The 288,358-nt window shown below is 40.6% G+C and overlaps 2 protein-coding genes across 2 annotated transcripts; one reads left to right on the forward strand and one right to left on the reverse strand.

Annotated features, from left to right (window-relative positions):
• Nucleotides 1-29,835: 29,835 nt before the first annotated feature.
• Nucleotides 29,836-116,366, reverse strand: LOC124790120 (protein ecdysoneless). Its single transcript, XM_047257693.1, has 13 exons — nt 115,949-116,366; nt 99,124-99,241; nt 83,151-83,238; nt 82,134-82,279; nt 76,867-77,008; nt 74,562-74,741; nt 71,101-71,229; nt 46,416-46,596; nt 38,499-38,670; nt 37,693-37,859; nt 37,493-37,594; nt 37,264-37,367; nt 29,836-31,129 (listed from the first exon to the last, which is right to left on the reverse strand). The coding sequence occupies exons 1-13, from the start codon at nt 116,181-116,183 to the stop codon at nt 30,926-30,928; spliced, it is 1,968 nt and encodes a 655-aa protein (XP_047113649.1). The 5' UTR covers nt 116,184-116,366; the 3' UTR covers nt 29,836-30,925.
• LOC124790119 (xylosyltransferase oxt) lies at nt 116,230-214,071 on the forward strand. The gene is made up of 16 exons (XM_047257692.1): nt 116,230-116,574; nt 116,717-117,137; nt 117,344-117,500; nt 127,229-127,371; nt 140,420-140,580; nt 149,327-149,526; nt 153,396-153,702; nt 155,970-156,146; nt 163,922-164,027; nt 168,656-168,858; nt 170,068-170,199; nt 171,957-172,172; nt 192,435-192,589; nt 199,149-199,319; nt 203,042-203,212; nt 209,738-214,071. Exons 1-16 carry the CDS (start codon nt 116,389-116,391, stop codon nt 209,739-209,741), a joined length of 2,910 nt encoding a protein of 969 aa, XP_047113648.1. The 5' UTR covers nt 116,230-116,388; the 3' UTR covers nt 209,742-214,071.
• The last annotated feature ends 74,287 nt before the right edge of the window (nt 214,072-288,358 follow it).

The following is a 288,358-nucleotide window of genomic DNA, read 5'->3' on the forward strand; positions in this document are numbered from 1 at the left end:
TGTTTGTTTGTGTGTCTATCGACCTGCCAGCGCTTTTGTTTGGTAAGTTTCATCATCTTTCTTTTTAGATATATTTTTCCCACGTGGAATGTTTCCCTCTATTATATATATATATATATATATATATATATATATAAAAAAAAACAAAGATGATGTGACTTACCATACGAAAGTGCTGGCAGGTCGATAGAAACACAGACACATACATACACACAAAATTCAAGCTTTCGCAACAAACTGTTGCCTCATCAGGAAAGAGGGAAGGAGAGGGAAAGACGAAAGGAAATGGGTTTTAAGGGAGAGGGTAAGGAGTCATTCCAATCCCGGGAGCGGAAAGACTTACCCTAGGGGGGAAAAAGGATGGGTATACACTCGCACACACACACATATCCATCCACACATATACAGACACAAGCAGACATATTTGAAGTGTGTGCGAGTGTATACCCGTCCTTTTTTCCCCCTAGGGTAAGTCTTTCCGCTCCCGGGATTGGAATGACTCCTTACCCTCTCCCTTAAAACCCATTTCCTTTCGTCTTTCCCTCTCCTTCCCTCTTTCCTGATGAGGCAACAGTTTGTTGCGAAAGCTTGAATTTTGTGTGTATGTTTGTGTTTGTCTGTCGACCTGCCAGCACTTTCATTTGGTAAGTCACATCATCTTTGTTTTATATCCATCCACACATATACAGACACAAGCAGACATATTTAAAGACAAAGAGTTTGGGCAGGGATGTCAGTCGAGGCAGAAGTGCTGAGGCAAAGATGTTGTTGAATGACAGGTGAGGTATGAGTGGCGGCAACTTGAAATTAGCGGAGATTGAGGCCTGGTGGATAACGGGAAGAGAGGATATATTGAAGAGCAAGTTCCCATCTCCGGAGTTCGGATAGGTAGGTGTTAGTGGGAAGCATCCAGATAACCCGGACGGTGTAACACTGTGCCAAGATGTGCTGGCCGTGCACCAAGGCATGTTTAGCCACAGGGTGATCCTCATTACCAACAAACACTGTCTGCCTGTGTCCATTCATGCGAATGGACAGTTTGTTGCTGGTCATTACCACATAGAATGCGTCACAGTGTAGGCAGGTCAGTTGGTAGATCATGTGGGTGCTTTCACACGTGGCTCTGCCTTTGATCGTGTACACCTTCCGGGTTATAGGACTGGAGTAGGTGGTGGTGGGAGGGTGCATGGGACAGGTTTTACACCGGGGGCAGTAACAAGGGTAGGAGCCAGAGGGTATGGAAGGTGGTTTGGGGATTTCATAGGGATGAACTAAGAGGTTACGAAGGTTAGGTGGACGGCGGAAAGACACTCTTGGTGGAGTGGGGAGGATTTCATGAAGGATGGATCTCATTCCAGGGCAGGATTTGAGGAAGTCGTGTCCCTGCTGGAGAGCCACATTCAGAATCTGATCCAGTCCCGGAAAGTATCCTGTCACAAGTGGGGCACTTTTGTGGTTCTTCTGTGGGAGGTTCTGGGTTTGAGAGGATGAGGAAGTGGCTCTGGTTATTTGCTTCTGTACCAGGTCGGGAGGGTAGTTGCGGGATGCGAAAGCTGTTGTCAGGTTGTTGGTGTAATGCTTCAGGGATTCCGGACTGGAGCAGATTCGTTTGCCACGAAGACCTAGGCTGTAGGGAAGGGACCGTTTGATGTGGAATGGGTGGCAGCTGTCGTAATGGAGGTACTGTTGCTTGTTGGTGGGTTTGATGTGGATGGACGTGTGAAGCTGGCCATTGGACAGGTGGAGGTCAGCATCAAGGAAAGGGGCATGGGATCTGGAGTAGGACCAGGTGAATCTGATGGAACCAAAGGAGTTGAGGTTGGAGAGGAAGTTCTGGAGTTCTTCTTCACTGTGAGTCCAGATCATGAAGATGTCATCAATAAATCTGTACCAAACTTTGGGTTGGCAGGCCTGGGTAACCAAGAAGGCTTCCTCTAAGCGACCCATGAATAGGTTGGCGTACGAAGGGGCCTTCCTGGTACCCATGGCTGTTCCCTTTAATTGTTGGTATGTCTGGCCTTCAAAAGTGAAGAAGTTATGGGTCAGGATGAAGCTGGCTAAGATAATGAGGAAAGAGGTTTTAGGTAGGGTGGCAGGTGATCAGCGTGAAAGGAAGTGCTCCATCGCAGCGAGGCCCTGGACGTGCGGAATATTTGTGTATAAGGAAGTGGCATCAATGGTTACAAGGATGGTTTCTTGGGGTAACGGATTGGGTAAGGAATCCAGGCGTTCGAGAAAGTGGTTGGTGTCTTTCATGAAGGATGGGAGACTGCACGTAATGGGTTGAAGGTATTGATCTACGTAGGCAGAGATACGTTTTGTGGGGGCTTGGTAACCAGCTACAATGGGGCGGCCGGGATGATTGGGTTTGTGAATTTTAGGTAGAAGGTAGAAGGTAGGGGTGCGGGGTGTCGGTGGGGTCAGGAGGTTGATGGAGTCAGGTGAAAGGTTTTGTAGGGGGCCTAAGGTTCTGAGGATTCCTTGAAGCTCCGCCTGGACATCAGGAATGGGATTACCTTGGCAAACTTTGTATGTGATGTTGTCTGAAAGCTGACACAGTCCCTCAGCCACATACTCCTGACGGTCAAGTACCACGGTCGTGGAACCCTTGTCCGCCGGAAGAATGTCCTTTTTTCCCCCTAAGGTAAGTCTTTCCGCTCCCGCGATTGGAATGACTCCTTACACTTTCACTTAAAACCCACATCCTTTCATCTTTCCCTCTCCTTCCCTCTTTCCTGACGAAGCAACCGTTGGTTGCGAAAGCTTGAAATTTTGTGTTCGTGGTTTTTTTTTTTTTTTTTTTTTTTTTTTTTTTTTTTTTTTTTTTTTTTTTTTTTTTTTTTTTAAATTGTGCCTATCTACCAGCGCTTTCCCGTTTGGTAAGTCATGGAATCTTTGTTTCTAATATATTTCTCCCACGTGGAATGTTTCTTTCTATGGGAAAAATATATCTAAAAACAAAGATGATGTAACTTACCAAACAAAAGTGCTGGCAGGTTGATAGACACACAAACATACACAAAAAATTCAAGCTTTCGCAACCAATGGTTGCTACATCAGGAAAGAGGGAAGGAGAGGAAAAGACAAAAAGATGTGGGTTTTAAGGGAGGGGGTAAGGAGTCATTCCAATCCCGGGAGCGGAAAGACTTACCTTAGGGGGAGACAGTACAGGTTTACATTCGCGCGCGCGCCCACACACACACACACACACACACACATACACACACACACACACACACACACACACACACACACATCCGCACATGCACAGACACAAGCAGAAATTTTATGTATATAAAAGGGTAAAACAGTGACTTGTTAGACCACACTACACGCCTCCAGTCCGATACTGTCCAATTTCAGTGTTGCTTGGCCCACAGAAGATGAGCAGATTTATTTGCTGCTGTGACTAGTTGTTTGTAGCAAGGTATCTGCTTCCAAACGTCCACTGCATGGAGATCACTTCGCAGCGTTCACTCAAAAACTGTTTGAGATGAACCTGCATTCACTGACAGTAGCAACCAACTGTCATTTGCAGGACATAGGATACTCTTATTGATTTCTTTCGGTTAGAGTCTTTGTATGATCACTAGTCCTTGTAGATACAATGGACAATCTGCATTGATACACCAACAAATTGGGCAACTTCATTTATGGTGTGGTCATGGGTATGTCCAAACATGAAAACTTCTTTCTGACAGTCTGTCACTTCTTCATGTCAGCCCATCTTACTGCACTGATTTCATATAGCCAACTATCATATACACACACCTCGTCACTGCTGTCTTTCATCAGTGGTGGAGCGTCACATGACTGTCTGGTACCAGTTCTACACCATCTACAGAGCACAGTGTGCACTTTTGAAGTGGTTCACTAATATTTTTTATAGAGGACTTATGTACGTGTGATGAGGGAGCCAACAGGATAACAGGGACAAAGAGGTCAGTGGAGCATGGTTTTTATGAGTGTTCTAGTACCCAGAAGTTACTGATCATAGGATTAATGTGTGATGCCACAATGTGACACAAACAAAATGTCATTGATTTGTTACACATTGGAAGTTAATATTCCAAAATATTAAGTGACAGTACATGATGAGACATTGCAGTTGCTAGTGTCTTATGAAAGGTTTCAACTGGAAGTTCTCCATTGTGTTGTGTTTTGAATATCTTCCTTCATCAGTTTGTATGTCATCCATTTCTAGTGTCATTCATCATTCCAATTCTCTTCCTACCTCTTCTCGCTCCATAATTCTTTGTTGCAGAACAATTTCAATGCAGTTTATGTCCTAGCAAAGAATTTTTCCTCTTTCTGGTCACTTCCAGCAATCTTCTTTCTTCCCTTATTTTCATTTATTACTTCTCCATTCAAGTCTGTCAGTCCACATCACCTTAAGCATTCTTCCCTATGCTCTTATTAAAAACTTAATAAATATCTTTCTTGTTTCTTTTTAGCTGTCCATGTTTCGCTGTTGCATAACACTACACTCCAGACATAACATTTAGCAAATCTTCACCACAGCTCCATTGGAATTCTTCTGTTAGTAACTGCTTCATCTGTTCAAATGCACTCTTCCCCATAGATATCCTCCCCCTTATTTCTTTCATCGGGCTTCTACACCATGTCATTAAACTTGCAGGTACAGAAAAGATTTTACTGGTTCTTTCTGTCTAAGAATATGTTAACTGGCTCTTCCTTCTTTTATATTCTCATCACTTTTGTCTTTTTTTTATATTTATCTTAATTCAAGCTCATCACCCATTCTTGCTATACTCCTCACTATCCACTGTAAGCTTGCTCCTCTTCTGTATCTGCTTGCACATGTTTGATTGTCCATGTATTTTCCTCCAATTACAATGCTTCTTGCATCTCTATGGACTTGCCTGCCAATTCTCCTCCACATATCCAGTAAAATTATTCTGTATATGTGACCCCATTGTCAATGTGCGAAATTCTCCAATGTTTCAGGCACTGTCGCAAATGGCCTCCTTCAGGGTTTTTTAGCTAACTGCTGAATGAGAGAATTTTTGGTTCTTGTGCACTAGTGGAAGAGGCTGTCATAGTTATCTGACAGGGTATTGTGGATGAGGAGGAAGGGTGTTAAATGTCTTTTATTGGTCTTTGCACGATTTCTTTTCATTGGTGGAAATAGAAGGTCTCAACTGGTATCCGCTTGATTGGTTGCCACAAGTGAAAATAGGTGAATGAGAAACATAGGAGTTGGCACATAGCACTGTTTACCTGCTGTTTTGTGCTGGCTGAAGCATGCCAGTACTCTGTTTATCTGTGGTCGCTGTAGTCTCCTGCACACCTCTGCCATTCCATAGTGGTATTGCTGGTGGCAGCCTAGATGCCAGTAGTCTGTACCTGTCGTCTCTATTCATGTTGGTGTGGTGCTTGGCTATTTATATCACCTCTCTATTCTTCCTCCTGAAGATAAGAGGTTGTTTCACCAGTATGCAGTCTTCTCGAAATCTCCCATTTGCCACACTCATCATGGTGTTTTGTCACCATTGTCTTGGTGTATTGTCTTAGTCAGAGGTATCTTCCACATTCAGATATCCATGTGCTGATTGGTCGCCCCATATTCCCTGCATACGCTAGTCCACACTCACACTCTATTTCAAAAACTGTAGCTTGTCAACTGCGTCTTTCATTGTGCCAAGAAAATCTTATATTCTGTTACTGCTTTGAAAAATCAGGGTGATACCTGCTCACCGGAGAATTTTTCCCACATGTTCAATGACTCCTTGAACATATGGTAAGAGGGCGATGATTTGTGCTTCCTTGTGCATTTCCCTGTTGCCTACATCCTTTATCGCCATAGTTTTATCTGCCACCTTCAGTGCATAACCACTGGCTCAAAAAATGCTGACAATTTTAGTTCAGCCTTCAGATGTTCTCCATCACTAATCCTGTGGGTCCTCTTGGTTAAATTGTGCAGATTTCTTCTGTGTAGGGTGATGGTGGGAGAAGGAGAAGGCGTGTAGGTACGTGTTCATGCTGGTGGGCTTTTGTATATACTCTGTGGTCAAGTTTACCATCAGGCTTTCAGTAAACTTACATGTTGAGGAAACGCAGCACTCCATTCTCTTCTACTTCCATAGTGAACTGGGTTTTGGTATGCTGCTGGTTGAGATGTTTATGAAAGTTTCATCAACATATTGGAGCATTCTGGGCGTAAAGGTGTGGACTAGAGTGCTGTTTTCGTCAAATGCTTCCGCGAAGATGTCTGCTGCATTAGGCAAGAGAGGGTAATCCATAGCTCTGCCGTCTGTCTGTTCATAGAATCTGCCTTTCCACCAGAAAGAGGTGGTCATTAAACAGTGGCACACTTGCTTGCAGACATAAAGTACCACACATACCCCTAAGATATTCACGGTGTCTGAATCTGGTACATTCGAGAATAATGACTTCACATTGAAACTGATCATCAGGTCCATAGCCAAGATACACTTTTCTTGTAAAGGCACTACAAAATGGGTGGAATCCTTAATGTATGAATCTATGTGGCCCACCAAATGTTGAAGCTCTGGAGCCAGTTCTTCCACTAGACTGCAGCATTGTGAATTAATGCTATTCACATTGCTCCTATGCGGACCTTTGGTACACTATATATCTTCTGTGCACATGGGACTTGTAGACGAGTCAATACAGCAGCAGAATAAAAGATGTTCTTGGCTCAATGAAAGGTGCAATTAACAATCTACATGCTGCTGGAGTTTATGAAACCAAGTAGGGGTGTGGACCATTGTATGTAGGTGAGATGGGGCGACCAATCAGCACATGGATGTCTGAACATAAAAGGTATGTCCAACTAAGACAACACACCAGGATAACTGCAATGCCTCAGCTGGCAGTAGGCAGCAAGTAAATACGGGGTGTATATATGTGTGTGTGTGTGTGTGTGTGTGTGTGTGTGTGTGGGGGGGGGGGGGGGGAGGAAGCGTGTTTTTCCTGGTTCAAAATACACTTTCTCCCAGGTGAAAATACACTTTTTCCATGTTAAGTGACAGCATACCTTTCCTCAGAACTGTAAAACTTACCCTTTCAGTGATTAAGGTTTTATACACTGGCGTAGAATTTCCTGGCACTTTAGAAAACGAAACTTGGGGAAACATGTTTTGGAAAGATATTTAATGTGCAGCAACATGTACACTGCATATTTTCGTGTTACAAAAGCATAAATTCGAATTCTCCCTAACACTGTATGTTACTTTCTGAAGCATTGAAATCGAGATTGCGATGTGCTTTTGTAAGCCAGGCATAGCTCATGTCACATGATCCCACCAGCCGATATTCAGAGCATAGGACATATGACGTAGTCAGCCAATAGCAGCATCACTGTTAAGTAGCATGAACACACAAATAGGGAAAGTTAATGGTTTAAATTAATATGCATAGTGCTGCTACAAGAAAAAGAAAGCTAAGCTTTCACATGTAACAGTCTCGAAGATTAATAAGCTGCAAGAGAGGCTAAGCTTTCAAGTATAACATTGATCTTTTTTGTGTGCGTTACACTTTAAGAAATATCACACAAATGTGCCAGTAAAAGTTTTGACAATGACATAAATGTCTGATCTTCTGGGCTCGAAATTCTTCTAAATGGTCGTCCTTAAAGAGTTGATTTTTAAATGAGAGTCAAACACTCTGTGATTTAAGAAATTCATCATACATTACAGCACATAGTTCATCTTGCATAAAAGGAAATTTACTTTGAAAGTAACGCTTTTGCTTTTCAAACAACCGTTCGCAATATTTTCCCGCGACCTGTTAGAAATAGGTTCGTTTCAACAGTTGCCAGAGCGCGCCAGATAATAGGCATCACTGCACTCATGAAGCTACGATGATGCAGGAAGCCCGTATGTTCATAAGTGTAAAATATTAAAAGATCTTACATTGTGTCATAAAAGAAACAACACATTAAAGGATACTCCAAGAACGGAATTTCGTGAACCCCACTAAAATGCATAATTCAGCTTAAAATGCACTTTGAAATGTCCAGATTCGGATGTAAATTTTCTTGGAGTACCTGTACTGTATTATCTTACGTTTGGTTCTTTATTATGGCATAATGCCATACGTGCTAGAAAATTAAAACGTGCACTTGAAATGCAGCGAACAGCAGAAACTAGCCAATAGCGTGGAATTAAACACTTTGTTTCAAATAGACTGCCTCAATGGAAAAGATTAATAGAAGCTAAATTTCTTTAGCAAACCGACAAAAATAACTTCATTGTTCTGGAAGGCAATTAATGCTTGACTGTCAGAAAGGTGGAAATAAAATAAAATCTGAAACTAGTAACATATTTTAGCCTTCCGGAATTACCTGAATGTGTTTTAATTCGCTTGGTAGCTCCCGGCCACAGAAATCTGTATGTGACATGAGAGCAATAAAAGAAGATGAAATGGCAAAATCACTAAATGTAAACACGAGTCACCTGGAGACTACCTGCTTCCCCACTACAATTCAGGCTGCTGTGTGCATCAGCCACAGATCCACAATACTTCTGAACCAAGGTAATACTAGATAGTGGTACCCACCGCTCCACCACCACCACAACCACCACCATGACCCCCCCCCCCCCCCAAAATCTTGAGCATTTGAGGCAGGACACCAAAAATTTTAAAAAATAGACTTTTGAAATAATGTTCATTTTGTGTCACCCATCTTTCTGAAGAGTCTGATACATAAAACGTCTGTTCGAGGAAATGTATGACGTTATTGGTCTTAAGTGTGCGCCTCTTCATACAGCATACTTCTATCGCACCTCACTGTATTCCGCTCTGTGGAATTGAAACGTGTATATTTTGTAATGGATGACATCAAGACAGTGGAAAGAAAATGTCCTGTGGTGCCTGTCCTGCTCCCATTCGGCCGGTTTGACATGTTGCCCCTCTTTTAAAAAAAAACACCCTCAGTTAATACTTGGTGGGATTATTTGTAACCGGGAGAACAAGAACTCTTCAGAAAATTTGCACTTTTTATTGCTTATTAGCTAATAACTTGCTGTTTTGTGTGACATAAAATTAAATATAGGATACATAAAAACAAGAAAGACAAGAGACACGCAAGACAGCACACATTTCTTCAGTCATTAAGTCCTAGCATTTTTTTCTCTCTAATCTTGCTACAGCTTTACATGGCGTGCTTTCCTTTCCAGGAAAGGATCTATTACCTCATCAAAGTTTGTCAAACATTTTGTTACATGAAAAAACAAAATGTTGTCTAATACTGAAAAAGTGTTAATACAAATAGTACCAAAGATTGGTGTGGTTTCTCGATCTGATTACATTTATTTTGTCACCATCTGCAAGATAAAACGAAACAGGCTTGCCTAATATTGTAGCAATTGTAACACACCAACTAAACAAAACTGTTTTGGCACAAATGGTCATTTTTATAACACGACAGAATATAAATCACAAAGTACCAATATCAAATGCCTATTAGGCCTACTACAAGCAACAGACTTAATGTTACAAAATAGTTTCACATTTTGTTTATACTCTCCAGTTGCTGAAGCATGAAAAGTAGTAGTACGAAATTTTTATATAAATTTGGAATCCTCATAGTCTTCGATAATTGCATGATGTCCTCACTTCTTCTCCTTCCTCGTTCTAATAAACAATTATGTCATCACTAATTTTGAAACTATTCCTGCCAGTGTCAAAACTTATTCTCCGGTTAACTTCACTAGCCCTGCCACAATCACCAGTTCAGCTATTCTTATTCTTTGGTTAGGCGTTATTACGCATTTGTACAATGCGTTTCCACACTACTCCCAGAATATAACTTAAGCAACTGGGACTCTACAACTGGCCCCTACTAGTGTAGTGGTCTGGCCAAAAATTTTGTGTCAAAATTTCATTTTCTTGGTTACACCAAGAACATAATAAGTAATCCACTGTTAGTCATTTATTTCCATTCTAGTGGTCTGAATCTATGGTTTCACTAGCACTTATAACAATGCTGATCATTCGAAAACCCAGCCAATCACATAAACAGTGATTGGCATTCACCCGTTTGACTTTATTACACTCAGCTTGTATAGCCCCGTCACCTTTTGTCTGCAGGATTTTTTATTTCTAGATGCAATGGGGATTCCCCTGGCAGAGACATCACGTGTGCTATGTACGCATTCAAAAATCAGCTTATTCATTCAGTAATCAACTTAGAATGTGATAAATGTTCAAAAACCAACAGGGATGCGTTTCAAAATCACATGAATAGTTGATAGACAAATGTGCAGTGGAAGCTAGGCACTTTGAGAAAGAAGGGTTTTTCCTCAAGTTGCCACCCAGTACAGATACCCCAGTTTGGCCCCCGTCCCCTAGACCCGGGCCTGTTGCGCATGCATGAATCTGGCAGCTTGTGCACGCCAGTAAAATTTTTCCGAGTAACATCTGACTGCTTACTGCTACTGCTTATTCAGGTAACAGCCACACTTCTGTAGCCAGAAGCAGGAGTAGGTACTACCACAGTCCAACAAAGGACTGTGGTATTACTCATAAGCGACTTGACTGTGCATGCACGTGAGGTTGCTCGCAACTGCTCAAACGAATCTAATGTAAACAGTTGTGACGTCACGCTCATCGAAGGCAATTTGTTGTTATGAGGCATTGCATATTCTTCATAAAGCCTTTGACACATTTTGCTGTTGGCAGACGCTTGTATGGACACTGTGTTTTGTTGTTGTTGTATATGGTGCATTTCTCTTGTAAGTTAAGTTTTATTTTCGTTTTTCTTCTCTTGTTCATGTTTTATTGCTGCAGTATTATTCTGCAGTAGCAAATACAGTAATATCCTTTGTTAGAGTATTGTTTCTTACCAGTCGAAATTAAGTAAATTTAATTGTAAACTAAAAAAATGAAAAATTACCAGAATTCTAATAAATTCCTGGGTTTTTCCCCGGAATTCCCGGCTGTCCCAAGTCATATACACCTTGAAATACCAACCGTTTCTCTTTTGTCTATTCCCAGCAAGCAATCAAGCACACGCATACACCAATCAAGAACATCTCTTTCCACCAATGAAAAGAAACAATAGATGCTCCAATAAAGGAGGTCTAACATCTGTCCTCCTCATCCATATCTTATTAGATTATGATAACAGCCTCTTCCACCAGTAAGAAAGAACAGAAAATTCTCTCATTCAGCAGTTAGCAAAAATATCCTGAGGGAGGCCATTAGCAACAGTGCCCAAAATGTCTGAGAACTTTACACATTGACGATGCAGTCACATACACAGAAGAATTTTACTCACTGTTACAGTGGACACAGAAGCCTACACTTCTACTTCTCTGTATATGTTGTACAGCTTCGGTGACAGTGAGCATGCATGCCTTACACCCCTTTAAAATTTCGTCTCTTCCCTCTCTTCATAGCCTAGTTTATCACTTTCTGCATTGTGTACATAGCCTTTATTAAATCTCAACAATGTAGGAAAAGATAGATTGCTATTTACTGTAAAGGTAACATGCCGAGTTGCAGACAAATATAGTTAAGACACTTTCACATAATCTTTCGGCCACAGCCTTTGTCGGAAAAAGAGAAACACAGACCATTTATTCACACAAGCAAGCGTACCTCACGCACACATGACTGCCATCTCCGGGTTATTTGCAAGTGTATTTTAATTATACCTGTCTGCAACTTAGTGTGTTATCTTTGCAGTAAGTAGCAATCTGTCTTTTCTACATTGTTGATGTTCCTACTTGGAGTGTTATTAAACTTCTATCTCTCCAGTCGATACCAACAAGTTCTAGCAGAATGTGAATAGTTTAGGAGTAAGGCAGACCACTTGCCAAACATTTTCAGCAGTGTACTCCATTTGACACTGTGAAATGCATTCTCCCAGTCAATATATACTTGTTCATTTCTGTCTTTCATTCACCAGTATTTTTGGTGGACATTTCCAACGACAATAAGAAAAGGCAAATTGTTGAATCTGTCCTGTGCTATGGATTAGAACTATGGATTTTAAATGCTGACTCCCAAAGATGATGGATATTTGTGGAAATGGATTATTTCTCCTCAGACAATGTATAGCATCTCTTGTTCCTTTATGCTTTCTGAACCAAAACTGGTCCGACCCAGTAATTTTCCTCAATTTTCTTTTCAATGCTCCATAGTATGACTCTCATTACAGCCTTTGTAACATGACTAATAAAAGTAATTGTTTCATGGTCTTTGTGTTGCACTTTTTAGGTTACAATGCTTTCATTTCACAGAGCTCTTGAATTGCTTTCTCCAACTTCCATTTCATTATGTTATGACCTCGCTCTTCTTCATTCTGATCCCCTTTCATCTTCCAAACCAATTCTGGTGTTATCCACCTCTGCACTGAATAACTCTTCCATATACGAGGGCTATTCAGAAAGTAGGGAACATTTTGGCATAAAAAAAAATTAAGTACAAGAAATAAATTTTATTATATACATCTGAAAGAGCGACTGACGCACTACTTTCCACCATCACCAAACACATAGCAGCACCTATCATAGCGATGGACAAGCTTTGAAAGACCTTCATCGTAAAATTCTGCCGCCTGAGACTTCAGCCAGTGACTCACGCCTGCCTGGAGTTCCGCGTCGTCATCAAAGCACTGTGTTGCATGCCAGTTCTTTATCTTGGAAAACAAGTGGAAGTCGCTTGGTGCAAGATCGAGGCTGTAGGAAAATTTCCCATTTGAGTGAATTAAGGAGTTCTTTAGTGCAGTTTGCTGTGTGAGGTCGGGCAAAAACAAAATTTTGGACATCAGCTTTCCTCGGCATTTGTTTTGAATTGCTCTTTTAAGGCTGTGCAAAGTTTGACAGTACCGGGTAGAATTATTGGTTGCTCCATGCTCGAGAAAAATCAATAAGGAGCACACCTTGCCTATCCCAAAACACTGCCACTATCAACTTCCTTGCTGACAAGGTTTGCAAACATTTTCTTGGTTTTTGGGGGGACCTTGAGTGTCCCCATGCTATGGACTATAATTTTGTCTGGCAATTGACGTGTTTCACCCAAGTCTCGTCACCAGTTATGATTAGATCCAATAATGAATCACCATGTTTGTGGTAGGCCTCCAGAAATGTCAACGTTGCCCACATTTGCTGTTCTTTACAGTGCTCTGTAAGCATTTTGGGCACCCATCGTGCACAAAATGTAGTAGCCTAGCTTTTGAGTGGCAAAGTCCATGAAACTTGTGGAAAAGAAAGTGAAAGCTCCATTATTGTGAAGTGAAGGTTTCCACAAATCGTTTCATCAACTTTAGCGACAAAATCGTCCGTTACAACGCTCAGGCGTCCGTGTCCACTCTTCTCTTCATCATGAGCATTAGTTCGGCAATTTTTAAACCGAATGCACCATTTCTGGATGGAACATTCACTCATTATGTTGTTTCCGTGTACTTCGCACAGTTCACAATAAATTTCTATAGGTTTTAGGTTTTTTTACTAACAAGAACCGTATCACAGTCTGCACCTCACAACTGGTGGGATTTACGATTGCAGCGCACATTTTAAATTTGAATATCGAAAAAACCAAATGCGCAGAGATGCTCCCACTGTTATGGATGGATGCCAACTGAACTGCCAAGCTTGCACATACCAAAATATACACGATCGGCACGCGCCTAACGGTGTCAGACTGAAACATTCCCTACTTTCTGAACAGCCCTCTTAATTCATCCAAATTTTCTCCTCCTCTTCTATTACATACTGTCTTCTGCCCATGTTTATTGAAAATCCTTGCACACTTTATCTTCCTCACTTCTCTTTTTGTTAAAGCTTTCACAGTTCTGTACATTTCTTCCAATTTTACTTTCTTTTCCAATTCTTCAAATTCCTTATATTGCTTTCTCATCCAGTACTCTCATGCCTGATCATTTAACCTTCTTAGCTCATTGTTCAGGTTTCTATACTGTATTCAGCCTTTTTCCAAATTATCATTTTTCCATTTCCTGCGCTCTCCATTTTATTCAACATACTTCATGTTATCCACTTTTTCTTATTCCTTGTTCTTTTCACTTCTCCAATTTTTATCTCTAATCCTTCCAACACTATATTCTGCTCTTCAGTGACTTCTGTGCTTTGCCTTACACATTCCAATTTTTTCGACATAATTACTGTACTCGTTCTTAAAGTTTTATTCTTGAATTTACCAATGTCCCATATCGTAATCTGTTGTCTTTATATTAATATTCTGTAATCTTATCATAATATCTGCTACAGGTAAATTATGGTCTGTATTGATTTTGGTCCTGGAAAAGTTTTTGCCATCTTAATACTGTTTCTTAATATTATATAGTTGATTGTGATAACTCAGTCTGGTATCTTATCAATATCACCTGGTACTCTACACATATATAATCTTCACTGACAGTGCTTAAACCAAATATTAGCAATGCAGAGATCAAATTGTGCACAGAATGCTATCAGTTTTGCTCCCCCTTCATTGCACAACTAGTGTGTGTGTGTGTGTGTGTGTGTGTGTGTGTTTTTAGTGATAACTAAAATTCAATAACCTGCTCTCTACACAGTGGTATCAGTTTGGAAGTGGGGATTTTCTATATAAGCATGATAATTCTCCTGTCCACAAAGCCAAGACCATAGCATCTTGATTAGAAGAATATCACATGGAGTCCCTTAATGACTTGAACCTGGTAAAACATCTCCAGGATGAACAGCAGACAGCAACTGTTCATCATAACAGGAAAAGAATCAAAATATGGAAAATGCAGGATAGAATGTAACAATATTGTGAAAAGGCCTCACTGGCCGAAAGCTATATTTGTGACAGTTTTTTTGTTGTTGTGCTTATCTGTGACTCAGAAAGAATTAAAACAAATTCTGCCTTCAGGGAACTGGAACGAATAGGAAAGCGTTCATTGAAGGCCACCTGCCATGACGATGGCTATAGTCATATTATTAATTGCATGACTGGAATCTTTAGAGCATGCAGTTATGGTTGTTTGGAGACAATCATAAGTGTAATGTTGCAATGAGCTTAAGCAGCTTCAGTTTTCATAAGAGTGTGAGTTTTAATAAGTAATTCTTGAGTAAACTGCTTTCCCTGCTTTGCATTGCACTTCCTTACCCTCTGATCAAATGTTTCTGCCACCCAGTTTCATGGGTGTAATCTTCTTCATAAGTGAAAATTTTTTCTCTTACCTATACAGTACACTGCCCAATTATGTGAGGTAATGGGGGGAAGAAGATACCAAGTAATCAAAAAACCCTAATAATTGAGATATTTTCAATCATTTATTCTTCGTTCAAAACTTTACCCTACTTCTGTGCATAACTACTGTAGGCCTGTTTATTTCTTAAAATAGTCTGTGATGTTCTGCTTCTAAGATAAGTTGACATTTTTTGACACGGCATTTTGAATTTTTCTTGCAGCACTAATGTCATTGTACTGACACTCCCTCTGGCCCACATGATTTAGAAGAGTATCAACACATTGCAAAGCTGTACAATGACTGATAAGGTCACTGTTTTTATCCCCACTTTCACATTCACTGTCCTTTTCTTTGTTTTGTTGTGAAGTAGTGGTCACAATTTTGGCATCATCTGTGTACTGGAAGCTTGGCTTGCAATCATTGATCTTCAGCCACTCTTTCAAGTTTTCATCAACACTGAAAATCACTTTCTTACACATCTGGCAGAATTTTCGTCCATGACTGAACTAGTGTATATCATCTAAAATTGTCACCTTCTTCCAGAATACCATCAAATCATCCTCATCAACTAGTATTATCAGTATACTAGCCAGTAGCGTCATTTTACCAATGCAATTACACCTTGGCCTATTGGCTGTATAACGGCAGTCACTTTAGGAGGTAAAAACTTAAGTCACAAAGAGACCATTATCAGATACGAGAACCCTCACAATGGAATGAGAAGGGGCGTTATCAAGCAATAGAACAGCTGTTGTAATAGCGACAGGAACGGCCGCTGAGTTGCCACTGACGAAAATGCGGCGGGACCGAATGGGAGCGGCCTGCGACCAAACAAGACAGATAAACAGGAATGGAAGGACAAGCACGACAACAGACAACCGAGCAGAACACCATGATCAACAACAAAGTATTAAGCAATGGGTCACAAGAGAGAACCTCATGAAATCGAAACAACGCCCACTCATAAACAGGAAGCAAGCACATGCAACGTAATCACGATGTCTGTAAGCGAAATATCAACCAACTGAACGCGAATACCAGACTGCCTCGCAGTGTGAGAGGCAGCCGCCTAAATGCATGACAGGGTATGACGCTATTGGCCACTGGGATCACATGCTCCACAGTGGAGCCCTCACGTTAGACTCGGGGCCAGGAGTGTGTGCAGCCATGGCTTACGGCACGACTGCTGCAGAGACCTCTCGTGGTCATTGAGTTCCATGCCGTCTGATGCGGATTCAAAACCTGTGGCGCTCGGTACCAGATCCTTACCCCCCTGAAACTTGCACGTAGAGGCAAAAATGCCCCAGATGGGGTGCAGTGGTTGGCAGATGGGAGAAGACCCAGGCTCGTCAACTGCCATTGTCGGGGAGGAAGGGATATCTGGGGTGTCAATGATGGTCAACCCAGAGGCCAGGGCGTCAGAGGGAGCCTCCAATCCACCTGGGGGCGTGGAGGGCTGGCGGCAGGCATGCGGGGAGGCGGTAACCGGGGGCAGTGGCAGTGACTAGAGGACCACGTCTGTACCTGAAGGAGAGAGTGTAGGAGGAGGCAGCAACAGGAGGCCTGCGGGGGTATGCGGGTGAAGCTGGTTATGACGACGGCGCTCCAAGCCTTTTGACACCTGCACTGACGTCACACGCTGCCCATGGGCTGCGTTACTGTGGCAGGTGTCCAACCTGCCTTGTTCCCGTACACACGGGCCCACACGGCTGCACTGAGAGGGCCGGGAGCAGTGGTGGGAGGGTGACGGCATCAGCAAATGGAACAGGGTCCATGGCTGCCGCCCTTGGAAAAGCTGCACCAGACTATTTTCGTCAATTGGCGTGGTGCGATATGTGCTCAAAAACAGGGTGAGGGCCGACGGGGTTGGAGATGTTTTGACCGCCTTTGTCAACTGATATTTAAATATGCGGACAAGCCTCTCCACTGCACCGTTGGAGGAAGGGTGGAAAGGTGAGCTACAGATATGTTTGAAACTGTTGACCTGACAGAAGTCGTGGAAGGAGGATGCCGTGAATTGGGGGCCATTATTGGAGACCAATGTGTGAGGCAGGCCCTCAATGGCAAGAACCTGGGCCAGGGCTGTGAGTGTGGCCTCTGTGGTGGTGGATGCCATGCGGATGACATGGATATTTGGAGTAGGCATCAACGATAACCTGCCCCCATGAACCATGGACCTTGCCGTTGGTGGGGAGGCTTGTGTGCCTCAGCGATACAGATGGCCGTACCGTAGGTGCAACCACAACGAAGGGGTATCTGTTGAGAGACCAGACAAACGTGTGGTTCCTGAAGAGGGGCAGCAGCCTTTTCAGTAGTTGCAGGGGCAACAGTCTACATGATTGACTGATCTGGCCTTGCAACACTAACCAAAATAGCCTTGCTGTGCTGGTACTGCGAACGGCTGAAAGCAAGGGGAAACTACAGCCGTAATTTTTCCCGAGGGCATGCAGCTTTACTGTATGGTTAAATGATGATGGCGTCCTCTTGGGTAAAATATTCTGGAGGTAAAATAGTCCCCCATTCGGATCTCCGGGCGGGGACTACTCAAGAGGACGTCGTTATCAGGAGAAAGAAAACTGGTGTTCTACGGATCGGAGCGTGGAATGTCAGATCCCTTAATTGGGTAGGTAGGTTAGAAAATTAAAAAGGGAAATGGATAGGTTGAAGTTAGATATAGTGGGAATTAGTGAAGTTCGGTGGCAGGAGGAACAAGACTTTTGGTCAGGTGAATACAGGGTTATAAACACAAAATCAAATAGGGGTAATGCAGGAGTAGGTTTAATAATGAATAAAAAAATAGGAGTGCGGGTAAGCTACTACAAACAGCATAGTGAACGCATTATTGTGGCCAAGATAGACACGAAGCCCACGCCTACTACAGTAGTACAAGTTTATATGCCAACTAGCTCTGCAGATGATGAAGAAATTGAAGAAATGTATGATGAGACAAAAGAAATTATTCAGGTAGTGAAGGGAGACGAAAATTTAATAGTCATGGGTGACTGGTATTCGAGAGTAGGAAAAGGGAGAGAAGGAAACATAGTGGGTGAATATGGATTGGGGGAGAGAAATGAAAGAGGAAGCCGTCTGGTAGAATTTTGCACAGAGCATAACTTAATCATAGCTAATACTTGGTTCAAGAAACATAAAAGAAGGTTGTATACATGGAAGAATCCTGGAGATACTGACAGGTTTCAGATAGATTATACAATGGTAAGACAGAGATTTAGGAACCAGGTTTTAAATTGTAAGACATTTCCAGGGGCAGATGTGGACTCTGACCCCAGTCCATTGGTTATGAACTGTAGGTTAAAACTGAAGAAACTGCAAAAAGCTGGGAATTTAAGGAGATGGGACCTGGACAAATTGACTAAACCAGAGGTTGTACAGAGTTTCAGGGAGAGCATAAGGCAACAATTGACAGGAATGGGGGAAAGAAATACAGTAGAAGAGGAATGGGTAGCTCTAAGGGATGAAGTAGTGAAGGCACCAGAGGATCAAGTAGGTAAAAAGACGAGGGCTAGTAGAAATCCTTGGGTAACAGAAGAAATATTGATTTTAATTGATGAAAGGAGAAAATATAAAAACGCAGTAAATGAAGCAGGCAAAAAGGAATACAAACGTCTCAAAAATGAGATCGACAGGAAGTGCAAAATGGCTAAGCAGGGATGGCTAGAGGACAAATGTAAGGATGTAGAGGGTTATCTCACTAGGGGTAAGATAGATACTGCCTACAGGAAAATTAAAGAGACCTTTGGAGAAAAGAGAACCACTTGTACGAATATCAAGAGCGCTGATGGAAACCCAGTTCTAAGCAAAGAAGGGAAAGCAGAAAGGTGGAAGGAGTATATAGAGGGTCTATACAAGGGCGATGTACTTGAGGACACAAGGCCCCGGGAGTAGACAACATTCCATTGGAACTACTGACAGCCTTGGGAGAGCCAGTCCTGACAAAACTCTACCATCTGGTGAGCAAGATGTATGAGACAGGCGAAATACCCTCAGACTTCAAGAAGAATATAATAATTCCAATCCCAAAGAAAGCAGGTGTTCACAGACGTGAAAATTACCCAACTATCAGTTTAATAAGTCACAGCTGCAAAATACTAATGCGAATTCTTTACAGATGAATGGAAAAACTGATAGAAGCCGACCTCGGGGAAGATTAGTTTGGATTCCGCAGAAATATTGGAACACGTGAGGCAATACTGACCCTACAACTTATCTTAGAAAATAGATTAAGGAAAGGCAAACCTACATTTCTAGCATTTGTAGACTTGGAGAAAGCTTTTGACAATGTTGACTGGAATACTCTCTTTCAAATTCTAAAGGTGGCAGGGGTAAAATAAAGGGAGTGAAAGGCTATTTACAATTTGTACATTAACCAGATGGCAGTTATAAGAGTCGAGGGGCATGAAAGGGAAGCAGCGGTTGGGAAGGGAGTGAGACGGGGTTGTAGCCTCTCCCCTGTGTTATTCAATCTGTATATTGAGCAAGCAGTAAAGGAAACAAAAGAAAAATTTGGAGTAGGTATTAAAGTCCATGGAGAAGAAATAAAAACTTTGAGGTTCGCCAATGACATTGTAATTCTGTTAGAGACAGGTATTCATAACCAGTTCCACGTGCTGTGAATTTTCCTGAGAAATACCTTGTAGAATAACATTACTGTAGTCAATAATTGAAAATACAAGTGTTTGTGCAAGTTTCTTTTTCAAATCAAAACAGAAGAGATTTTTTCAAAATTTTTGTAGGGTATGGAGGGATGTATAAAATGTAGACTGTCAATGTCAAGGAAAGCGTTTCTGAAGAAGAGAAATTTGTTAACTTCGAGTATAGATTTAAGTGTCAGGAAGTCGTTTCTGAAAGTAGTTGTATAGAGTGTAGCCATGTATGGAAGTGAAACATGGACGGTAAATAGTTTGGACAAGAAGAGAATAGAAGCTTTCAAAATGTGGTGCTACAGAAGAATGCTGAAGATTAGATGGGTAGATCACATTACTAATGTGCAGGTACTGAACAGAACACGGGAGAAGAAGAGATCAGTTGGTAGGACATGTTCTGAGGCATCAAGGGATCACCAATTTAGCATTGGAGGGCAGCGTGGAGGGTAAAAATCGTAGAGGGAGACCCAGAGATGAATACACTAAGCAGATTCAGAAGGATGTAGGTTGCAGTAAGTACTCGGAGATGAAGAAGCTTGCACAGGATAGAGTAGCATGGAGAGCTGCATCAAACCAGTCTCAGGACTGAAGACAACACCAACAACAACAACATCAACAATAAGTAACCACATGGATCCCAAAAACAGGCCCGCAAAATCGAGATGGATGCGATCACAGGGCCAGCAAGTCACAGGCCAGTGGCCAAGGACTGGGGGGCTTGCCTGGTGACGCATGCGCACACAGTGCACCCGCGGACCAGGCAGTCAACATCACCATCGATGCCAAGCAAATACAAATGCCGGCGAGCCAAAACTTTCATGTGGGACATACCTTACTGCCCGCGGTGTAACAAACGGAGCATGTGATATAAAAAATCCAGAGGGATGACTGGCCGATGGGCATCCAACTCTGTGGCCAACAGAAGGACATCATCGACCACGGAGAGCCCGTGGGGACAGATGATGCCAGGGGCTGAAGTCAGTCCGCATCTGACAGGTGTAATGTAGGAGGATCAGCCGTGGACCACATAGCAGAGAACCTGCCACAAGATAGGGTCTCTGTGTGTAGCCGTGGAAATGTGAGCAGCTATAAGAGGCAGACTGTCCAGTGCATCCCGGCAGGCGGATTCAATGTGAAAGCAGAGGACCTCCTGTTGGTCAAACGCAGGATCGGTGCCTGCTGGGAGACATGATAAAGCGTCCAAGTTAGCATGGTGGGCAGTGGGGCTGTACCAGATGGTATAAGTGTAATTCTGTAAAAATAATGCCCAGTGCTGGAGACGTTGAGCCGCCCTCTCTGGAAGGTGAGAGTGGGGTCTGAGAAGTGTAACTAAGGGTCTATAGTCCATCAGGAGGGTGAAGTCTGCCCCAAAGAGATAGACGTGAAATTTTTGAACAGCAAACACTCTCGCCAGGGCCTCTTTTCAATCTGGGAGTAGTTCTGTTGTGCTGGGGTTAACTTCTTGGATGCATAAGCGATGGACTGCTCTGAGCCATCAGTATTCCGATGTGCAAGGACTGTCCCAATGCCGTATGCTGACGCATCAGCCATCACAACCAAGCGGAAGTCCGGAGAGAAGGGAGTAAGGCAAGGGGTAGAACTCAGCATCGTCTTTAAACAGAGAAAACCCTGGTCACAGGTGGAGTCCAATCAAAAGTCACCCCTTTGCATCGCAAGTGATTGAGGCATTGAGCAACAGACACAGCTTGGGGTAAGAACTTTAAGTAATAAGTAACCATGCCCAAAAACACCTGGAGTGCAGATAAGTCCTTGGGACAAGGAAGGGCAGCGACAGGAACATTCATGGGGTTGCCGCTAACAAAAATGCTGTGGAACTAAACGGGAGCGGCCAGTGAACAAACAAGATGGACGAACGGGAATGGAAGTGCAAGCACGACAGGCAGATAACCGAGCAAGACATCAAGATCAACACCAAAGTATTAAGCAACGGGTCACAAGAGATAACATCACGAAATCAAAACAACGTCCACTCTTCAACAGGTAGTAAGCACACACAATGTAAACACTATGTCTGTAAGCAAGATATCAACCGACTCAATGCGAATATCAGATTGCCTCACTGCGTGAGAGGCAGCCGCCTAAATACACGACAGGGTATATCGGTATGTCGCTATTGGCCACTGGTACCATGTGCTCCACAATGGCGCCCTCACGTTAGACTCTTATAGCACGACTGCTGCAATGGTCATCGAGTTTCATGCCGTCTGGCGTGGATTCGAAACCCGCAGCGCTCGGTACCAGAACAGCCCTCTGTGACAGTCCTTCCTCTTCTAGAAATTGCCAAACTTGTGGTACAAAATGTGTGTGGAATCAATTTTTCAAAATTTCAGTACCTTAATAGATGTTTACATTTCATTAATAATTTGTAAAATAAAGTCACCATATCTACACTATACAGAGCTTCCTAGTCCTGTTCTAGGAACCATGTTGTAAAATTTTGCTAAATATAGAAGGGCAATTTTAACTCCTACCCCACAGCTATAAATTTCCTCATTAGCTGTTGTAAAATAAAGAGATTATCTGCACAGAGTCTATTCTGTGTACTCCCACTCTGATTTTCAACAATATGGTGGCCAACATTCTGCCTTACTTTCTCATTCATAATTTTTCCACATAAGTGTGGCTCTTTGTGCAGTTCAGACCAATGCCTCCGTAACAGCTTTTGGCTTATCCATTCCCTTTCTTGAAAATAAAAATCAGTTATGGTCTTTTCCACTTTGATGGTATTTCAGTCTATTGACAACAATTGTTCGTAAGGAGTGTTATTTTCTTCAAATGGTGTCATGCAACTTTCAATAATTCCACAATAATATATTCAGGACAAGGCGATAGGCCGGTTTCCATTTTAGCTAATGTGATACCATAATGGTTATATTTTGCACGGTTTCATCATCAGTCTTGTCTTCATTGTCTTTTATGATCTGGGGTCTGTCTTCAGTCACAAGCTCTGTATAAAGCTTTTTTCCATTTCATTAAAGGAATTAAGTTGTCTATTGCTTTATTGGTTGATGTTTTCTTTAAGAAAACTGCTTTGAAAATATTGATCAAACTAGTCTTTGTCCCCGCAACTTTGCCTGCATGTGTGGTTGACGCATATATTGAATACACCTCCTCCTCCCCCTCTCTATGCTCACTTCTTCCTCCCTCTGTCTCCTCCACCCCCCTCCCCAAACATATCTTCATCTCTCCTCACCCTGACTATATACTCCTCTTTCTATCTCTGCCTCCACCGTTCCCTTTTCCACTTGCCCACTACACCTTCCGCCTGCATCAAGCATCTCCCCCTCCCCTCCTCTCCTCTCTCTCTCTCTATCTATCTATCTATCTATCTATCTATCTATCCATGCTTGTGGTAGCCCTTGCAATACAGTTCAGTAAAGCAGGCAAATACTATTCTCCCACAACAAACCTATCATGTAGTGCAGGCTACACACCAGGGGATTGAAAAATCATTTGTGTGTCCATGATGTACAGGCCACCATACAAAGCAGATAGATAAAGCAGGCCAATACTACTACTACTACTACTACTACTACTACTGCCACCACCACCACTACAATAACACGCCTGTCAAGCAGGGCAGCCTATAAGGCAGGAGCTAGAAAAACAAGTTTTTGCCTATATCTCCAGTCCTATTGCAGCTAGTGCTGATACTCGAGCCCTGCTGTTTCTGTGCCAGTATTGGTTGAAATTGATCCTGGGGATTTAGGAGGAGAAACACACACACACACGAGCTGAGAAACCAAGCACCACTCTGTCCATCCCCCCTCCCCCCCCCCCTCTCTGTGTGTGTGTGTGTGTGTGTGTGTGTGTGTGTGTGTGTATATATATCCACCTCAACTCCCTCCTCTCACTATCCATCCGTCCTGTCCCCTTCCATCATCTCCACTCCTCTCTCTCCTCCTCCACAACCCCCCCCCCCCCCAAAAAAAGTCTCTTTGCCTCTCTTCTTCCCCATCTCTCTGTCCATCTCCTCATCCTATCTTCTCTGTTCTCATAATCAACTCACCCCGATAGGAGACTGGTGGTTCTTAATCATACCTGTACAGTATTTCTTTCCATATTGTAATAATATTTGTACCAAATTTGATTGAATTTGTTCCATGGGGTCAGGATGAGCTTTTTATATGTGGCTTAGCTAAATATGCACATGTCAAATATATTTCACACACTTATTTCACCTGTGGTGATGTGTGAGAAAAGTAATGAGACTAACAACACTGTAAGTGATCTGGCAACACTGTGTTATTCTAAGTGTGTAGACCTGAGTGTTCAGCCCTTCCAGACACTCACTCCGAGTTTCAGCACCATACAGCCTTCAGGTGATTTTTGAGAGCGCCATCCATGAAGCTGTATTTTTGTTGCGTGTTACGAAAATGGAACAACGGAATTCAGAGCAATGTTATGCAATCAAGCTTTGTGTTAAACTTGGGGAATCTGCGAGTGTAACCTTTCAAAAGTCGAAACAAGTCTATGGGGAACACTCCTTAAGAAGAGCACAAGTTTTTCACTGTACAAATCATTTTTGGAAGGCTGAGAACATGTTGAAGATGAACTTCACTCAGGTAGATCTTCAACTTCAAAAAGTGATGAAAATGTCTAAGAGGTGCATGCTGTTCTGACATCAGACTGGTGTTTAACAATAAGGACGAGGGTGACTGTTGACTTTCACCATAAATCTAATTTTGACTGAAGATTTGCGCATGCGAAAGGTTTCTGCCAAAGTGGTGCCAAAAAACCTTTCAAGTTAGCAGAAGGCAATTGAAGAAAGATGTGCACTGATCTTGACAAATGAATGGTTCAGTCATGTGATCAACGGTGATGAATTCTGGATTTTTAAGTATGATCCTAAGACAAAGCGGCAAAGTGAGGAGTGGCACACTTGAGACATCTCTTCAACTGAAAAAATCTTAAATGAGCAAATCAAAGATCAAAAGAATGTTGGTTTGCTTTGTTGACAATAGGGGGTGTTGTACATAAAGAACTTATTCCTTCAGGAAGAACTGTCAACCAAGCATTTTACAAAGACATCCTTGAAAGGCTCAGGAAAAGGGTGAATCAAGTGAGACCAGACATTGCAGACAAGTGGATGCTGCATCATGACAATGCCCCATGTCACACAGCCACTTCCACAATGGAATTCTTGACCTCGAAAGACATTCCTGTTGTTCACTTGGTCTGAGTCCTTGTGACTTTTTTCTTTTCCCAAAATCAAAAAAGTCTTTAAACGGTTTCATTTTCTAACTCGAGATAGACATGTTAGCATTGCTACCAAGACTGCCAGTGTATAGCTGCCGAAGGGATCTACTTTGAATGGGACAATACTGTTGTTTGAAAAAAATAAAAACTTTGGTAAGTAAAAAAATTTGTCTCATTAATTTTTCTCGCATACCTCGTATGTCTAGCGACTTTGGTGCTGCAGTTTCACTCCAAGAAGCTTTATGGTCGTTATGCCTTATCTTCTTAACTATGTTCCATGCAATGATATAATTTTATGGGTCCACCCAGTGCTGTGTGTGCCTACTGACTGCAAAACGTGCAGTGAATACATTTAGTAGTAAACAAGTAATAAATTAAAATGTCACACATGATGCGGCAGTTTCTCACATACCTCAGCATCTGACATCATCTCTCCTGATTTGCATACTGTCTGTGATAAAGTGTTGCAAATAGAGTTAGTAGCAATGAAGTAATAAATTTAAACATCTTGCATGATATGATAGTTTTTCATATAAGTCAGCATTTATGACATTGTATCTCCTAAACTAAGTGTCACACAATAATGTAATTTTTCTGGTACAGTCAGTGGTACACGTGAATACTGTCTGCAAAATGTGTCATGAATACAGTAAGTAGTAAAGAAGTAATAAATTAAAACATCATGTTTCATGGGGCAGTTTCACTGCATGAACAGTGAAAATGAAGGAAGCAATAAACATTTTTCCTTAACATCATTTTGTGGAGGTCATAAGCAACAAAAATTTTGTTAGGGTTTGAAATTATGTGTAAAGTTTGTTTCAAGTCTCTAAGTGCTCTCATTCTCAAATACTGGATAACTGAAGTAAGGGTATTCTCACGTCATGGGCTACACTGATTTTTCACCCCCACCTCCACCCCTTTGATAGGGGGAGGAGATTCATATCCCACAATGATATGCTCTGGAAAGTAAATGATATCTGTACCAAGTTTGGTTGAAGTCAGTCCAGTGGTTTAGGAGAAGATGTGGAACATACGAGCATTTTTGTAATTTGTATGGATATAATCAGATGCCTTTCACTTATATTAGTAGATGCTAAATTTTGCAGTATTCTGTCTCTCTTAATGACGTGACTGATGTGGAGCTGATGAACAAAACAGTTGGTCATTTGGCACTGGTTTGCCCAAATGCATCCTTGAGGGGTGCATTGTACATTACAAATTGTAGCGGTTCGCCTACTTTGTTTCTTCGTTTGTTGTCCTCGGTCTCGACTTACTGGCTGAAAAAATAGGGGGTGGATGTGCAGTACTGTCTACTATAAATGATGTAGTTGACAGATGCACAGTCTTGTACTTTCACTTTTCACAACCCCCCCCTCCCCCCAATAATACACAGTTATATATGGCCAGTGCACTATTGTTCGAACTTCCCATAAGCCTCATTAATAGTTAGCAGGCGAAAATCCACACACTGCTAAAATTGCTTACTGCTACATATGTGAGCAGTAAAAGCCTAATCACAAAGTTCACAGTTCTTGAAGAATAGAAAGATATGTATGGAGCAGACACTGTCACTGTTTTAACACACAGCCTAATTGTGCAACACTTATTACACTCTTGATGCATTGTTATCGTTCTAACCAACACATGTTCCTTGTCTGAAACTTAGCCGTGGACTTACTGTCTTGGGACCAAAAATCAGGCCCTTATTTATCCTCACAATAATAGGTACTGAAACTACACATTGTTCAAAGTTAAATTTACAGAAATTACAATTAAAACTTAACTCATTAAATTAACTGAATACATTGAAAAAGTGTGCCTTTTTTAGCAGTTTCTTCTACTGCAAGAGTTAGGCCAAATTATTTGTTTAAATCATGAATTTAACATATATAGTTAAGCAAGCAATACTTTTGGAATTAATTAAGGGCTAGCTTTGCCAACACGTTTTCGAATATAGCCAAATATATACTTTAAGGTTACTACTCCAATTAGTCTAGTCTAATTAAGTCGGGTGATGCTGAGGGAATTAGATTAGGAAATGAGGCACTTAAAGTAGTAAAGGAGTTTTGCTATTTGGGGAGCAAAATAACTGATGATGGTCGAAGTAGAGAGGATATAAAATGTAGGCTGGCAATGGCAAGGAAAGCGTTTCTGAAGAAGAGAAATTTGTTAACATCCAGTATTGATTTAAGTGTCAGGAAGTCATTTCTGAAAGTATTCGTATGGAGTGTAGCCATGTATGGAAGTGAAACATGGACGATAAATAGTTTGGACAAGAAGAGAATAGAAGCTTTCGAAATGTGGTGCTACAGAAGAATGCTGAAGATTAGATGGGTAGATCACATAACTAATGAGGAAGTATTGAATAGGATTGGGGAGAAGAGAAGTTTGTGGCGCAACTTGACCAGAAGAAGGGATCGGTTGGTAGGACATGTTCTGAGGCATCAAGGGATCACCAATTTAGTATTGGAGGGCAGCGTGGAGGGTAAAAATCGTAGAGGGAGACCAAGAGATGAATACACTAAGCAGATTCAGAAGGATGTAGGTTGCAGTAGGTACTGGGAGATGAAAAAACTTGCACAGGATAGAGTAGCATGGAGAGCTGCATCAAACCAGTCTCAGGACTGAAGACCCCAACAACAACAACTCCACCACCAAAGCATTGGAATGGCTATTCTCCCAGCCACAATATATCCCACTCAGCATTTATTGTGAGGGGTTTCTTTTTCTTTTTTTAAAAAAAAGGAGGGGTAGGATGTCAAATCAGCTGTCAGGGAGCAGAAGAGGCACCACAGGACATTTTAATTTCCACTGTGCATTATACTGGTTTGATGGCTTCCATTACAAAATATAGATGTTTGAATTCCAAAGAGTGAAATACAGTGATGTGCGATAGGAGAATGCTGTGTGAAGAGGCGTGGCACTGCACTTTGGCACAGTTAAGAAGTGTACGTTGTTTATATCAAACTTTTCAGTAAGATGTGTGCTATAAAATGAAGATATTTTTGAAAAAATCGATTTTTTAAAGATTTTTGATATCCTATGTCAAACACTCTATGGGGACGGGGGCGGTGGCGCTATAAGGGTTTTGCCTTGCTTTGGAAATATCATAGATTCGGATCTGCCTGCAGCCTGTGAGGAATGTGACAAAGTTTCTTCAACTAAAATGCTGCAAATTGTGCATACAAAATTCTAAACAATATGATTATTTTAATTTAAAGCTGCTAATAATTAGTTGATTAAATTTTTCCCGGAAAACTGCAGTGCCGGTGTAAGACCTGTAGCATGTGCTATATAGCTAACACAATTTGAGACAACCATGGGCACTAAAACTTCGATACGAGTTGTGGTTCCATAGTAGAACACACCCTCAATCTGACATCTCCAACTCCCCCCATCCCTGACACAGATAGTGCAACTAGTTGCAGACTTTTGTTTCAGTGTTGGGAGTCCTCACCGGGTATGTATGACAACAGATATCAGAAAAATTCAGAGAAATGATGGTAGGATTGTAACTGGTTCCTCTAGGCCTATACAAAAGTTTGATGAAAATAGGGATCATGAGAAAAATATGAGAGAGATTAAGGTGCATACAGACAGTAACCATTCGCTCACTCAGTACACGACTGGAATAGTAAAGATAATCTATAATATTTGTACACATACCTTTTGCTATGTACTGTACAACTGCTTGAGGAGAGTATATATAGACACTGATTTAGATCTGGAATAGCTGGGGCGTAAAAGAAGAAGAAAAAGCAGACTCTGAAGCTTTATTAGCAGCTTCCCAACACCAGGTCCTGCAGCTGAAAAATTTTACAAGGAAAACAACTCAAGATGATAAGACGTTGACTTAGCAGAGTATGCTCTGAGACCAAAGAACATCAGAATGCCATATTTTGGCAAAGAATAAATACATCAAGAGGCACAATTAAGCTGTGCTCATACCTTCATTTGCAAATATGTAGAGCTCTAGTGTTACCAGATACATCTCCAACAATGGTAAGAATACACAACTAAAGCAGTCATAGCAGATGGATGTTACACTATCCTGTACGGTCAGATACATAAGGACCAAGCAGTTGCAATCAATAAATCCGATGTGGTATGTCAGCCAGATAAATATTTGCCTCTTAATCGATTTATCAATCCTGTGTGAGGTGAACGTTATGATTAAAAGTTGCTCAGAAGAAACTGAAATACAAGGATACGAGTGCCGGGGTCAGCTGAATGTGGAATGTTAAAACTGATGTCATCCTGATAATCATTGCTATCTGGAATCAATAACGCATAACTTAAAGCAAGCAGTGTCTAGAGTCCCAGGATGTAATAAAAACAGTGAGATAAAAGATATAATGCTACTTGGAACTGCCCATATCTTGTGTATTGTAAAATCACTTGAGTGATACTCATGAGGAAGATGGAAGTAACTTGGAGTTGTCTTGACTATATCTAACAATGCAATTTTTATTATGAGAAAGATGACAATAATAATAATAATAATACTCCTAGTAATAGCCACCCAGCGAAAGACATATTTCTATAGTGCTTTTTATTTCATATTGTTTTGCAAATTAAATTATTTGAAATTGCTCTTAAACATTGTGATGTCCTAATCACACCAGTAATTTTATAGGTAAGGTGTGACATCAATGTAAAATAGTCTGTCAGTTTCCCTACATGATACTGGCACACACTGAGCAAGAGATGAATTTGTAAAGCATGATCAATAGCAACCAAAACTTCTCAAACTGATACTGTACACATTCTGGAGGAAACAAATAATTAATATCCTGAAAAAAGCATTTTATTTAGAAAATTAAAATACAAAATTGTTGCATTTTACTTCAACAGAACTTTCTGTCAAATACAGTCCACATCCTTAATGTTTTGGTTGGTGCCATGGATTTTGTATGTGCACACGCACACGCACACGCACACACACAAATTAGTAAGTACATCAGTGATCACATGTCATTACAAGCTGACTGTTTAATCACACCTTTTTTAATATGACTCCTGTAGCAAGTGCAAAACAAAAATAATTATGGCCATAATTTTGATAAAAATACTTTGTAAAATAATGAAGAAAATATTTCACATTAAAAAACTTCCCTGTTTAAACCATTTAACACTGCAAATTTGTTCATTCTGTGAGTATAAAACCAACAGACATAAACTTTAAAATGTAAGAACAGTGTGTAATTTTCTGGCTGATTTCAATGGCTTGTCCCTTCTTCTTCCTGATTTTTCTTAAAAAAATGTTTAATTTCAGTTATGTAGGACAACTTTTTTTTAAGCTGGTTTATCAAGCGATTTGAGAGTGAAGCATTACCAAACTACTTCCATAAATATAAATCAGGAAATCATCCTCCTATTACAAATTATAGCTTCAAAACAATGCCACTACAGTGACATTTCATTGTGACCATTGTATATAACTGAGCATCTGGTTGATATACCATAAATTCATTCACTGCAAAAATAACCTTTAATCATGGGTCTTCTGGAACTGATTTGCATTTCTATTCACAATACAGATTGTTATACATTTTTTCCCTGCCATACGTCCTTCAACAATATTCAGATTTGTTTTAATAAAACATGTAACAACTGTATACTTTCTGCATTTGAATTCCTTCAATGTCTGTAACAATATACTTTCTTCCACATCTGACTGGCCTTGCAATTTTTTTTCAGTTCTTTGTACAATAAGCACCAATGTTTAGAACAGGAAATATATGAAGATTCTCATATATAAAAGTGTATCATCTGGCTTGAAAACTGGCATGTGCATTGGAATTATTCAATTCCAATAATAAAAAAAAGGAGCTGACTAGAGTGCCTTATTGTTCTCTGAATGACATGTTACTGTTCAAGGTCCTGGTAATGAATCTGTATCAGGAGGATCTGTCTTTAAGTGTACACCCATTGGACCCAACAGATTGCTAGCAGGCCCAGAACCTCCCATTTGAGCTTGATATGACTCCAATATATTCTTCAGAGCAGTTAAATCAATGTCCACAGGTTTAAAATCCTCAACATCTTCAAAGTCATCCTTCCACTTTTTCTCTGGTATCTGGAAAAAAAAGGCAAATTAAAGCAAGTATCCAATACACAAGTTTAGGAATGTTTATTTTGGAATGGATTGAGAGTAAGATTATTAACATTACAGACGTGACAGCTAGTACTTGAAAACATCAAATTCATCAACTGAACACAAAATGTTTTCTTTTTCACACTTATAGTAAGACACTGGGAAAAAAACTAGAGAAGGGGAAGTGGAATCTGAGGAGAGACTGTAGGCATTTTAAATGCTGGATATGGCAATGGTAAATGTGACATTATCAGCAAACTGTTTTTTTTTTATATCCATCATAGTGCATAAACTACTAGTTACCTATAAATAAAAAAAAAAACAAGAAGTGTGACTAATTACATTACTGTGCAAAGTCTGCGTAAAGTTTAGTTTGTATCAACAGCCATTTGTAACATCTCAGATAATAAGGTGGTGTATTGCATTAATGTTAAGAGATGCGTGTAGTTTTCTCACAAATGACTTATTAGCATTAACTGAAGAAAATGTTATTTGCATAGTAGGAAGCAAATGTGGCCACTTGCTTATTTCAGATTGGAATGTGGAAGTAAAGAGAAAAATACAACTTCATAGTTAAGTAACCAATGTTTAAACTGGGCTATTCAACAAGCTGAAGACTGTATTTTGCTATGGAGAAAAGTACTAAAATCTAATGATAATTTCACCAGTGATACATGTGATATTTTAGCTGAATCTTATAAACTCCCAATGAGAACAATTTACACTAGCTGTCCTGTAACAGCAGTTGCTTCCTTGGGCTATTATATCAAGTGCTATGACAACAAATGGAGTTTATGGAGGAAAAAAAAAAAAAAAAAAGTCTCTAGTATGTTTGAAGTCTGCATGCACCCCCTCCTCTCTCCTCCCCCTCTCCCTTCATTTACATAATTTCTTGGCCCCGCCCCCTCTTGCACCATACAGTATGTCACACACCACTTTTCTCTAACTGCATATTAACCTCTCCCATTCCACTGCCTGACATACATTTCTCCTCCACTCCTCCTCCCAGGATGATGTAGCTGTTGCAACAACCAAAATCTTTCATCTATGAATATGTCAGTAAAAAAGACATCATTTACAGGATCCAAAGTCAACAAGTAACTATAAGTGCACAAAACAAATGCACCCGAACCACATTGTCATCTGGTCGAAATAAACCTGGGATGTCATCAATAACACAAAGTGACACTGTTAATTATTAAACTACACGTATGAACTCTAATATCTTTAACTGGAAGCTTTAAAAAAAAAAAAAAAAACCACACACAATGCAGTAGCAAAGGATAATTTCATCACCTTGATTGACACATTTGAATAAATAAATGCAGTATTTTTTGTTTCATTATACTAAATGAAAAAAAATTCAGCACCATACATGCATTACCAGAAATAATTTCAGTTTAGCCTGCATAGGACCTATAGCAACACAAAGAAATGATATTTTATTTTTCTATATTATGTTCAAAATCACTATCTGGTGAATCTGCAATGACAACTTCTATACCCAGAGGCATCACATCGAACAGACTTTGAATGTACTTGGATGAATGATATCTCAGATGCTTCCAATCCAGGTCAAATGTCATGAACAAGTGCTGACCAATTAAATTCCTGATATGTTCAATGGGTGACATTGTAGTAGAATGAGAAAATAAGGGTCACACAACTTGACAGGTGAGGGAATATGCTGTATTGAGGATATGACATACTGAACATCCCTTACAATATGTGGATGAATACTATTCTGTTCGTAAATGGCTTCTGGAGTGCAATGAATGAAGAACACCGTTTTGGGATAAACAAGTAGCCTAATTTACGAAGTACAAAATTTAGAGTGACTGAGACTACTGATGATACACCACTGCATCCCAGACCATGCCACAAGGTGATACCAGCTAACTTCAAAGGCAAACAATGCTGACATATAGTTAAACATAACCATCCATCGAATTTCGTAGTATCAATTCTGCAATATATATGACTTAAGTATTTCAGTGGTTACACTAACCGAATTGGTGAGAAAAACTTCAAGTTATCTGTCGCTTATTAAATAACCTATTTCAGCAATCACCTGGTGTCATTTAGAGAAAGTATATAAAATCTAAATCTGGTTGGATAAGTGAAGATTTAAAGACTGGTCCTCCTCCCAAAATGTAAGTCCAATGCCTCAACCATTACACCATTGTGCACATAAAGGCTTGAAAAGGCCAATTGGAGAGTACTACTCAACCCATCACTGAAAAACTATATGCTGCTTTGAATGTTATAAAGTTTTTCTTTCATTACGCTCAAATTTTTCACAAACAACTCACATTAATACTGTGCATATTACAACAAAATAATTATTTATACACATCTATTACAATACAGAAAAAACTGCTGTAATATATTATAGCTGTGCTGGACCCATTATGGACAAACCATATCCCATCCAGCTCATCCATAACAGATCTCCTGTGCCATCCACTCCTCTGACAGCAATAAACCTGTTAAACAGCCACCAACCAGTAGTCCTCTTATCACTCACTTATCACTCACAGGCATTTCCTACACAATAAAATGCAGGGCCACGTATGAGAGCTCCCATGTTATATGTCTGATACGCTGCAGTTAATGTGCAGCATTCTTCTTGGGCACAACACGTAATGGGTAACCAATTGTCTACAAGCAGAGTGTCCACCACCAAACTGTGGCAGACTGCAAACTTTACTATCTGGCTGCCAAAGAGGACTTCAAAAGCTGCTTCTTCACTACACATGCCATTTGAATGATCTCATCCAGCATAAACTTCCACTAATCTGTTTTTCCACTGCCTCAGATTACTTTTTTCTTTTGTCATTGATACGAGGGCAGTTCAATAAGTAATGCAACACATTTTTTTTCTCAGCCAATTTTGGTTGAAGAAACCGGAAATTTCTTGTGGAGTATTTTCAAACAGTCCTGCTTCATCTCGTATAGTTTCATTGACTTCCGACAGGTGGCAGCGCTGTACGGAGTTGTTAAAATGGTGTCTGCAACGGATGTGCGTTGCAAACAACGGGCAGTGATCGAGTTTCTTTTGGCGGAAAACCAGGGCATCTCAGATATTCATAGGCGCTTGCAGGATGTCTACGGTGATCTGGCAGTGGACAAAAGCACGGTGAGTCATTGGGCAAAGCGTGTGTGATCATCGCCGCAAGGTCAAGCAAGACTGACTGATCTCCCGCGTGCGGGCCGGCCGGGCACAGCTGTGACTCCTGCAATGGCGGAGCGTGCGAACACACTCGTTCGAGATGATCGACGGATCACCATCAAACAACTCAGTGCTCTACTTGACATCTCTGTTGGTAGTGCTGTCACAATTGTTCACCAGTTGGGATATTCAAAGGTTTCTTCCCACTGGGTCCCTCGTTGTCCAACCGAACACCATAAAGAGCAAAGGAGAACCATATGTGCGGAATTGCTTGCTCGTCATGTGGCTGAGGGTGACAATTTCTTGTCAAAGATTGTTACAGGCGATGAAACATGGGTTCATCACTTCGAACCTGAAACAAAACGGCAATCAATGGAGTGGCGCCACACCCACTCCCCTACCAAGAAAAAGTTTAAAGCCATACCCTCAGCCGGTAAAGTCATGGTTACAGTCTTCTGGGACACTGAAGGGGTTATTCTGTTCGATGTCCTTCCCCATGGTCAAACGATCAACTCTGTAGTGTATTGTGCTACTCTTCAGAAATTGAAGAAGCGACTTCAGCGTGTTCGTAGGCACAAAAATCTGAACGGACTTCTCCTTCTTCATGACAACGCAAGACCTCACACAAGTCTCCGCACCCGAGAGGAGCTCACAAAACTTCAGTGGACTGTTCTTCCTCATGCACCCTACAGCCCCGATCTCGCACCGTCGGATTTCCATATGTTTGACCCAATGAAGGACGCAATCCATGGGAGGCACTACGCAGATGATGAAGAAGTTATTGATGCAGTACGACGTTGGCTCCAACATCGACCAGTGGAATGGTACCGTGCAGGCATACAGGCCCTCATTTCAAGGTGGCGTAAGGCCGTAGCATTGAATGGAGATTACGTTGAAAAATAGTGTTGTGTAGCTAAAAGATTGGGGAATAACCTGGTGTATTTCAATGCTGAATTAAACAACCCCTGTTTCAGAAAAAAAATGTGTTGCATTACTTATTGAACTGCCCTCGTATGTCTCAGTGATGTCTTTCCCACTTCCGCCTCGCCCTATTCCACTACCCCCTTCTTGCCTCGTGTGTCCTTCCCTACACCTTCCCCATATCCATCAGCCCAGGCAGCTGCTCTCTAATAATCAGTGTTACTGCAGCTGCAATAGTGAGCATTTGGGCGTCTGTATTGTTGTGACTGTTAATGTGGGTACTTACTGTCACAAGAAAAGCCAGAGCTCGAAAGCTAGTTAATATTGTGTGCCGTTACATGTGTCTATGTGACATACAAAAGTCTGCTCAAGGTGAGTGGTTGCCTTTACATTATGTAAAAATACACTGATGGAAAAAGATCTCAACACCAAGAAGGAATTGTGAGACATAAACGAAAACTGGTACGTGTGTTTCTACACCTGAAAGATAATGTCTATTCAAATTTCATGCCACTCATGTAAGAGTCAGGGTGCAAATGATTGCTTTAAATACTCGCTGTAACAGTTGAGAGTGTTAGTTACCTTTGAGATTAGATGTGGTGACTTGATAATAGTGAAGAATGCCTTAAGGCTACGAACATGCCATTATCAACACCTCCCAGAGTTTGAACATGGTCGTGTAATAGGGCTACAAGAAGTTGTATGCTCTTTCTGCAATATTGCAGAAAGACTTAGCAGGAATGCACTGTATGTGACTGCTGGCAACGGTGGTAATGAGAACAGAGGGTCACTAGAAGACAGGGTTCCGGATTGTCATGTGGCACTACTGAGAGGGAAGACCACTGTGTTCGGCGTATGGCTCTGGTGCATCGTAATGCATCTGTAGCAGCAATCTGAGCTGCAGTTGGCACCACAGTGACACAACAAACTGTTACAAATCGGTTACTTTAAGAACCGCTCTGAGCCAGATGCCCTGTAACGTGCATCCCATTGACCCCAAAAACACCAGCCTTTGTGACTTCAGTGGGGGCTCACGGGAGGGAAGGCTGGAGGTCAGCTGTGTTTTCTGATGAAAACTAGTTCTGCCTCATAACCAGAGGCGGCTGTGTGCTGGATAGCAGGTGGCCAGCTGAGGTCCTGTAACCAACCTGTCTGCACGTTAGACACACTGTACCTCCACCTGCAGTTATGGCCTGGGGTGGGATTTAGTATGACAGCAGCAGTGCTCTGTGCTTATCCCACACACCCTGACTGCAAATTTGTACATCAGTCTGATGATTTGACCCATTGTGCTGCCGCTTATGAATAACATTCCAGGGGGTGTTTCCAGAATAACTTATGCTAGGTAAAGTTTACCACATATCGCTGTCGTAACCCATGTTCTACAGAATGTCGACATGTTACTTTAGCCTGCTCGACCACCAGATCTGTCTCCAATGAACACATATGAGATATCACTGGACGACAACTCCAGTGACACCCACAAGCACCATTAACAGTTCCTGTATTGCCCAACCCAGTACAACAGGCATGGGACTCCATCCCACAAACTTATGTCCGGCACCTGTACAACACAATGCATGCACTTTTGCAAGCTTTCATTCAACATTCTGGCAGTTGCACTGGTTATTAATGCACCAACTTTTCACATTTGTAATGACTTATCTCGTGCTTACATTAATCTGCGATTTTGTAATGCTAATCACTTATATATGCTACACAGACAAATGTATTCCTGAAATTTCATTACTCTATATTAATTATTTCCTGGTGTTACAATTTTTTTCTTAGTGTTTCTGGAATGTGTTAAAACATCTTAAGAAATCAAAACACCCTCACTAGATCTGATGATGGACATCTTAGAAAGCTTATTGCTTACTGTGAAGGATGGCATAGATCCAGTGTGTGTGTGTGTGTGTGTGTGTGTGTGTGTGTGCGCGCGTGTGTGTGTTCTAGGCACATGTACTTACACAACTAACTCAGGAAAGTAGAAAAGATATCGTTTCTAATAGAAACAATTTACCTCAGACTTCTCGAAGCTCTGACCCATAGTGGTAGAAGCTAGTTCCTGATCCATTTGGTCCATGTACTGCTTCAACTCTGATTTGGGCTGTTCTCCACCTTTACCTTAAAGTGTTAATAAAATAATTAATAATTCTTACAGTGTTTTTATAAATACTATAATACCTAATTGTACACCACAGTATAATGAAGAACATACAGACCAATGGATATGATTAAATTACTCATACCTTTCTTTAGTTGATCAATGTCCATATCAAGTTCATCTTCATAAGAACTCATTCCTGATCCATCTGATTCAAGATCCCAGCTATCTTCTGGTATGGCAAAGTCTTGAACAAAATGGAACATAGTGCATGGAAATTTACTACCATGGTCTTTAATTTAGTGGCAATAGATATTATTGTTTATTAAGTACATATCAACATACCAAGAATATTTTGAACTGCACATGAAAATGATTCTGGATCAAATGCAATCTTATTCTCTGTAACTGAGGCCGACATTTCATCTTCGTTACCCTGGAGATCAGCCTCAGAATTCTTATTCTTGAATGGTTTAATGCCTCTCTTTGGACGTTTTGGTGGCAGGTCATCACTATAATTTAGACATGTAGCAAAACTATTTAAATAAGTCAAATACTTGAAAAGTTTAGTACTTTCCAATTTTAACTTTCATTAGAATGAATAAAAACTACAACAATAATCATAATCTGTGATGTGTGTATTGGCTTGTGATGTGCCCTTGATGCCACATTTTATAACCCACAGTCATATTACATAGCTTATTGGAACTGGGGAGATCATAAATAGTTGTGTACATCCAAATTCCTCTTAGTAATAATAACATATAGGAATCATGTATCTTGGTGAGCTGCAAATGACTTTTGAAAGCTTTTCTGCCTTGTTCACAAAAGGTTTATAAGCAGCATAGCACTCCTGCTCCAATTCCAAATTTTCAGAAATGATATATAATTAGTACAAAGACTATGCGAATGATACATCTGAGTTAATGCTTTTATCGAAAACTTACTGAAAGACAGGTAGCAAATATTGTGTCAGGTGATTTAATTACATACTGATTTACAAGTTTTTGAGGTTGCAGCCAAGTTGTCATATTCTCTTTATACAATGACATTCTGAAAAGCAATACTTGGCATTTATTGCTAGCCTTTTAAGATAAGCCAATTAGTATTTTGTCATTAAAAAAAATAAATTTATAGTATCATCAAAATACCTAGGAAATTCAGCCCCTTCGACAACTGACATGTGATCAAGAAACCGGCTAAGGTGAGCCGATATACTTGATGGATCTGAGGTCTTATCTGCTGTCATGAAATCCTTTCTGCCGTATCTCTGTTCCAACATGCGATCAATGTCTGCTGGACTCACTTCTAACCAAGAATCATCTGCAAGCAAAGTTAAATTTTACAATTCGAAAATGTTTGTTCTATGAACTACTTGAATTTTTACCAGAAGGAGAAAAAAACTTTCTTTCTGAAAGCGAAGTAAAAATCAAAAGTACACAAAATGGGAAATATAATTTAAGAACTGGGATTAAATCAGTACCAGTCCAATAAAGGTATTAAATTTGAAATGAAGCATCCCCTACAACCGACATAGGTGACAGCATAGTGGGAAGCACAAATACTTTTAAATCTGATAAGAGGAAAGTTCCTATCAGTATCTACAAAGGGAATTAGTGTGCTTTCCATTCTTTCTGCTATTTTCTGAATTGTTCCTCCTCCTGGATATAAAAAGTTAACAATCTTACAAAGAAGGAATAAAACTCTATATATCAGTTGGCTGCAGACACAGTGGCATGAAAAAAACTAGCAGATTCACTAGCTTCAAGCTCCACAAAACTCTGCTGAGCAAAAGGTAGGGAAGAATCAGACAAAAGTAGTATTTCAATAACACGGGTGGAAAGTTACTGAAGTACACTCATCAGGATATTTTCAAGAGGACAGGAAAGAGGAAAATCAGTGGCATTGATCTTCTCTGAATGTGAGACCTTGGGTGAATTTCCATCCATATCCTTGAAATGGCTCATTTGCGTGACCCTTCCCTATCTTTTACTGAATCCCAATTCAGTTTTACAGAGATTACTTATTGGCGTTGGCCCAATACTTAGCTTGTATATATCCTGAATCTGTTACCCAGCAGAGTGTCCAAAATAACTGGAACAAACTGCAGGTGATTCTTGTATTTGAGAGAGTAAAACAATGGAACCACGATTGTATCCTTAATATCACTTTGCTGCAGAATTCTTAAGCATATTCTAAGCTAGAATATAATAAATGTCCTTGAAGGAGGATATCTTATATCCACAAATCAACACTGATTTAGAAAGCATCTCTTATGCGAGACGCAATTTCTCCTTCTCTCACACGACAACCTGTCATATATGGATGGAGGGCAACAGTCAGATTCCCCACTCCCAGATTTCTGAAAAGCACTCAATACAGTGCCACATTATAGCCTGTTAATGAAGGTCCAAACATATGGGATAGGGTCTCAGACATGGGAGTGATTCCAAGACTTTTTAAGTACTAAAACTTAGTATGTTGTCCTGGACGCCAAGTGCTCGTTGGAGCCACCTTCAAGAGTACTTCAGAAAAGTGTGATAAGATGGCTTTTCTTCTCTTTATTCATGAACAACATGATGCATACATTGAGAAGCAATATGGGCTTGTTTGTCGAAGATGCTGTAGTGAATGGAAAAGTGTCATCTTTGAGTGACTGTATGGCTTGGATATAATTTCCATTTGTGTGATGAATGGCATCTCACTGTAAATGTGGAGGAAATGTAAGTCAATGTAAATGAATAGGAGAAACAATGCTTTAGTATTTGAATACAATACCAGCAGTGCACTACGTTACACAGTCATGCCTATTAAATATCTAGGCATAAAATTGCAAAGCGGCATAAAATGGAACAAGAACATGTGATCAGTTGTAAGGCAGGCAAATGGCCAATTTTGGTTTACTGGGAGAATTCTAGGAAAGTGTAGCTCATCTGTAAAGCAGACCGTGTATGAACACTTGTGTGACCCATTTTTGAGTACTGCTTCCAAGTATTTGGGATTCCCTTCAGGTCAGATTAAAGGAAGACATTAAAGCAAGTTAGAGTTTTGCTGCTAGATTTGTTCCTGTGACATTTGATGAAGATGTGAGCATTGGGGAAATTCTCTGTAAACTCAAACGGGAATCTCTGGAGGGGAGAAGACATTCTTTTCGCAAAACACTCTTGAGAAAGTTTAGAGAAACGCCATTTGTAGCAGACTGCAGAACAATCGTTCTGCCACCACATACATCTCAGGTAAGGACTGCGAAGACAAGATAAGAGAAATGAGGACTCTCACAAAAGTGTATGGACAGTTGCTTTTACCTTGTATCATTTATAAGAACACGGAAGGGAATGCCTAACAGTGATACAGGGTGCCCTCTGCTATGCACTGAGTGGTGGCTTGCAGAGTATGTATGCAGATGCAGATAATATTTGAAAATTAGATTGAGATACAACACGTGAGGACTGGGATGAAAACATATATGCAACAAGCTCCCCACGAAGGTGAGGAGACGTTCATATTTATTACAATTCTTTCTCATGCACTATAATATGTATGTCAAGCATACTGAGATATTCATAGCAGAACTTCGTTACATAACCATTACAATAACTGGCATGTTTGTAAGAACGATCAGTTTTATAAGTAATGACTACACTGAATTCTATTACTATTCACCCTTCAAAAATATGGTAACCTTACTGAATTTAGTTGAAAAATAAAATCTTTTATTGCTAATGGCATACTGCAGACATGGGTAATTTGGCAGCAGAAGCAGCAACAGGGTGTCCAGAATGGAGGATTCACTCTGCAGCTGAGTAGGTACTGTGTTGGGACTTCCTGGCAGATTAAAACTGAATGCAATATCTGGACCTTTGTCTTTGGGCAAATGCTCTACAGATTGAGCTATCCAGGTAGTTGGTTGATTAGGAAAGGGAAGGGGGGTGGAGATATACAGTAAGGTTGCCACTCCTTCAGTCATGAGATAGGTCATATGGAGTTACTGATGTAAGACAGAAATTTAATCAAATTATGAAAGTATGTAGGAGTGGCAAAATTGTGTACTGAACACAATATTGGTGCCAAAGCTGAGAAACAGAATAGAAAATACCAGGAGCACTCTAAGGGGGTCATGGAGACATCCCAACAGCCAGCCTCGAGGCACATTCCAACTGGTAATCTTACCCAACGGTGGGTGTGCAATGGGTTAATGCTCCCTGTATGAAAAAGAATTTGATAAGTTGAATGATTAGGAAATTGTTGGACGGAGATTGTGTAAGTGAGTAAGAGTTGGTACTGTTGGAACCTAAAACGTAAGACCTCCCTCCCCCCCCCCCCCCCCCCCCTCCTTCCCTTGGATAGGAGATTGTCTACGGGGTTAGCCTAGAAGGTGCCAGTGGTGTCTTACTGCACAATGATGGACAGCAGAACTACCACACTGCGAAGATGTTGACTGCTATTTCTGTTCCAAACAGTCGCAGATACTTTTCTTGGGATTAAGATAAGGTGATTTAGCTGACCAGTCAAGTTGTGATAGGGTTGCCCGAGTGTTCATAATGCACGCAATCTATGAACAAGACTGTTGTCACCTTGGAAGAAGAGAATAAACACATAGTACTCGTGATGAAGAAAGGGCTGCACTTACATAAACAAGAATGTTGAAATGAATATCCTTGTTATATTCATGATAATCTGAATGAATGGACTGGCATGGTATGAGAAACACCCTCAAAACATCACAGAACCACATCCACACTGAAGAAAACACCTCACACATTGCAAATTAATCACCTCATTGGGTCATCAAAGCTTTCAACACTTTGCATCACTTGCAAAGAGGCAAGATGTTGACCTGCCAGACAACTACATACATTCAGTCAGCTACTGTCCAGTTCCTATATTGTTAGACCCATTGAAGATTTACAGTTCTACGTGGCAATGTAAGCAATATCCTTTTTTGCGGTTCCCTACTCCATTTTCTATTGCATGCAAGCATGCAATGGTCAATCAGATGGTGGTTGAGATGGATCTGGATTCACTAACAGCAGCAATTCCTGCTGGGTTTGAAACTGATAACCACTGACAAGGCATGACTCTCACCTTCAGTCTCTGGTGGTTAGCTTTTTTGTGCAACCACAGTTCTTTAGCCTTTTTACAAAGCTGCAATTAGTACACCATTCTTATAGACACAATGGACAGTCTGTGTTGATGCACGAACAAATTGGCCGGGGTGTGATCATGTGCACATACACTGACTGGCATGAAAAATGCAACACCCAGTAAATGATGTGTAATTATTCATTTAATCACAGTGAAGCACTTCAATCAATTTTTTGAGATGGGGTATGTTATTGGCGTTGCTTTGCAAGCAAACAATGAACTGTCAATCTTTTATTGCACTAACCTCAATGGTTGTTCCCCATACAACATGGAAAACCTACCATTGAATGTGAGCGAATAATGTTCTCCCGTTCTTGTAGCGCTTATTGTAGTATCCTGCATTGTTCCCCTTTCACTCATACATGTTTGTAGGATCTTTCTGTGATTGTCATAATCAGTTTTCTGGAGTAAATACACCATTAACCCCTTAACAAGCTGCCAAAGCAGGCATTATGTTGCAGGATTGTTAAGAACTACACCTTCCACGATTTCTGGAAATGTAAGAAGGTGCAGGAAAACTGGAGGTTTTGCAAGAAGACCAGGAGCAGGTCCAAGAGAGATGAATGCTTCTTACAATTTCAAGTTCTATGCAACCATCATACCACTGCTACTGAAGCACGAAATCAACTCCAACAGGTTCGAGGGGTCAATGTTACGGAGAGAACTGTTCGAAGAAGACTGTAAGAAGCCAATCTTCAGACCATAAGACCTGCTACAGGCTCAGAACTCACCAGAGAGCATTGCATAGCTTGACTACGTTTTTCAAGGGAACATCTTTGCTGGACAGTACAACAATGGGATCAAGTATTGTTCACCGATGAGTCGCAATTTGGCCTCTGATCACCTGACGGAAGAGAGTCGGTCTGAAGGAGGCCAGGGGAAAGGTATTCCCTTTGCACAGTCTCATCCAGGATGCCTTTTCAGGGTGGTTCTGTGATGGTGAGGGCATGAATCAATACAGCTACAAGGATGGATTTGGTCTTTGTGGAGCATGGGAGCCTCACTGCACATTGGTACGTGGAGGAAATCCTTCTGGAGCATGTTGTGTCTTTTGGTCCATTTATTGGTGATGATTTTACACTGATGCATGCCCGCATGTTGCGAGAATTGTGCAAGAGTTCTTGGATGAAACAGGGATTCATGCTATGGGTTGGCCTGCTCGAAACCCTGATCTGAATTCTATTGGCCACGTTTGGGACCAGCTGGGGAGAAGAGCCCATCAGCTCTATCCAGAGAGCCTACAGCACTTAAGGAGCTCCCTCTTGGAAGAATGAGAGAAGATTCGTCAACAGGACATAACCGCATTAATCAGGAGCATGCCTGAAAGGTTGAATGCCGTTACTGGTGCAAGAGGTGACAATACATTCTTTTGCAGATGTGAACGGGGTCTCCAAGATCGTCTCCAAGGTCTGTAAAGTAAAGTGTGAAGTATACAACATCAAAACAAACTTGCATTAACTTTATGAGCTTATTAAAAATTTCCTCAGTGTCCTCTGGTTTAATTTGTTAAATCTGTTTATAATTGTCTTTCTTATTAAGTTGTTGGACACATAGATGGGACCACACCACAATATTCCATCATCAGAAAGTGGATTAGCGTCATAAAAATGTCATAAATTTAAAATAAATTTCAGTTTTTGTAAGAAATTGAAGTATTGTGTTTTTTTTTGTGCCTGTCATTGTACAATCATGATACCTCTCTTCTGCCTTTCTGTCATGTCTCAGAGTTGACAGATCATCTTGTGCTGTTTCAATAAACTAACTGGTGCATATACATCACTTCGCTGGCATGACTAACATCAGTTGTGGAGGGTCACATCAACATTTGGTACCAGTTCTACACCATCTACAGAATTCTAATGTTATCAGTGTGTTCTTATAGGGGTGACTAACATTTTTTCCAATGAGCTTATCTATATGCACCAAACAAAATTAAATAAGAAATCACCTCCCTTTGGACAACTTGACTACTGCAGTACTTGACCAAGAAGAGCATGTGGCAGATGGACATCATCAGCTCTCGAACACCTCGACATACAAAATTGTTTCTAATGATCCTTTCATCCAGACTGAGCTGCAGAAAATCGTGAAAACCCTAAGCCCCTCACAAGAACTCAAAAATTGTTTCCATAAAACTCCATACATCTCCTGATCTACATATTCCCACTTTCACCTACTTCCCAAAATACACGAATACAACCAACCTAATTGTCCCACAACATCTCGTTTTAAAGCTCTCACCCAATGCATCTCAGACCTGGCTGATCCGGAACTCCATCCTACCACAGAGAGCCTTCAATCATACATAAAAGATTCTTCTTGGAATGTCTCATCCCTCTCTCATTTGGACCCCTCATCACCTTTGTTGCGACCTTGCTTTACACAAGCATCCAACATACGCACAGTCTCTCAGCCACAGAGCACTATCACTCCCAACAACAACCTGAAAATTTTCCTAAAACCTCATTTATAGTCACCCTAGCTGACTTTATCCATACCCATTCATTTCTTATGGCCAAATCTACAAATAAATCAAGGGAACTGTGGGAATCATGATGACCCTTGTTAAGTTAACTGTTTCATGGGCTACATGGAAAAATAATTTATCTTGACCCAGAAGCTGGACCACATTCCTTAACACTTGACACCACCTCACTGAAGCCCAAATCAAAACCTCAGCCCACATTAAACCAGCCAATAAGCAATGATACCTACAATTGCCACTCCTTTCACACTGAACACTCCCTGTCCTCCACCCTAGGCATCGAAGACAAACATATCTGCTCCACCACCAAATGCATCAACACCTACTCCAACAACCTCTCACAGACTTCCCTCTTCTGTAACTACCCAGCTGATCTTATTCACAAACAAATCTTCCAGGAAGTACCCTCTGTATAATAAAGTTCCCACTTTCAGGAAACTCTAAAGCACACTCTTATTACCTAGTGCAACCCTCGCCTTGAATGCCTCAATACTTTACTCCATCAAGGCTATGACTTTCTTGAGTCATGCCCTAAACTGAGCTCCTCGTGTCCTGATATCCTCCCCACACCATCCACAACTGCCTTCAGTTGCCCTCATAACCTTGGTAACAACCTAGTCAAACCTAATGACATTTCATACCTTTATCTCTGTCCCAAGGGCCCTACCCATGCAACAGTCTCTGCTGTAAAACTTGCCCCCTGTACCCACCCCCCAGGATGTACTCCAGCCCCAACACTAATAAATACTACATAATCAAAGACAGAAACAACTTGCAAAACAATGCATGTTCATCAGTTAACTTGTGTCCACTGCACAGTGTTTTATACAGCTGTAATCATCACTAAACTGAGAACAGGAGTGAGCACAGAAGAACCATCTGCCTTGAGGACACCAAGCACCCAGCTGTTGAACATGTTCTACAGTATGAATCAAGGGGCACTGAGTGCATGCTGCACCACACAGATATATCTGGATTCTCCCACCCAGTACAAGTTTCTCTGAACTCAGGAGATGAGAACTTGCTCTCGGGCTTAATTTGCACTATTTATGTAGCTTAACCTTAATTATCTATATTTATCATCTCTGGAGCGGAGCTGACACAGTGCTTAACAATGTACCATCTGTGACCCCTCTCTCTGACTTCACCTTGCATACCCTTGCCCTCACTACAGATGGGTCTCTCTCATCCTGAGGTCTGAGTGGCCTGCCTTCCTTTCTAACTTCCCTAAGATATACTTCTTTTCTCCCAAACAAAGGAACTATTAGTTTCAAAAGCTATGTAGTGCGTTCCTATTATGTGCTTCTATCAGCAGTACTATTTCACATCCTGTAAGTACGACATGGTAAGCAATTCTGTCTCAAAACTGACTAGTTTTTTCAACTGAGTTTTTCTTCGATGCACAAAATAAAACTTGTTTACTGATTGAGTTTCTTACCATCAGGTGGTGGAACATCTGCATGTCGCAAGGCATCTTCATCAAAATCTAAGTTGGAAAGAATCTGTAACAATTCTTGGGCCACTGAAGGACGGCAGTGTAAACTGTCCCGATGTTCCACATAATACTGCTTAGCTTGTTCTAGCTTTTTCTTGTATCCTTTAGACCCTTCAAGCTCATCCTGAAACAAGAAAAGATGTCCGAGCTGTACACACACTACAAAGCGAAACAGCAAATCTAATACTTTTATCAATTTCTGTTAAAATTCATTTATTAAAATGGATAGTGGTGGAATATTTATTTTACACACCATTTAAGTTTAATTTGCATACATTGGCATCATTAGTAATACTTCTTACAAAATCTGAATAAAGAGATTAGCTGGACAGCTCTTGCACCTGGATTTTCCACAGTGTATGTATGACCTGTATGGCAAGGGGTAAGGAGTAGATGTGGCACAACAATTGACTATGATATTGAGTAGATTATATGGCTGGTGGAATACCATTTTAGGAGTGGGAAGGATAGCATTTCAGATGTTCCTCATTTCTGGGCATGTTGATAAGTCGTTGAAGCCCTGGCAAATGATATAGTTCAGCTGCTCCAGTACAGGATGACATTTTTGTGATTTTTTTTGGGGGGGGGGGGGGGGTGTTTCTTTGCAGCTGGTTCCTGGGGGTAGCCAGAGGATTAAGTGCACACTTGTCAAAATGTTGCATGAAGTCTGTCTTTGGACTATGTTTGAGAGGAAAAGGGAGGGAGAGGGGGGGGGGGGGGGGGAGATTCTGTCTGTGAAGGCCTCAGTAAGACCCATCAGCACACTGGGCAAGGGATTACTCGTCATTAAAAATGTGCCATTCGTGACTGAACAGATTATATGGGAGAGACACTTTGGTGTGGAAGGGATTAGTCTACCCACGGCAGCTGTTATCCCTTGCTACTCGCTGGGTATGTCTATCAGCTTCTCTCCACAACATACAAGATATTCACTAAAATTATTACAATCCATGCAGAAAAAGCAGTGGTTTTTATTCAGGGAAAGGAAGAAAGGAGGAAACATTAGGGTTCAGCTTCATATTATATCTCAGTTAAGGGAAAGCTAGGAAAGGAAAATGGCCATGCTCTACCAAGGAACCATTCTGGCATTTTCCTTAAGCAATTTAAGGAAACCACTGAAAATCTGGATAGCAGAATGGGAATCCAAATCACCTTCCTCACAAATAAAAGTCCACAGTAACCACTGTGACCCCTCACTTGATTCAGCCAAAAGAACACGCTCACTTTAGAATTTGATAAAGCAGTGTGTTCTCCATGCTTCCAACGAACAATCTATTTCATTTCGGGCAGTTAGGAAGAGTTGATTCTTTTGATGACGACAGTGAAGAGCTTTGTGCATTTTGAATTCAGTTCAACTTTTCAGCAGGTACAACACACTGTGAGGTTCACAGGGCAGATAACTGCCAGAGCACTTTGGAATCCATTCAGCATGTTATCATCATATGGACTGAAAATTATCATCACTGAATGATCTGTACTCATCTGAAAGTGGAGTATCATTTAACATGCCAGTGAGGTTTAACAATTACACTTCAATATGATATTAATATTCAGATAACTTCATACCAACAGCACTTTATGACCAAAAAAGCAAAATTAGAAGCTAAAAGTACTCTCCGCAAAGCACTGCAGAGGTTCTCTATTCTTAGTTCAGGTTGATAAACCTCAGGCTCTCAGTACTATTTTAGCCTCGGTCCTGCAATCTTTGTGGTTATCATCTTCTCGGCACACATCATGGGTGTGATTTGTTTTAACTTTTGTAACTCTAAAGGGACCCAGATTCTTGACCTTCACCTTTCCTTCATTTTATTGCATCTCTCTTCAAATGAATTAATAATTTATTCTTATAATAATTTTGTGATGTGAAGATCTGTGTGGGGACCTTAACTCCTATCTGAATGGTGTTTTCCCACTACTTCTGTGGTATGTTGAATTCATGGCATACTGAACTAATGGTACCATCTTATACCATTCATTAGAGCATCAATACTACCGTAAGCTTAGCAATTATTTTAGCTGTCCATTGGCTCTAGGGAATCCCATCATTATTAAAGTGTGTTCAGCTCCTTCTGTAATGTAATATTCCTTGAATTCTTGACAAGTAAAGCAAGTCACCCATCATCAATTATTTGGACTGGATTCCCAAAATCAGTTTTCTCTAATTCCATCTTACTAATTGTTTCTGTTGATTTCGTAGCCTTTACATGATATGGCCAGGTAAACTTGTCGAATACACCAATAACAATTAGAATGTGTTTGTATTCTCTGTGCAATTAATTGAAGTAATCCAGCATAATGGCTCACTTTCTTTGAATAAGTTATGAATGAAACCTTCCTTCTTTCCTGATTCCTTATTCATAATCAAACGTTTTATACACTTGGAGGTCACTCTTTTCACCTTGTCAGTCAAATCTTACTTCCTCTTCAATTCGGTTAACTGCATGATGAACTTTCTCATGCACAAGCTTGATGATTTCACATTGCATACTGCTTGAACAAACAAAGTCTCTTATCAATCACAGAACTTCAGAAGAATTCCGTCTCTCATTAAAAAGTTTTTATAAGGCCATTCTTTGAGATAGCTCTTACATTGTTGCACAACCTTCATCCTCATTACATTCACACGGCGACTTAAGGTGTCTACATGTTTCATCGTAGAACCACATCAGTGTTGGATGCTGTATGAACACACTTCTAACAGTAATGCCCATCTAGCTATTCTTGGAAGTCCTTCATATCCATAGTTTCTTGGAATGATGCATATTCCATTACAATTTTAAAACGTATTCCTATTAAATACACCTAGAATTTACTAAAGGTATTAACAATAGCTAAGACTTCAAGCTCATGCTACAGTATTTCCACTCTTGTGGTGTTTCTTTTTAATTCATATACGATACTGAATGGAACTTGACATAATCTGATGTTTTTTTGTAATAACACAGCTCGAAAACCTTCTTTGTTTGTGTCTGTGTGTAATTCAGTTTTGGGTTTTGGGCTGTAGATTTTTAAAACTGGATCTGATGAAAGAATATCTTTAAGCATCTTGAATGCTTGCTTCTGCTGTTGTTCAAACTTATGTTCTCGATTATTCCTTAGTAAAGCACTCAGAGGTTTGGCAATTGCAAAGTAATGTGAGGTAAACTTCCTAAAGTATCCTGTTAAGACATAGGAAACTTTTTATTGCTGCCACAGATTCCAGTTCTGAAAAATTTTGAATAGCTATTATCTTCTCAGAAGGAGGTCGGATTTGTTCACACTGTATAACATCACCCGAAAATGTCAACAGTTCTCTTCGAGAACTGGTATTTCGCAAAATTAATTTCCAAGTCATATTCTGCTGCAGTTGTAACACTAAACCAAACCGTGCCTCATCATCATTGTTGGTATTATTATATATTCTATGTAAATAAATAACAAGTTTTCTAAAAGCCAGTGCCCAAAAACATGATGTTTAAAAAACACTGGAACACTGCAAGTGAATTTGATAATCCAAATGGAACTTTCCTGAATTAAAACTGTCCTGAATGTCACAAATGAGGTATATTTTTGGCTTTCCTCTTTAACATCAATGTAGAAAAAAACGTTTTTGAGATCTGGTGTGGAAAACACACAGATGTTTTGAAGTTTAAAAGGTCTCCTTTGATGGGCAATGGATAATGATCTTTCGCTGTGATCTTGTTTAATATTCTGTAGTCTATACAGATGCGATAATCTCCATTTTTCTCTTTTACAACTACAATGTGGCTAGCATATTCAGATGAACTAGGTTCTATTACTCCTCGAAGATGCGACATCTGGACTTGGTTGTCAACAATTTCTTTCTCATCTGGTGACAACCTTCTTGGTCTACTATATATCAGTTGTTGTTGTAGTTCTCTCTCAATAATCTTCATTCCAACATCAGCAGACTTTGTCTTTATTGGGATGTTATTAGTCACTAAATCTTTGACGCATTCCTTTGTTTCATCACTAACAGAGCTTTGGTTTGTCTGGTGTATGGATACACATAAGATGAGCTCCCCCTTCTGGCATCCTAATAGTAACCACACTTATTTATTAAAACTTTAGTTTGATCCATGGCTAAACTTGTTCCAATTGGAGCATCTTTCTCTTGCTCTGGGAATTGTAATCACTTGATCTGAGACCACTGGCACCACAACTGAAACACCCTTTATTTGACTCTCAAGCTGCACTTAGTATTTCTACTACTTCGGTCATTAGCATCTTTCTTACTGGAGTTTCAATTTTCACTGATGTTATTTCTTTTTGGCAATGACCTCACAGCTCTTCTGTAATGTCTCACTTTTTCCTTAAACTCTTTTACATTTCCAGCCCAGTACAGTGGAAGTTTTTGCACCTAAACAAATACTGAAATAGTGAGTTGTTATCAATATCAGCATGGATGGCGAGTCCCTCCATTACAAGAAAATATTCCCGCAGAGACTCTTCCCGTTGCTTCTTTCGCCAAGACAGCAGTTGGTGGATCCCCACAGGACTTGTTTTGTATCATGTAAAAATTTCAAGTAAATCAGGCAACAACTTATCAGGATTTTTATATTAACATTTCCCCTTTATACATTACATATCAAAAACATGTAGCCTATGTCTGTCAGAATGTTTATTAGAACATGATCTAGAAATCTGATGTAAATTCATCATGAACTCTGAGAGTTTTGGTAACAACATTAAGCAATAACTTGTCTTTATAAAGTACTACAGATATAAATAAATAATAATAATAATAATTTATGTGATGCTCATTTGGCGTATGAGCTTTTCAATTTGTAGTACATTTACGGAAAAAAAACCAAAAACCAAAGAAATTGCTGCATAAATTATGGTGGAAGTTGGTCCTGCTTGCTAAGTTTCAGCATCTGACCTTAGGTAGAGAAATATGAAAACAAGTGAGCGGGAAATTCAATTGCCCCTCCCCCCCCCCTGCAACTGCCCATGCACTATATCTGAAAGCTGTCCCACTCTTGCAGTGTGAGTCTTTTCAGAGGGAGATTGATTACAAAAAGTTGAACAAAGCTATGCGAAATAATGTTGTTGAGTTAAGCCTTTACAAAAATTGAAAAATCATTGTATAAGGGTAAACTTCCTATAAAATTTCCACTTTTTAACAAGGTTGTGTCTTTAACACTTGCTATAAGCAATCTACTTGACCTGTTTCTGAGTTGTCATGGTTTTAACAACAACCAATGACACAGGTCAAACGCACCACCTAGTACTCAGATGTAAAAACTTAATGAACCTATAACATTTTGGCAACAAGATAGTGTTATGTCCAGCAGTTTCTTCTTAACTTAGGGGTATTATGCAGGGACAGAATAAATTGTTTTATTTTATGGCCAAATTCAGTCCCCTCCCCCCTGCTTGAGGCTATTTCTTAACAGATTTTGTGTCAATTTTCTCTAGCCAGATTCAATTGTACTTTTTTTGCCACATTTTGTGTTACCTTTTTTGCCACATGGAGGATTACTTTTTTCTCAAATTTAGTGTTACTTCTTTTGCTAAATTCGGTATTTATTGCCTACTTCGATGCCTCCCCCCCCCCCCCCCCCCTTCAAATCTGGTTGTCGTTTTTCTATCAGATTTGATTCGTCATTACTTTTTGCCAGATATGGAACTACTTTCTTTTTTGCCAAATTTTTTGTGAGATTTTCTGCTACTCCTTTTTGTCACTGTGAGATTTGCTGCTACTTATTTTTTGCCACTTTTGGTGTTACTCTTTTCTTGCCAGATTCAGTGTAAACCCCCCCCCCCTCCCCATTTTTTCCAGATTCGATGTAACCTTTTTTTTTTTGCCACATTCGGTGTTACCTTTTGTTGCCAGATTCAATATTTTTTTTATCAATTTTGCTGTTTTACTGCCAATTTCAGAGCTATTTTTTGCCAATTTTGTAGCTACTTTCGGCATCACACCATACATGGAAAATGAAGTATCATTTTAAGATTATACATGAATCACAGCCTTGAGGAAATCAAAACGCAATTTCAGCATTCAATAACTATCAGTTATGAATACTGGCAAACTACTGTTCTCAGATTTATAACATTTGTTATGTGGGAACATAACTTTCACAATATTTCATAAAAATTGCCAATTTTGCATTATGTCACTGTGAAACTGACTGTTTCTCATTATTTTTTGTGTTATTGTTTTCGTGAAATTTTCCTGTCCCTAGCAATAGGTGGAGAGCTGCATCGAACCAGTCTCAGGACTGAAGACCACAACAACAACAACAACAACAACAACAACAACAGCAGCAGCAGCAATAGGTGCATTTTTTGAAGTAAATGTTACTTTAATACCAGTTCAAATTATGCTAGAGGATCAACACATGAAATTCGGTTGGGAAAAATCAAGAAAGCTCCATGCCCCAAGCTTTCTCATGACTTGGGTTCAGTACCTAGCAGGAGTTGTCACATGTATCTACTTTGGGAAGCAATTTATTTTAAGAGAAATGGGTGCTGAAAAGATTAAAAGGGACTGTTAATGACATACTTTCTGATTTTTTTCTGCCATTAAACACTAATCAACATGGAAAAAATGGATGAAGAAATGAAGAGTCTTAATTTGTGTATACACCTGTACTGCTTTCTGTGCACATTAAATGCATGTGACCATTGCATGTAGAGGCAAAAGGGAGATGCAATGGTGCGAAGTCACGCCTGCCTCCGTTTTGCATGCATTGGATACCACGCGCAAGCACTGGAGTATCTCCATGTCAGTTGGGGAGGCACATGTAACTGTTCTGTGGCTGCCTGCAGTTCTAAAAGATTAGGTTTTTTGCACACATTGAAATTTATCCTTGCGTTAGCTCTTTGGCTGAGTGCTTTAAGAAGAAACACATGGAACCTGAAGAGTATTATCACCGATTTCCTTGTTTGCGGTTTGTTAATTCAACAGACTATGAAGACAAAGTGAAACGAAAAGACTGTTAACACTTACTCACAAATAAGTATAACTTGGAAACAACAAAGGCAAACCTTAAAAGAGGAGGAGTGATTCAGGCACAATTAATTTAATGATGTCATCCTTGGTTTATAAACCACTTTGATTCGTAAATAGTTTGCATCAATGAGAGAAAATAAAAGAACACTGAAATCATACTTATAATCGAAATAGCTGTTTTCCTGCTGTGTGGATGCAGAACCACACATCGGCCATATAAAGTCCACAGACAGTGCTTGAAATTCCACCTCAATTCAAAATTGTGTGTGATGCCTAGACACTCTTCTCTAGAGTTTGGAGGCTGACGATAAACAAATCCAAATCTAATTAATGCTTTTGACAAACTAAGCCCCCTCCCCACACACACTGATGGCATTTAACTGTTGTATATGCAAACTTTCAGAGATTCTATTCTACACACCTCTATTGTGTTGCATATTCAGGAACTCAATATTGTTGGATTACTGACTGTGAATGTTAAGTATCAAATAAATGTTTGTTTTCCACAGAAAGAAATATAAAGTGATCATAAACTATATGTAGCTTTCCTAGGATTTCACCAAAGTCTGGAAAACTTCTGGGATGATGACAGATTTCTGTGCAGCAGATATCTTGAACTGTAGCACAGCCGTGCACAATTACGCAAAATGGAACATCCCAGTATTTGCACTTATTTCTTTGGTTTCCTCTTTGTCTCAGAATATACAGGCTGTAGCGACAATTGTTGCTAGCAAAGCAAAAACTTTGATTACTGTGGCAGCGTGCATGAGTCTACCTAGGTGTGAATAGAACCATGCATGCACTCATGTTGATAAAAAGTGCTGCGCCTACATGTGTGCCTCTTGTCATGTGTGAGGCAAACACAGGCCCACGTGACTAGGCATCAGGTACACAGGTATAAATGAGTCTTTAGTATCATCTAGGGATATAAATAATATAAAATGACAGAACTGCAAATCATTTCATGGCTGCATGTTTATTTCTTCATCAGCCTCAATAGTTTTCAGTTATTTTTGTGAAAATACAGTTTAACGAATTACCATGTGGATTCGAATAATTTGTTCATGGGTTTCTTTATTGTCAATATCCACCACCATATGACCATATTTTCTAGACAGTGCTGAAATGCTGTCTGACATAGGAGTGGATCCAAGGGAGGACATGATGCCACCTCTTGCAAACAAAATTTTAGTAAAGTATTTATATTTTTACTTACATCAGTTCACAATTTCACAACTAATATTCTGTGAAAAAAGTACCACATGAAAACTAAAGTGTCTTGAAAATGACAAAGAATTCTTGAAAATATGAGCTACATTTAACACAGGATACTTTTCAGTAGCTTGAGTGAGGGCCTGCCCATGTGGGTTACTGACTGGTGACATTGCAGCTAGTTACAAGCGCACATTACCAGGCTGACTGTATCTGCTGCCAACAACAAATTCTATATGATTCTTGAGTTCACAGGTAGAGCTGGCAAACCACAGAAAGTTGCGTAAAGGAGGACAGAAGCAAAGTTTCACTTAGAAACAGATAGATAAAGTAATATAACATATTAACTACTAGGTGGAAGTGAATGGAATTGCGGGAGCATGTTGCCAGGTGTCTCCCAGTCAAGCCCATAAAGTAGGATGTCACGTGGCATAAGGTCATCATGACTACAGTGCCAAATGAGGATGGTCCCACCAAAGTGAGGCAGCTGAAGGTACGGGAAAAGTGAGTGTCAATCACTGAGCAGTTACAGTGCATTGTGGTGGTTTTATCATCCCAGATGTGCAGCCAACTGCAGGTGCTGGTTCATGTTGGTAATTATGATGTGTGCCAATTTGTAACGGAAGAGTTTCTCCTTTCCAGTGGCGATTTGAATTGGTAAAGAATGGCAAGTCTTGTGCTGCAGTCATCACAGATGCCTACGGCAGTGGCAGCTTTGCAGACAAACTAGCGATGCGGGTTGCCGACCCCATTGTGAAGCCTGACCAATGCAAGAGTGTTTACAAGCAAGTATCACAGTTGACAACATACACATATGTATGGCCAACGTCCATCAGAGGGCATCAACCAGCAGCAGAGAAAGGGGGCACAATGATCAATGAACTATTTCCTGGTGTTCACGTGTGTGCAAATAGTCCCGGACATATCCTTCTGCCCAGGCTAGACAAGCGGGCACCCAGCTGTTCAGCAGGCAGTTCTCAACTCATTGAGTGCAGAGCAGACTGGCCGGCCCAGCGGTGTGCCACGTCGACCATCTTCGCTTCTGCAATGATTGTGAGATGTTGCTTTCGTTTTGTTAGGCTATCTACCAGCTGCTAACAGCAGATTGGTTGGTTGATTTAAAGGTGGGAGAAGGGACCAAACTATGAGGTCATTGGTCCCTTGTTCCTAATAAAACAATGCCACAAGTGTGAGAATAAAACAGACGAAACATATAACACAAAACGGAAAGAAAGGAAAAGCCACAAGAACAAAGGGAAGGCAACGAACACTAAAAGGAACAAAAGGGGACAACAAAACAACAGAGACGTTAGAAACAGAAGAGAGTAAAACATGAGAGTAGATTACAGTGGCTAGCCAACCACAAGAATAAAAAGGGAAAGCCAGCCACTCTACAACATATCAAAACCTCCACCCTAAAAGCACTACCGTGGATGACACAGAGGGACAAATGAAATGCGCTAAAACCTACATAGAAGTATAAAACCCACTCTCACAGACAAAACATGTAACTAAAGCTGCTGTGGAGGCATTGTCACCCAACACCGAAGGCAGGGTGCTGGGAAAGTTAAAAGTCTGCCGCAAAGCGGCTAAAAGTGGGCAGTCCAGCAAGAGGTGGACGACTGTCATTTGGGAGCCAAAGCGAAACTGAGGTGGGTCCTCGCGATAGAGTAGGTAACCATGCGTTAGCCACATATGGCCAATGCGGGGCCGGCAGAAGACAACTGGTTCCCTGCGAGAGGCCTGCATGGAAGACTTCCACACATACATAGTCTCAATGAGTTAGTACACAGGAGAAATTACTCGCCAGGGCATGAGCGGATATACTCAAGAGCACGAGATATGGCTGCCAGCTCTGAAGTGAAAACACTGCAGCCAACTGGCAAGGAGTGCTGCTCAATATGTCTTCCATGAACATATGTGAAGCCTACCTGACCATCAGCCATTGAGCCGTCGGTGTAAACCACTTCAGAGCCCCGGAACACGTCAAGAATTGAGAGGAAGTGACAGTGGAGAGCGGCGGGGTTAATGGAGTCCTTTGTTGCTGTTGTGGTCTTCAGTCCTGAGACTGGTTTGATACAGCTCTCCATGCTACCCTATCCTGTGCAAGCTTCTTCATCTCCCAGTACTTACTGCAACCCACATCCTTCTGAATCTGCTTAGTGTATTCATCTCTTGGTCTCCCTCTATGATTTTTACCCTCCACACTGCCCTCCAATGCTAAATTTGTGATCCCTTGATGCCTCAGAACATGTCCTACTAACCGGTCCCTTCTTTTTGTCAAGTTGTGCCACATACTCCTCTTCTCCCCAATTCTATTCAATACTTCATCATTAGTTATGTGATCTACCCATCTAATCTTCAGCATTCTTCTGTAACACCACATTTCGAAAGCTTCTATTCTCTTCTTGTCCAAACTATTTATCGTCCATGTTTCACTTCCATACATGGCTACACTCCATACAAATACTTTCAGAAATGACTTCCTGGCACTTAAATCTATACTCGATTTTAACAAATTTCTCTTCTTCAGAAACGCTTTCCTTGCTATTGCCAGTCTACATTTTATATCCTCTCTACTTCGACCATCATCAGTTATTTTGCTCCCCAAATAGCAAAACTCCTTTACTACTTTAAGTGTCTCATTTCGTAATCTAATTCCCTCAGAATCACCCGACTTAATTCGACTACATTCCATTATCTTCGTTTTGCTTTTGTTGATGTTCATCTTACATCATCCTTTCAAGACGCTGTCCATTCTGTTCAACTGCTCTTTCAAGTCCTTTGCTGTCTCTGATAGAACTACAATGTCATCGGCAATCCTCAAAGTTTTTATTACTTCTCCATGGATTTTAATACCTACTCTGAATTTTTCTTTTGTTTCCTTGACTGCTTGCTCAGTATACAGATTGAATAATATCGGGGAGAGGCTACAACCCTGTCTCACTCCCTTCCCAACCACTGCTTCCCTTTCATGTCCCTCGACTCTTACAACTGCCATCTGGTTTCTGTACAAATTGTAAATAGCTTTTCGCTCCCTGTATTTTACCCCTGCCACCTTTAGAATTTGAAAGAGAGTATTCCAGTCAACATTGTCAAAAGCTTTCTCTAAGTCTACAAATGCTAGAAATGTAGGTTTGCCTTTCCTTAATCTTTCTTCTAAGATAAGTCGTAAGGTCAGTATTGCCTCATGTGTTCCAATATTTCTACGGAATCCAAACTGATCTTCCCCGAGGTCGGCTTCTACCAGTTTTTCCATTCGTCTGTAAAGAATTCGCATTAGTATTTTGCAGCTGTGACTTATTAAACTGATAGTTGGGTAATTTTCTCATCTGTCAACACCTGCTTTCTTTGGGATTGGAATTATTATATTCTTCTTGAAGTCTGAGGGTATTTCGCCTGTGCCATACATCTTGCTCACCAGATGGTAGAGTTTTGTCAGGACTGGCTCTCCCAAGGCCATCAGTAGTTCTAATGGACTGTTGTCTACTCCCGGGGCCTTGTTTTGACTCAGGTCTTTCAGTGCTCTGTCAAACTCTTCAGGCAGTATCGTATCTCCCATTTCATCTTCATCTACAACCTCTTCCATTCCCATAATATTGTCCTCAAGTACATCGCCCTTGTATAGCCCCTCTATATACTCCTTCCACCTTTCCGCTTTCCCTTCTTTGCTTAGAACTGGGTTTCCATCAGTGCTCTTGATATTCATACAAGTGGCTCTCTTTTCTCCAAAGGTCTCTTTAATTTTCCTGTAGGCAGTATCTATCTTACCCCTAGTGAGATAACCCTCTACATCCTTACATTTGACCTCTAGCCATGCCTGCTTAGCCATTTTGCACTTCCCGTCGATCTCATTTTTGAGACGTCTGTATTCCTTTTTGCCTGCTTCATTTAATGGATTTTTATATTTTCTCCTTTCATCAATTAAGTTCAATATTTCTCCTGTTACCCAAGGAGTTCTACTAGCATTCGTCTTTTTACCTACTTGATCCTCTGCTGCCTTCACTACTTCATCCATCAGAGCTACCCATTCTTCTTCTACTGTACTTCTTTCCCCCATTCCTGTCAATTGTTCCCTTATGCTCTCCCTGAAACTCTGTACAACCTCTGGTTCTTTCAGTTTATCCAGATCCCATCTCCTTAAATTCCCACTTTTTTGCAGTTTCTTCAGTTTTAATCTACATTTCGAAACCAATAGATTGTGGTCAGAGTCCACATCTGCCCCTGGAAATGTCTTACAATTTAAAACCTGGTTCCTAAATCTCTGTCTTACCATTATATAATCTATCTGATACCTTCTAGTATCTCCAGGATTCTTCCATGTACACAACCTTCTTTCATGATTCTTGAACCAAGTGTTAGCTATGATTAAGTTATGCTCTGTGCAAAACTCTACCAGGCAGCTTCCTCTTCCATTTCTTAGCCCCAACCCATATTCACCTACTATATTTCCTTCTCTCCCTTTTCCTACTCTCGAATACCAGTCACCCATGACTATTAAATTTTCGTCTCCCTTCACTACCTGAATAATTTCTTTTGTCTCATCATACATTTCTTCAATTTCTTCATCATCTGCAGAGCTAGTTGGCATATAAACTTGTACTACTGTAGTAGGCGTGGGCTTCGTGTCTATCTTGGCCACAATAATGCGTTCACTATGCTGTTTGTAGTAGCTTACCCGCACTCCTATTTTTTTATTCATTATTAAACCTACTCCTGCATTACCCCTATTTGATTTTGTGTTTATAACCCTGTAGTCACCTGACCAAAAGTCTTGTTCCTCCTGCCACCGAACTTCACTAATTCCCACTATATCAAACTTTAACCTATCCATTTCCCTTTTTAAATTTTCTAATCTACCTACCCGGTTAATGGATCTGACATTCCACGCTCCGATCTGTAGAACACCAGTTTTCTTTTTCCTGACAACGACGTCCTCTTGAGTAGTCCCCACCCGGAGATCCGAATGGGGGACTATTTTACCTCCGGAATATTTTACCCAAGAGGACGCCATCATCATTTATCCATACAGTAAAGCTGCATGCCCTCGGGAAAAAATACGACCGTAGTTTCCCCTTGCTTTCAGCTGTTCGCAGTACCGGCACAGCAAGGAACTTCACTAATTCCCACTATATCGAACTTTAACCTATCCATTTCCCTTTTTAAATTTTCTAATCTACCTACCCAGTTAAGGGATCTGACATTCCACGCTCCGATCGTAGAACGCCAGTTTTCTTTTTCCTGACAACAACGTCCTCTTGAGTCGTCCCCGCCCGGAGATCCGAATGGGGGACTATTTTACCTCCGGAATATTTTACCCAAGAGGATGCCATCATCATTTATCCATACAGTAAAGCTGCATGCCCTCGGGAAAAAATACGACCGTGGTTTCCCCTTGCTTTCAGCTGTTCGCAGTACCAGCACAGCAAGGCCGTTTTGGTTAATGTTGCAAGGCCAGGTCAGTCAATCATCCAGACTGTTGCCCCTGCAACTACTGAAAAGGCTGCTGCCCCTCTTCAGAAACCACATGTTTGTCTGCCCTCTCAACAGATACCCCTCCGTTGTGGTTGCACCTACGGTACGGCCATCTGTATCGCTGAGGCACGCAAGCCTCCCCACCAACGGCAAGGTCCATAGTTCATGGGGAAGGATGGAGTCCTTAGGGCCACGCAAAAGTTCCAGAAGAAGCTGCGGCTGAGGTGTACACTGAGAAAGCGTACGTGAATGGTCTGGAAGTAGAGGTGGTAAAGGGAATGACTCCAGTTCGGAGAGAAGGGACTGCACACGAACCGCAATCGTTAGCCCTGATCTGGGCCACCGATGCGGGAGATGGGACTGCCGCGGGCGGGAAAAGGACGGTAACTCTGATGCTCAGGGAAACTCTGTGCTGCGTAACTGGCGAGCAGTTGCGCACGTCTGATCTGCAGTGGAGGGACACCAGCCTCCACCAGTATGCTGGTCACTGGATTCGTCCTAAAAGCACCTGTCGCTAATCGAACGCCACAGTGGGGCACAGGGTCGAGTAAATACAATGCTGAATGCACTGCCAAACCATAAACCACACTTCCATAGTCAATTCGGGATTGGACAAAGGCTCTGTAGAGCTGCAGCAACATACAGCGATCTGCACCCCAATCAGTGTTGCTCAGGCAGTGGAGGGCATTGAGATGCTGCCAGCACTTCTGCTTAAGCTGACGAAGATGAGGGAGCCAAGTCAATCGAGTGTTGAAAACCAGTCCTAGGAATTGATAAGTCTCCACTATAGTGAATGGATCATCATTAAGGTAAAGTGCGGGTTCTGGATGAACAGTACGACGCCGACAGAAGTGCATGACACACGACTTTGTGGCTGAAAAAAAAGGAAGCCGTGGGCTAGAGCCCATGACTGCACCTCGTGGATGGCTCCCTGGAGGCGCCACTCAGCAATAACAATACTGGAGCAGCAGTACGAAATGCAGATGTCATCTGCATACAGAGAAGGTGAGACAGAGGCCTCAACAGCTGCTGTTAGACCATTAATGGCCACTAAAAATAGAGAGACACTCAATACAGAGCCCTGCTGGACTCCATTCTCCTGGATATGGATGGAACTATGGGAGTCACTGACTTGGACACGGAAAGTACAGAGCGACAGGAAGTTTCGGACAAAAATCGGGAGTGGTCCCCAGAGACCCCACTCATACAATGTGGCAAGGATATGATGTCGCCAAGTCGTGTCGTATACTTTACGTAAGTCAAAAAACACGGCAATCAGGTGTTGCCATCTGTAAAAGGCTGTTCGGATGGAAGACTCGATGGACACAAGATTATCAGTGGTAGAGCGACCCTGGCGGAAGCCGCCCAGACGTGGAGTCAGCAAGCCACGTGACTCCAGAACCCAATCCAACCGCCAACATACCATACATTCCAGCAGCTTACAAAGAATGTTGGTGAGGCTGATGGGCCGATAGCTATACACATCAAGTGGATTTTTACTGGGTTTGAGCACAGGAATGATGGTGCTCTCCCGTCATTGCGATGGAAAGATGCCATCACACGAGATTCGACTGAAGATGATGAGGAGATGTCGCTTGTAGTCAGATGAGAGATGTTTAATGATCTGACTGTGGGTCCGATCTGGCCCAGGAGCTGTGTCGGGGCAATGTGCAAGGGCACTGAGGAGCTCCCAATCTGTAAATGGGGCGTTATAGGATTCACTGCTGTAGGATTCACTGTAGTGAATGAGAGGATGTTCCCTTCCAGCCGCTGTTTGAGTGTGCAAAAGACTGGGGGGTAATTCTCCGATGCAGAGGCTTGAGCAAAGTGCTCGGCAGTCGTGTTTGCGTCAGTGCATAACTCGTCATTTATGGTAACACCAGGGACAACTGTTGGGGGCCTGGTACCCGAAAAGACATTTGATCTTTGCCCAGACTTGGGAAGGTGACGTGTGGCACCCAATGGTGGAGACATATCTCTCCCAACACTCCTTCTTCCGTTGTTTGATAAGGTAGCGAACACGGGCACGGAGCTGTTTAAAGGCTATGAGGTGCTCCAGGGAACGGTTGCCGCTTATGCCACTGTATAGCTCTCCGACACTCCTTAATTACTTCAGCGACTTCCAGAGACCACCAAGGGACTGCCTTTCGCCAGGGCACCCTAAAGAGCGAGGGATCGTGTTTTTTGCCACAGAAACGATTGTTGTAGTTACCTACTCAACCATCAAACAGATGTTACCATGTGGGGGTAATTCAACAGCGACAGCAGAGGTGAAAGTTTCCCAGTCCGCCTTGTTTAAAGCCCATCTGCGCAGGCATCTATGGGCCTGACCCCAGGGCAGTGACAGGAAGATGGGGAAGTGGTCACTACCACACAGGTCATCATGTGCTCTCCAGTGGATAGAGGGAGAAGTCCCGGGCTGCAAATTGATAAATCAATAGCCGAGTAACTACCAAGAGCAACACTGAAATGTGTGGCGGTCCCAGTATTTAAGAAGCAGAGGTCGAATTGCGACAGTAAAGTTTCAACATCTCTGCCTCGGCCAGTAAGCATGGTACCACCCCACAAGGGGTTATGGGCATTAAAATCTCCCAGAAGTAGGAAAGGTTTAGGGAGTTGGTCAATCAGTCCAGTTAATACATTCAGGTATACTGCACCATCTGGAGGAAGATATACATTGCAGACAGTTATTTCCCGCGTTGTCCTTATCCTGACAGGCACAGCTTCAAGAGGGGTTTGAAGGGGCATAGGTTCACTACAGACTGAGTTTAGGACATAAATGAAAACTCCACTTGACACTCGATTATAGTTGCTACGGTTCCTGCAGTAGCCCTTATAGCCACAGAGGACAGGGGTCCGCATTGCCAGAAACCAGGTTTCCTGGGGGGCAATGCAGAAAGCAGGTGTAAAGCTTAACAGTTACTGTAGCTCAGCCAAGCGGTGGAAAAAATCGCGGCAATTCCACTGGAGGATGACATCGTGAGATTGGGAAGGCATGGAACATTCAATGAGGCAGTTTATGTCTCAGAGTCACCTGCTGCCACCGATTTATTGCCTGAGCAGTCTATATCCATTGTGTCTGAGCGTCTGGCGAGATATATGTCCTCAGCAGACGCCAAAATCTCCACCCATCCTCAGCCACAGAGCTTGTAGGTAGCGGTGGTGTGGGTGCCACCGCAGTATCATTGATCTTAGGGGTTTTCTTTTTGGATACTCTTGTCACTGCTCCTTGGGTTTACCTGGCTGGGAGGACTTCACTGGCTCAGTCTCCAGGACTGCGGATGAGTGTGAAGCCCTACGACCAGATGCTTTTGGGCTCTTCAGCCACTGGTGGATGTCTTCTTTCCCACTAGAAGAAACCTGGGACAGGAGTGACCCAAGGGACCCCTTCCTAGTGAGAGAAGCCGAAGAAGACTTATGATTCTCCAGCTTAGAAGTGGGGATGGACGTCCCCGATGGTTGGGGGGGTGGGGGTGGGGAGGGGAGGGGGGGGTGTTGCTCCCGAAGTAGGTGGTGCAGGAACAACAGGGAGGGCAATGACCCCCAACATCAAGAGGGCAGGTTTAGTCTTCTGGCTCTGAAAGGTGACCTGAGTTTGCAGAGCTGATGGTGCCAGAACTGTTGTAGTGGCGGCCGCGTAAGACGATGTCACACACACAGGATGCAGGTGTTCAAATTTTCTCTTAGCCTCAGTGTAGGTCAGTCTGTCCAGGGTCTTGTGCTCCATATTTTCCTTTCTTTCTGGAGAATCCTGCAGTCAGGTGAGCTCCGGACCCTGGCGGACACGCCGGACGAAATGTACACCTCGCCGCTCTAAATTGGCGCGCGGCTCATCATCCGACTGCAAAAGAAGGTCACTGTGAAATATGATACCCTGGATTATATTTAAGCTCTTATGGGACGTGATGGTTACAGAAACATCCCCCAGCTTGTCACAAGCGAGCAACTCCCTTGACTGGGCAGAGGATGCTGTTTTGATCAAGACAGACCCAGATCTCATTTTGGACAAGCCCTCCACCTCCCCGAACTTGTCCTCTAAATGCTCAACAAAAAATTGAGGTGTCATCGTCATGAAAGATTCTCCATCTGCTCTCGTACATACAAGGTACTGGAGCAAATAAGATTCGCTGCCATCCTCAGCCTCACGTTCCTCCCATGGTGCGGCCAGGGAGGGAAACAATTTCGGGTCGTACTTCTGTGCGTTGAATTGAGCTTGTGATCGCTTAGAGACTGCTGGTGTTTCACCACCAGCAAGAGATGATGGACTACGCTTCATCACGTGTCATCCACCCTGATGCCACTCACTCCAACCATGGGCCCTCCCCATGGGCGCCACCCAGCCGCAGCAAAGGCCACTTGGCAGGATGGCCATTGCCAGGAGTCCCAATGCCCCAGGGGGATGGGCATCTACCCCTTGGCATACATGGGATTTAACAGCGCAGGCATCAGCAGAGCGATCCCTGTGTGGTCAGGGGGCTACAACCAACAGGGTACATGGCGACCCGAGTACATGGCGGCCCCACCACAACTGACTGGCTACCGTGCTAGATAACAGGTGCAAAGAAGTCCATGGTCATCGTCAACACAGAAATCAACACTACACAATGCATGGTGGGAAATGCACCCAGGAAGGTGTCCTTGCCCAAGAAATGGAGAATGAACAGGACTACAATGCAACGACAAGAAAGTGAGCTAAAGATCTCAATGCACAATGGACATGATGCACCTTGTAAGGCACCTTTCCCCAATTGGCTCGCCCTTCAGGAAAATTTTGAAGAATGGAGGTCAAATCCTACAGGGGACCATCACATAAAGGCTGAAACGTGTGAAACTCCTTTTAGTCACCTCGTATGACAGGCAGGAATACCTTGGGCCTATTCTAACCCCACGACCCGCAGGGGAACTAACAGCAGACTTTGACATGGAACGGTTGTACGGGTATAGAGTCGAAGGGAACTCTGATTATAGGATTAGTTGTTAATTGCTTGATCCCCAGATGGGAACATTTTTGTTTTGAATAGTGTGTTACTGTTGGTGGTTTATTGTAGTTTCCTTAATAAAAAAAAGTTGGTTCTTGCTCCATAGATTTAGCATTTGCGAAGAGTTTGTTCGAATTCCTGCAATGCTCCATTGTTTGCTGACGTGGCTGAAGGTATTCTGGGTTTAGATGTGCCATCGGCTTGCATCCTTGAGCTGTTGGATCGTATGCAACACACAACTGAACTTCTGATTCAGTGTCTACAGACTTTGACTAGTGTTCCTCCAGGGGGTGCCGGCGTTGGCTGCAACTGCCGCATTACCGCCATTTGAAAAGTCTATTGAACTGTGGAGTAATTATATAGATCGCTTGGAACAACATTTCCTTGTCCACAGAATCATTAACATTGGCCAGCATCGTGCATTTTTTCTTGCCTATGTGGGTCACGACACTTATTGCTTAGTGCAGCAGTTGCATCCAGAGGTAGAACCCCATGCTGTCCCTTATGAGCAGCTGACCAACAGTTTAGCAGAATATTTTAATGGCCAGGTCCACATCGCAGCAGATTGCTACAAGAGTATTTGAGAAAAAGTTTTGTATTCTGAACAATGTCGACAGGTTGTTCCTTATGTGGATAAATGAAAAGCAATTGCAAGGCAACACTATTAATGAGAACTTCATTTGTGAGAAGGTGAGAATGATTTTTGCAAACTTTGTTAAGAAGACACCAGGATGATCAGCGACCAAAGAAGTGTTTAAGGGAAGCCGTGGGTGGTTTGAGAAATATAAGAGAAGAACCAGCATCCACAGCATTGCGAGGCATGGTGAAGCTGTCAGCTCTAATACAAAGTCAGCATAGAACTTCGTCAGCAACTTCAAGATGCTCATAGATTCTGAGGGTTATCTGCCGCAACGGGATTTTAATTGTGACAAGATAGGTCTATTCTTGAAAAAGATGCTGAGGTGAACCTTTACAATAGCAGAGGAGAATGCATTGCCCGGTCACAAGCCAATGGAAGACCATCTCACACTGCTATTATGTGCCAATGCAAGTGGCAGTTTGAAAATTAAATTGCTGCTTGTTTACCACTCAGAAACTCCAAGAGCCTTCAAGAAGTTAAATTCCAGAAGAGCAGGTTAAATGTGATGTGGAGGTCCAATAACAAGTCTTGGGTGACATGTGATCTTTTTTGTGGTTAGATCAACGAAGTGTTTGGTTCTTTGCTGAAAAATTATTTGCTGAAGATGAATCCTCCACTCCATGTCTTTCTTGTTATGGACAATGATCCTGTCCATTCTCCAGTCCTACAAGATCACCTTCTTGATGAATTCCAAATTGTCAAGATCCAATTTCTGCCTCCCAACACCACTCCATTTCTCTAGCAACAAGTAACAAGGAGCAGCCACATATCCTCCCACAGGGCGGATGGGCAGTCCGAACGGCCAGTCTCCACATTGAGTCTCCGTCTCAAACAACATGAACACATTACCACCTGCCACTCACCCTGCGGTGAGGGTTGATGCACTGCCTCGGCACACTGCAAGGTGCTTCAGCAGCTGAGCCTGTAAGCGCAAAAAGCAACACCTGAGGTGACACACCAAATTCTTCGCCATAACCACACATTGACACAATAGCCTGAAGGCTGCTAACCATGGCCAAAAGCTTCCACTGACCGCTAACTGCAGGCACCTCTTCTTGTGTCCCACGTAGCATGCACATGTCCTGTCCATACTACTAGGATGGATAACTATAAAAGCCCACACAGAAAGGTAAATACATAGCTCACTAACTTTCCTGACATGCTATCAATGCAGGCTGATGCTTTACTGAGCTCTGTAGCAGGCCAATGAAAAGAAATGAGACTGTGCAACAGACTATGCAAATCTACACTTTAGTTACCGAAATGGGAGATTACACCTCTTAAATACAAAAATATGCATGGAATTTAAGAATTAAACTATGTATGTAATTCACCCGCATTTGTAGGCAAATTTCAACTGTGGTGTTTTATATATTTTAATGTTTCTGATTAACAATTATCACTTTTTGGATTAAATGATGTTGTTGAAAATCTGAATTGGACTGCAGCATAGTTAATATAGAACATACATTTTACAATAATTGTTTAAATAGTAATTATGACCATAATGAAAATAAAATGGGCATGGGCAAAACATATAACTAGGCAAATGGACAGTAGGCGGACAATGGAAATTCTTTGTTGTATTCCAAATACCAGCTGATACGAAAAGACCGAGACAATGCCCATATGGAGGGTGAGTAGATGGTGTTAGAAAACATGCAGGAGAAAGGTGAATGTAAATAAATAGCTGTAGACTGTGATATGTGGTGAGGTCTAGAGAAGGCCTTTATCCACTAGTGGCTATCAAATGGATACCGCTGCTGATGTTGCAAATATTAGCATGTAGGCAGACAGCAAACTTCAAAGCTCTGTATGGAGTTTTGTGGAATGTATTGATGACAAACGGCATTTTCTGTTTTTTGGGTTAGCATTAACACAGACGGTTAATGAGTTTGATTTTGTTCATGTTTTGTGTGGACGTGCAGATATGGCAAAAGCTGATGGTGGACTAGTGCCTGTATCACTAGAATCTCCTGACTAACTGGAAAGGTTTTCTCATTAATTATGATGGAATATACTGAATTATGCAATTCTCTGATTCATTAATTTACTGGTCATAAATTAACCATAAGACTAATTAAATAGTGTCTAATATATAAGGCTGCATCACACAGGTAGCAAATGATACAGCTGTTATAAGCAGTGCAAAGGTAGCACCTGGGTGTGGAAAGAGCAAATCACAAACAACAGTACTGTCACATGACTGCACCCTGTGAAAAATGATAGACACTATGAGAATTCATAAGAAAGTAAACATGAACAGTTTGAGTGAAGAACTGACAGCACAATACAGTGCAGTACAGTTACAGTCTGCTATATAAGTGCATTTTCATGCAACAGTTTGGAGTCTATACTAAGTCGCAACTATACATTCTGTCAATAAACAGGAGTTCTGAAACTGTTTAAGTAACTAACACAAAATAATTCACAACTGATGTCTGCCTTCCACTATTTCGAGGGAGTCTCAGTTACCACTCACAAAACTGAGCTTTTGCAAACAGTAGTGAGACTTGACAGTATGCCACTTCCTGATTTCAAACTTTTATTTTGCTAAAAAGTAACACCAGAATCAGCTCTGTGAGTTGTCACAAAAAATGTATATGCAATGGTAAAGCTGTTAAGTCTATACTGAAACACCTCGTATAATGTACAGTAATGTAAAACTTTGCTTTCAGTGTACATTTGACTGTAGCTCGGTCAAAATAGGAAACCGACTGAAAGCTAGTTGTTTACATAACTGCTACCACAGCAACAACCAATCAGCTGGTCACACCTTCTATTTTGTTCCCCTCTTGTCACATTGCTCTGCTACCTCATGTGCCAGTTGCCATGTCAGCTACAGACAGCACTTGCAGCTCGTAACGTAACAACTGTGATACATTTTCATTGCTTCTCTGTGTGTCATGTTTATTTTATGAAACAGAATGTTCTATACTAGCTGAGAAAATGCGCAAGAAAGTGATAAGACTTACCATCATGCTAAGCAAACCCATTACTGCACATAAAAATGGGTTGCATGTGAATACACCTGCAATGGAAATGCCTGTCTGTTGTCACAGAAGTGACATTGTCTGTGCAGACAACTAGCAACATTCACCCCTTCCATGCTCAACTGTCAACCACCCTGTTACTTTGATTCAGGTATAAAATGGTAACAACTTATTTCTTTGGCATTTATTGTTTGTTTTTGTAATCTTCTGGGACTGCTGCATAATAAATGTCTTTCAAGGACATAATACACTTATATACCCAGTTATGCTGCTACGATTATTACTTTTATTTGACTATAGTGCTGTACCAGCTACATAGCCATCATTAACTTATATGTAATGGAACATCTTATAAATTTTTGTACGTTTTTTGTAGTGCAAGTGTGTTACTTATGAATAATATGATTTTACACAAATTTTCTAGTCCTGAATTCTATGCAATATCATTGTTTCGGTTGCTGTCTATTTGCTATTAATTATATTTTATGTTAATGTAGCAATAGTAATCAGTTCTGTTGTATGTTCTGACACTTTTCTTTCTGCAGTGGCCAGGAATAAATCTTAGTCTGTTGTTGACATTTAGTGACAGCAGTTGTGAGAAATGATCAGTGATTCGTTATTTCTGTTGCTGTCTATTTGTTTACTGATTTCATTCTTTTGTTGTTATTCTAGTTGTAATCTACTGTATGTTATGTTCTGAGATTTCATTAATCATGGTCAGAAATAAACTTTCTTCCCAGTCGAAACTTTGTGACAGCAATTATTTTAGATGATCAACAATATTGTATGGTTACATCTGCTTGTTGAAAATTCTACCAGCAATGTGATTGGGTTATATTAAATGGATATCTGTGGTGTTGTGTTATTTAAGATAAATTTAGTCTCTGGTTGAATTATGGTTTATCCGGGATCTTGGTGGATAATGCAAGTTAAGTTTTTGATAAAGTGTTTATATTGTAGGTCGGTTTGTTCATTGAGAATTAGATGTGAATAATTTCAAGTGTGTAAATATATCTCAATTTCCTGCAATATATTCATTATCAGTCCTTTTGGTGTTGCGTGTAGATGAATACAGAGATATACTGAGATATATTTACACAGATGAGATTATCTGCATTTAATCCTCGATGCATGAGCTGATCTATAATATACACATTTTATCGAAAATTTTTACTGTCATTATCCACAAAGATCTTGGATAAACTATAATATAACCAGAGACAAAATTTATCTTAAATAACACAACACCACAGATATCCATTCAATATAACCCAATCACATTGCTGCTAGAACTGTCAATAAGCAGATGTAACCATACAATATCGCTGATCATCTGACATAATTGCTCTCATAAAATTTCAACCGGAAAGTAAGTTTATTTCTGACCATTATTAATAAAACATCAAGACATAACAAACAACAGGTTACTAGTAGAAGAACAATGAAAGAATATAATCAGTAAAGAAATAGTCAGCAACAGAAATCACAAAATCAGTGATCATCTGTCATGAATGCTGTTAATGAATGTCAACTACAGACTAAGATATAATTCTGAACACTATTACAAGAAGTGTCAAGACATACTACAAAACTAATTGCTATTGCTACATTAACATAAAATATAATCATTAACAAATAGACAGCAACAGAAACAACAATACTGCATGGAAGTCAGGACTAGAAAATGTACATAAAATCATATTATTCATAAGTAACTCACATGTACTACAACAAACGTACCAAAATTTATAAGATTTTCTATTACAGATAACCTGATGATGGCTTTATAGCTGAGATAAGCCTATAGTTCAAATAAAAATAACATTCATAGCGGTGTAACTAGCTATATAAATATATTATGTTTGTTTTTCTTTGCCCATTACCATAATTTTCAATTGTCAGTATTTGTGGTGTTACTGTTTTATTTCTCTTCAATTTTTTGTCAACATTTAACAAAGTGAAACGTTTCTAATTGGAAAAATGTATATTACACTGAATACCTATCAATCCTTATTCGATGTTCCTGTCTGCCACTAAATACCTCTTCTATGTGGTGAGTAGCAATCTATACTTTTCATATTGTAGTTATTGCATTCTGAATTTTAAACTGTCTGATTTTACAATTATAGTAACTCCATCGGAGAGATGATAACCCAACCATCAGCGCAATACCAATGACAGATGTAAGATTGGAAACTCTCTTCCCACCTTATGGAAAAGACTAGTAGATCTCCCTCAGGTCAATAATTTTCTAATTCCTGCACACTTATAGTTGTTATTCATCTACAAGGGAAAGTTATTTTTATACACAACAAATATTTGATACTAAATTAGGGCATGAACTATTTTAAAACTGAAGGCAAAATACCTGAAAATAGCCATGGTTCCTCAGACTTTCAACAAACGTATGCCAACTTCGGCCACTGAACATTTCTCCACTTGTGTCAGGTACACTCGGTGGCTTGGCCTGAGAAGTAAGTATCTCAACCCCACAAGCCTAAAACAAATAATTATGCTCACACATGAGAAATATTTTGAAAAATAATTGAAAAAGCACAGAATGTTAAGTATAATCTATAGGAAAGTTCTGGCAGAATGCAAATAGTTTTGGATTAAAGGAGACAACTCACTGAAAAGCGATCTTGAGTACGTACACAAACACGCATGCACACCACCTATGCCCCTCCATGGCACTGGCTAGATGCTCAGCATTGTGTGTCCACCCAGCACCATGTAGGGCACAGGAGAGAGAGAGAGAGAGAGAGAGAGAGAGAGAGAGAGAGAGAGAGTGTGTGTGTGTGTGTGTGTGTGTGTGTGTGTGTGTGGCTTTCATAATACATGTATAAAGATCCACCTTAGTAACAATTAGGATCACCACAATACCACAGAACTGCGAGATAGCATGACATTACAAAAACAGATGTACTACACCGTATTAATTCTTGATATTGCTTTTTGATGGTTATACAGTAACAACACTGGCCTGTATAAATTATGACAGAAACTCTGTTATTTAAAAATGAGTAAAACCTATATTAGTGAAAATGCAACAGTAAATATGTCAGCATATGACAATGACAATGCAGTATCATTGTAGTATTGAATGTAACAGCATCGAAGCATTGTACCAATGAGACATGTGGCATTCCTCAACATAAGATAAATAATATTTCAGCTGCAATGCTTGGAAAACCTGACAAGTTACAGAAATTTACTACTTTTAAAATAAATACTAATAACAAAAACACCAAAAGAAGTTTCTTTCATGCAACGTGCTACATATATTTAAAAATGGTGACTAATAATAATAATAATAATGAAATAAGGAACTAAAATTCAGTAATGTGTGACCATTATTATCTGCAGGTCACTCCTTGCAATGACTTGGTTAAAAATAACTGTTTATATAGAGCAGCTTTGTTTCTGTATTATCACTAGGCATATTTAGCTCTTCTGCAGCAAATTATAATACTTATTGCATTTCAGCAGCTCTGAAGATGCTTAAGTGTAACAAAGTGAAACATGTCTAGTGATAGATGATGAACGAAATAAAAATGTACCTTAAATTGTTGCTAATGATCAAATCGTTACAATAAAAACCATATGTTTCCTACAGAAGATGAGCAACCACTCATTAGCTATCAAAATAGGAACAAGTGGAGCATGAACGCCACACATAAGCAAACTGAAACTCTATATTTTTTTTGGAGTTTTCAAAATTCCCTCATCAGGAAAAAGATATACAAAATTAGGGGAGGGGGGGCAGGGGGGGGGGGGGGTAAATGATCTGTGCATAGTAGCAGCAAGCAGCTACTGAAAGAAAGTTAAAGTCACTCCAACCCATGGACCACTGAACATACATACGACAGGATGATTAAGAATGGACAATGAACAAACAGCTATGATTCAGATTTCAGATTGAGAAGTAAGTGATAACATACAGCACATTAAATGGAACTATACACTTTTTTCTGTGACACTGGAAGGAGCCTTCAAGAGGCCTTCAACAACATAACATGAGTGTAACTTACTTATGAGATAATGACACTTCAAACCCCCATCCCACTGTCAGGGGAAAGAAAAGATGCAGCAAATGGGGAAAACAAGGAAAGAAACATGATATTCACTTTTCTTCCTTACGTGCAACCATTCTCAGCCAAGATCACGATGTTCCTTGGAAAATGCAACATCAAAATCATCTTTCATTCACTGGCCAAGACAAAAGATATTCCTGACTTTACAAAGGACCCTCTGAAAATTATCAGGGATACATACCAACCCATGTGAATGTGGCCACTAATACATTGGGTAATGTAGGACTGTAGCTTGAAATACTGCATGGAACACATCAGATGTGAACATCTGAGACACGCGTATTATTCAGCAGTGGCGGAGCACAGGTTCAATTAAGAAAATGCATTTGACTCTATGAACATCAAGTTTCTGTGTGGAGCAAGTGGCTACTGAGAAAGCATTACAAAGGAACCCACAGAAATAAGGATCTGCGAGAATCTTGTCAACAGAGAGGCAGGTCATCAGCTAGGCGACAAGCACACATCCAGCAGCGGCTCGGTATGCAAAATGGATCAAGAAAGCCTAAGCAGAGATTTGAGAGTAGCCTCCAGCCCACTCCCAGCCCAATGTTGCAACCCCCAACCCTCTTCCTGCCCATCAACTGCACCAGATCCTGACATCCCTTGGGCAGATGGAGGGTTGGCTACTGCACCAGTATTAATTTTGGAACTTCAGCAATAGCTTGACACTTTGTTGGAAAGGAAATGATATGACACTCATTGAAACTTTGCAATAACAACATTGCCACATGGCTGGAAACCCAAGAACTTGCCATCATCCTCCTCCTCAATAATAATAATAATAATAATAAAGTTGACATTATACCGATTGTACTATCAACTACAGGAGGCATACCACACAATATCCACCAGTACATCAACGCAATACAGCTACATCCAAACTTATATATACAACTACAGAAATCTGTAATTATTGATACTTGTTCAATTACCCGAAAGTTCCTAAATGCAATGTAACATATACCGTACAGTTAAAAGGAAGTCCCGCTTGAGCAAGATCCGAGTCACTTTCCATTTTTAACCAGACATAACGTCCGAGAAAGAAAAGAAATAATAATAATAATAAAAGAAGAAGAAGAATACTGATGTCAATGATGACAATGATGATGATGATGGTGATAGTGATGGAGGAAAATATATTAGTTCTTGTAAACTCGATACTGTAATAATATATATAAAAACAAAGATGATGTAACTTACCAAACAAAAGCGTTGGTATGTTGATAGAGACACAAACAAACACACACACATAATTCAAGCTTTCGCAACCCACGGTTGCTTCATCAGGAAAGACATATGGCCGCTTGTGTCTGTATATGTGCGGATGGATGCGCGCGCGCGCTAGAGAGTGTATACCTGTCCTTTTTTCCCCCTAAGGTAAGTCTTTCCGCTCCCGGGATTGGAATGACTCCTTACCCTTTCCCTTAAAACCCACATCCTTTCGTCTTTCCCTCTCCTTCCCTCTTTCCTGATGAAGCAACCGTGGGTTGCAAAAGCTTGAATTTTGTGTGTGTGTTTGTGTCTCTATCAACAGACCAACACTTTCTTTTGGTAAGTTACATCATCTTTGTTTCTAGATATATTTTTCCCACGTGGAATGTTTCCTCTATTATATTCATATCGATACTGTAATAAGTTTGACAAGGTAACCACTACAAACCAAATTTAATTTATGTCTACTCTGCTTTTGTTATTTGCTTACAAGAAATACATTATTTTATTGTAGGTTACTTACAATCTTCATTCCAAGTGAATGAGACTTGTATTCAGGGCTACTGGGGGCTGGGAGGTTCCAACCCGTCCTTCGATCAGGCTGGTACTGTTGGTGCACAAGCATGGCGTACAGGCACCGGGTCATTACCACACTTGTCATTACACGGTTCTCAGGAGGGAAGTATCGCATAACACGGCAAGCCTGAAAATGGAGAGTATGCAACTGAATCCAGGTAACATACGAGCATATAATTTATAATGAGTTGATAATGACTGGTTTCAGGTATATTATTTCACTTAGATGAAACAGAAGTAACAGGGGCATTTAATGTAATTCATTCTTATAAGTTTCAGCAATGTATGATAATTACAGTTGTTTGTTTACATGCCTAGAACAGTGATGCTATCAGTGCCCTTCCACTATAGTCAGGTTAAAATACCTAACAACTTTTGGGCATCTGGCACAGAGTTAGGGAAATATCCTGGCACAGAAAGATTGTGGCCACAGAATCAATGATACTTGACACAACATGCTACTGTTTCCTGACATTGTGGGAACAGACTGCAATAATTCAACCAATTTTTTGGAATATTAGGACAATGGTATAATCTCCTCTCCTGCAAGCTAAACATAAAAGTTGCAAACATTTTCAGGCTGGTCAGAGATACTCAGACTACATACATCGGCCACAGATTGCTCCTGCGTGGGGTGCTGCCACTGCTGCAAGAATGTCACATGGAGTCATCCAGTGACATTTCAATCTGCCAGTAAGTACTGCAGCCCACACTTGCCAGTCAGTCTCTCGATAGTTTGAAGCCTTAAGTGTAGCCGTTGATTACCAGAGTTTTGACATTGCCTGTATTACAATTTTGGATTTGGATTGCTTCCTGGACTGTTTGTATATACTCAACGCAACTTTGCTATGACCTGGACATGTTTTTGGTTTGCCATTCACTTTGTGAATTCTGCTGTCATTGACCTCAGAGACCATCTGTTTCTTCACAGGTCTCTGCATTACTGTCAATGCGAGAAAATAGGTGTATGAGAAAAGATTGGGCCATTCAATAACAAAAGCTTTTATTGCCAGTTTTAGTTTCTGACAAACATTCTTCAGTCTCCCACACAATGACTACTCTCTTTTGTATTGCTGCACTTGCTTCTTTAACCCCTCTGCATAGTTATCTGCATTGGAATTTGACCAGCTGACAACAGCAGTCTTATTTCCTTGCCATCCATACATGTTACCTATCAAGTTATTGTTTCAAGTACAAAGCAAGGGAATGGCCACTAGGTGTGAGAAAACAAAATCATCATCAAATTGTTGGCCACGGTCAAAAAAGGCTGGTACAGTTAGACATTCTTTGCCCTTTGTGCTCATCAAAAAGCATTTTTGGTACTCGCAAGGCATGTAGTTTGTGAGATCTGAGCTTTTACATTACAGCAGTGTAAATAGTGGCATGCCCAATATGAGGAAATTCAACAACCAAAGGACCAATTATCAGTCACAAGGCAAATCACAGTTTTTGGTCCACTTGTTGTACAACTTCATCAGTCACTTTTAAAGTCTCCATACCATTGTGTAATTTTATCTTGACTCATTACTACAGGCACATAAACTAGGCACAACACCTGATGAGTTTTGGCACAGAAAAATTGAATTACTGCATAAACTTCGCAATTGGCAGAACAACCTTTTTCCAAGCCTCTGTTGTTAACCTATATACGCAGTCATATGCTTGCTGAAACAAAACATTGACTTCTGTGGCTTCATAATCAATCAACAGATGGCGCTGCATTAATTTGTGCAATTGAGCCACCTGGTGTGTAGCCTGTCTACCTGTGCCTGTCTGGGGGCAAGCTAGCACATGCCCATGTCCCAAGGGGCAGTGTTAGAACATCCTGCTTTAGTGAGGTAACATAGAAGGAATGTACCTATAAAGTAATTTGCTGCCAAATTCTACAGGAAGAAGTCTAGAGTAATACAAAGACGCAGAATATAAATCGAATGGCAGAGAGAAGCATAATCAACACTCACGATAGAGAAACATCTTGAGTAATACAAAGAAGTAGAATATAAATCGAATGGCAGAGAGAAGCATAATCAATACTCATAATAGAGAAACATCTTGAGCCTCTAACCCCTTATGTACTTAATATACAGAAAGAATAGCCAGAAAAACTGTGTACCATTTTGCCACATAACGAACAGAGATAAAATGCTTAAAATGCCAATGCACTGTACCACATTTCAAATGTCATTTGCGTACAAGATTTAAGGCAAATGAACATATTGTTATACCACTGTGATAGATTGTCTGAATGTTACCTTCAAATCAATGGGATCCCTGTTACAGAAAGCTAAAACTGCAGGTGCAATAAGGTTAGGTTTCTCTTTCAACAAGGCTGCTACTCTGACTGGAATATATGCTGTAGTCCTGTGAAGGAGCTCTGTAATTTTTCCTGGGTATCTGTAACAAAAGAATAGAAATGGCCAGTGTCACAACCATCAGTAACTACTCTTATTTTCACTCTATGACAACAACTAAATTTAAAAGTAGTATTCTCAGCATGTACATTAGCTTTGAGTAAAATAGGTACAGTGAGACAATTAAAAAGTAGGTTGTTGAACCAACGTATAACACACATTAAGACTGAACAAACTCACAAATGGATAATCTTCATATAAAGATGTAAACATGTATTAACTTATTGAAAAAATATGACAGGAGCACAAAAAAATAAATTTGTGAAATATCATGAGTTGACATCTTGCATTTTTCCTTTTATAGCAAGAAGGTAGATAAAACTTAGAAAAAATTCTAAATGGTGAGATGACATTCTACTCTTCAGTGGAGCAACAAATATGTATGACTAGTTAAAATTGCGTGCCAGACCATGACATAAAACTAGACAGCAGAAACAATGCACACCTCATGGCCTGCTTCCAAGTTTCATCTTTCCACTGTTAAAACTGAAACACAAATTTAACTTGCCACTAATGTTCGTGAATGTGGTGTACTGTGTACTGAACTGGGGACCTAGAAACGACGGAGAGGCTTCATCCCACCATAGCCCTCAGTGGTTCACAGCCCCATAACAGGCCACAGCAGTCCACCTACCTCACTGCTGCCCCACACTGAACCAGGGTTATTGTGCGGTTTGGCCCACAGAGGAACTACCCCAGGGGAACGTCTCAAACCAGAGTATAACTCCAATGTTTACATGGTAGAGTAATTATGGTGTACACGTACATGGAGACAGTGTTTGCGCAGCAATCGCCGACATAGTGTAACTGAGGTGGAATAAGGGGAACCTGCCCGCATTCTCCGTGGCAGATGGAAAACCACCTCAAAAACCATCTACAGGCTGGTCGGCATACCGGACCTCGACACTAATCTGTCGGGCGGATTTGTGCCGGGAGCCAGCACGCCTTCCCGTTTAGGAAGCAGTGCATTAGACTGTGTGGCTAGCCGGGCGGGCTTCGTGAATGTGGTGCTCAATAAAGTGCATCAGACATGACAAAATTCCAACAAGACATTATAACTTTGTGACACGGATCACAGACAGCAAGGGTGGAAGCACACAAATTACAAACTGCTGTGAATTTTACAAATAGCATGTCAAATTGAGAAGGAAAAAGTATGCAATAGTGTTTGCCAATAAGCCACTACATATTCACAATAAGCATTTTTTGCCTCTGGCAGTTGTTACTGAAACCATATGGATGTAATGTCAGTACAGAATGCTGAACTTGAGTTCAAATGACTCATCTTGGTACAGCTTCCCCATTTATGAATGGCATCACACCATGTAAACAGTTGTAACAAATAAGTGTTCCACAAGGAGTGCGCTGAATGGCACAGGGAAGTACCTAGCAGAGTAATATGATTTCTAGTATTCTTGTACAGATTGTTCACAGTAGCTACCTTATGGCATTTGAAGAGTTATATAGTAACATATTCAACTCATCTGATGATGACTTGGTAATAAGTAGAACTGGAAATGATACCATTTGTGTAACTTGAAGCTTTAATATCTTAATTTAAAAAAAAAAATAAGATGGTCACTACACCTATTCTGTGCAAGATTTCATTCCTATTCTTTTAACTGACACCCTTGGCAGCAAAGATTTTTCACATCGGATATTCTCTTACAATTGTTATACCTTTAGTGTATCTCAGTTGGATTCAAACTGTCTTCCATAGAACTTTTCTGCTTTTAACTATTTTCTGCACTTTTTCCTTTTCTGTATTTTATCTTTAGACTCTACCAAATAAAACAATTCTAGAAGCTTATGATTTGTCACTTTAATATACCTCTTTCCCGATAGTTGTTATACAAGTGTTAGCAGATGATACAAAGGTGACAGTTTTGTCTTTACCTAGTCAGCAGAAGTAACACATAATTTCAATTGTTACATTTAAAAAATCTGTAATATTTGTATTTAGAAATAATAATGGATCTAGACTTGTTTAGCCCAAGTATATTAAGGTTAGTTCTAGACAATATGCTTGTGTAAATGCCTATTTCCTTCAGTCTTTTTCAACAAAGGACTACAAAGCAAAAGTAACTGGTTTTTACTCTTGTTTGTATGTATATGTTAAGAAGGAAGGCAGCATCTCATAAAGAACGAGAATGGGGATGGAGTGGCTATGTACATGAAAAATGGAATTAGCTACATTTGAATCTACTGACGTATCAGAGTAATGTGCAGAACAGGTCACTGAACATTGTGCAAGAGCAGTGGAATTTAGTGAAACTAAACTTTTCAATTGTACTTATTTATGGAACCCCTAAATGATTTAAGGACATTTCTGTTCAATCTGGGGAGAGTTCATCATTCACTTTATAAAAAGTACCCAAAATTAGTTGTATGTAGTGACTTTAATGTTAATTTTATATGTGACTGTGCAAGGAAAAGAATATTGGGAGCTCTCTAAATTCATATGATCAGCTGCAGAGTATATCCTTTCCAACCAGAGTTGCAGGGGAGCAGTACAACTACAGACTACATTTTTATTCTTTCTTCATTACTAGGAAAAGTTGGATGGCCTTTCAGACCATGATGCCAAAGTTTTAACATTAAAAGGAATCTTTGCACACACACACACACACACACACACACACACACACACACACACACACACACACACGTTAAATGTAATTATGAGTAGCAACAGAGACTTTTCTTAAACCTCGTCAAAGAACATGAGGGACAGGATGTTTATAGTGCTGATAACATATATGGTAAATATAATTATTTCCTCAGCTTATTTCTCATTCTTTATGAATGTTGCTTTCCATTAAAATGTTTAAAAAAGGGTACTAGCACCAACAGGCAACCTGGGTGGTTGACTGGTGGGATAAGAGCATAAAGTAGAATAAAGTAAAAATTATAACAGCAAAATTTTATATTAGAAATAGTCACAATTGAGCTGCAGTAGCCCATTGCAAAAAGTACTGTAAGATGCTTACACGTGTTATTAGGAAGGCAAAAAACTTGTGTTATGCAAATAGAATAGTTAATTCTCAGGATAAAATTAAAACTATGTGGTCAGTCATGAAGGGAGTGTCTGGTGAACAATACAAGGTCATGGATATGAAAAAATGTTTTTGTTACTGACAAGTCAGATATATGTACAGTATTTAACAATCACTTTCTCAACGTAACATATGTATTAAATAAAAACTTAGTTTCTACAGGGAATCACAAAACTCTCTTAGAAAATGGTTTTCCAAAACTGCACTACTGACCACTTTATTCCCAGAAATAAATCCTACTCATGTTTTTCCAAAAGACTGTTTCTTCCATGATGTAGACAGATCACTTGATGTGAAGGTAATTGTGTTTGTGAAGCATTTTGCCACTCAAGAACATTTACAGCAACACCCTTTGGCAGTTACTATAAATGCACTGTGACTCCAATAGAATCAGTATGCAGACAGTAACCCAAAAGCACATCTAATACAACCTCAATTTAGTGGCACTGTTGTATACCAGCCTTAGGCCAAGTACATTACACTTCCAGCATAATGTCTTTGCCCTATGGGTTGCTTAAACTTGATCCACATGTGTCTCCTCCAGAGATTACAAATATCATACATGTGTCACACGTTGTGGATATGATACTGTGTACAGTCTGTTAATACACTGCTTGTTACAGGCTGGACCAGGAGGCACCAGCCACTCTTCCGAGCAGTGCATACATCAGCAAGCCAGCGGCACTGCTATTCAGGAAACTGCCCTCAGTGATGTGGTCACGGATGTACTTCCGCCTGCTGGATGCTTGAGTGAAGAACATCCTCCAGCAACAGCATTTAACTGCTCGCTCAGTTCAGGGTCAGTTGTAGGACATTGATAGCCTGTCAATTGGAACTCACTAAGACCAGCACAGATGCTCCACTCTGCACTGCAACATCTACGCATTGCTTCATGGTACGCCACATGGCGCAGCCTTCACAGATGCTGCTCTTACAGCCACTCAGAAGGAGTCTTCCCTTGGAACACGAATCGAGAGCAGCGGCATTTGTGTAGAGCTGTCAGTGTTAACATAAAATCAACACTGCATGAAATAAGAGCAGAAATCAATGTGGGATGTATGACACGTGTCTTTTACAACAGTGTGGTGGGCGTTAATGGGCTATGGCAGCAAACAACCACTGCGAGTGCCTTTGATAACAGCACGACATTGCCTGCAGACCTCTCTTGGTCTTGCGACCATACCAGTTGGACCCTAAACGACTGGAAAACTGTGACCTGATCAGATGAGTTCCAATTTCAGCTGATAAGAGCTGACAGTAGGGTTCAAGTGTGGCACAGACCTCTTGAAGCCGTGGGCCCAAGTCATCAACAAGACACTGTGCAAGCCTATGGTGGCTCCATAATGCTGTGGTCTGTGTTCATATGAAATGGACAGGGTCCTCTAGTCCAACTGAACCGAACACTGATTGGAAATAGTTAAGTTCGGCCATCTTAGACATAACTTGCTGCCATTCATGGACTTCATATTTCCAAATAACGATGAAATTTTTATGGACGATAATCCACCCTGTCACCAGGCCACACTTGCTTCCTATTGAGCTACCCAAGCACCACTCATGTCTGTCCTCACAACTTTACTTCCACTAATACTTCGTCTCTTACCTTCCAATCTTTACCTAAACTCTTGTCCGAAACTTATAGAACTTGCACTTCTGGAAGAGTGAATAACTGGAGACATAGCTTCTGTGAATGTTGGAAGGTAGGAGATGAGGTACTGGAGAAAGAAAAGCTGTGAGGACAGGTCGTGAGTCACGCTTGGGTAGCTCAGTTGGTGGAGCACTTGCCTGTGAAAGGTGAAGGTCACAAGTTTGAGTCTTGGTCTGGCACACAGTTTTAATCTACTAAGTTTCATGATTTTTGCTGTTCTCCTCTGGTTCCATGAAAACTACAGAAAAGATAAAATATTTCTAACTGTAGTATGTTACTGTACTATAAAAACTGTACCAAAAATAAGACAAAAAGCAAGAAAGTATTATGATTAGCCCCATTAAACTTTCTATTTAGTACTAAAATAATTTGCCAAAGCCATACAAGCATATTGTCCACCATACCCGCCAATTCGCTCAAGAATGGCGTCCTGTATGCTCTGTGATGCCTCTGTAGACTCCTCTGGGTTTCTGACTCGGTTAACAGCTTGATGTATGGAAATAGATTTCCTCTCTTCAATGATATGGACTTTTCCCTCAAAGAGGTATACCTGCAGAGAAATTTACAATATTTATAGCACCTTTCTTTCTTGAGAGGATAGTAATTACTACCTGATTACAGAACATACAGCATTTATATGTTAGATTTTGTTAAAACATCAATACATTAACAAGCAGCATTATCTAAGGATGTGTGATTTCATACTTTCAGATTTTGTATTTGACACATTAAGAAGATTCCATCTGGAAGATGTAAGTGAGTAACTCCGAGTTAGCCATATCATGGAGAAAGTGAGACATATATTAAAAATCCCTGCCACTGATAAAAGAGGGACCAAGCTGCAATAAGGTGGTGCTGCTTGTATTCATATGTCATTCTAGCGTGGCCAATACAGAGTCGTAAAGAATTGTTGATCCTTGGCAGGTCATTCTGCATGAAGACACCCATGCATTTGTAGAATCTTCAGGTGTATAGCTTGTTGGTGACATCCATGGCATTTTATGTTAGGAGTTGGGATAAGATCATCCGTTACTCATGAGTTTGTGTCAAGACATCTTCTCAGTCCCACTGGGTTTGGTTGTTAACATGACTGTCATTACCAGCAATGCTTTGTATACACATGGGGAGAAAAAGGAGGAATAAGAAGAAGAAGAAGAAGAAGAAGAAGAAGGGGAGAGAGGGGGAGAGAGAGAGAGAGAGAGAGAGAGAGAGAGAGAGAGAGAGAGAAAATCAACTTGCATCATGGTTGAGATTCTTAGTTAAGTGTTAGGTCTCTGTATATCTGCTTAATTAAGCTAATTTTCAGGTCAGGGGATGGCTAGAACATACCAATTGTAATAGAATCAAGTCTTGTAGGACAGTGAGGTGTTCAAAACAACATTTGAGTTGAAGACAGCTTCACTTAATTTATTGTCACTAACCTTTCCTTCACAAGTATCTGGATTTGCCCAAAGAGGGAGGCATTCCGCAGCTTCAATCAGCAAAAACTCGCCATCAGAATCGACAACCCTGTACAGGAACAATATAACCATATCATTTGCCTTATTCTTAATATGAGAAGCAGGGTAATGAATTGAGAAGGTTGCATTAGTGAAGTAAAAATGTGTACTACACTTATGAATTAAATACAGCTCTGTTAATTAGTGAAAGACGACACGCACGCACGCACACACACACACACACACACACACACACACACACACACACACACACACACACACACACACACACACAGAGAGAGAGAGAGAGAGAGAGAGAGAGAGAGAGAGAGAGAGAGAGGGGGGGGGGGGGAGGGGGTTATTGTTACAGCACACAAGCTCCGTAAAAAATATGTACGAAAACGCTGTGCACAGAATCACAAATTGGGAGAGAGGGGGTTCTTGATGTTCAGTTCCTATTTGAGCTAGGACTATGGGGTAAAATGTATTTGATTCAGCCCTAACCTGTGTCCATTTTTTACACCCACTGGAACATCTATATTATTGAAGTTATTTTACACTACGTTAAGTGAGGTTTGAAAGACAAGCTAGAGATGGTGCCCAGACAAATTGTGCAAAGCAGTTAATGCCTCTTGCAGAAGATTTTAACTGGGATGAAATTAATGCTAGGTTAATAGCACGAACTGAATGAGCAGATATAGATTAAAATGAATCAAATAAATAAAAAATGCATTCTTACAATAAAAATGAAAACTCACTTTCAAACATGCCATGAGCAAAAAATACATTTTAGTGAGCTTTTTTAATGTGTGATGTTTCTATGTTTTAAACTTGGTTCAAATTTTGTAAGAAATTAGACAAATACACATAATTAATTGTCATACTGTTGTTTTGTGAAAGTTTTATCCATTGCCAGAATATAGCAGTCTAAAGTAGCTAATAAAATGCTTGTAAAACTCGGTTTTACGTGAATTGCAGGTACTCAGATGATTCACAGTGATACAGATGATAAAATGACATACATTCTCACAGCAATTACAAGAAGTGTTCACAAAAATTTTTCATTGTTTGGGTTTTAAAAGTGACAAATCATGTGACTGCACACGAAATTTTGTTTCACAGAAACAAGTTGCATTTTAAGTACTGCATTTTGATATAATTTAAAAAAACTGGTTATTACAGCTGATTATCATTTTGTTGTTTATACATTAAAGATTTTATTCATCAGTGGCTTAAAATCATCGAAAAACCTTTGTATGTGCAAAACAATGCATGTAGCTGAACCAGAATTATGGCCAGCCCTGTACAAAATATATACTGTTTGATGAAGCCTTTAAAGCTTTTTTGATTACCACACAGAAAATTAAACTAGCCCGAAAATCGCTATAAAAATAATTGTCATAAAAAGATCACCTTATTTCTAACAAATATAAAATGTTTTACTGAGTTTTCTTCAAAAACTACTATGCTATTGTGTAGAAAATTTATTTTCAGTCAAAAAAAAAAAGCCAAATTTGTCAATTTTTGACAGGATCGGTTGGTTAGTTTAAAAGGGGGAAGAAGGGACCAAACTGCGAGGTCATCGGTCCCTAGTTCCTGGTAAAATCACTACACTCAGCAAAGAAGAAAAGAAAGGAGACATACAGAACAATAACAAGAGACAGGAAGAACCAGAAGGTCGACAAAAGGACAACCAACACTACTATGGACAAACCAGGAAAAAAAAGCCACAGAGAGAAGCAAGAAATGGGTAGAAGGGGTGAAAACAAGAGACCAGATGACCGTGTCTCGCCGACAACGAGAATAAAAAAGAAAAGCCAGCCACTCTGCGACACATTAAAATATCCACCCTAAAAGCATTAGAGTGGAGAACACAAAGGGACAAAGGACATGTGCTAAAACTTATATAGAATGATAAAACCCACCGTCATGTATAAAACGTAAAACTAAATTAGCCAGTGAGGTGTTGTCAACTAAGATTAATGGCAACGAGTCCACTAACTGAAAAGTCTGCCACAGGGCAGCCAAAGAACGACAGCTCACCAAGATATGGGCCACTGTCAGCTGGGCGTTGCACCAACACTGAGGTGGGTCATCACGGCGCAAGAGGTAGCCATGTGTCACTCAAGCATGGCCAATGTGGAGCTGGCAGAGAACCACAGAGTCCCTGCAAGGGGCCCGCATGGAGGACTGCCACACATTCATAGACTCATTAATGGCACACAGTTTGTGGTGCATGCTCAGGTTATGCCATTTCGTCTCCCAAAGCCGCAAAACCTTGTGGTGTAGTCCTCAGCACAGGTCAGTTGCAGAGAAGCTGATCTCCATAAGCAGTTTCCACATAGCCTGTTTGGCCAGCCTGTTCGCAAGTTTGTTGCCTGGGATTCCGATGTGAGTTGGGTCCAGACAAACACCACTGAACGACCGGACCATTCCAGGGCACAGACGGACTCCTGGATGGTCGATACGAAAGGATGATGAGGGTAGCACTGGTTGACAGCTTGTAGGCTTGGCAGTGAAAACACTGCAGCCGTCAGGCAAGGAATGCTATTCAATATGTCCTCCACCGACATACGCGACGCAGACGTGACCATCAGCCACCGAGCCGTCGGTGTAAACCACTTCCGAGTGGTTCTAGGCGCTTCAGTCTGGAACCGCACAACCGCTACGCTCGCAGGTTCGAATCCTGTCTCGGGCATGGTTGTGTGTGATGTCCTTAGGTTAGTTAGGTTTAAGTAGTTCTAAGTTCTAGGGGACTGATGACCTCAGAAGTTAAGTCCCATAGTGCTCCGAGCCATTTGTACACCACTTTGTGGCCTCGGTACATGTCCTCCAGTTCAGAAAGAAGGGATCGGATACGAACTGCAATTGGAAGCCCTGACCTGGGCTGCCGGTGCAGATGAACCACCATTGGGTGGGAAAATGAGACGTTGATTCAGATGCGCAGGAGAGCTACGAATGTGTGCAATGTAACTGGCCAGCAGCTGTGCAAGCCCAACCTGCAATGGAGGGACTCTGGCCTCCACAAGGACGCTGGTCACTGGATGTGTCATAAAAGCTCCTGTCACTAGGTGAACGTCACATTGGTACACTGGGTTGACTAAACACAACACTGAGGGCACTGCCGAACCATAAACCAGACTCCTATAGTCAAGGCAGAATTGAGGAAGGGTTCTGTAGTGCTGCAGCAGCGTAGAGCGATCTGCACCCCAGTTGGTGTTGCTCAGGCAGCAGAGGGTTGGACTCGCATTCGGGAGGACGATGGTTCAATCCCGCGTCCAGCCATCCTGATTTACGTTTTCCGTGATTTCCCTAAATCGCTCCAGACAAATGCCAGGATGGTTCCTTTGAAAGGGGACAGCCAATTTCCTTCCCAGTCCGATGAGACTGATGACCACAATGTTTGGTCTCCTCCCCCAAACAAAACACACACACACACACACACACACACACACACACACACACATAGCACTGAGGTGCTGTCAGCACTTCCACTGAAGCTGACGAAGGTGCGGAAGCCAAGTCAATCGGGCATCGAAAACCAGTCCCAAGAATAGATATCTCTCCACTACAGTGAATGAATCATCATTAAGGTAAAGTTCTGGTTCTGGACGAATGGTACAATGCCGACAGAAGTGCATAACAGATGACTTTGCAGCCGATAACTAGAAACTGTGAGCTAGAGCCCATGACTGCACCTTGTGGATGGCTCCCTGTAGGTGCCACTCAGCAACACCAGTACTGGTGGAGCAGTACGAAATGCAGAAGTTGTCTGCATTCAGAGAAGGTGAGACAGACGGCCCTACAGCTGCTGCTAGACCATTAATGGCCACTAAAAATAGAGACACACTCAATACAGAGCCCTGCGGGACTCCATTCTCCTGGATATGGATGAAACTATGAGAGGCACCAACTTGGACACAGAAAGTACAAAGCAACAGGAAGTTTTGGATAAAAATCGGGAGCGGGCCCCGGAGACCCCACACATACAATGTGGCGAGGATATGACGTCGCCAGGTCGTGTTGTATGCTAAATCAAAAAATACGGCAACCAGGTGTTGCTGTATGGAAAAGGATGTTCAGATGGCAGACTTGAGGGACACGAGATTATCAGTGCTAGAGTGACCCTGCCGGAAGCTGCCCTAACATGGAGCCAGAAGGCCATGTGACTCCAGGACCCAACCCAACCTCCGACACACCATACGTTCCAGCAGCGTACAAAGAATGTTGGTGAGGCTGATAGCTATGCACATCAAGTGGGTTTTCACCGGGTTTGAGCACTGGAATGATGTTGCTCTCTTGCCATTGCGATGGAAATACGCCATCGCACCAGATCCAGTTGAAGATGATGAGGAGATGTCGCTTGTAGTCAGATGAGAGATGTTTAATGATCTGACTGTGGATCCGATCTGGCCCAGGAGCTGTGTCGGAGCAATGTGAATGGGCACTGAGGAGCTCCCACTCTGTAAATGGGGCGTTATAGGATTCACTGTGGCGTACAGTGAATGAAGTCTTTCACTGCCAGCCACCGCTTGAGAGTGAGAAAGGCTGGGGGGTAATTCTCTGATGCAGAGGCTCGAGCATAGTGCTCAGTGAAGTGCTCGGCAATCGCATTTGTGTTGGCAGATAACATGCCATTTATGTTAACACCGGGAACACCTGTTGGGATCTGGTACCCGAAAAAGACTTGGGAGGGTGACGTATGGCACCCAATGGTTGAGACATTTCTCTCCCAACACTCCTGCTTCTGTCGTTTGATAAGTTCACGAATGCAAGCATGGAGACGTTTAAAGGCTATGAGGTGCTCCAGGGAAGGGTTATCGCTTGTGCCACTGTAGAGCTCGACAACACTCCTTAATTCCTTCAGCGACTTCCAGAGACCACCAAGGGACTGCCTTTCACCGGGGGCACCCTAAAGAGCGAGGGATCGTGTTTTTTGCCACAGAAACGATTGTTATAGTTACCTACTCAACCATCAAACAGATGTTACCATGTGGGGGTAATTCAACAGCGACAGCAGAGGTGGAAGTTTCCCAGTCCACCTTGTTTAAAGCCCATCTGGGCAGGCGTCTGTGGGCCTAACCCCAGGGCAGTGACAGGAAGATGGGGAAGTGGTCACTACCACACAGGTCGTCATGTGCTCTGCAGTGGATAGATGGGACAAGTCCTGGGCTGCAAATTGATAAATCAATGGCCAAGTAACTACCATGAGCCACACTGAAATGTGGCGGCTCCGGTATTTAAGAGGCAGGGTCAAACTGAGACCGTAAAGTTTCGACATCTCTGCCTTGGCCAGTAAGCATGGTACCACCGCACAAGGGGTTATGGGTGTTAAAATCTCCCAAAAGTAGGAAAGGTTTAGAGAGTTGGTCAATCAGTCCAGTTAATACATTCAGGTATACTGCACCATCTGGAGGAAGATATACATTGCAGACAGTTATTTCCTGCGTCGTCCTTATCCTGACAGCCACAGCTTCAAGAGGGGTTTGAAGGGGCATAGGTTCACTACAGACTGAGTTTAGGACATAAACGCAACCTCCACCTGACTCTCGAGTATAGTCGCTACGGTTCCTGTAGTATCCCTTATAACCGCGGAGGACAGGGGTCTGCATTGCCGGGAACCAGGGTTCCTGGAAGGCAACGCAGAAAGCAGGTGTAAAGCTTAACAGTTGCCATAGTTCAGCCAGGCGGTGCAAAAAACCGCCTCAATTCCACTGGAGTATGACATCATTGAGAGACAAGGTGGAACATTCAATGAGGCAGTTTACGCCTCAGGGTCACCTGCTGCCACCGGCTTTTTGTGTGAGCAGTCTATATCCATTGTGTCTGAGGGACTGGCGGGATCTAGGTCCTCAGCAGGCGCCAGAATCTCCACCTCATCCTTAGGTAGCAGTGGTGTGGGTGCCACCACAATTCCCTTGGTCTTGGGGACCTTCTTTTTGGATTTCTCTCACAGATCCTTGGGTTTCCCTGGATGGGACTGAGGATGAGCGTGAAGCCCTACGACCAGCAGCTTTTGGGCTCTTCAGCCACTGTTAAGTGTCATCTTTCCCACTACCAGAAACCTGGGAAGGGAGTGATCCAAGGGACCCGTTCGTAGTGAGAGGAGTCGAAGAAGACTTATGATTCTCCAGCTCAGAAGTGGGGACTGATATCCCCGATGGTTGGGGGGATGTTGTTCCCAAAGTAGGTGGTGCAGGAGCAACAGGGAGGGAAGTGCCCCCCACCATCAAAGGGGCAGGTGTAGTCTTTTGGTTCTGAGAGGTGACAGGAATGCAACAAACTGATGGGGGCGACAACTGTTCTCGTAGCGGCGGCATAAGAGGAGGTCATAGCCACAGGATGTAGGCGCTCAAATTTCCTCTTAGCCTCAGTGTAGGTCAGTTGGCCCAGGGTTTTATATTCCATGATTTTCCTCTCTTTCTGTAAAATCATGCAGTCTCGTGAGCAAGGTGAATGATGGCGCACAGCTCATCGTCAGACTGCGAAAGGAGGTCCCAGTTGTATATAATACCCTGGATCATATTTAATCTCTTATGGGGCATGATGGTAACAGAAACATCCTCCAACTTGTCACAAGCGAGTAATGCCCATGACTGGGCAGAGGATGCTGTTTTTATCAAGACTGGCCCAGAGCACATTTTGGATAAGCCCTCCACCTCCCCAAACTTGTCCTTCAAATGCTCCACAAAAAACTGAGGCTTCATGGACATGAAAGATTCCCCATCAACTCTCATACATTCGAGGTACCGGGGCGAATAAGCTTCACTGCCATCCTTAGCCTGCCGGTCCTCCCTGGTGAGGCCAGTGAGGGGAACAATATCAGATCATATTTCTTAGCATTGAGCACAGACATCAGCAGAGTGACTCTGTGCTGTCAGGGAGTTACAACCAAGCAGGTTACACGGCGGCCCCACCCAAACGGACTGGCTACCATGCTGGATATGAGGTGCTAAGGATTCCACGGTCATCATCGGCACAGAAAGCAACACTGCATAGTGCATGGTGGAAAACACACCCAAGAGATGGAGAATGAGATGTACTGCAATGCAACGATGGGAAAGTGGGCTAAAGATCTCAATGCACGATGGGAACAAAGCACCATCTAAGGTGCCCTTTCCCAATTGGCTCGCTCTTCGGAAAAATTTAGAAAGATGGAAGTCAAACCCAACAGGGGACCATCACATAAAGGCCGAAACATGTGAGACGCCTTTTAGTCACCTCTTATGAAAGGCAGGAATACCTCGGGCCTATTCTAACCCCTGGACCCGCAGGTGGATTTTGACAGGACTGATAAGTTGATAGTATTTTGTCATGCATATATCGTTTCACAGTTCTTGTGCTTATTTCAGCCAATCATCCTGGATTTGAATTGGCTGTTGCAATATTTCACGCCAAAATTATTCCTGAGAGAGTTTTTCTAGCAGCAGTTTTTTAGTTTTCAGTTTTTTATTGCATACTTTAAATAAACAATGACTAGAATTTTATGATAAGAGATAGTAACAAGATGTATGCTTCTCAACAGTTTACCATTTGTTGCACGAATCATTCAACTTGCTTTTAAAAAAGTTTATCTGTGTAATATGGTCATATCATACGTTTATCTACATAGTGTAAACTATTTACACACATTATTGTAAACACTGTATTTAATATATTTCATTCAGTATCGTATTTATGGCTGCTGTTATTATGCACTCTGTATTAAGCAGTTATGCTTATTTTTCATGTGTCTGCATATACGGTCTGTTGTGTATATGAGTAAAACATATAACTAAAAAATTAAAAAATGAAACAGAATTTTAAAAAATTAAAAAATATAAAACAACAAAATAATGAAAATATGAGAAAAAAGACCTCCCATGGGCCTATGACCTAGATACGATGGTGGGGCTTGAGTGCTCCGAGGACACAATAGCCTATGCTGGACAGGTTCAACCATACTAAAAGGCAAGTAACCGTAGAGGAGCCAGACTAACAATGCCCACACATGGTTAGAAAGAGAATTAAAAAAACCTATAGCGACACATTCGCAATTTTTTGTAATGACTAAATGCCACTTCTCCAGTGCAGTGAGCTCTCTTAGCTGCAAGGCATTGACACACCTGCATCTTGCGATTTGTAGGTTACAGTTCTGATCCTGAGCCGAAAATCCAAAAGATTCATCAGCCAAAGTAACCAATATAAAATATCATACAGATGAAGAACACAAATGTAATAGCTAAAAAAGGTTTTCTGGACGGATAAAAACTTCAGAATTTTTGTACATCCATCATTCTGACAGGAGGTCTTTGGGATGACGGCCATTTATTATTGTGAGAAAATAAAATGCCTACAGCCATCCTTATGATTTTATTTATTTTGTAGTTGGCAGTTGATGGAGTGCTGACACCTAAGTTTCAGATAATCTACATAACCAGATCGTGTCAACCCCTTCTGCTTCAATTACACCATGAAGATGGCACACTGAAGTGCCGAAACTGGTGCAACAAAATAAATAAAATCGTAAGTATGGCGGTAGGTGTTTTATTTTCTCACAAAATTTCAGGGGGTGGATTTGTTCTGGGGAGTGGGGGATGCTAAATTTTTTTTTTTTTATTTTTGGGTGGGTCGACTTTTTCCCCTAAGGGGACCATTTCTCCCCCCAAACCCACCCCTATTACATGTGTGGAGAGGGGTGTCAGAACAAATAGACACACATTTGTGTGCTTCTAGAGAGGGTGCATCTACAATAGGAAGTATCAAAGTGTGGGGATGCATCAATAATAGGAAGTATCCTAGTGTGAGGATGCATGCATCCTAAACTTTAATGGCATGTTATGCCATATTGCATGCCGTGACACATGTCATGTAGGATGAAATGATGTGTTACTTTATGTGACATGATGCTTTATTATATAATGTGGATACTAATAGTAACAAGTAAGAATGAGTGAATAAATCAAGACGTTTCAGTCTAAATATCTTTGAAGCTACCAGAAAATTTGAAAAGCTAGTTTCTTTTCTTACACCCCAAATTCTTCCCTGGGCAAATTCATCTTTTTTGTGCGATGATAGGAACATTTTTTAATCGAGTTAAGTATATTGCTGAAAATAGGTTAAAAAATATATGTTTTCTGTAACTTAGTCTTTTTTTTCTCCTACATTTAGTATTCAGCAGCACTACTGATATAGACCCTCCACAGGCAGTGATGCGGCTGGGGCCAGTCTCTTACCAGCACGTGCCACCCCACCACAGAAGATTGAAGTGATGCCGTCATAGGTCTGTCACTCAGGTATAGCCTGACAGCAACAGAACTCTCGCAGCACTACAAATATGCTGTGTACCACTGCAGTTGGCCAGATGACTCAACAATGACAAATGTTGCTATGATATGTGATTTTCTCTCGTGGTATCTGCTTGGTTCGTTGGTGCTTGTGATATAGATGACTCATGGCTACGAGCTGGGTTCTGAAGTGAAGCAGAGTAGTATTATCCTATCAAATGAACTCAGTATTCAACCTTACCACTTACTGCATCTTGTTTTTTGCATAATAAAATGTGGCTCAGAGCCAAAATCAGACTCCTGAAGGAAGTGAGATCAGGATTTAATGAGTGATCAATTTTTAAGATATGGACTATTGAGCGCACTGTAACAGACAAAAGCTGAGCCTTTTTTTTATCTACAGCATAAATTTTAATGAAAATGGTGTATTTTATGGAGTATCTTTCATATTATATGATGGTCAATTGTAAGCGATGGTTACAAGTGTCTGTGTTTTCCCAATGATTCGCTAGCTATGTTTACACAGCTGCCTTAAATATATCTCTAGCTGTTTAATGAAGCTTGTATTTCCTGTGGGCTGCCTGTAAACTGCCAGTAATGTTGCTTGTGTTTTTACTGGTTCACTGTTGTGGCCCGAAATTCAAAGAGCTGTTCAAAACAATATTCACTAACATGAAAACCCAGAACTTAATTTTTTGTACAGGCAGCCTTTCTTCTTAACAGCTTGTACCCATCAAAGTTATATCTGTTCGATTGCAGTGATTTCAAAGTGATTTTCTGCTAAGTGCAACACACCTACTAACACTACATCTGCCCCTTCCTTCCTTCAATGTGTGTGTAGAAATTTACCCTCTTTACTAACAAGTCTACTGATGTTTTGATGGCAGATACAAAATGTGTCTATATTAAGATTCATAGTTTTGTCCAAGATGAAATACTCTGTTTTGCTAGTGGAGGATTCAACTGCAGTTACACTTCCTCTGCAGCGCTGTCTTTCAGACACGCCTATTTTAAAGATGTCATGGGTCACACACTTGAAAGCACAGTGGCAAGAGTGAATACTATTATGATCAGACTGAATGACTCTGATAATTATTCATGCAAGTAGCCTCCTGCCAGCAGCATTCAGATTCAGACAATGCCATGTATTACTTATTTGGAAGATTACAAGACAATATTCTGGCTTGTAGTCTTCATTTTATTGTAGCCTGTGGTAAACATTCAAATATTGAACTCAATTATTGAATTGTACTGTGCAAGATTAGTTAGTTAGTTCATTAGTTTCTTATTCCATGGACCATTTAGCACAATAAATCATAATGGTATGGAATGAGTCATTTTACTTTCACATCACAAATTAATAAGTTTTATTTTATTTAAATAGTTATTTAACCCACAGATACTAGTTAGTAATTCCTACATGCCACCTTTTACACATTACAATAATAGAAATTTGTTGTGGAACACAAGGAGTTGTTAAGGAGAAAATTTCTCAGTTTGTTCTGAAATTTTACTATGCTGTCTGTAACAGATATTACATCATTCGGCAAATGACCAAAAGTTTTTGTAATGCATCATGCACCCCTTGTGTTAAAGACAAACCATAATGTGGACAAAATGAGGTGCACAATGCTGCTACAAAAATTTTTGATCACTCACATGACGATATAAAACGTTTGATAGACAGCAAAGTAATATTAAAATATAAGATTAAAAGACCCTGTCAGAAACCTGCAATTATCAAAATTCAGGGATGAGCTAAAACCATAATCATGTAAAGTTATCAATAATCATTTGTTATCAGCCATTATCACAAAGTTCGTAATACTCTATGACTTTATCCCCTACTGTCATTCAACCATCCTCTGGTTAACTCCCAGTAACAAGAAAGGGCCCAAAACAGATCCCTGTGGAACACCTACCTTAACTTATCCTATAATGGACGTTTCTTTTCCAACACAGACAACTCGTTTACGGTTCTATAGATAAGATTTTAATAGTTTAAGGCTGCCATCTCGAAAGTCACGAAAGTCCTTTTTCTTTCTAGAAGTTGTGTATGCCCTGAACAGCCAAAGGCTTCACTTAGCTCACAAAAAGTGGCTTAAGCAAACCCTTTGTCATCAAACAGTTGAAGTAGGTGTTTGATGACAGAGTCTATAGCATCAACAGTTCACAAATTTTTGCCAAGGCCGCATTGTGAGCCACTAATTATAGGTTTTCAAAGTAAACATATAACATTTGATAAATAGTAGATTCAAATACTTTAGTAAATGCTGGGACAATGGAAACTGGCCTGTAGCTTTAAGGTGAATCAACAATTCCCTTTTTATACATCAGAAATACCACAGACACTTTAACTTCATCAGAAAAATATCCTTCAGATACACGCTTGTTGATACAATATGTTAAGAGATACACAATACAACCAATTACTTTCCTTAGTATGTTGCAAGATATGTCATATACATCTACATTTATGATTTCAACTGTGTTACTATTCTTAGAACAAAACTAGGCAATACCTTGGAGAAGGTGAACATACTTGTATTTATTAATGATCTACAGACATGTTTTGAAAGTAGCTCACATGAACTGATGTTAGGATTGACAACAACATTTCCTGCTTCTTCAACTGATTTTATTAAAAAAACATTGAAATTTTGGAAAACGACATTAAACTTTTTTGTTTCTTGCATTTTTGGCAGCACTACTTACGAGTTTCCATGCAGCTTTGCATTTATTCATGGAATTTTCAATACTACTGCAACTGTGTGCTTTTTTTTGCCTTCCAAAATGACTTTTTTATACTCAGTCCTACTTGCAACATAGGCTAATCTGGTAGGGCCAGTCTTCAGACCATCAAGTAGTCTCTTAGAAAAAACACACTATGAAGGAATTATCCAACTGGGACAGAAGTCAGTAGATGTGATGCACATGTACAGACAAACAAATGATTACAATTCCAGAGAAATTGGGTACCATATTCAAGAGGAAGAGCTTCACAAACTGAGCAAGTCAATAATGTGTTGGTCCACCACTGATCGTTATGCAAATAATAATTCGGCTTGGCATTGATTCACAGTGTTGTTGGATGTCCTCCAGAGGGATATCTTTCCAAATTCTTTCCAACTGATGTGTTAGATTGTCTAAGTGCTGAGCTGGTTGGAGGGCCCCACAATGCTCCAAACATTCTCAATTTTTGGGAAGAGATCTGGTGACCTTGCTGGTCAAAATAGGGGTTGGCAAGCATGAAGATAAGCACTAGAAACTTTTTTTTTATATTTGAAGGTCAAAAGTGGTTATGACAGTATTATAAGTGTCAAAAATAATAAAAAAATACGACCTCACAATAAGTCAGTCACTACCTCCACCAATGGAATATCGTTTTTTCAAAGTAAAAACTCTCACAGTGTGTGGGAGGGCATTTTCTTGCTGAAGTATAAACACAGGACAGCCTGCCATGAAGGGCAACAAAACAGGGCATAAAATATCACTGACATACCACTGTGATAAGTGTGTCACAGATGGAAACCTAAGGGACCCTGCTACGAAAAGAAATGATGCTCCAGACCATCTCTCCTGGTTATTGGGCCATATGGCGGGCAACACTCAGGTATGTATAACTGAGCCTCGATGACTATGGGTTACTTTAGATGGAATTTCTGGCTCTATGGCAAAAATTTGGGAATGTAATTGTTGGGGTGTTAAAAAAAAGGTGGTCAATGGTGTGAAGTTTGACAATGTTTTACTGGAAATAACAGATGTTGCAGTATAGATAAAGAAGTCAGCTGAATGTCTTGTTGTTAGTTATCCTAAACGTACCATGTTACACGCATTGCACACAGTTTACACAGATCACGTTAAAAAATTAGAGCAGTATATACTAATGTGAATAAATTATAAATTTATATTTAATGGGAAAAGGATGTCCATTAAATTGCCAAGATGAATTTACATAGTTAAGACTAAAAATCCCAAAGTACCACTGCCACCGAAATCACTAATAACATGGAGGGGAACCTGGCTCACTGCAGTCTAGTACTATGCAGAAATTTTTGATGGTTTTTGCCTCAGTAGTTAATGTACTGGACAGAGGTGATGCAACTTCAATTGCAATCCTTCAGGAAATGTAAAAGAGAGAGAGAGAGAGAGAGAGAGAGAGAGAGAGAGAGAGACTTGGAATATATATCTGCTATCTTGTGTTTCCTTCGCAGCACTATTCAGAGACTTTAAAATGGACGGCCCTGTTGTGACAGTGCCACGACATTTAACAGTGCCGCCATGACAGTACGCGCAAACGGCGGTAGAGGTGCTCCGCAACTACTCTGTTTCCACATTGATGAGGAAGAATGTCGTGCGGTCGAGGGTTTTCCACTTACAGGTTCGCAGGTCGCGTCGGCTACTGCGCAGGACCCAGTCCTGCGTCAGGTGATCGGTTTTGTTCAACGGGGTTGGCCGGACAGGACCAAGGGCCGGGCATCAGATCCCCTTCGCAACTACCATCCCTTGCGCCTTCGTCTGTCTGTTCGTGATGGTGTTGTTCTTCTGGCCACGGATGGCGCATCTCCACGGGTCGTGGTGCCAGCCTCTCTTCGCAACCTCTCTTCGCAAAGATGTTCTCAAACTGTTGCATGAAGGCCATTGGGGTATTTCTTAGACTAAGTCCCTGGCCTGCAGGCACGTTTATTGGCCCGGTATTGATTCGGACATCACCCACATGGTTGCTGCGTGTGGTCAGTGCGCTCAACAACTGGCTGCACCTCGTACAATGCCCTCTCTGTGGCCTGATCCGGCGCAGCCATGGGAACGGGTGCATGCTGACTTTCCCGGCCCCTTCCTCGGTACTTATTGGCTACTGTTGATTGACGCCTTCTCGAAGTTTCCGTTTGTTGTTCGATGTCCGTTGCCCACCACTGCGGCGACGACGCTGGCTTTGTCCAAAATCTTTGCGCTATAAGGTCTTCCATCCACGATCATCACGGACAATGGCCCTCAGTTCTCTTCGCAGGCCTTCCATGATTTTTGTACTGAACTAGGGATTCATCATGTTACAGCAATGCCCTTCCATCCGCAATCGAATGGGGAGGTTGAGCGCCTTGTCCGCATTTTCAAAAGCCAGATGAAAAAAATTCCTTAGTGATTTTTCCACAGATGACGCTCTGCTGCAATTTCTGAGTTCTTATCGCTTCACGCCTCTGGGTGATCGCAGCCCTGCTGAACTCTTGCATGGCCGCCAACCGCGCACTCTACTGCACCTGCTTCACCCTGTCAGGCCTCGTGCTGTGTCCCCTAGTGCGGGAAAATACTCGGTGGGCGCCGACGTGTGGGCACGAGGGTATGGATCTCGCCCTAAATGGATTCCAGGGGTGGTCAAGGCTCTGTGAAATACGTACGGACGATGCCATGGTTGTTCGCCATTACGACCAGATGCGCCCACGAGTGGTGACCACGCCGGTGCCACCGCCCCTTCCTTCGCACCATCAGCCCAAGAAGCCAGTCCTGTCGCTGCTGCCGATCTACTGTACGTGTTGATGCAGCCGACGTCGCTACCGCTTCCGAGTACGCCGGAACCGCCCCCAGTCGCGACGCTGCCTTCTCCAGGACCCATCTCGCTGGAGCACACCCCAGGTCCACGACACCTATGGATGTTGCTCCGGAGTTTTCACCCATCATCTCGTCCAGGAGGCACATTCCACGCACGAGCTTCCGTCCTGGACATTTCGACCATACTCTCGTGTCTCTCCGCGGGATCTTCTCGGGGCCTCACAGGAGGCCATGGATGTCTCCGCACTGTCCATGTCTCCAAGGAAGTGAGTGTTTTTTTTTTTCAAGGGGGGAAAGGTGTTGTGACAGTGCCACGACATTTAACAGTGCCGCCACGACAGTACGCGCAAACGGCGATAGAGGCGCTCCGCAACTCAGCTGAGCGCGGGAGCGCCACCTAGCTACGAACGGCGCCGGTCGCATGTCACGGCACGGCAGTCGAATAAGAGATACTGAGTTGTCATCATGTAACGAGCTATTGTTCCTAAGTGAGTGTGTTTATATCCACGCAATTATTGGTGATTAAAGGTTATAACAGGCCCTTCTGTCAGAAACAGTTCAGCATGTTGAGGACATCGAAAGGAAACTGAACAGTTTTAGTGGATCTACAGCACAAATATTCAAAAGTTAAATTCAGGCGTGTTTAAAAACAATAGTGAGTTTCAAACTAAATGCAAAATTTCAAATGTGTTACATGGACACCAAGAAGGGCATATTGATGTGAGTGTGAGTGACGTGCCCTGTTATAAATTTACTAGACTGACATCTTGTGGTGTGGAGTGCTCATTTTCCCCGCAGAACGCAGTGTTTCAGGATACTAGTCAGTTGCCTGTGAGGGACAACTTGAGGATGACTCACTGTGTATAGTAATTCTTCAGCAATCAGTGTGGCACAACATAATTGCATTCATGAGTACTGCATATTGTTCATATTCACATAAATAAAATTAATTATAATCAAATATTTTTACTTTATTGTCCCATATTTCAAGCATTTTTAAAACATAAAAAATTAATAAGTCCCCAACTTTTTAGCACCTGAAAATCCGACCCCTACTTATAATAATGAAGATTATGTTATCTATAAAGACTACAGTTTTACACATATATCATGTCATATTAAAAGGATGTATATCGAAACTGTACCTCACAACAAGGCCTGGTATCTCTTTTGTCAGCTGTAGCAGTAAAAATACAATAAACCATTCATCTTCAATGTTATCTCCAAAGTGAGCGATTCCATGCAGGTGCAACGGTACGTAATCTGAGAAAAAAAGAGCAAGCACAAGCACTATTTTTGTCTGCCATAACAAGTACTGTAAGACATTAAATCAAACAACGGAAAATCCAGGATGGAATGTAACAATACTGAGAAGGAAAGTTGCTACCCACTATGTAGCGGAGACGATGAGTCGCAGGTAGGAACAACAAACAGATTCTCACAATTATAGCTTTAGGCCATTAAGGCCATTGTCAACAGTAGATCCCCCCCCACACACACACTCATGTAAACGCAACTCGCAGACACGACTGCAGTCTCAAGCAACTGAAACCACCAGTTGCCTGAGACTGTAGTCGTGTGTGCGAGTTGTGTGTGTGTGTGTGTGTGTGTGTGTGTGTGTGTGTGTGTGTGTGTACTGTTCACAACGGCCTTAATGGCTGAAAGCTATAATTGTGAGAACCTTTTTGTTGTGCCTATCTGCAACTCAGTATCTCCGCTATATGGTGAGTAGCAACTGTCCTTCTCAATATTGTTGCAGTATGACATTAAATTAATTAAGAGAAAGCTTGGACAGTATGCACCTTTCTCAATCTTATATTACACAACAATTTTTTCCGAATCACTATACATTTATTAATAAGAAGAGGAACACTTAGCATTTTTAGCAATAACTGCTTGGAAATTTTCAGGCGCTTTACAAACCGTGCCACACTTTTCACAATGCTGATGGATTACTACAATTTTATTTACTATAAATGAAAATTTCTCTGTGTTCTGCAGCCTCACTTTAAATCTATCTCATGTATAAGAAACCATATACATCAGTGAACCTATTTATTTGTGCAGCTCTTATTCAGTTTTTCAGGATTCTTATACAAAACCAATTATTGCATCTATATGTTTATTGCAAAATTCATGCAAAACTGTGACAAAACAGCATACACTGAGAGTTGTCATCACAGCATTGAGGATTGGAAAAGGTGTTTCACAAAACCCTCTCACTTTCTCTATTTTGAGAGTATTAGGTTTTTCAATTTTCATTTTGTTGCTGCCTCTGCGAGTCTCCTGTTTCTCCTTCTATTATGCCTGCTAGTACCTCCCCACCACAGTCTTGCCCCAAAATCTGAATCCATTTCAAGTGCTACATGCCTTCCCTCTCTCTCGCTATTCTTTTCAGCATAAACAACCACTCATAAACAATTACTGTAACCATAGCTGCATGTAGGTATGTCTGAGTAATGTGATGTATGTGAGCTGCATGTGGGTTTGTCTGAGAAGAGTGTGTGTGTGTGTGTGTGTGTGTGTGTGTGTGTGTGTGTGTGTGTGTGAGAGAGAGAGAGAGAGAGAGAGAGAGATATATATATATATATATATGGAAAAGAATCTATTTGTGAGTGATTATCTAGATTTTTGGGTGTACTAAGAAAAATTAGACAGGATTCTGCCTTATTCAAGACGACATTTTTTACTTATTATTAGCCAAACACTTTCCAACCCATTATATACTACATTCAGTGAGATTTTTGTTTATTTTCTTTCTTACATGATGCTATTAGCTGTGTATGCTGGTAGCTCAATGTCTACCATCCATTCTACAGCTTGTCCTTTTTTATATTATGACCTTCCTTCCCTTGTTTGTGACCTGTTGAAGCTCATTTCTTTTTCAGGTATTAAACATGCATCTGATTATATTGTATCCACAAAGCACAAGGTTTCTGCTGCTGTTTCATGTGAAAAGGTGGCAGAAATTGTGTGCTTTGCTGATACATTGTAATCAAACACACGTATAACAGCAACAAATGACAACTGAAAATGAAATAAGTGCTTCAACAGGTTACAAACAAGAGAAGAAAGCTCACAACATAAAAAAACTATGAAAAGATGTAGAATGTAAGGCAGATATAAAGCTACTAGCATATACAACTAATAGTGCCATGCGAGAAAGAAAATAAAAATCCCAATTAAGGTAGCACATAAAGTGTAGAAACATGTTTGGATAATAACAAAAATAAAAAATAGTGTCTTTCACAAAGTGGAATTCCTCACCAATATGTGACTGGTTGCCTTTCTTCTCCATTTTTGTGTATTGCAGTCTAAAATTAAGTTATAAATATAGTAACTTTGGTTAAGTGAAGCCTTCTACATATACTTCTACATACATACTCCACAAATCACCGCATGGTGCATAGTGGAGGTTACCTTGTACCTCTACTTGTCATTTCCTTTCCCATTTCACTTGCAAAGGGAAAAATGACTGCTTGAATACCTCCATAAGAGCCCTATTTTCTCTTATATTATTCATGGTCCTTACATGAAATGTACATTGACGCCAGTAGAATCATTCTGCAGTCAGTTTCAAATGCTGGCACTTTAAATTTTCACAATAGCATACTGCGAAAAGAAGTCATCTTCCATTCAGGGATTCCCACTCGAGTTCACGAAGCATCTCCACAATACTTGCATTTAATCAACTGTACCAGTAACAAAACTAGCAGCCCAGAGCTGAATTGCTTTTCTGTCTTCCTTCAATCCCACCTAGTAGGAATCCCAAACACTCGAGCACTACTCAAGAATTGGTTGCAGTATTCAATATACAGTCTTCTTTACATATTAACCGCATTTTCCTAAAATTCTCCCAATAAGCCAAATTCGACCATTCACCATGTCATTTCATCTCTCTTTGCAACATTACACCTAGGTATTTAATTGACGTTACTTGTGTCAAGCAGTACACTAGGCCTACTAATGCTATATTTGAACATTATGGTATTGTTCTTCCTACTACTTTGCATTAACTTACATTTTTCTACATTTAGAGCCAGCAACCATTTATCACCCCTACAACAAATTTTGTCCTGCAAATTCAGCAAACAGCTGCATACTGCTGCACACCCTGTCTGTCAGATCATTTATGTACATAGAAAATAATAGTAATAGTGGCCCTAAAATACCTCCCTGGGGTACTCCTGATGGTACCTTTACTCTGATGGAAACTCGCCATTGAGGACAACATACTGCATTCTATCACTTAAGAAGTCTTTGAGTCACTCACAATCTGGATACCTATTCCATATGCTTGTACTGTTGCTCTTCATCCACTATTCACAGGATATCATGTGTGAAAGCAGCAAAATTAGTTTCACTTGAGCAATGCTTTCTAAAACCATGCTGTTTTGTGGATAGAAGCTTATATGTCTCAGTGAAATTTGTTATATTCAAACCAAGAGTATGTTCAACAATTTTGTAGGTCTATTATTTTACCCTTATTATGTACCAGTCACCTGCTCTTTTTGCCAGTCACTTAGAACTTTGCTCTGGGTGAGAGGTTCACATTAAATTCAAGCTAAGTAATGGGCTAAAGCCACAGAGTACTCTCTGTAGAACCCAATTGAGATTCCATGTGGACCTGACAAATTATTTGTTTCTACTTCTTCCAGTTGCTTCTCTAAACCAGGGATGCCTATTACTATGTCCTCCACACGGAGTCTGTACGATGGTCAAATGACGGTACGTTTGTGTGATCCTCCTGTGTAAATTATTTCTTAAACATGAAATTTAAAACTTCAACTTTCCTTTTGCTATCTTCTATTGCTCGACCAGAGTAGTCAACAAGTGACTGAATAGAAACCTTCAACCCATTTACTGCTAAGGTGCGATGGCATTAATTGGTTTATGCGTCGTGCATCAATCTTTTTACAGATGCACAAATCTCTAACTTCTGCCTGTCGTCATTTGCACACTTTCTTTTGAATTGAGAATGCACAAGTCTTTGCTTCCTCAGAATTTTCTGAATTTTGTCTGTAAACCATGGAGGTTTATCCTCAACCCACTTACTTGACACACGCTACTCCAGAACACAAATAACATCCTGTGTAAACTTCGCACATAATTCCTCCATATCCTTCATACTGAAACTAAATTATGTCCATTCAGTCTCTAAATGGAATGCAAACAACTGCTTCACCAACTCACAATCAAACGGTCGCCTTTCAACCTAACCTACATCTACATTGATACTCTGCAAATCACACTCAAGTGCATATCAGAGGCTTCATTGGACCACCTTCACAATAATTCCCTATTATTCCAATCTTGAACAGAGTGCGAAAAAAATGAACACCTATAGCTTTTCATGCAAATTCTGATTTCCCTTATTTTATTATAATGAACACTTCTCCCTATGTAGGTCAACGTCAACAAAATATTTTTGCATTTGGAGGAGAAAGTTGGTGATTGAAATTTCAGGAAAAGATTCCACCGCAGTGAAAAATGCCTTTGTTTTAACGATGCCCAACCCAAATCCTGACACTCTTTCCCCCCTGTCGTAATAATACAAAACATGTTGCTCTTCTTTGAAATTCTTTGATGTACTCCATTAATCCTGTAGTAAGGATGCCAGACCGCGCAACAGTACTCCAAAACAGGACGGACAAGTGTAGTGTAGGCAGTCTCTTTAGTAGATCTCTTGCATTTTCTAAGCGTTCTGCCAACTAAACGCACTCTTTGTTGTGCCTTCCCCACATAATTTTCTGTGTGTTCTTTCGAATTTAAGCTGTTCATAATTGTAGTTCCTTGGTATTTAAATGAATATAGGGCCTATAGATTTGACATATATCGTGTAGGCTAAGCAAAGTTTGTCGAATTCCTTTTAGCACTCATGTGGATCACCTCACACTTTTCATTATGTAGGATCTACTGCCAATTATTGCACCATACAGGTATCTTTTCTAAATCACTTTGCAATTTGTTTTGATCTTCTCATGACTTTACTCAGTGATAAACAATAGCATAATCTGTCTCCCAAATCATTTACATACATAAGGAACAGCAGAGTGCCTGTAACACTACCTTGGGGACGCCAGAAATCACTTCTGTTTTACTCGATGACTTTCCATCAATTAATTCAAATTGAGGTCTCTCTGACAGGAAATCACAAATCCAGTCACATAACTAAGATGATATTCTGTAAGCAGGCAATTTCAATGCAAGCCGCTTGTGTGGTAAAGTGTCAAAAGCCTTCTGGAAATAAGAAATATGAAATCAATTTGAAATCCCTTGTCAACGGCACTCAATACTTCACGTGAGTAAAGAACTAGTTGTGTTTCACAAGAACAATGTTTTCTAACTCTGTGTTGACTGTGTGTCAATAGACCGTTCTCTTCAAGGTAATTCATAATGTTCAAACACAATATAAGTTCGTAAATCCTGCCGCATATTGATGTTAATGATATCATCATCATCATCATTTAAGACTGATTATGCCTTTCAGCGTTCAGTCTGGAGCATAGCCCCCTTATAAAATTCCTCCATGATCCCCTATTCAGTGCTAACATTGGTGCCTCTTCTGATGTTAAGCCTATTACTTCAAAATCATTCTTAACCGAATCCAGTTACCTTCTCCTTGGTCTGCCCCGACTCCTCCTACCCTCTACTGCTGAACCCATGAGTCTCTTGGGTAACCTTGCTTCTCCCATGCGTGTAACATGACCCCACCATCTAAACCGGTTCGCCCTGACTGCTACATCTATAGAGTTCATTCCCAGTTTTTCTTTGATTTCCTCATTGTGGACACCCTCCTGCCATTGTTCCCATCTACTAGTACCTGCAATCATCCTAGCTACTTTCATATCCGTAACCTCAACCTTGTTGATAAGGTAACCTGAAACCACCCAGCTTTCGCTCCCATACAACAAAGTTGGTCGAAAGATTGAACGGTGCACAGATAACTTAGTCTTGGTACCGACTTCCTTCTTGCGGAAGAGAGTAGATCGTAGCTGAGCACTCACTGCATTAGCTTTGCTACACCTCGCTTCCAGTTCTTTCACTATGTTGCCATCCTGTGAGAATATGCATCCTAAGTACTTGAAACTGTCCACCTGTTCTAACTTTGTTCCTCCTATTTGGCACTCAATCCGTTTATATTTCTTTCCCACTGACATTACTTTCATTTTGGAGATGCTAATCTTCATACCATAGTCCTTACATTTCTGATCTAGCTCTGGAATATTACTTTGCAAACTGTCAATCCAATCTGCCATCACAACTAAGTCATCCGCATATGCAAGACTGCTTATTTTGTGTTCACATATCTTAATCTCACCCAGCCAGTCTATTGTTTTCAACATATGATCTATAAATAATATGAACAACAGTGGAGACAGGTTGCAGCCTTGTCTTACCCCTGAAACTACTCTGAACCATGAGCTCAATTTACTGTCAACTCTGACTGCTGCCTGACTATCCATGTAAAGACCTTTAATTTCTTGCAAATGTTTGCCTCCTATTCCATAATCTCGTAGAACAGACAATTACTTCCTCCTAGGAACCCGGTCACATGCCTTTTCTAGATCTATAAAGCATAGATACAATTCCCTGTTCCACTCATAACACTTCTCCATTATTTGTCGTAAGCTAAAGATCTGGTCCTGACAACCTCTAAGAGGCCTAAACCCACACTGATTTTCATCCAATTGGTCCTCAACTAATACTCGCACTTTCCTTTCAACAATACCTGAGAAGATTTTACCCACAACGCTGATTAAAGAGATACCTCTGTAGTTGTTACAATCTTTTCTGTTTCCATGTTTAAAGATTGGTGTGATTACTGCTTTTGTCTGGTCTGATGGAACCTGTCCCGACTCCCAGGCCATTTCAATTATCCTGTGTAGCCATTTAAGACCTGACATTCCACTGTATTTGATGAGTTCCGACTTAATTTCATCCACCCCAGCTGCTTTATTGCACTGCAATCTATTGACCATTTTCTCCACTTCCTCAAATGTGATCCTATTTCCATCATCATTCCTATCCCATTCTACCTCAAAATCTGAAACATTACTGATCGTATTTTCACCAACATTGAGCAACTCTTCAAAATATTCCCTCCATCTGCCCAAGGCATCCACAGGATTCACCAGCAGTTTTCCTGACCTGTCCAAAATACTTGTCATTTCCTTCTTACCTCCCTTTCGAAGACTGCTAATTACGCTCCAGAATGGTTTTCCAGCAGCTTGACCCATAGTCTCCAACCTGTTTCCAAAGTCTTCCCCAGATTTCTTCTTGGATGCTGCAATTATCTGTTTGGTTTTGTTTCTTTCTTCAATATAACTTTCTCTGTCTACCTGAGTTCTAGTATGTAGCCATTTTTGATACGCCTTCTTTTTCCTTTTACAGGCTGCCTTGACTGTGTCATTCCACCAAGCTGTTTGCTTCATCCTACTTTTACACACTACTTTTCCAAGACATTCTTTAGCCACTTCTAGTACTGTGTCCCTGTATCTTGTCCATTCCTTTTCCAATGACTGTAATTGACTACATTCAACTAACTGGTACCTTTCTGAGATCACTGGTATGTACTTGTACCTCATTTCCTTATCCTCCTACATATGGACCTGACCTGCACTTTCGGCCTCACAATCCCAATCTCACTGCAGATTAAATAATGATCAGTGTCATCAAAGAATCCCCTGAATACACGTGTGTCCCTCACAGCCTTCCTGAATTCCTGATCTGTTATTATATAGTCAATGACAGATCTGGTTCCCCTGCCTTCCCAAGTATACCGGTGAATGTTCTTATGTTTAAAAAAGGAGTTTGTGATTACTAAGCCCATACTGGCACAGAAATCCAAGAGTTGTTTCCCGTTCCTGTTGGCCTCCATATCCTCTCCAAATTTACCCATAACCTTTTCATACCCTTCTGTTCGATTTCCAATCCTGGCGTTAAAATCACCCATGAGCAGAACACTGTCCTTGTCCTTTACTCTAACAACTACATCACTGAGTGCCTCATAAAAACTATCTGTCCCTTCACAATGCGAATATACTGACACAACCCTAATTTTCTTGCTAGACACTGTCAAATCTATCCACATCAGTCGTTCGTTTACATACCTTATTGCAACTATGCTGGGTTCCATTTCTTTCCTGATGTAAAGCCCTACGCCCCACTGTGCTATTCCTGCTTTGACTGCTGACAGGTAGACCTTGTATTCTCCCACTTCCTCTTCTTTTTCACCCCTTACCCGAATGTCACTAACAGCTAAAACGTCCAGCCCCATCTTACTTGCAGCCTCTGCCAGCTCTACCTTCTTCCCAGAGTAGCCCCCATTGATATTAATAGCTCCCCATCTCATTACCATTTGTTTGCCAAGTCGTACCTTAGGAGTCCCTCGTTTGTCAGTTAGAGATGGGACTCCGTCACCTCCAAAGGTCCGAGGCATTTTGCTCTGATTGTTGCCAGCATCATATTTAAAGTACCAGGGAAGCAGGTTGCTAGCCTTACTTGCCCTGAGTCCCATTGGGTATTACCCCTAATGGTTGAGGGATTAACCGGTGGATTTGGTAGTCTTTGCCGTATGAGCACAAAGGTGACCACGTCTCAGAATATGTCCGAGATGCCCTGCCTTATTCCAATGTAACTGGTATCCCGACTGTCGGGACCACTTACTTGGGCACTCATACGTTGCCCGTGGTTCATGAACTAGGACATGACTACAGGAACCCACACCATGAACCACGACGTTAATGATATGAGCCTTTAATTTAGTGGATTACTCCTACTACCTTTCTTGAATACTGGTGATCTACGCAACTTCCCAGTCTTTGGGTATGGATCTTTCGTCAAGCAGTTGGTCATATATGATTGTTAAGTACAGAGCTGCTGCATCAGCATACTCTGAAAGGAACCTAACTGGTATATAGTTTAGGCCAGAAGACTTTCTTTTTTTGAGTGGTTTAAGTTGCTTCGCTACTCCGAGGATATCTAGGCCTACTTATAAGTTACTTGTGCTGGCAGCTGTCCTTGATTCGAGTTTTGGAATATTTACTTCGTCTTTTTTGGTGAAAGAAGTTTTGGAAGGCTGTTTTTAGTAACTCTGCTGTGGTAGCACTGTCCTCAATAGTATTTCCATTGCTACCACACAAAGAAGGCATTGATTGCGTTGTGCTGCTAACATACTTTACATAGGACCAGGAATCTCTGTCCGCAGCTTGTGGTCGTGCGGTAGCGTTCTCGCTTCCCACGCCGGGGTTCGATTCCCGCCGGGGTCAGGGATTTTCTCTGCCTCGTGATGACTGTGTGTTGTGTGATGTCCTTAGGCTAGTTAGGTTTAAGTACTTCTAAGTTCCAGGGGACTGATGACCATAGATGTTAAGTCCCATAGTGCTCAGAGCCATTTAAACCAGGAATCTCTTTCGATTTTCTGCCAGGTTTCAAGACAAATTTCACTTAGAAACTATTATATGCATTTCGCACTAAATTTCTAGCTTCTGTAAAAGATTGCCACTCTTGGAGATTTTGCGTTCATTTAAATTTTGCATGCTTTTTTTCATTGTTTCTGCAACAGTGTTCTGTCCCATTTTGTGTACCAAGAAGGATCAGCTCTGTTGTTTGTTAATTTATTTGGCATAGATCTCTCAATTGCTGTCAATACTATTGCTTTGAATTCAAGCCATATCTGGTCTACACCTACATTGTTAATGTGCAGTAAGGTGTGAAGTGAATTTTTATCTGCTAGCCTTGAGCTAGGGCTATACTACAGATCAATCTGTCACCACAATCCTCATTCCAAAAAAACAATATAGATGCAAAAAGATTGCCAATTTTCTGTTCTCTTTCTGTTTGCCCATGTCACAAATCTCAAGATTATTATGTCACAAGACGCAGCCAAGATCTGGTAACAGTGGGTTCAGATAAAACATCCCAAGTGCCTTAAGCGCTCGTCTCATCTCTCTCCATTCCTTCCCACGGGTTAACTGAAGCCACTGACACTGATTATCAGCTTTGACTAAAAACATCCTTAAAATGACAGATATAAACAACTCACTGTAATCCAATGAGAGCCATAACAAACAACATAACAAGAAATACAGGCCATAGTTACTCCAATGGTGACACATTTGCCAGCTTTACTAACTCACAACCAAGCTGTAAGACAGACTTCGAGCCACACTACAGCTCAGTAAGTCACTACAATTAAGATTTCATACCTGTATTTGCTGACTTCACCAACTGACACCCAAACAGTAACCCCTAGACCTGATCAGTCTCATGCCATGACCCAAATTCTAAAAAATAATGCAGCTGCAAAACAAGTATTATCACTGATCTATTCTCTTATGACGAACTTCCAGCATGCTGGAACAATTACAGGTCAGCAACTTCTTTTAATCAGTACAATGGAAAACTAGGCAAAGCAGCAAATTTCATTTTTTAAAATTTACTTGGTGAATAGTTTCAGGCCGGAATCCATTTTCAAATCATCCAGATAGACAAAATAGTATTTTCCAAAGTACAAGAACCATATATACTGATGACCCTGTACGCACTGTAACTGTTTATTTGCACTTCATAATACATATGTCCCCCCCATGAACCATAGACCTTGCCGTTGGTGGGGCGGCTTGCGTGCCTCAGTGACACAGATAGCCGTACCGTAGGTGCAACCACAACGGAGGGTATCTGTTGAGAGGCCACACAAACGTATGGTTCCTGAAAAGGGGCAGCAGCCTTTTCAGTAGTTGCAGGGGCAACAGTCTGGATGATTGACTGATCTGGCCTTGTAACATTAACCAAAACGGCCTTGCTGTGCTGGTACTGCGAACGGCTGAAAGCAAGGGGAAGCTAGGGCCGTAATTTTTCCCGAGGGCATGCAGCTTTACTGTATGGATAAATGATGATGGCGTCCTCTTGGGTAAAATAGTCCCCCATTCGGATCTCCGGGCGGGGACTACTCAGGAGGACATCGTTATCAGGAGAAAGAAAACTGGTGTTCTATGGATCGGAGTGTGGAATGTCAGATCCCTTAATCGGGCAGGTAGATTAGAAAATTTAAAAAGGGAAATGGATAGGTTAAGGTTAGATATAGTGGGAATTAGTGAAGTTCGGTGTCAGGAGGAACAAGACTTTTGGTCAGGTGAATACAGTGTTATAAATACAAAATCAAATAGGGGTAATGCATGAGTAGGATTAATAATGAATAAAAAAAATAGGAGTTCGGGTAAGCTACTACAAACAACATAGTGAACGCATTATTGTGGCCAAGATAGACACGAAGCCCACGCCTACAACAGTAGTACAAGTCTATATGCCAACTAGCTCTGCAAATGGCGAAGAAATTGAAGAAATGTATGATGAGATAAAAGAAATTATTCAGATAGTGAAGGGAGACAAAAATTTAATAGTCATTGGTGACTGGAATTTGATAGTGGGAAAAGGAAGAGAAGGAAACGTAGTAGGTGAATATGGATTGGGGGGGGAAGAAATGAAAGAGGAAGCCGCCTGGTAGAATTTTGCACAGAGCACAACTTAATCATAGCTAACACTTGGTTCAAGAATCATAAAAGGAGGTTGTATACATGGAAGAAGCCTGGAGATACTGACGGGTTTCAGACAGATTATATAATGGTAAGACAGACATTTAGGAACCAGGTTTTAAATTGTAAGACATTTCCAGGGGCAGATGTGGACTCTGACCACAATCTATTGGTTATGAACTGTAGATTAAAACTGAAGAAACTGCAAAAAGGTGGGAATTTAAGGAGATGGGACCTGGATAAACTGAAAGAACCAGAGGTTGTAGAGAGTTTCAGGAAGAGCATAAAGGAACAATTGATCAAGTAGGTGAAAAGACCAGGGCTAGTAGAAATCCTTGGGTGACAGAAGAAATACTGAATTTAATTGATGAAAGGAGAAAATATAAACATGCAGTAAATGAAGCAGGCAAAAAGGAATACAAACGTCTCAAAAATGAGATTGACAGGAAGTGCAAAATGGCTAAGCAGGCATGGCTCGAGGACAAATGTAAGGATGTAGAGGCTTACCTCACTAGGGGTAAGATAGATACTGCCTACAGGAAAATTAGAGACCTTTGGAGAAAAGAGAACCACTTGTATGAATATCAAGGGCTCAGATGGAAACCCAGTTCTAAGCAAAGAAGGGAAAGGAGAAAGGTGGAAGGAGTATATAGAGGGACTATACAAGGGCTATATTCTTGAGGACAATATTATGGAAATGGAAGAGGATGTAGATGAAATGGGAGATATGATACTGCATGAAGAATTTGATAGAGCACTGAAAGACCTAAGTCGAAACAAGGCCCCGGGAGTAGACAACATTCCATTAGAACTAAGCCTTGGAAGAGCCAGCCCTGACAAAACTCTACCATCTGGTTACTAAGATGTATCAGACAGGTTAAATACCCTCAGACTTCAAGAAGAATATAATAATTCCAATCCCAAAGAAAGCAGGCGTTGACAGATGTGAAAATTACTCAACTATCAGTTTAATAAGTCACGGCTGCAAAATACTAACGCGAATTCTGTACACACGAATGGAAAAACTGGTAGAATCCGATCTCGGGGAAGATCAGTTTGGATTCCGTAGAAATATGGGAACACGTGAGGCAATACTGACCCTATGACTTATCTTAGAAGCTAGATTAAGAAAAGGCAAGCCTACGTTTCTAGCATTTGTAGACTTGGAGAAAGCTTTTGACAATGTTGACTGGAATAATCTCTTTCAAATTCTGAAGGTGGCAGGGGTAAAATACAGGGAGCGAAAGGCTATTTACAATTTGTACAGAAACCAGATGGCAGTTATAAGAGTCGAGGGACATGAAAGGGAAGCAGTGGTTGGGAAGGGAGTGAGACAGGGTTGTAGCCTCTCCCCGATGTTATTCAATCTGTATATTGAGCAAGCAGTAAAGGAAACAAAAGAAAAATTCGGAGTAGGTATTAAAATCCATGGAGAAGAAATAAAAACTTTGAGGTTCACCGATGACATTGTAATTCTGTCAGAGACAGCAAAGGACTTGGAAGGGCAGTTGAACGGAATGGACAGTGTCTTGAAGGGAGGATATAAGATGAACATCAACAAAAGCAAAACGAGGATAATGGAATGTAGTCGAATTAAGTCGGGCGATGCTGAGGAAATTAGATTAGAAAATGAGACACTTAAAGTAGTAAAGGAGTTTTGCTATTTGGGGAGCAAAGTAACTGATGATGGTCGAAGTAGAGAGGATATAAAATGTAGACTGGTAACAGCAAGAAAAGCGTTTCTAAAGAAGAAAAATTTGCTAACATCGAGTATAGATTTAAACGTCAGGAAGTCGTTTCTGAAAGTATTTGTATGGAGTGTAGCCATGTATGGAAGTGAATCATGGACGATAAATAGTTTGGACAAGAAGAGAATAGAAGCCTTTGAAATGTAGTGCTACAGAAGAATGCTGAAGATTAGATGGGTAGATCACATAACTAATGAGAAGGTATTAATTAGAATTGGGGAGAAGAGAAATTTATGGCACAACTTAACTAGAAGAAGGGATCGGTTGGTAGGACATGTTCTGAGGCATCAAGGGATCACCAATTTAGTATTGGAGGGCAGCATGGAGGGTAAAAATCGTAGAGGGAGACCAAGAGATGAATACACTAAACAGATTCAGAAGGATGTAGGCTGCAGTACATACTGGGAGATGAAGAAGCTTGCACAGGATAGAGTAACATGGAGAGCTGCACGAAACCAGTCTCAGGACTGAAGACAACAACAACAACAATACATTTGTACTTATCTTGACATGGCTCTTGTATTTTGGGAAATACCGTTTTATCTGGATGATTTGAAAATGGATCCTGGACCGAGACTGGTCAGCAAGCAAATGATAAAAGTGAGCTTTGCAACACTGGCTGGTTTTCCGTTGTACTGTTCTCTTTATGTGTGCACATGTATGATGTCTCACACTACATCATTATGTCAAGAATTAATAGCATTGTCTATTATAGGTAGGTACAACTAACTCTCTATGACCACAGCAACAGCTGATTTTGTAGCTAGTGTAATTAAGGCATTAGATGAGCAACGAAGAGTCTGTAGAGTTGTTCTTGATCTTTCAAAAATACCTGATTATGTATGTCCCAACGTACTTCTACACAAACTAAACTGTTACAGTTTCGAGACAAAGCAAATGACATAATAATCATTTGTTGGAAATTAGGAAAGTGTTTGGATGTAAGCATAAACAAACAACACTAGTGAAGTATGGTGAAGCTCTAAGATAAATTTTGGGATCCTTACTTTCATTATGTGTTTAAAAGAATTCTTCTGCAAGGGAGATCCCATACTAAGATGCTAGTGTAACCAATTCTAGAGTATTGGTCTACTGTTCAAAGTCCCTATCATGTAGGTATCAAAATCAACATTGAATAAATTCAGTGGCATGCTGTTAGGATCATAACTGGTCATTCATAGCCCATACAAATGTGTAACAGAAATGCTTGGGAAGTTGAATGGGAATACTTGAAAGAAAGACAACATAGCTCTCCCAAGACATGTTGGGTAAATTTGGAGAACATGTACGCTTATTTAAAGAAGAGAGTGTTGCCATTGCATCTAATATGTATATAACATGTAAAGTAAGGTATAACAGATATTAGGGCATGAACATAAACATAGAGACGGTCAGTTTTCCCTCACTCAATATGCATCTGTAATAGGAAAAGAAACTGATAAACTGGTATTATATACCATCTGCTATGCATTGTACTGTGGTTTGCAGAGTATATATGTAAACGTAGACGCCTTAAGCAACTGGTGAGACTGCAGTAATGTATGCGGCCAACACCAGCAACCTTGTAGAACAACTGCAAGCAAGAGCCCCGGCAAATTTTTGGGAGTCTAACAAATATTTTAGTGAGAACAATTCATTTGCAAATGCAAATAAGACAGCATACACATAAAGAAAATTGAACATACTAATGACACCTGTCAAACTAGGTGATTCAGTTCTTAAAGAAATAGGGAATCACATATTCTTGCGTGCTTGGTAAACAATCAACAAAGTATACTCTACAAGAAGCAATAGCGTATTTAAATGAGAAATACATCTAGAGGAGTAAATACATACACTCAGTTAACAGTTTAGTATGAGCTAGTCAACCTTCACTTATCACAGTGTGGCAAAATGCAGTAGCCTACATGTATAGATTAATACATACACTCAGTTAACAGTTTACTATGAGCTAGTCAACCTTCACTTATCACAGTGTGGCAAAACGCAGTAGCCTACATGTATAGATTAGTGAAGTTTCAGAACACACTATTAGGTGTATTGAAAATCTAGCTCCAAGATAATCTTACAGAAATAAATGCAGAAAACTTAACAGCCTGCTACTCAGCATATAAATTTGCGACAATTATGCACTGGAAAACACATGGAACGGCTCAGTTAAAGGCATGCATGATTACAATCCAAGAAATCATCTTAACATGAAGCAAATTAATTGAGAATTATCTTGCAATTGATGGATGCACTTCATTCAATAAACTCAACACAGAGTAAAATGCATAGAAAAGAAATCTGTAGTTAGAAAAAAATTGGTAGTTTACCATAGGCCTCCTTAGTTTTATCTTGTCTATATATAAAGTTCTACCAAGAAGCTACACATAAGAAAACATCTGCATGAAATAATAAACGATTAATATCTCTGTCCCTCCAGAAACCGGGAATTATACTCAATGTAGGCTATGTAATTTTTTTTTTTATAAAAACGAAGCTACTGCTAATGTTCTTTTTTCTATGTTCTTTGTACCTCTGGACACACACAGTTGCAGAAGTGAATCTGCCAAGGAGATGAATTATGAAGACGAATGAGTGAATTGGTGTAGGAATCCTATCTAGTACAGGCTGGTGTTTCAGGATTTGGCAAATGATGTTTTATTATTAAACTTTCTGGCCAAATGCCCTTCCCAACAACAAAGTCATCAAGGTAACCAAAGAGAGAGAAGTCGTGTGCTATCTTCACTGAGAATTGTGTAAACTACATTCTGCGTGTTAATGTATTATCTGAGGTGGAGTTTGCAGATCTACCCAGTACGTGCCTAAATAATCATGGTCAGCCAACTAAAAGCAAACTTAGGCTGGACAATGTATAAGCTCACAGTTGTTAATCTACAGTGTAAATTCAATCCTAGTCTAGTTCACTGTCCTGTCTTGTAAGCTAGGACACTGCACTATATGAGCAGGTCAATAAAAGCATCCAACCATGAGTTAATTGCTTTCCATCTTGCTTAGGACTTGTTTATAAAATCTTGGGCTGATTTTATGTACAGTCCAACACCCAAGAGTGATTTAATTACGTTTCAACTGTGGCACAATGGGTTTGTAGGAAGTTGTATGAGTAAATACAAGAGATATAGTTTATAAGTGGACCACATACATAAATACATCATTAACCAAGAAAGCAAATGACAACAGTAGTAAAGAGCTAAAAATTTAGATGGTTTTCAATAAGCGAAAGACACAGTAAAGATATAAACGAATTCTAACAGCAAAATATATGATGACAGATGCAATGTCAATGTAGTATGCGTAGTGCTAAAGTTAGGCCTACCAGGGTAACTTGAGACACTAAATGTTCTTTATCGTCAATGCTGAACATATGCAGCGGAGCGTTCTGAACTCAGGTGTACAACGATGCTTCTACATGCTGAATATTCGGCGTTCGCGTGATTTTTCACAAATGACATGTAAAACGCAACGCGCTTCAAAACATCTGACCAACTTCTACGTCTGTTCCAACTGTTTGCGATCAAATCAATGTCTTACTTCAACAACAATGTATTTTTTCTAAATGATTTTTGGCAGCCACTGGGCGTGTCCACTTTGTTATACTCCTAAAACACCTGATGCTGAACGTTCAGAATCGAATGTCTCCCGTCACTATAACTAATACACGCAAAAATCACACAATATACCTTTGGCGTCATTTTCAAACTTTGACGATTCGCTCCTGAATCGCACGTTGAAAGGATCTTTATGCCAAATATACTGTTGAGTATATTTATCTATTACTGACTGCACTCTGGCAACGCAGTCGCCTAATGCTGCTAGTCGGCTTTCTTCATTCGTGAAGTTTTCTTCCAGTTCATTTGAAAACAAATAATACTCCACATAATCTTCTTCTCTCACAGTTTCAAGCACTCCTGCCATAACTAAACAAAAGCCTGTCTCGCACTGTATCCGGATCGATGTTCAGTTCATGTGACTGGGAGTGATGTAGCGCTGATCCACAATTTGGAATTGGAAATGATATGCCAAAATTCATGTGTACTTTTTCAAGCAGATTCCCAAAAGCTGTTTTGCGGAAAAGTAGGCGTAGTGTTAGTTATCAAGTGATCGTAGTAATGTCACAAACATGGCTTCTGCGAAAGTCCTTGACAGTAGATGGGTTCGTAGGTACCGTATATTTTTCGTAGCAGGTACTATTATTCTAGGCATCCAAGTCTTCCTCGCGTATAAGTTTTTTCCTGGTGATAATGATGTCAGTGAAAAACTTCAAGATCAAAGAGGTGTATCAGGAAAAGGGAGGGTAAACATAGAGGTTGGTACTATAGCTCATAATCCTTACTTTAAAAATTTAGTAAGATCTTCATACTTCTCTTTTATGGAAACTAGCGATAATTTAAAAACATTATCGAATAATGACTCCTAAATTAAATTGATACCTATGTTTGTAATGTCAGGTATTACATGAAGATCCTAATGGTGCAGTTTCATCAAGGAGATTCAAGGAAAATTACTTAGTTGTAGATGATGAGGACAGCCCAAGCAATAGCAACCCTGTGAATGGCCTTTACAACAAACATAAAGTTCCTCCGGATAAATATGACGTAGCAGATAGCAGAAACCCTGCAGTTGCAGCAGAAAAAGTGCCTCAGCATTCACACAGTAGGAATAGGGTAATTCAATGGGGAAATCGGAGTAGCTTAAGACTGGAAGAATTAGATTTTGTACCTGTTTGTGATATAACAACCAAAGAAGCAATATCAGCAGTTCACCGAGCTAAGACACAACGATGTAAGCAGCAACTAGTGAACATTACGTGCCTTATACAGCAGGGGCAGCTGTACCCAGAACGTCTTTCTAGTTCTTGCCCATCACAAGGTGAGTTTCTTGTTTAGAAACCTGCTGTACATCCGGTTCTAACAAAACTATATATTATTTGTTGTAGGATGTGATGAACGTAGATTGTCGTTATCATTTAGGTCTACTCTGGACGTAAATATGCACAGTGTGTTATCTTGGTTTAATTAAAGTTTTAGTAGCGGTACATCATATTAAGACATGTTAAAACAAGCATTATTATTTAGGTTTTACTGCTGGAAAATCCCTTGGATGTTACCGTGATGAAAAAACATTTCGGCTGCTATCTGGATATTATGCAAATTTTAAAACAACAAATTCTCCACAGTACTGCATCAATATGTGCCTTCAGTCTGGCTTTCCCTATGCTGGTGTACAGTACTCGTGAGTATTTTTTATTATACAACATTTTTATGTCAAGCTGGTACTCTTATGGGATTAGTAATAAAAGCATTGATCTTGCATAATGTATAGATAAGAAAATTTTGCAAAAGAAACAAACACAAACTAGCTGCATCATACAAATTCAACCACTAGAATAACTTGCAGAAATAATTAATGGGTAACATAGAGAATGTTGAGATGGCCTGGAGAAAGGGGCTAGTTAAGCCACCATCTAAAAAGGACGTTACCACACCACCATCTGATTACTGAGCTGTTTGCCTTCTTGTGGCATTGTCCAATGCCTTAGAATATAGAGTCCATAACTAGATAGCAAACTGCTTAACTACAAAAACCTACTAGACGAATACCAATCAGGTCTCCGTAAATGTCACAGCACAACACCTGCCATAATGAAGGTAACGGATGGCCTGAAGCTTGCCGTGGTGCACAAGAGGCCCTCTGCTGCTTAGACTTCAGCAAAGCCTTTGACACTGACATTCACAATTTACTTGCCAAACTTCACAGCCTAAATTTGTCACCAAGTGCAGTGCACTGGTTTTGCTCATATCTGATATCTTGCCAGAAATGCATTGTGTGTGGCACCATAAAGTCACAATGGAGGCAGGTAGTATCAGGTGTGCCCCTGGGTTCGATATTAGGTCCTATAGCCTTTTCGTTGTATTTCAGTTTGCTCTACTTCAAATACCACGTATATGCTGATGTCCTTCAGTTGTATCTAAGTGCAGTTAACCTGAAGACAGCTAAACCTCAATACTGACTTGCATGCACTATAAAAATGAGTACAGAATATAGGGTTAAAGCTCAATCCAGCCAAAACCCAAGCAGTGCAGTTGGTTAGTCATTCTAGGCTCATTAGCCTGAAATGTCATGCATCCATACCATCTTTAATCCTAAATGGAATTAACATCAACTTCTCTCCTTTGCCAAAGAGGCTAGGAGTAATACTAGATGAAAGTCTAAATTAGGCTGAGCTTGTAACTGAAATGTGCAAGAAGGCATGGGCATCCCTCCATGTTCTTGTTGTTGTTGTGGTCTTCAGTCCTGAGACTCATTTGATGCAGCTCTCCATGCTACTCTATCCTGTGCAAGCTTCTTCATCTCCCAGTACCTACTGCAACCTACATCCTTCTGAATCTGTTTAGGGTATTCATCTCTTGGTCTCCCTCTTATGATTTTTACCCTCCACGCTGCCCTCCAATGCTAAATTTGTGATCCTTTGACACCTCAGAACATGTCCTACCAACCGGTCCCTTCTTCTTGTCAAGTTGTGCCACAAAATCCTCTTCTCCCCAATTCTATTCAATACCTCCTCATTAGTTATGTGATCTACCCATCTAATCTTCAGCATTCTTCTGTAGCACCACATTTCGAAAGCTTCTATTCTCTTCTTGTCCAAACTATTTATCGTCCATGTTTTACTTCCATACATGGCTACACTCCATACAAATACTTTCAGAAACAACTTCCTGACACTTAAATCTATACTCGATGTTAACAAATTTCTGTTCTTCAGAAACGCTTTCCTTGCCATTGACAGTCTCCATTTTATACATGCCTCCATACCCTACAAAAATTAAAAAAATATCTCTTCTGTTTTGATTTGAAAAAGAAACTTGCACAAACACCTGTATTTTCAATTGTTGACTACAGTGATGTTATTCTACAAGGTTTTTCCCAGGAAAATTCACAGCACGTGGAACTGGTTATGAATACCTGTGTTCGATATACCTGTCACATTTCACTCTTTAATTATATTTCACCATCATATGCACAGCTATCCAGGATGTGTGCAGACAAGAGTTTCCATAGTTGTCTCCTCCACTTTCTTATCCACATACACTGTCTCTCGTATCTCTCCTCAATCTTAACACTCTTGTCTGAACAGCATGGCAGAAAAGCCCATTCCCATCAGAGCAAAATTCTTTCTGTCCCACTCCATTGCTCAAGCACTTTCCCAAAGTCCTTCTCAGTAGCAGGAACCCAACTCTGGAACCATCTCCCCCATTATGTTAGAGAACTTAATTATGTCACCAGTTTCGAAAGATAGTTACTGACATATCTACTGAAGCAACAGTAATGATTACTATTGACCCTTTACACACTTATTACCCATTTACATCCTTCTTTCCACCTGCATCTTCCTCATTTCCCAATATTCTTAGCTTATGCTGTCTCCTTAAATTTCCGTTTCCCAGAACTTGCTGTATCAGAAGATATCTACTTTATGCACCTAGAAATTCTTATGTTTCACACTATTATTATTATTATTTATTATTATTATTATTATTATTATTATTATTACCATTGCCATTATTATTATTATTATTATTATTATTATTATTCCATATTGTCCAGTCACATTAATATAACCACCCCCTATGTTCAATGTGCAAAACCCACTCACAGACGGCATATGGCAGCACTAGTAGTGGAGGGTATATAAAGCTGTTTGGAGGGGCTGGTGGGGGGCATGGAAAACAGTGCAGTCATTATATAGGTTGACTTTTACAGAGAAGATAACAACAACCAGCCACTTTTTACAGTGCTATTTATTTATATAAATAGTGCCATTACCAGTTTCGAACCGAAAGTTTCATCTTCAGAGGTCTCATTCATGTTAAGATACATTTTCCATTAGCTTTCACATTTTGTTTTCCGAAATGGTGAAATTTCCTCGAGGTGGTGGTGCCCTACAACCAAAATAAGATGTAAGACAATAAGCAGTCAGCACTGAAACGTAATGGTGTGGATTTTTCAGTGTAAATAACCAAAACATCTTCACTTTAATAATTTGTTTACATCATTACAATCATTGTGAGGCACAATTACAATTAAAAAAACATTTTCTTACATCTTGTTTTGGTTGTAGGGCACCACCACTGCAAGGAAATTTCACCGTTTCAGAAAACAAAAAGTGAAAGCTAATTTGAAATGCATCTTAATGTGAACTAGAAGTCTGATGATGAAACTGTTGGTTAAAGTGGCTGGTTGCTATTATCTTCTCTGTAAGAGTCAACATATATTTCGTGCGTAGTTATGTGCTCAGAATGTCAGTTTTCAACAAATAGCAGTACAGTCATTGTTGTATGGCAGAAATGGAGTGATTCATCTGACATCCAAAAGGGCCAAGGTTGAAATCATTTCTGAAGTGGCTAAGTTTGTAAACTGTTTGAATGTTGCTGTGGTTAAAGCGTACCGTGCATTGCAAAATGGCACTATCCAAAACCAGTGCTGTTGCAACTGTGGTGCACCATGGGCCATAGGTGACGGGTGAATGATGGCTGCAGAGATATGCACAGGTGAAGAGAGGTGCAACTGTCTGGCAACTCACCACCCAGATGAACCAAGGGGCTGTCAACAGTGTCTCCTCATTGACCATTCAGTCAACATTGCTGTGTATGGGTCCCCACAGCATGTGCCTGTTTCATGCACCCATACTGACTAGTGTTAATCAATGATGAAGTTTGGAATTTGCACGCCAATACCACAACTGGGTATCCACTGAATGACAACCGGTAACCATTTCAGGTGAATCATGTTTTATGCTCCATAGGACAGAGGGCTGTTAGATTGTTGGAAGCACCCAGGCCAGAGGGAGAAGCATTATGGTGTGCAGAATGTGTTCGTGGCATTCCCTGAGTGATCTCATCATTCTTGAAGGCACAATGAATCAACACAATTATGCATCTTCCCTTGGGGGGGGGGGGGGGGCTGTGTCCACCTGTACATGCAGTTTGTTTCCCCTCAGCATGATGGCATCTACCAGCAGGACAATGCAACAGGTCACAAGTCTTGCAGTTTATGTGCTTGGTTTGAAGAGCAGCAGGATGAGTTGATTGTGCTCCACAGGCCACTATAATCCCATATTTAAACCAAGTTGAAAATGTTTGACCATCTCGGTCGGACTGTTCACACCATAGATCGTCAACTGAGAAATCTAGCACACTGGAGTCAGCATGCCTCTACATCCTTGTCACGGTACCTTCCAGAACTTCATTGTCTCTCTGCCTGCATGTCTTGCAGTGGTGTGCTGCAAAAGGTGGTTATTCAGGCTTGGACAGGTGGTTACATTAATGTGAACTGAACAGTGGATTATTGTTATCAAAGGTGGTAGTAGCAGAATTAGCACCCGTATTAACTTTTTTATTGTCAGTCAGTATTGAAACTTCCTGGCAGATTAAAACTGTGTGCCCGACCGAGACTCGAACTCGGGACCTTTGCCTTTCGCGGGCAAGTGCTCTACCATCTGAGCTACCGAAGCATGACTCACGCCCGGTCTCACAGCTCTACTTCTGCCAGTATCTCGTCTCCTACCTTCCGTGAGACCGGGCGTGAGTCGTGCTTCAGTAGCTCAGATGGTAGAGCACTTGCCCGTGAAAGGCAAAGGTCCCGAGTTCGAGGCTTGGTCAGGCACACAGTTTTAATCTGCCAGGAAGTTTCATATCAGCGCACACTCCGCTGCAGAGTGAAAATCTCATTCTGGAAATCAGTCAATATTGTTCACTCACATTGTCATTATAGATACTCAAATAATTTTAATACTATTTGTTATATTAAAACCATTGTTATTTAAAAACTTGAATACACGGTATTAATGTTCCACAATAATATTTATTTAATAGTTCATTATGAACTGGCCTTCGGCTTCTTAGGCCTTCATCAGATAACTTAATACTGAACAAATAGTCCGTACACCTTCAGCGAGACTTCATAGCTGTAAAAAGATTATTGTCAAGTGACATGAAAGGGAAGTAAACCAAAGAAAAACTTGGCGTAGGAGTTAAGTAAAGTTCAGGGAGAAGAAATAAAAACTTTAGGGTTTGCCGATGAAATTGTAATCCTGCCAGGCACTGCAAAGGGTTTGGAATGACAGTTGAAGGAAATGGGCAGTATAAGACTAAAATCAACAAAACCAAAACAAGGGTAAAGCATTGTAGTCAAATTAAATGAAGTGATGCTGAGGGAATTAGATTAGGAAACAAGACACTTAAAGTAGTTGATGAGTTTTGTTATTTGGGCATCAAAATAACTGATGATGGCCGAAGTAGAGAGGATATAAAATGTAGACTGGCTATGGCAAGAAAAGTGTTTCTGAAGAAGGCAAATGTGTTATTATCAAATACAGACTTAAGTGTTAAGAAGTGTTTTCTGAAAGTATTTATACAGCGTGGTCCATTGATAATGACCGGACCAAATATCTCACGAAATAAGCATCAAGTGAAAAAACTACAAAGAACGAAACTCATCTAGCTTGAAGGGGGAAACCAGATGGCGCTATGGTTGGCCCACTAGATGGCACTGCCATAGGTCAAACGGATATAAACTGCATTTTTAAAAATAGGAATCCCCATTTTTTATTACATATTCGTGTAGTACGAAAAGAAATATGAATGTTTTAGTTGGACCACTTTTTACGCTTTGTGACAGATGGCGCTGTACCATGTAACATTCCGCCAGTGCGGACGGTATTTGCTTCGTGATACATTACCTGTGTTAAAATGGACTGTTTACCAATTACGGAAAAGGTCGATATCATGTTGATGTATGGCTATTGTGAACAAAATGCCCAACAGGCGTGTGCTACGTATGCTGTTCGGTATCCTGGACGACATCATCCAAGTGTCCAGACCGCTTGCTGGATAGGTACGTTATCTAAGAAAACAGGAAGTGTTCAGCCATATGTGAAACGTCAACCACGACCTGCAACAAATGATGATGCCCTATTAGGTGTTTTAGCTGCTGTCACGGCTAATCCACACATCAGTAGCAGACAAACTGTGCGAGAATCTCAAAAACGTCGGTGTTAAGAATGCTACATCAACACGGTGACGACTTTGAACGTTGTGTACAGTTCCACCACTGGGCACAAGAGAAATTATGGGACCATGACAGATTTTTTGCATGCATTCTATTTAGTGACGAAGCGTCATTCGCCAACAGTGGTAACGTAAACCGGCATAATATGCACTATTGGGCAACGGAAAACCCACGATGGCTGCGACAAGTGGAACATCACCGACCTTGGCGGGTTAATGTATGGTGTGGCATTATGGGAGGAAGAATAATCGGCCCCAATTTTATCAATGGCAATCTAAATGGTGCAATGTATGCTGATGTCCTACGTAATGTTCTACCGATGTTACTACAAGATGTTTCACTGCATGAGAGAATGGCGATGTACTTCCAACATGATGGATGTCCGGCACATAGCTCGTGTGCGGTTCAAGCGGTATTGAATAGCATATTTCATGACAGGTGGATTGGTCGTCAAAGCACCATACAATGGCCCGCATGTTCACCTGATCTGACGTCCCCGGATTTCTTTCTGTGGGGAAAATGGAAGGATATTTGCTATCGTGATCCACCGACAATGCCTGACAATATGCGTAAGCGCATTGTCAATGCATGTGAAAACGTTACGGAAGGCGAACTACTCGTTGTTGAGAGGACTGTTGTTACACGTATTGCCAAATTCATTGAGGTTGACAGACTTCATTTTGAGCATTTACTGCATTAATGTGGTATTTACAGGTAATCATGCTGTAACAGCATGCGTTCTCAGATGAGTGCACAAAGGTACATGTATCACATTGGAACAACCAAAATAAAATGTTCAAACGTACCTACGTTCTGTATTTTAATTTAAAAAACCTACCTGTTACCAACTATTCATCTAAAATTGTGAGCCATATGTTTGTGACTATTACAGCGCCATCTATCACAAAGCGAAAAAAGCGTTCCAACTAAAACATTCATATTTCTTTAAGTACTACATGAGTATGTGATAAAAAAATGGGGCTCCTATTTTTAAAAAACACAGTTGATATCCATTTGACCTATGGGAGCACCATCTAGCGGGCCAACCATAGCGCCATCTGTTTTCCCCCTTCAAGCTAGACAAGTTTCGTTCTTTGTAGTTTTTTCGTTTGAAGCTTATTTCGTGAGATATTTGGCCCGGTCACCATCAATGGACCACCCTGTATGAATTGTAGCCATATACAGAAGTGTAACATGCACAATAAACAGTTTAGACAAGAAGAGAATAAGAGTTTTTGAAATGTGGTTCTACAGAAGAATGTTGAAGCTTAGATGGGTGGATCATGTAACTAATGAGGAGCTACTGAATAGAATTTGGGAGAAAAGAAATTTCTGGTGCAACATGACTAGAAAAAAGGGGTAGGTTGGTAGGACATACTCTGAGAAATCAAGAGACCACCAATTTAGTATTTGAAGGAAGTGTGGAGAATAAAAATCATAGAGTGAGACTGTGACATGGATACAGTTAGCAGATTCAGAAGGATGTGAGTTGCACTAGTTATTTGGAGATGAAGAGGCTTCCATAGAATAAAGTAACATGAAGAGCTGCATCAAATCATTTTTTGGACTGAAGACCACAACATTAATAATATTCCTCAAGGGGAAATAGAAATGCTGTAGGATCAGTACAGTGGTTCATTTAAATGTGAAAACTTATATAAACACAAGCTCTGTTTTTGGGAGATTTGAAACCACAAAGAGTGCCGATGAAAGTAAATTCACAGTTTTCATTTCTGGCTTCTATAGACAGTTACTGTGTTATACTCCTTCTATGTTTCCAGATGTTATCTGTAGTATTTTAGTCTTAACCCACTCCATGAACAGTAATACAGCAGATAAGATTCAGGTGTTATGTGCCTCCAAGTGGCCACCTTGGCAAATGCTGCCTGTTTCAGCTAATCATGTTATATGTTATTCAAACTGAAGAACTGGCCAGACTGTCAGTGGCAGCAGAGAGATAAGTAGGTAGGTAGGTAGGTAGAGAGAGAGAGAGAGAGAGAGAGAGAGAGAGAGAGAGAGAGAGAAAAGCAGCATGTCTCCTCCAGTAGTCATCTCAGATTTCTCTATAGTCTTGTAATGTGATAGTAGCCAAACCATTCTTGAGAATACAACTACAAATCTTATTAACAAGTTTCCAGATTGGTTTTGTAGGTCATTAGCAGCAAGTCATTACACCTTCAGTGAAGTCAATATAGTTAACAAGGAAAACAATTTAAATAATTGGAAATAGCATAAGCAGCAGATGGATGAGAATGACAGTACTATTATTGATTCTTGCTTACCTGTCTATAAATTATCAGCATCTTATATATGTTTGAGAATAAAAACATTCAGATTGACTGAAGCCTTCAATGATACTTCCCCAACTTGCAATTAAAGTGTAACCTTTCAACATAACCTGAGCTGTAGGCTACACAGGAGATCAATAGAACAGTCACCAACGTCTGAGTGGAATCCCGTTTCAGTTTTATAAAGTGTACTCTTTGACATTGACGTCTTATTTAGCTTGCATTTATATAGTGTACTCTTTTGCGTTGACCCCTTATTTAGCTTGCATCTCCCACCCAGCATAAAGCTCCAACTGCCTGGAAAAAATTGTAGATGACTTCTGTACACAAGAAAGGTTAAAGAATGGCCCCACAAAATTGCAGACCATTTGACATCATTTTGCTACAGCATTCTTAACCATGTTCTAAGTTTTACGTGGGACACAAAAACTTCTGTACACAAATAGCATGGATTTAGAAAGTTTTGTGAAATTTAGCTTGCTTTGTTTTCCCACGACATCCTGTGAATCGTGGAAGAAGGAGAACAGGTAGATTCCATGTTCCTAGATTCCCAGAAAGTATTTGATTCAGTGATACACTGCAGACTGTTAACAAAGGTTTGAGCATAAAGAATAGGTTCTCAAATACACCTGTGTCTCAATCAAGGTTTGATCAATGTACGAGTATTACAAAAATGCTCCATGAACTCAAATGGGAATCTCTGGAGGAAATAAGATGTTACTTTTATGAAACACTATTGAGAAAGTTAAGAAAACGTGCATTTGCAGCTGATTGCAGAACAATTCTGCTACCACGAGCTACCAGTGTACATCTCACATAAGGAACGCAAAGACAAAAGCTGAGAAATTATGGCTGCCATGCAAGTGAAACAAGAAAGGAAATTATTATAGTGGTACAAATGCTTGCCATGAACTGTATGGTGTCTTACAAAGTATTTATGTAGATGCAGATTTAGATGTCCCCTCAGCTAAGATTTCTTATCCACTCACAACCGTATTGTCACCTTTCACGGCAGTAACCTTGGGTTACACTACAAATCGGTCTTTTGCCACAGCCTACATTCTCAAAAGTAACGTAGAATTAAAAAAAGTGTATAGCCAGTATTTTGTTCTCTTCCTGTTGACACATGCGTGATGCCACATGCCACACTACATTAAATCGTGGGATGAAGTCAAAATTCAGTATCAGCATATTCAGTTGACCCAAACATTATGTAACACATTATTTAGTGTGGGAGGAAGTGTCATCCAAAACAAACTATGTGTATTGAATTTGTGCTTTCCTTTGATGAAGAAACATTAGCATTCTTTCTTTTTTATCATATTCACATTTTGCCCCCCCTCCCTCCTTCTCTCTCTCTCTCTCTCTCTCTCTCTCTCTCTCTCTCTCTTTCTGTGTTAGTGTCTTGTTTGATATGCAGTATTTAGATAGTTTTCTGACACAGATGTGACTGAGAATTAATTCTCCAACATTTACCACCACAAGAAACTTGTTACTAGTTCTCTGATTGCCTGTGGTAAAATCTTGCATTAGCTAATAAAAAATTTATTTTCTAACAAGGGTCTACCTCTCATAATTTTAGTCATTTATCTCTTTGAGTAGTACTGAGTGCTTCTGCGGATATGAGGAGCCTCCGTCCACATCACGGCTTCCTGATTCATCCTGCAACATGAAGTGCCCGAGTGATGCCCATGAAGCCTGTGGTGGATACTACACAATCAATGTCTATGAAACAGGCATTGCAAGTATGTAAAACATCATCAGAATTGTCAGCTTTGAATTTAAATGAAATCTATTCCTTAGTTTTACATAATTAACCTGAAAGTATGTATGGTCTAATTTTTTTTTACCTGTTAAAAAATGCCCTTTTTTATACTAAGTTAGGTTCATTTCTTCCCCTCGTCCCCTCCACCAACCTTTTCTATTCTCCAATCCTTCCTCTACCATTCTTTTTTGTCCTCTCCTCCCATTTTCTTAATTTCATATGCCATGAATAATTTTGTAGCCTTTTACATCCAAACTAATGTTGATACAACAGTATTAGAATATCTCAAATCACTGACATTGTTACTTGTAGAACAGTTGCTTTTCTATACGTATGGTTGGAGTTCCTTTATCACACATCATCTTTTGTAAGCTAGATGAGCAATACAGAATATGAAGTTCTAACTACATGTTGGAAGCAGGATATTTACATTGTTTACATGTATTGTGGCTTCATTAACTGTAAGCTGTTTCTTTTAAAGTTGTATCTTCATATGTAAGATTAATTTACACTGACTTAACGTGTGCACCTGGGAATTTTGCGGCAACTGATTGTTTGCTGGAGTTACCTGTGACTGAAGTCAGGCTCAGTTTGACAACTGTATTGTTACATAGCACTACAATGCAAAATTTTCTAAACATAATTGAGATAACAAACAAATGTAATCCCACCAATTTTGCATTATCGTACTGTTAATGCTTAGAGCTGTATTCCTGTGAATTACTATGAAAATTGTTCACTGTTTGGTGTGGTTTAATTTCCTTTTCCATCTCCCCTTTCTTTTCCCCTTGGGTCAACTGTTCCTCCAGCTACCTAATTATTGTTTTCTTGTTTCTGTCGTAGACTAATCAGTGATGGAGGTATTTGTTTATTTGATGATGGACTAGACTCCTGATCTTTTGTTCCATGTCATTCGCTTCTATGCAGTGTATTGTCACCATTGTATTCTGGATTTATATTCTCCTAATAATCCAGAGTATATGATGAGTAATTAATAATTGCATGTGGTTCAATTGCTGAGTGCAAGTCTTTCAGTTGGATGATACTTTGGCGACTTGCATGTCCTTCACCTACCCCCATTGTCCAACTGCCATAAAGGACCCTACACTTAAACATGGAATCTGAACCACATGTTGTTCATGGCAATTCCTCGCCAGGAGAGGTAAAGATTAAACTGAAGACTGAAAATTTCTGTGATCCAACTGGGATTAGATTCTGTGATGTCTTGGTTTCCAGGCATGCACTTTTCCACTAGGCCATCAAGCCTGACATATGATAAATGAGATGTCATTACCTCAACTTGTAAAAGCACTAATGTGTCTTATTAATATTTTTTCTTGTCCTCTGAAATTTTGTTCTGCTGCTTCATATAGAAACTGTAACTTTGGCAGTTTGTAGGTATCTTTCAAAGATCTCTTATTTTAGCACCACTTTTGCTTTCAATTAACATCAAATACTTTCCAAGAGGGAGAGAGTGCTACACTGTATTGCCTGTAACCTATTACAATGTTAGAACGGCTCATGTGTTGCTCCGTATCTTCGCCCCGTAGTCTTGGCCTCTGTTGCTAACACTGCTCTAAAGAAATACACCTCACCAGCAATTTTGAAAGATAAATGTTATTTGTAAATTGGAGTGATGTGCGATGATTATTCAGGTAACTGAAGCACTCAATGTTATATTATTGGTATGTATTATTCCATATTAAATATAATTATGTTATTCATTAATTAAAATATTAATATTATTATTTTAAGTAAATAATAGTAAAGCAAGGGCTAGGCTTCTCTCAACAACTTAACTGGTAAAATGTTAAATTAAAACATAAATATTAAAGATTGAACACACACCTGGTAATAGTTTAAATTGAAAGAATAAATGTTGCAATAATTAGACTAATACCAGTTTATATTACTGTAAGCAAATTTCTATAAAAAATAACTAGTTTCTGGCTTTAAACTCACCCTTGACATTTCAGTAGATCACCTCTGCGAGATCAACAGAATTGAAATTCCATTTCTCTCTCCTAGGAAGTAAATTTGGTTACCACCTCCTGAAAGAAACATTCCTACTTTGTGAGTTCTTCTAGTACACAAGCTTCAGTAGAAATAATTCCAAGATGAGACAGTCTCTCCTCTCCAGTAGAATTTTGAGAGTTGCTTTTAGTTGTCTTCAGTGCTAAAACAACCTTTCTACTGAAGACGTACTCACAGGAATTGTATACAGTAATGACACTGACATATTAAACTGCTGAAAACTTTTGATTAGTATTGATTGATTGATTTTTTTATTGGTCCAGTTTTATCATACAGTACAAATTGTACAACTGATATTTTACAAGTCAAAGAAAAGTTTCATTAATACATAGTATTAGCAAATAGTAGACAAAATTAGGTACCTATTCTTACAATTTAATTTTTCAAGCAACTTTTTATTTCTTACATATTCAAAAAAATTTTAACAGAATAGAAACAGAACTTTATTAGAGATGCCTTTAGTTTAATCTTAAATATTGGATACATAGCAATTTGTAGTTCGTCTGGTATCTTATTGTGTAGTACTATACCAATGTTAATTATGCTCCGCTGATATGCTGTTGTTCTGAAGACAGTTTTGTAGATGAATAAACTTGAAACATTCAGAACACTAAACTCAGTAAAATGAGATTTACAGGACTCCACATTTTTAAGGCCACAATTATTCTTAGATCTCTTTTTTTGCATTCTAAAAACCTTTATGCTGTGAGTTGAGTGTTTGTAGAAGGTGATCCCGTATTGAAGCCATGAGTGGAAATGTGCATACTATGCCTGGGGTTGTTGTTTTGCTTATTCGTGACTTCAATATTCTTAGTGATCATAGCACATGGATGAGAGTTTCCTAGACAAGTTATTTATATGGTACCCCACTTTAAATCTTGGTGATCCCACAGACCCAAAAATTTTGTGACGCATTTTCTAGGGGATCATTTTTCAATCATGCTTGAGTTGACATTTGATTAGATGGAGGAAATAAATGAAAGTTGACACACATAGTTTGCCAATATTTACAATGAGTTTGGTCTTGCCGAATTGGGCTGGATCCAGTAAGCAGTATGCTGGTGTCTTCGACAGATAGGATAGTTTTTTGGGGACTCATATATTGAAGAAAGTCATCCACATAAATCAAGAAGAGTAGTGGACCTAAGGTTGAGCCCTGTGGTATGCCGAATTTTATTGCTAATTCATTAGCAAGAAAGGAACTATTTATTTTTTATTTTTAGTGCTGTATTCATTTTGAAACAGTATCTTTAGCTTGCAGTTTTTTTAGGTATGAACACAACCAGCTATGTGCTACACATCTTACTCCTGGTCTTTCTAATTTTTCGAGCAAAATGTTATGGTCCAGAATGTCGAAGGCCTTTGACCGGTCTAGAAAAATACCTGCAGCTAATTGATGTTGATCTGGGGATTTTAAAGTACAGCCTGAGAATTAAAAAATAACTATCTGCGTAGATTTTGACTTTCTAAAACCATGTTGTTGTACGGTGAGAGGAGAATATTTATTTATTCTTAAAAGCCTGTCATAAGAGAGTTTCTTCTAGAATTTTTGAGAAGGAGCTTAACTGTAGTATGATATTATATCAGAAGGACCTTTTTGTTAGCAGTGGTGAAACTTCTGCTGTTTTGATAATACTTGAAGAGACACCAGTTTATAGAGAGAGGTTGAAAATTGCCAACAATTTTGCTACAGGTGAGCACATGCTTTTAATATGAAATCAGCTACTTCATCAAGGCCTCCTGAGATTTTATTGATTAATGACTGAATTTTACTTATAATTTCATAAGAATTTGTTTCGTAAATATACACAGAAACAGCCAAGATCACTGATTTGCTGGAGGTACTTGTGACTGGTTCTTTACAGTTCACGTGAATGAGGTTTTCAGCTAGTGAAGTGAAGTGAAGTATTCATTGAAGTTTGTCATGAATGGTTTTGGGTCTGTGATTTTTGAGCCCTCTAGTGTTCATGATACATTCCCTTTTTTTGTGCTAAGCTACAAGTTTCTTTCTTTATTACTTTTAACATGGGTCCCATTTAATTAGATGAATTACTTATCAAATTGTCGTTCCACATAATTTTTGCCTATCTGACTACTCTACCATAAATTCTCTTGTAGGCTTTAGAATAACCTGCAAATTCATGGGCAACTTCTTTTTCTTACAACAGTAGTGCTGAAATCAGTTTCTGTCACTCGAAATTTTTATGCCTTTGTTACCCTTTCCTTATTGTTGTAAGGTTTTACAGTTTTTACTTCTTTTGGAATTGCTACATTAAAATAGTAAAGAAAGATATCCTGAAAACACATGTACATGGTATCAACATTGTTCTGAATGCAGATGCTTTCCCAATTTTCCTTAGCCACCAAAAATTAAAAATTGTAATGTTATCTTCAGAAAAAGTTCATATTTCAACTTCTTTTTTGCAGCTGCTACTACCCGTTGGCAGTTCTATACACCGCAGCTGCGCTTCATGATTGCTATAACCTATGCTCAGCACTCTACTTGTGAATTTGTATCTTGTGTGTGAGATGACAGAGCCTGTACTTTATGTTAATCTTGTTGGGCAGTGTATTGTGGGGATCGTATTGACTGTGTTGGTCATATTTATCAGTGCATCTCTAGTACTGCTGTAGTCTGAAGAATTGTTATTGAAATCACCACAGAACACTGTCTTCATATTAATGCACTGATCCTGTTTGGCAGAACCTGTAGTTTGCTCAGGGGAAGACCGGCCAATTTCCACTTGGTGCTCTATGTATGTTAATAGTTATAAAACTAAGCTGTGGCAACTTAATAATGGAAAGTTTGAAATCTTTTTCAGTGGAATCAATATAATGTTTATTGACATCACAGAGATTTATTTGTTCTTTCACAGAGCCACCACATTCAAACTCTTAGGTGCAGTGACTTGGTAATGCAGATCCTGAGATTGAGGCTAATTTTACTTTGTCATTTCATAGCCAACATTCAGTAATGCAAATTATGTCTACATTTAGTGTACACAGGAGTACGGCTTCCAATATGGTAGTTTTATTTTTTGAGTGAGTGAATGTTATGGTGTAATACAAGAAAATTTGGGCATTTAGAAACTTTAGTTGAAACAGTTTCTAATTCTTCACCTCGTAGCACACAGCATTTGAATTAGTACTCAGCAGTTGTGCAAGTTCACTCACGGTTTTATTTATAAGCTCTTCAGTTCTACAGTTGGCTCGTTTTTCAATTGAATGGTGTCAAAGAACTTTCCGTATGCATTGAAGAGACTTTGGAAACCGCTTTCGGGGAACTAATTGGAATTTGTCCGCAGTTTTCATGTGACAATGAATTTAGAAATTTCAATGCAGGATAATCTTGAAATCATAAATTCAAATACGAGGGTGGTTCAGAAAGTAACCTCCGATTGGTCACAGTGCGGGTTGTGGGGGGAGTAGTGGCGCCATCTGTGCGTTCACGCACTCAACAGGTCAGTCGGCATCATGCCGTGGTCGAGTGAACGTCGTACCTGCGCTAGTTTAGTTTTTGTGGCAGTTTGAAATGTGTGCTGCAATAGAAAACCCCGCCAAATGTGAAGTGCGTGCTGTCATAAGGTTTTTTACAGCCAAAGGATATTCTGCAGCAGCTATTCATCGTGAGCTTTGTACGAGAAAACGTTCATGATGAAGAGAGGAGTGGTAGACCATCATTGGTGACTGACGAACTCGTTCAGACAGTTGATGCAAAAGTTCATGAAAATCGACGTTTCTCAATGTCGGAGTTGTCTACTGGTTTTCCACAGATTTCTAAGACTCTCTTGTACGAGATAGTGACAGCAAGATTGGGTTACCGTAAGTTCTGTGCACGATGGGTGCCCAAAATTCTTACCGACCACCACAAAACTCAAAGAATGGCCTCTGCATTAGACTTTCTGTCACGTTATGAGGACGAAGGAGAACCATTGTTAAACAGAATCGTGACCGGTGACGAAACCTGGATTAAGTACGTGAACCCTGAGACAATCAAAGATGTGGGCACATTCAAATTCGCCTACCAAACCAAGAAAAGCCTCGCAAGATTTTTCTGCCAGAAAACTGATGGCAACGGTGTTTTGGGATGCCAAAGGGGTGTTGTTGGTTGAATTCATGGAACGTGGTGCGACCATTAATCAAGACGTGTACTGTGAAACAATAAAAAAGTTACGACGGGCTATACAGAACAAACACCGTGGTATGCTGACTTCCGGTATCGTTTTTTTGCACGATAACGCCCGTCCTCACTCTGCTCACAGAACAACGGCCCTTCTTGAGTCCTTCAGGTGGAACGTTATCAACCATCCACCTTACAGCCCAGACCTGGCGCCAAGTGATTATCACCTCTTCATGCATTTGAAGAAATGGCTCGGGTCACAGCGGTTTGATGACAACGAAGAGCTCAAAGATGCGGTCACAGGCTGGCTCCAGGCACAAGCGGGTGATTTTTATGCAGAAGGAATTTCAAAGCTTGTGAAGAGATACGATAAGTGCCTCAATCGCTATGGAGACTATGTAGAAAAATAGTGCAAAGATGTAGTTGTAAGATGTATATATTAAAATATTTTTATTTAACTTGGTGTATTTTTTTAAATCAACCGGAGGCTACTTTCTGAACGGCCCTCGTAGATATCATCAAATATCTTGCAATAAATGAATTTATAGACGATACTTTTCCGCTTTTAAAGTTGTCCTACTTGAGACACAGTTTCTTGAAAGACTTTTTTAGTTGTCACATAGCACAGCGAGTTCCTTGGATTTTCTGTGCACAGTACAAAATATCACTTGCTTGGTTCTAATGAGTGTTGTATAACACATCAGTGAAGGTAAATATTTTGTTGAATGTGTCCAAGAGAAAAACAGTTTGAAATGTTCTAAAAGTGCCAAAAAGCCATTAGTTGGTGCTAAAGTATCCGAATCAATTTCTTGAGAGGGTGATCTGGTATAGTGTTTACCAGTATTGATGAGTAATCCCGTTATGTTGGAAAATTACATTGCAAAAATTTAGGATGCTTAGGAAAAAACTGCGAGACTATTAAGTGAACTAAAAAATATTTTACACTCCAGTATTTGGCTGATGCTTTCAGACAAAATGAGGTTTAGTACACGATCATAACAGTGAAAAAATAATACTTCAGGATATGTGGCCCTAGTTAATGCTTGAACTCTGCTGGCCCCTATTTCTTGACATAGTCACCAACCCAGCAAATGTTTGTGCAATCAACTTTTCATTACCTCTGAATTCTGATAAGAAATGCCATCTGTAGTTTCATCAACCATGATGGCCACAAAAGCAACATCCACAATGTCCAGCTATATAGCTGACAAAACAGTCACACCTTTGACTTGTATTATATCGTTTTGAATTCCATTTGAAATTTCTTTAAACACAGTAGAAATTTCTATGCACTCCACTAAAAGAGCACATACGCTGCAGTGTACTACATCAATTCACAAATTTTCCTAGTTAATAGAATTTCTTGTTTCATTGTATCCTCAAATGGTCAGCTGTTGTTTTCCCAGAAAACGCAAAGCATTCTTTTCTTTTTCTTGTGCCTTTGATCACATCAGTGTAGAACCAGCATAGTTATTAATGGATTTGGCATGGTTAATTTAAGGGGTGGCTGGATGCTCTTCCTTCTGCATGTAACACTTTACTCGTGTGGAAGTGAGTGAAAGTTTTCTAAATATTTGCAAATCATGTAACGGTGGTGGGGGAGTACCAGCCCAGTATTCACATAGTGGGATGTGGGAAACAGCATAAAAACCACATACAGGCTGGCTAGCACTGCGACTGTTGCCGTTAATTTGCCTGGTGCATTCAGTCTGGGACCGAACAACCTCCCTCTCCAAGAAGCAATGCTTTAACAAACGTAGCTATTGAAGCAGGTAGAAAATGCATTACATTAATGAAGCTTATAAGATGTACATGTTCCGCCTTCCTATAGAGATATTTCATTTTTAAGCTGGTCATCAACTGCTGTTTCCATTTTATTTTCTGCAAGAGTAGCTATAGCCACAGATGATTGTTGATGGTTAACAAACACACTCTGCTTAGTTATCGACTTCACTAAATTTCCAAAATGCATATACCCACTTTTGGTCCAACTAGTGTTTCTATTCTTTTCAAACAACAGACAACACCAGCAAAACAGTGCATTTAGGTCTCTGCTATTGGCTATCAGTCACATTTGGTACCCACATTGCACTGAAAATGTATATTGAATTTACTGATCTTTCGAACCAAGTTTGGTAGTTCTGGTGTTGGCCATCAATGTTTAATTATCTCTTTTTTTTCTGAGAAAGAATGTGCAGAAAATGGCTTGGACAAAAGCTCTGTTGTAACACGTGTAGACGTAGTTCTATACTATATTATTAGATACTACCTGGCACCTTCTCACACATTTGGTAAACTCATAAACTGAGCAAAACAGTATTGTACTATTGTTGATAAACTCCATTATTCTGTCTCTGTAGTAGATGCCTGTCTGAAGCTAGCATGGGTTGTGGCAGAAACACATGCACACAGACTGTGACCAATAGAGATGCACATTGCAAGTCTCTCACTGCCCAGCTAATCTACACTGACATTGCTTTGGCTTGGCTCAGAATGCTTTATGAATAATGTAACATAAGGAACATATTAGTTCTATGTATTTCAAAGAAATGTGATGGTTTTATGTAGATATTGTTGAATAATCATGTGAATATAATTATGTAGTATGTTGTCACAGTTATTGCTACCAAGGCAGTGTTTCCATTGTGTCCCCTGATTGCGCACCGTTGGTAAATTACAACCTTAAGGTTATCCAGAATATTTCTTAGATTTGTGGGGTATAGGTTTTATTTGCAGGAGCTTTAATTGACTGACAATATTTTGTATGGGAGGCTAGGAATTGTGTATATGTGTTATTGTATCTTGATAATGTTTTATTCTATTGGTACTCCTTAAAACAAATTCATATTTAACAGTGGCAAATACTGATATAAATGTATGTAGCAAATTTGCTATTGCCTTACAGTGCCACTATAAGCAGATTCTTTTCACATATGTGTATGAGAACTATAGACACTTCAGATAAATACGTGAGTCAGAATACGTCACTACTAACCATATAGAAGAGGCACTAAGCAATAAAAAAGATACAGAAAGGCTGATAAATTGCTCGGCTTTTGGACAAAGACTATATTCCCCCCCTCTCTCTCTCTCTCTCTCTCTCTCTCTCTCTCTCTGTTGTCTCTTGGCACCCTCAATCAGTCAGGCTATAGTGCTGGTAGCTGACAATGCATAGTAACCTGAGGGAGAGAAGGGGAGTGGAGAGTAGGTAGAGAATGCTTTAATAGGCTTATAGGAATTTTTGCTGTGGCGGTGAAATTCACACACAATGCACAATGGTGAAATTAATTCACACACAATGAAATGACAATGAATATAACTTGGGCCTTGTGTAAGCAATCAAGACTTCTTTGCCTACTTGCAGGAGCAGTTCATGTTCTGTATTATATTGTTACAATGATTTTCTTATTTGCCATGGTGCACAAGGGATATTGTCTCCTTTCTTCCACAATTATGTAATGCAAAAAGTAATGTTTATAAGATAAAAAAAACCACACACACACACACACACACACACACACACACACACACACACACACACACACACACACACCAACTCATATACTTTTACAGAAAGTGCAGAAATAACACATTGCAGTTTTACAGCTAGTACCCCAAGGGCCTTACCGGAATTGGGAGGTGCTGTATGTAGCAAGGAAAGCAGTGACAAGATGAGTTCACCTCACAACGCAAAACTGCTCAAATATTGGCGTGACACTGTCATTCAACGTGGGATCTGAGCAGCTGATATTTTAATGAGTTGGGGTTCAAAATAATCTGTTGAAAAGGTCTCCCACTATCTGGTTTTGGGTACCAACTTAAGCTAGGTTACCTGATTGAAATCACCTCAACTTTTACCTTTTGCAGTCCAGGGGCAATCACCTTCCACAGTGTCTGAAGCTGTGGACACACTTTGCTTGTTCCATCCTTGGTACCAGGCTCTTTGGGAAAACGTGGTATCTCTATGCCTAATGGCCAGAGTTAGTGTGTGTTCCTTGCAGTTGGACTTTTGAAGCAGCTTTCCTGCACTTCGAACATTACTGTTGACATAAGGGAATGAAAGTGGAACTGGGGGCTATCTGTTCTGAGAATTTTCAATTACTATGTTTAATTGGCCAATTAAAGTTTGGTAGTCTAAAGATAAACTTTTCTAATTAATTCTTTTTCATTATATGCCACCCATTCATCACTCCAAGTGACAGTCTCCCATTAGTTTCAACATTTAACCTATACTTTTTTTAAAGAGAGGAGGGCAGTTACAGCCTCTCACACCTATTTTGAAAAGTAAGGGCTAGAAGTGTGTCTGCTCTCCACCCATCTCCAATATATGTCTCTCTCTTTGTCCAGATGCAAATTACAAAATGTTTCAAGCAAATTTTCTTTAGCCATCAGCAGGACATCAATCAGCATGGTTGCCTTCATTGTAGCTTAGTTTTTTACAAAGAAATGAACAGCGGTATGACTTTTTTAAATGGCACCCAGTATTTTTTATTTGGTAATTCATTTCCTCTCCTAAAGACCTATTAAAAATGTATCACAATGAATCATTCACTGAAACACGACATTATTAATTACATAACACAATTTGATTTTGAGCCCGGAATCACAAACTCGTCCACTTGTTGGAGTTGTCAGAAAACAAATGAAAACCAAGTAAAAACATAACACAAAATTGACTTTGTCTCTCCTGTACCATTGCCCAGGAGTAGAACATTCAAAGGTGCTCAGAGTGGTGACCCTGGGCACCATGGTGCACTCATTGAATGAAAGAATTATTTACTGCTTGCAGTGTTGCCTGCTGAAGAGAATTATAAGCAAGCATGATACGTCTGTGCATGTCCTGTGGAGTTGTTGGAATATCGCGATAGACAACGTCTTAAAGCATCCCCAAAGAAAAAAGTCCAGAGGATTTAAATCAGGAGACCTAGCATGCCAAGTAACTGTTCCTCCTCGACCAATCCATCTGGCAGGATATCTTCAGTTCAGAACACGACGTGCATGCAAGGCATTATGTGCTGGGCATCCATGGTGTTGATACCACATAAGCCATCTGGTTCTTAGCAGCACTTCATCCAGAAGAGGAAGAAGAATTCATCTGAGGAAGTTGACATACCCTGTGCCGTTTAGACTACCATTGATGAAATAAGGGCCAGTAATTGTAGTACCAAGCATCCCACACCAGACTTTAACTCTCCATTGACACTGATGTTCCACCTGTCTAAGCCATCGTGGGTTGTCGCTGGACCAATAATGCGTGTTTCTTGTATTTACCTGTCCTTTTTATGAGAAGGAACAGTCATCGGTAAATAGAACATTGGACAAGAAGTTCGGGTTGGCAAGGATTTGCTGCTGTACCCACTGACAGAACTGTACTCAGTTCTGGAAATCATTCCCATGCAATTTTTGATGTAGGTGTACATGGTAAGGATGGAACCGATAACGTGTAAGAATATGATGTATATTGGCTTTCGGAATGCCAGTCTCGTGTTCAAGCTGTCGTTTGCTCACATGTGGATTCATAGCAGTGGAAGCAAGAACACTAACTTCGGCAGCTTCGTCTGTGTGAGTGCTATGATGATTGTGTTGTCGTGGGTTGAAACTTTCCGTTTCCTGAAGCGTCACAACAAAACGAGAAAACATCCATCGGGAAGGTGGGTTCTTGTTAGGATGTCACTCTCTGTACACTTCCGCTGCCTGCGTAGCATTTCACCTACCTTCAGCAACTACAACAACAACAACAACAATAAAAGAAACATTATGTCAATGTAGTTTGTAGGAAGGACAGCCTTTACTGTATGCCTAATCTACACAACAGTATTCAAAAGGACTAAACTACTCTACTAAATGTACCCGTATATAAGAAAACAGTATTGCAATTACTATTCTGCTAACTTACATTCCCCATAGATGAGTAGCGTTTCTACCTTCTCTTTGTTGGTGTACATACTACTCACACAACTCTTCAAGTGACGATGGTTGATGGAATGAGGGGTGTGCGTTCTTCATATGTTTACATTTATCTTCTGTCAATGTCAGCACGTGGATGTGTTCCATTACCCCGAGTACCTGCACTAAGAGCTGGGAGCATCAACGTCAGTGGTGTGTTATGTAATTAATAACATTGTGTTTCAGTGAATGGTACGCTGTGATACATTTTTGAATAGGTCTTTAGGAGAGGAAATGAATTACCGAATAAAAACTACAAGGTACCATTGAAAAAGGTCATACTGCTGTTCATATCTTTGTAAAAAACAAATCTACAATGAAGGCAATCATGCTGACTGATGTCTCCCTGATGGCTAAAGAACATTTGCTTGAAACATTTTGTAATTTGCACCTGGGCAAACAGTTATTTAAGGTGGTCGAGATAAATGGGACACCCTGTATATGAGACAGAGAGAGAGAGAGAGAGAGAGAGAGAGAGAGAGAGAGAGAGAGAGAGAGAGAGAGAGAGAAGGGCTTTATCTGGAAAACTTCACAATGTATTCATTACTCTATGTGTCTACATACTGCTTAGTGCCCGTCCTTTTTTGTGTAGTAGTCTATCCCAAAAAAATATTATATGCTGTCATATATTTGGCAACAATGTATCTTTTGGGTTAAAGGTGGATGTGTTTCAGTCCATTAACATGGCATGTATGTCGCAGTCTGAACCATCTCGAATATATGTTTTTCCTTCCCTAGCCCAGCCTTGTTGTTTTTGTTTAATAGTTTTATTGCTGATATAGTTGCCAATTGTGGAACAGTTAACATTTTTTGTGTAGTGATAAAACTGAAAATGAATTGTTCTAAATAGATCTGGTTATAATGGCTGTATGTTTTTCGCATTAGTTTTGAAAGAGAAGTGAATATTTGTAAATACTCTTTGTTATAGAATTTATGCCTCAAGTGCCAAATATTAAACCTGAATCTGGAACGCAGCCTGTAAGAATAGCCTATCTACTAACATTGAATGGTCGAGCATTACGCCAAGTACGCAGATTATTTAAAGTGCTATTCCACAGGGACCACTTCTTCTTCATCCATGTAGATGCTGTAAGTCTTCCGAAGATTTTGTGAAATATTTAACAGTCATGTTATACCTTTAGATTTATTCTTTAAGTAACATAACAAAATTTGATTTAATGTAGAATTAATTTGCCTGTTGACAATATCGGTGATACTCGTAAATAGCCTCATGGTCATAACATTAGATCTCAAGTAACAATTCCATTCAAAGGAAATGGGTTTTACATGTCTCCGGACTGCATGCCTATTTAGCGCATTGCTATTGCTGTATGAACCAAATTGCACACAAATGCCACAGGGTGCAATCATTGGTGTGTGGGGCATCTGGCTAAGAGTTAGTATATGATAAAAATCTGGGAGCTTCAGTTATCAACTGAGAAACTGCCATGATGAATTTTGTGCGTGACCTCTTGAGGTACCTCAAGTTGATGAGCTGGAAATTTATTGAAACACTGCTACCCAATGACGCTGTTTCTTAGCTGATAACTTGAAGATTTCATCAAAATAATATGATGATTAGGTCGGCATTCTCATTCGGTGTTATTAGGATTTATCTCACCTATACCTTATGCAAGCAGTCATGGTTGTCAGTATGTAGAAGAGCTGTGTTTGTCAGTAGTTGCGTGTAAGGAGGTAGCTAATTTTTTTGGTGTAATGAGATATAAATTCAAGTTTATAGGTGTACATGATCTCAGAATATGCAAAAATCAATTTCCCTGAAAATAACAAAGGGTACTATTCACAGTCTATAAACTTTTTCTTGGGTGCTCAGCTCGTTACCTTCTGAATCATTAGACCAGGAGGCTTTGGGCGATTAGTGTTTATGTCTTCCTACTAACCTGAATGAGTCAACAATAATGGATCCAGTTGCGGTGTCATGGCTGTTGAATTTTTTGTTTCATTTTGTTGTACTATGTTCACTGTTTGTGCTCTAGTGGATGATGAAGAGTTTTTTAGTCCATTATGAGTGCACTCTAAACTCCTATTCTAAACCCCACATCAAATCTAAACTGAAATGTTGCTTTCGGCATACACATTTTGATATGTACAGGAATTACCCACATTTACTTTGAGATTTTCACTGTAATTTATCATTTATTTTTATGTTGTTGTTATTCACATATGGTCCCAATAGGACCAAGCGAGGTACAATCAATCATTGTCACTTTTGATTTTTGGCCTTCCTTTGTGTCCAAATTTGTTTCATCCTTTCAGAATGAAGTCTCTTTCTTTCATAAGACCACATTGTTCCCGTCTGTTTTCTAATTTCCCTCTGATCAACTTTCCAATCACATACCCTTTTATGTGAATGTTTTTCTAACTGTAACCTCTGCCTGAGTTATACTGGCTTCTTTAAGACCCTCCTTAATTGCAGTAATCCATTTAATTGGGTCAATTTGGCCTTACTTCTATTTTTGTAGAATTCTACTATTTATTTTGTCAACCTAGTGGCTGTGTTTCTTTTAATGTGCCCATAAAATTTAAGTCTTCATTTTCTCATGTCACTGTTTTTGTCTGCATATTCTTCCATTTCCTTATTACTTTTCAGCCTATAAGTTTCTCCATCAGTAATTTTGGGGCCAAATATTTTCCTAATAATCTGTCTTTCTTTCTTTTTAATGCCTTCAGTATCCCTCTTTCTATTTATAATTAAAGTTTCTGCTCCCTGAAGATATTCACATTTGATTACAGTGCTGTAATGCCTAAGTTTACTGAATTTAGAAAGTGATTTTTTTATTATAGATATTTTGTGTTAATCTGAATACAGTTGTCACTTTTTGGCAGCGAACTTTGTTTGTTGCTTTTTCCATATTGTTTTTGTGTACGATTTCCCCCAGGTATTTAAACTGAGAAGCCCTTTTTATTTTTCCATATTTCATTTTCAAAAACTTTTATGCTTGTTTGTTGCATGCCATATATACCATATCTTCAAATGGTATTTGTAGTCCTAGTTTTCCGCAACTTCCGTAAGAATTTCACTTTCTTTTTGACCTGTGGTAATATCCCTAGTTAAAACTACCAGATCATCTGCAAAGCTGAGGCAATCTACTCTAATATTACTTCTATGAAACTTGATTGATTAATCTATATTTTGACTCAACTTTTGCCCTTGCCATTTTGGAATCACTTACCATTTCCATAATCAGTATTAGGGTTTTATTATCTAGCCCTTGTTCCTTTAAAATGTGGAAAAGAGATTCACAATCAGCTGAGTCTTAGGCCTTTTTAAAATTTTTGTGTATTATTACAAATATTTTGCCTTCATGTTTTCCTGTTTTAAAAAATATTTTCATTTTTGAATATCTGATCAGTTTGACATTCAGGTGGCAATATCCCTTTACTGCCAGACAACATATTTAAAAATGAAAAAAGCTATTCTTAGCCTATACAATTTTAGAGACAGGAAGATTGGTCTTGGGATATGGGGATGGAGGGGCAGATCACTTGACCCCAGACTGAGAGGAACCCACCTGTATTGCGACAGGAGAAGACAGATGAATAGGGAGGTGCCAGAGAGGCAGGAGGTTGAAGATACTATATTGATATGTACTGTGCATCTTCAGTCCAGATATTATACAACAGACTGTGAAATAAAGATGGGCTGAGACTAAGAAAAATGAGAAGTGGAATGAATAGTGCAATTAAGAACTAAGGGGAAAATAGAAAAGGAGATGGGGCAAAAACAAGGAGATAGTGTGTGAGTGAGTGAGTAAGTGTGTGTGTGTGTGTGTGTGTGTGTGTGTGTGTGAGAGAGAGAGAGAGAGAGAGAGAGAGAGAGAGAGAGAGAGAGAGTAAAAAAAATGGGAAAAAGAGGAAATGCTGCCAGTGAAGTAAATATCAATTTGGGAAGGGGAGAGGGTGGTTTTTGAATGATGAAGTTCAGATGGGTGGCTGGATGTGTGGAATATGATGAAAGGCAAGTTTTCGTCTCCTGAGTCCACAGAAACTAGTTCTGGGTCAGATGATTCAAATAGCTTGTGTTGTGTAGTAGGCACTCATGCCTTTTTGAGTCTGTTTGTGTGGTATTTCCATTGCAGACAGTTCTTGTGACCATGGACATGTTTGCCCAGTTTAGTGGTGGTGATTCCTATAAATAAATAAAAAAGCCATGCAGTGAATGCATGTTAGCTGGCAAACAACATGCATGGTTTCACATGATGTTGTGCCTTTGATGTTGAATGACATACCTGTGGTGGGGCTGCAGTAGTTGTAGTCAATGTATTGTATGCATGGAGGAAGGTTTTACTGTGAGTATGATGTTGGTGTAGGAAACTCAGAATAGGGGTAAATGTTTGAAAATGTCATACCACATAATAAACAATGGAAAGTCTGGGTTGGAATAATAATAATAATAATAATAATAATGTGAAAAGGATAGTTGCTACTCATCATATAGTGGTGACACTGACTCACAGACAGGCATTACAAAGACTGTCAAACAAAGCTTTTGGCCAAACATGACCCCAGTCTCTGGCTGCCAAGGCCAGATTGCAGGCAACAGGGCATGATGGTAGAAGCAACTGGGTGGTGGGGGTAAGGAGGAGGCTGGGATGGAGAGGGGTAGGGGTTTGGGCAGTAAAGTGCTGCTTGTGGGAGCAGCCAGATTCAGTTGGGAGGTTAGCAGGTGGGCAAGAGGGAGGGGGTAGGGTTCTGTGTAAAAGAAGAGAAGTGAAAAGACTATGGATGTGTTGGTGGAATAGAGGGCAGCATAGTGCTGGAATTGGAGCAGGGAAGGCTGAGGCCAGGAGGGTTACGAGAATGTAGGATATATATTGTAGGGAGAGTTACCATCTGCATGATTCACAGAAGCTGGTGTTGCTGGGAAGGATTCAGATGCCACAGGATGTGAAGCAGTCATTGAAATGAAGAACATCATGTTGGGCAGTGTGCTCAGCAACTGGGTGGTCCAGCTGTTTCTTGGCCATAGTTTGTCAGTGGTTATTCGTGTAGACAGACAACTGTTGGTTGTCGGGCCCATGTAGAATGCAGCACAGTGGTTGCGCCTTAACTTGTGCATCACATGACTAGTTTCACAGGTAGCCCTGTCTTTGAAGAGATAGGTGGTACTTGTGACAGGACTGGAGTAGGTGCTGGTGGGAGGATGTATGGGACAAGTCTTGTATCTATTGTATCTAGGTCTGTTACTGGGATATGAGCCATGAGGCAAGGAGATGGGAGCAGTGGTTGTGTAGGGATGGACAAGGATTTTGTGTAGGTTTGGTGAGTGGTGGAAAACCACTCACTTTGGGAGGGGTGGCATGGATACTGGGTAGTACATTTCTCATTTCAGGGCATAATTAGAGGTAGTTGAAAGCCTAGCAGAGAATGTGATTCAGTTGCTCCAGTCCTGGGTGGTACTGAGTCATGAGGGGAATGCTGTTGTATGGCCAGACATTGGGGCTTTGGGAGGGAGATCTATTTTTGTACAAGGTTGGGAGGTAGTTACGATCTGTTTAGGTCTCAGTGAGACCCTTGGTTATTTCGAGAGGGACTGCTCATCACTACAGATGTGATGGGTGCAGTTGGCTAGGCTGTACGGAGGCTCTGATGTAGCCATCCTTGAGGTGGAGGTCAACATCAAGAAAGGTGACTTGTTGGGTTGAGAAGGACCAGGTGAAACAAATGGGGGAGAAGGTGACATTCTGGAGGAACGTGGATAGGGTGTCCTCACCCTCAATCCAGGTCACGAAGAAGCCAGGTGAATCTGAGCCAAGTGATGGGCTTCATATTCCGTGTGGTTGGAAAGGATTCTTCTAGATGGCCCATGAAAAGGTTTGCATAGTATGATGTTATGTGGGTGCCCAATAGCCAAACCCCTGGTGAGGGGTTTGGGTTTTTGAGTGGTTAGAAAGGATTTCTCATGCAGGGGCCCATATTGGTACCCTGTATTTGTTTGTAGATGATGCCTTAAAAGGAGAAGTAATTGTGGGTTGGGATATAGTTGATCAGGGCGACTAGTGGAAGGGGATATGTAGGTAAGGATAATGGTTAACAAAAGTTGAGACCAGGAGGGTTATGGAAATGTAGGATATATTATTGGGAGAGTTCCCATCTGCACAATTCAGAAAGGTGGTGTTGATGGGGAGGATCGAGATGGCACAGGAAGGAAGGAGGTTTTAGGTTTGACATCTATCGGGCGTTGGGAAAGGTAGTGTTCAATAGCAGCAAGGCCACTGGCATTAGGGATGTTAGTGTAAAGAGAAGTGGTACCAATAGTGATGAGCAGGGTACCATTTGGTAAAGGAACAGGGACTGATGAAAATCCTTAAGCTCATTCCAGAACCTCTCCCCGAAGTCCATCTCTCTCCCTATCCCTAACACTCCCCACAGTCCTATCTTTTACATGCTTCCTAAAGTCCATAAACCTAACCATCCAGAATGCCCTGTTGTGGCCAGTTACTGTGCCCCTACTGAGAGAATGTCTGCTCTCGAAGACCAACACCTTCTGCCTTTTACCCACAATCTACCCTCCCATATAACAAATACCAACCATTTCCACCACCACCTCCCCACAGCTGCTTTTCCTTTACCACATGGTGCCAGTCACTACTGATGGCATCTCTCTTAACACTAATGCGCCTAATGCCCTTGGCCTTGGCACAGTTGAACACTTCCTTCCCCAATGCCCAAAGAATTCCAAACCAACAACCTCCTTCCTAGGTGCCATGACTAAATAAACCCTCACCAACAATTACTTCTCCTTTGAAGGCATCACCTTCAAACAAATCCAGGGTACTGATATGGACCCCTGCATGAGAAATCCTTTCTTACCACTCAAAAACCCAAACCCCTCACCTGGTTCAGATTCATTGATGAGATCTTTGTGATTTGGATTAAGGATGAAGGTACCCAATCCATGTTCCTCCAGAACCCCAACATCTTCTCCCCCACTCTCTTTACCTCGTCCTCCTCAACCCGACAAGCCATCTTACTCGATATTGACCTCCACCTCAAAAATGATTGCATCATTACCTTCATCCATATGAAACCTACCAACCACCCGCCACTTCGACAGCTGCCACCCATTCCATACAAAAAAGTCCCTTCCATAAAACCTAGCCATCTAGAGCCATCTAGAAGAATCATTTCTAATCATCCAGAATCTCAAACCCATCACTTGGTTCAGATTCACCTATGACATCTTTGTGATCTGTATTGAGGGTGAGGACACCCTATCCACATTCCTCCAGAACCTCAATTTCTCCCCCAATCGTTTCACCTGGTCCTCCTCAACCAAACAAGTCACATTTAATGATGTTGACCTCCACCTAAAGGATGGCTACATCAGAGCCTCTGTCCATATCAAACCTACCAACCACCAGCAATATCTCCATTTCGACAGCTGCCACCTATTCCACACCAAGAAGTGCCTTTCACACAGCCTAGCACACATCACATCTGTAGTGATGAGCAGTCCTTCTCAGAATACACCCAGGTTCTCACTGAGGCCTTCACAGACTGTAATTACCCTCCCAACCTTGTACAAACACAGATATCTCGAGCCTTATCTTACCAGTCACCCACCACCTCCCAAAGTCCCAACATCCAGCCATAGAGCAGCATTCCCCTCGTGACTCAGTACCACCCACGGCTGGAGCAACTGAATCACATCCCCTGCCACGCTTTTGAATACCTCTCATTATGCTCTGAAATGAGAAATGTACTACCCACTATCCCTGCCACCCCTCCCCAAGTGAGTGGTATTCCACTGCTCACCAAACCTACACAAAATCCTTGTTCATACCTACACAACCCCTGCTCCCAACTCCTTGTCTCATGCCTCATATCCTGTAATAGATGTAGATACAAGACCTCTCCCAAACATCCTCCCACCACCAGCATCATCATCACCACCAGTCAGGTCACAAGTATCACCTATCCCATCAGAGGCAGGGCTACCTGTGAAACCAGTCAATTGATCTGCAAACTAAGCTGAAACTGCTGTTCTGCTTTCTACCTGGGCATGACAACCAGAAGCTGTTTGTCTGAATAAAAGATCACCTACAAACTGTGGCCAAGAAACAGCTGGACCACCCAGTTGCTGAGCACACTGCCCCTACACAAAGTTCTTCATTTCAATGACTGCTTCACAGTCTGTACTATCTGGATGCTTCCCACCAACACCAGCTTTTCTGAATAGTGCAGATGGGAACTTTCCCTACAATATATCCTACATTCCTGTAACCCTCCTGGCCTCAAACTTCTTTAGTCATTGTCTTTACCCACCTATTCCCTTCTCTGTTCCCATTCTGACACTACACAGTCCTCTATTCCACCAAGACACCCAGTCTTTGTGTTTTACTTTCTTCTTTTTCAGTGACCCCTGCCACCTGCCCCCTGTCTAACCTCCCAACTGTACATAGCTGCCCTACCCTCTCCCCATCTCGTCCCTATATGCTCCCACAAACAGTATTTTACCATCCTCCACCCCTACCCTGCTATCCCTCTCCTTCCCTCCCCCAGACTCCTCCTTACCTCCATCATCCAGTTGTTTCTCCCGTCATGTGCCGTGCTTTTAATTTGCCTAATTTGCCCTTGGCAGCCAGAGACTGTGGTCTTGTGTGTGTGTGTGTGTGTGTGTGTGTGTGTGTGTGTGTGTGTGTGTGTGTGTGTGTGTGTATTCATATGAAGGCCTCTTTGTCTGAAAGCTTTGTTTGAAAGCTATTTGTTGTGCCTATCTGTGACTCAGCATCTCTGCTATATGGTGAGTAGCAACTATCCTTTTCATAATAAACCATATAATAAGGATGTTATGGAGGTTAGCAGGGTGTTAAAAGGCAAGGGTGGGTGGTGTGGAAATGATTTAAGCACTTGATTTGGCAGAGAAATGTGCTAAGTTGTACAAAGCCTGAGAGTACTGGGCAACAAGGACGTTTTTCACTGTTTTTCGGAAGAGAGGACTGTATTTGTCAGAGAGTGAGAGGAAGACATTGGCTGAGACATTTGTGTGTGGACAAGATTTGTGGGGTAGTTGTAGGAAGGAAGACTTGGATAGATATTTTATATACATGTTGAAGGGTTTAGTGTTGGGAGTAGTACATTTGCCACTGATGACTAGGCTGTAGGGAAGGAAGCATCTGATATGGAAGGGATGGCAGCTGTCAAGGTAGAGGTATTGTTGCTTAATGGGTGGTTTCAAATCTAATGGACTTAAGATATGTTTTTCAATTAGATGGAGGTCAGTGTTAAGTAAGGTAGCTTGGGATATGAAATTGGACCAAGTGTATTTGAACTGGAGAAAGAAGTTAAGTTTTGCAGGAAGTGAAGGTGTTTGTCTTCACTGTGAGCCCTGACCACAAAGATGTCATGTAAACAGGGGGACCAGCTTCAGATATTGAGGAATTCCTCTTTTGTGTGGTCCTTTAAAAGGTTTTCATAGACATAGTGATCCCCCACTTTATTTGTGGGTTTGGTCCTCAGATGTGAAGAAATCATGGGTGAGTTTGAAGTTGGCCAGGTTGAAATTTGGATTTAGGGAGAGTGTCAGATGTACAATGGGAGTTGAGATTTTCCACAAAGTGGTTGGTTATGTAGGATGGTAGGCATTGTGTGATGGGCTGGAGGTGCTGGTCAGCCAAGGTTGGTTGTGTTTGCTAGAAGATTTGAAGCCAGTCGCAATGGAATAGTCACTGTGGTTGTTTTTGTGTGTTTTGGGAATACACTTTGTACCTACAGATAATCAAAAAATAGTTCCAGAGCTGGTATTTGTGTCATTTATCTGTTTAGCTGTTTGTGATGGCTCAACATGGAATTCTTCATGTTGCTCTTTCAGAGACAAGACTATCTTTACCGAGAGCTGTTGACTCTGGAGCACAACTTTCCTAATGTGAAGATTTCACGAACACGTTTTGCGACCATCTGGGGTGGTGCATCATTGCTACAAATGCTTTTAACATCAATGAAAGAGCTTCTGGACTCAGACTGGAAGTGGGACTTTGTTATAAACCTAAGTGAATCAGACTTCCCTGTCAAGTGAGTATGTACATAACTCCTTTTATTCTTTGAACACGTTGTGTAAATGAAATTCACATCCCAGTTAGCCTTCTTTGTTGTACCTTGATGCATCAGGTTAGGATAATAAAATTACCAATTAATAAGTCACTATTAGGTTCAGGTTACAAAGATGTATTTTTCAATAATTACAGTAACTTTTGATTGCATGTGACATGTTAAAATTGTCTGTCAAACTGGGACTTGACCAGTATATTTGAATCTGTACACTTTCTTTTGGTTGGCTGCACTTTACCATTTGAGCCAGCCGAGCATAACTGACAGGCTTATTCAAAGCTTCAGCTTTACTGGTTCTACTGTAAACCATTTACACACAAGAACAAATTTGCACAAGTGGTCATAATGTGAATAAATACAGTACTGGAAAACTGTATGTGGAATGACTAAAAACAACTACTCATATAGTGGAGGTACTGAACTGTATTTAGACACAAACAAGAAGTTTAATGCAGTAGAAACGAGAAGTGAAATTTGGTAGCTCAGCTTATGAACTTAAATTCTTTGTCAGGGCACATAGACACATACACATACATAACATTAGCCCATGTTGTGGCCTGAGTGCATCATATGCAGGGCTGGAAAAATGTAGCTGTTTGTGTTTTTTTGCTTTGAAAAAGGAGAAATGAAATATAGTTCACCTGTAAAGTTGTAGCGTATCAGAGGAAAAGTGGCTGCAGGAAGAGACCAGAAAAATGGTAAATTTAGCCTTGGCTGTAATTACCATAGAATTGCTTTCATTTGTGTCTTGACCCTCACCATCAGTGAGCCATCAAGGTTTTCACTTGGGCTGAACAATATTTTCTCTGCACAAAACTTAGAATAATGTTATTGGCATACTATAAGTAGTTCCATATAGACCAAGAGAGAGAAAACTCACTATTATGGAAAACACGGTGAGTTAAGCATCCTAATTAGAAGGAACTTAATTGATAAGATAACTAACTTCATTATTGATATTAGTGACTACTCTTGCACTTCCCTCATGGTAATACCCTAAAAAATCATATTAGTATCTCTTCATAGCAGAACAGTTACTAGATCAACACCTGGAAAAGCACATAAGCAGCTTCAAAAAAGTATGCCTATATATTAATCTCTAAAATCAGTCCTGTAATATATGTAATTCAGAATCGAGTAAACTATGGAGATCTGTTAATTGATGTGAAAAATGCCTACAATGTAATACAGTTAGTTCTAGTAGTTCAGGACCTAAAGGAATTTGGTTTGTGTGATCAAATGAGTGTGATCCTTGGACAGATCCTAAGCTCTCTAAGCTAAAATTTGGAGGAGAGATTCCAGAAGCCCTTGTGAATATGAGTTTCACAAAGAAATGCCCTCTTTGCCCTGTTCTTCAGTATACCCTTGGAAAAATCATCTGCAGATGTGAAGACGAAGAAGAAGAAGAAGAAGAAGAAGAGTGAGAATGGGGTCAAGAACTGTTCAGTCTTGGCTGCAGAAATATGATCCTTTCTTTTGCACACAATCTTGCAACATTTTCTGACTTTGGCTGTTAACTGAGTGAAATAGCTTAAACACAAGAAGAAATTTGGGCCCTCAATTGGCTTTATAACAATGGGTTCATACATAACTTTCAACAAGTACTATTTGAGCTGAAAGTAGAACTGGGAAAAATCTACAGGGCAAGAAAATTCAAATCCGTAGCTGGATGGGTAGAACCAAACCTCTTGGAGAAGTACAGGGTGTCCCACTCAAACCTCCCTGATTTCAAGGACCCAGGAGAGAAAAACCACAGTAGATACAATGAAAACTGCACCACATTGTAGAGCATCAAAGAATTTATATTCCCGTGTCAGAAGTGCCAAGTATCGTCACCAGAGTGCAGCATGGTTGCATGAAGTGAAAATGGCAACTCCACAGCAGCGCACGCAAGCAGTAGTGTGGTTTGCAGAAACAAAATTGTCGATTACTGTGCAAATGAATTATCATTGTGTGTATGAATGTGATGCACCTGATGTGAAAACAATTAAGGAATGGTATAGGAAGTTTCTGGCAACAGGAAGTGTTCCTGGATAGGAAATTTCCCACTCGTTGGATCAGATGCAGAGGACCCATTGCCTGGCCACCGCATTCACTCAACGTTATGCTGCTTGATTTCTTCATGTGGGGATTCGTGGAGGACCGCGTGTATGCAACCAAAGTGGATGATATTCCTACGTTGTGACATCATATCGCTAATGTGATTGCAACAATAACAGAGGAAATGTTACAAAGAACTTGGCAAGAAATTGAATATAGACTTTATATTCTTCATGCTACAAATAGTTCACATGTAGAGGTGTATTGATGATAAATAAATAAATTCTTCGAGATGCTCTACAATGTGGTGCATGTTTCATTATCATATCTACTGTTTTTTTTTTTAAATCACGTAGGTTTGAGTGGGGCAACCTGTAGTGTTTTTTCAGGCATGTGCAAACGGAAATGACTTAAAAGTTAACCCTGTCATGGGCCTTGGGGCATATATTTACCAGTAGCTGTATTTCTTTACTGCGTTCATGGGAATACATTGTACCACTTCTGTACACTCCTAGCAAGGAGAGGTACTCTGCTGCACCTGCTGTAATTGTGTTGTGAAATATAGCTTTTTGGGCCATGGAAAGTATACGTCCCACCAAGTAACTTTGTTTCAGAGGTTCTTGCTAAGTTTTATTACCACTAAAGTAGTTTCTCAAAGAGGCTTACTACAAAATTGTTATGTCTTTTGTGGGCCTTGAGAAGCATACTTGCCAACAACTTAATGGTTTTACAATGCTTTTGGGGAGTGTCTTACAACCACTGGACATGACAGACATCTACTGGTAGTACATTGCACCAGGTGGATATAAACTGCCACAACGATCAGTTTATGTTTGTTGTGAGAGTGCTGCTGTTGTTAGCCGTGAAGTTGGAAAAAAATCACTTCATTTTTACAATGGGAAATACACTTACTACCAAATTAACATCTCACAAAAGGGCCCTGGGAGATATTCATACCATAAGCTTTCCAATCCTAAATAACAAAAATAAAATTATAAAAAATAAACATTTTCAGTTGATCACAATTCTAATGTGGTTTTTGAAAAAGGGAAAAAAAGCATCTAATGCCATTACGCTATCAAAGAATCAGGAGTGTTAAATGTAGCAGCATGGTTTTACAGTGAACAAGAAAGGGATTAATAACAACTGCAGGTCACAGAAAGAAATGTTATGAGGAAAACTTGATCTGGTCAAAGACAATGTGGAGTGCGTGCATGCGCATGCGCGCATACACACACACACACACACACACACACACACACACACACACACACAGGTGGACTGGCTCACATAAGCAGAAAGGGACCTGCAGCAGGTGGTGATCAGTTATGAAGAGTCATGAGCACAACCTGCCTGGGAATAAGTTGGGAGAACCAAAACTTAAAATAGAAATTATGTGGACAGAAGAGAGGAAACAATCATACAGGAAATACATTTGGAATATCGATCAAGTATTAGATTAGAAGTAAGGAGACAGCTAGAGTCATGCGATCCCTAGTTAAATAAGTGAATAAGAAAGAAACATTAGTGTCATGTCACATCTACCTGCAGGTTGATTGTTAACATGTAAAATTAATCTGATATGGGATCACAATAATAAAATGATTATAAATGTCTGATTTTTTTTTCGTATTTTATGCTTCTTGTTTATTACTGCTGTGGCTTACATAGTTCCTTGTTGCTAATCTATTTTCTTTTGTAAATTCCTGTTATAGTATGACATTTAAAGTTAGGCTGTTCCTATCTTTTGTCCTCCATTAGTAACTAAATATAATCAGTCTTTTTTCCAACAGGACAGACAGAGAACTGGTTGAATTTTTGACCGCCAACAAAGGTCGCAATTTTGTCAAGTCTCATGGTCGTGAAGTCCAGCGCTTTATTCAGAAGCAAGGACTTGACAAGACATTTGTAGAATGTGATGCACATATGTGGCGCACTGGAGATCGCCGACTCCCATGGGGAATTCAGGTTGATGGTGGAAGTGACTGGGTTGCTCTGTCACGACAGTTTGTGGCCTATGTAGCAAGCAATGCATCAACTGAAGATCCTCTGCTTAGTGGTCTTGCTGTAGTATTTCACCACACTTTATTGCCTGCCGAGGTAAAAACAAAACTATTTTTATTCTGTGAAACTAATGATTTTGTAAAACAAAAATTGAAATGAAAGCTATGAACTGAATTAAGATGGATAAAAAGACTTGGCAAAATACAGTGATTTATTTGGGAGTGCCAGTTATGAAACATTACTTTTAATATTAAGATCAGAGGGTAGGTGTTTTTGCAAGAAGGCTTTGCAGTGGTCATGATGTAGACTATATTAGTGTTTGTGACTGAAAACTGTGTAGGGATTCAGAGAAAAATTTAGAGAGACAAAGCAGTGTGGCCTTATAATTATTAGAGTCGTAATTCAAATATTAATCTACCCATCCTAAAATATATTTCTCACATTTGCCTGAAACACAGAAACAGTTTTCTTGTCAATGTCATTGTCAGTTCCCATTCTTGTCATCATAATATTGGGCATATGATCCATTTATTGTGTGCTCTCTCTCACCTGAAGCAACAGGAGACTTTACCATAAGAAAGAAAGAAGAGGACCAGATAATGATGATGATTTTGTGTGTAGGGCACTCAATAGCCTGGCCATAAGCACACGTGCTGTTTTTACCTAGAGAAGAATGTGGTTAAAATAAGTAAAATATTCTTCATGAAACAGAAATAGTCATCCAATTAGACCTTTTTTTGTTGGATATAGCGCAGTGCTTACCAATGTACTGTACCATCAGATACCTCCCCCTTCATCTTTGTCAACCCCCAACCTCAACACAACTGGTATCATCATCCTAATGACTTTTTATATATAACAGTACTACTCACTTCATGTCCTGAAGGGAGTACTGGTCAGCTGTTCAACTATATTCATCATCATTTGTGATCTTAGTCAGCTCAGAGATGTAAAATATCCCTGAGTGTTAGTATGAGGGGCATTCAATAAGTAATGCAAACATGTTTTTTCTCAGCCAATTTCGTGTTTTATCTGCCAATTTCAGTTGAAAAAATGCGGGATTTGTTTTGGGGCATCGTGGAATATTCCTGCATCAGCCTCTAGTTAAGTTCCAATAGATAGTGGTGCTATATGTATATAGTAAAGGAGGTGCATTCCAAGCAGAGAGCTGTTATTGAGTTTCTTTTTACAGACAAACAGAGCATCCCAGGTATTCATAGGCACTTGTAGAATGTCTATGGAGACCTGACAGTGAACAAAAGCATTTGAGTCGTTGGACGAGGCACCTGTCATCTTCGGAACAAAGTCGCCCAAACCTGTCAGATTTTCCGAGTGCTGGCCAGCCACACACAGGTGTCACTCCTGCAGTGTTGGAATGTTGCGGAAACTCTCATTCAATGCTATTGATGGATCACAAACGAATAATGCCTTGCTGCACAGCTGGACATCTCTGTTGGTAATGCTGACACACATGTCCACCAGTTGGGATACTCAAAGGTGTGTGCCCGCTGGATGCCTCACCATCTAACAGAAGACCATAAAGAGCAACTAAGGGCCATCTATGTGGTATTGCTTGCACGTTACAAGACTGATCACTACGATTTTTTGTCGAGCATCATCACGGACAATGAAATATGGGTTGACTTTGAAGTGGAAACAGAATGTCAATACATGGAGTGGCGTGACACCACCTCTCCCCCAAAGAAAAAGTTCAAATCCTCATCCTCAAGTGGAAATCATGACGATGATCTTCTGGGATTCTGATGGTGGTGTTCCATTTGTTGTCCTCCCTCATGGTGCAATGATCAACTTGGAAGTGCATTGTACTGCTTTCAGGAAATAGAACAAATGACTTCAGCATGTTCATTGCAACAAAAATGCAAACAAACTTCTTCTCCTCTATGACAATGTGGCGCCTCACACTCATCTACCCTACAGCCCGGATCTCGGACCTTTCAATTTCCATCTGTTTGGCCCAGGCGGGAAGCAGTACGCACATGGTGGGCAGGTTATTGATGCAGCAGCATGTTGACTCCAACATTGACCTGTAGAATGGTACCATGCAGGTAAACAGACACTACCATAGGTGGCATAGGTCTGTTGCATTGAATGGAGATTATTTCAAAAAACAGGATATGCAGCCGAAAGAATGGGGAATAATGTGGTGTATTGGAATGCTGAATAAAACCACCCTGCTTCCAGAAAAAAATATGTTCCATTACTCATTGAATGCTCCGCATATATTTTATTTATCGCACAATTCCTTCTACAAGGATGAATTATTAAATATCTGTGCTACATTTGCAAGTATCTCACATCATATTTGGTATTGGTTTGCTGCTCCTCACAGTCTGTTGTTTCAGACTTTCTTCCACACTGTGCTGCGGAACTCACGTTTTTGCAACACGTATGTAGACAACAACCTACATGTGACCAACTGGAAACGGCGACTGGGATGCAAATGTCAGTACAAACATGTTGTTGATTGGTGTGGTTGCAGTCCCAATGATTTCAGGATTGATGATTGGCCACGCCTCCAGGTATTATTATAACATTGAGAAGTATATGCTTAACTATTTACTTTTTTTGAAATGAGATGTGTTATTCACTACTGTTGTAGTTTTAACAACCATTTATTTAGTAAAAACAAAAATTTAAGTGACTGAGCATGATAAAAACAAAGTGTCCATACATTTGTAAAGTAATTGAAAATTTTAATATTTAAAAAACATAACCAGTATTAAACAATGGAAAATCCAGGTTGGAATGTAACAGTATGAGAGAAGGAAAGTTTGCTACTCACCATATAGCAGAGATGCTGAGCCGCGATAGGCACAATAAAAAGATTCACACAATCATAGCTTTCAGCCATTAAGGCCTTTGTCAGCAGTCGACACACATACACACTGCAGTGTAGTTTCAGCTCTCTGAGACTGCAGATGTGTATGCAAGTTGTGCTTGCGTGAGTGTGTGGGTGCGTGTTTGTATGTGTGTCTACTGCTGTCAAAGGCCTTAATGGCCAAAAGCTATGATTGTGTGAATCTTTTTATTGTGCCTATCGCGGCTCAGCATCTCTGCTATATGGTGAGTAGCAAACTTTCCTTCTCTCATATAGTTATATAGCCAGTATTAGGTATGTGGACTTGATAAATGGCAACTGTTGGTTAGTGTTGTTGTATTTGCAATAGTGTGATGTTAGTTTATTGCTGCCACTGCTGTTTGGGTGCAGGGTACCAAACAATGTGGTCATTGATGCCTGATCTGATCTGTGCTGCAGAAAGTTTTGAAAATAATGTATATAATAATAAAATGCTACAAAATAAATGTGCACAAAAGAACACAGGAAAAGTCTTGTGGGGAAATGACCCCAGAGACCCATTTATGGAGCTGCATGAGAATTTTATGCCTCCAAGAGATGTTATAGATCTTTCCAAGATGCAGGAAAGTACCACCTGCATGATGCCTAATTAGTTAAGCCTCCTATAAAGCCACCTCCAAGAGGGTCACACTATCAGTGGCAGAAGAATACTTCCTGTGTCCACACTGGAAGCTACTTATGAACTTCTTGATTTGAGAACCCAGACAAGCCAATGATTCATGATCACTCCGTGATCTTTTCTACACAGCTAGTGAGGGCAACACTTTTATGTCCTTTCATTGTTTCGGGAGAGGTATTAGGATCACGCCCCATTGAGTAGGAAAAGCATAATTTGTCCCAAATTAAAGAGGATGTCTCTCGTGAAGTGCTACAATGACTGTCTTGATCAAATGGCATGTTGTTAACTGTAGAAAATGCTGAATCCAACTTGAGAAAGGCCAGTTGTGTAGCCCCACAGTATTGAAACTGAAGTCCCAACTGTCCCTCTCAGCATTAGTTCTTTATTGACACTGGTAATCACTTGTGCAAAATGTTCTCCAATTCCCAGAGCTTCATCCCTCTGGTTTAAGTAGAGACTTAATTTATCACTATATTAGTAAATGAGCATCTGTAATCGTGCCAGAAATTCTCCTAATGGTGTCTCATATTCCACAATCTATTTTGGTCTCCTTCATAATTTGAAAACATTTGGCCCTCACTACATAAAAGGCTGTGATTCTCTGCAGGGGTCAGCATGTACTGAGCTTGATGCTTACCCATAATTGCAGAGCAGCACACCTTACTCCTCCAGTGTTCAAAGTTTGCCTGGAGACTTTGGAATGTAAGCAACTGCAGCTTGGTGGATCATATTCTTGGCTGTACAATGTGGTCCAGTTTGCTATGCTGTGCCTCAATGCAATGTGGTCATAGCATCTCAATACATTTCTAAGAAATAATGGATGCATTTGCATAAATGCAGTTCAACATGGCCTCCATACATTTCGATATATTCCTCCCATCGTTGAAGAACAGCCCTGAATACCTTCTGAATTATATCTTGTGAAATAGGCAATGCTGTATCCTGAATTCAATCTCTTAGATCCTTTACCACATTTTGCACAACCTTGACGCTATGTAACCCCCAAGCGAAGAAATCCAAAGGGGTCAAATCAGGTGAACATGATGGCCAAAGTCTTGCTGAACCTCTGCCCATCAATCTGTTGGTGAATCTTCGATTGAGGTACCAGCACTCCCTTCCTATGAGAGTAAAATGAGGGGATTCCCCATCCTGTTGGAACACAAGAATGTCCACAATGCCTTCTTGCTGAATCATGGTTCCAGGAATCGCTCCAGCATATCAAGGTAAATATTTCCTCTAATTGTCTCTTTTGCAAAACTGAAGAGTCCATAAACTATAGTCTTTGGGAATCCGAACCACAAACACCACTTTTGGTGTGTGTTTTTGCCATTCAGTGGTAGCATGAGCTGGCTTCACACACATTCACTTTTGGTGTGTCTGTTCACCATCAGTGATAGCTTGAGCTGGCTTTTTATTCCTTACGTGGCTGCTATTTATGTTAACTTTCCTGCAGATATGGAATGTGATTTTGTCAGCAAACAACTTGTAATCTGTAAGGTGTTTGTTGTGCACAGCTTCTGTCAAATCATAACACATATGCATTATCTTCTTGTGGTCTAATTTGTGAAACATCTTAATGTGGTGTAAAACTTTCAAAACTTTGATTTTGGCGTGTCAAATTCATTGCTTAAATGAAGAGTTGATGCATTTTGACTTTCTCGATTGTCTCTCTTATTCACTTCAGTGTCTCTTGGAGCTACAGGAGGTCTCATGGAGTATGATACCTCAGCAGTGTTTCTAGTTCTTTAGAACTTATTGACAAGTAACTGTACAGGGTGGATGAGAAGTCCCTATACACCTGTAACACCTGCTTAGTATCAAATGTTGTTATGCATGTTGGTAGCTATGCTACTTCTTGTCATTTGGTATTCATGTTGACATGTTTTCGCAGTTGCAGCCAAATTTTAATTTTTAGCCACGGCAGATGTGAGCGGTTATAGTTATAATATTGAGGAGCACTTAGTGACGTGTGTGGGCTCATGAATGACAACACAATGAGACAGACCATGCGAGCATTTGAGGAAAGATTTAATGAGACTCCACCACTAGAGGCAACAATTCTGAATTGGGAAAGATGTGCTTTTGCTTTTGGCAGTGTTAAAGACACGCCACAGAGTGGAAGGAAGAAGACATGAGAAGAAACATGTTCCGGAATCTCTGCTTTGTCAGAACAATCTCCTATGAAGTTGACACTGGAACTCAGTATATCAGTGACAACAATGTGAGATCATATGAAGACCTTTTGGGCTGACATTTGTAAACAAATTATCAGGTTCAGACCGGAATGAGTGCATTTTATCATGCCGTGCTTTGTTGACTCAATTTCCAGATGCAGTGAACCATGCCAATATTATGTTTTTAGATGAATGTACCATTTATTGCAGCCCATGTGCTAGAAATATTGAATCCTCATTACACATTTGAGTTAAAATGGAACCCGCCTCATGTAATGATGTGGGCAACAGTGACATCACAACATCTGCTTGACCCATACATTTTTAAAAGGACTGTGAATGGTGCACATTATTTATGCGTATTACAAACATGACTAATACCTCAACTTGAGGAAAGGGGCCTCACAAAACGCATATGTTGCAGCAAGGTGGAGTGCCTCCTCACTACACTCTTGCGGTGTACTAGTTCCAAAATGAACACTATTCATAGTGTTGGATAGGTCATGGTTCAGCAACACCAGCTCCCTTGAAATGGCCACCAAGCAGTCCTGACCTTGCCACACCTAACTCATTATGGGGAGTCATTAAGGCACATGTATCTGCACATTGTTATGCTACAAACAAAGAACTGTGTAATGCTGTTGAGGATGCATTTCACATTATAACACTGGACTTGCTCAAAAATAAGTCAAGAAAAATATGGAGGCATAGGAAATGTGTTTACAGTATGTTGGACAACATACCAATATACTGGACACTTAATACGCAAGTAAGACTTGTGCTGAAACAAAAAAAATCAATCCACATTCGATAACAGTGGGTACAGGGACTTCTTGCCCATCCTGTATGTTTGCTCTTGTTGGGGCTGGCTTGTGAAATTTCTGGGAGAAATCCTGTTGCACCTCCGGATAAGGTAAACCACAGAGTTGCCCGCTAACAGCACCCACATGTTTTCTGTTGTATGCAATCTTCTTGATTAAATTTTAAAAAAATAGGCCCATGTTATTGCAGAAATAGATTATAATTATGTAAATAAATCCATTATTTCTTAGAAATCTAAAATAACCTCCCATATATGAGAGGCATTTGAAAAGTCTGTGGAAAAATAAAAACTACTTACATGTTTGGTGTAAACCTTTTTAATTTTTCTACATAGTCTTGTTTTAGACTTATAAACTTCGTCCAATGCTGTTCTAATTTTTTGATCCCTTCCAAATAATAGGAATTGTCCAAGTCTGCAAAATAGCTATTAGTTGCTGCAATCACATCCTTGTTTGAATAAAATCCTTGTCCCGCCAGCCATTTCTTCAAATTGGAGAAAAAATAGTAGTCCAAGGGAGCCAAGTCTGGAGAATAGGGGGGATGTGAAACGAGTTGCTATCCCATTTCCATTAATTTTGTGACCACAACTGTTGAGGTGTGTTCTGGTGCATTGTCGTAATGAAAAGGACTTTTTTGCGGTCTAATCACCGGCGTTTTTCTTGCAGCTAGGTTTCAAATGGTCCGATAATGATGAATAATATGCACCTGTAATAGTTTTACCCTTTTCCAGATAGTTGATGAGGATTATCCCTTGTGAATCCCAAAAGGCAGTCGCCATAACCTTTACAGCTGAAAGAATGGTCTTCACCTTTTTGTTGCAGATTCTCCCTTGGTAACCTACTGTTTAGATTGTTCTTTGGTCTCAGGAGTATAGTAATGTACCCATGTTTCATCCACAGTGATGAAACAATGCTTAAAGTCCTGTGTATTCTTCCTGGACAGCTGCAAACAATCCTTGCAATAGTTCACACAATTCCGTTTTTGATCAGGCAAGAGAATCGCAGAACCCATCTTGCAGAGAGCTTTCTCATGTCCAAATGTTTATGCAAAATATTATGTACCCATTCATTCGAGATGCCCACAACACTAGCAATCTCACGCACCTTAACTCTTCTGTGATCCATCACCATATCATGGATTTTATCAATGATTTCTGGAGTCGTAACCTCCACAAGGTGTCCAGAACGTTCAGCATCACTTGTGCCCATATGACCACTCTGAAAATTTTGAAACCACTGATAAAATGTTCTAATCGAAGGTGCAGAGTCACTGTAATGTTTATCAAGCTTCTCTTTAGTCTCCTGAGGCGTTTTGCCTTTCATAAAGTAATGTTTAACCACCACACAAAATTATTTTTCATCCAATTATTGACAGTCACTCAACTTCCTTGACTCACATGAATGCCAAACACAAAGAAATAGACCAATATGGCTCAAACTTGGTGTGTGTTCTTTCCAAAGATGCTACTAACTAAATATGACTTCGATACCCGCTGGAGGTTCCATCTCTCAGACTCTGCAGTGCCACAACTCCCTTACTCAGTATGCTGAGGTCTCACAAAGCCCTTCACAGGCAGGCACTATCCCCCAGACGTAGTCCGCAAACAGATCTCCCATGCCATTTCCCCTCATACTCCAAATCCTCCCACCACCCACAAGAACAAGCCACAAAGGAGTGACCCTTCATCACCCATTATCACCTCGGACTGGAACACCTGAATCACATCCTTTGCCAGAGCTTTGGTTATCTATCATCATGACCTGAAATGAGGAACATCCTACCCGAGATACTCCCCCCCCCCCCCCCCCCCTCCTAAAGTGATGTTCCATTGCCCACCCAACTTCCACAACATCCTATCCATCCCTATGCCACTCACAATCCCAGCCCCTTGCCACAAGGATCATATCCCTGCTGTCACAAGTTTATCTTGCCACATCAGGGGCCAGGCCACCTGTGAAACCTGCCATGTCATTTACCAGCTCTGCTGCAATCATTGCACAGCCTTTTATATTGGTGCAACCAGCTGTCCACCAGGGTGAAGCCACCACCAAACTGTTGCTTAGAGCAAAGTAGACCACCCTATGGCACAACATGCAGTGGAACATAACACGCTTGATTTCATTGGCCGCTTCACTACCTGAGCCGTCTGGATCCTTCCGTCTACCACCAACTTTTCTGAACTGTGCAGATGGGAGTTAACCTTACAACACATACTCCACTCCTGTAATTATCCCGGCCTCAACCTACAGTAACATACTGTCCTCATACCCTCCACCCAACAGTTTCCACCCTCTCTGTCTTATCACCTCCTCCCCACTCTCATCTTCCTCCCTGTTTATTTGCGGTCCTCTGTCAATGCACCTGCCCATCTTTCCCTCCTCCTCTCCTTTTTTGCCCACCTCCTTGCATCACAATCTCCTCATGCTGTGCCTGTTGGCACTCTAGTCCCTACACACTCCACCAGACAGAGCTCGTCTCCCTCCTCAGCCGTACAACTATCCCTTTCCCTTCCCTGTCCCCTCCAGATTGGTGCTGCATCCTACGTGGTGATGCAGTCCAGTCTGAGATGCAGGAGTTGTCAGTCCTGTGTGAGAAGTGTGCTTGCTTTTGTGTGTGTGTGTGTGTGCGTGTGTGTGTGTATGTATCTCTTTTTATGATGAAGGCTGTGGCCAAAAGCTTTATGTGAGTGTCTTTAAATTGTGCCTGTCTGCAACTTGACGTGTCTTCTTTATGGTAAGTAGGAATCTTTCTTTTCCTGCATTGTTGATATTTCTTAGAAATGGATTAAGACTTTATCACCATCCTGCATTAGTCGTGCCTGTTCAGGCACTGCTTGATTTCTGAGTGGTAGCCAGATTTAATGTGTCTGAGTGCAAATCTTGAATGACTTACCATTGAACGGACTAGAGGGGAAGACATAATAATTATTGCAATGAAAATGAAATGAAAGTGAATGGGACACTAATTCAGATAAATGAGTGATAGACAGGCAGAGATAGATCTTTGCTGGATATAAGAAAAAAATCTGAAATGACCACCTTATAGAAGGTGGATAAATAGAAAACTTGCAGGAGCAGCATGGATGTGTTATCACTGAGGACTGTAATGTGTGACAAAGTCTAGGGGAGACTTAGCTGTTGATGTCAAAGGTCCACTGCTTAAGATGAAGGTGGTGATAGTGATGATGATGTGAAAATAAAAAAATGTGTCTTATTAAAACCAGTAATAATGTGAGAAAGAAATAAGTCTAATGTTCTGCCATATTTACTGTCAAATGTACCATTTGTTTCATCAGTAGTAGCTTATTCCTATTCTAAATTGTTTTTTGTAAGTAAACAGAAGCAGAGAAGAATTACTCCAATAAAACAGGCAATGTTTATCTTGTAATAACCTTATAACTATGTTTTAGTTCTCTTAATTTGTCATGTGTGCAATCTTAATATGTCATGTCTGCAAATATTTTCAGTGCCAAGAACTGAAATAATAATGAAACTGCCAAGGAGTCCTGTAGATACCTCCTACAGGACTCCTTGACAATTGTACAAGAGAGCATGCTGGGATATGGTGTGTGATAGCACCTGCGTGACATCACCTCATTGTGACAAAAAGCACTGTCACAGTGGATGCAAGGGTCAGCAAGTTATGTCAGTGAAACTAACATTCTGGCAGAGGCATAGATGTTTCTGATTCTAATATTTTTTTTCTGATATTTGTTGTTGATGTATGTGTCTCTGGCCATAGGTTATAATCATTAATCATTACAAAGTATTTATGGTATGTTAAAATATATAATGTTCTACTGCATTGTTGCTTTTTTTCCAGGGAACAGAAGGGCGACAGCTATTTTTTGCTCGAAAGTTTGAAGCTATTGTTAACCAGGGAATCATAAACCAGCTGGATGAGTGGTTGTATGGTCCACATACTGCAAGTGAGTTGATAAACTGTTGAGACCATGAATATTGTAAAAAATTATCAGAAATCGGTGTTTTGTTGTATGAAAAGGACAAGTGTTGCAGCATATGAAATGTCTTTGTGAAGTGGACTGCTGAAGAATTTAATGTATAACAGGCAGGCCCATTGATAATGGTACCAATGGTTTTGACTCTGAGTTCTTACAACAGTGTGTACTGATGATTCTAATCAGTGGAAATACAATGATTACTCAGTTTAATTCCATAAAAAAGTCACAATGACATACTGCCCAAACAAACCCACTGTCTTTGACATTGTTATAGCAAATTTTAGAAGCACTAGAGCAGATGAGGTACTATAGTGGAAGCAATTACTTATTGCTTAGATTCTCCCATTACCCTTTGAGCCATGTAGTGCATATATCCATCTGGACTAGTAGTTCTGGAGTCCAGTATTCTATTTTTTTTTTTTTCCTCTACAAAAAATTTCAAAATGGGTGTCATTCTGCTAAGTACTGAGACACATGATAAAAAGGATAGCAAGCTGTGTAGTTCAACTGCCAAGGAGTCCTGTAGATATCTGCATGACATCACCTCATTGTGACAAAAAACACTGTCACAGTGGATGCAAGGGTCAGCAAGTTATATCAGTGAAACTAACATTCTGGCAGAGGCATAGATGTTTCTGATTCTAAGATAGTATCTCAGTTTCCTTCCATATTGCCTGTGTTTTGTTAGACATCTGAAAACATCAAAAACATGCCTTTTGGGATTTATGTCAGTAGATTAAACTAACCACTTAATGCACTGACTATTTAAGATGTTTGTTCACAATATAACCACTGTGTGCCAGTGTTACCTTAAAGAAGAAATCAGTACCATTGGCGTTATGTCCTATATAAGCATGAAATTTATCAAGTCTTCAGACTGGGGAATTAAGTTTCACATGGAAATAAAGGAGATGTGTTTGACATCTAAGGATATGTAATCACTCATATAACACTACATGTCTAGAAGATCCCTTACACATATCTTTGATCTGTCATAATGTATTCTGGCTTCTTCCCAAACAAATATTGTGTCACTTTAAAGCTACAGTGAGAAGCAGCCATCCATCAATCTATTAATCTAGTGTACTAAAAACACTCTTTTGATGATAAGTGGTGAGAAACACAAATATATCCAGTTTTCTGACAGACACACCATCTTCATGAAACCTTTTGTGCACAGTACTTGATTATCCCATCTCACTGGAGGCTGCAGCAACTACAGAACATAGGATGGTATGAGAATCCTGTTCCTATGCATGCACAATAGCTAACTTCATTCATTGGTGTGCAACATGGCCATTAGCTGAACTTTCTGTATGACTAACCAGTGGTTAAATATATCTGACAGTGTCTGTGAAAGCCAGAGGAATGAATGTTCAGTGACCTATCCACAGCTGTCTAAGGTTCATCTTCCTCCAATGCTTCAGTGCTTCAGTAGTCCTCGCATCGCAGTTCATCTGGAAAGAGGTGCTCTGTTGGTATTCATACAGATTGGTTCTACCGACTGACTTCTGTCTCACATAACTAACACTATTCTTCTGTGAAACATGCTGTTGTTTGGCTTGTAGGTGATAATTTAGTGAAACATTACATAGGTAACAAGTTACTCAATTTATGCTGATTGCTTGTACTTTCTAGTGTTTTTTTTCCTAAAATTATATAGCCACTATAGCTCTTGTGAGACATAGCTTTGTGTTATCCACGGTGGGTTGAGAAAACCGCAGCTGTTTTCCTAAATATCACTGAAGGAGAAAACAACAACTAACCTCACTTTTTGATGAACACTTAATTTTGCCATAACTACTTTCAAGCCTGAACCCATCAGCAGATGGCAGCAAGGATTTCTTGTGTAAATTTCATGTGATTTTGGTCTTGAGGGAAAGATTTGCAAAATGAAAAACATTTCGTCCATGCTCAGGTAAAATTTGTTCAATAAATATTTGGTGCTGTCAGGTGATGGAGTTATGCCTGAAAATAATTGTGGCAAAATAAAGCATTCATCAAAAAGAGTGGTTGGTTGCAGTTTTTCCCCTTCTGTTTTGTTCAACTTTTTTCCAGGATACATTAGTACTCTTTTTCAGAATACTGTATCATTAATGCATTAGTGCTGTGTGCAGAAATGACAATGATTGTTGCCTAAGTAGCTTGCCACAGTATAGCAGTGATGCCCTCTCTTTATTGCTGCACTGTACATCAATGGATGAACAGATGACATTTTTTTACATACTGACAGACTGTTAAAATTAAATTCATTGTGTCACTATAGTACCCCACCAGTATTTTCTTAAACACTGAGATTTATATGGGAATGGAATGTTCTGGTGGAGGCGTAAAGGTGACAACTCACAGAACTGTGAAGGTGCAGAGTCATTAGAAGGCACATAAACAATACTGAGTAGGCTCTACTTTTTATTCCATACATTATTTACATTGAGATTTATTCTTGATTTAACTTTTTATTGATTGTGTGTGTGAGAGGTTACTTTGGTGTTAGTAGTTAATTAAAGATCAGTGTTCTGATTCCCTCTGTATGTAAGACGAATAAAAAGTGTGAAATATATGTTTATCGTGTTAAAAGTTTGAAATGTGTAATGTTTTGTTACTACTCATTCTCGATTTCATGATTTCTTAGGTTTACATACGTACGTATATACATACATATCTAAAAACAAAGATGATGTGACTTACCAAACGAAAGCGCTGGCAGGTCGATAGACACACAAACAAACACAAACATACACACAAAATTCAAGCTTTCGCAACAAACTGTTGCCTCGTCAGGAAAGAGGGAAGGAGAGGGAAAGACGAAAGGATGTGGGTTTTAAGGGAGAGGGTAAGGAGTCATTCCAATCCCGGGAGCGGAAAGACTTACCTTAGGGGGAAAAAAGGACGGGTATACACTCGCACACACACACATATCCATCCACACATATACAGACACAAGCAGACATATTTAAATATGGTCTGTATATGTGTGGATGGATATGTGTGTGTGTGCGAGTGTATACCCGTCCTTTTTTCCCCCTAAGGTAAGTCTTTCCGCTCCCGGGATTGGAATGACTCCTTACCCTCTCCCTTAAAACCCACATCCTTTCGTCTTTCCCTCTCCTTCCCTCTTTCCTGATGAGGCAACAGTTTGTTGCAAAAGCTTGAATTTTGTGTGTATGTTTGTGTTTGTTTGTGTGTCTATCGACCTGCCAGCGCTTTCGTTTGGTAAGTCACATCATCTTTGTTTTTAGATATATTTTTCCCACATGGAATGTATCCCTCTATTATATTAACATATATACATACATTCATTCATACCTACCTACCTACCTACATATGTACGTATTCTAAATGGATGATGACTTGTAAATGCAACCATTCAGTTCTGTCAGCTGTTCATTTCAGTTCCACATAATTTTAACATCCCTTCTATTTCTTGATGTCTTCCAAATACTTTGTCATAAGCCATACTTTCCTTTCTTTCCCACCACTTTTCCTTCATGTACGTTAATAATGATATAATGGCGTGTGACAAGAGCCTCCTGTCGAGTAGACCGCCCGCCTGGTGCAAGTCTTTCGATTTGACGCCACTTCGGCAACTTGTGCGTCGATGGGAATGAAATGATGATGATTAGGACAACACAACACCCAGTCCCTGAGCGGAGAAAATCTCCGACCCAACCGGGAATCGAACTCGGGCCCTTAGGATTGACAGTCTGTCGCGCTGACCACTCAGCTACCGGGGGGCGGACTTAATAATGATAGTGTCGTGTCTAATGACATGTCCACAAAAATTTATTTTTCTCTACTTCATTTCCTTTAATAATCTCCTCTCTTCATTATCTTTCCTTAAGACTTCCAGGATGATTTTTCTTTCTGTCCAGCTTGTTCTTGTCATTTCCCACCACATCAGCATATTAGTAGCTTCAAGTTGATTCCTGTTTGACCCCCCTCCCACATAGGCAAATGCGTTAGCATGTCGCTTCTGTGATTCATGTTGGTGCACTGGCCTCAGATTGAATTGGTGCACTGGCCTCAGATTGAATCCAGCCAGTGGATTAACAGCAAGAGTTTCCCACATTTGACTAGGTGAATACCAAGGCTGCACCCACGTCTCACCTCATTTACACGACTCTCAAACATCCTGTAAACATTCTCACACTTTCACATGGAGTACCACTAGGTGCAGACAGATGGTGCGTATATAGTTCCCTCCTGTGGGGAAAGGAGGGAGAGGGGATGGCAACAAGAAGGGCATCTGACTACTAACATGTCGACTCTATGAAGACAAGGAAAACGAAGAGTTCAATTCCTTTCCAATATACCCGAAGTCCATATTTCAGTTTCATAGTGCAAAGTACACCATACCAAATGATTTTTCAGAGCATTTTCTGAAATCTATAATCCTGTGTTCGCTGTTTTTTTTTTTTTTTTTTTTTAATTAGTCATAAGTGCCTGTTCTCTAGAGCAGTCCTTCTCTTCACTTCCATTAAGATTCTATTGTCATCTGTGGTTGTACTACTGAGATAACAAAACTGTTTCATCTTATCAGTTCTGATATCATCAATTTTTATATTGGTTTTAATTTGTCCCATATGTCTCTGTAGGTATTACTGGGCTTAATAGTTATTGGCAGAATACATACCACAGTGATGATCTCAGCCCATCACCTGATGATGCACTTGTAACACTCGCCTTCAGCCTTGCACGTCTCACTGCAAAAGATATAAATATTAATAATGATGGGTGCTCCCTGAGTGTGAAGAAAATTGTATCGGTCACTTCATACCACTTCAAAGACATCTACAAGGTAAATCTCCATTTGCCAAAGAATAATCGATTCTAATTTTTAGTGAAAACATTTATGTATGAAATTTGCAGTACCCTGGTATGTAGAGTAAGTGGCTTAATATTAATGTGTGTTTGTAATTCTACTTGCAGAAATATGGAAAAAAAATGTAATTATGGAATGGCAGCAAAACGTGGTAGATATTCTAATGCACTCATGCGAATCCAATTTACACTAGAAAAAAATTAGTTCCAGGTTTGTCCACAAAGTACAAATCTGGCACTGAGAATGCAGGAAAGACATGTAGAAATGTTTCCATATGTAATGGATAAGCATCGGGACATGCGTGGGAAAGCTCAAACAAATGAGAAAAGTATAACAATTATTTTATTATTAACTGCCGCTTACACAGTTTGTTCTTTATGAGCACTGGAGACAGCGACGAGATGCTGTACAGTGCCACATTTGCAACTGGTGACCAAAAATGGAACTACTTTTTTTCCACTGTAAATGGGTTCTGCATTAATGCATTAGCATATTTACCAATTTCCACTGCCATATCGTAATTAGAGCCCACACTAGAACTCCATGAGTAGCTGCACTTCTATTATGCTATAACCAACTGGTAGTATTAAGTTATTTACTGAGGACACTGCATCACATTGAAGTTGCTGATATTTAGTCTCAGGATGTAAGTTGGCAATTTTATGTTCATGAGCTGAACAATTTATTTTTTATTTTTATTTATTTATTTTTTTTTTTTTCGGGATAATAATGTTGGGAGGGCACACCACTTTAAAGATGATGTGCTGAGTTGTGGATGGGCACATAACAAGTAGTGATGACTGCTTAAATTCCAAATTCTTCATTCTGATTTAATCCAAGAAGTTAAAAATACTGTTGTACACCTTGGAGTGTGACAGTTCTGTGTGTTATTGAGTCTAAGGGAGTTAAATACTGATTCATCATTGTCCAAACCATTTGCAGCCAATCTCTCAGTCGTTAACAATGAATCGGTGACAAAATTCACGTGCTGTTATCTACACTATGAAGCACTTATTGCACTACAGCAAATAAGCAATATTGTGAATTGGATGCAGGACTTATGTATGGAAAAGCTGCCTAATTATGAAGAATGTGGACTTTGACAGTGAAAAAAGGTTTTCTTTTCAAACAAATTACTTAAAATCTTAATGTTAACATTCTGAAATATTAAATTTTCATTTGCAGGGCTCATTGATACTGTTTGAGGCACAACTAGAAGAAGCAAACAGAATTACAACTGTTAGACTGGAAACCTGGATAAAGCCTCAGGATCACATTCGAAATTTTGACCATGGTACCCTGCAGTCTGTGATCAAGGTAACTGTAGCTATTATTTTTTCTTGGAGTAATGTACAGTTCATTAGAATATCTCTCAACACAAGAAAATGAAATGTAAATATATTTTTAGTGAGGACAGGAAACTTCTGCAAAAACAGTAACATGAAAAATAATGCAAAACTAACTGTTTTTAATGAAATAACTCAAAATACCTCACAACCTCCTCAAAAACGGAATGTAAATGCATTTTAAGTGGGGACAGCAAAACTATGCAAAAATGCTAACATGAAAAAATCACAAAATTAACTGTTTATAGTGAAGTAATATAAAATTAGTGATTTTTACGAGATACCACAAAATTTGTAATTTTGCTATATCAAAAGTTATTAATATTTGTAGCTGATAGTTATTAAATGTTAGCACTGCATTTTGATATTTAATCTTCTTGAGTTTGAGATTTGTGTAATATTAATCTGACATTCATTTCCTGTGTAACAAACTTTGAGATGATGACAAAAGTAGCACAATAGTTAGCAAAAACACCACCAAACTTGGAAAAAAAATAAACACAGAGTTTGGCAAAATGAACAACATTGAATTTGGCAAAAAGTTAACATTGAATTTGGGAGAAAAAAGTAACACAAAAATTGGCAAAGAAGTAGCAAAGAATTTAGTGAAAATGCTGAATGTGGCAAAAAAAAAAAAAACACTGAATTTGAGAAAAAATAACACTGAATTCCACAAAAAATAACACTGAATATGGAAAAAATAATACCAAATTTGGCAGAAAGCCACCAAATATTTCAGACAAGTAATACCAAATTTGGCAAAACAAGTCGCCAAATTTCAAATTTGACAAAAAAATTACACTATATTTGACAAAAAAACACTGATTACTTAGGAAAAGATACCAAATTTGGCAAAAAAAAGTACTGAATTTGGCAAAAAATGCACCAGACTTGGCACATAAATAATTGTGAATTATTAATTTTCAAAAATGACGAGTCTGGCAAAAAAAAAAAAGAAAGAACAGACAGATGTGAATATAACTCGCATAACTTAATTATGAGTGTAGTTGATAGTAATAAAAGTTTCATGTCGCTAAGTGGCATGGGGCAAGTCTTTGTAGTGGACGTTACTTCAGCTCCCTGCATGCCCCTAACATACTGCAGTAATCCAACCACACAAAGAGGACCTACAGTTTAAGATGGAATTCAAACCACATGTTATTTCTGGTGACTCCTCACATTGTAGAGATGTGAAGGTCAGGTTAAAACTAAGACCGAAAACTCTGTGGTCAGACCGTGATATATGATATAGATAATTCCACAGGTGTCCCTGCTTCTGATGGGATGGGATAAAACAGTGACGCATTTGGAACGGAGTTTAGTGGGTTGAAATCATGGGATGGTCTTGCCTCTTGGTCTTCCATACAGACAAAACCTATGTATTTTAGGATATTTTGCACCAGTGTAAATGCTCAGGAAAATCCCAGTTTTGAAATGATCCAGTGCAATAAATGTTATGACGTAATACATATCTTGCTGCACAGCATATGTCTCTGCAATAATTTTTTTTAATATTTTCTTTTTTTTTTTGTTATTTTACTGATTCTGTATTTCCACTAATCCTTAGTTGTTCCAAACCCAAAACTAATGGTAGATGTGTATAGAACAATTATCAATATTTTTTAAAGTTTTCTATCTGTTTCTGTATATTTGTCTACCTGGCTTCTCACATAAGCAGAAGAGGGGTGGTTCTTTAATCATCTGTGATATCTTAATTCCATTTTCCAGTCGGCAGTTGTGAGCTCTGAATACGATCAAAAAGAACAGCTGTTGAGGAATCATCTACGGAGCTTAGGCCCTTTCTCAGAACCAGCATTAGCTGTTGAGATAGAACCAGCATTAGGAACTAATTCAGCAGTATCACTAAATCTGACAGCTCTCTGGATAGACCCAGCAGGAAGACTTGCCCAGGTTGCAGACATTCATGTTGATGATACTACCTTGGTAAGTACCTAAATATTAAATATACGAGTAATTTTCTAGAACCAGCCCCGTTCCGTGAGTATGTATGAATGATTTTATGTGCTATATCCTCAGCTTCTATAGATCGCCTAGTAATAATTTTGTATTACTTTAGCTGTAATTCCAACATCTACAACATAATAGACGCCAAAGGTTGTACAGGGTGGAAGATTACATGTTGTATCACTATGTTCCCTGTCATTGGGCCATACTATATTTGAAAGGTGTCACTTTTCTTTTTTCTTGCAGTCTCTCAAGGATATTCTTTTATGTTTCTGCTTCCAAGTGAATTAATTTACATTTTTCAGTGTATGAGTCTTGTTGACAGCTGGATGATCTTTACCTTCTCTGTCAGACACTTAAAAAGAAAACAAAAAAGTTGTATCTCTGTGGATCATGTATGTTGTACAAGTTTATTCATCTTATACAAGCTTGCAACTACAGCTACACATAAGACTTGTGTTCAAAAAGAAAGTTTTGTATTACATTTTTTCTATGGGGAGTATTGCTGGCTCTTTGTGGCTTCAGACGACTATTCTGTGTGCTGTGTTGCCAGCCTCTATTACCCTGAAGCTTTAGGAACACACAACAAAGAATTACCAATTCATAAAAATGACATTCACAGGTACATGTTTGTAGAAACTAAAATAAAGTACTTGCATTATGAAAACTCTCATGTTACAGGCATGTGACACAATTTCATGATACAAAATTGTGACATAATTTTGGGATATGAAGTCCTGTTCCATCACAAGTGCATCCTAACCCACAGTAGCTTTTCAAGAATTGAAACAGTTTGGTGCATGTTATTGCAGATTAAATGAAGCGGGTCCCCAAGCTAGATGGTGGTTTAATCTTGTTCGCATTTGTTATTTCTTCACAAATACTGCTACAGCATTTTTTTTGTATTATTTATTTTATTTTATTTTTTATCATTGTGGTTCTCAGGTACTGTAGTGTTACTGAGTGACTGCCTGTCACTAAAACATAATCTTCAAATGCTGTTTGCTGTTCATGATGATGCATAGACAAGGCATAAGGTGAATGGATCTTGAGTACTCTGCAAGCATACAATTTCTTGATTATGCGTATTACCCAAGTCTGTTGTTTTTAGACATTCATAGTTACTGAAGTTTCAGCTGGAATTCTGGTAGGATAGACTGATTATGATTGTGGTCCTGTGAGTACATTAGGTAAATAAAGTCAGTTGCTGTCAACACTATAAAAGTTCAGCCATACATTTACTTTGTATTGATGTCAATCTGTTTGTCTTCAAACATAGCAGGAAGATTCCGTTTTTCATCTTTCCATTCATACTCTTCAACATGTGGTTTTCAGGGACAAAGATCACATGATCAGTCTTTTACAAAGGTTACCACATGTCTGTTTAATGAACTGTTTAAATAATTATTTTTAAAATTTGTTGGGATAATGCTAAATGATTGCTGTGTTCTTAATTTTCATTCATTGTGACATACAGACATCATTGTAAAATTTATCATATTGCTAATTAACCAGAGATAACTATATGAACTGTAACACATGAACTTATGCTGAAAAGCCAGGTTGTTTTTATCAGTTTTGCAACTGTGTAGTAACCCTTAGGAAGTTTACAGTGTATAATAATATTTACTGAAATGAAAAATTTTAAGCTTCCATATTTTTGGGCTGATGCATAAGTTCATAGCATTTTTCCATTAGTTTAATAAACTCAACAGATACCTGTAACAGATGCTTTAGTCATCATTAATATATTTTCCTTCACCATTTACAACAGTCTGCCAATGCTTAACTTTTTGACTCTGTGATTGTAGAAATCACATGGTGTTGAGGCGAAGAACTTGTGAAGCCATGTTCGGAGCGCATTTTCATCTGGAAATCAAATTCCATGAAGGTTGTTCAATAGATAGCAGAAAAATTGAAACTCTCAGTTGTTGACAATAAATGTCAGCAGTGATTCATATACACCACATTGTTGCTGCTCCATCAGATGTATAACATTATCTTTTGTGGTTGCACTCAAGTTTTTGTATGGGGAGTTGCTGCTTTGTTTAAACTAAACCATTCCTTTCTTTTCCATATGTTAGTATAAAGACACCGTTTCTCATCACCAGTAAAGATACAGGATATAATTGGTTGGTATTCTTCATGAGCCAATTGATAACGAGCAAGCAGAGATGCACAAACAGCCACCCACGAATTGTTATGATTTCGGTTTAGAGTGTGTTGCACCCGTGCACCTGATTTTTTGAACCTTTCCCACTGCATGCAAATGTTACATGGTTGTGGAATGATTACAGTTCATCACATTTGTCAGTTCTGGAGTACACTGATGCGCTTCATTATGAATTAATGCATTGCGCATCATTATGAATTAATGCATTTAAACAATCTTCATCAAACCCGAAAGTCTTCTTGAATTTGAAGAGACACGTATCCAAATGATCCTCCTTAAAAAGAGAAAACCTTTTTCTTGATGTGCTTTATCCAATGGCATTATCCTCATACATGACACAGTTGTTTCTGGCTTCCTCCCCTCTGCTGTCACCCCTCTATCAGACTCAAACAGAAGAACATGTTGGAAATGTTCTGATTTCTTCACTTATCACTTCATTTTATAGCATCCAGAGCTCCACTCACTACTCCAAATCACAAAATGACAGCATGTAAACTCAAATAGCAACAGTGAACTAAAAATAAAAAATAACTGTTGATAAATAAACCTGAAGTAAGGGTCATTCCATGTCAAATCATGCAAGTTATGTCACCCATCATCTCAGATTTTGGGGGACTGATGACCTTAGCTGTTTAGTCCCCCTTAAACATCCCAACAACCACCACCACCATCTCAGATTTTCATGAAACTTTTCACATTTGCTTATACTTATAACATAAGAACTTGTGCAAAATCTTTTTGCTCTCAGACTAAAACTTTTTTTATATCAAATTTTAAATGTAGTGAGCTTCTGATAACTTGGCTCTGCAAGAATGTCAATGCAATGTGGTGCTTTTATGTACATAAATGCCCCTAACTCGTGTGTTTAGGAAGCTTTTAATTTTTTTTTTCATAAGTTATGAGAAGCACATACTTGACAGACATGTAATTATTTAAGCAGTAAAGTTACAAAGAACAATACAAAAAATTTAATATGTGTCACTTTCCAATTTCGAGAAAAAATACAGCTCCAGCATTGTGCTATTTCAGCAGAGATGCCTCAGATCACCATTTAAGATGCTACAGACCAGAAATGCCCATAAACCCCACATTATGTGATGTCATGGAGGTCCAACCATTTAGCACCTGATGATGGTTTTACTGTCATAGCATGTGAACATTTGACCAGCTTTGCCAGTTTTGAGATACTCATTCACAGTCTCTGTGCAATAATAATCTGCTCTTTGTCAAAGTCGCTTATCTCAATGGATTTCCCCATTTGCAGCCCATATCTCTGCTAGAATGGTTCCCCATCTGTGTCTCCTCTGTTTAGATACCTTTTTTTACCAAGTCGCATGCCTACAGTGCCACCAGGCAGTGTCTATCATCGCAGCGGGTAGTGGTCATAATGTTTTAGCTGATCAGGGTATTGTTTCATCCAGGAATTTCCATTATTGAGTGTTTTATAACATTGTTTTTAATAACAGGAAAAGTTGGTCAAGGGAGCATGCAAAGAATCTTTCAGAAAGCAACATTAGTCTTTTACACAAAATGTGTAATAGTAATGCATAACATGTCTTATGTACAGTAATCACATTTGAGGATATATTATGAAAACTTTCTGCTTTGTATGATAAATTGTGAAACACGATAATTTACACAGTGTGACTTGCACTCACTACATTGGTTGCTCATGTCTTTGTGATATTGTTTTCAAGTCGTCATCTTGCTTCCGTCTCAACATATTACCCATTTTGACAAAGGTGACTCCAATATGTTCTGTTCGACATTCAGGTTAGTTTGTCCCTTCATGTTTATCATACAGTTTGTTTGGAGGCATTAATGAAATCCCTGAAGTGGTACTGTTCTTATCTAAATGTATATTGCATGATACAGAGTGTCCTGAAAATACAGTTATTGGGCTCATGATCACTGGTCATCCAGCTTTCCTCATAATCTGCCTTCACGCTTGGTCTTCCAAGCTCTTCAATTAAGGTTTCCAGGGGAATAATGTCACTGTTTGCCCTTTAAGTAACTTTTTGCCCTCTTCTTATTCTATGATTAAAAGTAATGTTCGAAAATAAAACCACATTGGAATTATGTACTGAAGTGCTTTCATCTGAAATCTGAATAAAAATACCAATTATCATGCTCCAAGCATGCTTTGCTCAAATCCTCTCTTATTTCTACTTTAAAATAGTCCTTATCATTCTCATAGTCATCTCCAAATTCATTGTTCAAAAAATCAATGTCACTATCAGCAAAATCTCATTATAATACACATTGCAATAATAACACGTCTAAAGGTGCATGTGATAGTAATTAGCTGCTGCAAAGACACAAGAAAGAACAAAACTGGCACACTGACATGCCCACACAAAATCTAGTGACAAATACTCAAATTACAGATTCTATTGAGATGTCCAGTGGTATGTAATACATAAGAAGATTCAGAGGAACAAAGGGAACCATCAAGAAAGGGCACCTGTCAAGTTACAGATGGCTGACTTTAAGGCAGGCAACTGGGCCTATATTTTTACAGGTGCAGCTCCAGAATGCTAATTTGGCATTTTTTTCACACCTGAACAAGTAACATTTGACTATACAATATAGAAATAAATAATACAAAGACTTTTCCATTATGTTTCTTATAAATCATATTAAAAATGGAAAAGCTGGTCATTCCTCTTGTTCCACAATTAACAATAGATATCACAACATTTACATTGCATTTGATGAGTCGGAGGCATTATTGCAACTGGCTGTAACACCATAACTTTATAACCAAAAGCAATCTCTTGTTTATCATTAACTTATGTCATTGTTATGCATCACATTCAGTTTCAGTAGTAATTAAAACAGATTTTTTTATAATTTTAACAGATTTCTTTCAGGCACAGTGAACAAGCTCCAGAATTGAGACCCTAATACTTTCTGTTAGTTTCTGTATGAGATTTGTTGATTATGTAAGCTCTAAGGGCTTCCAACTTTTGTTCTTTAGGTTTTGTGCAATAAAGTTGATATTTCTCAGTGAAAATTACATTAAATGAAACTACAAGTTTACTGTTACTAGTCACTGTTTATTTGTATCCATGATGCATTTGAAAGGTTTAAACCTCCATCGTCACATGGATTCACCTGATGAGGGAGGTTTAAACCTTTTGAAATGCATTGTGTAGATAAATAAACAGTAGCTGGTAACAGTAAACTTGTTGCTTCATTAAATGTCAATAACAGTCATGGTAAAGCCTAACCTAAAATGTTTGCATTTAAAGAAAATTACATTTACATTGTATTTCGTGCATGTAAAGAGATGGCAGAAGTATACAAGGCACAGGGTTGCTGAAGCTGCATCTGTTTAACATGGTATTAGCAACTGTTAAGGATACGATGTAATATTCATTTTTTCCATTTATATAGTGCCGGGAAACAAAAATTAATTGTCGGGAGGAAAAGTGTGATGGTGTTACTCAACAAAATTTTAAGTTATTCTCAATATGTAAAAAAATCAAAGTGACCATATTTTGGGGACAGCTAGCAATCAAAACTCATTGGTTCCAAAAAAGTGCCATGGTGATACCAGCAATCTGCTAGCATTTTTTACAGAGAAGTGCTGTGAGAAAAATGACAAAAAATGCTCTTCATCAAGACAATCAACACATTCATTAGAAATTTCTAACCCAGTGGTTCCCCACAAAAAAAGAACTATAAGTTCTAAACTAGCATTGTTTGCTCCATATTAGGCACACGTGGCTTACAGTTTTTTCTAACCTTGCCTTGACATCATGTTTGGTGCTAGCTGAGTATTACAGCATGGTTGCAATTTGTTAGTAGCAGAGCCTTGCATCACAGACAAAGCATTTCAGTCTGAAACATTCTGAAGCCATTTGAATTCTATGAGGAAGAGCTTACAGTATGTAATTCACTTCCTTTCACAATGTCATGGTGGAACTGTAGTGCATAGATAATGAGTACCTCCAGTATGCTGGTGACAACACATTGCATGCAGATCCTTAGAGAATATCAAACGCACCAGCTCTCCATTATTTTAGGAATGCTGATTATCATGCTATGATGCATCTTTGGCAGTCATAAATAATTTACCTGGAGGCACATTATTAAATAGTTTCCAGGAACCAATTGCATTTTGAGTTATTAGCAGGCCTCTTTGCACTCATTTCAGCAGTGGAGGCTTTCGTAGCCAATATTTATGTGATGTTTGAAGTTGTATGGGCATTAGGCTCAGATTGTTTTATGTCGAGAAGCAGTTACCAAAAGGAGTTGGCAGCCTTGCAAGTTTCGTGCTTTCATACAGATAAGTGATTCAGACTGAAATAAAACATAACTTAATACCAATAACTAATTACATAAGTGTCTGTTATTGTGTTTTTTCAAGCTTACCACTAAAGGAGTCACTTTTCTTTGCATATTATGCCAGAAAATTTGAAAAGATCATAAAGCAGGGTTACAATCGGATTTTTATTTATGTTTGGCACAGTAAACTTAAGAACAATTAAATGAGATTCTTTTTTTCTTTCCACTAAGTTAAGTACAGCATACCTCATCATTGTTTTAATTCTTATTTGTGAAGTGCAGCATAAATTTTATTTGATGGACCTAGAAACTTTACACTTAGTAGCTTTGTTTACATACAGTTGCAAGTAGGCCTGATTTTTGTAAATGTGTTTTCTTGTTTTTCGGTAATGCAATTGACTCGTTCTCACTAAAGTATTATTTTTACCATGAGTGAAAATTGCCTGACATGCCATAGAATTGTTAGTTCTGGGGCCTGGTGTGATGGATGCAATAATTTTTGCCATTAAGATGACTGTAGTGGCATGGGAATTGGGAAGTGAATCAGACTCATCAGTGGTTCTGTAGGATACGTAGCAGAGATAGGAAGATAGTGGAACAGGAGGGGAAAATTACTGCCATTCAGGCTGAGTTACATTAGGGTAAGGAAGATCCGGATGGGTTAATGAAGGAAAAGGGTAAAGAGAGGTGGGAACTGGCAACAGATAATGGAAGGAATAGGCATAGCTTAGAACTTTCTCAGATAGCTTTGTGATGAATGTAAAAACTCAGTTTCACCTGTTGCTTCACTTAGAAACTGATGAGTCTCAGGCAGAGGTAGGTGTAGACGAGGCACGACAAACTTTTAGTAGACACTTGAGTAAGAACATAGGGAAATCAGCGCGAAGAGAAAGAAAGTTTTGTTGTTAAGTAGTAATCATGCCAGAGGTGTTGGCAAACTTCTGCAGGATGAATTAGGATCAAAATACCAAATCACCAATTTTTTTAAACCTAGTCCTGGTTTGGGTCGGGTGACAGAGGATTTAGGTTCAGTCTGTGAAGATTTTACCAAGGAAGACACCAGGAAACAGTATTGACAGAGGTCCTGGTTACAATATAGTGCATGACCTGGTAAAGGTTGCATCAGTGTTGAGCCATGCCAGTGTGGAGTTTGTGTCTGTTCTAATGCCATGACTGACCTCATTTAAACTCTTCTGGCAGTAGGGTTAATTTGGAGTTGGAACATCTGCTTGGATTTGGTGCAGGGTTGCATATTGCTGTTGATTCTCTCAGTAAGTGGGGTAATTTGGAGGGGGGGGGGGGGGGGGGCACTGCCATGAATGGTAAAATACCAGTGGTTGCAGGGACTGGAGCAGCACCTTTTTTAGGATAGGTAGGCCAGAAAGAAGTCAAGTTCTAAGAGAGGTCAGTTTGAGAAAGAAATTAAACAGCCTAATTCTAGCACATAGGATCAGCAAAAACAGCTGTTGGTTAAAAATTTTCATCAATCAGCAGAAATTTTTATTTCCAGCCAATTTAACTCAGTCAGTGTGAAATGCCAACTATCTTTAGTGCATCAAAATATTTGAGGCTAAGAAGTAAAATTAATGAACTACTTACCTGCATTGATGAATTAAATTCATCCAACTCAATTGACATAATCTGCTTCTCTGAAAATCATGTGATCATTGGTATAGGTGTGTTAAGCGTTGCAGGATTTCGGTTAGGCCAGAAATGGTGAATGGAGGAGGTGCCACATTCATCAGGAATTGCCATAAATTTAATAACATAGACATTCATAAATTTTTCTTGGAGAAGCATATGGAGGCATTTGGAATAGAAGTAGAATTTAATAATAAATCATCCATGATGGGTAATTTGAATCTGCATGTAAATCACTTTGGCTTTATTGTCCTGTCTAACAACAAAAAAGATAATAAGTGATTGCTGTTGATTTTAATTCTGATTTTCTTGAAAACTCTTCCACTAAGAACTTATTGCAGTCAGTGGCATTGCCATTCAACTTAATTCATACTCTTAACTTTCCAACTACACTGATAAGCCAAAACATTATGACTACGGCCCACTGTGATGTTGAATACCACCTGGCGGTGTTGCTGGCATGTGTCACAGTAACAAAAGTATGTAAGCAGAGCAGACATGGACAAGGGATCACCCTAATGAAGATATGGGGTGCAAATGTGGAAATCCACTGAGATAAGCAACTTTGACAAGGCCAGATTATTATTACACAGAACCTGTGAACGAAAACGGCAAAGCTGGTTGAAAGTTCACATGCTACTGTCAGGAGGATCTGTGGAAAGAAGTCAAGGGCAGTCAAACTGCCACTAGGCGTTAAATGGTTGGACGTCCATGACTCTTCAGAGAACGTGTGGTTTGGGGGCATGTTTGTAGGACAGATGGTGATCTGCGGCATCTCTACCGAAATAGCGCAATGTTGGTGCACGCACAGATGTTTCAGAGCACGCCGTTCATCATGCAAAGTTGAACATGGAGCTTGGCAGCAGACTACCCTACGTGTTCGCATGTTGACCCAGCGAGATCATCAATTATGATTGCAGTGCCCCTGGCCCATTGGGATTCAACCATGAATCAGTGGAAACATGTCGGCTCTTTGGGTGATTCACATTTGTGCCGCACTAGGTTTCTGATCATCTCAACAAAAGCCATCATCGAGATGAATGGCAGCTCGAAACGTGCAGCGCGTCACAGACGCAGACTGTTGGGAGCAGTTTATGCTATGGGAGACATTCTCCTATGCTTGGGTGGGAGCTGTGGTAGTAATCAAAGACACACTGGCCTTTCAGCAGTATAATTGTCTGTATCTCAGAGCTAGAACCATGCTACAGTGGTTTGAGGAGCATTTTTGTGAATCCACATTGACGTCTTGGTGACGAAATTAGCCTCATGTGAATCCTATGGATCTGTCTGGCTCGCTAGCAGTCAGCATCATTACATATGTGAATCAGTGTCCCCTTTATTTACGGGATTACATGACCTGTGCATATACATCTAATGCCACACACCTCCACAAACCTAGCGACAAACTGTCAGATCCATGATATGCAGAATCAGTGATGTATTTCATTTCATAAACAGACAAACAAGCTATTAAGTAGGCCATAATGTTTTGCCTCATCAATGTAAAATAGCCAAGGGGTCACAGATGGTCCTTGATAATATCTTTAAAGAAATGTCTAATGAAAAAAAATTGTATTTTAAACCAATAATAAATAGTCTCTCAGACCATGACATGCAGTTCCATTTGCTAAAATTTTAACACTGATTAGGATATAAACTCTATTAAATCTGAGTTGAAGAGGGTAGTCAGTAATGCAAAAATTGATCGTTTTAGGAAATTCCTCAAAGACATGAATTGGAGTGATGTGTACAATGCCCATAGCATGTATGAGCAATACAACACTTTTATTATAATGTCCTTAACTTATCTGAAGACTGTCCCCCATCCCACAACTAACCTAGATTAGACCAAAGTCTATAAAAAAAGCCATGGATAACTCAAGTAATAAAGATATCCTGTAAGACAAAAAGGAAACTATATCTGTCAGTCAGAAACAGCTCTAATGCATATATTATAGATCATTACAAAGCATACTTCAAAATATTGAAGATAATGAAATGTGCTTCAGAGCATATGAATTATCAGAAAGGATAGTCATAACAGATAACAAAGTGAATACTATGTGGGATATAGTGAAAGAAGAGACTGGTAGAACCAGAGATGAGATTCACATTGCATTAAGAGTAAATGATACACTTGGTAATAGATGAGTGCAGTGTTGCTGAACTTTTCAATAAGCACTTCATAACTATTACTGAAAAGATCAGAGTATCAGGTTCAGTAGATGCTGCATGGAATATCTCAAACCAGTCAGTACAAATAACTACAATAATACCAGTATGAGCATTACCTTAACAACACCAGTAGAAGTAGTGCCCCTCATAAAATCCTTAAAATCGGGAAAGTGTAGTGGCTATGATAATATATCAACAAAGCTGATTAAACATTGTACCTCTGAGTTTAATGCCAAATTAAGTTGTTTGTGTCACCAGTCTTTTATCGGTGGAACATTTCCTGAGAGGCTGAAGTATGCTGAAGTGAAGCCTTTGTATAAGAAAAGAGATAAAGAAATATCATCAAACTTCCATCCAGTTTCTCTTTTTCCCACATTCTCCAAAATTTAGAAAAGATAATATACAGTCATCTTCTTAACCATCTGACCATAAATCAAATATTATCCAAGTCACAATTCGGATTCCTAAAGAGTTTCAACACTGAGAAGGCTATCTACACATACACTGAAGAGCCAAAGACACTATCCCTAATATCGTGTAGACCCCCCACAAGCCTGCAGAAGTGCTGCAACATGATGTGTCAAGGATTCAGCTAATGTTTGAAGTAGTGCTGGAGGGAACAGACACCATGAATCATGCAGGGCTGTCCATAAATCCGTAAAAATACGATGGGTGAAGATCTCTTCTGAACAGCATGTTGAGGGGAATCCCAGATATTCTCAATAATGTTCATGTCTGGGGTGTTTGGTGGCCAGCGGAGGTGTTTAAACTCAGAAGAGTGTTCCTGGAGCCACTACATAGAAATTCTGGACGTATGGGGTGTTGTGTTTTCCTCCTGGAATTGCCCAAGTCCATCAGAATCCACAATGGACATGAATGGATACAGGTGACCAGGGAGGATGCTTACGTATGTGTCACCTGCCAGAGTCATGCATAGATGTATCAGGGGTCTCATATCACTCCAACTGCACTTGCCCTCCATCATTACAGAGCCTCCACCAGCTTGAGCAGTCCCCTGCTGACATGCAGGGTCCATGGATTCATGAGGTTGTCGCCATACCCATGCATGTTCATTTGCTCAGTACAATTTGAAATAGAACTTGTCTGACTAGGCAACATATTTCCAGTGTTGACGGGCCCAGGTGAGGCATAAACCTGTATGTTGTGCAGTCATCAAGAATACACAAGTAGACCTTTGGCTCCAAAAACCCAGATCGATGATGTTTCATTGAATCGTTCGGACGCTGACACTTGTTCTTGCAGGATCTTTTTCTGGCCGCAACAATGTATGACATTTGACGTTTTACCATATGCTTGATATTAACAGTGCACTCATAAAATGGTCGTATGGGAAAATCCCCACTTCATCACTACCTCAGAGATGCTGTATCTCATCGCTCATGCGCTGACTATAACACCACATTCAAACTCATTTAAATCTTGATAACCTCCCATTGTAGCAGCAGTAACCGATCTAACAACTGCGTCAGACACTTGTTGTCTTATATAGGCACTGCCAGCTGCAGTGCTGTATTCTGCCTGTTTACATATCTCTGTATTTGAATACGCATGCCTATAACAGTTTTCTTGACACTTCAGTGTACGGTGAGAATGTATGTAATTCATGAGACAGAAAATTACTGGCTATTGGTATATTTTGTGATCTGTCAAAGGTATTTGACTGTGTAAATAACAGTATCCTTTTGAGTGAACCAGAATATTGCAGTTTAGCAGGAAATGTTGCAAAATGCTTCAAATTGTATATCCCTGACAGAAAACAAAGAATGTCAATAGGAAAGAGACGTGTATTAACCTATAGGCATGATCCAATTGGGAATGAATAATTAGTTTTGTCCCCCATGGTTCCAGCTTAGGGCCCTTACTTTTCTTGGGTCTATCAGTGACATTTCATCAGTAACATTACCATATGCCTAGATTGTTTTGTTTGCAGAAAGTACAAACATTGCAATAAATAGTAAATCAAATATAACCTTAGAAAGGTCGGCTAATGAAATTTCATCGATATTAATAAATGGTTTCTAGCCGGTTCTCTGTCATAAAACCGTGAAGAAACACACTATAAGCAGCTCAGAACCTGTAAAAGGCTACCTGGCAGTATATGCCTGAAATATGATGGCAAGCAGATCGAAGTTGACGATGTTAAATTCATGTGATTACAGCTTGATAATGAATGTAATTGGGGGGAGCATACCACAGAACTGCTGAAGCACCTGAATAAATCTCTATTTACTATGTGAATGTTGTCAGATGTAGGTGACGTAAAAATAAAAATGATAGCATACTATGCTTGCCTTCATTCTGTAATGTCATACGGAATTTTTTTCTGGGGTTGCTCATTAGGCCAAACTAAAGTTGCACGTGCCCGTCGACCTGGGACCGGACCGCAGCGACGCACGGATGCACGCCAAGACCGTAGGATCCTACGCAGTGCCGTAGGGGACCGCACCGCCACTTCCCAGCAAATTAGGGACACTGTTGCTCCTGGGGTATAGGCGAGGACCATTCGCAACCGTCTCCATGAAGCTGGGCTACGGTCCCGCACACTGTTAGGCCTTCTTCCGCTCACGCCCCAACATCGTGCAGCCCGCCTCCAGTGGTGTCGCGACAGGCGTGAATGGAGGGACAAATGGAGACGTGTCGTCTTCAGCGATGAGAGTCGCTTCTGCCTTGGTGCCAGTGATGGTCGTATGCGTGTTTGGCGCCGTGCAGGTGAACGCCACAATCAGGACTGCATACGACCGAGGCACACAGGGCCAACACCCGGCATCATGGTGTGGGGAGCGATCTCCTACACTGGCTGTACACCACTGGTGATTGTCGAGGGGACACTGAATAGTGCACGGTACATCCAAACCGTCATCGAACCCATCGTTCTACCATTCCTAGACCGGCAAGGGAACTTGCTGTTCCAACAGGACAATGCACGTCCGCATGTATCCCGTGCCACCCAACGTGCTCTAGAAGGTGTAAGTCAACTACCCTGGCCAGCAAGATCTCCGGATCTGTCCCCCATTGAGCATGTTTGGGACTGGATGAAGCGTCGTCTCACGCGGTCTGCACGTCCAGCACGAACGCTGGTCCAACTGAGGCGCCAGGTGGAAATGGCATGGCAAGCCGTTCCACAGGACTATATCCAGCATCTCTACGATCGTCTCCATGGGAGAATAGCAGCCTGCATTGCTGCGAAAGGTGGATATACACTGTACTAGTGCCGACATTGTGCATGCTCTGTTGCCTGTGTCTATGTGCCTGTGGTTCTGTCAGTGTGATCATGTGATGTATCTGACCCTAGGAATGTGTCAATAATGTTTCCCCTTCCTGGGACAATGAATTCACGGTGTTCTTATTTCAATTTCCAGGAGTGTATTTATTCCTTAATGAAATTTGTCATTAAAACATATATCTTTTTTCCAAATGAACAGCGCAGTTCATGGAATCGATACTAGAAATAAGAGTAACTTCCACAAAGATTTAAAGTCACTTACGTTGGTTCAGAAAGGTGTCCACCATTCAGCAATACACATTTTCAATAACATGCAGGCAAACATAAAAAGTTTAACTAGTAATAAAATACAGTCTTAGAAGAGTCTAAAGGATCTGTTGGTGGCCAACTACTTCTACGCCATTGATGAATTTCTTAGCAGAACTGACGTCCGTGTGTATGTTACTAATAATATGAATATTCTATACAATCTGACTTTAGTACAAATTTTGTGCAGTAATGTGATTGTTGTAAATAAATGGTGTAAAATATTTTTCATTTTATTTTTTTTATTTGATGATGTGTTGCTACAATAGCCCAAGAATCAGTGGCGGCCACTGAGGCATTCCATTGGTGGTGCCGAAAAAAACTTAGTTTGGTAGCATCGATCCTGTTACGGAATTTTGTTGATAATTCATATATTTCACAAGATATTATATCAAACAAAACGTATAGAGAAATGGGAATAAAAACTTATTACAACAGCACCCTTCTTATGCACAGTAGGAGACTGATATACTTCTGTAGAAAATGATAGCAAGTGTTAGAGAGAGAGAGAGAGAGAGAGAGAGAGAGAGAGAAGTTGCTTTAGCTATCTTTTTTGTATATCTGCATGAGATATAAAATGTAACACTGACTTCAAAAATCTCTTTCACACACACAAATGCACATGTGGGCACACATATCAACAGCACAATTCTTCAGTCCTCATGGGGTATGTTCAGTCACTTTAATGTGGCAGTCGTAAGCTGGGAGTGTTTTGATGTATAGTTGTTTAAGATACTGGTGGACATTGGGCCTGAACTACCATGTTAAGACACGACCAACCTCAGCTAACAGTTGTGCTCTAGCCATTATCGAATGATTTATGTGCTCCGCTTTGCTTCGTGTTGTGCTTGCTGGTTGTTTCCTTTTCTTATTTTGAAATGAGTGCAGAGAGCAATCTTGCTCTCCCACATGGTTCGAATATGACTCTCACAACACCAGATAGAATCTGCAATCCATATGTACATTATTACATCGGTTCTGCCTTCCCATGAGCACAGAACACTGACATAGGCTGCCAGCCCTGTGAGAGGGAGGCGTGGCTTGCCCCTCCCCCACACCGCTCTTCTCCTCTTGACAGTCAGAATTCCTCGTTTGTTTTATCTTCATGGCCGACTACCAAAAGAGTGTCTGCTATAACATGAGTACCAGTATGAGAAATAATAGAGCATGTATAAATTATCCGAACTTGTAATCTGGATTTTGCGAAGCAAATTTAATCCAATTACCAACATTTAAAACTGAAAGTATTGTACTCACCAAAAGCAGCAACTCCATGACTTTGGGAAGGCAGCTTCAAAATAATTTGTAGGGACGATATTGTAAATTCATTCGTTGCTCCTTCTTGTTGGCAATAAATCTGTCATCTAAGATTAAAATGCTCAATTTTACACACGAACTAGCATCCCTAAGGCACTCAGTCATTCTTCTTTCATGGTGTTTCGTAGGAATGTTTTAATTCTCTTGACCATTGAAAAGCACCACTCAGCTTCTGATGTCGAGATAGGCATCGTGATTAGCAGTTTCAAAACTTTATCTGTCTCCTTGTTGAATGTGTCATGAAATTCATCCTCTAGAATCAGCAAAAGAAAAGCAACTGCTCTCAACTCAGACCTAACATAGAAAACTTGAAGCTCATGCTTTAACTTTCTTTTTTCCAGAAATGTATATGTGTCTTTAATTTCAAGGTATTTGTAAGGAAAATCTGTGATGTATTTGTCAAACTGATTTACATCAAATAAGTTGGCTGCAATGAGGTGTCCAGTGAACTGTAAACATAATTTTATTTCAGAAAGGACAGCATCATACACTTCCAAAGCATCTCTTTTTTTATGCCCATCAAAAATAAGAGGCTTCTTGGCAGGCACTGTTTCGTCATTTTCGCAACTAATCTCATTAAGGATGGAGTCAATGTCATCTCTGATAGTTTGCATTACTGCTTAAATGTTCTGGTTGTTTTGCATTGCTGTGGTTGTTTCAGTTATCTTTTTCTGAAACTAATTAAAAAGTACGTCTGCATGAGGCAGTATCTTACAGATATATGATAGCTAGAAAATGACTTCGTTATCTTTCAGTCTTTGTATGAACCAACTTTTTAAATAGTTTTATGCTCTCGATTGTTTCAGTGACTTCCATAACAGTAATATGATTTTTCCCTGTTTTCAAAAACATTTTTTACTACTCGCGAATGATAATTCTATCTCATCACACAACCGGGGCAAGCTTTTTGGAATAATGCTATGCAACACTTTTGATCTCTGTGGCAAGTCAGAAAAGAAAGACTCGCCTGGAAGGTGTGCAAAAAAGATGTGGGCCTTGCAATTAACAGAGGCTTCTGTAGACATAAGGTTGAACTGATGCACATAACAATGGATGTAGCTTGCATTTGGATATTTCTGTTTAATTTCTGAACCCCATTTGACTTGCCACTCATAATGTTTGCACCATCATAACTCTGAGCTATTAGTTATGCTCGATCATTGCCAATTAATGGTTCAGTTTCTTTCAGAATACTCTCAGCTATAGAATGAGCATGCTGACTTTCTGGATTAACAAAGTTCCAAAATCTTTCAACAGGTTTTCGCTCAACAACGTAACGCAAAACAATAACCAGTTGAAACTCACAAGACACATCTGTGCTTTCATCTGTGATTATTGCAACATAATTGGCACGTTTTATTTGTTTATGAACTTCAACATGGTACACTTACAAAGTGCATTTGCAGTAGTTTATTCTGAACAGTCCTAGAAATGCCTTTGAACACTGATGCTTGAATAGATGAGCTTATAGAAGTTTATCCAGTTCTGCACTGAACTGAATTAGCTTGCAAAAAACCATATTGTTTTGAGAGGCATCAGATTCATCATGCCCCCTGAGAGCCAATTCCAAAGCACCACAGAACTGAATACAGTTTATAATTAAATTCAATGCATATCTATTCTTTTGTACACGTTTGTTGTGGGTGTAAATTGTTTGTCTGTATTGCAAATCTAATTTCTGCTGGACGTTGGTTTTGTCTACAAATGAAGGACTAAGCACATTATTCACGTGTCGCTTTGACGTATCGTGCTTTCATTTTAGACCATATAAGGCAATGTCAGTTACTCCAGCCTTACAATAATTAACATCTGCCCCTAAATAACACACAAGGAACACAAAAAAACAGTGATTCTTTCCTCACAACCACAAATCCATTTCTTCTTTTTTAAATTTCTAGATTGAACTTAAGGCATCGATTTTTTGTTTGCTGCTACAGATTCAGATTCAGGAGTGGCCTACCTAGTGTTTTTTATCTGAGAGTCCTGTCACTAAATGACATTTTTAATAACTCATTTGCTTTTTTCATGTTTGCTATTTTCACGGACAACTGAATTTTCCCTTATAGATAACACTGTGCAGACAGTTATATACGGTCAATTACGTGACCTTGCAATAACTGCAACATGTTTGTACAGAGCTGTAATACATGAACGTAATGAGTATAAACAGAAATACTATACCTTTGTTTGGAAAACAGATGCTCAACTGATGGTGAATACATTAGTTTTTTTGTTCTGTTGCAATAGCCCTACTGTTGTGAAATATACCAATATTGAAATAATGCCACTTAGTTTCAAAATCTAAGGGCATAATTATATTCAAATTGCATATAGCTATTTTTCATGATATTTAAGTGCATTATTTCTGTATTTGATTTAATTAAGCATTATTTAGTCTTCTGGAATGCATTAGCATTAACTTGCAGAAAGATTGTAAAACTGGATTACAAGAAATCTGTGCCCTGATGTATTCTAACATGATCGCTAAATGGCAGGTAGTGCTTCTACAGGTCCTGCACTTTACTGCTCTCTGGCAGAAAGAATGTGAAGCTTTGAGCCAGACTAGCTGTGGGTCTACTTCCACCATAAGAAGCATGTAGAAACCAACAGCTGAGCCTTTCACACAGCCCTCGACAGTGCACGCAGTGAAACACGCCTCTTCAAATCAGAAAATGCGTACTCCAAAACAATGTTTTATGCGCAGTTTGCATAGATTTCTCTTTCTTTCCTTTTTATATAAGTGGTGCCATGGCACAGCAGCACTACCTCAGAAACTGCCCGTGCCAAGAATTATCATATGCACCCAAGTGTAATGAACTTTTAATATTTAATGATAAGTTTTATGTGCTTTTAAATGTAAATATGCTTAAGACTTTTTTTTATTTTTTAATTCCAATTCCACATCCACAGGGGCAATTTCATTTGTGATCTGTGGAAGGTACATTATCGTATCTGTTCTTATTCTGTAAATATTTATTGTGTATTGTTGTTTTCTGACATGTTCAACATTCCAGAGTATCTTCTCACTGTGGATCAGTCAGAATGAAAAGTACATCTAATCTAATCTCTATACCAACTGAGGATGTCTCCACCATTAGGAGATGAAAAGATAGGCACAGGAACCTGCCTTAGACTCCCATCTAATGCCACACAGCCAAAATCACCAAAAATTTTGGTGTGTGTATCTGGTATTGAAGAGTTAACCCTTTAAAGTGGACCACTGCAACAATTGATGTGCCACTATATCAAAAGGGTGTTTGATGGCTGTACAAATTTTAGGATCCATACTTGGTTACTATTCAGTCATGGCAGCTGTATCTCTCACAGTTATGTAGATAATATGGATATCTGTAATGAAGACTGTTTGAAAACAGCTGCACAAATATTCCGGTTGGATCTTGACCAGATTTCAAATGGTGCAATCTTGACCAGATTTCAAATGGTGCAAATATTGGCAACTTGCTTGAAATGTCCAGAAATGTAGAGTAAAATTGTGTGCTTCACAAAATGATAAAAGTAATATCTTATGACTACAGTATCAACAAGGCACTGTAGGGATCAGTCGACTTCTACAAATATGTGGACATAACAATTTGTAGGGATATGAAATGGAATGATCATGTAGGTAAAGCAGATGAAAGACTTCAGTTCATTGGTAGAATACAAGAGAAACACAAGCAGTCTACAAAGGAGATTGATTACAGAAAAATACTTGCACAGCCCATCTTAGAATGTCGCTCAAGTGTGGGGGAACTGTACCAAATAGGACTAACAGAAGATACTGAATGTATCCAGAAAAATGTGAATAGTCACAGTTAGTTTGACCCATGGCAGAGTGTCACAGAGATACTGAAGAAATTTAACTGGTAGGCACTTGAAGATAAACACAGACTACCTTAAGAAAGCCTATATAGCTAGTTTTAAGAACCATCCTTAAATGATTAATTAGGAATGTACTACAAGATTAGACTAATTGCAATGCACACAGAGGTGTTCAAACAATCATAGTCTCTTGCATTATATGGAATGGAACAGGAAGAAGTCATAGTAAATGGTACAATGAGAAGCACCCTCTGCCATGCCCGTAACAGTGTTTTTGCAGAGTATGAATCTAGTTGTAGGTTTGTCAGTTCAGTTGTCACACTACTGGCTGACACTCGTCGCACTTTATAGTTTGCTGTAAACCCAGAAGTTGGTGATTCGTACAGAGCTGAATTTCAAAAAATGCAGTGTAACTCTTTTTCTGTCCTTCAAATGGAACCCAAATCCTCTTGAAAAGGGGAAATTGACATAACTTTAGATTACATTTTAACTCATTATCTTGAAGATTTTAACTCATTATCTTGAAGATTTTAACTCATTATCTTGAAGATTTTAACTCATTATCTGGAAAAATGTGAGACTTGAAGGGAAAGAAACAACTGTGAAAGTGGCCCATAGTTCTTCCTTAATGTCTCCAATAACAATTACATTTCATTGTCTAGTTACAAAGTGGTAAATGTAGTGAACACACTGAGGATTATATTAAGTTTTCTTTAACTGAGAGACAAGTTAACTAATTTTAATGAGAGGTGTAGTATAAATTGAAATACTGGAAAAATGTCTGGTACAGGTACAGGTATTCCACATTTATTTTTTAATTTGCCACTTTGACTTTTGTCATTTATGGCTTGAATGTCAAATTGGGTTTCAACAGCTCTGTTTCTACAACAGAATGACTTCCAACAATTCTAAGCTCTGTTTGTTTATGTAAGTGGTACTTAATAGTATTGCAAATGAATAGTAGGTGAAACATCATTGGAAATTGTCATTAAACTGCAAGTTCCTGTAGAATTGACTGAGCAAGCCAAATCAAAGGTTGGAGAAAGGCAAGAACATACCATCTTCAATAGGATCATGGCTATTAAAGCACTGTGATGTTCACATCATTTGGGTCAAGGAAGCTTTACTTTACTAACATGTGAAACGATGTTAATCAACCATCGTTTTGATATTACAGCCACTGTAATGTAAAAGTTGTAGCTTATTATTTATCCAAATAGTGTTTATTATTAATTTCTATTCATAAATTTTGTATTATTGTATTTTGCAGACTGGTTCAGTGAAACCAACACTTCGAGACCCACTACTTCCAGGTGCATGGAAAGTGAAGCTGTTACACAAGGATTCTCCATTAGTCCAAACGGAATTTGTTGTTATGCCACTAGAATTTGTATCAGGCGTGCCAGTGAGTCAGCAGCAAGCAGGGTGAGTAAATCAAACACAGTATTTTAGGGGGTAATGGTTGTCATTTCTGTGACATGCAATACACCACAGCTTTCTTGTGGGTCACGCATAATGACGTGCACTTCAGGAACTCAGCTAGTCTTGACAAACCTGGATTACCAACCAGGGGGCTGGTCAAAGGCACCAGTCATACCAGTCATCTGTGCTAATATATTGCGCCCATGCCTCAGCGACCACCCCTATGTGTGGCGATGGAAAATTGTGTGCCATGTAGAATGGGAGCTTACCTTAACTGCCCGGTTTGTGACGATAATCATACCTTTAAATAATAATAATAATAAAATAATATTGAACACAAGGCATGCTACACTGCTGTGGAATGCATCACTATTGAGGCAGAACAGTCATTGGTTGAATGAGGCTTGCTTAGGTGGGCAGGGTTAATTGACTTGACTTTTGTAACAACCACTTCTCATGGGAATCCCATGAAACCAATGATAACTTACCTAATACTCCCAATAGCTTGTGTGGACCACCAGGGAGGCGGGGTATCTGCTTTTAACCAACAGTAGGGTTGTGAAACTTTCTGGCAGATTAAAACTGTGTGCCAGACCAAGACTCAAACTCTGGACCTTTGCCTTTTGTGGGCAGGTGCTCTACCAACTGAGCTACCTAAGCATGACTCATGACCCATTCCCACAGCTTTAATTCTGCCAGTATCTTGTCTCCTACCTTCCAAGATTCACAGAATCTCTCCTGCAAAACTTGCAAAACTAGCACTCCTGGAAGAAAGGGTTGTAGTGGGAAGCTCTCCTGCCTTCAATAGAACAAAGACTAGTAGCAGGATACCACCATGTTACATTCAATTTACTGTTGTTTGGTGAGAAGAAGGTAGTATTGAATAACAGCCATTCCCATTTTTGTTAAAAGAGGATAGAATGAATATCGAGTCCCTCAAACCTTTGCAAAGAATTCTAATCAAGTCTGCTACAGCTCAACAGACTAAGAGATTATCTACAATAAAGAGTGTAGGTAACTCTACCATTTCTTTGTGAATTGCAAAACATGCTCGTATTCTGCAAGGATTTTGTGACATACTACAACATCATTAATATAAATGTGAAAGAGTTACATGAAGAATAGTAACACACAACTTTCATGTAAATAAAAAATGTAATGAAGCAAGTAAACATCATTTTAGAAAAAAATTGTGGCATTATTTTTAGTGGCATCTCACCTGTATGGCCAGAACACACGGAGGCTAGATATACACACCACTGAACTTTCTCACAGAATCTACTTTGCTCTACAAGAGAAAATTGAAGGGGGAAAATATGAAAATGGTATGGCCCCAAGGAAAGAGTAAATGAAAAGAGGGTGCCTAAGAATATGCACAATATGAAGATAGAAGGCAAGATACAAAGGCAGGTTCAAGAAACAAGTGCGTAAGCAGTGGAAGAAAGTGTTCAGAAGAGAGAAGTCGTGGCGAGTAGTAACAGACAGGTTGTGGGAAAACCAAAGAAGATGGAGAGTCTTGTGTTCCGAGCAGACACTGTCAATAGCAGGAAACGGTGTATTATATGATGATGACAGTTAGAAGTGAACTGAGTTGTGATATATGTTAGTCATCAGCTTATGGAACTCAATCCACATGTACATCTCTACAGGAGTGTATAAATTGCTGGGTTGATCAGCATATGTGGAGCATGAGTGGTGGCCATACACCGAGGAGCAAAAGATTTGAGAGCTGAGAAGAATCTTTAAAGTCCCCTGTGATAAAGCAAAATGATGTTCAATGCTATGCAGCCTTCAAGCTTTACAACCTCTTTGGCCATGGCCCTGGCACTCTATGCAGGTGTAGATGACGAAAGTTGGCAGAAATACTTGCACCTGTAAATAAACTTGAAAGAAGTAAATGTTAGTGCTCACACCTGCACCCAGAATGACAGTTTGTGTACCAGGCAGATTAATGAGAAATTTGAGTAGCATTGCACAAATAATAGCTCAAAAGTGACCCTGTGTACACAGCCATGTGGAGAGAAAGCCATAGCAAAGAACTATGAAAAATAAAAGCAGTTGGTTTTAAATCATTGTATCGTAGAACACTGTCACTGTCAGAATATTGTGTATTGTGTCACATGGTTTCATTTCCACTAGCAACTCAGTTTGAAGATGGGACTAAGGTTATTAGCTAAAATATCAGAAGAAGAACGAGTACTGTCCGAGATGTACACCTGAAAGATGATTGAATATAATATACAGGATGTACTGTCTGTTGGATAGAGAGTAAATATGTTAATCATTGAGAGCTCCAGTGTTATGGGGTAATGGAACCCCTCATATAATAATTGGTAGGTTGGCCAAAAGAAGGCCAGTGTGTACTCAGTATGTTTACAAGCCAGTGGGTACTCAGTATGTTTACCAGGAGGTCTTGTCCAAGATGTGAAGATGGCTCTGCCAGTGCTATTAAACGCATTTCAGAAGCCGTTCCCGGTTTTTTGAGGTGGCTGACTGAATTCATGAAAACAGCTAATCCCACAGACATGGGGGAGGCACAGGTCATGATTGTACCCAGGACAAGTCATGGCACTCTGGCTTGCTGGTAGGCGGTGGCTTAAACCAGAGGCTCAGATGGTTCTGTGGTGGTCTTTTATGTAGAGTTCTTGACCTCCAGAATCAGATGGAAATTGTAGGGTCCTTTCAATGAGTCAGGCATGCAAGACAGAAAAAGTAGCCACTCATGTGTGTTGTGCACATGCAGATTTTCTTATATTGGAGCAACTTATCCAGAGGCTTAACCGTGAATTCTAAAATCAGAGTGAATCAGACAGCTTAATAACAGCAAACATTTTTTTTTCTTGTAGTTCAGAAAGTGGATATGATAACATGGTAAAGTTAACTGGGGGAACAACCATGGTAAACTCCCAGGAATAACCTCACATTTATATTGCTCACTTAGTATTAAGAGAGGAAACTGGTTGTAGCCAGCAGTGAAATCCACATTGGAAGGATAGAATGCACATCAGTGATGGCAACATATTTATTAGCATTAAGTATTCAATAATATCTCGTCAGTTTATTAAATATCTCAAATTCAAAACTGTCTGAATCAAGATTCAGACATGAGTCAAACTTGGTAATAAGATACTTTTATAAATCAAGTGCTTCAAAAGCTGTAGGGGTAGAATGCTTGTGAGAAAATCTGTAGAATATTGCTTGTAAATTTCCTTATCATATTATTGTAACAGGAGGAGTTTTCAACTTGGCAGCAATAGAGAGGGAGATTAACATGATTAAAACTTGTGCCAGGCACAGAGATTCGTGTGAAATTTTCCCGAACATCAGTTCAAGGAATTACTTTGAGCAGTTAGTTAGAGAACTGACTCTTGAAGGGAATCTCCTAGTTACTAACAGACCTGAACTTTTTGAGTCAGTTACCATAGAGAAGGGAATTGGTGACCATAAGATAGTTATTTTTGCTTGGCAAGTGTGGCATGATACACTTTTTAGGTTACATGTCTAGTTAGCATCAACCTTTCTTTTAAGGAGACAGAGATGTGCATGAAAAAGGATAAAATTCAAAAGTACAAATTTTTCAGTATGGTACAGAAATATATGCACCTACCAAGGTTGTGAGGGATTAGAGATGGGGGATGATAAAGGCGATCTCTGATTCAATAGTTGTGTTACAGAATTGCTGTGAAAGCAAAGTGAGCTTCATCACAGATTTAAAGGAAAAGCTAAACAAAACCAAAATAAGAGTAAGGAGAACAAATTATTAAGTGTTCAGTGAATTCAAAAGCAAAATTTTGATCTGATGAAAATTCCAAAGAAGTCTTTTGTAAAGTCAGAAAATGTATCCAATCATATATACAGTCACTCAGTAATAATGCTGGCATTGAAACCGAAAATGACAAATGAATTGGGCTTTAAAAATTGTTTCACTGCCAAAAATTGTAATATGGTTCTTTTCAGTCTTGCAAAAACCCCTTAATGAGGTACTGAGATAAGTATCTACAAAATAAAAAATAGACTAAAATTATCCAGCAAAGAAAAGGAAACTGAAACTGATGAGATACCTTTATTATTCTATATCTATTATGCGAAAGTAGTAGTTTAATGTAGATCTCTGGAGCAATGAAGGGTTGCAAGTGATTGAAAAAAGGCATGTATCATTTTGTTTTGAAGAGTGTTTCAAACAGGTGCACATAATTACAGCCCTATATTATTTTTTGTTGTTCTAAATTGAAAACTTCCCCTATGGGAATAATGATGGTTTGTGAAACTCAACTTGCTCTACTCCTCCGTGAGATCTGGAGGGCAGTAGATAACAGTGGACAGGTTTATACCATGCTCCTTGACTTCTGGAAGTCATTCAGTACAGCTTTGAACTGTCACCTAGGGAGCAACATACAAACTTACAGAATACTGGACAAACTTTGTGAGCGGGTTCAGGACTTTCCAGCAGATAAAACTTGACCTGTTGTTCTTAATTGGGTGAAATGATCAGGCTGAGAGTACCACAAGATAAACAAATGTAACATATTGAACATAAAATGGCAGAAAGATTCATTATTGTTCGATTATATTATTGGCAGTCAATCACTGAATTCAAAAACAATCAAAACATATGTGGGAGTAACCATCAGAATGGTCGAAAGTGTGATTGACCACATAAAAATGTCAGACAGAGATTTGTTGGAAGAGCCTTTACTCTCATGAACAAGGTAGCTTACAAAACTCTCATTCAACTGATTTTTTAGTATTTCTCATCAGTCTGGGACCCTCAGTAGGCAGGTTTAACAGAGGAAATAGTGAATTATGAGTAGAACTCATAGGTTCATTTAGTTGGTGGGAGAACATCATGGAAATGTTCATCGAACTTCAGCGGAAGATTCTACAAGATAGACATTGTGCATCACAAAGGGCTGTGCTGTTAAATTAACCGATAATTGTTCTTCCCATTAACCACTCACAATTGGAACAGGAAAGTGCATAAATCATGTTGTGAAAGGTGGCTTGTGGAGTATAGATGCACATCTAAGGTAATACCCCACAAGAAGCCAACCATTAGGCTGTGGTGGAGTGAGTGTTACTCAGAGGAAAAGATGTCAAACTAACAAGAATATTAATAGAGACTTGCTCTTTGGCTTATGGTCATCTCCAGGGGGGAGGGGGAGGGGAGAGGGCTGTTGGGTGATAGTAGTTGCACTTATGCTGTATCAGTTTTTGTGTTAAAAATTTTCAATGGATTTTTTTTTTTTTTATATTTGTAAAAGAGCACTGTGATCCACTTGGATAGAGAGATGCCTTCTGTTTTAGGTAACTCTGGCAAAAGGTGGAATCATTTTAAAGGTTTGTATGTTGTCTGGACTTGTGACATAATTATTGGGACAAATCTTGTAATGTGTGTGTCTTCCGTTGCTAATGGCATACATGATGAAGAGTTCAGCAGTGACCAGATGAAGTTACCATGATCATTTGCTAAAATATTTTGCTTGTTGCACACAGAGGTCCAGCTGTACACCTGTGAAGTAATTTTTCATCCTTTTTTTTGTCTCATTGTTAGTGGATCATATTTTAATCTGTCTCCAGGCACACCTGTGTTATCATTGTATCAGAGTTGTGTTTATCGACTTCCCATTCAGTGTAAAATTTGTTTAAAGACCATGTTTTTTTAACATCCACAAGGAGCCTCGTGTAAGTAATTCTTAAATTACCTTTAAGTTTTGTGTGTTTTATTTCTTGCAACCTCACTTGGCTTGTGATAAAAAACATATGTGCTCTAATACCTGTCTTTTGTTCATAACAAACAAGGATTATTATCCAACAAAACTGACATCTGTTGTTGTTGATGAGTTAATTGAGAATGGGAAGTTCCACTGTGTAAATGCTAGGTGCCCTCAAATCTTTTTTCTACATATGACAGCAGCATCCTAGCATGGATTTGCCCTGGTTTATTTACAATGAAACAAACACAGGGTTTTCATCAGAAACAGTGCAAGCTAACTTATATCTGTATTAAAAACCAAAGTCCAATCCAAGCCATATCTAGATTCTGTCTATGACAAACACAGTCCACTCTCCACTTGCTGATCACTTCACAAATTACATTGTAACTGACTCAGACCAGCCCTGAAGTTTCCTATATGTCTTTTTTGGCATGGTCCTGACAGAGGGCCCTTCTGAAGACCAGTGCCCTCCCAGATAGAGGGGCCACAGTGGTCAACAGTAATGTTACACCAACTATTCGATTACCATAGTGGATGTCTGGTGGGGCCACTACACTTCAAATCACTTAAGTGGGATATCTGGACGGTTTGTTAAAAAATAAATTTAAAAAAATAAAAAAAGTTAGTGAACAGGACATTTTAATTTTGTGCTTAACTAAAGATAGCTTTAATTGTGTAGTAACAAGTGCTGATAACAGAATTATAATCTACAAATGACATGTTACGTTATTTGGCCTTGCTGCATTTATTTATAGTTGACAGTTACATAGAAGTACATACAGAGGTTTTAGATGATGAGTGCCAAAGAATTCATATACTGAAAGCTTCTGAGTTGTGGTATTTTCCAGGTTTATTCATAATGGACCTCCTCAAATATTTAGTGTTGATGAAGGCTCTGAGTGGGACAAACATCTGATCTTGAGCTCTGAAGAAAGGGCCAGTCTGCAGAGAAGAAGTGTAACCAATGCTCGTCGATTTGGGCTTGATCTGAGGGAATGGATCGATTCGCTTACTACAAAGTGAGTTTTTGCTTTAAATTCCTGCACACACAACCTGCTGTTCCCTGCCCAAGACTCCCCTTCAACTCCACGCAATTATTTTCATGTTTCAAAATGAGAAGTTCAGTAGTTTGTAGATGGCATTGTTGAGTGCATCCTCTTATCATTGTCACATTCTACATTAGTCTTTGACTGAGATAAGACAAACCTTATTACTTTTCACATGAGTTGTAATCTTAGTAAATCATTTTTTACAGTCCACTGATTAGCATATTTAACTACCAATGTAAAGGTACTGGCTGTCACAATATCTATAAGCAAACTTTTGAATAATCTCTTGGTGTTTTAACTAAAATTTAATATTCCAGGTTAAATGTTAGTTTTCCTGTCAATGGCATGAGGACATTTGGAATAAGTAGTTTTCTTAATAGCTCATCCCTACCAAAAAAGTTTAAAAATGGAGGCTTATTATGTCTGAATTTGGGTTTCTGGTTAGGAATTCATCAAGAGAAAATTATCTGCAGTAACAGTGTGTGTAGCGTTAGAAGTTTAAAGATACTTGTACCCCACAAGCCACTATGAAGTGCATTGTAGTGAAGTGTAATAAGAGGTACCATTGCAGGAAACCAGAGAGGTTGCTTAGCTAGAAGAGAAGTGAAACATAAACTAGAAAGTAATTTGAGATAAGAAACATCAGACAAAGGCAACAGGTCATGGGAAAGTAAATAATTTCCTCAAGTTAATGACAAAAAAGAAAATGAAGCAATTTGTAGGTTGTGGATGGGAATTAACTGTTTAAGTTGCTTAGGAATTAAAACAATGGGAAATACGAAGTAGCTGAAAGCAATGTTACTGGAAGGAAATTTGTAAAACATTGTTGCTGAGAGGACTAATATTGTATACAAAATCAAATAATGGAAAGTCCTGGATGGAATAACAATAATATGGAAAGGATAGATTGCTGCTCACCACATAGAGGAAGCATTGAGTCACAGACAGGCACAATGTAAAAGGATATTAAGCTCTTGGACAAAATCCTTCTTATGAAATTGAAAACACATACACACATTCACAACCTACTCAGTCACTCATGGCCAATGTCTCCAGGTGCTGGAGCCTGACTGACTCCAATGCCTCGAGACAGTGGCCATGAGCATGTCACTTGTGAATATGTGTGTGTGTGTGTGTGTGTGTGTGTGTGTGTGTGTGTGTGTGTGTGTTTTTTTTTTTTTTTTTTCTATTTTGGAAGGACTTTGGCCGATAGCTTAATATTTTAGCAATCTTTTTCATTGTGCCTACCTGTGACTTAACGCCTGCTCTGTGTAGTGAGTAGTAATGTATTTTTTCTATAATGTTGTTAATGATGCATATTGGAGTGTTTAATATATACTACAGTTCATTATGTGTACATATTCCAGCCCAGCACACAGTATATAAGCTACTGATTCTGAAATAATTTTGTCATGAGTTTAGACTTATGTTGATAAGAATGGGAAACATCATTGCACTTAATTGTTCTACTGTTTAATTTGAATGTTGAAGAAACACTGAAGGAACAATTCTCAGTGGAATGTTTATGGGGAGTGTACACTAGTGCAAAGGTTCACCAGTGGCATTGCAGTAGAAACTAAAACTACATGAGATGCAGCTAATGCTAAGGTAAATGTTAAATTTTAAGCCGACAGCAGTAGCAAGAAGTGGACAAATATTATGGAGAATAGGTGAGTAAAGAAGTCTATGGGAAACCCTTAATAACAGAAGAGATGTGCTTTGAATTTATGTATGAGTGTCAAACAATGCACATGGCATGATCATGTTGAAATTCGTGTCAGTTGTGAATGAGAACTGAGGCTGGTTTGTGTGGCTATGGCATGGCTTGAGTAATTCAATTTTAAAATGGAAACTGAAACAAAGTCAAGATGGACTATATGTAGTGACTAGTGTTCCTGCATCAAAATCTGTATGGGAATAGTTCAGTGGATCATAGCACAGAAGCAAGATGATCTCCTCATTTCTGTGAAGGTTGGGTAAGCACTGAGGACAACCCAACAATTGGAGGGCCATGAACTGCAACAGGCTGCGCCTCTCAGGTTACTGTTAATGACATTTTGAGAGAGGGTTGACAAAAAATGTGAGAAAATTGCATTTGAGGCCAGAATGTCAATCACTTCACTTTACAGAATCACAACTGTAAAGTTAAACATGATAAAAGTTGCTCCCAGATGGGTTCCAAATGACCTGAGTGAAGAGTAGAAAGTAGATTGCAAAAGAATCTCACAAGAATTGCTTCAACTTTATTGAACAGAAGGAGAACAGTTTCTGAAAAGATAGTTGCACTTGATGAAACCTGGATACAAGATTTTGAGCCAGAACTGAAGTCTCAGTTGTCACAATGGAAAAGTTCAAAATACCCATGCCCGATAAAATCCCACTGCCAACAGTCATGTGTGGAGTAAGAGCATATGACATGAATGGAGTAATAGCTACAAATAGTGTGTCCTATGGGATGTCTGTAATAGGCACATGCTACAGACTGTTTGTATAAAATGTTTTGCACCTGAAAATTCTCCAAAGAATGCCTGACATGCTGGTGTCCTCATTTTACACAATAATGCAAGACTACATATTGCCCTACCAGTGAGAGAAATGCTCGACACCCGCCGTACAGTCCTGATATGAGCCCACCGGTCTTCAATTTGTTTTCCAAATTGTAGGAACAACTCCATTGAAAATGTTTTGCTGCAATCGATGATGCTTTCAGTGAGGTGAAGCAAGTAATCAGACAGCTCAACAATGAAGGTGCCTTATATGCATTACAGAAGTTGCCAAAATGTTGAGAAGGTGTCATAAGCAAGAATGGAGATTATATTGAAGACCTGTAAAGGTATTTAGTAAAATACATTATTTTCTTCAGTTCTGTCTTACAGTGTACAGAACTTTTGAAATGATCCTAGTATTGCAATATCTATATATGTGGGAAGGCAGAACAGTTAAAAGGAAAAATTGCAGAAGACAAATACTGTAATACACAGCTCAGATTATCAAGGATATGGGGCACAGGAATTAATAGTTGAAGAGATATGTTCAAAATAGGAATAAATGGTAAACAGCAACAAATCATTTTATGTATTGCTTCTACAAGACAAAAACAAAAGAAAAGAATAGAAAATTTAAAACTGTGGAAGGTCTTTACACTTTACGTGAAATAGTGTCCCAATATCATATTTAATTAATTTATAAATTTTAATAAATCTGCATATTATGTATCATTTTGTACTGTGGTTCCCCTAGAATTTTCTGTCAACTTTGGACCTAATGACTATTTCTTTAATTTCCACATCAAATTTGTTTAGTTTTTAGTTCTATAAAAGATAGAGAGAAATAACATGATTATCCATAGGACATTTCACAGGAAAACAATTCAGTAATAGATAATCCAAATTCGATATGATCTTAAGTAGTTTCTAAACTTGTAACTTGAGTATTAGATCAGCAAACTAATAAATACTTTTTTCACTTTCTTTACACATCTCATTTGATTTATATTTCATCCCCCAAGATGTTAAGTGATAGCTAATAGCACCACCTGCTTTTAGTTAAGAGACCCAAAAAATGCACCATTTACGTACATTCTAGATATATTACAGCCCAGGCATGCTTACTTTTAACTATGACATTAATTTTTGCTGCCACAGTTTTGAATGTTTACTTTTTTCTTAATACTGTGCTGTTGTGCTTTACAGATTCTATAAAATTTTGGACAAGTGTGTCGACACAATGCAGAGACGACCTGATGCACTACTCTGTGGGAATTTGCAAATAGAACCTTGTGCTGCAACTTTTTGGAGCTCACTGTCTCCTGACCCAAAGTCTAGTATCACAACTATTGAGCCTGCAACGGGTCGACTGCACAGGTAAAGTGTCAGTGACTGTAATGTGTGACATAGGCTTTTTCATGACTTGCTTAAGGGGAATTTACACAAGCATATGAGCACAGATCATAATCAGCAGTAAGGTTAAAGTTATTTGTAACAGTGCACTACACGTAACATATGTTCAGGTGAAGAAGAGCATACTATCGAATTTTACATCACAGGAGTCTGTGAGAATAGTTACAAAAGTTCTCCATCTGAAGGTTGAAGAATGCTTGTGTAATTTCAAAGGGTATGCTTACTTTTCAGTGTCTCTAAAATTATTATTCTGAACTGCAGATAATTGATATGTAAGAAGAATACTCCAAATATCTTTCAGATCATTGTTAACAATAAAATAAAAAGCTAGTATAAAGTAATATTTACATGAGCAAATAATTTAGACATGAAAGTGACAAATCATCCAATAATAGAAGCATTGAGTTGTTGACAGTCACGTGTAAAAGAATGAAAACTTTGTGCTCACATGCACCAACACACACTAAATACACAGTGCAGGAATGCCGGAATTGTGTGTGTGTGTGTGTGTGTGTGTGAGTGAGTGAGTGAGTGAGAGAGAGAGAGAGAGAGAGAGAGAGAGAGAGAGAGAGAGAGGTCGGGGGGGGGGGGGGGGGAGGGGGGAGGGGAGAGGTTGCATGCTCTACATCAAAAAAGGATTTGTCCAAAAACTAGCAAGTGTGCATTCTTTTTTGTGTGCCTATCATTGACTCAACACTTTATTATTATTATTATTATTATTATTATTATTATTATTTACATTCTGCCAGAACTTCCCATACCATATTTATTTACAGGAACAATGTATGTTCACTGCCTGCAGTTAGAATGATTTCACTGGTGCGCATTCCTATCTTCTGCTTCTGCGGCCTCTTCCTCCCAGCCATCAGCCATTTGTCCCAAACCCTACACCCACTATCCACTTTCTGTCTCCTCCCACCCACTTCACTTGACACAAACACTCATCCCAGTTGAGCAGCAGAGCTGGCAAAATGTAGTCATCCAGGATATGGTATGTGTGTAGGTACGTGTGTGATAGTGTGTTCTATAGTTCTGAAGAAGGAATCATCCAAAAGCTCCCTGCCGCCGTTGGATAAGCAGCTGCCAGCAGCAAGTCATATACTCCTAGCTTACTTATTTGTTACATAGTTTAATTCTTAATTTCTTTGCGTGTTTTTGGGTAGTTGCATTGTTTAATTCATAAATTTCAGGCTTATTATAGTATTTGAGAGTTGTAGCAATGCGCTTTAGTACCTGAATAGTGTAAAATCGCGTAGTCTCCTTCTGCTGTCGAGCAGTGTGTCAGCATTGCGCAAGTAGCAGCATTACTGCATTTACTAGGCAACCTTGTATTTTGATAACTGTTTAAATTTTGTGTCGAATTGTTTGTGCCCTGCAGATTAGTTCAGACGTTCTTTGCACAACAGCTTTTAGCATAGATAGGGACTGTGGCTGCTGTGTTTGGATGCGGGCTGAGTTGGCATCCCTTCGCTCCCAGCTTCAGGCAGTGTTGGCTTCGGTCATGCAGCTTGAAGCTATTGCCAATGGGCATCACTGTGGGGGTCCGGATGGGGGTTTGTCGGGGACGGCCAGCTCGTCCCATGCATCCTCCGATCGGACTACGACTACGACTGTGGCTGCCCGGGATACTGCTCACATTGAGGCTGACCCCTCACCCGTGGTAGAGTGGAAGGTCGTCTCGAGGTGTGGCAGGGGGCGAAAGACATTCCGGAGGGCTGAACGGAAGGCCTCTCCAGTTTGTCTAATGAACCAGTTTCAGGCTCTGTCTCCGGCTGATACTGATCTTCTGCCGGACATGGCTGCTTGTCCTGTTCCAGAGGTTGCCCCTCAGTCTGCAAGATCCGGGCGGTCGCAGAGGGTGGGCTTACTGGTAGTTGGGAGCTCCAACGTCAGGCACGTAATGGGGCCCCTTAGGGATATGGCAGCAAGAGAGGGGAAGAAAACCAATGTGCACTCCATGTGCATACCGGGGGGGAGTCATTCCCGGTGTGGAAAGGGTCCTTCCGGATGCCATGAAGGGTGCACCCATCTACAGGTGGTCGCTCATGTTGGCACCAATGATGTGTGTCACTATGGATCGGAGGAAATCCTCTCTGGCTTCCGGCAGCTATCTGATTTGGTGAAGACTGCCAGTCTCGCTAGCGGGATGAAAACACAGCTCACCATCTGCAGCATCGTCGACAGGACTGACTGCGGACCTGTGGTACAGAGCTGAGTGGAGGGTCTGAATCAGAGGCTGAGACGGTTCTGTGACCGTGTGGGCTGCAGATTCCTCGACTTGCGCCATAGGGTGGTGGGGTTTCGGGTTCCGCTGGATAGGTCAGGAGTCCTCTACACACAGCAGGCGGCTACACGGGTAGCAGGGTTTGTGTGGCGTGGACTGGGCGATTTTTTAGGTTAGATGGCCTCGGACAAGTACAGAAAGGGCAACAGCCTCAAAGGGTGTGGGGCAAAGTCAGGACATGCAGGGACCAAGCAGCAATCGGTATTGTAATTGTAAACTGTCGAAGCTGCATCGGTAAAGTACCAGAACTTAAAGCGCTGATAGAAAGCACCGAAGCTGAAATTGTTATAGGTACGGAAAGCTGGCTTAAGCCAGAGATAAATTCTGCCGAAATTTTTACAAAGGCACAGACGGTGCTTAGAAAGGATAAGATTGCATGCAACCGGTGGTTGCGTGTTTGTCGCTGTTAGTAGTAGTTTATCCTGTAGTGAAATAGAAGTGGATAGTTCCTGTGAATTATTATGGGTGGAGGTTACACTCAACAACCGATCTAGGTTATTAATTGGCTCCTTTTACCGACCTCCCAACTCAGCAGCATTAGTGGCAGAACAACTGAGAGAAAATTTGAAATACATTTCACATAAATTTTCTCAGCATGTTATAGTCTTAGGTGGAGATTTCAATTTACCAGATATAGACTGGGACACTTAGATGCTTAGGACGGGTGGTAGGGACAGAGCATCGAGTGACATTATACTGAGTGCACTATCCGAAAATTACCTCGAGCAATTAAACAGAGAACCGACTCGTAGAGATAACATCTTGGACCTACTGATAACAAACAGACCCGAACTTTTCGACTCTGTAAGCGCAGAACAGGGAATCAGTGATCATAAGGCCGTTGCAGCATCCCTGAATATGGAAGTAAATAGGAATATAAAAAAAGGGAGGAAGATTTATCTGTTTAGCAAGAGTAGTAGAAGGCAGATTTCAGACTACCTAACAGATGAAAACGAAAATTTCTGTTCTGACACTGACAGTGTTGAGTGTTTATCGAAAAAGTTCAAGGCAATCGTAAAATGCGTTTTAGACAGATACCTGCCGAGTAAAACTGTGAGGGACGGGTAAAACCCACCGTGGTTCAACAACAAAGTTAGGAAACTACTGCGAAAGCAAAGAGAGCTTCACTCCAAGTTTAAATGCAGCCAAAACCTCTCAGACAAACAGAAGCTAAACAATGTCAAAGTTAGCATAAGGAAGACTATGCATGAAGCGTTCAGTGAATTCGAAAGTAAAATTCTATATACTGACTTGACAGAAAATCCTAGGAAGTTCTGATCTTACGTTAAATCAGTAAGTGGCTCGAAACAGCATATCCAGACACTCCGGGATGATGATGGCATTGAAACAGAGGATGACACGCGTAAAGCTGAAATACTGAACACCTTTTTCCAAAGCTGTTTCACAGAGGAAGACCACACTGCAGTTCCTTCTCTAAATCCTCGCACAAACGAAAAAATGGCTGACATCGAAATCAGTGTCCAAGGAATAGAAAAGCAACTGGAATCACTCAACAGAGGAAAGTCCACTGGACCTGACGGAATACCGATTCGATTCTACACAGAGTACGCGAAAGAGCTTGCCCCCCTTCTAACAGCCGTGTACCGCAAGTCTCTAGAGGAACCAAAGGTTCCAAATGATTGGAAAAGAGCACAGGTAGTCCCAGTCTCCAAGAAGGGTCATCGAGCAGAAGCGCAAAACTATAGACCTATATCTCTGACGTCGATCTGTTGTAGAATTTTAGAACATGTTTTTTGCTCATGTATCATGTCGTTTCTGCAAACCCAGAATCTACTCTGTAGGAATCAACATGGATTCCGGAAACAGCGATCATGTGAGACCCAACTTGCTTTATTTGTTCATGAGACCGAGAAAATATTAGATACAGGCTCCCAGGTAGATGCTATTTTCCTTGACTTCCGGAAGGTGTTCTATACAGTTCCACACTGTCGCATGGTAAACAAAGTAAGAGCCTACGGAATATCAGACCAGCTGTGTGGCTGGATTGAAGAGTTTTTAGCAAACAGAACACAGCATGTTGTTCTCAATGGAGAGACGTCTACAGACGTTAAGGTAACCCCTGGCGTGCCACAGGGGAGTGTTATGGGACCATTGCTTTTCACAATATATATATAAATGACCTAGTAGATAGTGTCGGAAGTTCCATGCGGCTTTTCACGGATGATGCTGTAGTATACAGAGAAGTTGCAGCATTAGAAAATTGCAGCGAAATGCAGGAAGATCTGCAGCTGATAGGCACTTGGTGCAGGGAGTGGCAACTGACCCTTAACATAGACGAATGTAATGTATTGCGAATACATAGAAAGAAGGATCCTTTATTGTTTGATTGTATGATAGCGGAAGAAACACTGGTAGCAGTTACTTCTGTAAAATATCTGGGAGTATGCGTGCGGAACGATTTGAAGTGGAATGATCATATAAAATTAATTGTTGGTAAGGTGGGTACCAGGTTGAGATTTATTGGGAGAGTCCTTAGAAAATGTAGTCCATCAACAAAGGAGGTGGCTTACAAAACACTTGTTCGACCTATACTTGAGTATTGCTCATCAGTGTGGGATCCGTACCAGGTCGGGTTGACGGAGGAGATAGAGAAGATCCAAAGAAGAGCGGCGCGTTTCGTCACAGGGTTATTTGGTAAGCGTGATAGCGTTACGGAGATGTTTAGTAAACTCAAGTGGCAGACTCTGCAAGAAAGGCACTCTGCATCGCGGTGTAGCTTGCTGTCCAGATTTCGAGAGGGTGCGTTTCTGGATGAGGTATCGAATATATTGCTTCCCCCTACTTATACCTCCCGAGGAGATCACGAATGTAAAATTAGAGAGATTGGAGCGCGCACGGAGGCTTTCCGGCAGTCGTTCTTCCCGTGAACTATACGTGACTGGAACAGGAAAGGGAGGTAATGACAGTGGCACGTAAAGTGCCCTCCGCCACACACTGTTGGGTGGCTTGCGGAGTATAAATGTTGATGTAGATGTAGAACATTCTCAGTCTTGTTCATGTTTCAGTACCTTAACTATACGGTGATTTGTTACCTGTACTCCTTTCATTGATTATGTAAATGTACTGTTTTTACATTGCGCTAGTCTGCCCCCAATTTTGAATTTATTACCAGGTATTTTATTTTGTGAATGAGAATTACTGTGTAAGTAAGGGGACAGCAAAAATTGCTGTATAATTAAACTATCCTCCAAATAGGCAAGTCCGGGAGTCTGTAATGCAGACTATTTCTTTACACTCGGAAGTAAAGGCCCAGTTGAAAATAGTAATTAACAAGAAAGTAATTGAACAGTTATCAGATTTTAAATATCTGAGTGAACAGTGAGCTATGATTAGATGAGAAACTGCACAAATTTCAAGTAATATGTAGAACTATAAACAGAACACTTAATTACAAAACTTCATACAGATACAAAAATTTAAGTTTTGTAGAAATGTGGTGATACTGTTTTATGGAAGTGAAAGTTGCATAAATTAAAAGAAAAATTACAGCAAAATACAAACAGTAGTCATGAGATTTATGAAGCGAGTGAAGGCTACACAAGAAGAGATTTAATAAAGAATGAAAATGTTTCATATAAGGGGAAAGTGCTTGTTGTTAATGAGGAAGTAACTAAATAGACACCGGAGAAAAAAAGTGTGACTTCAATGAAAAATAAGATGCCCCCTAGAAATGCTGAACTACAACCTGAGGGGATGGATAGACACAGGTTGCCCAAGGAAATGATGTGGGGATGGTACAGGCACATGTCTAACCTTTGTAAGTAAGATGATGATGACATTAAAAATTGGAAATATGATAGCCGAAACATACATTTGGGTCAAAATGGGTGAGATGTTAATCGCAGGCAGCATGCACATATTGTGGAGGATAGGATTGTGCTTTGGTTCCGTGTTTTGTTAACATGTCTCACTACTACATTATTTTACCAGCTGCAATTTGCACCAATTAATTTGATGATCAGACAGTGAATTCATATTCATTGACCAAAAGTTGTATCTACATCTACATGACTACTCTACAATTCACTCTTAAGTGCCTGGCTCCTATAATGTTACTCTGTTACATTGCATGATTATGTCATTACACAGATGAACACTCAACTAATATGGTTTTTGAGTAATAATTAGATTTAAATAAAGTCGAGAAAAGCTGATTGATAGATATTTATTCTCTTTTGTTACAGGTGATGACTGGGGTTACTTTTTAGATATATTTCAAATTTGTGATCAACATGACATTCAAAAGCAATACTGAGAAGTCATTCCACTATTTAAGAATCTCCTTCTAAAGCCATTTAAATATTTGACAGGCAATCATATACAAAATGAAAGCTTTAATGTCTGTTTGATTTTTAAATGGTCATTGTTATACAAAAATTTTAAAGATAAATTTGAAATGCCATATTTCTGTACCATGTGATATCCACTACTTGAGTTTAGCTTTGCTCAGATTACATATAAGATAGTTTACAATAAAAGTTTTCTATTAATTCATGAAATGTTTTGTGATAAAACATCAACATATGACCGGTGCTCATTGTACATGTATATATGTCAGATTTCATGAACTGCTCCTATGTAAATCTGTACCGTATTTTGAAGGGGTGTATAAAGTATTAATTCAAAGAAGTAATAATCATCAAATCCAACATGAAGCTCATAGCTGAATGTTGATTTGGTGAATATGTTATGTACTTACTGTGTAAGTTTGTTGATCTTTACTGTTAATGGAGAACATTAAAAATCTGACTACAAAAGTTAATTCCTCATTGTGCTGAATATATATGTATATATACAGTATATAAATCAGTCATAATTCATGAATGCCTTAAAAAAATAACATAAAACTGCAGATATTTTTTTCAGTTTCCTATAACCCAACGGATACTACCTTTGCACTGAGCATGGTATTTGTTGTGATCCTTGTAGGCTCCTTATATTAGCTGATAATCTGATTTCAGATTCCTGATAACATATCAGAGAGAAAGCCTTGCACATCCTTAGATGTTGAGATGAGAAGAAGGAAATGGGTTTAGATTTAATGTTCTTTCAATGACAAGGTCATTAGAAACAGATAGTTGGTGATAGATAATGAATACATCATTAAAATGAAATGATCATATGGTATTATTGGCCGGGAGACCCAACCTGGGGTTGTTTGGCTGCCTAGTGCAGATCTTTTTATTTGATGCCACATTGGTGATTTGCACGTTGATGATGATGATGATGACAACACAACACTCAGGCCCTGAGCAGATGAAAATCTACAACTTGGATGGGATTAAAACTTGGGCCCTCCTGCATGGCAGCCAGCTGCACTGATCACTCAGTCACAGAGATGGACAAATACATCATTATATTGATGGGAGAATAGAGAGGATGAAATCTGGTGCTGACACAATAGTAGCAGCATTAAAATCACTGATCTTAACTCAATGAATGCCTTATGACTTAATCAAATAAGGCACTACATAGCACAGGATTTAATGAAGATAGCAGAATCTTCTTTTTACTGTGTGACAGTAGGTGGACACACAAAAAGGTTGACAACAATAATAGTTTTCATAACCAGCATTTTTCCTCATTCAGTAAGAGGGAAAACAGAACTATTCAGCACTTAAATAGGAAATTAAGCCTGATACCTGGGATCAAGACAGCAGAATAGGATCAGAAGGAAACCAGTTTGTTGCATTGTAGAGTTTCCTCTAATCAATTACAGTGAAACCTCTTTATAACGTTCCTCCATATAATGTTTTCCTCTATGTTACATCTGTTTTTTTTGGTCCCGACTAAAAGCCCATATAACCCATGTTAAATTTTCCTCTTTACTGTGTTTCCTCTGTGTTACAATTTCCTCCATGTAACGCTCATACTTTTGGAACCCTGGTCAATTATTTACCTCTTTATAATGTTTAAATGACTGGATGTAGACGCATCGTTTTCCGTTCTGTGGATTCACAGTTTGCACCGGCTCGGAAAGCCCATGCTCAGCGTGTTTCATATGTCAGCGGAGGAACCTGGTCACGTGACATGTGACACACATTCTGCTTGCGATCTTTTTGGCACCATTTACTTTCACCCATCCACCTACCGGGCCCCATGTTTTAATTACAAAAAACTAATCATTTGATATGTTGATCATTTGAAATGAATATCATATTACAGTGTTGTGAAAATTTAAAATGTCATCTATGGCACCATTTGTCAAAGCTGATTAGTGGTATCCCGATCTTCAGTAATGCCCTATAATTATTATTTGGAAGCCTTCCTCTTTATAGTGTTTTCCTCTATACAGTGTTCAAAATTTGTGGTCCCTTGAAAAATGTTATATAGATGTTTCACTGTATATTTTTTGACAGATGAAGGGACCCATGGCTCCAAACAGTAGACTTTCTGTCAACTTTTCTTTGATTTTTTAAGCTGTGCTAATACTTTGCAAATGTTTTTTTCCTAAATTTATTCAATGTAGAATTGAGCAATGTTTTACAGCAAAAAAAAGTAAGAGTTGCATCTTCTTAATGGCCCACATAGATGATTAAAAATTTTGTCAAGTTTCACATTATTTGCCACTCTGGTGTTTCGTTTGGTGTGTTTGTCAAATTTATGCTTCGTTTGACATATTTGAGAGAAAGTTTGATTATGGCCAATTTGACAAACAGTTTCGACTGCTTATGCATGTATTTGTTGAACAATAGTCAATTGCTATTGTCTGTAACTGGGAGATATCTGGCAACTGGAAGAGATTTCAGGGATTTAAAGTGTGTATCTTACATTGCATCTTGTATGTTGCCCACCAGTGTCAAAATATTTCATGACACGATACTACAGCATGACACTGCTTAAAAAGTGACATCAAATTGTTTGCTATGTTGTGCATTTGTTCGAGAAACCAAACAGTGAATTTGACAGACAAGTTTTATTGTTTACAGTGGCCTTTAACAGATGAATACTGTGTAATCCCAAATCACCTAAATACATATACCAAACAACCCACAGAGAAGTATCAGTCTGTCAGATAATCTGTTCCCTGTCTAGGTTCGAACCTGGTCTTCATGTAGTTTTCACTTATAGAGAAAAATATTTTATTTCCTAAACACATCAGAACCTTTTCATGTGAGCCAATCTGTCATTTGAAGATAATTCTGTGACGCGAGAAGATCTGGATCAGAAATTAATGCATTCCTTTGTGCACTGAATCTGCAACTCAGACTTTGTCTTTCTCACATGATATTCTGTCTTACATGATTATTTTATTGCAAAACTGTGTGTGAGCCACCCAGATAAATGGCCTGGTTATAAGTGTGTTTGTTCAGATTGAACTCATTACAAGGTGCTAAAAATCCTACTAGGGTGAAGATCATCTAGGAGAGAAGTATATCAGAGATTTTGCTCCACAGTTATCAGTTTGTAATTAATATGATGCAGAGCTTCAGATGAATCTCCTTAATAACTGATTGGCTGAACTTTTTGTTTTAATTCTCACATCAAGTCAGTGCCAAAAGTATTACAATGATAGACCACTAACCACCCTCAGCATTTTATAAGAGCAGAGATGTTGTTTCAAGGGATACAGCAAATATTAATGAATTATAATGAATCATTTATTTCAGTCACAGTTGCAAAATGATACAGGTGATCATCACTAGTTTCAGCGGTTAGGTGACCATCATCAAATTTTGACTGGTTGGTTACTGTTTAACAGATTGTGAGTGTCAAATCACTGTGTCAACATTAAAATAGCCTAATGGCCAAAACCAATCACCATCACATTTATTGTTTTGCAGCTGTGACTGAAATAAATAATCATTATAATTTTAATGGTTAATTGTCAAGTGGCAGACACTATCAGAAACAGAATGGAGGGCTTAGGTTTTAGCTTTTCCTCAGAGCTACTAACAGTTATCAGAACTTGTCTTCTGATTATCCTTAATGGTTCTGAATGATAATGGCAGTTCGGTAACTTAGCTGACATATCCATTCTTCATCTGTGCTTGCCACCATTTAGGACTTTGAGGTAAGTGCTGGCCTGTGCTCCATCATAAGCATTCAGTTGCCTCTCCCACTTGATCAATAATAAAAGTAGTTCTTTGCCACAGCAGAAACTTCTTTTAAATGTAATCAGTCACTTACATTGTTACAAAACATGCAAGTAACACTTCAAATGGGTTTTGCAAGTTATCAATGCATACTAATTTTTTGGGAAACAAAGTTTTAGTACCTTGGTTCTTGTTATGTTTGTAGTAAAAGCTGAATTTAAATTTCCAACTTCCATAAACAAATAGTAACAGCTGTGTGAGGGAAACATCTGCCAACTACCATTAAAGAGATGTGCATATCTAATTCAAAACACTATAAATGTCATAGTTTCCATCAAGTTAGTTTTCTTATTTATAGCAGTCAAATGATTAAGAGATAACTGTGGCACATTCTCCAGACTAGCATGATTTTGTGGTTGTGCAGCGCAGAAAAAGAATTTTGATGTTCCTCAATGAAAACAACGTCCTCGGCTAATTACTGTTTTCATGTTGTTGTTGTTGTGGTCTTCAGTCCTGAGACTGGTTTGATGCAGCTCTCCATGCTACTCTATCCTGTGCAAGCTTTTTCATCTCCCAGTACCTACTGCAACCTACATCCTTCTGAATCTGCTTAGTGTATTCATCTCTTGGTCTCCCTCTACGATTTTTACCCTCCACGCTGCCCTCCAATACTAAATTGGTGATCCCTTGATGCCTCAGAACATGTCCTACCAACCGATCCCTTCTTCTGGTCAAGTTGTGCCACAAACTTCTCTTCTCCCCAATCCTATTCAATACTTCCTCATTAGTTATGTGATCTACCCATCTAATCTTCAGCATTCTTCTGTAGCACCACATTTCGAAAGCTTCTATTCTCTTCTTGTCCAAACTATTTATCGTCCATGTTTCACTTCCATACATGGCTACACTCCATACGAATACTTTCAGAAATGACTTCCTGACACTTAAATCAATACTGGATGTTAACAAATTTCTCTTCTTCAGGAACGCTTTCCTTGCCATTGCCAGCCTACATTTTATATCCTCTCTACTTCGACCATCATCAGTTATTTTGCTCCCCAAATAGCAAAACTCCTTTACTACTTTAAGTGCCTCATTTCCTAATCTAATTCCCTCAGCATCACCCGACTTGATTAGACTACATTCCATTATCCTTGTTTTGCTTTTGTTGATGTTCATCTTATATCCTCCTTTCAAGACACTGTCCATTCCATTCAACTGCTCTTCCAAGTCCTTTGCTGTCTCTGACACAATTACAATGTCATCGGCGAACCTCAAAGTTTTTATTTCTTCTCCATGAATTTTAATACCTACTCCGAATTTTTCTTTTGTTTCCTTTACTGCTTGCTCAATATACAGATTGAACAACATCGGGGAGAGGCTACAACCCTGTCTTACTCCCTTCCCAACCACTGCTTCCCTTTCATGTCCCTCGACTCTTATAACTGCCATCTGGTTTCTGTACAAATTGTAAATAGCCTTTCGCTCCCTGTATTTTACCCCTGCCACCTTTAGAATTTGAAAGAGAGTATTCCAGTCAACATTGTCAAAAGCTTTCTCTAAGTCTACAAATGCTAGAAACGTAGGTTTGCCTTTCCTTAATCTTTCTTCTAAGATAAGTCGTAAGGTCAGTATTGCCTCACGTGTTCCAGTGTTTCTACGGAATCCAAACTGATCTTCCCCGAGGTTGGCTTCTACTAGTTTTTCCATTCGTCTGTAAAGAATTCGTGTTAGTATTTTGCAGCTGTGACTTATTAAGCTGATAGTTCGGTAATTTTCACATCTGTCAACACCTGCTTTCTTTGGGATTGGAATTATTATATTCTTCTTGAAGTCTGAGGGTATTTCGCCTGTCTCATACATCTTGCTCACCAGATGGTAGAGTTTTGTCAGGACTGGCTCTCCCACGGCCGTCAGTAGTTCCAATGGAATATTGTCTACTCCGGGGGCCTTGTTTCGACTCAGGTCTTTCAGTGCTCTATCAAACTCTTCACGCAGTATCATATCTCCCATTTCATCTTCATCTACATCCCCTTCCATTTCCATAATATTGTCCTCAAGTACATCGCCCTTGTATAGACCCTCTATATACTCCTTCCACCTTTCTGCTTTCCCTTCTTTGCTTATAACTAGGTTTCCATCTGAGCTCTTGATACTCATACAAGTCGTTCTCTTATCTCCTAAGGTCTCTTTAATTTTCCTGTAGGCGGTATCTATCTTACCCCTAGTGAGATAGGCCTCTACATCCTTACATTTGTCCTCTAGCCATCCCTGCTTAGCCATTTTGCACTTCCTGTCGATCTCATTTTTGAGACGTTTGTATTCCTTTTTGCCTGTTTCACTTACTGCATTTTTATATTTTCTCCTTTCATCAATTAAATTCAATATTTCTTCTGTTACCCAAGGATTTCTACTAGCCCTAGTCTTTTTACCTACTTGATCCTCTGCTGCCTTTACTACTTCATCCCTCAAAGCTACCCATTCTTCTTCTACTGTATTTATTTCCCCCATTCCTGTCAATTGCTCCCTTATGCTCTCCCTGAATCTCTGTACAACCTCTGGTTCTTTTAGTTTATCCAGGTCCCATCTCCTTAAATTCCCACCTTTTTGCAGTTTCTTCAGTTTTAATCTACAGGTCATAACCAATAGATTGTGGTCAGAGTCCACATCTGCCCCTGGAAATGTCTTACAATTTAAAACCTGGTTCCTAAATCTCTGTCTTACCATTATATAATCTATCTGATACCTTTTAGTATCTCCAGGGTTCTTCCATGTATACAACCTTCTTTCATGATTCTTTTTTCATTCATTTTCATAAGTACCAAATATGTTTTCCATTGAATACCATTTTCCTCTGCTCTCACCTTAAGAATCACAAGAAAATATCAGACATATTTTAAAGAATGAGATGTATTGATGTAGTCAGGCAGTTATTCTGGCTATATTACTTGTATTCATGTGCATCTCAAGGCCTAAAGTCACCTTTTCACTTTTTCCATGTGCAAAACTTAAATATTTCATGTATATATTCAGCACAGAGACATATTTCTCTTTCATTATATAAAAAATGTTTTATTGTGTACATCAGGGAGTTGTCTACTGTTATCAAGGAATATATATGAAGTACTGATAATTTTATATGAGGCAGATGATTTGGGACTTACTATTGTTTTGAATATCACACCGAATATGTTGGTTTTTATTTAGCATGTTATGTGACATTTGTTACTCAAAACTAGTATAGAATGAGTGTTCCTTAGTCATAGCCATTTTTTCAGTGCCATACAGCTTTCATACTGTAAGACATTAAATGTCGATTTTATGTATTGTATTATTCATTTAAAGTCTTTAAAGTTTTGATAAGAATGTTTAAATTATTTGTGATCTGATGATGACTGTTGAATGTATGAGACTGTCATGTGATTTATTGTACATTATGGGAAATTAATATGTTTTATATTCAAGTACATAAATGTAATTTATACAAATGAAAAAACTGACATTTTTCATACATATGTATTTTAATAAATGCTCATAAAAGAACAACTTCACTATAAATATATCTTAATTATTTATTAGTTCCTTTCCTTACACTTAAACATATTGCTTTAATAATTTCAGGCAGTGCACATATTAAGATATTAAAAAATGGTTATTTGTGTGTCATGATCGTACAAAACAAGATTCCACATTGACTATGTGCACAGCACTTTAATTGTCCTAATAAAATGTTCACTTATTTAATAGTAACATCTCTTTAACTATCCAGCTACCTGCGCTAAATGCCTGTCCCTCGGAGCCGGGATCCGGAGCGGCCTGTGCTGCCCAACCCGTCCTGTGCTGAATACTTATGGACTGATTACGACACACGCAGAGCCAGCGTGAATTTTTGGTGGCTTTGAGCTGTAATATCTTGGGCAATAGTTTTTGTAAAAAAACCAAATTTGGCCATCTTGTTCAACTTTATGCGTTCTCTTAAGGATAATAATGAAGATAATTTTACGAGCCATATTGAGCCAGAAAATTGTAGGTAAAATCGGCCAAAATAAAATAGGCGTTTGAAAAAATTTTGAAGTTTGGCTTCTTGCATCTCCTGGACAAATGCTATGATGAAGGTTCTCAGATATAAAGTTTCATTTGTGTAGCACTATCCAGTACTGAATGATTTAAGCACAAAATTGAAGATTTTGTAAAAATGTCAAAAATGCGGTATTTTATTTCTGATTATGCTTAAAAAAAAAAGTGTTCTTTAAAGCATTACAAGCTGTATAATTGGAATGAAAGGTGGACATGAAAACCAGGTCTGAAAACAATGTAAACTTTGGATTCATATCATGATGATGAAATTTAGAGTACAATAGATTGATAGCACAAAGATGTGGGATAAAATTTTTTATTCTCTACTATTTTCCAATAATCTACAAATTAGTGGGAAAGATGTTGATTTTTACGGAAAGGTGAAAGCAGGATATATTCGATACTCCCTTTACAAATACCTTTTTGTATTAATGCTTCAAAGCTGGTCTCATAAGAACAACCAGTTTTAAGCCCCCCCACCCTCCCCAGAACAGTGAGTTTAATTTCCAATATTGGCTAACAACAGAGGCAAAGTGGCAAGAAAAATCAGACTGAGAAGAGAGTTTTAACTTTGGCATGTTATTTCTCATTGATCAAAGGCATTGGAAAACAGGTTTTGTACAAGTAGACTGAATGTGATCTATATTTGTACTGCTAAGAATCAAATAATATAACTGTCTATGTTACATGTTAATAATTTAAATGTATCGAGTGTAGATTAATATATGGATTTTGTTATACTGGCACAATGTAATCAATTACATTTGCTGCAGTACAGATATTGCGCCATCTCAATCACCAAGTCCATTAATATGCCAGCAAACTGCTACATATGAAGAAGTCAGGCATTGTTTGAATAATTTTACGCCTTTTGCATCTATTTCCCATGCTTCTTTTCAACCCAAGCTTTGGACCGACACTGGTGAAGTTAGAAGTAGATTTATATTTCTTTTACATTTTTTGCCTTCTTTTAGTAATTCATTCCGAAATCCCAATAAATTTTCTCGGATTTAGTTTCCAATTATTAGTAATGCTTCTTTGTATAAGTCTTAAAGCAGGTAACAACGCATATTGGAATGTTGCAAGTTTTGCATTGGTATCTAGCTTCCCGGCGCACTTTCTGTTTCATGCAAATCACACATCTGCGCGTTAGCGTACTTTTCTACGAATGTTCACTCACAATAACAGCCAGAAAATATCTTCCTTTGAATCACAGAGGATTGTCGTCATAGCGCGTTCCCCTACCAGCACTTTTCCTTTCTGCAGAATATTTTTCTGCAGCCTCTCTTACAAGAGAAAAATGAAACTTTGCAAGTGCCATTTTTCGCCCTTCTACCGACCGGTGGAGAGCATGAGCATTGAGAATGCACAAACCCAGAATGTGAAAAGAATATTTCTTGTACCATTTCATAGTCTTAAGCACTGATCCCACTGAACTCAGTAACATGTCACAATGGTCAACTGCACCCATACTTGAATTGTAATATACAATACATTGTGTTTTTTTTTTTTATTTTTTCGCCAGTATTTCTATCAGTCTTCTCTGTTTCAACCATTTGTGTTGTGTGACTTGTGGTCAACACGCACACCTCTCACTTATCACACCAAGTGATAGCAAGGATGTTGTCAGTGGACTTAAACTCAGTTTCTTCTTGTTTTAATTTCTTCTGCAGTTTTGGTACGTTGGGCCTATTCTTACAAACTGTGCCACATGTGGCTGTTCCATGGTTGTGAAGCCAGAGGAACAGGTCCGGGCTGGGGTACCAATTATCAACGTATAGAATATGACCCTTTTCCATATATGGTCCCGTAAGAGACGGCATTACATCACCACTTTTCCCTAAGTTGTGGAACCCAATTTGTGTTGTTGTGCCTGTATATACAATAAAATCCAAAATATACCCACTCTGACAGTCACATAGTACAAATGTCTTCATTCTGAATCTACTTCACTTAGTTGGAATAAATTGTTTAAAAGATAATCGTCCTTTGAACAGCAAGAGACTTTCATCTATACAAAGCTTGTGATGTGGACGAAATGAATTATGAAATGTCTTATGAACTTTGTCAACAATCATCCTAATTTTAAATAGACTGTCACCTCCAGTACTCGCAGAGTTATCACTGAAGTGTAGCATTCTCAGACATAGACAAAAACGGTCTTGGGACATATTTTCACTGAAGTATGCAAAAGTGTATCTCTGGACCAATAATCACTTAATTTTAGCTTCTTAACTTGCGCCATTAGAAGGCAAATAGCAACAAAATAATGCATTTCTTCAAATCCAGTGTCTTTCCTCTTTGACAGTTGAGAATTCACAGATTCTGTAGTATTATCTCTGGTGTGAACATAAAAACAATTTGTTTCATCTGCAATAAACTGCAACAGATCTTCAGACATAAAGGTCACAAAAAATGAAAGAATGCTTGTGTCAGTATCTAGTTGACATTTGTGTCCTGAACTCGAGTTGTCAAAGATTAAAACTATCTCTAGTAACAAGTCTTTCTTCCTATACCCAATAGATGAACAGGCAATGCTAAAAACAATAGGGGATCTAAAATCAAAATTTTCCTCTGATACTGACAACATACCAGTAAAAAATGTGCACCCTTATAAGTTAGGCCCATGGTAGACATGCAATAGTTCAATTTCTCAGGGAATCTTCCCAGAAAGGTTAAAAATAGATAAAGTGAAGCCATTGTACAAAAAGGGTGGAAAAACAGATTATATGCCAGTCTCTCTACTATCTGTATTTTTTTTTTCTAAAATAATTGAAAAAATCTTTTATAAAATACGCACTTGTCTCAGCTATACAGCATGGTTTCCAAAAATGTAAATCCACCAAGACAGCTATTATTGATTTCTTAAATGAAGCTTTAAATGAATTAGATAAAAAAAGAACACACAGCAGTAATATTCCTAGATCTTTCAAAAGCATTTGACATCATTAACCATGGTCTATTGCATAGAAAGCTATAAAATGGTGTCAGAGGCCCAGCTTATGAGTGGTGAAGTCATATCTACAAAACAGACACCAAATAGTTGAAGTCTTGTACAAAGAAGGAAAAAATTTAATTTCCTATCAATCAGAAAAACAGTGTGTTAAATACGGTGTGCCGCAGGCTTCCATACTGGGACCAGTCTTGTTCTTGCTGTTTGTGAATGACTTGGGACCATCCAGCTCTAACTGTAAGTACATTAAATATGCCGATGCTACAAATGTACTTATGAAAGGAAAGACCCCAAAAGAGCTCCAAAATGAAATAAAAAAGAGCACTTCACGTGTATCAGAATGGTTCACAATGAACAACTTAATAATAAACACACACAAAACAAACACTATGCATCTACACACAGTGCAGAATAAGCAGCCTTTAACTGCAACCATAGAACTGTTAGGCAAAAGACTTGAAATTGTAAATAGCGCCAAATGTCTGGGAGTTTGGATCCAAGATGACCTAAGATGGCAGAAACACACACAACACCTATGTAGTAAATTAAATACCATTTGTTATAGTATAAAAGTTCTTGCTGAATGCACATCAAGGAAAGTCATAAAAAATGTGTACTATGCCCAAACAGGATCGCTACTAAGATGTGGTTTAATTTTCTGGGGAAATTCACTACCCGGCAAAAGCTGTTATATTGCACAAAAAAGAATTATAAGAGCCATGGAAGGCACAGCACCTTGATCTTCATGCAAACCCTCATTTAAAAAGCTTCATATTCTTCCATTACCATGGCTATATATCCTAGAAACAATAATGTTTATAAGGAAAATCATAGATGAAAATAGCAAGATTGCCCCAAGAAACCAAAATATCCATTTATACAACACAAAGAATAATTAGGATTTACATATGCAGTTTTCACATACAACACTAAAACAAAAAGGACCCTTGCGAGCAGGAAAATAATGTATAACAGACTACCTGAAAAAGTTAAGGCAATAACTGATGTGCATAACTTGAAAACTGCAGTGAGTGACTACTTGCTACAGAATTACTACTGTAGTGTTGACGAATTTTTATCTACAACGTAAATGTGTGAAAAATTTAAATAGTTTATACAATTAAGGCCAAAATAAGAAATGTGTACATGTAGATTTATCTGTGAATTATATGTGGTCTATTACATATATGTGTGTATCTGATAATCAAGGCCGAAAGTAAGAAATGTGTATTTGTGAAAGGTTATTCCCATATGTAAGACTTATATTGCTATATATAGGAAACCATACAACAATTTTCTGCTAAACTTCATTGCAATTATTTGAGTTGTCCTATATCATTATGTACCCCTGTACAATGTGTGATTCATAGGACCAATAAATATGCAATACAATACAATACAATGGTTTAACGTCTGGAAATCAGTTTCTTTGCAGTCAAATGTGTCACTTCAGCGTGCTCTTTTCCAGACCATTTCACTGTCCCTTTCTTATTCCTCGGATTCAGAGGAACTGCTGACTGTAATTCCTTCTCTCCCCTTTGATGTAAAGGGCTGAGGTCTACAGCTCTGAGATTCTGTTGAAGACTCATCACTGCTAGCAACGTCAGATAATTCACACTCACTGTTGCTCCTAGTGAACATACCCGGGATCTCTTTATCTGTGCAACCATGGCTATGTGACGTTTCTCGCATGGAAAACAAGAAAACTGACGAAAACACGGGAAGCGAAGTTGAATTCTGCAAAGAGGGATCACAGCAACAAACATATAAGCGCTCTCAAACTATACAGTCAGGCCACTGAACAGTGACTAGAAGAGCATGATGGAAAGACAGCTCTGCGTGTTTACACATCTGTCGCGCTCAGACAGCTGTGACTCAGAGTGCCTAAACTCATCCCTAGCGGTGAAAAGGCCAGTGGCATGGTACATGTCAACATATCCTTAGTGCTGTAGGGAAAACCCAAGGGCTGTGCTTAAATGCGTCTGGCGTGCCAGGGAAATGGCAAGGCATGACGAATTAACAGATCCCCAGCAGACAAAGGGTTAACACTGCAATTCTCAAAGAGATCTTTTTATTAATGTTTCCCTGCAGGCACACAAGCTCAGCTTTGATGGGGATTTGTCCATCCAGAGTCTGGCTGCCATTCCTGTCATTACATCATCTCAATATTATAACCCTATAACACATGAGTATAGTACATCTTTCCTTTAGATCGTAAACTCTGTCTGTATGTTTTGTATTTGTGATAAATATGGATAACAACTTTGATATTTGCTTATATGGGTGTGGGAAACAACCTAAACCAACTCTCAGCTTGTTCATGTCCAGTCAGTAGTCATGTATGCAATAGGTAAATTCAATCTGAGCCCGGCAGTGCTCCCTGTCTCACAAATTAATGAGCTTCACTTCGAGGTATACGGCTGGTAATCATCAAAAACATAAACACCACTTATGGATTAGGCCTTACACCTGTTCTGACTGGTGCCTACAAGAAGCGATCTATGATCGTGGGACATGTGATCAGCATGTCACAAATCCATGCAGCGATTAATGCCAGTAGATGAATCATGATAGTGCCGTATATTCTTTATTCAAACAGCTCCTCATATTGCCTCACAATGCTTAGAGAACACTGTTGCAGTCCTCCTTATCTCAGAAAAGATCTGAGAAAGTACCAGGAATCAAATCTGGATCCGTCTGCACCAAGACAGCAGTGCTAACACCTTGGCTATGGAAGTGATCTTTAATGTATGCAAATATGGTTTATTATAGTTTTCAGCTGTTATACTAGTATCTGGTGGAATAGGAATGGTATTTAACAATGCATGCTGGCCTCTTTGATGGATATTATGACAATTTGATGTTACAAACAAACAACAGAAAAAGTTACTTAGTATAGTCATCACCTGATATATTTTTAATTTTGTTGTTGGAAGATTTTAAGTGTTCTACGAAATAGATAAAAATTGATTTGGCTTCAAATTGCTGTACAACCCATGTCATGTAGGATGGCATTTCCTTGAGTAGAGGCGGAGCAGTAGGGAGGCATGGAGAGGATGAGATCTGCGGATGTGTGGCAGTGCAGAGTGGGCAAACAAATTCTATGTGTGAACTGTGCTTCTGTGGACAACAATCAGGTTCATTTGCTTACGGTACATCATATTATATGTTCAAATCCATGAGGGGAATAACAAATTTTAAAAGCAATTTTGATCAATTATCTTCACGCCTTGATGACACTGCATCCACTGCTGTGCATCTTTAGTCTGCGTGATGTCGGAAGCTGAAAACAGTTGACACAGCTTTGTGAGGACATCAAGTATAATTTTTTTCAAAATTACAAGTGTCTATTGACACGATCATTGAAACTGCTTGCAATAATTGTCCTGTTTTGCTATTTGGACTGTATTACAAGTAAAAATTTGATACACAACAAAATAATTTTCAAGCACAAACTGAAATCAATATTTTGCTTGATAACTGCTAATACTCCATAGAACTTTTCAAAATGTGCATAAGGAATGTATGTAGGTGTTTGACTGTAGTTAAGTGTAATCAATGTGCATAAAAAAGTATTAATGGTATAAAAGACTAATGTAAAAAGCTATTGCAAAAATGGTCAGTATGTTGTCATATTCGTTGCTGTATTATGAGTGTAAATGAAATCATTTGACGTTACAGTGCGAGATGGCATTTATAATCCATTGACCAAGCAAAAAATTAATCATCTTCTGTGAATAACTAGAGGGAATGCAGACCGATAACATCGAAAACCACAATGTCTCAGCAGGTAACCATCCCTGTCATTTTAAGGCATTTTCCAATTCATGCCTTGAAAATTACAGGGCTTACCTGTGAAAATATTGGAGTTTTTGAAAGATTTATCCAGCCGCATTCTCACAAATTAATAGAGCATACAACATTCTGGGAAAAGCTTAACTTCTCCTTGGACAGTATGTTGTGTATTATGGTCTGCATACTTCATAGGATACAAATTCTTAATCAATAAAGGCTAGGATGTTCGCATATACTATATACACTACAGATTTGTTGACACACACATTTTTTTAAACCATGAGTCTTTAAAACTAAGAAATATTACTACTTTACTTTATTCCAACATCTAAATTTGAATAACACAGTCACTCCTATCTGAGTCTATGTGCAAACCATCTGATTGTAAATTACGATGATAGGTAAAGGCTTATATCCATCTTCACCTGCCTATCATAGTCTTCTTCCTGAAGCTTTTCAGCATACCACACAGTCTGTGCCCACACTGAAGGGGGGACGTGTTTGTTATCTTAACTTATTTATTGTTGTTGTCCCACATAGCCTTTAACCTTTGCCCAAATCAATTCCATGGTACTACACTGACAGTGGCATGTGGATAAACACAAAACCGTGTGACAACATTGACTTGCAAGGAAATCAAGTCTGTACCTTCTGTCATGTAGCTTATATAAATTAAGTGAGCTGCAGGATTTCAGCATGAGTCTGGTTTACACTGTGTGAAGTATTTTATTTTTAAACCAGGGCAAAATATCTGCCATCTGGTGATTTTACTTGCTGTTTTAATGGTAACAGTTGTATGATAATTAGCATGGTACATTACAATCTCCGATTTCCATGCAAGGTATGGCAAGAATTGTTCAGTGAACCACAAAACTGGCAGTGTTTGTTTCTGAATGGTAGTCACTGCTGTTTTTCTTACAACCTAAATACAAGTTTGCTCTCAGGAACGAAGCCAGAAGAAGAGCCAGCATGCAGAATAATTATCTGAGAACCTATTCCTACGGGAACTTTAAACATGCCAGTACAATCATGTATTTTCCAGCAGGTCTTCCTGGAATGATTCTGATTCACCCATGATTCATCAAGGTAATACACTGTCAAACTGCCTCCTTTTGAATCTCACATCTTTATGGGGGATGTAGTTAATGCTGCACCTATGTCACATCTTTCAATTAAAAACTCTCTTCTGAACATATCTGAAACCAATGTCATTCAAATTTCTTAAATTGATGAAGTGCTACTTTTGAAGCCAGTTTTCTCATGCGTAATTGTAACAAGTTTTTGTGATGACGTGTATTCACCATTCACACAAAGCACTTTAAAACATCGTTGTCAAAACCATCCATTTCTGTTACAGGTTTCTTGCAATTTTGATGCTTTGCAGGTGACACAAAGTCAGTTTTTTCTGACACTTTGTTTACAATTTACAGTTCTCTTACCTACTCCATATGCTTCTGCAGTCCATTCTTGTGTCATCGGATGTCAACAGTAAGAGTCTCACTTTCAAATTCATGTTTGAAAAAGTTATAAATACGGTAAATAACCCCTTCGCCTGCTTGTGAAGCCCTCCATGTTTATTGCTGTTAGTAGACTTTTTTTAAGTTGTACCAAAACATTTGGAGATACACATTCACAGTTACATTACTACAAGAAAATGAAACATAGACAGAGCACTGCTTACAGCAAGAATGAAAAAGGCAGAGATGAGTTAAGGACTTTTGAAGTTGATAAAGTAAGGGTGAGTGCCACGATCTTTGTAATATGTCTTGTCTGTATAAAAATGAAAACAGTAGGACATCTAAATTGATTCTTCAACCATTCTGCAATTTATGGCCTCCTACGTGCATGGGGGGAGGGGGGGGGGGAGGGAAGGGGGGGGGGGGTGATCAAAGTCAGCGTCTGTTTCCACTAGCCTTAATTACCCTGGGCATTTCATCAGTTGGGTACAATTCTCCTACGGAAAGACTCTCTGCTGTAATTGACCAACAACTCCAACCTTTAGCCTGTTGCCCAACTTTCTATACCTTGCACCCACCTCAGCCTCTGTTTCCATGTCTTCGATTGCATCCCCCCCCCCCCCCCCCCCCTCCTCCCTCCGCCCTCACCACGACTTTACACTAGCTCTATCCATTAATCTATAAAAGTCAAAGCTATGATGATTCCATTCAAAGGGCACGGCTGATTTCCTTTATTACCCTTTCCCAATCCAAACTTGTGCCCTGTCTCTTACGATTTTGTCAACAAGAGGACATTAAAGTCTGGTCTGTTTAATTAAGCACCTGTTGACTTCTTGGTGCCCTAGCTGTACAATAGTGGTTAGGTAATAGCTTGTTAAGTTAAAACAAGGCCAGTTGTCCTCATTTTCTTATATAGAATATTACTTGAAAATTAGTACGCTGCCTATTCTGCATATAGTCCTTTTGAAATCCATCATGACTACTGCTAAGATCATGATTGTGTTGAGATGCTTAACAATTAAAGCAGGAGATAATGACCATAATGGATATTCATTTTGCAGTAATCTGTGCAAAAATTTTATTGTCAGGATAAGTGCCTATCACCAACTCATGAATCAAGTGAGATCTGATAAAAAGTGGTATTATTGTGTTATAAACAAACTGTTCAGTCCCATTGTTGATCATTTATGAGGTATGATCATTCTTTTCTACATTTTTTCCTAATAGTTCTGCCTCTTGATTCAGTGAAATAAAAGTTTCATTTTTTATTCAGAAGATGGATTAAGATTAAAGGATCTACATCTACATATATACTCTGCTAGCCACCAAACGGTGTGTGGCGGAGGACACTATTCATGCCAAAGTCGTATTTCCCCCCTCTGTTCCACTCACAGATCACGTGAAGGAAAAACGACTGTTTGAATGCCTCAGTACGAGTTCTAATTTTCTTTATCTTTGAATGGTGATCAGTGTGCGATTTGAAAGTTTGTGGTAATAATACAAGGGTTAGAACTTAAATAGTGGCAACTATTTATTCACAACCGATACAAAAGAGTTACATGTTTGCACCTGTTACTGTCCTTCAAAGTAGTCACCAGCATTTTGTAGAACTTGTTTCCAGTGATGTGGAAGGCGTAGTATACCATTAGCAGAGCCTGTTCTGTTGATGGTGCGAATGGAGCAGTCTACAGCCAGTCAAATCTCTGGAACAGGTCTGAAGCAAATGCCACGAAGTGGTTCCTTCATCTTCAGAATCAAATCAAAGTGAGCTCATGAATTGTATGGCAGCGATCACTGTCCACTAATGTGACAACAGCATGCACTTCTTCTTCAGAGATGATAGAACGACCTGTCCGATGCATGACTGCCAGAGTTTGCTGACCTTCATTGAAGGCCTTTACCCAATGTGCCACTGTTCTGTACAGCAGTGCCAATTCCCCGCTTGCTTCTTGAAGACCTTGATGACACTGTCGTGCTGTATGACCTCTGGCAGATTCGATCTTGACCCAAATCTGTTGTTCCTGTTTCAAAAACATAGTGACACCATTACGTTTGACTGCTCGCTCACAAGTGACTGTGTTTCTCTCAATAGTACACATGCCGGTGACATGGAACAGGCGAGTCCATTTGCTCGGAGGTAAGGTAGGTATGTCAACAATGTGTGCTATCAGCGACAATAGTAGATTCCATTGCATAATGTCTCCACAGCAGTGTTGCCAGTATTTAAGTTCCAACCTATGTATATGCTATACATCCTCGGCGAAGATCGGATTTTGGAATTTAGTGAGCAGCCCCTTCCATTTAGCGCATCATCTATCTGCAAGTGTGTCCCACTTCAAACTTTCTATGAGCTCTTGAATCAGACCCTACTGGTAAGGGTCACATGCAGACAAACAATACTCTAAGACTGAATGAACTAAAGTATTGTAAGCAATTACCTTTGTTGAACGACTGCATCACTTCAGGATTCTACCATTAAACCGCAATCTAGAGTTTGCCTTACCCATTACTTGTGTAATCTGATCGTTCCATTTGAGATCATTTCGAATAGTCACACCCAGATACTTGACAAATGTTACTGCTGCCAAAGCCTGGACATTCATTTTGTACTTGTACATTAATGGGGGTTTTCGCTTTGTTATACACAATAGGTTACACTTTCTAACATTGAGAGATAACTGCCAGTCATTTTCTGCATATCCTCATTGATTTGTTCACAACTCTCATGTGATACTACTTTCCTGTAGACTACAGCATCATTGGCAAACAGTCTAATACCACTGCCAAGACCATCAACCAGATTGTTTATGTAAATTGTAAAAGGCACCGGACCTATTGCGCTGCCCTGGAGCACACCTGATGTTACGCTTGTTTCTGTTGAAGTCTCCCCATTCAGGACGACATACTGCTCTCTCTCTGTTAGAAAAGTATCTATCCAACCGCATATGTTATCGGATAGACTGTAAGTGCACAATACTAAGGGAAACAATGCGGGACCAGTATTACAAACCATCATCATCATCATTTTCTTTGGGCCTTTGTCACACTACAACACAGGGTTGGCCTAGTTACTATGGAGTTGGTGATGATAGAGTCAGAGGGTGGCTGGATGCCCCTCCTGTCGCCACCCCAAACCCCCTGGGACAGAATTAGTGTACCCCAGCTGACTGCGTCTAGTGGAAGCCATGAAATTAGTGCAAACATTTTCAAATGTGTGCGAGTCATGTAACTGAGGCGGGACATGGGGACCAGCCCGGAATTCACCTAGTGGGATGTGGAAAACCACCTAAAACCCAAATTCAGGCAGGCCGACACTCCAGCCCTCATCATTAATCTGCTGGGCGAATTCGATCCGGGGCCGGTGTGCCTACCCGAGTCCAGGAAGCAGCGCATTAGTGCTCTTGGCTAATCTGGCGGGTCACCATTTCACCAAACCACTTTTTGGTTTTCATAAAACTGTATGAGATAGCTCATGATTGACAACCTGACAGCTTCAAGGTTTTAAAAGCACTATGAACAGCACTTCGGCTGCAGGAGAGAGAAAGAGAGAGAAAGAAAGAGAGAGAGAAAGAGAGAGAGAGAGAGAGAGAGAGAGAGAGTGTTCAAAATATGCACCGACTGAGAAAATCTCTTCTTGTGATACACTCAATTCAACATAGAATATAAACATTTTCATCCAATATATAGCCTTCACCATCCACATTGCTTGATGGAGAGCTCGTGAACCACAAAAAGGTACATCATGGGGTTACGCCAAAAAATTTCAGACTTAATTCAAAAAATTCTCTATAGCTTCTCTAGGCTGCAGTTCAGCAAGGATTTGAGATAACTTACATCAAAATAATTCAAATGCCCCTTGTCCTTTTGGATGTACTATTTGGAATAGTTTAAGAGCGATTTATGACTAAGTGTTCTGAAATGTTATATAGGTTGATGTACTTCTACGATTCATCAAAAGGTGACCTTCATTTTGCTTATATTTGGTGAAAAATAGAACTCTTACAACAATATCCTCATAAGTTTTTGATTTCAGTCAAGTTGAATTTGCAAAAAGTTTTTATGTATGTCATCTCTTGTTGCAATGTGTTTTCTTCCCTTTTTGCTGTCAGTATAAAACTAAGACATAAAAAGAGCTTTATCTTTGCATATTACGGGTATTATAGATTTTTATTGGTCACATACAAGCTCACAAATACGGTTGCATGTACAAGTCTCATGCTATATACCCTTTGGAATAGATAACAACATGAAAATAAAACTTTTTTGGTATCTCATTTCTTTTTTGATGAGTACTGCTTGATCTACAGAAGTTTCAAAGACTTTGGATGGAACACAGCCTGATACATGTCCCAACATTTCAAATTTCTTCTGGAAAGCTTCTGAGCATGTTTCACATATATAATGCCTGTAAGCAATGGGTGTCCAATTTCTTAACTTATCTGGGCCACATTGGAAGCAGATGAGTATTTTTGGCTGCACATTGTACACTTAACACTAACAATAACCACAGGGGGTGGCAGCCATTGGGGGTTCATACAGGATGAATCACCCAAAACTTGCATTGCAAATGCTGCAGAAATGGAAAGTGCTATTGATGTGCAGTTTTCACAGAATGGATTGGTAGTCACAGCTTCATATTCATAGCCAATAAACAGTTTGTAATAAAACATAATGTGTATTTTTTGTGCAAACATACACTTTTTAAATGTGACAATGCCTATTGACATTAACAGACTAAAAGTATGGTAAATTAGGATGATATCCCAATAGAAGTCAACCATCTTGGCAATTATTTATCAACCTCATCAACCAGTTACATGAAAGTTGTAGTGTAACACCTAGACTATGTAACAGAAGGAAGCAAGTGATGACAGAAGAGGGGGAAATTAATGTTCATGCTGCTGTGGCAGCTGATTCACATGTCAGATCCTGCGCAGTCGCACAAGGATGTGGAATTGGTCAGGCAAGTGTTCTACCCATTCTCCACCAACATATGTTCCATCCCTTTCACATCACTGTCCATCAGGAGCTTTATGAAAATGAAATGATTGTCTGATATTTATGGCCAGGAGGCCCTGTCCAGTGACATTAGGCTACCAGGTGCAAGTTTTATTTCAGGTGACGGCACACTGGACAACTTTCACATCAGTAATGATGATAACAACATAACATCCAGTCTATGAGCCGAGAAAATCTCCGACATGTCCGGAAATTGACCCCGGGCCTGCTACATGGTAGGCAAACATGTTACCACTCAGCTAAACAGACGGACTCATGGAAATTATTATGAGAATCGTGTAAATGGGTATTAAGACAGTATACACCAGATGTATCTTGTTTAGTGATGAAGTCACATTAACCAATGAAGGCCAGGTTAACCATCAAAACATGTGCTATTGGTCTGTTCACTATCTCCATTGGCTTTGTCAAGTGAAATGTCAGCATCCATGGAATGTAAACATGTGGTCTGGGACAATGAATCATCAGCTTGTAGGACCATTTTTCATTGACGGAACACTGGACGTGCACAAGTATCACAGCCTTCTAACAGGCCATCTTCCACGGATGCTAGAAGAAATTCCTTTGCAGCCTAGGAGAAATCTGAGGTACCAACATGATGGCTGTCTAGCCCATATTGCATGAAGTACTAAGCATGTCTTAATGAATTGTTTCCAAATAGGACTGGACGCAGAGGACCTGTACCTTGACTGGCCCATTCTCCAGATTTGATGCCTGTAGACTTTTTTCTGTGTGGGAAGCTGAAACATGCTGTCTACTAGGACATACCAACTACACCTGATGATATGCAATATCTCCAGTGAAATGCTAGCATGTGTGCAGCAGTCGTTCCATACCAGACTGGAAGAGTGTTGCTGCTGCCAGCGGTCATTTTGAACACAACATGTCATGGTCAGTTGTCTTGTTACTTGTCAGAATCCACATAACTAATGCATGCATCTGCATTGTTCTTTAACTCTGCTACCATAGGTATTATACAATTGAAGGCGTGGGAACTTTTCAAAATACGACATCTCATAAACAACTCACATTAGAATCTTTCAACAAACCCCACTGACATTCTAATTTACCCTAATTTTAGTTTGTTAATGCCAATAAGCATTGTTCCATTTAAAAAGTGTATGTTTGCATAAAAAATACATACGGTATTCTAAGTATCATTACAATCTGTTGATTGGCCAACAAAATGAGCCCCTGACTACCAGTTCATTCTGTCAGAACAGCACTTCAATAGCACTTTCTGTTTCCACATATTTGTAGTGCAACTTTTAGATGATTCACCCTGTAGTTAACACTTTTGAGTCATTTAGAATTCATTAATTTAGGATTCTTTGTTCTAAAAAAAACATAATGGAATTAATTTGAGATTTTATGTATGGGATTTCATTAATAATTGAGACTTCTGTGAAATTGTGGATAGCGATTAACCACCTGTTGTGGTCTCTCATGTCCAATCACATTATCAAACATGTTAGCAATAATGCAGTGCTATCTACTGTCAGTTCACATCGGTTGACAGTAGTTCCAAGACAATGACTTCCGACAAGTACTTACCAGAAACAAGGACCAAGTTGTTGTGGCCAGACAGTGCAGTACAAGCACATTAGAAAGAAATTTCTCTACTTTGGGTGGGTTGTTAGGGGAATGAGCACGGTGATCACTGCAGGGCAATGAAGGGCAAGGGAAGTAGCTACCACAGTACTAACACAATTTGATTTGTTTCGATCATCTGCTATGGTAGAAATTGCACATGAAAGTAAAAAGATTTTGTGAAAACCCATTATAGGCATTCATGTTGAAATATGGTTCTTATTTGAAGCAATAGATATGCTATCAAATTAAACCTCTTATAACAGGTTTCTTGTCCACCTCTGTAGCATAGCGGTAGCGCTACCGCCTACCATGCACGGGGCCCAGGTTCAATTCCTGGCAGGGGACTGGGTGTTGTGTGTCCCTTCTCATCATTTTCATCATTGACTTGCAAGTCGCCAATGTGATGTCAGCTAAAAAGGACTTGCAATACGGCAGCCAAACTCCCCCAAATTGGGCCTCCTGGCCAACAATGCCATATGATCATTTCCATTTCTTGGAAAACTTCCTACACGTTTTTAATGAAACTTTCCCCCCTACTGTACATCATAAAAATGTAGGAGATAAAGTAAAGGGGATTACTGAAGGAATAAAAATCTCAAGCGCAAGAAAAAGATGGCTACATAGGGAACTAAAACTTACCAAAAGTCTTGATTATGTTGCCAATGTAAAAGATTACAAAAATATTTTTAAAATAGTTGTAAAGGCAGCCAAGGAATTGGCAAACAATACATTTATATTGGATAGTGAAAACAAGTCAAAAGCATTATGGTCAGTGATCAAAGCTGAAACAGGTGCCACAGGTAGAGGCCGTGATATTTCTGAAATCATGATAGAGGATGAAACTACTGTAAATCCTGTTCAAATTTCTGAATTATTTAATGAATTCTTTATAAATGTAAACAAATCTAATGTCAATATAGCAGAGCACAAAGACAAGGTAAATTTCTTCAACAATGAGCAATTTGAGAGTGAATTTTACAGTACATTTGCCAAAACTACTGTAAAAGATATAGTAAATGTGATACTATCACTAAAAAGTAGAACATCAGCAGGATGGAATGGGATACCAACAAAAGTGTTAAAGACAGTCTCTAAAATAATTGTACAGCCATTAACTACAATAGTTAACCAGCTCCAAACACACTGAAGTACGCAGTAGTTAACACACTATTCAAAAAAAGGCACAAAAGAACATATGGGAAACTATCGCCCAGTCTCTCTTCTTCCATCACTATAAAGAAAGAAAAATTTAAAATAATCTCAAAAAATCAGTATAGGTTTCAAAAAGGCAAAACCACAGTATCTGCTACAAATAATTTTGTTGATAAAATTAGCTAATCTCTAGACAACTCACTGCATGCCACAGGAATTTTTTGTGACCTATCAAAGGCCTTTGATAGTGTGAATCACTCCTTGCTACTCTGTAAACTGGAAAAGTACAGAATTAGGGGCACGGTATTAGAATGGTTTAAGTCCTATCTAACCAACTGAAGACAAAGAGTGGTTATAATATCAAAGAGAGGAACTTATACTTCATAATGGACAACCATTTCACATGGAGTACCCCAAGGTTCTGTCTTAGGTCCCATTCTGTTTTTGTTTTACATAAATGATCTGCCACTTAATATTGGGTGTCACTCAAATTTATTTGTAGATGACACATCTTTAATCATTGAAAATAACAGTACTGATCAAATTCCACAAACTGAATTAAATACTTTAGAAAAATTAGATACCTGGTTTGATTTAAATGAGTTAACATTAAAGATGAACATTAAAGAAGAAATAAAAACTTTGAGGTTCGCCGATGACATTGTAATGCTGTCAGAGACAGCAAAGGACTTAGAAGAGCAGTTGAACGGAATGGATAGTGTCTTGAAAGGAGGATATAAGATGAACATCAACACAAGCAAAACGAGAATAATGGAATGTAGTCAAATTAAGTTGGGTGATGCTGAGGGAATCAGATTAGGAAATGAGACACTTAAAGTAGTAAAGGAGTTTTGCTATTTGGGGAGCAAAATAACTGATGATGGTCGAAGTAGAGAGGATATAAAATGTAGACTGGCAATGGCAAGGAAAGCGTTTCTCAAGAAGAGAAATTTGTTAACATCAAGTGTAGATTTAAGTGTCAGGAAGTCGTTTCTGAAAGTATTTGTATGGAGTGTAGCCACGTATGGAAGTGAAACGTGGACGATAAATAGTTTGGATAAGAAGAGAATAGAAGCTTTCGAAATGTGGTGCTGCAGAAGAATGCTGAAGATTAGATGGGTAGATCATATAACTAATGAGGAGGTATTGAATAGGATTGGGGAGAAGAGAAGTTTGTGGCACAACTTGACTAGAAGAAGAGATCGGTTGGTAGGACATGGTCTGAGGCATAAAGGGATCACCAATTTAGTATTGGAGGGCAGCGTGGAGGGTAAAAATCGTAGAGGGAGACCAAGAGATGAATACGCTAAGCAGATTCAGAAGGATGTAGGTTGCAGTAGGTACTGGGAGATGAAGAAGCTTGCACAGGATAGAGTAGCATGGAGAGCTGCATCAAACCAGTCTCAGGACTGAAGACCACAACAACAACAACATTAAACATGGAAAAAGACTCAGTTAATGCAGTTCAAAACAAAACAAGCAAAATTAAATGATATTCAGGCCAGTCACAGGAACCAGGATTTGCAGGAAGCTAGCTGTGTGAAATTCCTAGGAATGCAACTAGATAAAAATCTATCATGGGGATCACATATACAGTACCTTGAAAATAAATTAAATAGCCTAACATTTGCAATGAGAATATTGTACAATGCTACCAGTATGGGCATAAGAAAAGTAGTATATCACAGCTACTTAAGTCTGTAATAAGGTACGGAATTGTATTTTGGGGTAACTCAAACCATATGTGTCGAATATTAAACTTCAGAAAACCATCATTAGAAATATGCACAATGTAGGCCGAAGAAAATCATGTCGCCCACTCCTAAAAAATCTAAGTATATTAAGTGTTCCCTCACTATACATATATGAGCTGATTATCTTTGTACACAGTAACCCTGATTTATTTGTATTAAATCATTTTCAACATGATTACAAAACCATAAATCAAAATAAGTTGATGCTACCCACCCACCATTTGAAACTTTATGCTCAAACTCCACATTATATGGGTATGGAAATTTATAACAAATTGAAGGGAAGAGAATTGCTCAGCATAAATTTAGAAACACTGAAAAAATCCTTATATGAGAAACTAGTGCAGAAATGTTACTATTAAGTAGAAGAATTCATAAATGACAACCTGAAAATTTGAGCAGTAGATAGCAAGTACTCTTAAAAGTCTGTTACTTTAAAGAAAAATTATTAATTGCTTTATTAAGTAATTATTCAGTACTTTATATTATATTACTAGCATTATAAAGAAAATTGTAAACCAGTTTTTGTGTTTTGATGAGTCTCCTGTAATTTAAGTCAATGGCTCAAAATTGTATGTTACGAGACAATAAACTTCTACTTCTACTTCTACTTCAGTGGCAGCTGATCAGAGGATGCACAGGAGACCAGGCCTCCTCACTTTCCCATTGTAGAAGTAGTACAATAACAGTAGTAATAATAATTATTTTTTACAATAAACCTTTATGCACTTTTGTCACTGAGCATGAAAGATATTAGCTTATGTTACTTCTGCTTAACTGCCAGCACTAGAAAGCAAGACAAAGCACGAAAACTTAACTCAAGAGGTGCGAAGCATAGAGTGAGGAGGCCAGATACATGCCAGGCTGCCATAAAAGGTTGACTGCCATGGTAAACATGATGTCACTACTAGGAACAGAAGAGGGGGTACAGATTGTCATAGCCATATTGCCATGAACATTCATGGCCTGGGAGGCCAGTGGCTGTGGTGCTGTCTCCCTAGGCTTTTCTCACGTTAGTTCACCTGTGTGCAGTGAATGTGGATGAAGCCCTCCCTTGTACAACTACTGATGTAACACTTTCAAGTGAGTACATCCTTACTTCCTTGCAGGGGCTGGGTGAAACGGGACAACATGAATGATGCACAGTTTACAACAATGCTGTCTTAGAATGCCTAGCTTACATGAGAAACTTAAGAAATGAAGGTAAATCTGTCAATTTTTAAATTCCATGAAATGCTTGACTAGTTTGCAAGCTGAAGGTTCCATGAATAGAGTTGAAATGGTGGACAAACACAGTGGAAATCCATTGACGTTGAAATACAAACAGGTGAACTTCAAGGTATTAAATAGAATTGTAAAACAACTGGACACAAAATTTTCACATTGTCAGAAACTGCTCTTTCTTAAATTAGGTGATACTACTTAGTTCACCAACTATGGCCACCATTTCCCTGTAGATGGTATAGATTCATTATTACAAACATATGGTGTATCTTTCAGTTGCCCGCAGTTTCGTATGGAACTAGAGACTGTATTTTCTTCCCAGCATAAAGAAACATTTCAGTCCATCAGTTTGGGAGACATTATCAAAAGAATAATTGAGAATGAAATGGACTGAATTCTTCCAGAGGCTTTTGAATTATTTTGCTTAATTTCTACCATTCATGCAACAAGTACTTCAGTTGAAAGGAGTTTTTTTTTGTCTAAAATGTGTAAAAACATATTTTAAATACAGCATGGCCCATGTTCACCTATCAACTCTTGCTTGTAATTCAATTGAAAAATCAGTAATGCAAATATTTGAAAACTGAGACAGATGGTACAATGATGTCATCAAAAGGCTCAGACGCAGAAGGATTGACAAGTTAACTTGTTTCACAAGTGACAACACTGCAATGCCCATTCTACCAGTTCACCAGTAAATAAAAGTGAGGATTATTATTATTATTATTATTATTACTGTTACCGTCATTGTCTTAGTAGTACCAGTAGTAGTAGTATTAGCATAGTGGAACGCTAGGTGTGCATATTTTAAAAAGGAATGAAAGGGGATTTTCTAATATGTTTCGTGGCCTCCCCAGAATTTAGGTCCATAATCCACCACTGGTAGAACCACAATACTCTCAGACACCAAACATTGACACAATATACATGAAGATTTCTAACTTCCACTGACTTGTAGTGATCAGAACTATGGTAATAAAGGTTCTTTATCACAACTGTACAGAAATAACACAGAGTTGCCTTGTACTTCCATACATTAATTTCATTTCTTTCTTTTGCTTGTGCCTTCATCCTATGGTTTTGCAGGGTTGGCGTGGTTAGGTACAGATTTGGCAATGTTAATGGTAAGGGTGGCCGGATGCCCTTCATACCACCATCCCATACCCCCTGGGACAGAATTAATGTACCCCAGCTGTCTGCATCTAGTGTAATCCATGAGATAGTGTGATTGTATTCAGACATCTGTGAGTCGTGTAACTCAGGTGGGACATGGGGACCAGCCTCGTATTCACCTAGTGGGATGTGGAAAACCGCCTAAAAACCACATCCAGGCTGGCCGGCACACCGGGCCGTGTCGTTAATCCACTGGGTGGATTCGATCTGGGGCCGGCACACCTACCAGAGTCCAGGAAGCAGTGCATTAGTACTCTCGGTTAACCTAGCAGGTCCCTACATTAATTTCATTATACATCCCTAAATCCCCAGTTTCGCAATTGCAACTGAAGCATAAGATAGCAGAGCAAATCTGACAGATTGGCCTGTTATAATGACAAGAAGCTGGGGGTTCAAATATAGAGATGGAGCAATGAAAGAATAGCATCGTGTGGCAAAGTTGCAAATTAAAAATATTCAATTTCTTTTAATTGAACATAAATGGATTTTTTTTTACACTACTCTCCCCAAATTGTGTGATAGATGCTTAGTTCTTGGGTGGCTGTGATTCTTGCTGTGGGTTGGACACTCCTATCAAAAAGTTTCAATCAGACACATGTGTTTCTAAAATTGCCTGTAATTTGCACTGTTGTGTCAGAAACTAATTATTTAAGACAGGACAGAAGATCCTAGTAAATGACAGTTTGATAGATGTCGGTTGCTTGCTGTTTTTTAGTCTCAGGTTGCAATGCAAGTACACTGAGAAGTTGCTTAGTACCACAATGTGAAAGACTCACAGAAAGTAATTTACCATCTCATTCTATTACAGTAGCTTGGTGTTTCATATCCTTGATTCATTCTCTATTCATTACTCTGTGCTCCATTGATGTTTTCCAGCATTTTGTGAATAGAACTCAGTTGACTGCAAAAACGTCCTTTCATAGACACATCATCCCATTACGAAGAAGAAGAGCGTACAGGAATATGGAATGAGTCAAGTTATAAATTGTCACTGCAGGCTCCTTCTGTAAAGAACAGTGCATTAATGATGAATTATGATTAGTTTACACACACACATCATAATTATGAGAAGAACATCCAGACTACATTCTGTATCTTAACCTAGTGCTTCAACAGTAAGTATCATGATGTGAATTACTTTCTTCTCACAGAACCTAAATTTATCCAAGACTGCAACAAGCTTATTAGTTATTACTGCTTGATGCCCTGTTCTCTTTTTTAGTTGTGGTGATTAAACTTTTGAGACAGAGTAGTCAATTGATGTTCTTGGAACATCTCCAAAATCACGTAACTGTGAATTGCTGTCCACACTGATAAATGAGCCAATTAGGGAAACATTCCTGAATAAAATAATAGCTAACATGTTTAATTTTTCCAGTAATATGAGGTATATCCAGAAAGTAGTTCTGTTTGTATTTCTTCTTCAGCAATACTACAATCGCAGTTCATTGCATGCATGGTAGTTGCTTTGAGTCAAGGAGAAGGAGAGGACACCATTGTGAGTTCTCTTTGTATTGTTTATACGGTGTATTGCTTGTTTATAATGGTAGAAATATCAGAACTTGTGAGATTAGATCTGTAATTCATTTTCAGAATGTGAAGAACACTAAACCAGTTGATGTTCACTGACCAGATATGCAAGGGTTATACTGAAAATACAATGAATGATTCAATGGTGAGAAGATGCATCCAATAGTTCAGTGAAGTATGTGATCAAGTACACAATGGCAAAGTGTGTGTCTATCTTTAGTTAATGAGGAAATAGTTCATGCAGCTGAAGAACTCATAAAGGAAATCTTTGAAGGTTTACAGTACTAATCTCCCTAATGCAAATTTCAAAACAACTTATCGATGATATTGTTTCAGAAAACTGAATTTTTGTAAACTGTGTGCTTGTTGGGTGTCAAGAACTCTTACAGAGCAAGACAAAAAACACTGCTTGGGCACTGAACTTGACATTTTGACATGGTAGTCCAAAGATGGTGGTGATTTTTCAAACAAGATGGTGGCCAAATATGAGAGCTGGGTCTCTTGCAAAACTCCTCAACTGAAATGACTGTCAGTGGAATGGACACAAAATGCATCATCAGATTAGATTAGATTAGATTAGATTTACTTTCATTCCAATTGATCCGTAGTGAGGAGGTCCTCCTGGATGTGGAACATGTCAGAAAAACAACAATACATGACAAATATTTACAACTAAAACAAATAAGCTAATGTACCATTCCACAGGTCCCAAGTGGAATGATCGTCATTTTTAATGAACACTAAGAGTCATTTTACAAATACTAATGCACTGAATTTAAAATAAAAAACAGACTAAAGGCAAGCAAATCTCAGCACCTAAAAATGTCATGTGCGGTCTTTCATGGCAGACATGGTATACTACTGGTGCGTATTTTTAACCATGAGGAATTTACTGTGGGATGCTAATGCAGCTGCATCACACAATAGAGAATAAGCACTGTGGAAAGCTAAAAAACAGTATTTTTTTGATTCGCAACAATGCTTGACCTTACATTGTGAACAAGACATGATAACTCTTACAGTAATTTGACTGTAGACAATTTTTACTATTCTCTATACAGCCGTGACCTTGCCCCTAGTGCCTTCCATCTCTTTTTGCACCTGAAAACACTCCTTGTGTTCAAAAATTTCACAAAAATGAGAACTAAATATACCACAGTGTTGATTACCACAGAGTTGACAAAATAAGGTAATAATGTTCTATGAGTAAGGCATATAAAAGCTTGTAGCATGCCATAGCAAGTGGCTACAAAATGTTGGGAACTCTGTAAACAGTTAGTTTAAGACTTGTAGTTTTTTTCCAAAAAATATTTTTTCTGTGTCTATACTCGTTTTATTTTATTCTAAATGCAACATCTAAGATGCAGTGAAGTGAAAGTGAGACAAATGGAGAAAAAGTAAGTAAACTGTTTATTATTTCAAAAGTAACTGCATTTATCCCACTGTGGGACAAGATGGTCCATGCCTTAACAGAAAAATGTTTGCAGTTGCCTATGGAACCATGAAAGTATCCAGGCATGCACATATTTGTCCAAGGTAAAGTGAAGGCCATGGATTTCTTTCTTTAGGGCTCTAAAAATATGGAAATTGCATGGGAAGGGATCAGGAGTGTAATGGGTTCATAGCAAAACTTCTGCAGTGAAGTCAAAATAACATGCATGCCAGCTTCCGAAAAATCACGATGACCTTTCTCTTTGACAACAAGGGCTTGCTGCTCATTGCCTTTCTGGAACACAGTGCCATGATTAATGAACATTAGAATGTGGACATTTTGCAAAATTTCGAGCATACCATTAAGTCCACAGCAATGGTGATGGAAGGCATCATTCTGATGCAGTATAAACCCACCCAACTGTTGCCAACATTGTTTCAAGTAAGCTACAGAAGTTTTGGTGGGAAGCCCATACACATCCTACATTAAGTCTCGATCTCTTTCCATGTGATTTCCATAGTTTTGGAGCCCTCAAGGAGAAAGACACTTGTGTCCGTCAATTAGCTTTGGGTGAATAGTGGGATGCCTGGGTACAATTGATGGTTCTGTAGGCAACCACAAACATTTTTCCATGAAGGCATTGACTGGCCTGTCTCACTGTTATTAGGGTATTAACAGATATGGCAGTTATTGATGAAATATTAAATAGTTTACTTACATTTTTCCATCTGTTACATTTTCATATGAGTGCTCTTTATACTTTCAGGATGCACTTTGTAGATCAGTTGTGAAGCATGGCATCTCTGATCAGTATGAAGTTCTACTTCAATTGCACTGCAATGTTACCACGAGCCCATCTCCATCCAAACAGGTAAAAAAGAGGAGAAACTGTATGAAAAATGGTCATGTATGATGAAAACATCAGAACAAGTTAGGATACACTCATGGCTTATCAAAAAATATTTCAACAATATTATGAAAAGGATAAATTGCTCCTCACCTTGAAGATGATGTGTTGATTTGCAGACAGGCACCATGAAAAGACTGTTACACATTGAACTTTTGGCCAAAGCCTCCTTCAGGAAAGAAAATACAAAAAAATTCACACAAACAGGCACCCTTGATTCACACATGATCTCTGTCTCCAGCCACTGTGACCAGAATGTCACTTTCGTGTTGAAGGAAAGCAGTAATCTAGAGTGGGGTGGGGAAGGGAGAGGGGTAGAAAGGTACAAGAGGGGGTAGAGCAGAGTGATAGAGCAATTAGGGGCTAGATGGCAGCTGGACAAGGCTGCCAGGCATGGCATTGGGGGGCTGTGGGGGGAAGGAGAGGGCAGGAAAGGGGAGAAGCAGCGATAGGGAATAGGCCAGTAGGTGCGATGGCAGAGAGCACTGCACAATGAGAGTGAGGCAATTTGAATTGGGAGGAGGTGATAGAACAGAGGTGCACATTAGATCTGTTGGATGGAAAGTGTGAAGGCATACAACAGTTTGAGGCTGGGTTAATTTGGGGAGTGGAGAATACATTGTTAGCATAATTCCCATCTGCACAGTTCAGAAAAGCTGATGGTAGAGGGGAAAATTCAGATGGCCTGGGTCGTGAAGCAGCCATTGAAACCACACACATTACATTCAGCTGCATGTGCCACAGGGTGGTCCACTTTGCTCTTGGCCACAGTTTGGTGGTAACCATTCATCCTGGTGGACACCAGGTTGATAGTCACACCAGTATATAAAGCTATGCAATGATTGCAGGAGAGCTGGTATGGGGATGATTTTGCAGGTGGCCTAGCCTCTGATGGTGGAGGACAAACCTATGACAGGACTGGAATAGGAACTGCTGGGAGGGTGGCATAGGAAGATTGGGTTTGTGGATTGGGCACGTCTTGCAGCTGGGTCTTCCACAAGAAGATGACCCTTCTGGCAAGGGGTTTGGACTGGAAGTGACATAGGGATGGACTAGGATGTTGTGGAGGTTCATTGGGTAATAGAACACCACTTTAGGAGCAGTGATAAGGATTTTGGATAGATAATCCCTCATATCAGGGCTTGATGACAGATAATGAAAGCCCTGATGAAGGATGTGATTCAACTGTTCCAGTCTGGGGTGGTATTTGGTGACAAAAGGGGCACTCCTTCACTCCTTTGTAGTTGGTTCTTGGGGATGGGGCAGATTGTGGGTGTATGGGAAAATGGTACAGGGTAACTGTTTGCACAGTAGGTCTGGAGGCTAGTGCCTGTCTGTGATAGACATTGTGAGACCATCAGGATACTGGGTGAGGGAGTTCTTGTCATAGCAGGTATGCTGCCCCGGGTAAGCAGGCTGTATCCAAGGGATTTTTTTGGTGTGGAAGAGAAGGCAACTGTTGAAATGCAGGTACTGTAGGTGGTTGGTAGGTTTAATGTGGACAGTGGAGTGGAGGGAGCTATCAGAGAGGAGGAGGTAACATCGGGGAGGTGGTGTACTTGTTTGAGAAGGACCAGTTGAAGTGGATGGGAGAGAAGGTGTTAAGGTCAGAAGAAATAAGAACAGTCTGTTTTGGCCTTGAGTCAAAATCTTGAAGATATCATCAGTGAACATGAACCAAGCTTTTTGGGAGGCTAGGAAGGTCTCTAGGTGGCCTGTAAACAGGTTGGCATAGGATGGTGCCATACAGGTGCCCATGGCTGTGCTGTAGATTTGTTTTTACACTTTCCCTTTAAAGGAGAAGCAGTTATGTGTTAGGATAAAGTTGGTAAGGCATATAATGAATCGGGTAGCTAGTTTGGAGTCTTAAGGATGTTGGGAGAGTAGTGGCAAGACCAAGCTGTTGGGAGAGTTGGTGGTCAGTAGTGGCAATGAGCGATGTTGTTGTGTAGGGAAGCGGCATCAGCAGAGATGCAGCAGAGATGAGTAGGGATCCAGCAGGTAAAGGGGTGGGGATGAAGGAGAATTGATGAAGGAAGTGGTTGGTATCTTTGTCATGGGAGGATAGATTTTGGGCAATGAGTTGGAGGTCTCTCAGTGGAGGTACAATAACCAGCTACAACGGTGTATCCAGGATTGCTGGGTTTGTGGACTTTGGGGAGTATATAGATGGGTGTGCAGGGTGTCCTAAGGGTGAGGAGGCAAATGGATGCACTGGAGAGGTTCTGGAAAGGGCCTAAGGCTTTAAGTACAGACTGGAGGTTATGTTGCACTTCTGGGGTGGAATCCTCCACAAAAGTTAATAGGTGGAGGAGTCATGCAACTGACAGAAGTCTTCCACCAGGTAGTTGCTATGATTCATAATGCAAGTGGTGGAACTTTTGTAAGCAGGTAGGTTGATTAGGTCAGGATCTGTTCCGAGGCAGTGTATGGGTGTCCTTTCCTCTGCTGAAAGGTTGTTGTTCTCAGGAAGGAACATGAGGGAGGATGGTAAGGCCAAGTTGAAGGAAAGGAATTCCTGGATGGTAACTATCAGGAATTTGGTGGGGGGGGGGGGGAGGATCATGGTTGGATGGTAGTGTGGCCTAGGGAGAAGCAAGATTAAGTGTAGGGATTAGGTTGGCTTTGGTTTGAAGAATTGTTGGCAATTGTTTCCACTCCAGGGACCAGGGGAAGCAGAGTAGGTCTTTGACAATTCCAGTATGGTTAAATATGTGTGAAAGGCTGAAGTTGATCCATCTGAGTAGGACTGAAGTTTCTGTAGGCCGAGGATTTTGGTGGAAAGGTGAACAACAGTGTTCCAGGATGGTTTCAGCTCTGGTTTTAGTAGAGTGTTGGTAGGGAGTTTTGGGAGATGTGGCAATTTGAGGAGGTCAGCTAGGCAGGTCTGGGTGCTAGGATGGGTGGAGGAGAAGGAACACTGGGGGAAGGATAGAGGTTGGATAGTGGTGCCCAAAGATGGCAGTAGAATGTCGGCAGACTGGATGAATCATGGAGGTGGTGGTTGGAATGCTCTTCCAGGTGATGGAGAGCAAGGGATTCAATTTGAGAGATGATATGTATGTAGTAGGGATTGCACAGTAGCGGTATCTTGTGGAGGGAGCAGAGGTGGTTCTGCAATGCCTATGCCATGGAGATGTGTTCCTGTTCCAGACTTGTGAAGGACAGGGACTGATAGAATCTGAAAAGATGAAAGTCATTGTGAAAGGAGGTGTTGTGTTACACTTCTAGTAATAATACAGTTACTTAGAACATTCTGAATAAGTAATATTTTATGAATTACAACAAAACATATCTTTAGTCACCAAGCTAGGCTGTAGCTATGAAACTACACATGTAGAACTGCAGTTCAGAACACCCTAAATGAGCCATGATCACAGTTCTGATTCTGTTGGCACATAGGCACAGTTCACAGGAGATGGAAGCCTCTTCACTCCCCAATGGTTGACATGGGCTGTGTCATGAAGAGTAGGCAGCACAACAACATTACCCCAACAGGAACTTCTTGGAAGTGGACAGGATATGACCTCGAAAAGAACTGCCTTCCTGGCCTCTGTTGACACTATATCAGGGCAGAAGTATGAAAGTGGCACCTTGGAACTAAGGGAGGCACGGCTTCTTCCTAGCATCTCACTGGCACTGTGCGATTCTGCATTGTTAGGCAGTATCTCTGCAGTGGTTGATACTTCTTGTGCTGCTCTTCAGTATTTGATGACACTGCATGCCTCTCCCCCAAACTTCCACCCTGGAATCAATAATGGAGATAGGACATGATGGGCATTGCAGGGGAGGGAGGAATGGAGCGACAATGCAATTGTGGAGGTACGTGTCAAAACTTCAGTCAGCACCTCGCATGCAGCTGGAAACACCAACCAGGAAACAACCCACAGCATGCACATTGGGAGCCATAGGTGCAGAGACAGACAATGTGACAGGCAGGACACTGGAGATGATGTCTAAGCCCTCCAGGTTGTCCAGCTGGGCAACCAGGTGTGCCCCTGTTGCTGGCTGCATCAAGGGCTGCCAGCAAAACTGTGACGCTGGCAGCAGCACCATGTCGATGACCGTCAGTGTCTCCCACTGTGGAGACGGCTGCGCTGCTGGAGGCGATGTCTGCGACTGTGACAGTGACTCCTACATGCCCTGGCTGCATGCTGGATCTGTGAAAAAAAGGGGGTGGCAGAATCTCCCAAGTGGATTGGCTGAAGCTAGTTCTGATGCCACCTATGCAACCTCATCAGACTGTGGATGATGTACGTGGAAAGGGACGTCAGACACCACACCCTGTTCTCATCTGCAACCATTGCCAAACACATGAAAGAACACTGGTTGCTGAGGCCAAAACTGTAACTCAGAAGGCAGGACATGAGGTCTCTGAAGTGGACATAACAAATGTAGTAGAGTTCTATGGCATCAACCATGCAGGATTTCTGCTGGTGACTTTTCATCTCTGGGCAGGGAGCGATATGACAACAGAAAAACTTTCAAAGCCTGGTCCTGTGTATGGGTGACTGCAGCTTGTCAGTCTGTGATTTGAAGGTCCTTACGAGGCGTTCAGCTTCACCACTTGATAGTGTGTGAAAGGGCATTGTGAGGACAAGCTGAATACCATTATGTGCACAAGCTCCTGAGATGCGAACTGTTGCCCTTTATCAGACACTCTCACCTCGAGCTGATACTGTACTGACTGATGTGGCAGACTTCATTGGAACTATGAAGGGAAAGTTGCTGTTTGCATCAACAACCACTAGACAGCTTACATTCCAGTATGGTCCAGCAAAATCTATGTACAGGAATCGCCAAGGCCCATCAGGATGTGGCCACTCAAAGTACCACCGTAGAGGAGTGGATTGATTGCACACTGTAAAGTCATGTCCTCTATTTGTACATCCATGTACAATGGTACCTGGTCAGCTGCTTGGTATGGACAATACTCCAATGTCCTTGGTGCCACAACTGAAGAGCTTCCTGCTGAAGTGACTGTGGGACCATGACTCTTGCATCCCCACTTTAGGTGTGCGTCAAGAAGGTGCCCATCTGTACAGAGATGGCACACCAATGAGCAAAGTCGCAACAAATCACTGGGTGGTGGATCTCCTTCAGACTCTGCAACCACCCATGATGAATAAACTTGAGCACCATCTGCAGTGCTGGGTCCGATGTTACCTCCTGCACCACATGGCGGAAGGTGACCAAAAAATCTTCCAAAAGCTAGATCTCTTCTGAATCAGTGTGAGGACAGGAATCCTCTGAGGAATCAAATGCAGCATTGGAGCCAATAGGGAGCCTTGACAGGAGGACATGGTTGGAGTGTTTGGTGGGGGGCCGATATGCCAACTTGTACCGGTAACTGGACAAGAGAAGGGCCCACTGTTGTAACTTCTGCACTGTATGTGTTGGGACAGGCTGGGAGGCCCAGAACAGAGCCATCAATGGTCTGATAGTCAGTTTCAGTGAGAGAGAAGAAACGTTTAGAATGGTTGCACATCAGTCTCGCTTCAGACAACACTTGAAACAGTGCCTCTAAATTTTGTAAGTGTTCTGCTGGCACACTACCAGAGACAACCGTATCATCTACAAGAATGTGATTGCAATGTCAGATGCTCAAGGAAAATAGCTGGGGTAAAAGCACTACCAAATGGTAACCATTGAAACTGGAATAATCCCTTGGATGAATTTATCATCAAAATCTTCTTTGACTCTTCATCTAACGGCAGTTGCAGGGCTCCTGGATATCTGTTTTTGAAAATAAATGACCAATGAGCACGAAAAATCTTGGGGTGCACATTGTCTTTCAGTGCCACATAGACCACAAACACTTGGGCGTTGCCTAAACTACCATGAAACAGTGAATTGTAATTGTCACATAATCCATTAATATTGGCCAGAATCCCAGATGAACAAATTTGTAACACCTCCCCATGAATTGACAATCTGAAAAGGTCAAAGCTGTCTATTGCATAAATATTAGTACATTCACAAGAACATAACACATGAAGTAACACTGTTTTAGTATGTAGTATGGAACCTGGCTGGTAAACTGCACACTGAAGCACTGGAATACATTGTCTATAGTATGATGACAATGAGTTATGTGGTTACTGAAGCTGTGGGCTACCTAACCATTCATACATAGCACAGCTGAACAGCATAACAGTGGCACCAGTATCTAACCGGAAATTAACACATTTGTTAAACTCACGCAACTGAACATACAACTTATTGGGTTGCCAATTGATAAGTTCAGAGTTTGTGTCCTGACACTCTGATGAAACAACAACAGGATAAGCAGATTGTTGCACAGCAGACGCAACATACACTTCATTAGAACCACCGTCTGAGTCTGACATAGAATGTGAAAGCTGGCTGACACTATCTATACTTAAAACATACAAACTGCATGTGACCTTGTTTGCCACATGTCACGTGATGTCTGACCTGAGCGCCTGAGTGGGGGGATGGTGAGGGGTGAGGGGGTGGGGGGCTGTTGGCCCCTAAACAGTCTTACTCTTGACAACATTTACTGCAGGTGCTCAGTTACACTGACAATATACTGTGACTCGATAACTCACAACACTGTGCTGAGGTCACGATTTAGATGGCTGCATGAATATGGGAATCAGACGCTTTCTCAGTAATTGCGTCTCTCATCATAACGTCATTGTACCTTAACCCTCGTGAATTCTGAAAGTGTCATTGTCTAGTAGGGTCACAAAGTTCTGTTACCCACTGTTTGTAGCACTGTCCTGGCTGCTGTTTTTATCTGAGAAATTTATATTGCGCAGCCGCTACATGCACTTGTGGTTTAAAATGATTTGACAGTTTGTCAACTAACTCGTTCTAGGGGACCTCATGATATTTGCAATCAGGAAACAGTTTTATTAGCAATCAGAATACATCTAAGCCTACAGTGAATAGAAAATGGTAAATGTGATGGTTATCTGTTATGCCGTAGACATTGAAATGCACTGCCAACTGTACAACATAATTAGTCCACTCTTCACTTTGCCCCAGAGACTCTCTGATTAAGACACTTGAACTGTTTTTTGAATTCTTTCCAAATGAATTGGCTTAAGTGGCAGTCGTGGCGCTGCAAAATTCCTTGCAGTGCTTGTAATAATTGTTCAATCCTTTGTCCCTGCCATCGTATAGCTTGCAATAAAGACACACCCAGAAGAGACATCGTGAATACTCAATATAACAACTCACACAAACAGAAAAATAGCACTGCTCATGACCTGCATTCTCGGCATCACGCCAATTTGTTGTGTCCAACACCTTGGATGCTGAGGTTGCTGGTAGTCATACAGTTAATTGGAACACTGTGAATAAGTAGTACTTTATTAATGAGAACAAAACTTATCTTTGCTCGCCAGGCACAGCTGTAGCTTTGAAACTGCACATGTGCAATTGCAGTTCAGAACACACTGAATGAGCAATGATTACTAAGTGGCGAATTGATAAAGTTCAGAATGGCCGTACTGTGGCTTCACCAAAGTCACTAGAAAACACAAGTTCATAGACACTTGTTGACACAGTTCTGGTTGCATTAGTGTGCAGGCACCGTTCATAGGAGATGGAAGTCTCTTCAGTCCCTGATGGTTGACACGAGCTGTGTCATGGCGAGTGGGCAGCACAACGATGTTACTCTGACAGGAACTTCCTGGAAGAGGGCATGATCTGATCTTGAACAGAACAGCCTTCATGGGCTTTGGCGATGCTATTTCGAGGCAGAGGCACAGCAGTGGAGCCTCAAGACAAAAGACATGGTTTCTTCCTAGCATCTCATTGGCACCTCCTGATACTGCATTGCTGTGCACTATCTCTGTGGTGGTCGACACTTCTTGCGCCACTCTCGACACTTGAAGACACTGCAGGAAGGGTAGGTTAGGACTTTGGCTCGCGGGGGGGTTCCATAGTTTAGACCACATGTAAGGAACAGGATGTGGGACTGGAGTTTAGCCAGGGAATTGAACTGGTGCAGAATGATGAGAAACAGGAAATAACGTACAAAATGGGCAAGTGAAAGCGTTAGGTGATCGTGAAGGGAAATGGATAACTGAAAAACACGCTTAAAAATACTTACATACACGCAAAAATACAAATACGTAAAAAAAAATGCGCAAATATACCCACAAACACGCGAAAATATGGAAAAATATGCACAAACAACTATGTACAAAAACATGAGGGAAAAGGATGGAATGGATGAGACATGGGAGTTCATGTTTGTTGGAGTAAGGGATGGTAAGAGGGAGAAGGGGAGGGGGGATGGTTACGTCGAGGTTCACAAGTTCGTGTGTCACAGATAGATGTGAAAAATAACACACGAAAATACGTGAGGATGAGGGAGGAAATGCGATCAATAGAAATAATTATAATTATTGGCAAGAAGAATTTGGAGCATGAGAAGCTGCACCAACAATTCATGCAGTCACGTAGTCATAAGTTGGGCACTTATGAGACCATTGATACAGTGTGTGTGCAATTTGGAAGGCAATGAAAAGTGTCTGGATCTTTCCCTCAATCACTACCATCGCTGAACTTAGCAGATGGGAGTTATCTTTACAATATATTTTCTGTTCCCAAAATCCCAGCCGCAACCTACTGTCCCCACACCATGCCCCACACAGTTTTTGGCCCCTCTGTTCTATCACTTCCTCCTAACTCAAGTCCGCTCACACTCATTGTGCACCACTCTCTGCGATTGCACCCAGTGGTCTTTTCTCCTTCTCTGCACCCGTCCTTTTCCACTTCGCATTTTCTCTATATAAACAAAATGCAAAACAGCCATGGGTACCTGCATGAACCCTCATGTGCTAACCTGACAAGCCATCTAGAGGAAACCTTTCAAGTCTTCCAAAACCCCGAACCCCATTGATTAAATAGAATCTCAGTCGTCTTTATACATTGGAGAAAGAAAATGTGATCGGTATATAATTGCATCTGGGTCCTTGGAATGGTCCCAAAACTATATACTCGCACTAATAAATAGAGATGATACTTACAACGTAACAGGGACAGAAAAGTGGTTGAAAACAGATGTTAAAGCAATAAAATTATAAATTACTATTGGAATGTATATCTAGGGTTGCCATATCTAGCTGAGACCTCGTTGGGACACTCTGACATAACGTGTATATGCGACATATCTTCTGGAAGACGAAATCCGAAGTTCGGAAACCGTTTTTCGCTGTCGCGTTTACATGTGAAGGCCTGAAGTGGATTTGCTAGATCAGTTAAATATGGCGCCTGGAGAACAGCTGTTACGGTTTGTGATTTAGGCAGCATAATCGCTATTTATCTTCAATTAGACGAGATGTAAACAGCCCCAGTCTAATATTTCTACTTGTCCTTCATTGTACAAAAAGCCACTTCATCCAAGTATTTGTAAAAACAAGACGAAACGTGACAGCCTAATCATGTTTCAAAACAGCTACATTTACCTGGGAGCGAAAATCGATTTCGGAACTGAAAATTGGCAACCAGAAGCGGATTTCTTGAATCGATTTTGAAATGTTTACATGACCATCCAGAAGCGGTATCGGAAAAGCGGTTTACGAAATGTGGTTTTAGAAGCTCCATGTAAATCGGGTGTGAGGTGGATGTGAGGAAATGAAGTAAAAAAATTATTTAATATTGTTACTTTTTGTTTAGAACATAATTACCTAGAGCTCTGTTGCGGCGGAAGTATTTGGTAAACCATATTTTTCGGAAGATTTCACCTTTTCCAGCATGTCTTTTATCCCTTTTACGTACTTATAAAACTCCTTGCAAGTCAGCTTGTAGTTAAACTGACTGGCACTGTAAGATAGATTTCAGAATTCTGGTAGCGGTCGATCTCTCATCACTCCACGGAGCCGACATCAACGAAAATATCCTTTCTGCAATGGTGTTCAGGAATATAAAACAAAGATTCACATAATTTTAGCAGCTGGCATTTGCCTTCAGGATTTTCGGTTTCCTTAAGAAAGCAAATCCAACTTTCTTCCACAGTGTGTTTAGACTTTTATTTTTCCAAGTCAAGCTCAGTTTCTAAAAAGTTCTCCAGAGCTTCCTGAAAACAACTGTCACCCGAAATCCTTACACCATTTTCACTCAAGTATATAATAGTGTTTTCAATCATCATCCAATCTGGGGTTTCATATAGCGTCATCCAATCAGATACTTGATATTTACTAAAAGAAACAGCCCATTTCTCTACGTAATCAAATTCTATGGTCTAGAAAGCCATCGTCTCTTCCTCAAATTTCGAAATCAACTTGCTTCTTGGTTAGGGTTCTCATTCTTTAATTTGTTCAAATTCATCTTGGTTTGCATGGCAATAAAATTGTCAATCTACCTTTCCTTTAGACAGCTTTGAGTGTCAATTAATATGTTTCTTATTTCAATTATCCAGACTTTATTCTTCTTCATTCTTTTTTTTTCAACCAGACACGAGTTTGACTGCAGAAACATGAAGTAAATTTCATTCATCGGACTACTGAAAAAATCTGAAATTATTTTAGTTGGCCTGTCTTCAGAGTCAAAAAATTGTTTTAATGGAATCCAGAGCTGAAAAATTCTCTCAGCTACGGGCATTAACGACAGCCGTCTCGTTTTTGAGTGAGACGGAAGAGTCTGCTGACTGACATCAACGTACAAGCAGAAAAAAATGGTTCAAATGGCTCTGAGCACTAGGGACTTAACTTCTGAGGTCATCAGTCCCCTAGAACTTAGAACTACTTAAACCTAACTAACCTAAGGACATCACACACATCCATGCCCGAGGCAGGATTCAAACCTGCGACCGTAGCGTTCGCGCGGTTCCAGATTGTAGTGCCTAGAACCACGCGGCCACTCCAGCCGGCTATAAGCAGAACTCTTTCAGCTTCTCTGTCCTTACCATGCACATCGAAAAACAAATATTTTCATGACGAGTATTTCGGTGTCGACAGATGAAACTCCAGCAGCGTTTGATATAGTAATGTGGAGAATGTGGGCAGGGGCTTCCAATACCTTCTTTATTTTTTCCTAGTTCTTCATTAATTGGGTGAAATACACTCCGCTGGCCGCATCGATGAAGCCCTCCGAATTTGATAGTGTTACTGTCTCGACAAGAAACGATTAATTTATCTAATGCTAGACAAAACTTTGCAGTTGTCTCCAATGTTCCGTTATTCGGCGAATCAAACTTCAACAGCTTCAGGTGGATTCCGTCAGTTTCAGTAAAGTACTGATCAACTGAAAGAAACATCTTGTGGTTCGCTGAGTCAGCGCCTATGCCGTAAAATGAAACTTCTTGCAATTGTTTTATGCATTTGGGCGAGAAGAGTTTTAACAATCGCTGTAGCTTTGGTCCTGGCTGTAGATTGCGTTGCGGCGACTTTGGCGTCGGGATATAATATGGCATTCAGTTTTATGGTGCAGTCAAGAAAACTGAAGGACTGATGATGCTTGATAACTTCATAAGCTGTTGTTAGTTCTGCAACAGCAATGAGCAATTTTTCTTTTTTAATCATGAATATAGAAAAAAGAAATGATGTCAATGCTACCGCGAATCTATGTGTATGATTCTTCGAAGAAATGTGATGCCTCACTTCTGATTTATCTCCGTGAGTTACTGAAATGAAACAACGACAGATCTCACACAACGCTTCCTGATCCATAAAACCATTCTTGAGAAAAGACCACTCTTTTGTGTAATCATTCGAAAATTGACACTTTCTCTTTCCATACTTAAGCATTTTTGTAAGCTATGAAAAGATAAGTTTATTGGATGGTAAACAGACCACAATAACACTTTAAACATTGAAGTACACGTCACTATACACTTCACGCCCTTTATACTCCCAGTAAACATTTCAAACATTACTTACTTGCACTCTTCATTTGTATTGTGTTTAAAAAGAAGTGTCTTATCAGATCGCTATTCAAAAGGCAACTGCTCGATTATGCTGCTGCTGCATGACAGGGACGGATGGGTCCCCATAGTTCGGTGGAGTCCAAGGGGGAGAGCTGTGCCTCCAAGCTGACGAGTGTGGGGGTGTGATCCTGGCATCGTGATGATGTCCTATCTGTCGGCGGGAACGGTGTCGTCCAGCAGGTGTACTTTGTGTCTTAGTGGTCACGAAGCAGGTGAGGCCACCTGGTAGCGTTGAGATGCTGCACGCGATGGCCCAGTGTCCGGAGGAGCGGACTTGTGGACTGAGTGGTCTTCTCGTACAAGATCCAAGCAGCCTGGCGGAACCTGCCACGGATGGTAGGTAAATGGGAGACCCTGACGAGGTCGGCCGTTGGGAAGTCCCGAGGCAGGTGTAACGCCAGCCGTAGGACTCAGTTCTGGAGCCGCTGTAGATCGTCAACGTGAGCCGCTGCGGCGTTGCCCCAAACCACAGCGGCATAGTCGAAGAGTGGGTGGATAAGGGTAATGTAGTGCTCCACACCTAATTCAGGAAGGAGCGTCATCGATGGGTTGAAGAAGGGGGACAGTTGGGTCATTCGACCCCTGGCCTTTCGGACGACGTCGTCGACGTGTTGTCGTCACGTTAGGCCCCTGCCCAGCATCACACCTAGGTACTTCGCTGTAGTGCCACAAGATACAGTAGTTCACCTGATGATGGTGATCTGTAGAAGGTTGGCTGGAATGTGCTTTTTCGTGATGAGGAGAGCTTGTGTCTTAGCCCCATTGAAACTAAGGCGCCACCTCCTCACCTACTGACTGAGGGCGTCAGCCACTGCCTGCATGCATCAGTGCAGCAGTGCTGCATTCGTGCTTCTGGTAAAGAGCGCCCTGTCATCAGCATAGAGGGTGACATGGACTCTGTCCAACCGAGGCATATCTGAAGTGTAGAGAATATACATTATGGGGGCAAGGGGAACTCTGGCCCCGACAGGTTGTCATTCCAAACATGGAAGCTTCTGTTGGAGAGGTAAGATTGCAGGAGACATGTGGCAGGAGCGCGCCGAGTTCCAGGAGCTTATAGAGGAGCCCCTCATGCCATACAGAGGTGAACGCCCCTGAAACATCCAGGATGATAGCCCCAAAATACTCCTAATGTTCGATGACATCAAGAGCTTCTTCGATGAGGCAAATTAGGTGGTACATCGTTGCATGACCTGGGCGGAAAACCACATAGCTCGTCCAGTAGGAGATATTCGTTCTGGATATGGCGCAAGAGGCGTCAGAGATAGAATTGTTCAAAAACTTTGCTGACTGCCGGCAGCAAACTGATGGGCCTGTAACTACTAGGCAGATGAGGGTCCTTCCCAGGCTTCTGGATGGGGATGGCGTTGGTGCGTTTCCAGTCCTGAGGGTAGTGCCTAGTACAGAGGATGTCATTGAAGAGCTTGACCAGGCGTTCAGTAGACACTTGTGGCATCCTTTGTAACATTTCATTGGTAAGCTGGTCAGTGCCTCCAGCCATGCATTTATCTAGAAGGCAAAGTTCGTTGGAGACATCGGCAGCGTCCACCTCTTCAATGTGTTTGTCACCCACAGGGGCATTAAGAAGCACCGGGAGATGTTGAGCAACCAGGCGAACGTGATCCAGGTCAATAGGTTCCAAGATGTACTGAAAATTGTGTACGAAGACGTCAGCAATGGCTTTGTCCACGGGGCTGCTGACGATGTTGCGACCAACCTGCAGTGGTGGTATCTTCTGCCGCCGACATAGGAAGAGCTGGGTGGCTTTTCAGGCAGTACCATCATCAACCCAAAGAGTGATCAGGTGGTTGGATCATTCCTGATGGCAGTGGTCGGTGACTGCAACCTTAATCTCCCTCCTCATCCAGTTGAGATCCCTCTTTGTTGCTGCGTTTCGTGCCAGCTGCCATTTGTAAAAGAGCGGTTTTTGGCCGTTATCGCTTCCAAGAGATGAGGTGGTAACTGCTGGGATTGGTCAGGCAGTTCAGACTATGGCTGTGATGTGGCCCAGTGCTCCACCTGTAGAGCACAGCCATCGATGCCCACATCATCTGATACAGGTGCATTGTGGAGACTCTCCTCTAACAGCTCCTGACATTCTGTCCAGTCAGTGTTGCTGATTGGGATTCCTCTTCATGTCACCGGCTGGGCATCAACGTCAATGTCAGAAATAACTGGAACATAATCTGAAGACAACGCATTGCGAGTGCTGGTGGAGGTAACATAGGGCACCCCCTTGACCACAGTGATGTCAAGCATGTCCAGAGACCCACCATTGTTGGGAAAGTGGGTGGGATCATGGGGGCTGAGGATAAGAGCATTCCACCATTGGGCTGCTTGGGAAAGTTTTCTCCATCGCCATGGGTGGGTCTGTCAGTCCAATATCACACATAATTTGCAGCTCAAATATGGACTCGAGGCTTGAGGTATGTCTCAGATACCAGAAAAACATTGATGGCCTCATCCCGTAGCAGTTGCGGAAATTCACCATATTAGGTGCAGATGCCCTGGGCATTCCACACACATACAGTGACACCTCTTTGACTATGGGCCATGCTGGGGGGGTCAGAGTTCCAGTGGAGAACGCCTGAACAGCTACACTGAGTTGCCAGAGGATATCCTTAAGAAGCTCACGGAGTTCCTGTAGAAGAAGCTTCATTTCATCCAGACTTTTATCGGCCACCTGGGAGGGTGCAGGGACAGCACATGAGTGTTGAGCCGGGGTAGCCATGACGTCATCTTGACATCGGTCGTGGTGTACCTGGTCGTGACTCTGCTGCTGAACAGAGGCGTGTTGTGCTGGTAGTGGCGCTGGGTCCCATGGATGGCAGTCCTTCGTGACACCTGTAGCTGCAGCGGTGGCGACAGGTGCTGCTGCAGGTATGTGGGCCTGTGGAGGGGAGCCAGAGGCAGCAGCATCAGCAAACCTGACTCCAGGTCTGACTGGTGCAGGTCACTTGACAGCGCCAGGTGGTTGGCCACAGCTCCGTGCTGCAGCCCGTTGGAAGCTGGGACAGCCACGGTAAGAAGCAACATGTTCCCCACCAGAGCCAGCGCGCTTGGGTGGTCCATCAGGTGACTGACGTGTTCTCCTGCTCACTTAACACAGCGTGGGGGTTGTGTGCAGAACCGTGTCACAAGCCTAACAGCTTGGCAGTTGTAGCATTGAGGTTCACCTCTCTTGGATCGGGGTTTTTCTGTGGTGACTTGCCACAGCCCACGATTGTGAGGAATATTGCAGATAACCACCAGAACCAGCGGTGTCTCCTTCTTGGTTCGACGGGAAGGTAAATGGGTTACCGATCTGAGATCATATACTCTAATTGCTGTCTGATGTGTCCCAGACTGTAGTTTTGACGAACCCCACGAAGAATTATCTTGAGTGTCTTATCCATCGCGGACAGATACGCGTAGAAAGGTTTCTGTTGTTCCCCAAATGTAGCCGTGACCTTTCAGTAGTCTTCCACTGTTTTGATGGTCACCTTGTATAGGTTTGTGCCTGCTGGCTTGATGACGACGCTGTCCAGGGCAACAAGTCGAAGCAGCATCCTGTAGAGGCTGTCATAGTCCTCAATGTGTTGGACCATAACGGGCAGTGGTTTCGGCTCCTTCTTCCTGGCAGGCATCTCCACCCCATCAGCGAGCTCGTCGTACGTGTTGGTCGTTGGAACCGGCGGCGCCAACGAAAGGTGAGCCTTACGGGCCGGTCGTTTGACGAGCTAGAAACCATCCTCATTGATGACATTCGCCTATTTCGTCTTTTTCCCCTGAGTAGGGGTACGCATAGTTTCTGTGGCGGTGGTCGCCCTCCTTTTGTTTGTTCTGGATGAAGTGGAAGCTTCATTTCGAGCCGCTGACTCGTCAGCTGAATCGGGCAGCGGGACCTGCAATGCATCCGTTTCGCAATCCATTTCCGTGTCCATAGTCTTCACCTCTTTCGTCTTAGGTGTGGGGCTGAATGAGACCACCGACAAAGCAAGCTCTGCCACACGATGATCCGCCGCACCCTTCGCTGTACAGAGATCCTCACGCTCGGACATCTCAACTGTACGTGTTCCGCACTGTCGCCTGATGAACAAAGTAAGAGCCTACGGAATATCAGACCAGCTGTGTGGCTGGATTGAAGAGTTTTTAGCAAACAGAACACAGCATGTTGTTCTCAATGGAGAGACGTCTACAGACGTTAAAGTAACCTCTGGCGTGCCACAGGGGAGTGTTATGGGACCATTGCTTTTCACAATATATATAAATGACCTAGTAGATAGTGTCGGAAGTTCCATGCGGCTTTTCGCGGATGATGCTGTAGTATACAGAAAAGTTGCAGCATTAGAAAATTGTAGCGAAATGCAGGACGATCTGCAGCGGATAGGCACTTGGTGCAGGGAGTGGCAACTGACCCTTAACATAGACAAATGTAATGTATTGCGAATACATAGAAAGAAGGATCCTTTATTGTATGATTATATGATAGCGGAACAAACACTGGTAGCAGTTACTTCTGTAAAATATCTGGGAGTATGCGTGCGGAACGATTTGAAGTGGAATGATCATATAAAATTAATTGTTGGTAAGGCGGGCACCAGGTTGAGATTCATTGGGAGAGTGCTTAGAAAATGTAGTCCATCAACAAAGGAGGTGGCTTACAAAACACTCGTTCGACCTATACTTGAGTATTACTCATCAGTGTGGGATCCGTACCAGATCGGTCTGACGGAGGAGATAGAGAAGATCCAAAGAAGAGCGGCGCGTTTCGTCACAGGGTTATTTGGTAACCGTGATAGCGTTACGGAGATGTTTAATAAACTCAAGTGGCAGACTCTGCAAGAGAGGCGCTCTGCATCGCGATGTAGCTTGCTGTCCAGGTTTCGAGAGGGTGCGTTTCTGGATGAGGTATCGAATATATTGCTTCCCCCTACTTATACCTCCCGAGGAGATCACGAATGTAAAATTAGAGAGATTAGAGCGCGCACGGAGGCTTTCAGACAGTCGTTCTTCCCGCGAGCCATACGCGACTGGAACAGGAAAGGGAGGTAATGACAGTGGCACGTAAAGTGCCCTCCGCCACACACCGTTGGGTGGCTTGCGGAGTATAAATGTAGATGTAGATGTAGATCTCGAACTGCATGCGACGCGTGCGTGCGGCGCGTGCCCGATTTTTCTGCGTGGCGTTGCTTAAGTAGTTCCAGCCCTGTACTACTGGAGAAGTCTGGTATTTTCTCGAATGATGGTGTTAGATCTAGACGGTGCTTGCATCGTTGATAAAGGGTACGCAACATGCAACGCAATCTGTGAGACGAACTTGTCAACATAATATGAAGATGGTATCTGTTCTTTCGGACGTGTTCGAAAGAACAGATACCATCTTCATATGGATAAGGTTTACGGGCCAATGATCTTCTTCAGTGCGGATGCACTCACATTGCCCGAACTCTTACGGGAATCCGTAGATTGACTGCCGCGAGTATGTGGGCTGGGGCACTAAAAATGTAGTGTGTGGACCGTAAGTTGGGAAGGTGGGTCTCACGGGGAGCGTGCCAGAGGTAAGTTCCTGCAGTCACAGTACCCTCTGTGTCCTCGGTGGCCTAGACGGTTGCCGGCACGGTAGCTCAGCGTGTTTAGTCAGAGGGTTAGCTGGCCTCTGTCATAAAAACTGAGTGAAGGGGTCAACAAAGAAATTTAACGGGTGTCATGGGACGTCCGCCCCGAACAGTCGCAAAAAAAGATGTCCTGCTTACATGGCAGAGGCTCGTGTGCCATGTAAACAGGAGATCCTGGGTTCAAGTCCAGGTCGGGCCACAGATTTTCAACTGTCCCCCTTGATATTTATCAACGTCTGTAAGCAACTAAAGGTCTGGTTTTCATTGTAATTTCATTGTCAACATAATGTTGACGTAAATAAAACTGAGGCTGCGTTTATATGTTGCTCTTACAGATAACGTTACTTCAAGCTCATAACATTATATTGCAAAATAGGAACAAAATTGGTTCTTATCGGGAGCTCGGGACAAGGAAGTCCATAATGGTGACAGTCCCGATATAACAGGACGGATGGCATCCCTATGTATATCGCTGATGGTGGAGGAATGTTTGTAGCTGTAAACAATACGCTAATATCTAATGAGGCCAGTGCAGAATCTGAATGCGAAATAATTTGGGTGGCGACGAATGTTAATTGTGGGCCAAACATGATAATCGGATGCTTTTATCCCTATGTCAAGAGCAACAGTGGAGGAACATTTCAGTGAAAACATGGAGAATGTATTTTGGAAATCTCAAAAGTTTTGGAAAAACTTCTTGATAAATAATTCTTTATACAAAGCCGGTTTCGGATGTTCAAGCATCTTCAGGTATCTTAAAGTTATTTAAACTAGCATACATGGCAATATTAAAACGGTGGCGACAAATAACATAAAATTCATCCATTGTCACTGAGGTAAATAGTGAAATACGAAACATAGTCGTTAATAAAACATAAAACACGGTTAATCTTTGTCTACTAATTACAGCTGGTTTTCACCTTTTCATATGGAGGATATTGCTCTGCATACAGCGTGTGAATTTTAAACGGATCGATCAGCTCTCTAGTCATGAATCGGTAGTCATTTGTTTTTGGTTGAGCGAACGTTACCTAGTTGCCAGTTTCGCACTGTTTCCTTTCCTGCTGATTAAGCATATAGGCCGCGTGTTGTGTTGGCAGAAGAGCCAACACTGTTTTTCTAGAGGAGGCCGAAATGCACGCGTTTAATTACACGCTGACTGGCGTGAGGTCTGGAACAGGACAACATCTTGAGAATTTCAAATAAAGTACGTAGATGATGTAATACTTAACTTTAACCCACAATTGTAGAACATCTCTCGTTACGGTACATGCTTCATAATATTAATTATCAATTGAATACGGCGCCTTGCTAGGTCGTAGCAAATGTAGCTGAAGGCTATGCTAACTATCGTCTCGGCAAATGAGAGCGTAGTTGTCAGTGAACCATTGCTATGAACGTCGGCTGTACAACTGGGGCGAGTGCCAGTACGTCTCTCTAGACCTGCCGTGTGGTGGCGCTCCGTCTGCAATTACTGACAGTGGCGACACGCGGGTCCGGCGTATACTAATGGACCGCGGCCGATTTAAAGGCTACCACCTAGCAAGTGTGATGTCTTGCGGTGACACCACACCGCGCGTGCTTCCTTCGCTGCCCGTTATGCCGTCTGCAATTGGCCAATTTACTGTACACAGTTGCAGAAATCAGCTGTTGCCAGTTGTATATTAATGACAAGGTAGACAGTATTAATTGTAACCTTAGACTCGCGGAAAAAAATCTGCACAAATATTGTCGGATCTTGCTAAGATTTCGAAGAGGTGCAAAGACTGCCGATTTGCTTCCAATATCTTAGAATTCTAGGAAAATGTAGTAACCCACGAATGAGATTGCTCACTAAACATTAGTGCAAACCAATCTAGTTTATTACTCAAGTATTGGGGACCCATAACGAATAGGATTAACGAAGGATACTGAACGTATCGTCATATGGTACAATTCTGTTACATGGCACGGATCATAATAAGCTCTCGAAGTAGTGCTGAGATTTTTTTCTTTATTATTATTATTATTATTTCATCCCCCCCCCCTTTCATATGCACGGGGGATGCGCTCTTAGCGGATATACATTGCCGCTCTTCAGCTACATTAAAAGAAATAATATAAAAGTTGTACATGACGGTTGACAAAAGAAACTTTTTGTACAATAAAAGGACAGAGCGGTAGTTGCATAAGTTAAAATACAAAAGGCTGATTCGGTGACTGATTAAAATATAGACAAAGATGAATGGAAAATGAGTGTCGCACAAGAAGATATAGAAACAGACATTTGCATAAAGTAACACTGAAAGTCCGATGTCTGACTGATTAAAAAATACGTAGATGACCGCAGAGATGAGTGGATGTAGACTGCCAGGGAGAAGGGGCAAAGACTACACAGGCCGACGATGAAAAACTTTTTTGCTTAAAATACGTTATTCTTATGTCTTTTAGGGTGGAAAATTCAAATATTGTACATAAAAAACTGTATCAACCACAATTTCTTCACATTTTACAGTTAAATTTATTAAATTAAACGTTTTTTAAAGAATTTAACAGCTTTTATATAATTAAAATATTTAAAAAAAGAGGTGTAATGAATGTACATGACGTTGGTAGCACTGCTGACAAACATTTGCCGGCAAAAAAAGATCGATTATATTTTCACTTTTCCGTTTCCTGTGCATGTGCTCAGTACAATATCTAATAGTGGTTGAAAAAACTCTGCTGACAGTTTTTGTTATATTTGTGGTGAATTTGTGATTAAAAAACACCAAAGAAACATTACAGACTTTGTGAAAAAGGTTTATCTATCATGCTTTGGATCTAAACTTGGTGATCAAGATAAATCTTGGGCGCCGCATAAGGTATGTTATGTGTGTGTTGAAGATAAGAGAAAATGGTCCAGAAAGGAGAAAAAAGCCTTTAGATTGGCTGTTCCTATGATATGGAGGGAGCCATTTCGATGATTGCTACTTTTGCAGCCTTGATATTACCGGTCATAAATCGAAAAACAAGAAGGTAATAAGCTACCCTAACTTCCCGTCCGCCTGACCAGTAGGGCATGGTGTAGATTTGCTGGTTCCTGAACCACCAGATGACTTAAATTTTATTCCAACGGAAGTATTTTCTGATGTACAATCTGATTTAGATGAACCAGATGATGATGAATTCCATTGTAATACACAAAGTCTAGTGCCCAAATTGTTTACTCAGACCGAGCTTAACATTTTGGTTAGGAATCAGGGCTTAACCAAAGAAAACGCTGTATTGCTTGGCTCTAGATTAAAAGATAAGAACTGATTGGCCGTAGGAACCAGCATATACATGTACAGAAAGAGAGAGCAGCAATTTTCCAAGCTTTTTCAACAAGAACGTGATCTAGTGTACTGCTCAGACATTCCCGTCTGATGAATGAGTTTGGTATTGAATACAAAAAGGAAGACTGGAGGCTGTTTATTGATTCATTCAAAACCAGGTTAAAGGCTGTTTTATTACACAATGGTAGCATGTATGCATCTATACCTGTTGGACATTCCGTACAAATGAAAGAAAGCTATGAAAACCTAGAAATAGTGCTAAATAAAATGGTCTATTCTGCTCATGGTTGGATGATCTGTGGCGATCTAAAAGTAACAAGCATGCTCCTTGGTCAGCAAGGTGGCTTTACCAAATTTCCATGTTTCTTGTGAGAGTGGTACAGTAGTGCTGGGGTCAATACTGGTGCAGAAAGAACTGGCCTGTGGAGGAGTCTTTAAAACTTGGTGAGAAGAACACTCTGCACAAAACCTTGTAGATCCAAAAAACGTACTCCTACCACCTCTACATATAAAGTTAGGCCTGATGAAACAATTTATAAAGGCTTTGCCTAAAGATGGACCATGTTTTAAGTATTTCAGCCAAAAGTTTCCACACCTTTCAGAAGCTAAACTAAAAGAAGGTGTCTTTGTGGGATCTGACATTAGAAAATTGATGTTTGATGTTAACTTTGAATCCACAATGACCTTTAATGAGAAAGAAGCATGGGTATCATTCAATCAAGTCGTTACAAAGTTCTTAGGACATGAAAAAGACTCAGAATATATTTCTATTATAGCTACAATGTTAAAGAAGTTTAAAACTTCTGGATGTTTAATGAGCCTGAAAGTTCACTTTTTGAACAGTCACCTTGATTACTTCCCGGACAATATGGGAGATGTTGGTGAGGAGCAAGGAGAGCGTTTTCACCAGGACATTAAAGTGATGGAAAAACGCCATCAAGGCCGCTGGAACACAAACATGATGGGGGACTACTGTTGGTCGCTTCACAGAGAAGTTCAGCAAGCGACTCATCGTAGAAAAAGCTACACAAGAAGCTTCAAAGAAAAAAAAGAAAGAACATACAAAACCAATTCCAGCTGACAAGTGAAACCTATATTAACACATATCATTGTTTCAAGTATCTTACTGTCAATACAAACCATGCTTATGTTGTAACAAAGCGTTGCATTAATTTCCCACTTTACCGTATAGCATACGATTTTTATACTACATAATAAAAAGCATATTGCTCGAAAACTATGGGTGATACAAAGAAAAAACTAAGGCTAGATTTGGATTCAGCTCATAAAAATCTATAAAGATCGGCTATCAAAGTAAAAAAAAGTATTTAAAAAAATTTTTTTGTTGGCCTACATAGGAGATTACGTACTAAACATCCATGCAACCTAACACAGAATATTGCTCAGTGTCTGGGGACCATAACAATTAACACTAACAAAGGATACTAAACGTATTTATCATCAACTGGCACAACTCTGTCACATGGAACAACTTTGAAAGGTTCTTAAAAAGATAACATTTGACGCTATTCCCAGTTCCTGAACTCATCGATGGAGGTATCCCATGATATACCTGTTGGGCGCCACTGCTTGCATCGCAGGCAGAAGTTTTTAGTTAACAATGGTCTTGTGCGTTTTCAGTTTAGTCACATGTTTACACTTTTTTGTCGGTGTTTTTGCATTTGTCTTGGGGGAGATAATAGTTTAGGAGTCTAAGGAAAAGTCCAGCTCAGCTCATTCACTCACACCAGAATACATCTACTTGTTTTGCTTGATAGAGCATATATTTTTATTTCACAATCTTTTAGATATAAACATTATTTTGTATGCACTTTTAACAATATCTCCTGGAAATTTGGTGGAAACATGGCAACTTACCCAGCTTATAATTTCCTGATTTTCTCAGCTTTTCCGTGTTTGTTGCTAGATTGTGCGTTATTAGTTCTGTTTTGCATGTTGTTAAAATGCCAAGGAGTATTAGGACTGATCTGGGAGGCCGCAGGTATCAAAATTACGACGATATCGCTCTGTAACTTGCTGTTTCTGCAGTTGTTAGTAAAGAAATGAGAACTGCAAAAAAACAGCTGGAAAGTACTGTATGACATATCGATCTGAACCACTGAAAAGTCACAAGTACTTAGACCGCACTGAACAATGGCGAGGAAGAAGAGTGCCTCAACCAGGTCATCAGTCAATGTAAGCGGGGGGCTCGACCAACTGACAGAGAGAGAAAACCGCTAGTTCCCAACCACGCCTAATGAATCTTATGTGCAAGGCATTGCGTATATAACCGATCCTCCTTACAATGAAATCTGAGGTAAAATTTACTTATTCTGATGAAAATTTCAGAATTTTCATTCAAGTCTAAAGCGTGTTGGTTGAATACTGCCTATATTAATATTCCGAGTATTTCTATTTCCATATCGTTCCATTAAAGAACTTTCATAGTTTAAATAATCTATTCACGCATCGTTTTTAGGATTTCTGCATGTTTTAACACAACTGGCAAATTTATTCCTGAAACTGAACTTAACTGTAATAGGTATATATGTTCTACGTGAAGCGACGTACGAAAATTTAGGCTGCACCGTGACTCGAACACGGATTTCCCACTTATCGCTAGTAGTCACCTAACCACTTACGTTATGCTATCTGAGTACATTCGCCACCCAGACTCAAGTTTCCATATGTCACAAACGTATCTATTTCTTCTCATAGATTGTTACTTCACTGACGCCTTCTTGCACGTCTCGTGATTCCCATGCACGTTTTAGGATCATGGTCTGTCGTCATTTTCGTCACAGGCCCGTCTTCGTCTCATGTACAGTGTGTTCACAATGAGACTCCAACATTTGAACTCATAAAATCTGAGAGGAAACACAATATTTTGACGAACAAATACAGGGAAATCATACAGCAGCTCATCAAGTTTTCATACACAGGTGGACGGTTCAGTACTCTTGAACATGGGTGCCACAGGTAGCGCGAAGAATATCAAGTCTATAATCGATTTCGTGCCATGTGTTGCGGAGCATCTGTTCTGTGACAGAGTTGATGACAATTCTTATGCGCTGTTTCAAGTCTTGCAGGTCCTTTACTGGTGTAGCGTATACCCGGTCTTTCACATAACCCCACAAGAAAAAATCGAGGGGGGTTATGTCGGGCGAACGTGGCGGCCAAGGAATTGGACCTCCACGGCCAATCCATCGTTGCGGGAATGTGTCATTTAAAAATTTTCGCACATCAAGGCTCCAATGGCGTGGTGCACCGTCCTGTTGAAACGTCACATTTGGCTGCAGGTCTGTTATCTGTGGCTCGGCAAATTGTTCCAACATGTCCAGGTAGATGGCTCCATCCACAGTCGACTCCCGAAATAAAAACGGCCCAACAATGCGATTTATCATCAAACTACACCACACATTAACTTTCGGAATGTCGCGCATGTGTTCCCTAGGTGCATGTGGGTTCCCGCATCCCCAGATGCGCACATTGTGACGATTGACAGCCCCTGACACGTGAAAGGTTGCCTCGTCAGTAATCATCACGCGTGATAAAAATGTCTCGTCCGCTGCAATGCGATCTAACATGACACATGCAAATTCTTCTCGCTTTGGTCGATCATCAGGCTTGATTTCTTGCACAACCTGCACTTTATATGCGTACAAACGTAATCGCTGATGAAGCACTTTGTGCACTGTTGAACGTTTCATACGATGTTCTCGTGCTGCCTGTCGCACTGACTTCTGTGGACTTTGTTCGAATGACCGCCGCACTTGTTCCACATGATGTTCGCTGATCCCAGGCTTACCACCACCATACCCTTTCGCAACACTTCTTTATAGTCTTGAACGACGGGGGCGCTTTGTTGTAAACTCGACGAAAGTTTCTTTGCATTTGGGTCGCCGATTTTGTCTCTGCATACCACCAGACGACTTGTGCACGCCCCTTCATATCCTCCATTCTGCTAAAACAATTGATTGCAGCTCCTACGGCCACTTGGCGTATCAAATTTGCACACCACAAACTTGTTGAGTTGCTCTGTCTGCCCCTTCAGGATTCACAGGTCCACCATCTGAAATGAGAAAGATATAGGATGTTAAAATGTTGGAGTCTCATTGTGGACACCCTGTACATTTGTATTTGATGACGAACTTCAGTTTCAAATATTGAAATTTATTCCTGTGAATCTAACTTAACTGTAATAAGTAAAAATGTTCCACCCAAGGCGACATATGAAAATTCGTGCCGCTCCGAGACTCGAACCTGGATTTGCGCTTATCGCGAGTCGTCGCCGTTCACATAGGCTACCCGAGCACATTGTCTGAAGAGGAGATGTGTGATATATCAAAGTTTGAATGGACTTGGTGAACGTGCTCGACTAGCCTAAGTTGTAAGGCGACCACCCATGTACAGTTAAGTAAAATTACAGGAATAAATTTCGATATTTGAAATTGTAGGTCGTCATGAAACATAAAACAATTGGCAAAGTTACTGAGGTAACTTTTCCATCATCGTTAGCGTTTAAATGTATTCTTAATCTGTTACTGTGAAGCTAGAAATAAACACCGATGCTTTATGATGGCTTTGACAATTTTCGTACAAATCAGTTAACACTGAGCGAGGTGGCGCAGTGGTTCGACACTGGACTCGCATTCGGGAGGACGACGGTTCAATCCCGCGTCCGGCCATCCTGATTTAGGTTTTCCGTGATTTCCCTAAATCGCTCCAGGCAAATGCCGGGATGGTTCCTTTGAAAGGGCACGGCCGATTTCCATCCCCGTCCTTCCCTAATCCAATGAGACCGATGACCTCGCTGTCTGGTCTCCTTCCCCAAAAACAACAACAAATCAATTAACAAAGCAGTTGAGTGAAAGAAAAAGAAGTGGCAAAGTTATCTCCGGTATACAAAGAAGGCTAGAACGAAAGATCACAGCTTTTTTTAAAAAATTCACACGGAAATGCTGAAAAGCAGACACCTCAAGATAGACCAGGGCTTCCCCGTGAAAGACTACTTACAAAATTTCAGGAACTAGTTTCAAGTGAGCAATCGATTAAATGCCTCTGTGTGCTCTGCAGTTAGTGTAATCTTGTCTTCGCCGTTCCTACAGGAGCCATAGGTAAGGGGGTCCAGTGCATTTCTAAATTCCTCACTTAAGGCTACCCTTTACGCATATGGAACTGGAGAACGCGTGGTAACTGTTGCGATGGGAATTACCCCAGTGTTGTGTACATAGTTCCGCGTACGCAACTTTCCCAATAGAGCGCGCCCTGCTAAGCACAACAGCGCAGGCGCAGCGCTCGTCCGTCTCCTCACTACGAGATGGCGCTGCCATAAAGACGGACCAAATTCTGCTTCCGCCGATCCGCGTATTAATATGTAACGCAGCCAATGAGATTGCTGCTAACGTAGAACCTTTTTTCCTCGCGGATCACACTCGCGCAGTGATACCTGAACGCGCGAGGTATTATAACGAGTGTACAGACCTCCAATTAGTCAGTCTGCATCAGTCTGTACCAGTCTGCGTTAGTCTGCATTAGTCTGTACCAGTCTATAGTCAAGTTTCAATCTGTGCCTAATAAGATTATCATATTCCTGTACATAGCCATGAAGATAAATGTATAGACACTTTTGTCAAGTATCAGAGATATGTGAGAATAAGATTAACGAACCAAGACCAAAGGCACTTCAGATTGTCAATTGTAAATAGCATCCAGAACCAAGTTATTTTTATGCTTGTTATTATTTTAATAAATGTGTGTGAAAATTAATCAAGTTCTGTTTAAAGTTGGTCACCGTCAATCTGCTACTCTAAGCGTGCAAGTGGCATTTCTATCGTCTGACCCAACAGCAGAAGATAAACACGCCACGATGAGACCACGAGACATATTGCTGACACTCGCCTACTTCCCTAGAGCGACAAGTTAAATAATCTGATGGTGTGTGTACCGAAGGTCTTACAGTACGCACACCACACCCAGCCATACACTTCAGAACAGAGAATGTATGTAGATGCAGATGACGTCTTTGTGGCAATGTTTTGCAAATGCTACCATGATTCTGCACTTCTGCTCACAAGAACGTTCGAAGAGGACAGAAGCGTTATGGGTGCAATACACTGCTTTTCACAACCGATATCTCTAAATCACTTTCCTGTTTTCGTTCCTTTCGTATAAAGACAGCATGTGCAACAATTACCTTTCCTCTTCCCACTTTTTCTGGTTTCTCGATTGTGCTTAAAGTATGGATTCCCTCATGTAATGTGTAATGACCACTACACGTCGCGAGAGACGTATCGCCAGTGAGAGGCACCCACGTGCCTTGCTCATACTGTGGCATCAAGCAGTCAGGCCTGCAAGATGAGTGGTCTGCCAAGCGAGTGGATTCATTCTTATTTATCGAGTAACATGAACTCTCGTACTCACAATTAAGTCACTAATCAACCTCCTGTATGAATAATACGCAACGGAAACGCACTTCTGACTATCAGTAATTTATAGAACTCTGACTGTTCACTACGCACTGGCAATACCACATTTTCTTTTTTCTTTTATTTAACGGTTTTTATCAACACGTGGCCACCGCACTGAATATGAATGGCGCACACATTATAAATTCGGGACATCATGACAACATACAATTCGAAGGAAAAGGCCACCAATCTTTTTCTTTTCACTATCTTATTTATTCCGATAAATTCTATAACCTAAACACACAAATTCTATAACCTACAACAATAACACATGAGAAATTCCGCCCAGTGGGCATGGCTTTACATTGGTGATTCTCTACCTTATGGTCTCGTAATTATTTAACGCTACAGTGCACTTTCTGGATAGGATGGTGGATCTTTTATTATACCTCACACTTCGACTCTCACAATCATCATCACGAAACTTTCCTCCAGACCGAGCGGTACCGAAGGAACAAGCATAACCCACTAATCTTTTGAAACTACCTTGCTACTCTCCCATGCAAACCACACATACCCAAATTACATGACATACACCACACTACGACATGGAATAATATACAATGAATAGTCACAACACTATCACTTTCAGCTTTCCCACTTCAATTAGTATTTATCCCAGTTTCACACGACACTGCCCGCATCTCGTGGTCGTGCGGTAGCGTTCTCGCTTCCCACGCCCGGGTTCCCGGGTTCGATTCCCGGCGGGGTCAGGGATTTTCTCTGCCTCGTGATGGCTGGGTGTTGTGTGCTGTCCTTAGGTTAGTTAGGTTTAAGTAGTTCTAAGTTCTAGGGGACTTATGACCACAGCAGTTGAGTCCCATAGTGCTCAGAGCCATTTGAGCCACACGACACTGCCCCACTTTGTAATTCTACTTTCCTACTATGAACTCTGGAGATATATGCACGTCTTCCTGTGCAATGCAAGCCAAGTGGCGTTGCTGGATAGACGGCCGACTCACCTTGCTTCTCTCTCAGAGTTTGAATCTAGCGTCACACGGAATCATATCATGCAAAGTAATATTAAGAACATATTCATCACACACGCGAGTCCTCAACTGATACCATGGACGAGTACTTCTCTTTATCCTTTGTCTCATACACAGATTGAGACTCACACAGTACTCACCACGTGGAAGTACTCGTCTTTAATTTCAAGTCCAGCACACGCCATTTCTTAAATATTTCAACTTATGGTACACACACTATTTCTTAAATATTTCAACTTATTGTACACACGCTAGTAATTCAGCTTAACTTAAGCACACGGGAGTATTCAACTTATTGCTACACGTGGTTTCATTGTGACCGTTGGTCACTTCCGAAGATTACTACGATCCCATTAATATTACCTGCCTGACATTTAATTCTCCCCACAAAAGTTCCTGAAATAGAGAAATTATTATTTCAAACTACTCTTAAATATTCCACATGCATACCATGTCTCCACTCTTTTGTCATTACGGAGCACAACCAAAACAGGTCTTAGCAGCACAAGATCCACCGGCAGAGTCCTGAAACATGGCCGTTCTTCAGGTCCTCTCGCACCTCTGTCGAAGTGGGGGAGCACCTTGCTACCGTATTGGTCAGCCACATTTCAGGCACTCAAAGTTCAGGTAAATTTCATCTCTTTGGTCCCACCAAAGATGGCCAAAGGATCGTCTCAAAGATGATCATATATTCACATTCACTATCTGTGGTTAGCAGACGACCATACATTCATTCATTTCACAGATCTCACCAAACTGGATGTAGGGATTTATTTTGTGGGAGTGCACATGTGATCAGTTAAATAAATAAATTGTCATTCTTTCCCACACTGGTATCCGGCTTCACTGTATTAATTGAAATTGAGTTATTTTACAAAAAAAAACTGTTGTTCTGACAAAAATAATGAAGTATGTTGTACCTATTTTCAATGTCGGGCGGTACTGTACCCTTTCACCAGTATAAAAGGAGACAACAAGTGTCTGGAGAAGTTGTTAGAGCGGTTACTGCTGCTACAGTGGCAGGTTATCAAGATTTAAGTGAGTCTGAATGTGGTGTTATAGTCAGCGCACGAGTGATGAGATACAGCATCTCTGATATAGTGATGAAGTGGGGATTTTCCCATACGACCATTTTATGAGTGTACCGTGAATATCAGGAATTATGTAAAACATCACATCTCCGACATCGCTACGGCCGGAAAAAGACCCAATGACGCCTGAAGAGAATCGTTCAACCTGACAGAATTGCAACCCTTCTGCAAATTGCTGCAGATTTCAGTGCTGGGCCATTACCAAGTGTCAGCGTGCAAACCATTCAACGAAACATCATCAATATGGGCTTTCGGAACCGAAGGCCCACTCGTGCACCCATGATGATTGCGCAACACAAAGCTTGGGCCTGTCAACACTGATATTGGACTGTTGATGACCGGAGACATGTTGCCTGGTTGGATGAGTCTTGTTTTAAATTGTATCTAGCGGATGGACGTGTACAGGTATGGAGACAACCTCATGAACCCATGGAACATGCATTTCATGAGGGGATGTTCAAGCTGGTGGAGGCTCTGTAATGGTGTGGAGCGTGTGCAGTTGGGGTGATATGGGACCCCTGATACGTCTAGATACGACTCTGACAGGTGACACGTACGTAAGCATCCTGTCTGATCAGCTGCACCCATTCATGTCCATTGTGCATTCCGACGAACTTGGCCAATTCCAGCAGGACAATGCGACATCCCACATTGCTACAGAGTGCCTCCAGGAACACTCTTCTGAGTTTAAACACTCCCGCTGGTCACCAAAGTCCCCAGACATGAACATTATTGAGCATATCTTTGGATGTATTGCAACGTACTGTTCAGAACAAACCTTCGACCCCTCGTACTCTTACGGATTTATGGAGAGCCCAGCAGGATTCATGGTGTCAGTTCCCTCCAGCACTACTTCACACATTAGTCGAGTTCATGCCACGTCGTGTTGTGGTACTACTGCGTACCCGCGGGGGCCCTACACGATATCAGGCAGGTGTACCAGTTTCTTTAGTTCTTCAGTACAGATACATGAAGCACATTTCAACCGTTCTAAAGCACCGAAGTCGACTGTTGGGGATGTAACTGTGAAGTGGAAATGCGAAGGAAGAACCACAACTAATCCAAAACCAGGCATTCTTCGTGTAGAGGGTGACCCAAAAGTCCGTTAACAGTTGAAAATGCACTGATTCACGGAATAATGTGGGTAGGAAGGTAAAACTTGACACACATGACTGAAATGACATGATTATTGAAATCGAAAACGAGTGCATAAAGCTGCCAACAAATGGCGCTGGGCAGCAACGCGTCAGTGACGCCGCATGAGAATCGTGGCATGTGAGAGATACGCTGATGTATTACAGAATTACAGCATCCCTCTCCTGGCTGATAAAATATCTGGTGGGAGGCACGACGTTTAAGCAGGATAGTGCTCCATGCGGTACTATTGCACTTGTGTAAGACCTCTCGTGAGTAGCCTTTCGTGAGAATCGCGTGCTGAGCCACCAGTTCCGTCATGCATGCCTCCCAGGTCCCTAGTCCTCAGTGGGTGTGATTATTGGTTGTGGGGTTACTTGAATTCGCAAGTCTCCCACGATCGTCCTAAGTCGTTAAGGATGCTAAAAGAAAGCATCCGAAAGCAATTTCTCACCGCACCTACTGCTATGCTGTACGAAGCTCTTCACCACAGTACCACTCCACTACAGCTACTGTTGACGAATGACTGTCAATATGGTGAGAATTTGTTATAAAGAATATCATCTTTGCTAAAAATCAATTGTTATGCTAATAATTTCTTTCGGATCACAATACGCGCAGTCTGTTGCTCGTTTTGTGCACTTTGTTTCCGTTTCAACAACCCCATGCCATTTCAAGCATCTGTGTCCAGTTTTACATCTTTATCTATATTATCCCGTGAAGTATTGAATTTTCAAATGTTAACCAACTTTTTGGTCACCTTCCACTGATGGACAGGGACCATCGAGCATTGCGGAGAGTGATTGTAAAAATCGAAGAAACCAGTGATTCCTGGAAAGAATCACTCGTGAGTACCAAAGTGCTACTAGCAGTCCAGCTACCTCAATGACAGCATAGAGAGTTGAAAAGAACAGGGTAAAATGGTCCAACAACTCCTCATAAGCCACACATTTCTGTACTCAGTATTGTATTGTATGTTAACTGCCGGCCGGGGTGGCCAAGCGGTTCTAGGCGCTACAGTCTGGAACCGCGCGACCGCTACGGTCGCAGGTTCGAATCCTGCCTCGATGTAGGTGATGTCCTTAGGTTAGTTAGGTTTAAGTAGTTCTAAGTTCTAGGGGACTGATGACCTCAGTAGTTAAGTCCCATAGTGCTCACAGCCATTTGAACCATTTTTGTATGTTAACTGGGGGCCTAGAAACGACAGAGAGGCTCCGTCCCCGCCGCAGCTGCAGTGGTCCACAACCCCACGACGACTACCGCAGTCCACTTCACCTCTCCGCCGTCCCACACCGAACCCAGGGTTATTGTGCGGTTCGGCCCCCAGGTGGACCTCCCCCCCTCCCTTCCCCAGAAACGTCTCACACCAGACAAGTGTAACCCCTATGTTTGTGTAGTAGAGTAATGGTGGTGTAGGCGTACGTGGAGAATTTGTTTGCGCAGCAATCGTGCACATAGTGTAGGTGAGGCGGAATAAGGGGAACCAGCCCGCATTCGCCGAGGCAGATGGAAAACCGCCTAAAAACCATCCACAGACTGGCTAGCTCACCGGACCTCGACGGGTGGATTCCTGCCGGGGACCAGGCAGTGCTAAATAATACTTAGGTGGTGTAAAGAGTGGGACCACTGGACAGTGGATGATGGTCAACGAGTAATCTGCAGTGATGAATTACGATATACTGTGTGGCAGTCCGATGGAGGGGTATGGATTTGGCGAATGCGTGGACGACGTTACCTGCCATCATATGCAGTGCCAGTAGTGAAACATATAGGAGATAGTGTTATGGTAGGGGAGTGTTTTTCGTGGTTAGTCTGTGGTCCGATTACTGCACTTAACAAAATGCTAAATTCGGAATGATATCAACAATTTTTATAGCATGGTGTTCTGTGCACAGTAGACAAAACGTTTGGGGATTGTGACTTTATATGAGCACGATAATCCTATCTATCATAAAGCACCATCTGTAAGGCAATGGCACACTTTTTGTATAAGTTAGAACTTCGCTCTAGGCCCCAGTATCCAACATCATTACTTTCTCCGATTTCGGGTCCCGAGGGAGAATGGGCTGCCAATCCCCCACAGCCATTCAGACACCTCACTGAAAGTCTCCCCAGTACAGTTCAAGCTGTCAAAGGCGAAGAGAAGCCTCATCTCGTATTAGTGTCCACTAATAAGGTGTAGGGGCAACTTGTTGCAAATGTACTTCGTGTAAATGCAGAGAAAATGTTCCCCGTGGCAAAGAAGTACGTTCGTATTCAGAAAAAGCAGAACATTTTGAATGACTAGAGACAGGACATGTATGTTCTACAGAAGTGATTAGCATTTCAGTCGCCTCAGATCAGCATGTGTCCTGCTGCCTAGTAGGTACAGGGTCCACTATGGGCCCTGATAACTTGTTTCATGTGTCGTGGTATGCACGAGTATAATGCACAAATGGCCTTCTGTGGTATAGCCATCCATGCTGCACTCACATGGTTCCAAAGTTCATCTGTGGTGGTCAGCATAGAGTCATAGCGCTGCACCCATCGTTTTGCCATATCCCACACATTTTCGATTGGCGACAACTCTAGTGATCTGGTGTGTCAGGTGCGCCCCAGGGCAGCGTAATAGGTCCGCTGTTTTTTGCAATTTACATAAATGATCTGGTTGATGGTATTGACAGCGGCGTTAGACTGTTTGCCGATGATGCTGTAGTCTACAGGAAAGTAGTATCACACGAAAGTTGTGAACAAATCAATGAGGATTTACAGAAAATAAATGTGTGGTGTAATGACTGGAAGCTATCTCTCAACATTAGTAAGTGTAACCTACTGCGTATAACAAGGCGAAAATCCCCATTAATGTACTAATACAAAATAAATGCCCCGTCTTTGGAAGCGGTAACATCCGTCAAATATCTGGGTGTGACTATTCGAAATGATCTCAAATGGAATGATCAGATTACACAGGTAACGGGTAAGACGAACTCTAGATTGCGGTTTATTGGTAGAATCCTGAAGCGATGCAGTCCTTCAGCAAAGGAAATTGCTTACAATACGTTAGTTCGTCCAGTCTTAGAGTAACGTTCGTCTGTATGGGACCCTTACCAGTTGGGTCTGATTCAAGGGATTGAGAAGGTCCAAAGAAGAGCGGCAAGATTCGTGACTGGTTCATTTAGCCGTCGTGAGAGCGTTACAAATCTCATAGAAAGTTTGAAGTGGGACGCAATTGCAGATAGACGGTGCGCTAAACGGAAGAGGTTGCTCACTAAATTCCGAAATCCGATCTTCACCGAGGATGTAGAGCATATATTACAACCACCAACTTTCAAATCCCCCAATGATCACCATTCATAGATATGGGAAATTAGAGCTCGTGCTGAGGCGTTCAGACAGTCGTTTTGCCCCCGCCCGATCCGCGAGTGGAACAGAGGGGGGGGAATAAGACTCTGTCGCGAATTGTGCCCTCCGGCACACATCGCTTGGTGGCTAGCGGAGTATATATGTAGATGTACGTAGATGTAGAAGTTTCACATCCTGTGACACCAAGGAGGCATATGTTTGTGCAGCAGCATCTGGTCGTGCATTGTCTTGCTGGAAAATGGCATCTGGGGTGTTGTGCAGAAAGGGTATGGTTACGGGTCGCAGGATGTCATTCACGTAGGTCACACTGGCTACAGTGCCCTGGACACGCACCAACTGTAATTTGTGGTTGTACCCAATAGCATCGCATAACATAAGGCCCTGAGATGGGACTGTATGTCTTGTGCTAATGCAGTCACTGGGATGCCACTCCGTCTGCATCAGACCTTAATTCGTGAGGAAACACTGTCTGATGTCATTCCCGTTCCCAGTGGCGTGTTCCATACACTATTGCCGTCTAGCACAAATGGTTCAAATGGCTCTGAGCACTATGGGACTTAACTTATGAGGTCATCAGTCCCCTAGAACTTAGAACTACTTAAACCTAACTAACCGAAGGACATCACACACATCCATGGCCGAGGCAAGATTCGAACCTGCGGCTGTAGCGGCAGCGCGGTTCCAGACTGTAGCGCCTAGAACCGCTCGGCCACCACGGCTGGCCGTCTAGCACATTCCTGGTCATTTGTCAAATGTAGGCGGAGAAGTAGACGATGCAGACATAACCCACGCTGTAATAAACGCTGACGGACGGTCACCCCTGTACGGTTTCATACACTGTTCCACTACTGCATCAGAGCCGAGGAGGACGCAGTTCTGTCCTGCAGTGACATTCAGATGAGGTGTCGATCTTCTCGGGCGGTGAACTGTGTGGTGCGTCCTGGCCCATCTCGTCGTGTTCCGCAGCCATCCGTAACCCATTCTCCACACACTCGTTGCACTGTCGAAACACTTCGCGCCCACGAGCAGCAATTTCCCGGATGGATGCATCATATTCCCTAATGCCGATAATGCGCCCTCTTTCAAACACACTGATCTGACGGTACGGTTCGTGCGTACGTCTGCAAGGCGTCCTACGCGTCTGCTCGAGTCTCACTGATTCATTACCTTTGCTTTATAGAGACAACGAGAGCCGCAAGCACATTTTACCGGTAGGTGGTGCTGCACCGCGATATCGATGTTGACCTTGAATCCACGGACCGAGGGGGTTCATGAATGTCCTATCTCTAGTCGTTCAAGATGTTCTGTTTTTTTTTTAACATGACCTGTGCCGCAATCGTATGTTCGCAACGAATTTCGATGCTCTAAATGAGATATTCTAACGCGCATGTTTGCCGGACCCAGCCTTTGTGTATATGTACACTTCGAGGCAGCACGAGAAGAAGCTGATCGCACATCACTTTCTTAAAAAAGTGCACAGTAAGAAGAAACAAAAGTGTTCCTATTCATTTATTTGTAGCACTTTGCGTGTCAGTTCCTTTTCAGCTTTTTCTACGGGCGGACCAAAAGTGCCTTAAGTGGTTGTCCTTGATGGTCAGGAACCGGCACAGCTCGCCGTTAGAGAGAGGTCGGCGAACTATCGCAGACCGGCTGCGCTGTGACGAGATTGGCGCATGTTTGGTCAGTGGCGAGGGTGGGGCGGCGGTTACGTGCCGAGATTGGCAGCCAGGCCACGTCGCTTACTGTCTGGCCACTGCGTTCCTATAACGCAAGCTAGGGTCTTCGCGCTATTATGCGTTACACTGCAAGTACACAGTGCAATTCAGTGTCAACACAGCGATTACAAACAGCTGTAACTATCTAATGCATAGCAATACATCGATGAGAATTACAGAGTATATATAAGAAAGTTCAGTACCTCTTAAGGCTTTGCTGATGTTATGATTGTACTAACTTCCGAAAGGAATTCGATACAGTTCCCCACTCTGCACAAAGTACGAGCTTTCCGAGTATTGGAGCAGATTTGTCACTTTCTAGGAGACAGAACGTGGCTCTTAACGGGATGAAATCGACAGATGCAAAGTCAACTTCCAAAGTACCCCAAATGTGTAAACTACTGGCCATTAAAATTGCTACACCAAGAAGAAATGCAGACGATAAACGGGTATTCATTGGACAAATATATTATACGAGAACTGACATGTGATTACATTTTCACGCAATTTGGGTGCATAGATCCTGAGAAATCAGTACCCAGAACAACCACCTCTGGCCCTAATAACGGTCTTGATACGGCGGCGCATTGAGTCAAACAGAGCTTGGATGGCGCGTACAGGTACAGCTGCCCATGCAGCTTCAACACGATACCACAGTTCATCAAGAGTAGTGACTGGCGTATTGCGACGAGCCAGTTGCTCGGCCACCATTGACCAGACGTTTTCATTTGGTGAGATATCTGGAGGATGTGCTGGTCAGGGCAGCAGTCGAACATTTTCTGTATCCAGAAAGGCCCGTACAGGACCTGCAATATGTGATCGTGCATTATCCTGCTGAAATGTAGGGTTTCGCAGGGATCGAATGAAGGGTAGAGCCACGGGGCGTAACACATCTGAAATGTAACGTCCACTGTTCAAAGTGCCGTCAGTGCGAACAAGAGGTGACCGAGACGTGTAACCAGTGGCACCCCATACCATCACGCCGGGTGATACTCCAGTATGGCGATGATGAATACACGCTTCCAATGTGCGTTCAGCGCGATGTCGTCAAACACGGAAGCGACCATCGTGACACTGTAAACAGAACCTAGATTCATCCGAAAAAATGACATTTTGCTATTCGTGCACCCAGGTTCGTCGTTGAGTACACCATCGCAGGGGCTCCTCTCTGTGATACAGCGTCAAGGGTAACCGCAGCCATGGTCTCCGAGCTGATAGTCCATGCTGCTGCAAACGTCGTCGAACTGTTCGTGTAGATGGTTGTTGTCTTGCTAACGTCTCCATCTGTTGACTCAGGGATCGAGACGTGGCTGCACGATCTGTTACAGCCATGCGGATAAGATACCTGTCATCTCGACTGCTAGTGATACGAGGCCGTTGGGATCTAGCACGGCGTTCCGTATTAGCCTCCTGAACCCACCGATTCAATATTCTGCCAACGATCATTGGATCTCGACCAACGCGAGCAGCAATGTCGCGATACGACAAGCCACAATCGCGATAGGCTACAATCCGACCTTTATCAAAGTCGGAAACGTGATATTACGCATTTCTCCTCCTTACACGAGGCATCACAACAACGTTTCACCTGGCAACGCCGATCAACTGCTGTTTGTGTGTGAGAAATCGGTTGGAAACTTTCCTCATGTCAGAACGTTGCAGGTGTTGCCACCGGGGCCAACCTTGTGTGAATGCTCTGAAAAGCTAATCATTTGCATATCATAGCATCGTCTTCCTGTAGGTTAAATTTCGCGTCTGTAGCACGTCATCTTCGTGGTGTAGCAATTTTAATGGCCAGTAGTGTATTATAGAGCCTTTACTATTTGCATCGTACAGGCTGCCCAAAATAAACGTTCCAGTTTCAAAACACTGTAGAATCAGAAACATTGCGCGGAATGACGTAAAATTTGAACAGCATGTTATTGACGCAGGTGAAATGTCATGGAACAAAAAAGAATTTAACGAAAATTTGACCAATAGCGTCAGAATATGCATACCAAAGACGTGCGGCACACGGCTGTTCCTCAGATTGCGTCCGAGACTCTCACCATCACTGTCTCCATGACGGATCGCGCGCTGCTGATAAAGCTCTATTATAAGAACGGTGACTGCGCTGGCAGCCCTGCAGAAGTTCCGGACGCTCAAGGGTATGAAAAAAGGCATTGCTTCGATGTCTGCAAAGGGTCTGGAGGAGAATGATTACAAAATTCGAAAAAACAGGTTCTTTAGTGAAATGTGGCAGAGGGAGGTAGGCAGTTGATCCGACGTCTGTCACAGATGTGACTACAGGGTTGCGTGGCGGGGGCGGGGGGGGGGGGGGGGGGGGCGTGCGGTGGGGTGCAAACGTGCAGTGCACGGGGAGTTGTCTGAACGTTGGACATGCCTGCAAGCACAGTGCATGAAATCCTATGAAACATCCTGCCTTGCTATCCATACAGAATCACACATGTTCTGGAGTTGCTTTCTGCTGACCTGCCGCCAAGACAAACGTTCGCTCTGGAATTTTTTGCTCGCATGGAAGTGCACAGTGAATGGTCATGCACAGTGAATGGTCATGGAACATTGTGTGGACAGACGAAGCCCATTTTCCTTTCCAAGGACATGTCAATAAAGAGAATTGCAGAATGTGGGCAACGGAAAATCCGTACGCACATCAACCGGTACCACTTGATTCTGCAAAGGTGACTGTGTGGTGCGGGTAGACAGCATCGTTTACCGTAGGGCCGTATCTTTTGGAGGAGATGGAGTCCTGCGGTTCCTGTTACCTGTACCATCACTGGTAAACGCTAAGAGATGCTTTTGCTCACCAACCGCCGTTCCAACCCTTCAATAGCGTTGAGGTGTGGGTGGGACCTTTTTTTGTGCAAGATGGCGCTCCTCCGCAAATAGCACAGCCAGTAAAGTGGCTGCCGCAGAGGAATTTCGGAAATGCTAGAATTAACAGTCATCATTTCCCTATAGCCTGGCCGTCCAGATCTAAACTCCTCCCGCACAGGCCATGAAAGCACAAAGGTACCGACCGGCCGCCGTGTCACCCTCACCCCCACAAGCGTCACTGGATGCGGATATGGAGGGGCATGTGGTCAGCACACCGCTCTCCCGGCCGTATGTCAGTTTCCGAGACCGGAGCGGCTAATTCTCAACCAAGTAGCTCCTCAGTTTGCCTCACAAGGGCTGAGTGGACCCCGCTTGCCAACAGCGCTCGCCAGACCGGATGGTCACCCATCCAGGTACTAAGTAAGCCAGACAGCGCTTATCTGACGGGAACCAGTGTTACCACTGCGGCAAGGCCGTTGGCGGCCGTCCAGATCACCTGATCTTAATTCGTGTGATTTCCGGCTGTTGGGTTATTTGAAAGATGTGTTTAGTGCTCCAATTACGAACGTAGCTGAAATGAACGCGCAACGCATTCCGAAAGTGACCCTCAGACACTCCGATCTTTTTTCCGATTTCAGGTTGTGGCAGAAGGCGATGTACAGAATACTAAACACGTCTTGCGCCAGTCTCACGCCAATTAGAAACCGATGTCATTTTGCTTTTTATGCGGTTTTTGGTCCCAAGACAATTAAAAACCGACGTCATTTTGCTTTTTATGCGGTTTTAGGCCTCAGGAGAATTAAAAATCGCTTTTTCCCATCCGACGTGGTACGACCTTGTCGTGGTGGATGGATTTACGTAATACTGCCACAACTGTTGATTGCCGAACTTGTGTGTCATGCACATTGATCAGGACGGATCGCGTAATGTGCAACACAAACCATAGCCGTCGTATTGCGATTCATCTGTCACTTATAGCCGACTCATTTACGTTAAGACGGTGACAGCGCCATCTACTGGTAAATTTTTCGTTTTTTTTTCTGTGTCGTTTCCCCCTGCGTGAATAATATGCTGTTCAAATCTGACGTCATTCTGAGCAGCAGTTCTCCTTCTACAGCGTTTGGAAAGTGGGACTTTAGTTATGAACAACTTGGTATAAATGATCTAGTGCATAACGTCGGAAGCTGTATGATGCTGTAGTCGATTATGTTCTCTGTAGGAAAGTTGGAACGCGAGAAGACTGTAGAGAAGAAGGATCCATGACTGATGTAGAAGTTGGCAGTTATAACATACCGCGCGAAAATTCGAGATTGCGCTAGTGGTGAAAAATAGCTGGAAAAGGTAACAACCGCAAAGAACCTAAGAGTAACGGTCCGGAGCGATCTAAAGCGGAAAGACCACATGAAAGTAACTTTGGGAAAAGCCGATGCCGGGCTGACATTCATTGGAAGAATGTTAAGAAAACGTAATCCATCGACGAAAGAAGTGTCTTATAAAAAACTCTGTTCGACGGAAACTTGAGTATTACTCATCAGTCTGACACCCTTACTAACAAGAGGACCGCGCTCACACGTCATCACCGATTTCATCCAAATTTATGGTATACGTGGTGCCTGGACAAAAATGAAAGTGACGGAAGTGGGAACTCCAGATCACCAAGCGTTTAGAAGCAAATAGCATTTTTGGCGTGGATCGGTCGTGGGATGAGCCATTTATGATGGTATAGCTTCCAAGCATCGGTTCAGCGAAAAGAGTGCACAATAGTAATCCGAGGCTCGTGGGGTCGGGTCTCTAAGCGGGAATTTTCTTTATTTTAAATTTTTACGGTACTTACACTGCACATAAACTGACGTAATTCACAGTATATTGTATTTATTATTGTTTTCATAAAAAGTGTGAAAAGTAAAACCAAAGAAAAATTTTATGGACGAGTACATGGTAAACTGAAGCGATGTCGTCATCACTTCATCAGAATCTGGGAAACTTACACTAAGCTTATACAAAAATTTTTTGGCTGATGTGATAAAGCCTTACGTCCTGAAGAACAAATTTCTGCTGTTAATTGACGCGTGGGGAGGACAAACAGATCCACATTTATACGACCAGATTTTTTAAGGTTCAGAAGGATTGTGATCATGAAATATTAAAGTGATCCCCCGTCCTCCGCCTCCAAATACACTCGCATGTGCAACTCTGTGATGTCTATTTTTATCGTCAGGCAAAGAATTTGATCAAAAAGTTTCGAAATTGCTTTTATCTCATCGAGAGAGAAAAAAAATCACATCTCGAGAAAACTACATCTAAATACAGGGTAGTTACGAGGGACGTTTGAAAAGTCCCTGGAAAAATAAAAACTACTTACGTGTTTGGGGTAAACCTTTTTTTATTTTTCGACACAGTCTCCCTTTAGACTTGAACACTTCGTCCAACGCTGTTCCCATTTGTTGATCCCTTCCGAATAATAGGAATTGTCCAAGTCTGCAAAATAACTATTAATTGCTGCAATCACCTCCTCGTTTGAATAAATCTTTGTCCCGCCAGCCATTTCTTCAAATTGGGGAGCAAATAGTAGTCCGAGGGAGCCAAGTCTAGAAAAATAGGGGGGGAGGGGGGATGTGAAACGAATTGGAGTCCTATTTCCATTTATTTTGCGACCACAACGGCTGAGGTATGTGCTCGTGCATTATCGTATTGGAAAAGGACATTTTTGCGGTCCAATTGTCATCGTTTTCCTTGCAGCTCGGTTTTCAAACGATCCATTAACGATGAATAATATGCACCCGTCATAGTTTTACCCTTTTCCAGACAGTCGATGAGGATTATCCCTTGCGAATCCCAATATACAGTCGCCATAACCTTTCCGGCCGAAGGAATGGTCTTCGCCTTTTTTGGTGCAAATTCTCCCTTGGTAACCCATTGTTTTGATTGCTGTTTGGTCTCCCGAGTATAGTAATGTAGCCATGTTTCATCCACATTAACCAAACGACGCTTAAAGTAGTGTGGATTCTTCCTGAACAGTTCCAAACTATCGTTGCAACACTTCACACGACTCCGTTTTTGGTCAAGCGAGAGCAATCGCGGAACCCATCTTGCGGATAGCTTTCTCATGTCCAAATGTTTATGCAAAATATTATGTACCCGTTCGTTCGAGATTCCCACAGCACTAGCAATCTCACACACCTTAACTCTTCTGTCATTCATCACCATATCATGGATTTTATCAATGATTTCTAGAGTCGTAACCTCCACAAGGCGTCCAGAACGTTTAGGGTCACTTGTGCCCATGGCGTCCCATTGACAAATATGGATATTGCCTTACTCCACCAGCCAGCTACAGTGGGACGCATAGTGAGGTCCCTTCCAAAATCTGTCAAATGCTGACAACGCTGTCTCAGAGGAGTACGCCGCATCTCCGTGTCCTCCGCTGTGAACACTCACCATCTGATGCTGTTCTTGCTTCTTATTACCCTACCGGACCTAAGCATGAATAACACTGGTGCACTCTGGAGTCCATTCCACCTGTCACACAGAACTGCAATTCTAATCATTTAACATGTTCACAGAAGGTTGAAAGATGCGCGCTATTTTCGTATTCCCTTCATAATTTTATCTTTCCCTGGCTTACTACTGTTTTATTCAATATTTCTCTCAGACACACTTTTGTTTGTCGCGTACTGATGCTTGAAGGAGGATTTTCCGGTGGAGATTTGAGTTTACTTTACTTTCCATTTTGCTACTGGGATCAGCAGCATCGTTCCTTTCAGGTTCTAACTCCCTGTGTAGTCAACTGCATGAGATGAGAACATGGAGACATAACTTAAAGCTAGAGGCATTCTCTTTCTTTCATTATCTGGTAGAGTTCATTAGCTTCCTTTACCTGCCTGTCGGGAACAAGCCTCAACGGTAGAAGCCTATTTTAAAATGGACTTCTTTGATTGGTCCCATAGAATACCGCGCAAAACTTCCTAGAACTTTCTGGAAGCTTTATCTGCTCGGAAAGAACCTAGGGACAACGGCCGACGGCACTTTTGCCGCCCCTCTGTTAGGCTTAGCGGCCCACGCTTTTCGGCAGGTGCCTGGGATTGGGCAACTGTTGCACCTCGATAAAGAACTGTCTCTGGACGCGCCGTCTGGGGAGGTTTGGGAATTTTGCGTTAGAGAGACATTCGAATCCGAGAAGCCGGTGAATACGCACGTTGCGATCGAATGCAGAGTTAGATATTCAGGGAACTTTGTACATGAAATTCATTGAAACTTTGACATTTTCTGTTTTCTACTCCATAATGTACTTAGGGCTTTCCTGAACATTTTGGTATATAATACATTAAAATCAACAATTGTGAGACCTTCAGATAATATTTTGAATGTGTGACTGTCAAATTTCGCAGCTATGTATATCCTGCCACAGTTGAGCGGTCATGTATTGGGAACTATACAGTCTAGAAGGCTGTGCCTGCTGTTACACCTCAGAAGTTGGCATTACGAATAAACAAATCAGTCCTTTGTTTCTGGTACTAGTTTTCGTTGAAAGTAGTGTGATGATCGGCTATTTTTGTAATAAGCTAACTTCTATTGCTTTTTATATGTAACTAAAATGACTAAGGGTAAAAATAACCGTGAAAATTTTGAGAAGATGAAAAGAGTTGTGTGGAGCACTTTCTTTCATCGAATATCAACCGATGAAAAGCCATGTCATACTTGTGTCCACCTCTACCTAACACTTGGTATAAATAAAGGCAAGCTGAATTTACTGGCATCCTGTATGAATTTAAACATAAACATTCTCTTTCTTTGGCAGTAATGGAGGCAATCAAACCTGTTTACAGAGACTTGGCAAATCCTGACCTACTAAAGAAGTGTTTACATGGGAAGACCCAGAATGTGAATGACTCCTTCAATATTGTTGTGTGGTGCCGTGTGCCTAAAAATGTATTTGTTGGCCTTATGACTCTAAAGTTAGCAGTGTCTGATGCTGTAATAACTTTTAATGGTGGGAACTATGAAAGACTTGAAGTTCTGGAGAAGTTAGGGGTAAGATTTGGACAGAACACCACTAAAGAGGACTGTGGGAACTGCATGAGCTTCGTGTACGTGAAGCAGAGTTAGCTGCTCATCAAATGGCAATTAATTCTTAATTTCTTTGCGTGTTTTTGGTACTTGCATTGTTTAATTCATAAATTTCGGGCGTATTATAGTATTTGAGAGTTGTAGCATCGCGTTTTAGTACCTGAATAGTGTAAAATCGCGTAGTCTCCTTCCGCCGCCGAGCAGTGTGTCAGCAGTGCGCAAGTAGGCAATCTTGTATTTTAATAACCGTTTAAATTTTGTGTCGATTTGTTTGCGCTCTCTGTTGATTAGTTCAGACGTTCTTTGCACAACAGTTTCTAGCATGGATAGGGACTGCAACTGCTGTGTTCGGATGCAGGCTGAGTTGGCATCCCTTCGCTCTCAGCTTCAGGCAGTGTTGACTTCGGTCACACAGCTTGAGGCTGTTGCCAATGGGCATCACTGTGGGGTTCCGGATGGGGGTTTGTCGGGGACGGCCAGCTCGTCCCACGCATCCCCCAATTGGACTACGACTGTGGTTGCCCGGGATATTGCCCGCATTGAGGCTGATCCCTCACCTGTGGTAGAGTGGGAGGTCGTCTCAAGGTGTGGCAGGGGTCGAAAGACATTCTGGAGGGCTGAACGGAAGGCCTCTCCAGTTTGTCTGACGAACCGGTTTCAGGCTCTGTCTCAGGCTGATACTGATCTTCGGCCTGACATGGCTGCTTGTCCTGTTCCAGAGGTTGCCCCTCAGTCTGCAAGATCCGGGCGGTCGCAGAGGGTGAGCTTACTGGTAGCTGGGAGCTCCAACGTCAGGCGCGTAATGGGGCCCCTTAGGGATATGGCAGCAAGAGAGGGGAAGAAAACCAATGTGCACTCCATGTGCATACCGGGGGGAGTCATTCCAGATGTGGAAAGGGTCTTTCCGGATGCCATGAAGGGTACAGGGTGCACCCATCTGCAGGTGGTCGCTCATGTCGGCACCAATGATGTGTGTCGCTATGGATCAGAGGAAATCCTATCTGGCTTCCGGCGGCTATCTGATTTGGTGAAGACTGCCAGTCTCGCTAGCAGGATGATAGCAGAGCTCACCATCTGCAGCATCGTCGACAGGACTGACTGCGGACCTTTGGTACAGAGCGGAGTGGAGGGTCTGAATCAGAGGCTGAGACGGTTCTGCGACCGTGTGGGCTGCAGATTCCTCGACTTGCGCCATAGGGTGGTGGGGTTTTGGGTCCCGCTGGATAGGTCAGGAGTCCACTACACGCAACAAGCGGCTACACGGGTAGCAGGGGTTGTGTGGCGTGGGCTGGGCGGTTTTTTAGGTTAGATGGCCTTGGGCAAGTAGAGAAAGGCAACAGCCTCAACGGGTGCAGGGCAAAGTCAGGACATGCGGGGACCAAGCAACAATCGGTATTGTAATTGTAAACTGTCGAAGCTGCGTTGGTAAAGTACCGGAACTTCAAGCGCTGATAGAAACCACCGAAGCTGAAATCGTTATAGGTACAGAAAGCTGGCTGAAGCCAGAGATAAATTCTGCCGAAATTTTTACAAAGGTACAGACGGTGTTTAGAAAGGATAGATTGCATGCAACCGGTGGTTGCGTGTTCGTCGCTGTTAGTAGTAGTTTATCCTGTAGTGAAGTAGAAGTGGATAGTTCCTGTGAATTATTATGGGTGGAGGTTACACTCAACAACCGAACTAGGTTAATAATTGGCTCATTTTACCGACCTCCCGACTCAGCAGCATTAGTGGCAGAACAACTGAGAGAAAATTTGGAGTACATTTCACATAAATTTTCTCAGCATGTTATAGTCTTAGGTGGTGATTTCAATTTACCAGATATAGGCTGGGACACTCAGATGTTTAGGACGGGTGGTAGGGACAGAGCATTGAGTGACATTATACTGAGTGCACTATCCGAAAATTACCTCGAGCAATTAAACAGAGAACCGACTCGTGGAGATAACATCTTGGACCTACTGATAACAAACAGACCCGAACTTTTCGACTCTGTAAGCGCAGAACAGGGAATCAGTGATCATAAGGCCGTTGCAGCATCCCTGAATATGGAAGTTGTAGGAATATAAAAAAAGGGAGGAAGGTTTATCTGTTTAGCAAGAGTAATAGAAGGCAGATTTCAGACTACCTAACAGATCAAAACGAAAATTTCTGTTCCGACATTGACAATGTTGAGTGTTTATGGAAAAAGTTCAAGGCAATCGTAAAATGCGTTTTAGACAGGTACGTGCCGAGTAAAACTGTGAGGGACGGGAAAAACCCACCGTGGTACAACAACAAAGTTAGGAAACTACTGCGAAAGCAAAGAGAGCTTCACACTAAGTTTAAACGCAGCCAAAACCTCTCAGACAAACAGAAGCTAAGCGATGTCAAAGTTAGCGTAAGGAGGGCTATGCGTGAAGCGTTCAGTGAATTCGCAACTAAAAGTCTATGTACCGACTTGACAGAAAATCCTAGGAAGTTCTGGTCTTACGTTAAATCAGTAAGTGGCTCGAAACAGCATATCCAGACACTCCGGGATGATGATGGCATTGAAACAGAGGATGACACGCGTAAAGCTGAAATACTAAACACCTTTTTCCAAAGCTGTTTTACAGAGGAAGACCGCACTGCAGTTCCTTCTCTAAATCCACGCACAAACGAAAAAATGGCTGACATCGAAATAAGTGTCCAAGGAATAGAAAAGCAACTGGAATCACTCAACAGAGGAAAGTCCACTGGACCTGACGGGATACCAATTCGATTCTACACAGAGTACGAGAAAGAACTTGCCTCCCCTTCTGACAGCCGTGTACCGCAAGTCTCTACAGGAACGGAAGGTTCCAAATGATTGGAAAAGAGCACAGGTAGTCCCAGTCTTCAAGAAGGGTCGTCGAGCAGATGCGCAAAACTATAGACCTATATCTCTGACGTCGATATGTTGTAGAATTTTATAACATGTTTTTTGCTCGAGTATCATGTCGTTTTTGGAAACCCAGAATCTACTATCTAGGAATCAACATGGATTCCGGAAACAGCGATCGTGTGAGACCCAACTCGCTTTATTTGTTCATGAGACCCAGAAAATATTAGATACAGGCCCCCAGGTAGATGCTATTTCTCTTGACTTCCGGAAGGCGTTCGATACAGTTCCGCACTGTCGCCTGATAAACAAAGTACGAGCCTACGGAATATCAGACCAGCTGTGTGGCTGGATTGAAGAGTTTTTAGCAAACAGAACACAGCATGTTGTTCTCAATGGAGAGACGTCTACAGACGTTAAAGTAACCTCTGGCGTGCC

The sequence above is a fragment of the Schistocerca piceifrons genome, chromosome 3 (assembly GCF_021461385.2).
Source record: "Schistocerca piceifrons isolate TAMUIC-IGC-003096 chromosome 3, iqSchPice1.1, whole genome shotgun sequence".
NCBI lineage: Eukaryota > Metazoa > Arthropoda > Insecta > Orthoptera > Acrididae > Schistocerca > Schistocerca piceifrons.

Bases quoted from the DNA above. Each gene is read 5' to 3' on its own strand.
- LOC124790120 (XM_047257693.1), bottom strand. From the start codon at position 116,183: ATGGCAGGAGTGCTTGAAACTGTGAGAGAAGAAGATTATGTGGAGTAT. The intron at 77,009-82,133 runs GTATGGTGGACA...CTTTTGTTACAG, and splicing joins ATTCTTGAGCGAATTGGCGG to ATACCCAGGAAAAATTACAG. The intron at 37,595-37,692 runs GTATGTTGATAT...ATTTTGTTCAAG, and splicing joins TGCAGTTCAAAATATTCTTG to ACTTTGCCATACCAGAAGAT.
- LOC124790119 (XM_047257692.1), top strand. From the start codon at position 116,389: ATGGCTTCTGCGAAAGTCCTTGACAGTAGATGGGTTCGTAGGTACCGT. The intron at 117,138-117,343 runs GTGAGTTTCTTG...ATTATTATTTAG, and splicing joins TAGTTCTTGCCCATCACAAG to GTTTTACTGCTGGAAAATCC. The intron at 153,703-155,969 runs GTAAAAACAAAA...CTGTTGTTTCAG, and splicing joins ACACTTTATTGCCTGCCGAG to ACTTTCTTCCACACTGTGCT.